The sequence below is a fragment of the Odontesthes bonariensis genome, chromosome 9, assembly GCF_027942865.1.
Source record: "Odontesthes bonariensis isolate fOdoBon6 chromosome 9, fOdoBon6.hap1, whole genome shotgun sequence".
Classification (NCBI taxonomy): Eukaryota; Metazoa; Chordata; class Actinopteri; order Atheriniformes; family Atherinopsidae; genus Odontesthes; species Odontesthes bonariensis.
The window spans coordinates 18,661,863-18,942,438 of record NC_134514.1 but is presented as its reverse complement, the minus strand read 5'-3'; the positions used below and the strand labels follow the sequence as shown (position 1 = coordinate 18,942,438).

Here is a 280,576-nt window from a genome sequence, read left to right as displayed (position 1 = left end):
TTTGAAGAGACAAAAACAAGCATTAAAAAGGTCCTTCCTGTGACGAAAAATCGGCACGATCTGTAATAATGAGGCAGAGCGTGTATATATATATATATATATATATATATATATATATATATATATATATATATATATATATATATATATATATATATATATATATATATATATATATATGTTCCGTGCTAATTTTACACACTAATGAGGTTATTTAAACTCTGTTAAATGCAACACTGACATTGACTTAGATTCACTGACAACTGGACAAAGTCTAGCAGCAGGTGTACAAGCTTACACAGTTAAACATGATTTGGTGCTCCAGCTGCTATAAGAATCTGGTTTCCTGTGTCTGTGCCAGAAAGGTTTCATTGAAAAACAAATACTAAAGAGAAAGGCCGTGGTGAAGTATATCATCCTGTAATGAGTTGCCCGTAGCAACCTGTAAATCTGTTAAAAGTACCGGATGTTTTTCTCAGTTTCAGGAGTCTAAAAAGAAACTGGAAGAGGTTTTTTTAACGGTGAAAATAAGGAAGTCATTAGCCGCTCATAAGGCCAGCTCTATAAAGCAGTCAGTAATGGGTGTCTCCTGGGTCCTCTTAACTTTTGAAGATCATAGGCACACATTTACACGCAGACACACACGTGATGAGGTAGACACCTGTAATTAAAGATACCTCACACAGAGCAACGACAAATGGGAGTATGGTTTCCTGCTGGACTTAACTGTCAATCAGGGGGTTTGAACACTATATTTGATTTTTTATTTTATTTTAAATTTCGGTTAAATCTTGAGCTATAATTTGCGTATTTATTCAGAGCGCTTTTAAATTGAGAAATTTCAATTCTAGTGCCCCAATCTTTGTTAAAGCATTAATCAAAGCTCTTAAGCAGCCTTAAGCACCGTCTTAATTAACTGTAGCTCTGCAACCACATATCAGGATCTAAAGATGAAATAGAAATTCTAAAATATTGAGTTGAAGTGTTCATTTCAGGTTCAGAAACCTCCTCAGCGATGAGGATGGAGACACATGGCGAGGGTATGGATATAAAGAAGGATCTTCGTGTGGTCGGAGCGCCTAAATAACAGGGAGGTCAACGTGCAAAAAGTAATTTTATGAGGAGGTTTAAGAGAGAAAGCCTAAAGCCCAAGAGTGAGGTGGGCTATTTTAGATATACATGCTTCTTCCTACACCGGAAGAAAAAAGAAAAGAAAAAAAAAGGCAGCACTTAAAAGGGATCGGTGTAAGACGGGTAGAAGTTCAGGACATCGAGGGGGTCAGGAGCCACGTGTTGCCTCTTTGATCCTTCAATGAGAGGCACATGTTGTGTTCACCAAGTTTGTATGATCCAATCTCTCAGACGCTCACTTCAGACACTCCAAATCCCAGCCTTCGCAACTCCACGGTTTCCATCTGCTGCGTTCCAAAATACCTCATTTTCAAATAATTTGCCACACGAACCACCTCAGTTCTGAAATAACAAACCAAGCAAACTCAAATCTGCTAACAAACCGAACATTAAATATATATATCAGGCCACGAGATGATGGAAAACTTACAGCGGCCCTTTTAATATAGTCCACCCACATCCTCGTTGTGCTAATAGAAGTAGTTGACACCTAATTTAGTTTCAGAACACTTTGTTCAAACAGGTACAACACATATAGTTGGTATTTTTCATCTTCGAGCACCGATGTGCACATGGAAAGATTGAATACATTTTTTTTTTAATGTAATAGCATCATCTCATCTCACATTCTTTTTACTGCTACTGTTTGTACACAATGCCAGAGGTAATTAAATCACTGCTGCTTCACACCAGTGGATACCAAATATAATAAATCTGTGTCCAGAGCAAAAATAGCAGATGGTTCTACACAACCACAGAAACTATTCCTATAAAACCGCACTAAGAGTTGTAAATATTTACTGAACGGTGGTGTGCCAGTGCTGTGGTCATGGCTTCAGTGTCCGGTTTCAGATGGGCTGGCTGTGAGCTGATGTGGATAAACTCACACATGTGCTCTCTTTTACTCAAGCACACACAAAATGGTCTGAGGTGACATGCGGAGTAAAGAAACTTTTTACAATAAAAACACACCTAGTCTCAGCCTAGTCTGATTACATCTGGGTTTCATTTCTGACAGCTTCCTCAGACGGGGGAGGGAGCGGCTGCTTGTTTGTGTCGTGTCACTCAGTTGCAGTGAGGGTCTTCTGTTTCAGTCTGATAAATTAAGGGAAAATCAGACTCATTAAAGGCATTTCAGAGCCCCAAACATGAATGATTAAATAACCGAGGGACTGGCAGACAAATCTGCACAAACAAATTTCCTCTTCCAATAAACTGTTTCCTAAATTTCAATTTCAGGAACATTTCCTTAACGCCACTCTCGATCTATCATCGTGCCACAGCATGCCAACACATTACATGCTTTAAAAAACATCCAAGTGCTTCAATTTGATGCCATCAGCTGTATCAGAATGTGTTCAGTCTGTAAGTGTGCCTGCTGCTCCGATGCTGATGGTGCAAATGGTAGAATACATACGAGTATTTTTAGGGACATACAAGTTTCTTCAGACTTCTTTTGCACAGTTTTCTTGAACAGATCTGATGAGATGCCATCCCTGACTGCATTGCAGTGAGCCTTTACCACCCTTTGTCATAACCGGTTGTCTTCATTACTCATTTTTTCTCATTTCTTCTAGTTCACATCCTTTTTTAAGCATCATATTATCTCTTTTTCCCCTTTACCTACATTTTATCAAAATGAAGCCTGAACGGGTCCATTTGAATACCCATATGAGACAGGGGAAGCATTTTCCAGGGACATTAACTATCCTTTACTACATCCCCTGTCCACAAGATGATCTCCACCATCTCTCCTGCTCTTCCTCTTGGCTTGCTTGGAATTTCCTTTCACTGTCCAGTAGCATGGTGAGAGCATCTGGAAGTGTTTTCATATGGAGAACAGAGGCTGCTGCAGCTGAGGACCTTGCTGCTCTCATCTCTGTGCATTAGTACACAATCACATTCACTCGTGCAAGCAAACTAATGTGCGGGATTTCAGCATACATTCAAGAAGGCCAAGTAAAAAAATGAAAAAGAAATGATGAAAACCAATTGCTGCAGATGAATAAACTAATGTTGGATATAATAATGAATAACTGTATTAGTTGTCTTAAATTATGGCCTCGGGTGTTCTAACCATGACCTGTAAAGTATTATGTGCCAATTGAATCTTCCCACAGTCCAGTAAAACTCAGTTTTACCTTCATCTTTTTGGTTGTGTAACTTCTCTTCTCTCACATAGATCACTTTTTTTCTGAGGTTGCCAGATCACATCATGTCTTTCTGACCATTATAGATGAGACCAACAGAAAAAGACAGTCTTGTTATCTGCCTTGGGCCTAACTGCGTCTTCACAGTGCGTGCAGTTAGAGTAAACTCTCTGAAGATTAGATCGAGACATCCTGACTCTCAGGCCAAGCAACTGACCATCCCAACAAACATCCCTCTGGTTAATATGCTGCCTGCACTGTATGCAACTGCACCACAGACAGAAACTGAAAGAGAAACTGCACTATTCAAAGTTGAAACATGTCCTTCATTTCTCAAAACGCTTTTCATCAGGATGCCTTGCAGAGCACATGAACTTCATCCTACGGTAGACTTATCCCCGTATTAATCTAATCAACAGCATGACAGTGACATCCATGTCCTTCACTCAACATGCAGCATATCTGGAGCATAAATTCCATTCATTGTCACTGAGCACCCTACTGCTGGTTAAGAAAACATCTGAAGACACTGTGCGAGAGAGTACTTGGCCATATGATTGTGTAATCTATGTAAACAGAGAAATAAATTACATTTACTCTAACTTTTTTCATCTTCTCCATTTATTAAGATCCACACTGTAATGCTGATATTTTACTTGTTACCTACAATACTGATTTACAATACAAATCAGAGCAATTACTCAATGACCAAAATGGGGAAACAATTCCACTGATACTTTTTTTTAGCTGAATTTCTAGTACAATAATGTCCCTTTCTTGTTTATAATGCAGTTGATTAGTGCATTTCAAAGACATATGGTAAAATATGTGCATATCTCGTGCAGGTAAATACATTTTCAATGGGCTTATTCCAAAAGAACGAAGATGACTGCACCTCAAACCAGACTGAAGACTTGTCCCACATATTATAGAAGGAAGGAATGGATCTGACTCTGATGTCAGCTATATTAGAAATTGTGAAGTGTGATTTCAAACTGTGATACCTGTTACTTCCCTCAATCACTTAATAAAGTGGAAGGACAGCAAATTTTGTCCACACAATTCTTAGATGAGCCATTTTAACTCTCAAATAAGCAATATAGCTGGTAACATCCATCCATTTTCTATACCCGTTTCATCAAATTTAGGGTCGTGGGGCGGCTGGAGCCTATTCCAGCTGTCATTGGAGAGGCAGGTACACCCTGGAAAGGTTGCCAGTCCATCACAGGCCCACACACAGACAAACGAGACACACAACCATGCACACTCACATTCACACTCATTCCTAGGGACAATTTAGAGTCACCATTTAACCTGACATGCATGTTTTTGGACGGTGGGGGGAAGCTAGAGTACTCGAAGAGAACCCATGCATACACGGGGAGAACACAGAAAGGCCACAACTGGGATTCAAACCTAGAACCCTCTTGCTGTGAGGAGACAGAGCTAACCACTACCCCACTACCATGCAGCCCAGCTGGTAACAGCACCCCTTCTTCATAGTGGCCTGATCCCTTTGACAACAACTGCAGCGACCTCAACACCTGCCACAGTTTCGCTCGGCATGTAAATCATTCCTAAGCTATCAGAAAGAGGTTTTGCTCTTCTGGAGCAGCATATCCAACACTGCTGTCTGAGTGCAGAGACCTCAGCGTGGACCATGGGAACTGGGCTGAGATTATTTATAGCGATGGGGGGGGGGGGGGGGGGGGGGGGGATTGGCAGGGGCCACTTCTATGAGGCTAGAAGAATGTTTAAGCTCAGCCTCTTACAAAAACTTCTGCAGAGTGCTGAGGTTGGAGGCTAGAGGGCTGGCTCTGTGTGACGTGGGACAGCTGCAGAAATGAAGATATGAGCCACTTAGCTTGAGGGTCTGGTGAGCCTGCCCAGCAGGGACAGGAAGGAAGCAGTGAGCTTAGGAGGTTAAGATGTCAAGGGAGGGCCAAACAGGGCAATTTAACAACTCATTTTAAAGAAAGCTGTTTATCGGTAGCCAAAACAACACATCCTTCCTATACACACATCAATGGGCATCAACTCGACGATCATATTACGGCTGCACTTGGTGGCGGTGTTATTTTGACAGTTTTCACACTTTGCCTTCATGGTGTCACAGCTTCAATGATGTATGTGACAAATGTGACAATGAGTCAGCATTAACAATACGAGCACACTCAAACTGAGGCAGATAAACTGTTATAAAGCAGCAACATAAAATTCAGGCATCATTAATCATACATTTTACATTATGACCTGATGAACGAGTGTTTTCTACACATACCACATTGGCTAATATGTCTTCCACATCAGAGTCCATGGTTCAACTCTGGACTGGTCAGTTACTGTAAGTAATTTCGTTCCACCTAATGAGCTTTACAAACAAATTTACTTCAATATTTAATTTACACGTTGTGACATTGTGACATCAATAATCTTCCTGAAAGAGGGGTGTTATTACACAAATCCTATTATATGATGATCCAGGTATGTGTGAATATCCACAATATGAAAAAGTTAAAAAAAAATTATTAAATAAGTACTGCATTAGAAATACGGTGCACCCTTGTGATGACGTTGGATGGTTTCACAGCACTTTAGCTTACACAGTCAATAATAGCAGAGAATGGCAGAGAGTAGCTTCTCTTCCTATGGAAAAACTAGCTTTTACAAAGAATAGTCAACACACAGTGACATCTGATGTTGAAGACAAATCCTTTTTAAGCACTCATCTTTCACCATCTCCTTATTGTTGGCTTACATTGGCCCTGTATTCAATAAGGTGTTGAGTACTGCCCCCTAACCCGACTGTTTGCCCTCTCATCAAACTGCAGAAGCCCAGAGCTCCACCTGTCAAAGCCAAAACCATGTCTGCATCATCACTGTGCCATCGCACAGCGACTCTCACTGCAAGCTCAGAAAATAACGCCTGCATACTTAACCTGGTGCAGAGTTACACGGACTGACGGTCAGGTTTCACTGATGGGTGATATGCACCCTGTCTCAATAAAAGGACACACGCAGAGTAGAATTGTTGTTAGAGTCACTGAGATCACGTAATGCATGACAGAAAAAATACAGCAGGGCAAAAGTGAATGTACCAAACATTTGATACTGTACGATGTCTGCGATTCACATGACAACAAACATAACCTGATCAATGTGAAAAAAAAACTATAAGTAGAATTAAAAACAAACAAACTTGGAATTAAAACCATTGGACTGCTTCCTCCTCATTCAACACAGTGTTGAACAAGGAGGTTAACTTTGTATAACAAAATGTTACAACATCAGAACTCACACCCATCGTTTGTCATTCTTTTGGCGTAATTACTTGTTGTGTTTTGCTCACAAAAATATGTTCTGTATGTGTTTCTTTAACAAAAGAGTCAGTGAATCAGTGGGTGTGGTGCTGCATATCTACATATTCTGCCCTTCCAGTTTGAAAGAGCGTGCACACCCTGACCGTGATGGCAAATGATAAAAGCAGACATAGCTATGGGGGAAATAGAGGAAAGGGAAAGGGGAACTGGCATCTGCTGCAAAAGGCTAGCAAGCTAATGGGCTAATAAATTCCAACTATAGGCTGCCTTCACTTTGGCAGCAGAGGCAAGCAGCAATTGAAGGCACAAGAAACTAATGGCTAGTTGAGTAAAAGCCACAAAGGAATGCACCATGGTGGATGTGTATGTGTGCATGTGCACGTGTGTTTTTGTGGAGGAGTTCTCTCAAGAGAAACAACCGTCCTCTTCTGGCACTGCCCATCGTGAGTGACATCATTGTCTCTGTATGTGTGTGTGTGTGAGTGCATGTGTGTTTTTAGGCTAACAAAAAGAAGCCACAGTCACCCTCTTGCTCCACCACACCCCAGAGTCCTGCACCACGAGAGTGGGTGCAGCAGAAGAAGAAGGACACTTCAGTTATATCAGTGCAGACATAGGGATACTCATAAAAGTTATAAAATAACACAACATTTTTGAAGACTGGGAAATATGCAAAAGATTATGAGTCAAAAGTGAATGCTGTCAAACAGTCAGAGGTGAGCAGCATTAACTGGATCTTACAGAGATGCTGAAAATGTCCTCCCAAGGTGTTCCCTCTGTCAGCAAGCCATGCAGTTTATTCACATGGGCAAGGACTGCTGCTGAGGAAGGAACCAGGGTTTGTCACACCTAAACAAATCCACTCATCTCCACCAGTCGGACAACTGTTAGGGCTTGAAAACAAACGCACATCCCTTTCATCCACACTCAGTGGGGTCAAACACAGCTGCAAAGATCTTGGGAAGCAGGCACGCAGAAAAGAGGAATAAATTGGAGGGAGGAGTGAGTTTTGACAGTTAGGTGACAGTCTTGTTGCTACCAGAATGGTGATAACAGTGGATCACCATCACTGAAACTATGGTACACTGCTGAGGGCAACTGGAACCACTAAAAATGTAGACATAAATAAAGCTGACGCACACAGCAGATTCTCACTTGTCACTTTGCAAGACGAGGAACAAGAAAATCTGGGCTTTGTGGACACACCTATTCACAACAGATATTTCTGTGGTGTCGAGTACAACCCACAAGCACATTAGGATCAGTCACACATGCTCGGGGTATTCATAGCAGAAATCACAGGCTGAGTTTGAACATGTGGTGATCGTAAGAGTCTTTTTAAACTGTTCCGATGATTTAAAACTGCACAACGTGCACAAAACCCAACTGAACTGCAATGGTTATCACAGATAAAATACACTAACATCCACAGACCACAGTGTCATAATTTTGGTGAGATAATGGAGGCCAAAGTGGCCTATTTTGTCTTCAGCAGCAGGGTGGAAGAAAATCCTGGAGTCTTACCTCATCATCTGGTCAGAGGAGGATGATTGGTCAGCACAAGGAAGTATTTGAAAATCCACATCCAGCAGAGGTCAGACACATGCAGGAGGAAGAGAAACACACTGTTTTCAACATGTTGATCAAACAACAAACACGTCTGTCAAACATTTAGGCAAAAAGAAATCCTGAGAAACGATCAATGCTGACGTGGTTAGTTTTTTTTTTTTCCTCTTTCATGGTCAAATGTGTGTTTGACGCCTGATCATTCCTTTATTTTCATTTAAGAAAGGGACACTTACTTTTCTCGCTATACCTACAACTTCTTGAGACATGTCACATCAAACATTTTCCTGGATAATAAAGTGGTCACATTTTCACATCGTGATCACAAATGTGTTCCAAAAGACAAACTGCTCCATGACTTCTCAATGATACGATGGCCAAGCATGACCAGCCAGTTGAAATAAAATATTTGGCTTTCTTGAGAGCAATATTTCTTTAATTCAACAGCATATTTCTGCAAACTGTGTCTAAAGGTTTCAACTACATTTGCATAATTTTGTACATACACACAGCATTTAATGAATGCACTTTTAATTTGATGACAGCACCAGTCTGCACACATTTGGGTGTAATTAAACTCAAGTGAGGATGTTGCTAAAGTATCAAAGTATGCTTTAAAGATTGCCTGAAAGTTGGTCCTCAGTGGCAGAAGGTGCTTGTCTTCCCCAAATAAGTTTGCTACAAGGGCGTCTTGCAGGTTTTAAGTGGCTGATAAAAGCATCGGTCAATTCTTAAAGGTAGGGTAGGAGATCCTGGATTTTGAGTCCAGCGAAGCTGCATTTTGAAAATACACCGGTAAAAAGTCCCAACCCTTTTCTTCACTTTCCCCCCGAAGCCACGCCTCTTGAGTACATGAACGCACACGAGCACGAAGGTGCACGAGCGCTGTTCTGACAGCAAGCATCGATCGTTGCCGTATTTAGTATATGCTAACTATACGTTTAATAATGCTAGGTGCTAGCCAAGCTGGCTCTAGTTTAGCTTCCTGCCAAGCTTCTGGACGTGTAATTCGTTCACGAAGAAGGTTACGCGAACAGGGGGAAGGAGGGGCAGATTGCAGTTTGATAGACGCATCAGAATCCAATCATCGTTAACGGTCCGTTCAGTATGATTGGATAGTGTTTTTATTGGATTGTTCATTCTAGAGGCCACTAAAACTTTTCATTTTTGAGTCAAAACTTTTAATTAATTGGTTGCAATGGGGGTGTGAAGAGTATTTCAAGCAATATGTAAAAAAAATGCTCATGAAAAATAACCCCTACCCCACCTTTAAGATGCTGTTTTTTTTTTTTGTTTGTTTGTTTTTTAAGTAATTTGCTGGAAATATGGTTGATAACAACCATTAGCACACAGAAATGTCCTACTTGTAAATGTTTAGGACATAAATCAGGATTGTGACACATTTGGAATCAAAGGCTGGCAGTTCTGGAACACTTGGACTCTTAAGTAATTAGTCATGAGATTTTGACAGTCTAAAATATTCATGATGTCTGCCTTTTACTGATTCTGTCTGTTCTTAAGAGTCAAAACAAATGTCTCTACTTCAAGCAGCCTGCCCCGGGACACTTGCTGGCAGCATTACAAATTGATTCACTACTTTAAACTCAAGACCATCGCTGCCTGCGACCTCACAGAGAAGACGGGGCTGAGACACAGGCCAGAAAAACCTAATATCATCATTGTCTCCGTCACAGTTTACAACCACTTCAGGAACAGCAGCACTGTTACAGGCAATGGTTGAGCTGCCCCTTGATATAGACATGATATAAGGTATGAGCTGCATGCTACAGCCGATGCTCTTTAAGAGATCTGGCTTCGCTCCTGTTGCACCATATTACCGTGGCAGGACTCCTGTGCACTGTTGACAAAGCAAACAAGGGAACAGATAAATTAAGAATTCACAACCACAGCTCTCCAAAAATGTCTGCAAATATAGGGCTGAGAACATTTTATTACACAGACGCAGGACAAGTGAATAACGTTCAATTCCTGCGCCATACTATAATGGCTACCCTCTTGACTTTCTTTTGCGGTTCCTCGCTTGACTTACATGCCGAAATCCGCCACCAGTGATGCTGTCACTGCAGCCACAGAAAGCAGCAAGGATGGCAGCATCTCTCCACAGTGTTTTCCCTGAGGAATGTTAACCACTGTGGACTGTGCCACCCACCCTCACCACCCCCACCACCCACTGTCCTGCTACATGCTGTTTACCTTTACACTTTTGTTTTTAAATGAGTCTGCTCCGATGTTTGGAGTTGCCATTTTGTTTCCTGGGAAAGAACATGCCACTCACTGAATGTGTTATTTAAAAAAGACAACCTTAAATTAGGCAAAAAAAACACGAAGCACACAGGTCAGTTCAGCGAAAAGTCTAACAAAAATGAGAAATTAAATATTCAACATGTCCCGTTAACATTGTTTTTAAGTCACTGACTGATATGAATCGATGACTCGGGTATCACCAAAGAAATGCACATTTCTTTCTAAGCTGAAACGGGGGCAAATAACAAGGAAGACACGGGAAAAGCTAACATTTGAAGTTATCACCATGATGTAAAATCTGAGGCAGCTGCACAAAAAAATCGTTTGACATGGCTCCAAAAGGTTTCATTTTCTGCAACAAGGACTCAGAAAAGATCAGTTTCATATGGTCTTTTAAGGGATCATTTCGTGGTTTCCGAGTAAACCAATTAAGTAATATGAACTGTGGAGTTACATTTTATATATATTTACTTACTTAATTCCTGGTTAAGTAATAGGACAAAAGGGAATGACTAAAATAGAAAACTAAATATAGAAATGGCATACCTGAAAGTTTCCACCTCATAATTTCGAGCATTCAGGTTCTTTCCCATCATTGGATGCAGCACAAGACATGAGCATCTAGTCTTCATGGACACTTTTAGACCACAAAAAACTTTCTCAAGGTTCCTCAAACTATTCGAGGAAGTACAGCCTGCTTTTTTCTGCGTGCGTACCACAGAAACTGCAGATGGGCACAGTTCACAGAACTCCCATTGTTTGATCTTTTAGCTGCCACCATGAAGCTTATCTTCTAAGCATGAAGGCAATCTTCTGTCATCACAAACAAAAAAAAAAAGAAAGAAAACTTTGTTGGCATTGTTTAAATAAAGAACAGTTACTGATGTTAGTCCTTAAAAAATTAAACTAAGGGAAGCCCAGGTTATATGAAACGGATGATATTGAATATAATTTTGCCAAATCTTTGTCTACGTGACACCACACACCCTCTGTACTCCATATCACAAGTTAAAAGTGCTTGAAAGAAAGGTGGCCCCTATCCAAAACGATTTGGCCCCATGAAACTCCATCAGGTCATAAGATAATTTACCTTGACTATATTATGAATTAAACTAAGAATCGGCTAAGTGGCTCAAGTCTGGATCCAGAAATTTAACCACCTTGGCATTTTGCTAAAATTCCAAGTCGCCACAAGTGGTCCAAATTAGCTAATTCTGGGCTTGAGATGGTCCATCACCGCGAAGCCAAAACATGGTCAAATCTGGCAGACACTACTGGGTCAGCGCTGGTTCTTTTTTGGTGAGTGTCTGCCACAACCTGGGACATGGCACATTTTGCAGGCGCTGTTTTCAGAAATGAAGAGGAAACTCGTTCCATTCAATGTCACCAAAGAGGGGTCAGCTCTGGGCTGTTGTAGGAGTAATTGTTTAGGTTGCTATTGTGGTACTGCAGTGTTAAGAGGCCAGATAAGTTTTAAGTCATCTGGTCTGTGACTGGATTATATTTTTATCTGTGAATTGTCCTATTCAGCTAATATTGCTTTTAGAGAAAACACATTTCAGGAATTTGTTTTGTTTTAACTGATAGATAAGATACTATATATTTAATTGTAAATCTACCAGATAGACTATTAGATGGGGTGTTTCATACATTTAAATTGTCAAATGTAAGCCATAAATTCCAAATGTCTTACAAAACGAGAGAAGGGGCAAAAATAAAGTAGGAAGAAAAGGTCTTTGTTTGGCTCAGGTGCAAATAATCTTCCTCACACATTCAAACTACGAGTAGAAGAGGAAAAAGCAAAAAAAACAGCGGCATGGGTCGAGTCATGAAGCACAAAAATGCTTCATTTATCGGTACAATCCAGCTCCATCTTCGCAGTCCAGGAATAGTTTAGTGTGGCGGGTGTTGCACAGCTGCATGATTACAATGTGCTGCGAGTGTCCCGTGTGGAGATGCCAGGATTTGTACGGATTTTCATTTAACGGGACGAAGTGTACTGTGCTGTCAGAGCGTGAAATATCTGCTCGATTAACAGTAAAAATCTGCATGTCATCGTCGGCTTATAGACCGGGATAAGAATCTGACCTGTGGCCAAATGGGCCCGCTGTTGGGACAGTAGTGGCTGAGCGTTTTAAACGGATAAAAACATATATAGGCTATACAATTTGGGAGGACATTTTGGGTGAAATCCCCAAAACAAACGAGCCTCTCCTGAGTAGCACAACACTGCACATGCTGGGTCTGGAAGTAAAAACACTCACCGTGGTTGAACATTGCGGACCTAAACCGGTTGTTGCTGGACGAATTTTCCATTTCAAAGTTTCAGTTAGAGCCAACGGCTGCAGCCTCTTCTTCTTCTTTGGAATGTCCTTAATTTCCTCTCTAAATTCATACACAGTGACAGGAAAACGTAAGCGTGTGCGCTGTGTTGTGGACAAACCCGTCTCTACCCCTGTCACAGTGTGTGTTTCTGAAGCAGCAGCTGCACCAGTACTCACACTCGTCGTCGCCGCGGTTCGAACTGACTACTGCCCCCTGCCTGCTAGCCCCGTGACGTCACGACGCACCGGCCTCTGCGGCAACTGCAGCGTCGGAATGAAAACAATCACACGTGGATGAGAGGGGAGGATGGTCACGTGCGTCTGAAAGTGAAAAAACTGCTGAACCTCGTTACCCTATATAAAGCAAAAACGTTGGCATTAGAGGTAAAGTAAACAACCATGAAAAATAAATAAATACATGTTAGGGGATAAGTGTAATTTACGCACATCTTACACAGGTAATGAAGCACAACAGACCACAACAAGGTAGCATGCAGCATGTGCTTATACAATATGTGTAATTAGATGTAGACCTTGATATTTACTGTTACTCACATTTTGGATATAGTCTGGTTTCTAAGATTTTTTTGTCATTTTAACCCTGTACACAAGTCACAGTCACAACAGATCGCAGGTGACCAAAAGAAAAATCCCACATCAAGTTTCAATAGCAATATAACTAAAAATCGTGAGAATGAAAATAGAATAATATCGAATGAATACAATATTTTAGAATAGCAATTTTAAGAAAAACTTAATATTCAATATGAGCTATATTATAAGACAAAGTAAGGTAGGGAATAAAAATAACACATAGCAAGTCATAGTTATGAACATATTCCACATTTGTATTGCAGAGAACCATGTTATGTCAGCAGTGGTTGTTGGAGACCTTAATGGCTGATGGGATGAAGGATCTGCGGAAGTGTTCACTCCTGCAAATATATTTGACAGTTATACAGTATGATGCACATTGATCAATACTATTACAACCACTCACAAGTCAAGCCAATAACACTGCATCTTGTTAAAATGGAGTGTTCTGCTGGGAAAAAAACCTGCATCCTGGTGTTCACTCCCCCAAAAGGCAACAGCATTCCACCAGCGAGACATCAGTGGACCCAGGAAAAAATTCTTACAAAGATTTCAAAGAACACCACAGGGGTCTGAGGTGTTCACCCAGTCGCCAGACTCCACCGATAACAATCTGATGAGATCTGAAGACATCTGTGGGACCAAAGCTCCACCTACAAACATCAGTTTTCTGCCTGACATTTTCACTTTACGATTTTTTTATCCTAAAATCCACAGTCATCTCTTTTGATACATCCAACAACTGCAAAGTCAGCTGAGTATTTCTAGAGACGACAGGACTGAGTTGTACTAGTGGTGTGATGTGTGCAGAGAGAAGAGAAATAGTGAGAGTACAGTCCCCCAGGGTGCTCCTGTGCTGCTGACCACCTTCCCAGACACACAACTCTTTAGTCTCTCAAACTCCTGTCTGTTAGTCGGGTGGTCAATAAACCAGGTGGTTGTAGAAGCATCCACGGGACGTCTTCCACCGCACTGGAACTTTGCCTTGACTCAGGCTGAGGTTAAAGAGGTGCTGTACAGTTCCAAAATATGTTTTCTACATGAAATGTGCTATACAAATAAATTTGATTTGCAATAAACCCAACATCATAAAGAATAGGATGTTTGGAGATAAAAGCAATTTGAAGGTGACTCTTAAATCTGTCTGGCTGTGAAAATTGCAATGCTCACAATTTTCTTAGTCACTCTAGTTTAAAGAAATACACATTTAAAAACATTCACTGTTTAAACATGAACTAACGTTAGAATGACAACTACGAACCTCATATACTGAACTTTTAATCGAGTGAAATGTTACAGTATCATTTAAACAAGTGATTTTATTATTCCTAGCAAGAGGTAATTTATGAGCATTTAAAGTCAGTGGCTCAGTCTAACAGAAAGACTCTACCCAGTCATCGTCAGTCTTGATCCTACTATTTACAACACAGTTTGTTTTCATATCACCTGACAACTAAATTGTACAACAGTTTAAAGGCACCTTTTGTTTGTGTGCGAACTTCACCACTTTGCCCATGTAATCTACCAAATTTAAGCTTAAATTTAGTGCTTTTTAATGTTTTTTTTTCTACTCAAGCTAATTCATTTGACCCCAACTTATACATATAATTCATTTTGAGAACATTTGGCACAATCACCACATCATTTGTTTCAGTCAAATCTACTGAATCTAATAAAACTACAAGAATAAAATATTTTAACATATCATTTAAGTGGTGATCCAAAAATAGTCATACAATAGAAGGACCCATTTTTCTACATGAACGAGTTTCGTATTGATCCGTTTGATAAATAGAGCCGTTGATGCCCAGCAACTAAATAAAGTGTGAAGCTTTAATTAATTTTTTACTGGTTTCATAGTATTTTCAGTGTGATATTATGCATAATAATTGAGTAAATTATTTGAATGTCTGTTGTACAGTAGATGAGCAGCAGTGGATTTAACTTCCTCATACTTTTTGACATTCTTACCTTTGTTTCACCATCAAATTAAACTGCAGCGAACAATGGTGACACCTGCTGGTCAGCTTGCAAACACTCCCCTTTTCATGCAGAAATGAGTACTATTTTTTACCACATTCAAGTAGCCCAGACTATCCACCAAAACTGTGAATAGAGCTCTTCAAGCGAGAACTCAGTGAGTCTTTGTTCTCATATGTGTTTCAGTAGGGGGAGGAGGTGAACGATGGAGTGAATATAGACCTCAGGAGTGTATTGTTATCAGAAGAATGAGCATTTTGAGTCTCTGGTTTGTTTCAGGGGCAACAGTTTTATTTTTAGATGTGACATAAGAAAAAACAAAAGAAAACAAAAACAGTCGCCTCCTCAGAGTCTAAATGTTCATGTTCAGGATTAAAGTGCAGAATTGTTTTCACAGCTTGTGTAAAAAAAATTAAATAAGACAAAAAAAATAAAAGGAATATAATATTTAAAATACCAAAAATGACAATGGGGACCTGGAAAATATAAACATGATACAGAGCAAGATGAAATCTTTTACAACACGGTATCAGCTATGATATGCAGTCCACTTGAATCAGGCTTGCACTTATGATACATAAAAAAATAAAATAAAATAAGGAAACCAGTTCACGTTTTCGAGTCGTTGGCAAGGCTAGCTTACAACAAAGGCACAGCATTGTTCAGAGGTAACGATCCTTTGCAAAGAAGTGCTGCGGCAACATTCACTGATCATCAACACGTCCTCGCTGACACATCTAACATGCTCAGTATGGCTCAGATAGGAATGATGAAGGAAACACGGCAAAGCCACCCGTGTATGCATAACCCACGGACGAACGCATCAACCTGGGGGGGCATGTTTTAGTTTGCCTTTTCAGCCTACATAGTGACAGGAGTTTACATGCTCTTCCAGTCTCACTGTAACCACTGGGTTCTTGTTAAACTGCTGAATTAACTGAATTGTGAAGAAAGCTCCAGAAAATTACGGCCCTGAGCCAAAGGAGTACGAAGAGTAAGAGGTGAACAAGGCCAGTTTAAGTGCTCTACTATCCGAAAGACCAGAAACGGTTGCAGCCTCTGTGGGCATCACATACGTCATCAAGCAGTCAGAAACAACACAGAACATCATTTACAAAGGACCAGTCTGTAGGCAGCAGGCAGAGCTGGGATATCACATCCTCTCAGTAGCAAAAGCCAGTAAACTTTCAGGTGCTATTCAACCTCGTTTTTATCTTGAAATTGAATATATTGTTGATATTGTGTGATATCTATACAATCCTAATCAAAGTTAACCAGTTAACGAAATTCCATCTCAGTAAGCAATTGTGTGGATGATCCTCAAATGGTCCGCTTTGCTATCGAGAGGATGAAATTCCCAGAACCCTTTTTTTTTTGTTTGTTTTTACAGTTGAAAGGCTCTATCAGTGACTTGCATTCATTTATCAACCTGAACTGACATAATTAATTTCCTTATCACATGTAGCCCAAGAGAGAAAATTAACAAACATGGCTTCAACTAGCCGTTTAGTGCAAACGAAAGTACTAAAATGTATACAAAAGGATTTCAGTGGGAATATATATAGAAAAACAGATGCAGTGTGTCCCCCCCGCACTTGTTTTCTTATCAGCCTCGCTTACTGTCTTGACTTTTTTTTTGTCTTTCATTACTAGTTTTCTTATTCAAAAAGCAGAATATCCAGAGGAAGGAAAAAAAATTAGCTCGGAGAAGAAGCGGAAGAGGCCTAGCTTGTACATCATGCAGCTCGTGGAAACGGCAAGAATTTCAAAGAAATGAAAAGTTCGAAGGTGCAAGAGAAAAATGTGTTAAGAGATTATTACTGAAGAGTTTGCGTGTTTAGGCAACGCTCGCAGACAGATATAAGGACAGACAGGTATATACAGAGATATTTACAGTACAGCTGGCTTTATATGTAAACAAACAGTGGGTCATGGTCAGGAGAAGAGACATTTTCCTGTGGACAGACAGCTGACATGATGAGGCAGTACCTGGCGATGTTCGTCCATCACCTTAACTACTGTACAGTACATGAGAAAAGCGTGAATCATCAATAACTGGTTGATTGTCCTCAGAATATCACGTTATTTGAGTTGATCATATTATCTAGATTCATATACAGCAGGTTCAAAAAGGTAATGAACCCCCCTTACAGTTTAGTGTGATTAAATAATCCAGTATGATCAACTTTATTCCAGCCCACGGGTTGGAGTCAGGTTCGAGTCTAAAGGAGGGTAATAATAACCCCTCTATGTTAGTTTGACTTGAATTGATTATCTACTATCGTGATAAAGTTTAATTTGGGGGTAAAATTAGGGCCGGTGTATGGTTATAAGTAGAGTTAATCATAGAACATAGATTCCATTTCAACAAGTTTACACGGGTATGTGACCCCTTTCTTAAACTTTGATGTGATGACATGTATTCCAGTTCACATCTGGCTACACAAAAACTGAGATGACCCATCGAATGCTAAGAAATGCTTTTTTTCTGAAGGAAGGAAAGGACAGAATTGAATGTTTACTGAATTCAAACTGAAGTTTGGAGATGGTTTATGGTTCCACAGTTCCTCGCATCTCAAATGTTAAAAGCCTTTAACCTCACTCAGTGGTGACATTGCAGAAAAAAAAAAAGAAAAGTTTGGCGATGGCGCCTTTTAAACTGCAGTCACGCCTTTACTCTTCTTTTCAACTGGTCAGCCAATAGAAAATATGGCAATGTAGCATATGTATATAAAATATGTCTGTACATTTACAATATTCAAATCATTTACATTGTTGGAGGCTATGTACACTGGTATATGTTTGAATGTCAATGTGAATGAGATACGGTAACAGCTCCTAAAACTGAGAGAAGACGTACCAGATTTATGTCAAAGACGTGTACCTTAACGTAAAGTCAGTGCTACGCAATAAATAAGGGAGAAGGGCAGCGCCATGTGCAGATTAGTGGTTTTTGACCAAACAAGGTCGGAAGGACACGATGAACCAGGATTTGACCTGACAGCATTATTTACAGTCATGCACTCTTCAGTGAGATACTTAAAGCTGGACAGGGTTTGTTTCACTTGTAGAAGTGGATCTAAATCACACCAGATCTGAGTTGGAGTTCTAAACCAAAAGCAAAACCAAACACACGCACACACGCACACACACACACACACGCACACAGCAACACCTGCAAACACAAACTGCACAATGTACTCTGTAGTGGCCCAAAGAGATGTGGCTGAAGGTTTGCTTCATTACTTTTTTTGAGTACTTTTTCTAGTTGAATTTACACACTACAGTAAGTACAGAAAGTTTTCTTTACTGGTGTGACCACTTATGTTAAGTCTACATGACTCAAGAGTCATGATTTGAAAGTTGTGTCTGATTGCATATGACTTATTCCACTTTAGCGCCAGGTGCAGCAGAATCAAATGTGTGTGAATCTCACACAGATGGCCTTTTAGATCCACATTTTCCCCCTGAGTCTATTTGTTAATCCTGAACCGGCTTTTATGCCCATCATCATCTGCTTCAAATCTGGGGAGGGATTTACACAAGTCCTCCTGCCGCGCCACCCCAGGCGGGTGGTCGCTGCCCCCCTGTGGGATTAACTCCACCTTCCCACTCTTCTTGCTTCCTTCTTCCAACCTTATTCTGGCTGCTCGGGGTGGGGGTGCAGGCCATTCTCAGGGTGTGTGATGCTGTGGTGTTCCCAGAAAGCCTTGTGCAGCTGGTCCACTTCAGACAGCAAGGGCAGACCAATGTCCAAGTGCATCTTTAGGTTCTCCAGCCACTCCTCCAGTTTGGAGAAAGCAGGTCTAAGCAATAAGAAAGCACACAAGGATGTCAGTTGAATCCATTTTTGATTCTCTCAAAATGATCAAACGGATATTCACCCAAAATCCCCTAAAAAACCTGCTTGTTTTAGACATATTTTTATTTAAGCATGCTGATACTTTAAGTGTTTTGCATGAGTTAGCTGTATTTCATGCAATACAATGGAGTCTCCTCAGCTAAACTACATACTCTCTTGTTACTAAAAAAAAAAAAGAACCAAATAGTAATTATATGTAATACAGTTGTATCTGTTTAAAAGAATAAATGATACAGAGTGTATGAAATACGAGCTTTTATCAGCAGATGAAGTTGCAGTTGTTCTGAAAAAGCTTTTTATATTGGGTGAACTGTCCCTTTAGGTATTATCCTAACGTCATCACGTTGGAGATGTCTGACCGTTTGTCTGCATCGAGGTCGCAGCACACAGCAGCCAAGGGGAAGAAAGCCGGTGGACAATCTGGGGGACAGTAGTGCTCCAGGAAACCAGATATGTTCAGACCGAAGTCTGTCGCTCTGGGGAGGTAGTCTGGGTCTGCGTTCACCCGGCCAATGATCTGAGAGAGGGCAAGAGAGGCAAATGACAGAGAAAGAGTTAGAAGATTTGAAGACAGAAGTGTCAGAAGCCCCCATCAGCCATACAGTTGAAAACCAGTAAACCCTGCCAAACTGAAGCTAATCTTCCCCAACCGACCACACCTATCACCCGTCTGCCTGTCAGTAGCCACATGAGGACAACTTTGCTTTTCTGCTCCCTCTAATCCCTTCTGTAGTTGCTGGGTAATGATGTCCATCTGGAGAAGTAATGTTCTGGGGGCTCTGACTGACTGAACTAAACTGTTGAGCCCACATTATGAGGATGGTGTGTGGCCAGGCCCAAAGCCTACCGCTCAGAGGGGCTGCTGGAAAATATGCTCCCTCTTCAATGCTGAATTCTGGCAGAGTGAGACTGTTCCTACATTAAATTAAATGGATGTTGTATTTAATATGAGCAGAACTTAGAACGTCGACAAATTGCTGAAAAAAAGCAGATTCTCACACACTGACGACCAAGAAGAATTGGAAATAATGAGTCAAAATTACAGCTGGCAACATTAAATGTGTGCACCCACTAACACGAGGAGACAGACTCCTTTCCCATTGCCAAAAAGCAGCCCGTTTACTCTCTGGTACGACTAGGTTCCAATTATTTCTCCCAGGAAAAAAGCACATGTAACAGGAAGTGATGCCATTCAGCTATCCTACAGGCTGCGGTGGACCAAAGTTTATGTTAAGTACTCCTTTTCAGACTTTCTGAGGAGAAGTAGTTTATCATTTTTTTGACTGGAGCTCTGGAGGTCAGCCCTACACAGCAGGAGTGAGAGTGAGCTGCCAACCACTGGGCAGACAAACCTTTTCCTAGGCTGTGTTCACTTTCTTATATGTGTTAATAAAATACCCCAAACCACTGCAGTTATCTGACCTGCACCTCAATGCAGATCAATGATTGAAAGTGCTTCAGAGGATGGAATGGTAAATGACAGTTCAGCATACTGAGTAAAAAATAACAATGGCAGTGAAAGCAAGTGAGAAAATATAAATAAAACCTCACATATCTCATATGTCATATATTTTATAGAGGATGAACGGCTGTTTACCTCGCAGAGCATAATACCGAAGGAAAAGATGTCCACTTTCTCATCATAGCTCTTCCCTGCAGAGGACATAAAAAAAAAATTAGGCTGTTTATTTATTGAAGTGGCAAAGCAAAGCAAAGCATATGTTGTTGTATTTCATACCGTGGATCATCTCAGGTGCCATCCAGTAGGGGTTTCCCACCACAGTGTACCTCTTCCTGCGGTCAGGCTTCTTCAGGCCAGGCAGTTTTCCCTGCGACAGCTTCTCCTCGTGCTTATCGACCACCATGAGCCGAGACAGGCCGAAGTCTGCCACCACCACTGTGTTGTCCTATATAATCAAATATGCCATAACATCGCATTATCAGGCTGTCCGTTTACATGACACTGACCCAACAAGTGTGATAAATGACATGAAAGCTTCAAGCTAGTATTGGTGTTTAGTCAGATTTAAGCTCCCTCAGACAGCTTTAACTTAAGGCTAACCTTAAACTTAACCTTGTTTTCATGTGTGTGAAGCTTTCTCTCTTCAGGTAAGATCAGCGTTTGTGTGCTAGTTACCCTTGTTTCAAAAAGGACTTAGTCTTGTGACAACAGATAACAAAGACCTCCTTTGTTTTTGTATCTGAAGAGGATCAGTAAATGGCAGATGCACTGGGTTTGTTTATTCAAAGGTGTGTCGCATGCACAAGTGATCTGGAAGTTCTTACCTCTCGGACTAGACAGTTGTGCGAGTTCAGGTCCCGGTGGATTATGTTCATGGAATGTAGATATGTCTGAACGATGAATAGACAGATAGGAGAGAACAGAAGCTTTAATCTAAAATCCATCATTGTGCTCACACCAGGGCAAAACTTTAAGACTCAATATGTTAATCTTGCAGAAAAGTTTAATAAAGGAGTGTCTGTGCACTCTGTTTGCACAAGTGTTGTAGCTCTGTAACATGACCACTAGAGGGAGACAACGGTGGGAATATCAAGGAGCTCTGCAACTTCCTCTACTTCTATCAAGATGACATGCATGTTTCTGTCTTTGAACTCACCATCCCAGAAGCGATGTCCTTAGCAAAGCTGACCCGCTGGTTCCAGGGATAGTTATTGTCCTGCGAACACAAATCACACAAGTTGTGTGCATCAGTTGCTGCTGATGAATTAAAACTGTACATCAACAAACCACAAGGTGTGCACCTGAGGCCACACCAGACCATGTCAGCATCACTAACAAGGGGCATTTTGGTGTTTGAACCGACAGTCGAGGCACAAACATGCCTTGCTTACCATTTTCTTTATGATTTCCCTCAAGGTTCCTCCCTTTATGTACTCTGCGATGAAGTTGAGTCTTTTGTCTTTGTAGAGGACTCCAATGAACTTGAGCACATTGGGGTGATCCAGGCAGCGCATCACCTTCACCTGGGGACATTTTCACACACTGTTAGAACATCTTTGGCAGTGACGATTCTAGAGTCTGTGGGGGCCCCAAGCAAAAAAATCCTAGGGGGCCCTACCGACCAGTGTTCGTCACCAAAACATCTGACACCAACGAAAAATGTATGAAATAAAACCTCTTTTTATTCCAAACATGTTCCAAACATAAAAAACATTGTTATTTTTAAAATATACATGTAAAGAATAAATAAATAACTAAAAAAGACCACGTTGTCTACTTTGGCACTTGATATTCGCCTGTTGCTATTTATCTACCGGGTGTAGCTGGCCATCCAATAATAATTGTGTTCATTTAAAGATTCTTTGTGACAAGTAAAGCTGTTCATGATATCGATTTCATAAGTATGGTTTTTATTTTCCACTAGCCTTGAATTTCCGGCGAACGTTGCCAACAATCGCAAAAGTTCTCCGTGAACATAGCCTACAGTGGAACTTGACGTGAGTTTGACGAAGTCAACAATGCAATTATGGAATTATAGAATGGCATGTTAACTAGACAATCTTTGACTAAATCATTTAAATATAACCGTTCAAAGAAAACATGTTCACCACGAACGTTCGCCACTGTTTGAGACAGTTTATAAAGTAACTAGACAATCTTTGATTGAATGCACCTCAGCTCTCTGGGGCCCCCTAGTGGCTCGGGGCTCCAAGCAGTTGCCTGCCTTGCCTGTTGACAAGGTGCGCCTCTGATCTTTGGAACAAGTCAACAGCAGAGGTATCAAAGAGTGTCATCGTGGAAGCACCGTTCAGTACCTCACAGAAATATTTTGAAGTACAGTCTGCTGCTTAGCAACCACGAGCAAACTGCTGCTGTTTAACGGGTGAATCAGGTTTTAAAAGCAAAAATTGTTTGACAGAGAGAGATACATGAGATGATCAACACCAGCCATCTGGCCAGAGGAAGGGGTGTGGGGTGTTACAGAAATGTCTCAGACATAGGAGACTCCGGTCACCTACAAACAAGCAGCCAGCAGAAGTAAGAGTCATGCTTAACTGTGGTTGGGGTTTGGTTTACAGCCGATCTTTAGAGTGCCTGTTAGCCTGCGCAAATTATAAAGCAGGGACTGAGCGCTGCTGCAGTGTAATAATAAAGCTAAAGCCACACACATAAGTAAACATCATCAAAGTGGAACTCCCATTTAGATGCTTTGAAATGGAAGTATAGCTGATCATTATACAGAAACAGGAGGAGAAATTCAGATCAAGGTGACTCTACAACCTGCCCATTCAAGGTGGGACTGAAGCCCCTCTGTTAGGGGCAGCTGAAGTGACCCGAGTGTGTGTGTGAGGGAGGGAGAGACGGAAAGGAGGAGCACACCCCTCTGACCACGAGTGCTGTTGTTTCTACAACCTCAGCTTGTTATTTAAGCACTCTATTATGCTCACATGGCCTGTGTTTGGTCAGTAGGAACAAGCAAAGGCCATCAACAGCATGACTAAGGTATCTTTCTAGCAACTATATAGTGCCACAGCTGTGTGAAAAAGACTAAAGAGTCTAACAGAAATGTAAACGTATGTAATTCATCCTTTATTATCTATAAATATTTTGTGGGACGTAAATAAGTAAGCCTTATTCATCATTATTTGGAGTGTTAGGACTCAAACAGAGCAGCTTTCAACCACAATTTTTAGCTTCTGGTCACACACATAATAGAGTTTCTTTTACAACTACTGGTCCCTGAATTTTTCAAAACCAGTAAAAGTGTGCTTCTCTAACTCGTGGGCACAGGGCATACAAAGTTTTCATTCATAATGAATATGCTCGTAATTCTATTACCAAGTAGACTAAAATGACTAAATCTACCCCTCCTAGATGATAAATCCTCTGGAATAATCTGTCTTAACTCACCTCTTTCAGGAAGGTCCTTTGTGTCTCGTCATCAAAGCGAATCAACTCCTTCATCACCATCACCTCCCCCGTCTCCCTGTGGGTCACCTACGCCAACGCAAAACAATGCAAACATTAAGTTGAGCAAAAAGTTGGGAGGTTATTCTGATGCAATATTAACTGTAAAGTATTCTATCATCTGTATGACTTCATGGGAACTTCTATGGGAAAAACCTACGAAACCATAGACACATATCCTCCGTCCCCAGAACATTTCTCTCACTTATCTCAATGCTGCCACCGTCTGGACATTTTAAATACGACTACATGCGGCACATTTTTTTTACACATCAGCTGCTATAAGATTTAAGATCAAAACTACCTTGATAGCTTGTCCGAAGCATCCCTTCCCGAGGACTTCTCCGTGGATGAGGTCAGAAGGCCGGAAGATGCGGTGAGTCGGATTGGAGACGACTCGGAGTGACTCCGATCGATTGATCTCCTTCCTCTGGGAGATGGGCGATGCTGCGTTGCTGGAGCCTGGCGACTTATCAATGCTGTAACTCCTCCTAAGAGAGACAGAGAGGTGAAGAAGAGACAGCAGAGGAAGTGGTGAAGGGGATGATGAGGAGCAAAATATCTTCTTACTGTTTGATAGAGGGTTTACAGTAACTGTAATCTTTTCACAAGACAAATACAATATGCGCTGTCGTAAGGTCAATTCAAATTAAGTAGTAAAATAAACTACTTTCCATGAAATATAAAGAGTGATTCAAAGTGTTTGGGTTCTTCACAAAAGGACTTAAGGTGTAATTTCTTACGTGATGATGCGGGATCTCAGGTTGCTGATGCCTGAGTTTGGGGCTTGGGTGATTGGCAGGGTGGGACTGGGGCCCTCTGACAGGGGGCCGTCCACCTGCTCCTCGGCTTCTGAGGAGGCTCCCTCCAGCTCCTGAGCATGAGGGTCGTGTTCAATGGTGAGCTGCAGCAGCCGACTGGTCTCCTGGATCAGCAGGTCGATCTGGGGACAAAGACAGAGTTCAGATCGCAATCAGAACAGAAGCAATCTTCATCATGGCTGAAGCAACATCGGTTGGATGAAGTGCAGAAAGCAGTTCATATGAAGCTGTCAGTTTTGTCAATTCCTTGGGCACGTTTGTTAGTTTTGTTCATTTTTTAAACAGTATTTGTTATTTCTTATTATAACAGCCGGCGTTATTTGTTATATTTTGTGTATTGAAACACAGGGAAATACAACAGGAAGATAAAAATCTAATGACTCAGTGACAAGGACATGATTGACGGCAGTGAATACCTCATCCAGGGGAACGTTATGAATTGGGGTCCCATTGATTTCCAGGATCCTGTCCCCCACATGAATGGAGTTTTTCACATCTGGGCTGATGCAGTCAGCATCCACTCTGGATAAAGAAGAAGAATAAGATCCTATCTGCGCATACTGCTTTAATTTTGACTCAGACCTGGGATAAGATCCTTTTCAACATGCTGAACTTTTCACACACACTGACACTCACTGGGAGACTCTGACAGTGCGTCCATTCTCGGGACTGAAGCCGTTGGTCGGGCTGAGCGGCTGGTCGATAGCCACAGAGAAGCCTCGCCCTTTGCGTCCGTTTTTCCCCTCGGCCGAGGCCGGGATGGACACCAGCGTGACGGTGTGTGGGATTCGGGAGCATGGCGAGTCCGGCAACGACACCGGGGTCACAATGGTCTGGTAGTAACAGTGACCACTGTAGACAGAGAAGAAGAACAGGAGGAAATGATAAGGACTTACGAGAAAAGAGGCAGTGCAGAAAATGGAAAACCTTGTGAGACTACCATGCAGTCATAAGAGCAACCACAGGTTCTCATTACATCAGTTTTTACAGCGTCACATGATGCTGAGAACATGCAGTTGGGACAACACTGGGAAGACATTGTCTTGAGCTGAGTGTGATCTTTAATACGTACAAATCCTTTTCAGAAGTTTCAGGACAGCTTTCGAAAATAACCACAAGGTCATTCAGAAATAAGGCCACAGTTCTGAAGCTTAATATGATTAAACAGTGCTCGTTTCTCTCTCATTTACGATTATGAGCGATAAAAATAATTGCTAATTTTCTTTCCGGCATCAGCAGAATCAATTTGTCAGTGAATGTAATGATCTGCCAGACTCACTGTTGCTAAGAGAATGTTACGTTGTCACAACAAGCTAAATGAGCATTTCCGCGTTTAATTTACTTCAGATTTCAGAAAAGTCAAGAAAAGATAAGGAAACAAAGAATAAAATGCACATTTTGTGTGGCCACTGAGAAGTAAACAGTTATCCAGTTTCAGTGATCCAGCAGTCCTGGGCCGACTTCGTGAGATCAGAGGTATGTGTGAGTCGTATCGTTTGCTGAAGCCCTACGTTCCTTTCTCATGACTTTAGTTATTTAAAGACTCCAGCTGTATGATGAGATGTCTTCCTGATAGTTCCGCATGTTGTTGATAAAAATGTGAAATGCCTAAAGCTTTGGCGCAGCAGCGCATATCTTTGTATTGAGGCTTGCATCACATCCACTTTTGTGGCTCGCGACCATCCCGTTTACACAACCCCGCAACTACACGAGTCAAACATGACTCTCTTATTTGTTGAAATCATATTACAGTAAAGTGATTGGGAAAGATTGAGATTATTCATAATAAGAGCTGACATTGTTGTCCCAATGAAGAAAACCTCCTTCAGTATATAAACCCTTGACATTAAAAAGCCTCCCAGTTCTCAAACACATGTAATTACATATACAACACAACAATTCTCCTAATTCTATTATGAAACAACAAGCTTTGACATCATACCCAGCTGCTGCATTTAAGTCTCCTCTACCTTTACTTTTCCCATCTGTGATAGAATGATATTTCATGTTGTAACATTTAACACTATCAAAACTGTCGTCTCCGTAGAGTCTTAAGTAAGTTGTCTGCATTGTATGTGTTTTACTTTGTATGAGTTCTACATTAATTGGAGTTGCGGTTGTTTTGTTGTTATTGTAAAGGGATATTTAACATCTGGTTAAAAGAACAGCAGCACATGTAAATATGTATATATAAACAGCACTTTTTTCCCAGTTTACTGCCTTTCGAATGATTCAAGTTAAATTTCTCCTACAAACCTCAAACCAATGTGCTTTGAATTGTTATGAGTGTGTCTTTCTGGAAAATATATAATTTTGAAATCAGACCTTTTTTTTAGTACAGAAAACCCAAATATGTGTGCTGTGAATTTTCTATGGTCGCCACATTTTGCCAAAACGCCGACATGAAGTCCTTTGAAGTGCAAAATAAGCCGAATTATTTTAGGATTTTGTCAGTCAATGGGAGCTTTGGGTGTATTTTCACATTTTTGTTATCTTGGTTTCAGAGGGATTTCAAGTGGATTAGCTTGTGAGAGAGGACAGCATGAGGGAAATGTACGAAAAGAAGCGAAAGTCAGGGATGTCAGAATGTCAGAGCACATTAAAAAGTGTGTTTTTTTAACTGGGTGGTGCAATTTAGAGTTTGGTTAGATTTTCAAAGACAACGATCCAATGTTTGGATCTTTTTTAGCAATGCATAGACGGATGCTCACCAGTAGAGTTTGGATCTCTCAACCAGAGCGTATGTGTCTCCATCACCAATGAACGCCCTGCAGTTCAGACAACTGAAGCATTCTGGGTGATACTTTTGTTCTCCAGCAACCTGTAATGAAAAGAAATAAAAAAAAAATCATGCTTTAATAAACATTCCTTTGTTTGTTTCCCAGAAATATTCATGACGTATTACAATGTTGAAGTCAGTGTTCTCTGATCTAAAAAAGAAATTCAAAGCAGTGGTTAAGGTGCGTGTGGAGCGGCAGGCAACATGAGGTTTTTATGACCGGTCTGGTCACTGCGGGTAAGGCAGGGTTACAAGAGATTGAGTTTGCTGCAGCCAGATGTCCTTTACAGCTCGAGGCAGTTTTACAAACAAGAGGTGGAATTGAATTATGGCCAAAAACAGAGGAAGGAATGAGCAGATAATTCACATGTCAGATCTGAGGATGACGCTCTGTTGGTGGTTTTAGCTCTAGTTGTTTTTTTAGACCACATCCATTTAAAACGATCACGTATATCATATCGACTAAAACAATTGATTATGCGACCCTCACCTTCACATACTATTATCAACCTTCTTTAACTCCCTCACGTAATGTGGATGTAAATTATCCACCCACTCAAACGCTTAATGACTGACCAGCATTAAAAACGAGCAACATTGTTAGGGTTTAAAGGTTGAGCCCACCGGAGCTGTTTGCTCCCTGGAGGCTGTGTTTCTGCTTTCATTTTTTGCTTTGAGTGGAAGAAAATTTGGGGGGGAGGCAGCCCCTTGACAACTATCCTCAACTGCAGTGATTTGCAATGCTAATGCAGTAAAAATAAAGAAAAAAAACTAACTAGGGGCACTGCATGCAGCACTTTATATTCAGAAATTTCATACTTGAATTCCTAGAGATGAAACGCTATCAGAAAAAAAGTAATTACCTGCAGTCCTACATAAATGACATCAGCTGTGACCTGCAGCATTGACAGTGCAAGAAAAATTAAAGCATTCACTCCACTCTGAGAAAGCAACTTTTGAATGAGTCCTTAACTCAAAACAGAAAGGAAAATGCAAAGATCAAAGGATCAATAAAGTCCCATATGTCTGCTGCCCCACCCTCCTGAGAGCGCGGCAGTTAAATCACGAGTGCACACAAACAGACAAACATGTTGAGAGCCCTAAAGCTGCTAAATAAGACTCCTATGTTGATTAATCAACAGCTTTTAAGTAATTCAGTTCCCTCTCTTTGAACACCAAAAAAAAGGTGCCTCCTATTGCCTTCTATTCAGTAGCATCCTGACCATATCTTTGGCTTTGATGCCAGCAAAAGACAAAGATTAACCAAGTTGCAGCGTAAAAAATGACAGAAAGAAAGTCAAGAGAGAAAACAGCTGTCTAATGCACAAGAGAACATGGCAGATGTGTGGCTAATTGACCGACTTAACTTCTTTATTTGCTCTCTTAAAACCCCATAAAAAAGCAATAAACAATTATTGTGAAATGAGCAGTGACTGTAGACACAGCAGAGTTAAAGGAGACAATTATTGCACTAAAAAGTCATTTCAAAGTGAAAGCTTTATCATCACATTTGACTGTGGGCAGCTGTAGATTTTTGCTCTGCGTCTCTTTAGGTGCAACCCAACAAATGGAAGACGACAGGAAGAGAAGACAGCTGGACGGAGACATAAAGGGTGAGTGGCTGTGCACGGCCTGACATTATGACCGCCATTTGCTTGCCAAGCAGGCACACACATGCACGCACCCACTTTAAGACCACATCTGACAGAAGACAGCTGCTGCCTTCACATTAAAGACATGCTTCATCTCCAGTGTGGGCTTAAAGACAAACAGAGAACATTCAACTATTTTGCAATGAAGCAAATCATCTGCGAATGCGACATCAACCATGGGACCAACAGCTTTCATAAGACAAGAGACATTAGATGTATTATACTGATTCCACTTCTTATCTTGTCAGGGGGTCTTCAAGTGTGTTGCACGTGTGCAAAATTAATTTCTCATGAGCTCATCATCCTTTTTATAATAAGGCAGTTTCATTTCAATTGGTTGTGTAGTGTAAGTGTGGCTTATACTAACAAAAAAAGTGTGTGCACAGGTCTCCCTGGATGTTGTGGGGCCACAGAGTGCAGGACTAACCAGGTGAAGTTGCAACCTGAACCTCAGGAACAAGGCATTGTTCACAGCTTGTGTATTTACTGACAGAAATGTAGCTCAAGAACAAAAAAGGGGTAAGGTGTGTACTAAATTTACAGTACAATATTAAAACATTGTATAATATTACTGAACTTTTATGTTTCCCCTACGATATCAACGCCATTTCCCACTCTGTGCGCCCCCGTATCCTGCGTTATTTTTATCATGACATTTACTGTTTGTCTTGAGAAACTTCACTTCTAAAATTTGACTGACTGCATTGGATGAGCATGTTTTAAAACTGATAAAATTGATTTATCTTTTGGAAAGTCAAACACTACCGCATTGCCGTGAGCATTAAAAAACATTTTTTAAATTGAATACATATACATATATAAGAGTGGGGAATATCAGCTTATCCCTACACAGCGCAACAGTTATCTGGGTTCTTAGTGTACTGTTGCAATGTTTTGATTTTTGACATAGGCCTATGTTGTGTTATTTCATGAAATCTAATGATTCCCCTCAGTAACGGCTGCTGTTACATTAAAATCACTTATTGTTGTCAGATCTCTCAGCAGCCCATGTTAGCATGCTAACAAGGGTGTTTGGGAGAGGTGTGTTGTTTTACACAAAACGACACCAAGAGTACAGAAATGTATTGATTTAAAATGTAAAGGTTTTCTCTCTTTGTTACTCCAGTATTTGTTTGGTGAGGTCTTACAGTAACCTCAGCTGAAAGTTTTGTGCTGTTTGTGGACTTGTTACTATGGAAACTCCAAAAAAAAAAAATGGAGCTTTCAACCATGTGACAGACAATTTAGAAGGGTCTATTTTAGGCCAAGCAAGGACGTTGTATCTTAAACCTTCCCATGTGGTGTTGGTGCCTAAACATGACCCCACAGCATGAAATGAGAAAAAAGGAAAATTTTAACAAAATTAAGAATATTGGTCCTGTGTGACAGTGTCGGTTTGCTTGGCTGAAAGTCACGTATGCGTAAGGTTGTGTCCTTTATGGCACAAATCATCAGACTACATGGTGATTCAAACAGCCCTGGAACTACACAGTGGTGCAGTTTGTCACAACACAACTCGATGACTGCTTGCAGTGGGTTCTTGTAGAGAAACAGAAAAGGGAATAAGAGAAACCAGGGCAGAGCCCACAATAAATGGTCAACAGCTTTAGCCAATTACCTCCAACAGGCAACAGTCATCCAACAAACACGGTTGGCTTGACATGTCATGGCTGCGAAATGTGATTTGTGTCCAGTGATTCATATGAGTTACTCTAACTTGGCTGTGGAATGTGAAAAGTAACTAACACACCATTCTGAAGGATTTATGACAGTCTAATGGTCTAAGCTAAACAGCTAACAAGCATGTTAGTGGTAAATCAGACTGTCTTGACAACTCGTCCTTGTTGACTTTTCCAGAACAGAAGTCTGTGTAATCACACTTTTGGACATTAAAATGTCAGAAAGACCTACGTGAGTTACTGAGCAGGATCTGCGATGACAGTCACTAGGAAATAATTGAAAAAACTTGCAATAACAAAATAAAAATACTGAAATTTGTCATGCCTTTTCTCTGGCTCCATGCAGTTTTTCACTCTTATCTCTGCTCCTTACGTTTCTGACTGAGTCACTTGCTTCCAATTTTACCCACATAAGTTATTTCACATTTTCCTCATGACATTTTCCAGTTTCCTCATAGCATTTCACATTTTCCTGTGCTGATTACATTTGGCAATAAGAAAAGTTTTTGTAGCGTTTGTTCTAGTAGTGTTCTTGTGTTTGAATGAACTTGTTTGTACAGTGGTACATTGGTTTCAGTGCATGCATTTGCAATTATATGCAGCCCAAACTCATTATGAACAACCTAATGACTGGCTTCACCAAATTATGGGGTTGAGTGTGGATGTGCTTAATCTTATGTTTGATGTAACGCACTCTGCTCATTCATTAGTCAAACTCAAGAACACACCAGACATGTGACCGAGTTTCAGGTGGCTGCAAAAGTGATTAAAAAAAAATTCCATTCCATGTGGATGTTTTTACACATACATTTGGTATCTGATAATCCTCACAGAGGGAGAGCACTACATCTAGGCCAGACATGGGTCAAAGGGAATCCCTGAGGTCTAAATACACAAACATGATCTAAATGTTGCAGAAAGCTGCAATCTAGGCTGTTTGGGGCAGAAATAAAGTCAAAAGAAGAAGTCTCCCTGCTCACTGAGATCACTCACAGACTTTTAAAGCTACAGTAGACATAATTTAGGCAAATACAATTAGACCGAAAGACTAAGATAGAAAACAGTGGGCCGCATTGTGTCACTCTGAATGGAAACCCCCTTCTGCCACAAACAGTACAGTACCACACATAGACAGGCTACAGCTTTAGAAATGCTGTTAATGTATTCAGCCTGCTCTTCTCTGCAAGTCTCAAATCCTCTGTGGTAAAATGAGGAAACCGGTTACTGTGGCGCGTTAGTAGCGTGAGGTAAATAAAAATAGTCTCCCCCTTAATGCTCTCACACTTTAAATTCTTCTGTTATCTGAATTATCTGAGAGAATGGTTTCTAAAAATAGCACACATGGCATGTCTCATCAGTTTTTTCATGACATGAGAAAAGAGAGCGCAGGACAGTGGAAAAGGAGCAGCAGACCTGTAATCAAAATGAGAAACACTGACCCAGTTCGAAAGAAAGCACAAAACACAGCATTAGACTCCAACTGTAACTGTTTGACATTAAAGAGATACTATGAAAAAAGACAGACACCCCATCCCAACAGCAGCCTCCCTGCCTGCGTCCTCACTGGCTCATGAATACGGTGTATCATCCATAAGACACGCAGTAACCGAGAGCAGCAGCAGCCTCACCTTCTTATCCCTCCTCCACAGCCTGAGACAGCAGAAGCTCCAGAAAAATAAGTCTCCCACCATGTCAGCGAGAGCCGGGGCCTCTCCTCGCCGTTCTAGTTCATTCTACTGGGGCAGGCGATTCCCCCGCTGTCACAACAAAACACTGGCAGCAGCCAAGCCGGCAGAGTCAGAGAGCTACAGGGGGAAGGAGGAGAGCAGCCCACGCCTTTGCAGCTGAGCTCATCTCTGAATTAATGTCACTCCTTCCAGCTTCCCCCTCCCCCCGGCCCGCCTTCCTCTTCCTACTTACTTTTGCTATGACCTCATCGTTTCCGGCTTGGCCCCGCCCACTCTTGCACATGCCCCAGCCAGCCGGGGCTTCCAACACACACCCCTCCAACCATGCCTCCAACCACACCGCCTGGTGTCCTCAGTAAATCCCCTCCCCCCCTCCTCTCCCGTGCAGCCTCATGTCTTGCAGTTTTATTTGAAAATCAGTGAAAACCGGCAGAAAATACCTAAAAGTGTGACATGTTAAATATTATGTGAGGGAATAATGACACAATGTCCCTCATGGACTATTTGTGTGTGTTATGTATTCAGTTCTAGTTTATCATGTTAATTCAGGACAAAAGGGCCATATGAGCATTGATTCAGCACTCTCATCTTTCTTTGGGTTGTCTAACAATGTCAGAGTAACATATTTGAGTTGACGATATAATAACATCTAAAAATAATATAATTTTCTGTATGTAACCTTTATTCAACCAAGAAAATAAAAAGATACTTTGAGATTCAATGTCCCTTACGCAAGAGTGTCCTGGCCAAGACTTAAGCCTGATTTATGGTTGGTGACGCAAGACGCAACGCAAGACGCAACGCATGCCCTTGTGCGGTTGCAAGCCCCCCCTTGCGTGCTTGCGTGTGTCACCTCAATTTTCTAAACTTCAAGCAAGACGCGAGCGCAAGCCACTATCTACATCACATCCGGCGGCGTGTTCATCTTCCGGTTTCATCCCCTAATAAAAGACCGCTGTTTTCAAACGGTAAGGTAGAAAGCGAAGAAGAAGAAGAAAAAGCATGAATCCACTCGAAGAGAGACTTGCCGAAGAGGTCCTGGCGGTGAATTTCCTTTCATCGTAGTAGGCTTGTCATTGAAAAAACCCGCTGCTCCACCTACTGTCCTGGCGGTGAATCGCCACGCAGCACACGCAAACGCCGACAAAGCAAAATGAAGCATAAATGTCTCAAGCCATTAACGCAAGCGCAAGACGCAAGCACAAGGGCAGTTAAAAGAGGTATAACTCAGCCTTTACAGCTGCTTAGGTCATCAGGAAGAACACAACAATACTTACACACTGTACACAAAATAATAAATACGTGCAGATATTATAAAAGAGCAACTTTTACACTTTTGTATAAGCATAAAAGTTAAACATCAAAAACTCAAGAAAACAAAACCTCTGAATATTTAATCACCCGAGTCACTGCAGGCCAAACAGGGGCAATTACAACCACATAGATCTGCTTCTTATATGTCTAGAATTTTTTTTAACTTGTTTAGTAAAACAAGCTCTCTAAGATTCAGGTGATTTTGGCACAAGTCTCTTTTTGGGCTCAAAAAGAAAGAAAGAAAGAAAGAAAGAAAGAAAGAAAGAAAAACCGTTTTAATTTGAACATTTCTTTAACAATTGCTGAATGTGAGCAGTGAAGTCGAGGGAATCATTGAAAAGGTATTTGTATTGGGAGAGTGATTCTCATAGTCCTGAACAGTATTAACAGGTGGATAACGATAAAAATAAAAAATCATCAAAATAATTAAAAAAAAGAATTTGACACATTTCGATCGAGATAATTAAAACAAAATCTAAATAATTGGTCCCAGGAACGACTCCTGAGGAACACCTTTGGTGACACTGAGGTAGCTAAAAGGACTACCGTAATTACCGCCTGAATGCACTAAGATCTGCCTGATAGATCATTTTAACCATCCCACAGTATGCTCAGACAGTCCTACATGATCTCATGATCCACAATATCAAAGGAGATCAATTTAAAGGGGTGTACAGCGTTGTTGTCTGAAATTTCATTAAATCATTCGTTACTTTTAAGGCAGACAGTCACTTGTCACATGAACTGCGAGGTGGGTGAACTCACTCCTCGTAGAGAACACATCTGGATCACACATTGCCAACGCGCCCTGCGTCACCAAGTGTGGACCCCGTCCGCACCTAAAGCCAGTCCTGGAGGACCATCTGAGTGTGCAGATATTAATAGATGGGCACTCTATGTACTGCCTGCTGGTTGTTATGATAAAGTGGTGGAGACAGACTGCAGAGAGAGAGACGGCTGGCAGGCTAAACATGATTAAGTTACAGCGGGAGTCGGGGAGGCCGCACTGCAAACTGGACAACACAGAGAAAAACAAACTGCAGAAAAAACATCCAGGGGGAAAGGTCGGCAAGCAGGTGATATGATTACAGTTTAGTTTGAGTTTTCGGATTATTTACAGATGTTGTGATTGACACAGTTTTGACTTTGTAAAAATTACGCAGGGACATGAACAACTATTTGTTTACAGCATTTCTGAGGTTTTCATGAGCTAAAAAAGACCAGAGCAAATGTTCTTACATTTAAAGAATGAAAAAACAAATAAATGGCACATCCGCATTCTAGGGAAGATGAATTCATCACACAAATTAAAAAAAATCTTCTTCACTTGGCCTGCTATGATGTCAGGTTAATGTTAGAAAGCGTTGGAGAGACATTTAATTGACTTTGCTCCTCTTCCCTTTCTTCTCTAAGTTTACAAACCTAAAGAGAGGAAAATGTCATCAGTGACTTCTCGTGCTAAAAGGTTGATGGCAGAATAACAACCTCACTTTATCTGAAAATGTCTACAAAAAGGAAAAGTTGAGTTGAGTCAAACCTATTGCAGCTGAGGTCAGACATTAAAACCACACAGCCAACAACTGTGCCTCGGGGGGGGGATTTCAGCCTACAGAGGATGCTGCTTTCGTCAGTGTTTCCACACCAGGAGGAGGAAATGATAAGTAAGTCACTAAAGGTCACAGTCAGGTGAAAGAGCTCTGATCGAAGTTTGATCTGGGTTTGAGCTCCCAATATGATGCCATCCAGCTGTGTTAGTGTCACTGAGGCAGAAGCTTTGACAGCAGGATACTCTTCTGTATATGACTTTGACCTCTGACCTCCCTGAGGGTCTTAAAATGAAAACACAAGTCCAGCTCGTCCTCATGGTTACAAAATTGAAGCAAGTCCCTACACTGCGACGAAGTTGATTCAGTAACACAGATAAAATCAGCAACTGCCTCAAAGAAAGAAATCTGAACAGCAAGAAAAATACTTTCCCCAACACCGTTTACACAAATGTCTGGCTTCACTTAGAGGCCAAACAATCATTAGGCGTTTACAGAAACAACAGGCAGATTCCCAGTCACCCACAGCTACCTCATACCAGTGGGAGTTGAATGAGAACAGCGTAGAGCCGGGAGTTTCCATGAAAATAGCTGTTTCTCAATATTACCCACAAGTAAATCAACTATGTGTGTATCACTTTTGGTTTGGCTTGGGTTTCAATTCAAATCTGCCCAACAGTTAAAAGTATGAAAAGTCAATCAATACGATTTCATATCATTTGAGAGGACTTAGGTTGTTTTTAATGCTTAAACATTTGCACTGACTTCACACTGTAGAGCTGGTCTCACACATCACGGGGGAGCTGCTGTGTGAGCCTCAACAGTGGGCTGATAACAGAGGTACAGCACATGATGTAACATCGCAACAATGTTTTTGTGAGTTTATTAGTGGAACACACAATGCCGAAAAACAAAAAATCCCAAAGCTTGCGTGACTTTAGAGAAACAGCTTGGATTTCACCTCCAACTGTTTCAGTACATTCTGTGATCTGAGGAACAGAAAGATAAAAGTGAAACAAAGAAAGTCCCCCAAGAATGAACATAACAAAGCCAAAGCCATCTGACTGAGGCCTTTCTGTCAGGAACATGATGAAAATTTAAAAAAATCCCTAACTAGCAAGTAAATCAGGACTTTCTTGTCTCCCAGCAACTTCACTGGGACACAATGTTGATGTTTATTGTGCAATGAGGTATTACTAATGCTGGAATATGGGTGTAAATGGGTGGCACACATATATGTCACATATTAACTGGACAGCAGATGTAATAATAATAATAATAATAAATCAAATTTGTAACACACTTTTCATTAGCAAAAATCTCAAAGTGCTACAAAGTACAACTAAAATCAGGGATAAAATCAACATCATAAAAATCATGTGGCGGCAGAATAGGCTTGCTTAAAAAGAAAAGTCTTTAAGCCTCTTTTGAAGTCGCCCAGTGGTTGCGGAGCTCTCAGATAGACCGGGAGAGAGTTCCAGAGACGGGGGGCTGCCACAGAGAATGCCCGATCTCCCATGGTCCTTAATCTGGATCGAGGAAGGTGGAGGAGGTTGCAGTCTTGTGATCGTAGAGATCTGGTGGATGAATGTGGAATGAGAAGGTCCTTCAGATAATCTGGTGAGGTTCCGTTTAAGCATTGATGGGTGATAAGAGCAATTTTGTACTGAATTCTGTAAGTGACAGGAAGCCAGTGCAGATCATGGAGAATAGGTGTAATATGGTCAGATTTACGAGCTCTCAATAGAACCCTGGCTGCACCGTTCTGAATGTATTGAAGCTTCTGAAGATGTTTTCTGTGGATTCCAACAAACAGAGAATTGCAGAAATCGAGCCTGGAGGAAACAAAGGCATGGACGAGAGTCTCGGCATCAGAGAAAGAGAGAGATGGACGAATTTTGGAGATATTACGAAGATGAAAGTAGCAGGTTTTAAACAGATGCTTAATGTGATTTTCAAATGTAAGTTGAGAGTCCATTTTTACTCCAAGATTTGTAACAGGGGTGGAGAGGGAGATGTCCAGAAAAAGAAATAGTCGTCAGAGTTGAAGTTTGAACCTGATGAGGGGTGCCAATCAATATGGCCTCAGTTTTGGAGCAGTTTAACTGAAGAAAATTCTGATTCATCCACATCCTTATCCATCCAGGCAGGTATTGAGGGCAGTGAGTGAAGATGGTGATGATGATGCTCCAGTTCTAATGTAAAGTTGTATGTCGTCAGCATAACAATGGAAGGAGATGTTGTGCCGATTAATGATTTGACCTAAAGGCAGCATGTAAAGGGAAAATTGCAGGGGCCCTAGAACTGATCCTTGTGGGACACCACAGGAGACACAGACAGTCTGGGACTTGGCGTTGCCAAGACTAACACATTCCAGCCTATTGGAGAGGAAGGATTTAAACCAGTCCAGAACCGTGTCACAGAGACCGACCTCCTCATGAAGACGGTGGAGGAGGATATTATGATCCACAGTGTCAAAGGCTGCAGTGAGGTCAAGAAGGACAAGGAGAGAAGTAGAGCCAGTGTCAGCTGCCATGAGGACATCGTTGGTAACTCTCAGCAATGCGGTCTCAGTACTGTGCGCTGGACGGAAACCAGACTGAAATTTCTCGTACAGAGAGTGCTGTTGTAGGTGGAGCTGCAGCTGAGCAGCAACAGCTTTCTCCAGCAATTTTGACAGAAATGGGAGGTGGGAAATTGGGCGGTAATTGGAAAGAATGTCTGGATCCAAGTTGGATTTTTTCAGAAGAGGTTTGATGATAGCAGTTTTAAGAGGCAATGGAACATGACCAGATTTCAGTGACTTGTTTATTATTTGTGTGATTAATGGGCTTATTGCAGCGTGATTGGATTTTATGAGTGACGAGGGGAAGGGATCCAGGGCGCAGGATGAAGGCTTCATTGTCTTGATGATAGTCTCCACTTCACTCTGAGCAACATCGTCAAAGCAGCTCAGGGACCCAGAATGCACACGGGTAGATGCCAGCCGAAGATCATGAAGGCTATGGAGCTGAGATCGGATAGAGCTAACTTTGTTTTGGAAAAAAGAAAGAAACAGGTTGCATTTTTGAGCCGAGTCCTCAGCATGAGTTTGTTCAGTGGGATTAAGGAGATGGTTTATTGTAGAGAAAAGCTGTTTAGAATTTCCCGGGCAGCTGTTGATGATGTTGGAATAATACTTAGACCTCGCTTCTTTAAGAGAAAAGGTGTAAGCTTTCTGATGTTCCTTATATGCCTGCTTGTGTACAGAAAGACCAGATGACTTTACACGTCTCTCAATAGCACGGCCTGCTGCTTTCATGTTCCGCAGCTCATCAGTGTACCAAGGGGCTGAGCGGGGGAATGACACCAGCTTCGATTTAAGAGGAGCATGGAGCTCCAGAAGCTCCTGAAGAGAATGATTATAGTAATGGTAGCTGTTTGATGACAATAACAATGCATGCAATGCTGTAGACAGAATTCCAGTAGAAATGGAAGTGGGAGCACAAGCAGTAATGGTGTGCATTTTGATCAATTTACCACACTCAATTGACAGAGTTTTTCTAACTATGCATTTAAATGTCATCACTCCTTGAGACCTTTCCCTGAATGATAAGGGTGTAGATTTCATTCAGAATGATTATGTGAACTAGTCATTCTCAAATAACCCTATTTATCTCTAGTTCTTTGCTTATTTTTGAAGCATGATAACAAAGTGTTGTGTTTCCTGTTTTACATAAAGCCAAGTCCCTCACCAATCATAGCGGTGGTAGTCACTTACTGTTTGGATGCTCAGATTTTCATTTATCGCCCAGTGTCGTCAGGGAGTCATCTGACATTCATTCAATGCCATGGCAACGTCCCCAAACACATAAAAAGAGTCATAAAGAGCTATTTTTAACACAGAGCAGACAGAAGATTGAAGATGAAGTCCAATGTTTAAGATCAAAAAATGGTGCAACAACATTTGAAATACAATAAATAACGGTTGAATTAAAAACTCTGTTTAAGACTGAGTTTTACCGCCGATCTCATATTAAATTGAATTCCAAAACTTGAAACGCCAAACTCACAAAATCAAACGCGAACGCAACTTTCAAATTCGCTGCCTCTTGTAGACGGACTGAGAAAAGGCACAGACGTAACGCGATGAACTTTGTGATGTTGCTGAATTTTTCTCTGGATGCCGATGCAGCAAGGAAACCGTTAAAATTAGAAAATTAGAGTGACAGTGTCCATTTTATACTTTGTTGCCTTTGCTTGTCTGATTGTCCAACAAATTTTAATATGCGCCATGGGTTTTTGTTCCGTCACTACAGTCAATCTATCAGAACAGTCCTTTCTTCAGTTATTTGGTCGGCATGCATGTAATATTTGTGATGAGTGTAAGTAAGGGGCTGCACGGTGGTGTGGTGGTTAGCACTGTCACCTCACAGTGAGAGGGTTCCTGGTTCAACTCCCAGCTGGGGCCTTTCTGTGTGGAGTTTGCATGTTCTCTCCATGTATGTCTGGGTACTCTGGCTTCCTCCCACTGTCCAAAAACATGCATGTTAGGTTAATTGGTGTCTCTAAAATTGTCCTTAGGAACATGTGTGGTTGTTTGTTTTGTGTGGCCCTGTGATGGACTGGCAGATGACAGCTGGAATAGACTCCAGCACCCCCCGTGACCCGACCAACAGATTCAGCAGGTATAGAAAATGGATGGAGTGTAAGTAAGCATAGATACTCCATGCTTAGCAATTCATTTACCTTTTTAACTTATTTACTAGCTTTATAAAAATGGATCTTTCAACTTAACTAATCCCAAAAATTTGGTGGCAACTTTTTCGAGATACTTTAACAATTTACCAGCAAAGTACAAGAAAAAGAAAAAAGAAAAGGTTCTGTCCCAAAATAAAGCGTTGTCGAGCTTTAATTGATGAGCACAAACAGCACTATTTTTGGAAACGAAACATCTCTCTGCTTACAGCTTTTGAAGGACTGTGAGCATACAGTATATACAAAAGGAACTACCACAGATGGTCCAGAAGCAAAGCCTTGACAACATGTGGAGAGCAGGCTGACTACAGAGCGTGGCGGTAAAGATAATGCATGGCCGAAGCTTGGCTTGGCTCCCATTAGCTGGATCTCAGTCCTGAGTTGCTTGCACAAAGGTGAACTGACTCTAAGTGAATGTGAAACGGAGTGAGATTACTGCAGATTCACCCGTTAGTCGGTGGTTTGCTGGACGAACAGACAGAAAGAGGGATGCGAGGAGAGACATTCAATTTACCAGTTCACTTAGTGCTCAGCACATAAATCAGTCTGAGGTAGTAAATAACTGAAAACCACTTCTCTTGCTGAATAACGTCCTGTTTGGACAAGGCTGAGGCTGCTGACTTACTAAACTCACACGCAGACAGTTCACTCGATGTCTGTGTGACAACACAGGTTACACGCCAAAATATTCTGAACGATGGCCCCATCCACAAGGTGGCTCTAGTAACTATGCAGGAGACAATTTCAACCATTCAATATTATTAAAAAGGAACAAAAAAACACAGAAAGTTCTCTGAATAATGGATCTTTTAAATGCCTGCAGCTTTATTTTTCCCAAGCAGACACCGGGGAGACTGAGGGCTCCAGCGTGCCTGAAACAAACTAATTTGTGTTTATGTTGCTGTGCTGACTGCATCATTCCTTTTCTCAGTGTTTTTTTTAACTGTCTAAATAAGAAACAGTGCTCACATTACTCAATTGTCTTATGTCTAAGACACACAAAAGGTGGCTGATAATCATGTGAAGAAAAAACAAAGAGAGAACTTGCACTTGATTTAGCTCAAGTTCCACACAGCTTGCTTCATAGCACTGATGTGATAGAACTAAAAAGGCTGTTAAGCTACAAGCAAATGACTGTTCCCAAACAATAAATAAAATGGAAATCATTTTTTTTCAAAAAGCACACAGACTGAGTTTGTATGGTGCACACTGTGGAAGCAGGGGTGACGAAATCGCATGAAATGTAAAGGAACCTTATCCATACTCATATCTCAGAGGCTGACTATCTGCAGACTCTGAGTCATCACTGCATTATCTGGCTGTTTTCACTGACTTTGGCAGCAGTGTTTTAGGTGCCAGAGGATTTTAAAAATAGGATTGTTTCCCTGCTGGTCTGCACAGGTGCCTGGGTGACTGTGCAGGATCCTTCTCTCTGGGCGGAGGACAGACGTACGGGGCTGACCTTGGACCTAATGTCGGCACGGTAATACACATGGTCTGGCCATCTTGGCACTAAAGCCTGACCAATAACAAATTTGCTAAAGTGCAACCGTGGAGACAGTCAATCAGTGACTTTGCAAAGTAAGAGGAGCAATAAACCAGAAGAGGAGGGAGAAGCAGCAATCTCTCCACCTAATTCACTTCAGAGCCCCCAACAGGTTTCATTACTGAGATTGCACTGCAAAGAGTAATCCGTCTGACTGTGGTGTAAATGATAAAACACACGCACACACACTCTGACTAAAGTAAGAGATAAATAGAGAAGAGGCAGAGAAATGAATGATCTGCTCACTGGGGCTGTGATGCTGACTCACCAAGAGATAAATGTGTCAGACCTGATTCTCCATGAGCGAAGAATGAACTCAGCTTCACACTTTAACCAGCCTCTCATACAGTACACATGGTCAGCGTATTGTTGGTGGCTTACAGGAGGCTATAAAGGCACTAAAAGCGAAGTTAAACAACAATTTAACAAAGCACTGATACTGTGTCTGTAATTAACTTATGAAGTGGCAGTTAGGCACTGATACTAGCACTCAAGCACAAACTGACGCCATTTAAGTTAAATCCCACTTTAAAGGGCACTTAGACATTTTACTGCTACTAATGATCATCAGCTGGTGTTCCGTGTGGATATATTGCCTGTCATATAATCTTCATGCAAAGCAGAGCGCCCAGTTTTCCACAAAGCAAGTCTCACATATGTCGTCACTCATTTGACATATTTTCATATCGTCTGCTACCATTACTGATATTTCTAATTTAAACTCAGTGGGTAGTGTGAAAACAGCAAGGATTATATATATATATATATATATATATATATATACATAAAAATCCTCTCTCTATCAGCTCTACAGACTTTATAAATGACCGACCGACTTCAGTCCTGTTTTCCTTCACTAACAAAATCCAAGACTTTTGATTTAAGACCTGCTGGTTCTTTGCAAATCCTAATTCTACCTCACAAGGAGTGACACTCTGTGCAGAGCTCCCACTCCTGACAGTGTTTCCTACACAACTCAGATTAAGCTCGTAGCTCATAAAGAGATGAAAGCACAACAATCATCAGCTCCCAGGAAATCTGCTACAACACGCGGGCTCTTCTCTGTTTGTTAAGTTTGAGTTCAACTCTGTACAGATGTCTAGAGCTGCTTTACCTCCATTTTTCTGCTTACAAAGGTTACAATTTCTGCCCATTTGCCTTTGAAGTAGCCAAAACAACAACATCAGCACCTTTGTGAGAAGTGCAGAGATTTTCAACTCATAGCGCTTGCAGTGTAAGCACAAAAACAGCATAAATGGTCCATAAAAAAACCATGCAGAGTCCACATGCAGTCCTCTAGGCTGCATGTGCTCCCAATGCCTTTGTCACAATGGCTTTGTGTCTGCTTTCAAGCCACAAATGCACACAGACAAGAGTCGGCTGCTCCTCCCTGACCATCTCAGCAGCAGTGACAGTGAAAGCTCTGAGGCAGAAGGATTGCAAAAAAGGCACAAAATACACCAACCAGACTGACACTAATACTGACCAATGAAAACTGCGCTGTATCTGCTTTTGTGCTGTGGGAAAATGAAGAGACATACGAAGGCAACATATTTTATTACACCAACATGCATTATAAATCACTTTCTACAAGCTTTGAATGTATGCGATTCAGTCACTAATCAACAAATAGACACAACTCTGCTGAGCTGTTGGTCCTCTCTATAATGCAGCAGCACTTATCAGTAGAAGCAGCTCATTGTTTTTCTGCTTCCCGCTACTCTGACAACATCTATTGTGCACACGGTCCTCTGCTGTCTCCCAACAACAGCTCTGACTTTCACCGGTGGTCCGTAAGACAATCTGACAGAGCAGCCAAAGGCATCGGGGTCAGTTACAGGTCTGGCACAGATCCTGTGTGCATCCACGTTTGTTGGCACAGGACAACCAGGCAGACTGTTAATGTACGGACTCAGGTGTGTCTGTAAATCTGCCAGCTCTGACTGTCACAGCTGCAGGGTGTAACTCGAGTTTTATCAGCAAACAAAGAGCCAGCGGGGGTGATGAGAGATTAATCCGCTGGTAGAACCTCTTACCATGATGAGCCCGGTGGTGATCGGGTCGTTGCAGCCGTGGCACAGCTCCCCAAATTTGGCCCAGTAGTCCCTTTTGCAGAAAAGACGTCCATCTTTTTCATAATACCAGTGGGACAGTGAGGCGCTGCACTCACAACACCTGAGACCGAAACAGACACAAAAGCAATTCATGAACATTTTTAATAAGGATAAAACCATCTCAGACATACCAGCACAACTGAAAGAAAGCTTGTCAAATCTAAAAAAAAATAAATAAATAAATAAACAAACAAACAATTCTGAGGTGATTAGCTGCTTATTAACAATGGAAGCGGTTACTTTCGGCAAAAACTGTCAACACGTGTACATGCGAGTGAGAAGGACATTAGTGTTTGCCCTCCATCGGCAGGTCAGACCAACAGGATCTTTAAGAAGTTATTTTTGTGTTGACAGATCATAATATTGTGCTGCGGTCTGTAAACTGTACTTTAAACCTCCTAATCACACCTTGCAGGGCCACAAATTACAGTTTTCATGGTCACAATAAATCCCTTTGTGGATCCATCACACACACATCACTCATCACAGCTAGAGTAGAAAAACAGAGTGATGGCAAAAGAAGGACACACAAAAAAAACAAAGCTGTGTCTGTAGTTAACATTACAAAATCCAGCATCCAGCATGTGGATGTGATGGGAGCTGCACATGTAAACAGTTTACTGCGCAAAAGCTCCACAATCTGTGGACTACAAAGATAATCGGCTGATTATATCAAATAAATCAGCAACCAATTATTTCACAGGGCTTAATTCAATCAGGAAAAGTATTTCCAGTATTTCCATGACCCAAGCTGCTTCACTCAGAACCCTTTTCTAGTGTAATTTGTATCAATGTAAAAATAGGTCGGCTAACGCAATAGAATCAGACCCAACTGCAGTAAATAAGCTGAATAAAACCTAACTATATTGAGTTTAAACAACAAAATTGCCTGCTTCTTGTAGACAGACATGTGCAATAATTATTTCCATTTTTTTACAAGTTATATTTTTGTAATAATATAATTCATCAGACTTTTCTTCGATTTACCTGCAGCCAACAAGAATAAATCATTCCACAAACATAAACCAATACATTTATATGATTCAGGCATATTTCTATTACGTCAAACATGTTTCCCAGTTCATTTATTTATTCCTTTTTTGAATTAAAGAAAATATGAATGCTGAAAACATCTCCAAAGCTCCTTTGTCAGTGTGCTGTGGGCTGGTTTTGATTACCTGAAAGCATTTTATTCTCAAAACACTTCAATTAAAAATTCAGTGCATCGCAGACAGGATGAAGAATAAACGTATTTAAGTAAAGAGAGACAATGTAGAAAGTAAATGATCATTTGAATTTGTAATTTTGCCTCAGTTATCATTACAGAATAGTATTTCCTGAGATGAGAGGAAAAACACAGCATAATACTGACGGTAAGCAGCGATTTGCTCTCTCTGAATCATCTGCATTTGCACTGAAAAAAAAACAACTTGTTTTGTTCAAACACAAATAGGAAATAATATTTCAAAATGGTACGTTGGGGTGCACTTTCCAGTTAAATAACGCATAACAAAGTTTGACATCATCTCCTGGCAGCTGTTATCAAACCAACAGCTGTCACCGTTAAAAGCCCCAAAGGCCAAAATAACCTTCTTCTGGAAATAAGACAAACTGTACAGCAGCTTCAGCAACATAGTCATTAATCATGAGTTGAGCTGTTAAATTAACCTACGTTAAAGTACCTGTTCAAACTGCAGTTAATCTTAGAGTAGAATAAATAAACTAAAACCCTGCAGCTGTGGGCAGCAGCTCAATGTCCTCTGATTTTCTGAAAATGGGCCTCTGGTGCTGAAATGATCAGCCAGAATAATCTGCTACAACCTACAGTTGAGCAGACAGTCTGATACTGAGCCCAAATTGGTCTGTCACCCTGATCAGTAACACGTGTTGTAGAGTGAAGCATGGATGACAAACACCAGGATGATGCGGGTTTGAAATTCAAAGTAAAACAAGTGTGATTGGTTTTTGGTAATTGATGGGTCAAGATGACACTCTCATATGACTCAGGAGCTTTTGCTGAACACACCTTGGAACAACCAAACACAAAAAACAGGAAAAACAAGGAAGAAAGGATGTTCATCTGTGTGTTTCCGCTTTGTAAACTGTCACATGCAGGTGATGTCAATACATAAATCAGAATGGGCTTTAATTCTCTTGGTATATACAATTACGCACAGTTGAATTAGTGTACTGCTGACGTGCTCTGAGGCTTGTGTGCGCTTGTTATCTGATTAAATCTCCGTGTCTATCATTCATGACTAACTGAATGTCTCCACTCATTCCCCGTGGAGCTTTCCTCCCGTCAGCCAGCCGTCTGGCCTCATCTCTGCTGAGGGCATCTTAAAATGACGTCAGTGTGCTCCGAAAGTATAACAGAGTGACAAACATTGCCACGTTCCAGCTTTATATTTTTGCAGATTTGTTGCTTTCTTTCCTCTTATGTGATACTGAACTTATAATCTTTGGGTTTGAGACTTTGGAACGGACAAAAACAAGACGTTTAAAAAGTTGACTGCGGGCCAAGGGAATTCTGAAGGACATTCATTACTATTTCATGACATTTAAAAGCCCAAACAACAGATCGATAATCGGCAAATTGATTGAGCACTCATCTCTGCAGTAGAATTTGCAGAGCAGCTACTTAAAAGCAGCAACCCTTCATGATTTTGCCCGGGGTCTTGCATCTTGTTAAGCTGCACACACGCCCACCTTGAATGACCTTGAAGCACACCCAGACACACATGCAATTTATTTATTAGACCGTCTCCCCAGTGTCTGCATGCAGAGCTTCTCTGCAGCTCAGCAGATTGTTGCAGAGCTGCTACGGTATGCTGCATGTTCGGATGAACGGGGGGAGGAGGAGACCTCGAAGTGGGTCAAGGCTTTTAGAAGACGTCCGCAGCACCGAGGCAGCAGCTACTCAGCTGTCTTGGCTCTCTGCCGCTCAATAACTGCCTTTTACCGCAAAACCCTGCTGAGGCAAAGTCATACCTGGATGAACACATTCACATAGGCCGGAGGGATTTCACTGCTCTGATATTCACAGAAATGTCTCTGAACAGAACTGGGAGTTGTCCCAGAGTACTAAAGATATGGGTGAATACATTAGTGACTCCCATAGAAAGATTCCAAATTTTTCCTGCCTCCAGGATGAGAATCTTATCTGAGAGCTAAAGCAGACAAGAAGCAAAGCTTCAACTCAGGACTTTCATAGGTGGGAAAAATTACTCCACCACAGTAAAAATGAAAGCCTATTCAAAGATAGCGGTTAGTGTGTTAATCATGTGTGCTTCTGGGCTCAGTTTGGTGTGACAGTGCTTGTGTGTGCTTTGGCACTGACGTGTAAGAGGATTATCAGTGTGAAAGAGTCACAGAGACTTTGCCTGATGCTCCAAAAATGTATCTGGGTGACAGCTTGACGGTGTCTCACATTCTGCTAAGCTCTGACACCTCTCTGTACATAAAAAAAAAAAAAAAAAAACGAAACTGCAGAATACTAACAAAAGAGAGATGTGAGTTTGAGAAGATTTGTAGGTAAGACAATAAAGGCAATAATATGAAAGATACAACAGTCTAGGATAGATATAAAATAACTGGGACAAAAAAAAAAAAGACACTTGCAGGCTGCTTAGGCTGCTCAGACATAAATAACCCCCAAAACCCCCCAAAATCAAAATGGATCCCCAAGGGCAGGAAGCAAATGTTGACAAATGAACGGAGATAGAGGGAGGAGACTTAGTAAATCTGCAACTGTCCACCCTCCTGCTAAAAGCCCCGATGGAATTAACTGAAAGTGTCAGAGTGGGTAATAAATTCCTTTTACAGGTCAAAAGGAGGCATTCCTGTACGTGGCCTCTCACTGTCCTCCATCTGAGTCCACACCAATCTGGTTTCTGCTCAGTGCTGTCACATTTACTTACACAGCGTCTGCATCTAGCTTCCCAACCAGTGATAACTGAGTGGACGCTGACATGAAAAATATGGTAGGATAGAAACTAAAAAGGTGGGGTGCTTTAAAACTTCTCAGTGGTGCTTTGTGGTGGTTAAAAGCAAATGTATTTTAAATAAAGTTCTGCTTATCAAAGATGATTTGAAGAATAGAATTACAACATATTTATTTCTTATCTTTATGTGAACACAAAATCTTTACAAACAACTACTTAACCTGATCAAACCAATGCTTAGATCAGTATACGGACATGTTGAAGCCATTCTGCTGCTTCTAACTTAACTTTCATCATGGTCATGATAACTCTTTTAGTGTCATGTAAATATGCTTATTGACTTTGAAGGGATTGCCAGGCTCCCAGACAGCTGATTAAACCTGTTTTATGATACATAATGTGATGTTGAATGTGACAAGCTATATAAAACCGGTCTAGTTGCAATAGAAAAGTATTTTCAATTTCAAACAAAAAAAAAACCTAAAAACAAGCGAATCTTTACATTTTCTAAATTGCAACTAAAAGAATTTTGGCCTTTTCTTCCACCATTTTAGTGTGAAAAATATTAACATACTATGTAATCCATTATGAAAATAACTCAGTTATGTTGCAGTTGAACAGTTAATCAACTGTTGTCACAGCTCTAATCCGAACAAAGCCGCACAAAACATGAAGCTGGTTTACTGTCTGACTCTTAGTCTTTGTGGCATTAAACACCTCGCAGTGAAATAAATCCAAACCAGAGTGTAGTCTGACTCCCACACACAAAGCCTGCTGACCACAATCACCTGGTCAGCGTTTTATGGTGTGTGTGTTCATGTGTGTAGGTGTGCACGTGTTAGCTGTGGGTCATTAAATGACGCGTGGGTGAGGCCGCTACAGGAAGCAGGACGGCTCAAAAGGAAACCGTTTGCATGTCCTGGTAGAGGCGCGGAGTTGGATCATTACTAACTGACAGATGCAAAGCTGAAAGATTTACGAGGAGCGCCAAGTCTCCGACACACACACCCTCAAACACGTGCATCCCTTCATTAATTATTAACTCCTCCATCATCTCCTTCAAGCGCGGCAGGACATCCGTCTTACGTTTCTCTGCAAAGACAGCAGAAATGCCTGGAGTAGTTCTGATCAATAACCCAATACGCAGACCTTTCACTAAAGGAAGCAGGAGAAATCAGACGGTTGGATGTCGAGTGTGTGGAGGCTGATGATGACAGAAACTAAACGTGTCTGCTGACAGGAACAGCCAGAATGTTCAGCTGCTGTTCATGTAATCACAGACTAAGCTGAAATCCTCGCTGACAAAGAGAAACAACAGCCTCAGGGAAAGACAGGGGCAGTGGGTTGGAGGGGTGGTCGCATACACACACACACTGACGGGTGAAAGTCGAGATCAGGAAATGGCAGACTGTCTCGGGGAGACCCCCGTTATCCCCACTAGGAATTCCTGGTGCTGAGCCAAATTTCCACTCCTGATATTTTCCTGAGAATTATAGAAGGAGGTCTGAGCCATGGCCTTGACAAATTGACTTGTGTGACAGGTATGTGGTTATCTATTAACCAAATGTATCTATGAGGGCATATTTGGTCTGAGCTAAACTGGTTTGATTTACTTAGCATTTACACATTAACAAACCCTGCACAGACAATCGTCCCATTCCCACGCAACCTCTCTGGTGCCCAGACCGTCTCCCCTATCCCCCCCCCCCCTCCGTCTCCATAGTAACAGAGAATGCCACAGCGATGATGTCACCCTGTCAGATAAAAAGTCACCATTACCTCATCTCCTCTCTCGATTGGGTGGCTTCAGACTCTCCCAGGAAATCCCACAGCAAATCAGATTCCAGTCTGTTCCCCTGACCTTAGCAAAGACAAGCTCAGCAGCATTTACAATGCCATTTACTCATTAGCTGCTGCTCTTAAATGCAAGGAGAAATCAGTCTGTGCATTTCAAACAGCAGATAATAATAATATAATAATACATTTAATTTTAAAAAAGCGCCTTTCTCAACGCTCAAGGACACTTTACAACACATTAAAAAACACAATAAATAAAATAACACAAGTTAAAAAAGAGGCTAGAGGGAGAATGCAGCTTGAAACAGATGGGTTTTGAGTTTTGATTTGAAGAGGGGTAAAGAGTCAATGTTGCGGATATCTGGTGGGAGTGAGTTCCAGAGATATAGCTGCACCCTCCAAGGCCTCAACTCTGTTGAACAAATGTTTCAGACTGTGGGAGACAGTCTCTCTTTCTGGGGCCCAGCAGTCTATTCACGTGGTAAACAGAAGCTGCGGCAGACTGTGAGTAAATGAGGTGCACGGCAGCAGTTTCCTTTGTGACTGTTAAGCTGCCCTGACTGGCTGGCTGTCAGCACAGTCAGTCTGGGGCCTTCTCACTTGTTCCAGATCAGATAAATGATAAAAGAGGAAGCTCTGGGAACCAGGATGAATGTTTCAGGAGCTATCATTGAGAAGAAGGTTCACATAGAAGGTTTTCAACTCTGAGTGTAAAAACAAGCAGAGGACACTAGCATGTGAAGGGTAACTAGTGGCAGTGCGTTTAAAGTTAGCTCTGGTATCATACAGTGTTTTTTTTTTGTTGTTTTTTTTAAATAATGCATGGTTGCACACTGAAATGACTGAAGCCATTCCATAACTGCAACTCTCCATTTAATCTGAACCACGCAAAAAATATTTACTTTTAGTTATTGTCTTTTTGTATCACACAGTTGTGGAACTATGAATTAACATTTTTCTGATAACATGACATGCAGAATACAGAGACTGAAGTGAACACCGAAGGGGTACAACTAATCAGTTTGTTTGAAAGGCATCAAGCAGGTAGATTTGGAAGCCCCCTTTGATATTGCTTTTCTTCTAGGAAACACAGAGTATTTTAACCAAAATCAAATATGTCTGGAACCTGAGAAAAATGAATAAAATAAAATAAACAGCAGGTTGTTGAAACGTGAATCCCGACTACACTGAAAGAGAAGATGAAGAACGCTTTCTGGTGATGGAGCATCACATATTTCAGTGGCTCCACTCAGAACTGGTGGAAGAACTGAAGCTGGTATTTTTGCATCAGGAGTCCAGCACAGAACTGGCTCAAAAAACACAATTTTTTTGGTGTAAAGAGGCCTGAGACTAACTTCAACTTGGTTGATATTAAATAATTGCACAAACTTCTTCTTCTTATCATTATTATTTTTGTGACATCTACAGTTTGATTGGAATTAGCTTTGGGCACCTTGAATATAAGATATTCTTTATTGTCTTTACCGCATCATCATTCTGTGTAAATCAGGTAATCATTAACACTTCAGTGGAGCATCCAAACTTCAGTTATTCAACTTAGCAACTAAAGGCGAGCCCTGTTTTCTACCAGTCTATATTTCGAAGGTGAGTCCACTGCACAGTTCTGCTAAATGATTGAGGTCAAACATGATTGGGGAAGGAAAATGAGGGCTTTAATCTTCTTTAAAAAAAAATAAATAATAAAAAAAAAAAAAAAAAAATCACATTTAGGGTTTAAGTCTGGACCCCATCAGCTCCGAGCTACGCAAAATGGAATTTTCAAAGTGTGATTAAAGTGTAGCAGTGAGAGTCAAAGGTGAGAGACAGGAGGATGGAGATTAATCAAAATGTGCCAAGAGACAGAAACACTCCTGTCTCCCCTCAAATGTTAACAGCTGGTATGAACTGTGGGACACGAAGATGATGAGTTCAAAGAGATTATTAATACTTCTTTTTTCTTTTCAAAGAACAGGCTTCCATCAAAATATAAAATACAAAATATTACACATGTGAAGATATTCAATGAAGGTCTGGAGGCAACACTGATTCTCACAAATATGTAATTCAAAATACAACATTGTGACTCGAGCAAAGGGTTGTTGATCGAAAACTGTTCATGTCACATGAATATAAACATAATCATAGGGAGTTTCACATCCTGCAGAGAAACTCTGTTAACATCTAAATATCCAATCCAATTTTATTTATAAAGCACTTTACAACAACCTCAGTCGACCAAAGTGCTGTACAGAAAAAATATATAAATAAACTGTGGTGGAAGCAACAAAGTAGTCATTTTAGAAAGTAGCTATTGAGAGAAACAACAGAAGTGAGCTGCTGTGATTGAAGAGGAAAAACTGGACAGGAAATTATTTCCTGTCTTAAAAAAAAGCAACAAAAATTTGAGCTCACCTTTAATTTTAGGGACAAAGGTTGAAACAACAATATTCAAATCATGACAAAAAATATGTCGAAGTTACGTCAATGACCCCCTTTGTTCCAGCTGAACTGATGATGAAAAATGCGAAAAGGAAATTAAAGGCAATTAAAGGCATGTTATTAGAAGAAAAAGTAGATGTAATCCTAGAATGGAGGTTTGAATTAAAACAATGAATTATTTGGTACAGACAGACCATAAACTCAACAACAGGATAGTTCAGCACTGTTACACTGATATTGAGCTTCACAGAGGGATGGGAACAGCTGTGCAGCCATTTCTGCGTTTTATGTTATGGCTGCAGTTCAGGGTCTCGATTCTGTGTTTCAGTTTCACAAAATGTTTCACGTTCAGTTTGCAAATCTACATGTAGAACTTTTTATTCTTTAAATAGGGAACTCCTTTAGCAAACTTCAGAAAAATGAGATGGACAAATGAGTTTCCCCTGCCAGCCACACACATTAGGATACCGACACAAAACCACTGGACACTGGACTCTCATGTGGTGTCAGTGAACACAACAACTTACACAGACAAGACAGAAAAATTCAAAGACGACAACAAAGTCCAAACCACACAGACGATGACAGTCACATGTGGGGCTGCGAGCTTTGATTCAGTGTCACAGCTTGAGAAGAGGGAAGTCAAAACAAATTTTTGGGTAGATTCCGAGATAAAGAAGTGTGACACAGTGGACCCGATGCGTGTTGTGTATTTGGGGAAGTGAGATGTAACTTAAAGAGAAATGAGTAAACTTCAGTCACTACATCCCTCTAACACACTGGTCACAACATATAAACTGATTGTAAGTGCAAACACCGGATAATAATTCTGCTTTTAATTACAAATATGTCAGGTTAAGAGAGTCTGATTCAAAGAAACAGGAAGTGAAACACAGCAGCTCTGAACCACCCCGCCGATCATCGAAAAACAGAGCACATCGCCAGAGCTCGTGGTTTTGGTCATCAACTGATCGACAGAAAAAGTCCCAGTGAAAAATAACTCAGCTGATTAAAAGATTACAGACCAGACGTTTGATCAAGTCAATGAGAACATGACCCAAAATAATCAATAAACCGAAAAAATCAGTTTCGATTTAAATCTTTTGACTTCACCGGGCACAAAGTTAAATTCGCCTGTATCCTGTATTGACTTTAAACAGTAAAGGAGAGTTAAGAATTGATCACTTGAATTAAAAAGCAGTGATCTTGATTAATCTGTCGATATTTCTAATGAGTTACTTGAGCAGAAGTTCCTAAGATAAAGAAAACTTTCAAGTTTCAGGTTCCTAGGTATGAAGATGATCAGACAGTAACACACATTGTACATAATGGCAAAATAACCATGTCTGGCCTGCTAATCTGGAAAAACAAATGATTTTTTAGTTTTCTATTGTTTCCTAGAATTTTGAAAAGCAAATAATTAATCACTAATTAGTGATCAAAGCTTAGCTGCAGCTTCATTCTACATCTGAGATCATGTGAGTCCAAAGCCCTGAAACAAGCGAGCACGCACACTTTGAGTTGAGTGTACGTGCCTTTAAACTTAATTTTCACTCTTTTAGGCTAAGTTAATCCAAATTCATCACTTACAGCTTTTGCTGCAGACGCTTCCCTCTGCATCTGTTCTTCGCTGACACGTCACCCATGGGAACGAAGGTCTTGTTTTGACAGTTTGGGGACAGACTCATGTCAGCAGGTCTGATGTTCAGCTTGCACCGCTTGGCTGTCAGAGGCTTCAATGCTGCTGCCTCTCTGTGCTCTGTCTCTCCTCTACTTCCTCTTTCAGTGCAGCTGCATCGAGAGAGGAGGGTCACGCTTCTTTATCATCCGTTTCCCATCCTCTGGGAGAGGACCGGAACCTGCGACAGCAAGGGCTTCGCCTACAGCTGCCCTGCCTGCCCCACAGCAGATTATTTCTTTATTTTCAACCTCTTAAAGAACCTTCCCGGAGTAATGTGAACAGCCCATTTTCCTGCACTCGTCAATCAGTTTAAAGATTTTGGCAACCCTAATCACATTTTCCAGCTGTCCATCATTGGTTAAAGCCTTCCTCATCCTCTCAGATAATCACATATAGCAGCCTCCTAACAGGAGAAGGGAAGTGCTCTGCTTTCTAAACGATGAGATGAGGTGAAAGTGAGACAACAGCTTCTCTTTATCACATCTGAAGTGGAACATCACTCACAACTGAAGTTTTAGTAGCCCCAAACAATGAGCTGTCACCCTCAGAGAGACAAAGGATCATTACTAACATCAACTGATGTTAGCTTAATGAATAGCTTGATGAATTTTTTTAAATTCTAAGATGCTTCTTGACGAGGGCAGGAAAAATGCACGTTGATGCAGTGATAGAACATTAACAAGAGTTTGCAGACTACCCAAATCATAGTAAAAGACCATTAATCTGTTGCTAATCTAATGGAGCCTCATACCATCAGAGATGCAGAATTTTGAACTGAGCGATGATAACTAACCAGATTGTCCTTCTCCTGTTTAGCCTAGACAACAAAGGCGTCCATGGAATCCAAATCGAATTTCAAATTTTGATTCACCTGACCTCAGTTTTTCACTTGGTCTCAGTTTATTTTCGATGAGCTTTAGGCCAGAGAAAACAGCAGTGCTTCCAGATCATGTTCACATATGGCTACTTCTTTTCATGATAAACCTTTAACCTGAATTTGTGGATGGCACAGTGAGCTGTGTTCACAGCCAATGATTTCTGGAAGTGTTCCTGAGCCCATGCAGTGATTTACAGAATCGGCTCTGTTTTTAGTGCTGTACCGCCAGAGGATACCAGTATTGCTTTTTGTCCATGTTGCTGGCAGAGACACAGAGATGTCTCCAGATTCTCTGAATCTTCTGATGATATTATGTGCTCTAGCTGATTGAATATTCAAAGCCTTCACATGTCTGTGATAAGAAACATTATTCTGAAATGTTCCACAATTTTATGAACCTCTGCCCATCTTTACTTCTGAGAGACTCTGCCTCTCTTAGGTACTCTTTTTATACCCAATTATGTTACTGACATGTTATCAATTAACCTCCTTAGAATTCCCCCAGTCATTTCTTTTTAGTTCCACCCACTTTTTCAGCCTTTTCTTGCCCCATCACAATTTTTTTTAAACATGCTGCTGCTATCAAATTCCCCAAGAGCTTATATTTATTTTTTTAAATAGTAAAATGTCATTTTGTCAATATATGATATGTTTTTTTTTAATTCTGTTGTGAATTATGAAGTATATTGGTTTATGGGGTTGTACAAATCAATGCATTCTGTTTTTATTGACATTTCACACAGCGTCCTACCTTTTTTTTTTTTTTTTTTTTTTTTTTTTTAAATCGGGTCTATAAGATATTTATGGTTCTTTTGCCGCCGTTGATGCTACTCAGAGCGTCTGGGGAAGAAATTTAGCAAATGATGGAGGTGGTGGTCCACATGGACATCTCGGCCACGAGTCATCATGGCAACGGTCTCTATAGATAAACCAGCATGGCTCATTATTTACAGTACATACACAGTATGAGGCTGTCTCGGGACTTAAACATGTTCACATTTCTGTTAAGTTACCAAAAATAATTTTTTGGTGTAGGTCATTTTAACATCATTAATGGATTTCATACAAGTTTACATAAAATTCAGCTCTGACATGGGAAACTAAACATTAATCATGAAACGGACCATTGTTAGTGGACGGATATCCTTGCATATCAAATGTAAAACCTTTTTTGTTTGACCAACAGTGCAATAAACTGTATATCACGTCTCACACTAATGCATGCAGCCCTTTTTTCCTGTGCATTTTAGTAATTTTCCCACAGCTGTTCGTCAGATCTGCTTCAGACTTGACGAGTACACAGCTCAATAGTTTGACGATGTTTAAAAGAGGGCTTCCTTTATTTTTGTGTAGTGAAATGGGCACAGTTCTGAAAAAAAAAAAAAAAGATTCCAATAAGAATTTCTGTAACTTGGAAAGCATCATCAACAACCTCAGCTCAGTGTCTACATCAAGATGTATTTCCAATTCGGCAAATAATCGAACAAATGGATCGTCTCCAACTGTTTCCATTGTTTCCTGCAGCTGCTGTCACCAGGCAGAGTTCATCTGCAGGTGGAAACAGCAGAGTCACTGCAGCTCTATGTTGTCTGTGACGCACCAAATTTCACTGCATCTCAAACTTCTCACATTTGACCAATAAATAACCATTATATGTTTTCACACAGTTTTCCCAGACAGAGATAGTGACGTTGGTCTTGCAGAAGGGAGCACAAATGTGTCCCACAGCACCAGTGGGTTGTTTGTTCAGCCAGTCCTTGGGCAAAGGCAGCCTTGTCTAAACAGTTTAACTCGCTAACGCTGTCAAAGTCAAATGTACTGTACATGCTCACAGAATAGAAAAAGAGCTCGTAAGCCAAAGTGCCAAATAAGCACCAGCCTTTGCAGTCCTTTGGGACAAATTGTTGGGGCAGTGACTGCCAGTAGACGTAGTTTTCATGGGCGCGGGAGGAAGCTGCAGGATACTGCAGTGAGACTGCAGCACTGCTCAAGTTTTACCTCATAAATGCACATTTTCAGCACAGCCCTATCCTGTTTGATACAGATTTCTGAGGTTGTTTTATTATCAATGTAACAACAGAGGAATGAAAACAAGAATCTATTTCTATCACTGTCAGCTGCTGATGCAGACTCCATAATATAGCTTATATAATGAGTAAACTAAATCTAAAAAACCAAAGAATCAGACAGAACAACTAAAAGGGATAGGAAATCCTTTTGCACATCATTTCTTAGAGCCATAATGAGAGGTTGAGATTGATTTAGAGTGAAATTTCTACCTCTTGAAGCCACAATAAAGGCAAAGAGAAGTATCCGGAGTTTTCAACCTGAAGCCCCTTTCAGAGGCTTTGCATTAATTTGACAGCTACTGCACATTTTATCATCGTGTCTGAATGCGCATATATTTGCTCTTCTGTAACATTTCACAACAGCATTATTACAGCTCTTTTTATGACATAACATATGTAACTTTATGGCATTAAAAATCAGTTAAAGGGAGAGCTCAATCTGTGACTGGACATCCGATGTCCAGAAGCTGAAAGTCTTTGTTGCTGTAGGCCTGGCTTCGAACTCCGACTTGTGGCCCTCAGTTAAAGCGACGGCGTCCATTTTTTTCACATATTGGTCACCTATCGTACACGCCTCATACAGCCAACGTGAGCAAAGTATTTGTTACTCACAAAATGATGTATATCATGGACAGTTAGCTGCGGTGTAACACCACAAATTTGAATTTCTTATATCACTGTAACAGGTCATAATAACAAGTTATGCATGCTTTGGTTTTTCTTAAAAATATATACGTACAGACTGCGGAAAATATGACTGTTGTTTTTTTTATATGTCTGAGCTTGGTGAAAAAAAAATGGTTAAAAAAAACCCACAAAAAAGACAAGATCGTGAACATGGAAAAGGATAAAAAAGGACACAAAAATAATCAAAAATAAAAGATGATAATCAATTACCAAAATCAAAGGTTTATTATCTAATATTCTCAAATTAACAGCCCAAAATCACACAGCACGTCAGTCACTCCACAGAGCCCCCGCTTCACTACGATGTTGTCAATAACTGTCCCTCTCATCACTACAACCAGACCACAGTGACACAGAAACACAACACAATCAATATGCTTGACTGAACGATGGAAAAAGGTTGCTTCAGTCTGGTCATAAAGATGTGCAATCGGATCAATAAAGTTTTGTGTTTTTTCCCTCGTGACAGTGAATAAAGATTGTTGATGCATTCCTAATAAACAGTCTCTGTTTTACAGTTGAGCTCTGGGACAAACACAAAGCAGAAAATAGCTCATTTGAAAAAGGAGCTCGGCTGCATTTTCCCATGAAGTTCACAGCATGCCGATGCTATTTCCAGAGAAACAGTGAGTTTTTTTGTGTTGTTTTTGTTTTTAACGTTCCACCCAGGGGACGACATTCTCCAAACAGCTCTGTGGGCTCACTTCCTTCTCCCTGGGCTGATGAGCCTCTGGGCTCTACATGTCTTCTCAGTTTTCCACGGATAGGTGACTAGTACGAGGCATGCTCAACCCTCCTTTTCCATAACAATCCTGCTATCTGAGCCGTGTGCAGGAAATGCAACTCACATTTCACAGAAACAGACGTGTTGTGTCTCAAAGAATTGTGATGAAGTTAGCACAGGGCTGAATCAGCTACACCAAGATGACTACCCACAGCACATTACACATAAAGATGGTAGTTCCAGAGAAACGCTGACAAGCAGTCCAAATTATACAAATTAAAGTGTGTGGGAGAGGGTTCACGTGAAAGGACAAAGATCGGCAGACCCTCACTATGAATGTGTAAGCGTCACACACACACGCACGTGTGCACCACCGAACCCAGATACCCTGCTCAGATTTCCTATTCAGACATCCGGTCAGGGGAGATCGTTAATGACACACTGAGCAGTAGCTCAGCCGACCGACAAGCTGAGATGAACAAAAGTGACAAGAGACGCATGCATGATGCGGCAGGACGTCAACATCTTTGATGAAAATCAGTATGTCAAAATGAAAGAAAGAAAAGAGTCAGTGAGACGCTATCAACATGAGCATGTGGCATCTAGTGGAAGCTGACGAGATCATCTTTTTAGTGGAAGGTTTAACGATTCAGTAGGACATACATGTGTGAAAACACATAGTGTCGACATGCAGTTGCAGCTCCTCTGTTGATGTAATTTGAGTCGCCAGAGTTTGTATCTCTGAAAAGCGACACGTGCGCGAGTAAAAAAAAGGTTAATGAAGTTGGACAAACAGAGCTAGCAGTGATGAATTTAAAAGGATTGATCGCTGCTGGAGTTATTGACACAGAGGCAGAGAGGAGCACACTAATGAGAGCTTTTCTAACAACTGAGATAGGCTAACGTGTAACATTGGGCTACTAAAAAGGTTGGTGCTCAGGACGACACTAACATGTAGGAAGTCAGCTGTCAGAGCACAGAAATATAAGTAACCAACATAATATTGATTATCATGATAATTAATTTATTTAATGTTACTTAGACAATTGACTTACATGATTGAAAGTCAAACATAGCAATAAATTCTACTTCTTAGAGAGTTCAGTTGCAGGCAGAGCGGTTCTTGTTGGCTTTATTTTGCACTGCCACTTAAATTAAAGTCTGTGGCTGACTGAGGTGCATTGTTGGTAGCGTAGGCACTGGCCTCTGACAATAAGAACAAATGTGTGAACTAAAAAACCGAGCTATCCAACTATTTCTGCTATTTTATCCTTTATTTTGTTTTTTTTATTGTTGAACAGCAGCATTTATGTTGTTACTCTGCTATGTGCACTTCATCTGTGCAAAGACCCTTTAAGACTTTACTGTACTGTCTGCACCTTAAAGCTACAGCACTCTATTTTCAGGAGGAAGTGCTGTCTGGGTGAGGGAAACAGGCTGATATGTGACGCTGTGTTCAGATGGTTCACCACAAGCTGCATGAGTCAAGAACTCCTGCGAGAGGTTGTTTGGCCTGTTGTCTGTCAGAACTTAGGCTCGCACCATGAGGGATGTAAGACAGAGGAGAGAGAGATATTATCATTAAACAATAACGACCGCATCTGGTTAATAATAAACACAACCCTAGCTGAACTTCTTACAGTATCAGCACTGAGGATAACACAATGTTCCAGATATTTTTGCCACAGTACTGATGCATCTAAATTGAACAAAGTCAATGTATAGCTCAACCTTTGTCTTAACATTTCATTAAACTGTCTAAATATTTGCATTTTGAATTACTATCTGAGGATGTGATACTTTATAGGAATATGACGCAGATCAGCGCAAGATGCTGGAAATCTGAATCAATGATCAGATACAACCTGAAGCGTACTGGAAGAGGTGGCACAACACGTTACGCATAGAGCTTTAACAAAGTAAAAGTTCTCCATGGAAGATATTTAGAAAGAAGGTGGAAAGCAGCTGGGGGTATATTGTGTCATATCTGTGTGTAAGTCAGTGTGGACAAGAAGGCTTTTTGAAGTCTAGAAAAAATTGAAACTTGTCTGTCAACAAGTGGAATAACTGAATCTCTTAGATATTTTGAAGAAAATGAGCTGCATTTAAAAATGAACAACTGAATGTTTAAATAACAATTAAAAAAGAACGGATTTGACTTCTAATACAGGCTCCAACATTTGATCCCTCAACATCCAGATCCGTGTTTTGTTGACTGAGGTCCGATCGGTCGAACAGGCACAATTCAAATTTAAAAAGTTAATTCACACACGCAGAAATATGCAGCCTCTATGCCCACATACACATCATGCTGCTGCACAATACCCCAGAATCTGGGTGTGAAACAATATCAGCTCTGAGATCAGAAGGTTTCTCTGGTGAAGCCTCGGGTTTGCCAAAAACAGAACAACAGTTCATTGAATTACTAGGAGATGAAGTCTTTGTCGGTGAATTTCTCTGTATGAATGTAATAAATAAGACCGCTCAAGTCTAAATGTTTCTGTACAAAGAGACTGTATCAGTCACAAAAGCAGTCTGTTAGTGTCCGATGTACAAAAGTTGACGGCTGAACCAGTCAGAACTTGTTGAAACAACTGACATGTTTCTGCTTCAGGGTATCTGTGTCTTCACGAATCCTTAACAGTAACCTGAAGCCGATGTTGAAATGTGTGCAGGCTATTAGTCTGAGTGACAGGAACTCGTTAACGCAACATCTCTACAAAGTGTAGAAGTTCTCCGAAGTATTGAGAATACGCCTGACGTAAATCCTGCTAATTTTCTTGCAGGCCCAGATGAGAGCTGCCACCATAAAAAAAAAATGTTACCTGATGATTAACTGTCATGCGAATGATTGTTATTAATGATTGTTTTGTTGTGTTTTCACGTTAGGTTTCTCTTTAGTTTTAGAATAGACGTATTTGTGTCTTTGACCGCCACCTTTTTGGTACAAATCGAATATAAATTTCTTCTTCTTTCATCTGACTTCAAACTAAAATGTGCCCACATTGATGCTTTGCTGTTTAATTTTGCAACTAAATACAGGATGTCAGTGTGGATATAGATTCTAATCGAACTGTAGTCGGTCGAATATTAAAACCGACTCACTCAAAACACACACAAAGTAAAACGCATGTGAAAAAAGAAAGGATCTAACTAAACAAGGTTTTCTTACAGAAACGAATGTGGCAGATAATACTGTAAACATGATGTAATAATGCTTATATCTGGGAGCTGCTTCTTTCTTTTTTTGACACAGATATTTTATTATAAAAAAAAAAAAATTATTATTATCATTAATCGACAAATATGTGTCTACGCTCCATCTACTTATATGACAAGATTACTCTCTCTTTAACTGCCCTTTAAAAAAAATTTAAGTCATCAGTAAAAAAAAAAAACCAACAAAAAAACACACACACTGGCACTGAACTACCGAAGCCCTGAAAGGGAAGCAAAAAAAAAAATCTAATTTTTCACCGTCAAGGGCAGTGGTTCACTTTACACCCTCTTGAGGGAAAAACGAGTAATACAAAAACATGAAGACGACCCTAAAAACACAAGAAAACAGAGAAGAAACTAATCAATTAATTATCTAAATGTTCACTGCCCTGATTCATGCAGGACGAAAAGGTCTCGTGAGAAACTGGATCTTTCTATTCACTGAAATAAAAAACAATCTACCGACCAAATGATTTTTTCCCCCCACATTTTCCCAAAATTTAGGAAGGGAATGGAGAAACTTTAAAAGATTATATCCACCTGCTCATATAGTCATTTGGCGGCTACAGAGAGAAGCTATTTCCTACATGAGCTGATCAAGACTACAAACAGCTGAAGCAGACTAAATATTGGACAGTATTACACCCACCAGGTACAAGATGTGTCAACAGAAACTTATACGCTGACGATGGTGATGATATGCGAGTGCCGTTTTTCTGTTTGCTTTTTTTTTTCTGGTGCCCCAAGTGGCCTGAAACTCAGTTATCCTACAGTAGTTCTGGGTTTGTGTGTCGCAGTCAGTTTGTGCTCACAGTACCTGAAGCAGACAGTGTGCCAGTCACTGTTGAGGGCCTGGAGGTACTGCTCGTCATAGATCCTCTGTCTGCATCCCGCACAAACGGGCAAACTTCCTCCAGCTGAAACGACACGTAATACACAGGAAAGACAACACGTCAATAAAGCCAGAGCGGTTCCTACAATAAAGGTGTGTGCGTTGGCCTCAGGCTGTTGTCTAATTTTCTATGCAATTCACAGCTGCTGGTTCGTAGTTCAGCAGAAACAAAGTAAAAAGCTTGTGTTTGACAGCCTGCCATTCTTACCAGCTGCAGAGCACGAGTACAAGGAAAAGAGGAGCACAGCTCTATTCAGGAAGATATAACGAGCGATTAGTCAGTAGCATGAAATTCATCATGAACAACCCTTTTTGCATCAAATCTTTGAATATTCTAACACCATTCTACAATATGAGTACATATTGATACCAATGCTTTTTTTTATTTTACTGAAACTCAACTAAAACATATTCTAATCATAACTATTTCCTCAAACTAAAGAAAATATTTTTTAATCTTTGTGGCGTCTCACATTTTTGTTTATTGGTTTAAAAGCTCACTCTAGATGGCTTTCTCTAAACTTTTCCTATTTAACCGACGCACACATCAGAACAACTAAACTTTCCTGATAAGACTGTTAAAAGCTGCATATCAGATTAGCAGATTCCTCCTCTCTAATGAGCAAAATGTTCAGTTTCAGGAAGAAACAATTTGGCAGAGTGGGGACACATCATTGTGTGATGCATCAAAGAGAAAACAGAAGTGAGCATTTGTTCAGTCCAGAGGACGAGGTGGCAGCAGACGCTTACAGCAGACATTGAGCTGCACACAGTAGATGCTTTTGTTGCTGCAGCTCATTTGCCCGAAAACAAATCACATGCTGTTCACATCCTGAGCAGGAGGAGGTGAGATGCAAAGTAACAGCAAATAATAACGCAGCAGCCAATAAATGCATCATATCTCATGATGATCCTGCCTCTGCTTGCAAAGAAATACACCTCTTAATGTCTGTCTACATCACTCTATAACAGCAGCAATGGTTTTAACTCTATAAAAGTCTAAAAAAAATGCAAAACGTCAACAGGTTTTTATACAATTTGTAGGATTGAAAACGTCTAAATAGGCTAATTATACTTCAGGCTACTGACATAAATAAATTTTAAAAAAGAGCAAACACAACCACTTATATCCTCCCTTGTGAGCATCAAAGCTATAAAAAAAAAAAGCAAATCTCTGATCACAGATCAGTTCAGAGGTCAACATCTGTAGCTGGAAAAGTGCTGCAGCAGAACATGTGGATACTGGTGTCATTGTATTTTATTCGTTTGTCTGTTGAAGCCTGTTTTGGCAGAGTGAGTTTGGCTCATTGCCGTACTGCCTGAGGCCTGAGTGAGCGCCTCATCTTTACATCACACAGCTTCGCTTTCAGTTCTTCTGACCTCAGGGAGAAGAGCAAAGGCAAACAGACACATCTCAATGCCTCCACATACTGTGCGACCTGCGCAGGTGGGAGAGCCCCACCCCTGTCGGCTCACTTCTCACAGATAATTCCAGCAGCTCTTTCCACAGATGAGCTCAACTCGCTGCAATGCAAAGTGAAACATCATATAAAACCACCGTTGTCCTGCTGAGAGAACCGGAGTGACAAAGTAAACTGCACGTAAACTATACAAAGAATAACATGACATGTTGCAGGTGGCATTTCATCAGATAGGCACAGTCATCCTGTGTTATGCAGGCAGTCTACAACCTTCACTTAAACAGTAGGCTACCTGCTTGTGTCATCATGTTTTATGGAGGATACAAAACAATTAATTGATTTGCAAGGAATTAAGAAAAGATTAGTTTCCATAATTCCAAATTACAGTGAATTAAAGCAGCTATCAGCTATTGATTTAAATGATAAAATCTTAGTTACACACATAGTTACACGTGGAATCAAACTTGAGTCTTTAGTAGCAGCTCCACATCAGAAAACGGCCTGCAGTGATGTGTTGTTCATTTTAGTTCAAGCAACAGCACAATTGTGGTCTGCCTTTAAGTAAGGTGTTGCTTTTTTTTTTAACGCATTCCTATATGCAGAGCATGTTTGGGCACGTAACTAATGAAAAGTGAGCATATGATCTCTGCGTACAAACAGGATGGGCGCACCGACTCGAAGAAAACATGGCTTCAGTGGCAGCACAACATGCACAAACCCACTCCCAGCAGACACACCGCTGCCACATCCAAGTATGTTCAGGAAACGTCAAACCAGCTGAAGAAGCAGTGCAAAGCTCTGGATTTTTCTCCACTTTGGGTGCAGCAGCGTCCTCTGTGCTTTGCAGAGGATGCGCCGCCGTCCCTGCATCTCCCGCCCCAAAACAGTCCGCAGCCCCTTACCTTCCTCCTCTCCCATGCGTTCGTCCTTCCAGGAGCAGCAGAGCAGCATCAACCTCATTCACTTTCCGACACCGAGCTCCGGTTGAGAGCCAGCCGCCTCTGTTTGACAGATAACCGGTGTCCGACCACCAGCACCGCAGCGCAGCCGGCGGTAGTGTCGCTGTGAGTCGGTCTCTCCCTGCGGCGGGCCACACTTCTTCCTCCGGCTGCTGGTGTCCACACGTTTCTGCGGCGCTTCATTCAAGAGAGTCGCCGACCAATTAAGTAGCTGAGCCGGGGAGAGGGGACACGAGCTGGCCAACCAGGAACACGCCCCGCTTATTGAATGCGGGCTATTTATTTATTTATTTTTTTCCTCAAGGAGAGGAGGCGGGAGGAAGACTGCCACCACCCATCACCATGCTCAGTACAAAATAACTACAAGTATATCTGCTTCCTGCAGAGGAGTTGAATTAATTTAACATGATGGTAGGAAACGAGTGAGCAGGGAGCTCACAGCTTAGTTAAGTTGTACTACAATGACTGAAAAAAAAAAAAAACAGAACAGCAGAGTAGATTTTAAAAGTAGCTGAAATGTGGAATTAAGGGTTAATTGTTAAATGCAGCTAAAGTGGACAGTTGACTCTTGAAATGTGAGCAAATGGAAATGAATGAATGAATGTAACATTTCCTGCGCCTGCAATGGTGTTTAAATGCAGCACAGTTACAGGAAGCAGGGTCTGTTTTCCTGTAGCTGGCACCAAGTTTTCTTTATTTATTTTCCCTTTTTCCCAGGACACTTTCAAGAAATGATGAGGAAAGGATAGGCTGCCTGTTTTGGTCTGACAGCGAGAAAATTCTACAGCTCCACAGAGACACTGTGGTGTTTTGCCAGCAGGACAGAAAGCTCCTGCAAATGGAGCAACAGTAGTGTGAGCTCCTTTTGCAGGATGTGGATCACAGATCAGTTTTTCTCCCAGGGAGATCTTTGGAGAAAAGCAGCACAAGGTGGTTATGATCAGTTTTCTTGCCACCACACTCAGACGGAAGCAGAACATCTGCTTAATTTGAGGTTTGTTTTCATTACGTTACAAACATATCAGACTTTAGAATACACCCTCTAATAGTACCTGAATTATTATTTTGCCCTGCAGAAAAAGATCACCTCAAACAGGCAGAGCAGGGTGTTCCAGTCCGATGGTTTCGGTATCTTTAATCGATGAAGAGAAATAACAAACAGCGAGACACGTGTTCTTTTAAAACATTTTATTTTGTTACTTGTTGAAGCACATGAAAAGCTGGGGTATCTGGGAACAAGTCACATGTGTCGTGGGGATATAAAAAGTGCAAAACCACACTGTTCCTCCTTCTAAAAACAGTTTTAAATAAAGATGAAGACTATCCCACTCCACATAAGACCAGGTCTGACCCAGCAAGGCTCAAAGACAATTCTTACACAGCACCGAGTGAAGGAACTGAAGCCAGCCAACATCAAATTAGTACAAAATACAGTACACAGTTAGAGAGATGGGGTCACTTGGCGACAGCACTCAGGAACCTTTGGTCAGTAAAGCCTTTATAAAAGTAGCTCAAGTAAATAAACAAGAGGATCTTATGACTCACATAAACACAGGGGCTCTCCCGTTAAACAAAGCGTTAATCTGTACTTCAGTTAACAACAGTAAATAAATGCAAAAAGCAAAGGTTGCTCAGGTTTCCTAAAACTATGAGTCGAAGCAAGTTGCAACAATGTTGAACAATCACATAATGCCAAGTTACATTAATATAAATGAGAGTACAGTTTGGAAGAAGACTGAAGCACTATGTTTGTCCCACACATTAAGACAGTGACATTCAACCATGCATAATGTACATGCCAGAGTTGTAACTGAATCATATTTGATCAACTTGAAATTGAAAGCTTCCTCATTCCTGTACAGAATGAAACACTTTTTGACTGTCTTCGGCTTGCTCTTCCACAAAGAGCAGAGCTAAAAAATGCTGAGACAACTGATCTGCACAGCAACTAGAATCAGCAAAGTCGCAGAGAGCAGATGGGTTGGCCGGAGCCCCGGCTCCCGCTGCTTTATACCCAGCAAGCCTAAAAATAGCAGCAGAGAAAACGGGGAGCAAGAAGCGGCATAAAAAGATTGGCCAGTTTTGATCACATTTTGAACATGCTCCGACCAACCCGTCCTCCCTGAGACACGTCAGAAAGGTGATGAGCTCCAGACCAAAGACAAGGGGAAAGAGAAATCATACGTGGGTCACATTGATAGCTGGGGGTTCAGACATCTTTAACACAACAACACAACCTTGTGACTGAATAACACACGCACACACGATGCAACACATAGAAAACACAAACACAAAGCTTATAAGGAGTAGGCTGGTGCAGTATAGAGAGTTAAAGCTGATTAACTTGAACACATTAATGATTAAAGGCACTATAAGTCACATCAGAACGTGTACAAAATTCTGGGTCGGTGGGTTTGTATAAAAACAGACGCTGAAGTCAAGTAAATAGAAAACAAACATCTTTACAGATCGTCTAATTGGCATGTTTGCATATAAAATGTACATTCTCGATCATGCAGTAGCACCATGGTTTCTTGAGGTCACTGGATCTCAAGAGATCCTCTACTTCCTCCTCCCACAGTATTTGCCCTGGCATCCTGCAACGCCGCCTGCAGCAAACACCAGCGGAGCTACACTTTAGTTTCACAGTCATGCACTCGTACACATGCCAAATAATTGTTTGCATTAGTATCAGAGAGAATGCGAGTAAGACATGTACCTCTATAGACTCCTCCTCCTCCACCTCCACCTCCTCCTCCTCCTGCACCACCAAGGAAGCCCTGCAGTGGACCATACTTTGCAGCTTTGGCTACAAAACAGCAGAAAAAGAAGAAGAAAACAAACACTTAAAGCCTAGTTTGATTAGCAGGGTGAAGATCATCTTTCTAAATGTAATTCATTCTATGGCTCCTGTTTTAATATAAAACAGTAGATTAGATGACTGGACACAGTCTGCTCCTCCCTCTTTACATCTTTTTTTCTGAATACTATTTGTAAAGGTGTGGCAAAGTATCATTTCTTACCGTCACGTTGAGAGTCAGCTGTTGACAGTATTATTCAAGATAGCAATAATGTTACATCTTATTTAAAAATAATAAAATAAAAATTTAAAAAATTTAAAAATAAAAATTAGATTTTATTTGTCTTTTTCCCTTACTGCCCCAAGACTCTATTTGTATATTTCAACTTTTGCTGAAATCACTTCAAAGATGAGTTTTTGGGATTATGAATGTGTAATAAAGAGCAACGAACCTCCTTCACATTTTGACCTGTCATTGCAGGAAATGGCAGAGCTGAGGCTTATTATGTGAAAGATGGCTCAGTTCCACTTGCTGAGCCCAATGAGCAACTTCCCTGAACAAGAATCCAACAACTCGTTCACCTAAACTGAGTGCTGTCATTTGAAAAAAAGATGTATTACACCTGCTGTATTTCCTGCTATGATGGGTCAAAATATCACAGATGTCAAAAAGGACCATACTGTCAATCAGGTCACAGCTGCTAATATATTGGAAAAGAACTCCCATCTTCCATCAAAAACATCCTTATACATCCAAAAACGTCCCGTCATACAAACAGCACGTGTTTGGTTTGTGCATAATCACGATCGCTGTGGGGAGAGGTCTTGTTCACTTTTCTGTTGCTAACCGAGCTGTAATAGGAGATAAAAATCTCTAATTCTAAAATTAGTGTGTTGTGGGCAATTATTGTTCATGAATAAAAAAAAAATCTTTAAGAAGTCAATGCAGCTGCCTTTCAAACTTGTCAATACCTCAGCTACTGTGATAGATCAAACCAATGAAGTTATAGTATCAAGTGTAAAGTCTTGCTTCCAATTAACCCAATAGCAGCATTATCCATGCTCAGGAAATTGCAGATTATCAGCACGCAGGCTGTTCTCTATAGTCTGCACTGACAAGGACACAGCTTTTCCAAACTAATCCAAATAATCTGGCTCACTATCTTCCTCTGCTGAGCTCAGCAGAACGAATGAGAGGAATTAAACAAGGAACTTGTTCACTAAGACCCAGTCTGCCCCAGGAGGACTTTTTTAGAGGTGTGCAACAATGTGACATCGCAGGTATTTGGTACCTTGTTGGGGAGTCAGTCCAGCTGGCTGGTATGCACCTTGGTAAAAAACAAAGACAAACAGGCGATGAGTTGTTGCCAGCAGAAAACTGCTGAGATAAAACCACTTTGGATCTGTTTCAAAAGACTGATGCATTTATTTTGGCCAGGAAGTTATCAGAAGCATACAATTGTTGTCATCAGAAAAGATCACATGAGGGCCACTTAAACCTAGAGCTGAGCTGTCTGGTTTGAAAATGCTCAATGATTTAAAGGAAGCACTCGACACACAGTAACGGTAGTTTTTTGTCTGCATTTAAAACACAGAAACTAATTTTTAGCTCAATTTTAGCCGAACACATGTAATAAACACATAAATGCTTTTGGCTTTGCCTTTTCAGTGTGATGAGTGAATGATTATAGTAACAATAATGTAATCTATTACTTTATGTGAGTAAATTAATTAATTTTTAGAAAAAAAAAACAAAAAAATTAAATGATTTCAGGTTTGAAACAAAAATCCCCCACAGGTTCTTCACTTAAAGGAATCTCATGTTTCTCCAGTAAATGTGACTAAAAATGAATAAATAGAAAAGCTAACATACTGCCATAAAAAATTTTACTTTTCAAGATTAACGTGAGATATACCGGACTAAGTTTGGACAATATTCTGACTAGTAAAAGGAATTGGAATTGGGTCAAGAAGAAAGTATAAATTGAAGGAGACAATAAAGGCTAAACATGTCAAAAATGATGTTCAAAAAGCTACAAAATATATGTTATTTCCCTGTATGGTTTCCTCTTCTGTTGTTCAATGGAAATAACTGAAATAGAGGAAGGGGGAACTTCTTGTTACATCAGCCCCACCCTCCTTTTCTTTATGCTCTAAAGTAAACGTGATGCATTTGCTTTTTTTTGCTTTCATGTCCTCTTTGATACCTGCAGGTTCAGCATTAATCCACCTTCTGACCCAGAAACAAGGACGAAAAGTTATATCAACATCTGTGCAATAATCCACGTCTATGAGGAGGCAGCTTGGATATTAGTGAAGTCACCTGGAATGTTTCAAAAACTATGAATAGACTAAATTGTTTAAATTTGCTTCCCTGAAACAGAGACTGCGCTTTTGTGGAGTGTTAGGCTCACTATCTTCTTCTCTTGTGTCCTCCTTCTAAAGATAAATGGTTCAATTTTGTTGTCTGTTGGGTTGTCTCCACTGATTTATTGCACAAGCAACTCTGAGAGGGCACTACACAGTGTTAACATAAAGTCATTTCATAACATCGTTTCTGTCACAGACTCATCTGCAAAATCACTATTTCAGAAAATCTTTGTCAGGAAGGAAAACTTTAACATTTATGAAGCAGATCTTGTACCTGGGTAAAACTGTTGGGGGTATCCTCCATAACCAGGAGGCACACCTGTAAATTCAGAAAGCAGTTACCATGGAGACTTCATAGATGCCAGAAGGAAATATGCCACTGTTGCGTAAACTGACAATAGGAGCGGCTCGATGAAAAGAAGAATTTGTTCTTAGATGATCCAGTTCACCACGTGTTGATTGTAAATGATGAACAACAGTGACAACATGGAGAGAATATGAGTGCTTGACCCAATTTTCATAATTCCACAATACACAATTTGGAAAATCTCTTGTGCAGCAACATGTCTGACCACTGGGAGAAAGATTAGGGCCGTGACCTTTTGTGAGTAGCCTGTAAAGTGTCTTTAGGGAGGTGAGAGGAGGCTGCACTGCTGCTGTGTGATTACACTCATCCATCACTGATGGGCAGGAGAGGAAGACGAAAGGCACCAATACACAGCACATGTGAATTTTGTTGTGCACCGCCCTGGTGAAATGTACATCATGTGAACCCATTTGAAGAAAAAAAAACCCCACCAATGTTCGATGAGTAAAGGGGATGAAACAAAGGGGAGACAAAACAGCACAATGTAATCCTCACCTTGCTGATAGCCGCCACCAGCTCCAAGATTGCCGTAACCTGTTCAGATTAAAAGTGTAGAGACCGATCGTGAGAATGTTTCTAATGTTGAGACACACTGTAAGTATAAATTGTATGTTTTATGGTTACTGTGTTGTTTATCGCTCCAAAATGTGGCCTGTGGCTCAGTTTAACTCACAGAAACAACCACATCCAAGTTACGAGCTATTTTAGGCAAGGACTCTCGGAGGGGTTTGTGTTATCCTCAGACAATCTCCCTGTGATGTTATGCACAGTACTGCTAACAGCAGTCAGTCTGCAGTGGGAAATTATCTCTTGTTGATTTGCTCCATTTACAAGCTCCTAACGGTACATTTGGTGGAGCTAGATTTTGAGGTTTTGGTGAAATAACTAGATCTCATACTGAAACTTTTAATTAACCCCACTATGCAACATAAAATGTCCTTATTTTCTTAATCAACAGACAGAACTTTATTATATAACACATCTAACTACAAAACAAAATGTTGTTTATAAGACACAGTTCTGAATATCTTCTAGTATCATTTGAATGGAACAATGTAGCATACGAGTAAATGGATCTTCAAACATAGCATTTGCAAAGCCGCATCTGCTCTCTAACATAACTATAAGCTTTACAGCTTTTACAAAATGGGGGATTGTAAGAAAAAAAGTTCAAAACACATTTACATTGTGTTTCCATTTGCTCCAACAGTATGAGGGCTGTTACACTACCTGGTTTGGGTGCTTTAGCTCCAACACCAGCTGCTCCTGGTCCAACTACAGGAGGACACACAGAGGGGACTGGCTCATATGTGATTATTTAAACAAATATACCTGCAGCTGATCTGCACAGGACTGTACAACAGATGTAGAAAGACTAGAAAAGCTCTACTGAAACACCAGTTGATTTCCTTCATCAAAGCAGCTCATTCCTGATACTCTGTGTGTACCATGCAAACACTTATCAGCATGTTGGCCAATTTCCTGCACAGGAAGTGCGATGTGATGGCATCTCCTGACCAACTGTCACTTTGAGCGCTGGACCAAACAATTTGGTTGTTTTTTTTTAAGTTGGGGGAACATTGAGTATTAATGCTGTCAATCTGCTCTCCTTTCATACATACCCTGTCCATAACCTTGCTGATACGGATTGTATCCCCCTGAATAACGATGATAGAGAAAGGTGGCATTATTGTTTGGTAGATCAACCCTTCTCCTGCACTTTTAGTCTAGGGACTTACTTCTTTTTTTTTCATTATCATTTGATTTCTTGGAGTTCACTGTAAATGTTGAAAAACACGACAGGTGTGTACTGACCTTGATAACCTCCTGCTGCCAGTGGGATTCCTGCTCCACCTCCTGCTACTATAAAGAATAACACAACAAAGCATGAGCTTGCAGAAATGTAAAAAAAAAAAAAACAAGACAAAAAGCACATGGTAAATATGCCCAAAGAAGAAACTCTGGTTGGAACATTTGTTGAAGATAGAAAAGTACAAATGTACCTGGAGGTTTCAGAGGCTTTGCTCCAGGAAGTGTTCCAACTCCTGGTCCATATCCAGTGCCGGTACCTGGATACGGCACTAAAGCACAAAAAAAAGAGCCATTTCACTTACTGCAGTTTAAACCAAATCTATAACTGGTAGAGTGGATATATAGGAGACTTGCCTCCATATCCAAAGGGGTATCCACCTACGCCCAGACATGTGGAGGGAAAGATTTATTCCGTATTAGTATGATAAATATTAGACTCCATCCAACAAAATGTCCACGGAATTGTAATACATTAAGACGACAAGGCGATAAATATTAATAAACTCTTAGTTACTGTTATCACCATAAGTGACCTTTTTCTTAAATTTCTTTTTTAATTCAAAATGTTGTAAAAGCCAAAAATTTTAAAAGTAGATTTTTTTTTAAATTGATCAAATACAGTATAACAATTCAAGGAAATGTGAATTTTGATGCTTTAATGCTTTTTTATCCTGTCTGTGCCTTTTTATTCTCACATACGACTCACCTAATATTGATTGTTTTTTTTATATTAGTATTCATACATGAGCGTCCCACAGAAAAAGGGAAAAAAAAGAGCGAAACAGCAAAAACCGTGAACCTGCTGATGACTGTTGAGCCGGTTGGAGGCGTAATTGGTTTAAGAAAGGCCTGATGCAGCTTTTCCTTTGTGGTTTTATCGATTCAAGTTGAGCCAACTGCTGTCTAGACTGAGTGTGCTTGTTAAGATAAATGCAGTTCGCATGTAAAAGAGGGAATATAAAAAGTGTATTGATTAAATAATCAGAATGTTCTGAATCTATAATGACGAGGCCTGACAGAGTTAAGATGCTGAGTGTGCACTCTAATGTCGAAGAAAAAACTGCCAGCAGGTAGCATTGATCCTGTAATCCATACAGGGCAAATAGCAAATGTACTGAAGTTAACATTCGATGTATAAGTCCATCATACATGAACAGAACAAAACATGAACAGTTTAACTTATTGAATATAAATTATATACAAATATGTTCTCATGTCATGTAACCCTTTCTGCCAAAGTTACAAGGATGGTAGAAATGAAGGGAATAATGGTTAACACTAAACGTCAGGACTGAGCATTCAGGATCTTCCTGTAACTTTATGCAATACAGCTCATCTAATGTCATTTTTGTGGTAATGGAACAGGCAGAGCCAGTGTAATGAAAAGTTACGAGAATGCAGACAGAAAGCAAGAAAATCAGAGCAAAGAATACAATGTTGTAACATACTGACATATAAATGAATCCCATTTACAAATATCCAGAGGCAATTTTCAGCTCATCTTTACCTGGTATGAACGGTTTAGGTGCTTTGACACCGGCACCTGAAAACAGCAGCGTCATTAGTCACAGACTGCAGCAGAGCTGTGGCAGTAGCTGTTGTATTTGTCTTTGTCTCCACCATGTGGCCAGATTAATGCAGCACACTAACATTTTATTGACAAATATAAGATTGGCGCAGTTAATCGAGCAAAATCTTTTTGGTATTTTTGACAGCAGCAGATGAAACCAGACTGCTCACACTTACCAGTTTGACTTGGTCCTGTTGTGCCAACTAAAAACACAAGCAAAGTTTACAGCATTTACATTAAGCATAAAACAATGTACGATAAGAGTTAGAAATAGCAGCCTCACTGAATTTATTCTGATAAGAATAAAACACAGGATTTAGTGAATTTAGGAACTCGATAATTGGCATATAATGAATTAATGTACAAGAGATTAAGAAAACTGTTCTGACCACCAGAAGGTGCTGGAACTCCTGCTCCACCTGTGACACAGAAATATAGGAGGCAAAGATTTATCCCATCGACTGTTTCTATACATAACACGCAGAATAACAATGTTTAGCATTCTTTAATATAGAATAAGAAGAGAGAATTTCTTCATATTTACCAACACTTGTTCCAGCTGAGAAATAAAACAACATCATGTAATAGCATTAACGGTATACAGAAATGAATCAGAATGAATATTAACTAGCAATAATTAAAAATGATGTCACTTGTACCACTTACCACTAGGCAGTATGATTCCAGCAGCAACTGTTGAGAAAAAAAATCAAGATTAAAATCCCATTAAAATCAATGGAGACTTACAACAGAATTAAAGGAAGTAAATGCAATGAATGCTGTTACTTACCGCCTGTTTCCACACAAGAACAAAGAAAAAAGAAAAAAAAAGTTAGTTAAAGTGACTGTAACTGTGAAAGCAATGATTTCAATAAGTTTATACACTTTCTAAATATCCCAAAACTGGAACAAGTCTAATATTGTAAGTGCAGAAATTCAAATTGTCTCTATCTGTTTATAATGGAAAGATGACATCCTGGGTCCAGTACGCTTTTCATGACCTCACAACGAATAGATTTAAAATGTAAAAAACGATGTTGAGAATAATTCATTAAGCACAGCAAGATGTAGTGAAAAGGTAAGGGGTTATTATAAGAAAAAAAGAAAACTAGGGCTACAACTGCCTAATACTGTGGGAAAACCAGCAGCTCAAAATCAATTCCTCTTTCAGCACGTCTGCCTTATCTGCCAAAGCAGATAAAGCTGATGCCAAAAGTAGCTAAATAAACACGTTACAGCAAACAATTACAAAAGTCTGGGACATCATAACATGCTTTTAAGACCTAAATCTGTAATCAGTTGGTTGCCAAGTATGGACACTATGACACAGTGAGGTACCATGTTTGGAAGATAGTCACATTCACAAATACGGACTGGAGTGAATCCTACTAATGTACATCAGAGTAACAAATCCATAAAAAGATAAACGTCACATAATTCACTTTGTGGTTGAAAGCTGTATGCAAGCAGCAGTCTTACTGGGCTGTGGGACCTCTGGGGTCTTGCTAAGTGCAGCAATAGGCGTGGGCCCTGCCAAAAAGACAACAGGTTCTGGTTTCATCCAGTGTGCTTTTAACAGGTGCAATGTGAGAAAAGCCAGTAAAATGCAGAAGCTGTGAAGTGGACCTTGATACTGCCGCAGCTGGATCCTGTAAGCTAAAGGTGGTCAATAGCTGGTAGCACTAGCAATAAAACCAATGTGTAAGATTTGTAAGCAGGCAATGAGTATGCAGCATACAGCTGTTGCAAAAGCATAGATGTAAGTGTGCATGGTTTTGGTATTGTACCTGGTTCAGCTGTTCCAGCAAGACCTACATCCTTTCCTGTAAAAGCATTTAAAACTTAAATTCTGAAGACTAACTTGTACAGCATAAAAAGGCACGTCAATGACAATAACAAACTATTAAAAGTTTCACCTGGTTTCCCAGGAACACCACCTGGCTCAAGAGAACCATTTGGAACACCACTGGCTGATGGAGTCACTCCTGGTGCGAGTCCTCCTCCAGTGATGCCTCCTACAGGAATCCCACATAACATCTATGAATTGATGCCATGATTTTTCTAGATTTCATTCCTGAAAACATCTTTTTTTAAAAGTTTGATTCCTACAGAACGACAAACATTAATGTCTCCAATGTATCTATTATTGTGTTCTCATTTCTGTAGGAATTGGTATATAGCTGAATGGGGATTTGTAAGTGTGACATCTTGACACTAAGAAACAAAGTCTCCTTCGGTTCTATTCTTACAGGGAACACAAAAATATGTAGAAATATATGGCAGTCCCTCCACCATTCATTAGAACTTTATGTATTTTAAATAGGTTGGTTCAACTTACCATATTTAGGTGGTTTTGCACCACCTCCATATCCTGTATAAATACACACCTTCATCATTATTTATATCATGACACAGTGTATGATGCTGCATATATTCTGACATAAGAGGTAGATAATTGTACATTACCAGTTACTCCTCCAGTTCCCACTCTGCCTCCTGCAACACCTAATTAAAGGAAAAAGGGCAAGTTAGATACAGTAAAATGACCATATATGTCAGTTTATACACTAGAAAATAGTATCGATGTGCAGTTCATGCTTGAATACATTTTTAAAAAAGTAGGATAAGGTAAAGCCATACAGAAAATATTCGGACATTTATAGAATAAACATACTGTCTGTCTTTTGATCCATCATGTTTGTGTTTGTGCACTCATTCATAATACCGTATTTAGCAGCTTTTGCAGCAGGAGAATATTGTCCTCCTCCTGGTACTCCTCCTGCTCCCAATGTTCCCAATCCTGTTCCAGCTCCTCCTGCAACACCTAATTCAGAGAAAAAGAGCAAGTTAGATACAATAAAATGACCATATATGTCAGTTTATACACTAGAAAATAGTATCGATGTGCAGTTTATGCTTGAATACATTTTTAAAAAGTAGAATAAGGTAAAGCCATACAGAAAATATTCAGACAGTTATAGAATAAACACACACTGAGTGTCTTTTGATTCATCATGTTTGTGTTTGTGTACTCATTCATAATACCGTATTTAGCAGCTTTTGCAGCAGGAGAATATTGTCCTCCTCTTGGTACTCCTCCTGCTCCCAATGTTCCCAATCCTGTTCCAGCTCCTCCTGCAACACCTAATTCAGAGAAACAGAGCAGGTTGCATCATTAATTTGCAAATGATAGAACAAAAAAAAATGTAATAGTAGATTAAGTAAGAAGACAATTACTGAAAATGAAACCCATTGTCCCTGATTGTGCAGAGTTTCTGTGTTTGTGTGCTCCTTTTTCTACCATATTTGGCGGCTTTTGCTGCTGCGGAGTATTGTCCACCTCCGGGAACAAAAGGCATTCCTCCTGCTCCTCCAGACTGTGGCAGTCCTCCTAACCCTGTTCCAGCTCCTCCAAAATATCCTGTTTGAGAGAAAAAAAGAGGACTGAATCATTGCTGCATTATCAATAAAATCTAATCCAAATAACTTACATTAATGTTTGGAAACTGTATTTTTTCCACCAGAACATATTTCATATGCGCGTTCATCTGTATGTGTAACATTTCCATAGCTGTGTTTTTACAGCTTTGGCACTGATATCAGTTAAATTATTTTCCTTGTTTTGTATGTTAGCTACGGGTGGAAAAGAGTACTCAGTTCTAATTGTGCACTTGGCCTTCTTCTGACATATGGCCATGTGACATATGGCATACCGTATTTTGGTGGTTTGACTCCAGCACCACCTCCATAACCTGCGATCAAAGACACAATTTTTTGGACTGAAAATGTATTAAATCCCACAAGATGGGTAAGAAAAAAACTAAATTGTTTGTACAAAATATTCTTTTTGTCCGAGCTAAAGTACCATTTTAACAACTTACCACCATAGCCACCCCCAGGTGGTATCTGTCCTGCTCCCCCTGGGACTCCCCCTGGGACTCCTCCTGGGACTCCTCCTCCTCCTAGGCCTGGTTGTTGGACTCCTGTTAATTTTAACCATTGCCAGCTAATCCATTATCATATTTGCAAACCAAATAAAGTCTAATAATGACTTTAGGCTGAATTTTTCCAAAATTGAAATAGTAACATTGGAATTAATTTTTTTACAACTGTATATTGTAAATTGCACATACAACATTACATAAGAGGAATACGTCTGGCTAGACTTTGTGATACTGAAATTAATAAATATGGCAAAAAAAAATCTCACCATATTTAGGAGGTTTGGCACCAGCTCCCAGAGCTGCACAAGGGCAAAAATAGTTTGATTAAAGAGTTGACATACAAAGATTTATATAGATAAAGATTTATTTTGTGGCTACTGTAGATCAAAATTCCCTGAGACTCTCTTACATCCATATCCTGGAATAAATTGTGTTCCTCCTCCACCTCCACCAACCCCTGTACCGCTTTGACCTTTGAAACAAATCAAGTGATCATATGTACTAACTTAATCGTCATTGAAAGGCAATGATTTTGGTATAAAAATGTTTTTTTCCCATTGATGTGTCCATAGATTTGATTTTCAGTTACCATATTTAGCAGCTTTGGCAGCAGCAGAGTATCCTCCACCTCCCAGACCTCCTGTTCCTCCAAGACTTCCTGTTCCTCCAAGACCTCCTGTTCCTCCTTGTCCCCCTACTCCTTTGTAAGACAAATTTATTTACACATGAATTTGTAAAACTGAAGTGAGTTTGCTCATATTGACAATAACAAAGAACAAGTGCTCTTTTTTCACCTCAGCAGACACCATTTGTACCATAAGCATCTCCTGCAGCTCGGGCTGTGTATTCCACGTAAAGCACGCATATCGCATCCAACTTTCACTGCTTTTGTATTTCACAGTAATCACAGCTGCAATAGTGTGTAACGGGGTATGTCTGAGCATTTATGGCAGTAAAGTTGTTGGCATCTCAAATCCAATGTCAAAGTGCAAAATAAAATAAACATAGCCCATTTCAAGCTTCAGGCTGCTCAATTCACCACTGACCAAAGAGGAATCAAAACACAAGTTGTAATATCTGATCAAAGTAAAATGTAATTACCATACTTTGCAGCTTTGGCAGCACCGGTGTATCCCCCTGTGCCCCCCAGTCCTCCCTGTACTCCAAGTCCTCCTCCTGTGCCTCCGGGTCCTCCCAAACCTGTGGAAAATAAGTTTATCTCAAAACTCTCAGCTGTCTCCAGCAGCAGCTTGCAGTGCTAATTGCAAATTTACATACGTTAATAAACTAACTGGTCACACAATCCTTTGTTAGAGGGATTTTGTGAGTAGCTTCTGTTGTCAAAAAGTAAAGGTTTATCTAATCTACAGGATAATGTCCACAATGTCTCAATATGACTGTCTCATGTTCTCAAACCATTGTGACAGAACAGATTGAAACTCCAAAATTAAGCCATGCTTGTGTATAAATGAGTTGCAACTAGAGTAAGGACTCCAAAACTAAGAAAAGAAAACTAAAAAACATTCAGGACTGGATATGTTTGGACGGTGGCACAATTTTTCCTATATTAGCTGTTTACAAATGCATATTCATTATAGAGTTATATGGGGTTAAAGTACTGACTCTCACTTCAATTTGACAATATTCCCATCCACATTGAAGTATAAGTTTAGGAATTACTTTAATACTAAGAAAAGCTCTTTTTAATGGGACAAAAAGGAGCTTTAAGAGCAAGTCAAACAGGTCATCCTTATGCTGCAAAAACAAAACAAATCTATTAGAATGATAGTAAAGAACAACCAAATAAATGGTTTATCTGTTGCAGTGTTGACTCATAACGTAGTCCGCATTCTGCCACGTAAGAAGTACTCTACAGGAGGCTGATATGTCATTAATCCTCAAGTCTACCAGTAAAATAAAAAAACTTCATGAGAACAAATACAGATGGTGCACCAAAAGGCGTTTAGCGTTTGAAGTGTACTGTCTGTTCAGAGTCAGCAAAATGCAGATGTGTTGACTGGATGGAGCTTCACAGTCCAGATAAACAATGAACATAATTTGCAGCCAAAAGCAGAGTTTTACAAGGTAAATAGAAAACAAGCCAAGTGCAAGTCAGAATCCAGTTTTGTTGCAAGTCACTTGCTCAACAGGTGGCAAAACTAACGAAACCATCAATAACCAAAGACAGCTGAAATGAAAGACTGGATAAGCATAACAAAGAGGGAGACTCAATCATTGGTGATGTCCGCTGGTTCCGGACATCACTGCAAAGGTGTTTTAAAAAAATATTTAAAATGAGGATTTTACTCATGAAAGTTTGTTCAATTACATCTGAGCCCCGGAAAAAAAACAGGATTAAACATAATAAAAAAAAACTGTATTCCTCAACCTATATTTCAAACTATGAATTCTCTCAAATTATAGCTGAGTTTCTAAGGCATAATTCTTGTCTTTAACATGTTTTTCATGCAGCTAAAATATCAGAAATCGTGTTAATGTCTAAACATCTTTGGATCTGTGTGAGCAAAGTCTGATTTCGTTGTACCCTGGTGTGCAATGACAATAAAGTCTATTCTATAGTCGATCAGGAATAAAATGCTCATAGAATGTACTTACTTGTATATTTACTTTGTTAATTTACAGAAAAGACAGAACTGAATTCTCAGATTGGAAAGTTTTCTTTCCTCTTACACAGTCCATGCACTGATAAAGACCTCGTAGAGAGGGTTCTGGGAGCTATCAATGCATGAGTTGATGTGTGAATCAATCAATTTCAACCATTTTTGTGCAAACAAGTTATTCTATTATCATCTGGAAATACAAACATGTTGCCTCTCTGTCAGCACACTGGGAAAGACAAATCATAAGTTACATAGTAACATTATGATAAAAAATTGCAAACAATATTTTATAGACCGTACCATATTTAGCAGCTTTGGCTGCTTGGGAATATCCACCACTTCCTGGTATTTGTGGAACTCCTCCGATTGGTGCACCTCCTGGAAGCATTCCTGGGGTTCTTCCTGGAACTATTCCTGGAACCATTCCTGGAACCATTCCTGGGAACAAAGTATCAAACCAGTCTTAAGTTTGCGTATGTTAGAGGTTTTATTAAAAAACCTGGACGGGGGGGGGAGTGTTTTTCATGAGACTACAATTGTTTTTTGCTCTTTATGCTTGATAACATACCTCCTGGCACCTGCCCTGGCACCTGCCCTGGCACCTGTCTTGGATACAGTCCACCACTACAACCACCAATACCCAAACCTGAAGCAGTAAGTGCAGATTTAAGTCACACATATTATGTACTAATGTTTAACAACTTTCGTAATGTTCTTCTTTCTAAGGAAGAATTTTGTCGGTAATCATATATGATATTATACCATATTTGGCAGCTTTAGACTGAGCAGGTGAGATGCCACCAGGCCCCACTCCTGCAGGAAAAAAAAAAACATTCTGACTTTACTATTCTGAGACAGTAAATTATACGAAACTTACATTAGAAAAAAACGGGGATTGTCGAATGAATAAAATTTCCTTCATTTCAGTGTGATATACAGTTTTGTGCAATATCACAAACTTACTGGCAGACAAGAGGTAATAATGTATAGCTGGGTCTCTTTTGTAATTTCATCCATTTCAGGTAGTAGTAAGGACCAAAGGTCAGCAAATTTTCATTTCCTACTGCCCAGCAGCTCTATTTTCATGAGACTACAATTGGTTTTTGCTCTTTATGCTTGATAACATACCTCCTGGCACCTGCCCTGGCACCTGCCCTGGCACCTGTCTTGGATACAGTCCACCACTACAACCAACAATACCCAAACCTGAAGCAGTAAGTGCAGATTTAAGTCACACATATTATGTACTAATGTTTAACAACTTTTGTAATGTTCTTCTTTCTAAGGAAGAATTTTGTCGGTAATCAGTACGATATTATACTATATTTGGCAGCTTTAGACTGAGCAGGTGAGATGCCACCAGGCCCCACTCCTACAGCAAAAGAAAAAAACATTCTGACTTTACTTTACTATTCTGAGACAGTAAATTATACGAAACTTACATTAGAAAAAAACGGGGATTGTCGAATGAATAAAATTTCCTTCATTTCAGTGTGATATACAGTTTTGTGCAATATCACAAACTTACTGGCAGACAAGAGGTAATAATGTATAGCTGGGTCTCTTTTGTAATATCATCCATTTCAGGTAGTAGTAAGGACCAAAGGTCAGCAAATTTTCATTTCCTACTGCCCAGCAGCTCTATTTTCATGAGACTACAATTGTTTTTTGCTCTTTATGCTTGATAATATACCTCCTGGCACCTGCCCTGGCACCTGCCCTGGATACAGTCCACCACCACCACCACCACCACCACCCAAACCTGAAGCAGTAAGTTCAGATTTAAGTCACACATATTATGTACTAACGTTTAACAACTTTTGTAATGTTCTTCTTTCTAAGGAAGAATTTTGTCGGTAATCAGTATGATATTATACCATATTTGGCAGCTTTAGACTGAGCAGGTGAGATGCCACCAGGCCCCACTCCTGCAGGAAAAAAAAAAACATTCTGACTTTACTTTACTATTCTGAGACAGTAAATTATACGAAACTTACATTAGAAAAAAACGGGGATTGTCGAATGAATAAAATTTCCTTCATTTCAGTGTGATATACAGTTTTGTGCAATATCACTAACTTACTGGCAGACAAGAGGTAATAATGTATAGCTGGGTCTCTTTTGTAATTTCATCCATTTCAGGTAGTAGTAAGGACCAAAGGTCAGCAAATTTTCATTTCCTACCGCCCAGCAGCTCTATTTCATGAGACTACAATTGTTTTTTGCTCTTTATGCTTGATAATATACCTCCTGGCACCTGCCCTGGCACCTGCCCTGGCACCTGCCCTGGATACAGTCCACCACCACCACCACCCAAACCTGAAGCAGTAAGTTCAGATTTAAGTCACACATATTATGTACTAATGTTTAACAACTTTTGTAATGTTCTTCTTTCTAAGGAAGAATTTTGTCGGTAATCAGTATGATATTATACCATATTTGGCAGCTTTAGATTGAGCAGGTGAGATGCCACCAGGCCCCACTCCTGCAGAAAAAAAAAACATTCTGACTTTACTTTACTATTCTGAGACAGTAAATTATATGAAATTTACATTAGAAAAAAACGGGGATTGTCAAATGAATAAAATTTCCTTCATTTCAGTGTGATATACAGTTTTGTGCAATATCACAAACTTACTGGCAGACAAGAGGTAATAATGTATAGCTGGGTCTCTTTTGTAATTTCATCCATTTCAGGTAGTAGTAAGGACCAAAGGTCAGCAAATTTTCTATTCCTACTGCCCAGCAGCTCTTTTTCATGAGACTACAATTGTTTTTTGCTCTTTATGCTTGATAACATACCTCCTGGCACCTGCCCTGGCACCTGCCCTGGATACAGTCCACCACCACCACCACCACCACTCAAACCTGAAGCAGTAAGTTCAGATTTAAGTCACACATATTCTGTACTAATGTTTAACAACTTTCGTAATGTTCTTCTTTTTAAGGAAGAATTTTGTCGGTAATCAGTATGATATTATACCATATTTGGCAGCTTTAGACTGAGCAGGTGAGATGCCACCAGGCCCCACTCCTGCAGCAAAAAAAAAAAAAAAAACATTCTGACTTTACTTTTACTTTCTCCACATTATTTAATGGTATAATATCTAAAAACACACACCCGTTCCAACAGGATATCCAGGCTGTGGCCCAGCAACACCTATTCTTCCTGGTCCCACTCCCACATTGCCGTAGCCCCCATAACCTGAAACATACACCCTTATGTGACACATCATTCATTGCTGGATTTTTACTGATTTCAAATCCCGGCAAAAATCTAAAAAACAAGGTTTCTATATACCATAAGGAAGTTGGCCACCTCCAGGTTTTGCTCCATAGCCCCCTAAAGAGAAAGAAATGTTGAGAAGTTGAGGAAGAATGATTGTGTGCACAGTTATATCACATGAAATATCAAAATAACAAATGTCTAAAATACAACAGTCATCTGTTTAAAGTTTGCTGTCCAACATGCATAAAGATACTTTAAAGGAAAAAATAATGTAATCTCTTTTCTTTCGTAGGTTTCACTGGGCACAAATCTATCAAATCAATATTCACAAAAATGACCACAGACAGACGGTGGACATGCTTTGCCATGCTCGCCGTAAAACAGCAGTGAACCTGCTAATTAACATCATATCTCAGAGACACAGACACTGACGAGTCAAAACAAAACTTAGAACACAAACTTGGGGACCCCATTTTGCCTCATTTAGCAACTAAAAGGTGCTGCAATAAGCAAAACTGCTTTTTGCCTCCTAACTGTTGATGGGCTTTCAAAGAACAAATGATTCTTGAGTCTGGTAATACGGTGGTGGGACCCAGGACTGAGACATCTCTCCCTGGGATGTCAAGAGTGGACTCTTGAACACTCTTGGCTGAGTTCTGCCTTCTCCAATTGCTCTTGTAGTTTGTATAAGGTTTTTTTTGTTGTTGTTCAATGAAGCAGCTGGCAGAAAGCCCCTCATGATCTCACTTGGTCATTCATTAATTTGTTCACTTACTCATGGTTGGCCTCCATCATGGTAAAGTATCAGGGTTATTTATATGTCTGGTGGCTGCAGTTGTGCTAGGCCTTTGCAGTCTGTTCTGCCTCTTTCACATGCTCTTTATTCCACAAATTACCAACAAGCATGCCAGGTTTAGATTGTACATTTCACATGACAGACTACAGTAAACCACATCCATCAGCTGCCAAAGCATATTAATGCCTTAAGCTGTTCAAATGACATTCTCCACACCCTGAGCCCTGCTATCACAACAACAATAATGTCTGTAGATATTTGTCTTTCGACATGACGTATGTCAACCTTTAGGAGGAGATCACTCAAATACATAATTCAAAATAAGTAAAGTTTCTAAATGTGTTATTCTTTCACTGATGGGATTTTGCAGCACCCTGATTGGGTACAAGATATGGTTAAACTGGTAATTCGCTATACCGTAGCACAGTTTAGTATCCATGATTGGGAATGTTAAATCAACTGCAGTCTCTGTAGCATGGGAGCTGTGGGTGGGAATTTGGAAGAAAAAAAAACATCAGAAAGCTGTCAGCAAAACAAAAAAAATGGCACTTGTCTGGTGGCCCAGAAACAGGTAATTTAGAATCAACTACTAACAACCCCCTGTGGATTCATGTCACACCTTGCATTTGAGGAGATTTGAGGGGGTAACCGTGGAAGACACCTGGCTGCATCTGCACACCAAACCCACGTCCTCCTGTGACAGAGAAAATGTGTTCAGCTAATACCAGCAATACCGACAAAACAAATATCAGAATTAATGATAGACTAATTCAACCCGGGCCTTTACCTCCTTGTTGTCCTCCACCTGTTAAACAATAAGAAAATCACATATTTCAGACAAATGTGGACGATTATTTCAGTGATAACATTAGATGAAGCTGCAGCAGTAAAATGTACACAGGGAATTGACAACTTGCCTTTAAACTGAATAGCATATGTTCCGTTTTGGTTGTGTGGCCAAACTCTTTAGATTGTCTTCAGATCAGCATAATTTCTTGACCTGAAATGTTCTCTGCCAACCACATCTATGCTGAGCCTTTGTCTGTGTTCCACTTAAGACCTCTACCTTTGAGATATTATGTCTCACGTAAAACGTGTTTTATATTTCTCTCATTTCACCACAGCAGAAGTCCTGGGAAATGAACATCAGCCAGCATTTTAGAGTAAAATAAATCTTAGCCTTACTTGATTTGGGATTTAGGTTAGTTCCAGTGGGCACCCCCGGCAGAACTCCATGGCCCCCAAAGCCTGAAGGGGTCACATGCAACACGAAAACAACTTCTTAGTATCAAAGTGCAAAACTTGCTAATAAACACTAAAAGTTGGTATACAATCTCTGAAACTGATCGGAAACAAACCATTTTCTGGCACTAGTCCACCTTGGTAAAGTCCAGGGACACCCACACCTGACACAGCCAATGACAGGACATAGTTTATTAGCTCACCCACATTGACACATGCATGACAATAAACTATCATAATGACCCCAAATAAGATTAAAAGTTGAAAAAAAGTATTTTTATTGATGATTCATTTATTGGCATATTGTTTCTGTGGTTGATGCAACAATTCACTGTAGCTGAAAGGATGTTGCTGTGTTTTCCATCTCACCAGATGAAGGAATTTACATGTTGACACATGTTTTATGAATTATTGGCTGTTTATATCACACAGTATCAGTGAAATCCTCTTTTGACCATCGTTCCAAAGTTTATCTTCATCTATAAATCCTGTAAATTCAATATCTTCCAATGTACTGGTAAAAATCAAGCTGATGAAGTGCCTCAAAAAGGTCTCCAACATCCAAAATATGACCTCCGACAATAAGCTAATGTGAAGCCCCTCAAACAGCTCAGAGCTCTTTCAGCTTTGGAACAAACAGATTATTATGGATTCTGATATTCACCATCTCTTTGTGATATTTTGGATCCTTTGAGTTTTTTTTTATTTTAACCCGAAGACCATGGTTTATGGATCCCTAACCCACAAGTATAAATGACACCATAAACTACTACTGAGCTGGAAATAACCAGAACATATTAAACAAAAAGGAAACACAACCACTATTTAAAAAAGTTGATTATTCAATTATAAGAGATTTATAAAAGAATTATGTTTTCCAAAAATATTTCCTGCCACGTCAAACACCTGCTACATGCTATGGCAACTTTGATGTGGCTTGGCTGCCTAAAGCGCTGCGTCCTGTCTACCTTCAGCCTTGTAAGTTTATTATTGAGTCTACAAAACCTGGGACTTTTGCAGCTTTCTTTCCTGCACCACCACCCCCTCCTGGAAGGCCTGTCTGAGGAATAACAGGTGCTGAAAAAAAAAGAAAAAAGATGTTACTTAGCTCCTTGAAAAGAGTATGACAAATGCCATGATGAAAGAGAAAAACAACAAATACATACTTCTCTGTCATAAGGGAGCTGAGTTGAAAACGATTATAACTGATTTATGCCTCCAAAAGACTTCTACGCTGTGAACAGCTGTCTTCATTTATTTTCTATTGCATTACATTAGAAAAAGTACTTTGTTTTAAGCCCAAACTGTCTGTTAGAGAAATGGATTCTAGTGTGCCTGAAATAAAGCCAGTTTGGGCTTGAAATGTCCTTTTCATTAAAACGAAAGAAAAAATTAGAAAATGGAGAAAGTGCTGTGTCTGTCTTGTTTCTAGCAGACACTAAGTGCCCAGAAAACAATTCAAATGATAAATGATTATTTTTAAATGTTAGGTTAAATTGTGATTCAAAATCACTTCCCTGAGTAAAGACTTGCAGAGTGTGTCCATGACACGGCCACTAGAGGGCCCTGTTAGACTTAACATTACCAAAGAGCCTGTTTGTGGTTTATGCGAGATGCACTAACTGGTTATTGAGATTGAGAGCAGCTAATCTGGCCCTGCCAGTCTGTCATCACCCTTGGACAAAAAAGCAACATGGTTGATGTTTACTGTAATAAGATGAGGCAGCCGGCAGGCATTGCATTTTCCTTACATCATCAAATGTCTCATTTCTTTGGCTATCTCCTTATGCAGGAAATGAGCTGTCAGGTTTCATTGTAAGGGAGCCTGGCAGCCAGATAACACACATTTGTTTATTTATCTAAATGTTTTAAAATGTTCAGTCTTAAGTTTCCAATACTTTTCCACATAGACGTTGCGCACGGCCTGCAAGTATGAGGTCTGCGTGGCTAGGTGACGAAAAGCTTGGCATGGTAAAGTTTTTTTTTCTTTTTTTTTGTATCTGTGTTGTTTTAGAGGAAGGAGTTGTTATTTTGAGTGTCACGAAAACAGTACAGAGTGATTCCAGGGAGTGACGTTTTGTCACTGCCAACCAATACTTAAGAGAAGGCTGTCGGCCATAGTAGACCATTTCATGTCCTGAACATGATTGAGGCCCCCTGAGTTCTTGTTTCATCAGTCTGCCTAATTTAAAGCAAATCATGTGCATGTACACAGCCCAGAATGTGAGGCCAGATCGCTCTCTGCTGAGGTTCAAACTGTCTAAGGTCTGCAAGTATACGATACAAATGTACTGCCAAACAGTGCTTTCATGCTGAGCTATCATTAATGCAAAACATTCTTTTTGGCTCTCTTATAACATACAAGCATGCAGATTTAGCCAGCACAGTCTAAAGTCTGTTCAGTAGTCTGACGACTAACCAAAGAGGGACTTACCCCCTTGCGGCGGCAGAGGGCCTCCTGCACCTGTGAGCAACACAACCAGAGATTCAGCTTTATTCATAAAGGTTAAATATTTGTCCAGTTTATTTTAATCATTCAAAACTGAATGAAAAAAAAAGAGTATTTCTACAGGTACAGTAACTCACATGCAGTTTCACATGAGAGTTTTGTTTTTTAACAACAAAATTTTATGTGGATTTTTGGTAGGAGCATTTCACAACAGCTCTATAATTTACTTTAGTCCTTGAATTTGGACATTTTAGACATCCTCAACTGAGAGTGGAGAGGCACAAACTATCAGTGCAGCAATCAAAAACAATCAGAAAAGAATAAAGTGAGACATGAGCCTCTTCAGCCTCTTTCATATAGGTGAAAAAAAGACATCATCTTGTCCCACTGCCGTATTTCACACACGCAAATCAGAGGTGACTCAGGTCCTTATCGCTGCATCTGTACACGCATCAAGCAAATCAGCTGAGTGACTACAGCGCCACTGGTTTGAGTGGCGAGTTCTGTGATGCCATCTTGATGTGTGTATGCGTTTCGACTCTGTTACCACCTCCATTGCCAACTCAAAGGTGTGTCAGAGGCGGAAGCCCTGTTCCACCTCTGTACTTTCACACATAATAGGATACGCAACAAAGACGCAACAGTCCCAGCTTGAAAAGGCATATGTGAAAAAGAATACAGTGAGTGTCTGGCTCCACAACGAATAATCATTTGTTTCCTTGTTGACAATTATTTCTGAATAAGTATGTAACTAATAACTGATGGCATTGTATCCATCCATAGAAAACCAGAGTCACATTTCTAGCTTGACATTTTCTTCCATAAGCTTTACCTCTTTTGGCAGCTTTCTGTCCAGCTCCTGGGAAAAAGCCTCCGGTGCCTCCACCATATCCCCCATAACCACCTAAACAATACAAAATGTTTTAAAAGTGAGTGACTGTGTAGCTCTTAAAGCACCAAGTCTGGTTTCAATTCTAGACTACAAACACTCACCACCTCCATGGCCTCCAGCTCCAAGATTTCCATACCCTAGATAAGAAAAAAATCAAATCCAGGAAACAGAGCAAATAAAAGAAAAAGAGTGAGCTGTGGTGTACAACAAATGGTAAATGGAGGCAAGGAAAGTCAAAGCGACATAACAAGCTTTTCTTCACTGGGGCTATAATAAGTTATTTGTCATTTCAGTAATTATCCTTCAAGAAAAATAAGCCATCACTCAATCATTCATCACAACATTTTCCAGGACCTGCAACTGAAAAAAATTAAATGCTATAACACACAATATCATGTGTGTTTAATTAAATGTGATTGAAAACATTTACATGTATGCTTCTAGAGCCAAGCACTGTACTTTGGGTATATGGAACCAAGTTTACTCCCACAAAAATAGCACTCAATAGAAATTACATGACAAAAAAGCTCTCCATCTGGTTATGCTGAGTTCTAAACACTGGAGGGAGCAGTCTGTTTGTTTTGAGACCAAAATCTCCACGCTAATCCAGGGGCGTCAAACCTTTAGGCTTCACTTGACATATATATTAAGTCATATCCCGAATTGGGTTTTGTGCTTGCTGACAAGAACAAAACACAAGAGTACAGTAATAAATGGGAATGGAAAAAGTGTGGAAAGAGGGGGGACAACATTGGAACAAAGTGCTAACCACATGCTTATCAACTGAAAGAGGCTGGATAAGAAGATCCTCAAAATAAGTACACTAGTGTTGAGGACAACCTTAGAAAGCATTCAGCCAAATATACATTTACAATTCATCCATAAATCTTGAAAAACTACTCTAAAGCTAATAAGAACTTGAATATTTTTAGATAAAGCCTTATACCATTGGCAGACCAACTGCCAAATGTCAAAAATGTCCTGGAAAAGGTAATTTAATAAATGTTAAATGATTCTCATAGCTGAATGAAAAGAAGCTTGAAGTTGAAGAAGTTCTCCAATCTGAGACAATGAGGCCAGACTGATGACTGTTTTTGAAACTAAATTTTTCTGCCAAAAACCTTGTCCACCTAGGAATTTATTTTCATCAGTAGCTATAAGCCAAATAATCAAGGTTGAGAACAACTCTGCATGGGGAAAAAGGTAGAGAGACGGAGACAACGAGAGACCAGAGTGGAGTTCCTCCAGCAAAATGCGGGGTGCAGGTAATGATACTGATGAGGAGAAGGAATGTGCAGGGAAAGTTAGAGGGAAAGATCTGGTGGGGAGTTTCATAGCTTAGTCAGAACAAATGTGGGCACTGGTCTTGCCAAGGCCTTGGCAACACACCGAGCATGCAATGCAAGCCCAGACACTAAGCTAAGCGTCCTTGCAATAATCCATCTCCTTCAAACCTTTCAGCTTCATTCCACTTGATCCCTCATCCATCTTCAGAAACACCTCCAGGTATTAGAGACTAATCAATTTTAATATAAATAAGACTGATGGGGTTGATGCTTCTCCAACCTCTCTTGTCTCTTGACTCTGTCTCATTTCTTTCATTCTTATCAGTGAGCACCATGTCCCTTAAATTGCATGGGAACTGCTACAAGAGTTGTGGATGCTTAACACCCTGAAAATTACTTCAACATCTGGTTTACACACTAGATAACAAAACGTCTTACTGGCCACTTAAAGGTGTATGTATTTATCAATGTGACATTAGAAATATACAGCAAAGTCAAGACAGGCAGGATTCTCATTCATCCATCATCTGGCCCACCTGTGCTCACATGTGCTTATGACCTGGTTCTGGCAGGCGTGCTCAGGGTCAACCAGCACCTGCCACGTTAAGCTCAACTCTCAGATCTGAGATCAGGAGACAAGAAACAGACGCACAGAAGTCAATCTGCGACGGCGTGTGGATATGCATGTGTGTGTGTGTGAGACCGTGAGCAGGCCTTGAGTAGACTCAAGGTTTAGACAAGAGACAAAAAGGAAAAAAAAATCTTAGTTCTGAGAACAATAAACACTGGGAAATTAAACACTCTCAAGTTAAGAAAACAAATTGCTACCCTGGTGGTAGTATATTTTCAGGGTCAGAGCATGAAGACATGCTTACAAAACTTGAACTTTTGTTGGTTTGGTCTCTATCCCCTGATTGTATATTTGGGCGATGGAAGGTAGAGTTTTTGTACAAAAGATCTCTGTTTGGTCAAATGTAAACCATCCTGTTAGCTCAAACAAGAAAGCTTTTGTTGGACTATTGTGATTACAGAATGTTAGCTATAGACTCTAAGCTCTCACAGCTTTAGAAGTCCACACCAATGTTGCTTGTTGTCATGAATCACACACATGGAAAGTCTGCACCCAGAACCTGATATCAAATTATCTGTTTTCTTTGGGGCTACTCCCAATATGTAGTTGATTGCTGACAAGCTGAAAGATTTCAGTGCAGTAATGTCATGTCTAATTTTCTCGGTGACCCTCAAGCTATAACAGGAAACCCTAGAGACCACTTGAAAACCAACCACCTCTGGACCTTGGACAAAGAAACCCTACAAAAGATCAATACACTACTTAGAAGATGGAGAGGACAGAAAACTGATACTACACAGGAGAGTAGAATGGGGGCTAAGGAAAATGGAAGGTAAATGATGCGGTACTGCAATGCATCATAGTTTCCTCCATTTAGATTTAGAACAAAGAGCAAAGTGTGACAGGGACAGGATTTACTCGCCAGTTTCCACCCAAAAAGTACTGCTGACTTTCACAGCTATGCAGTGGCAAGTGCACAAGCAGGTTGCTAAGCTGAAATCTGTAATGATGTGGTAGTAAACATTTCACATTCAAGATTATACTGACCCCTAACCGCTGTTCAAAAAAGCTTTGAGAGTTCTTAAACAGCGGTATTGCAACACAGTTAAACATGGCTCTGAAATGTGTCGATGGCATCAAAATCAAAAAAGAAAAAAAAACACAATGGAACTTGTCAGTTTCAATAATTGGCTTGTCGTCATTATACTGTTTTCAGATAAATGCGTCTAAATTATTTTCAAATCATTGCAAGCTGTTTTTATTTCAATATTTACAGCTTCTCAACTTTGGGGGGTGGAGGGCAGGGTTGTAATTGAGCATTGCCCAACAGTGGTGATTCATTCGTGGTGCTTGTTTAAGAATGATCTCAGCAAGAACACAGAAGAAAATACAAATCTTCTCTTTCAAAGAAGGAGTCTTTTTTTTTCTTTTCCAGAGGAATGAGAGTGTACTGAGGGACAAGCAGCCATAGTCACTGCCTCCTGCTGTACCATGTCATGCACATCACTATTTGAACTGAAGACTGACATTCGAACAGCCCAGACAGTATGGCGAGCTCTTTCAGTCACAAGTCATGTTCTCAAGCTGTGGTCCAGTACAATGATGGATGTGAGCCAGTGTGAACAGAAATATCTGCTTCCAATCTCTGCACTGAAACTTCTTGCTCATTCTCCATTGGGGTTAGGTAAGGCAATTCTCTGTTTCAGGACCAGAGGAATACAACATCCATTAATCAAAACAATGTCCTCGCCTCTTGTCGTCTTTCTCTTACTGTTTCTCTCCCTGTTTGGCCATCCTTTTCCCTTTTCCTCTCACTCCTTTCTCTGTTTTTGGTGTCTGAGGGGTTGTGCTGACCAGACATGAGGTGTTAGGAGCAACAATTGGAGGAAGCCAAACGTGAGAAGTGAAAAGAAGTATTTGCTCGCTCTTTTCCATCTCCTGTTTTCCTCCCACTTTCCCCTTCTCTCTACTTTGTGAACCAGCTGGGCCCGGTGAAGGGTTTAATTTAAGAGAGCAAAGAATTCCATGGCAGAGATCCACTGTAGTTGACGGCAAACGCGAGGAAAGCAGACCTTATAACTGGAGCTCTGGAATGTCCAGGAAATTTTTGGGACTTGTTTCTCACTGTTTTCTCCATTTAATCCCGTAGTTAATCAATAAAAGGATCACCGAAACAAAGGTTTTCTTTTTTTTTTTGGCTGAAAAGCCAGAGGAGAGAGGAATGCAACTCACATATTTATTTAATTCTGTCTCCCTTTGCAAACAGTGATGGTATGTAAAGTGTCAGGAGGGTGACAGAGGAATGATAACTCGACATTCTTGTGTAAAGCATTCATTGTGCTTACGATTAAAACCACAAAAATACAAAGAATAGTTGCAAGAAGCACAGATGTGTGCAATGGCATTTCAAATTCAGAAAGTTCTTGTAATGTGATAGAGATTAAACAGATCTTTAAAGACCCTCTGGAGGTCCCCAGAGAATTAGCATTTCTCTGTGACTGACAGGCAGAATCTGTTGTTTGGCTGTGGTCCCATAAAAGCTTCACTTTGAAAGCTAATACCATCATCATGTCCTTCACTGTCAAGAAACCAGATTCTTATCAGTATCAAATTATCACACCACTTCATTTCCAAGTTGGTGAACAGACTGCATTCCTATAAGGTGACACAGGACAAGACGGATGAAAGCGTGATGACGTGAGGTGCTGCAGTGATTCCAGATTCTATGAGACATGTGGACACACTGAAGTTCTGGTTGCTTCCTCTTCCCCTCCCTTTCCCTTGACCTCCTCTGCTCCTTATCAAGATTTCAATATTTGGTGTGTGCTGTCAGTCAGTCATCTTGCTGTGTGAAGCAGGACCAATCACATGTTGGACTAATTAGCTATTCACCACCACACACAAACTCCTTCCTTGCTTGTTGGTGTGAGCCAGGCTGACTTTGGCGGCAAGCCTTTTATTGTTTTGGCTTTTCTTTTTCCATGTAGTCATTGACACTATCAATGAGAGGTCCTAAAATTGAGCCGCCCTTTCTGCCAGACAACCCCAAGTGCAAAACTGTGAGAATTCCTACTGACAAACTGGAACAGGTTGTCCAAGGTTTTCTAACAACTTTGCTTTTGGGAAAGTTTCCAGGTCAAAATCAGGGTAATAGAAGTGCTATGTTGGTGTAGATAGTCATGAGTCAATTGGTATGGGTGATAATTTCTACTTTTACATAGCTTTTTTGTATCGTTACTATAAAGAGAAAGTGCTTTGTTTCATTATGTGTTATTATGTTGTTTTACACCATTCGGCGATCTTTTGAGGGTTTCACCAATTAGGCACCGAACACATACATCATCTTTGAGGCACCGAGCAATTCTAAGAACTTGCTCCAAATTAAATGCAACTGTAAAAGTCACCATTGCGCCACATGTGGATTACAAGCCAGGCTGCCATGCCCACTGACATCTGTGACAGCCATACCTCACCACCCTGAATCTTTGAGTCTTTAACCTCCACAAACACATGCCTTACCCAAACACATCTGTGCAAATACCATTATTTCTGTGTCTTAATTCAAACAGTGTTAATTTTTGCACCGTGCTTTACACCATATCCACAGTCCCTGATGTAATTGTTTATACAACTAGCCTTACAAGAGCAGAACACTCTATGCTGTAGGCTTTCAAGTTCAGCTAAAGTCTCACCATTTTCCTTGTTTTTCTAGGAGATGAGAGCCTTGCCTACTTTACTTTTTATCCATCTCTAAAGGAATGTAACGGTTCCTCTGCAAACACTTAGTATAGCCCTTGAACATGTTTGTAGAGTATCTCTTACCTAGCGTTCATACCATCAACTATTTTAGTTTGGCACATGCCCTCAAAGCATGTACAGTAAACACACTGCAAGCATTAGAGTATACAGCAGAACACTGAGTGCATGTAAGAATAACAATTTGAACAACTGATCATTTCTGATTAGTTTGTTCCATGTGCAGGGAGGTTCAAATGTGAAATTATGCACAGGATGAGAAAACCAGTCAACAAATGCAGCCCGTGGCCATGGTATGCAAAGTTGGCCAAGTATGCTTTATCTCCCAGATGGTCCACATATGCATCTGACTGCCATTCCCCTGAATACTTTTCTGACAACTCAGGGTTGAGAGAGGAGACAAGTGCTCGATAGGTCTGCTCCCCTCAAAACATGGAAATAGAAACGCTTACGTTAGATTACTTGAGTCAGATTCAAAAGCATTTTCCAAGTTCTTCTGTCATCATAAAGGCTGTGATCACTGTGCAGCCATGTGAGGTATCTCACTATGACAAACATATGGGACACTCTACAAAGTGAAAAAAAAGTGAGAAATAAATCATTTGTAATTGACACTGGAAACGCTATTTACCACTATGTAGAGGTATTGCTACATTGACATCAGCATGAGGCCTGAGGGGCAAACACTGATGCAATTTAAAAACAATTTGCCTTCACAGGTCGTTTAGCCCAGCCCAGAGTCTGATAAATATTGCAAAATCCAAGAGAGATGTTTCACTGAAGTGAGATAATTTCTGTGACTCACACAATTTCAAGCTAAAAACATCATGACTGGATAAAAAAAAGCATGCCAAGTACAAGATTACTTTTAAACAATATCTTTGGAAATCCTGCACTCAAAACAAGACTTGCTTAAAACTGAATAAAAACATCCTTTGATCCATTTTCTATATCTGCTTAATCCAATTCAGGCAGCTGGAGCCTATCTCAGTTGCCATTGGGTAAGAGATGGGGTACACATTGGACGGGTTGCCAGTCCATAACAGGGCCACACAGAGACAAACAATCACGGATACTCACTGTCACGCCAAGGGTCAATTTAGAATCACCATGAATGCTTTTTAATCAACTACTTTTTTTGAAGGCGGAGTACGCGGAGAGAACCAACACAATACATCACATTTTCTGTAAACTTGTGTAATTGCCATGTAACACTGCCATGTAAGTAAATGTAGGACCCTTTATACTCACCAAGCCTGGAGCACATACTTTACAACCAACTTACATTATTTAACTTTAAAAGGCTCAACAAGACATCTACAAGACATCCCTCAAATTTAACAGACTTCAGTACACTTTTACAAATGACTGAAACACATTTATTTGACAATCCATCTGTCTTCAAAGGCTTTTAGGAAAATAACAGCATGAAATTTCCCTATCACTACATAAACAACACTTAAGCTGTGTTGCCAGATGGACAAGGATAGTGGTCCTTAGTCCAGACCTTCTGGGAAGGAGAGCAGGGGAGAGGTAGTGAAAACATGCCAAGAGATTGTTCATCAATTGTGAACATGGGAAAAGGAAAAGACTAAACAAAAAACTAAAAATTAACCAGGCAAACATGACATAGAGCAGGCTGGTGAGTGGCTGGGAAGCTATCAGTGAGTCAAAGTGAAAGCACTGGTCCAGTGAAGGAGAAAATTCCACACTTTGAAACTGTAATGTATGGTATGCGTAACTGATTAGACGCTAATAAATAGTAATTAAGACCCTGTCTTATCTTACTTAACTCTGATATCAATTTCCTGTGACGAATTAGTGTGATTATTGAAGACTGCAATTACAAAAACCGATGACATCATCCAAGAAAAATTGTTTAAGAAACAAAAGGGACTTCCAACAAACAAGCTGTGTTGGCTGTGCAGATATTGGGTGGGCTGATTCCAATGCAGGGGTGGAATGGCTCTGATACAACAAAGTTTTCTTGCAGACAGTTCAGGTTCCAAGATCACAAAAGCTTTGCATGAAGACTCAGTGTGGGACAGATTAAGGAGACTAAGTGGAAAGATAGATGGGTAAAAAAGTTCAAACTTTCAAGGTTTAGGTGGATAAGCAAGCTTCTCTGTGTATGGCTGTCAATGTGCTGAAAGGAAAACTGTCACCAAAACAACAGGCGGAACAACACTAACCATTTACATTTGCGTGTGCGTGCGGCACCTCACTTGTAAGTTCGAAGATACGAAGATCAGACACATATTTACACACACGCATGGTCACGCACGTTCACATGCAGATGCTTCCAGTCTCTGGCAGCTCCGAGGACAGGTCTGAGCTGCAATAACGGAAAACACATGTGTTCCTGGAGACTAAACCTTCTCCAAGCTCATCTTCTTGTGATGAAACACGCTCATCCTAACTTCAATCTATCAGTCTCCTTTCTTTCAGCAGGTTTTCTTAAGCATGTGTACTGCACAAATTAATGCGCAAATGATCCTTTGCATTGATGAAAGCTGGATGGTTTATGGATTTTTCCGTGTGCCCTGTTTACAAGCATTATTAGTCCTTTCCTTCCTCCTTGGTTCACCTTGTCTCTCATCTTACCTCGTGATGTCTAACATATCTTTCCATTTCTCTGCTAATTCACCTTTCGTATTGTTGTGAAGCAGCAACGGTCACTTGTTGCTTCTTCAGTCACCATAATGTGAAACCAGAGACATTCAAGATTAAGCAGAATAACCATATGTACTGATTGACCATACAGCTTAAATCCCAGATAGATTCATTCTTAAAATGAAGCAAGGTTTATAGCTTAAAATGAGTGGCAACATGATCAATTATATGATTAGAAGTCAATATCTTTAACTGTTCACTATAAAAAGATTTAAATAAATTAAAATAAATACATAAATAAATGAATAATAAATACATTTTGGATAAATACTCTGATCACTAACAACCATGTAAATGTTACATTTTCAACGTACAGCTGCACAGGAGTCACATGAATCCACGTTTTCAGGAGTGTGACAAAAACAACCGCGAGATACATTTGTCCGCACTGACTAATGTAGCCAATCATCAAAAATGCATCTGCTGTAAATTTTCTTATTGCAGTTCATCTTGCACCTAAATGTTGGGACTACTTTCTTTGATTTTCCAGTGCTCATCATTTTCACATCTATTTAGTTGCAGTGAAGAGCCAAAGTACAGGTAAGGTAAAAAAAAACAAAACAAAACAAGACTATATACAATCAACAGTCAGTTTATTAAGTACCCTTATCTAAAATAAATTAAATGCTATTGAATGCTATTGTCTAATGCAAACACTAATAAAATGCCAAGAATAAGCTTTTACTTTCCTGAAGTCATTCTGGAGGCTGGGCACTGCGGTGCTGAGTTACATAGCAATACAACTGCACCAATGAACAGTAAACCCATTTTAACAAATGCATAATATAGAGGTCCTTCCTTATTTCTGGAGCAGCCACAAAAAAAACACCACACAACTTACTATCAGGCACTTTAGTTTCTTTCCTAAGACAATGAGGACCCTCTTTAACAAAAGGAAGGAACAAAATATTTGCAACACAAGGGTGTCTAAATTAAATCGTTAGAGATTCTGACTGCTCACGTAAGTTTTCATAGCTCTAAAACTGATATGGTGTTGTGTGGAATTGCTATTGTCAGTTTCTTACAAGGGTCGGACAGCTAACATATTGCTCATGATTTTCAGTTTTTTCATTGTTGTTTCAGGGTAGAGAAGCATATTCCACACATTATTCAGATACATTATTTATTTTTTCTACAACAGTTCATTTGAAATAATGCTGTAAATCTATCCCAGCAGCTAAAACAGTAAACATTATGTTTCATGTTAACCACCTTCAAGCTCCCTCAAAGTGACAAGAGGCTTGCCTACGAGAGCCAAGTTTTGGTAATCACACCATGAGTGCTGAATCCACCTTTGCTTGAGGCATGAAAGGAAATGAGATGGTGTCCAACAGCTGTTGATGAGAACAAAGTTCCTCTTTCCTGCCTTCGGTGTATTGTCAAATTGAATGCTGACAGGTTTCACAATTCTTGTAACATCTACAAGGTCTCGCATGAGCTGCGCTGCAATTCATAGCAGTCACGCTACTCACATCATCAGCTGCTGTTCTCCATTACTGGCCAGGCAAGGTGCGTATGTGGAATGCAATGTCACTGCATGAGTTACACATAAGAGTTGACTGGCAAATCTTTTCTTGTGTATGTTTAGTTATACCTGTACATGCATTTTACCAGTGTTGACATTTGTTTATCTTTGAAAAAAAGGTCAGTGATTTTCCATGCACCTGTTTTATATAATTTCATCTGGTATTTTCTGTGCAGTACAAAAAAAACGTGAAAGGATGGATTCAACCTAACATGGCATGTGATTTATGTATAGTTGAACTGTACATTTGTATAATTATAGGAACTCCACACTTTGAAGCTACATAAAATGTTCTCATACCCAGTTAGGGAGTGATTCTGTCAATTCTACTGATGATAACCCATGATCAAAGATTACTGAATTGATGTGAAGCGGCATGTATTACAACTCTTTGAATCTAAGCCTCGTATTTTGCTTAAAAAATATCTGATATCTTAGTTAACTCTGAGCTTTTCACTCCTTTTTTTCTCCATACGATAGAGATTAGTATGGATTATGAATCGTAACTCAACATTGTTCACATCCCTTTTTCTCACTTACTTAATGTCTTCCAGATACACTTGGTGAGGGAGAGGGAGAGGGTGAACTCAAATAAAAGTTAAGAATATTTCTCAAGGAATGCTCTGCTATTCCCAGCCAAAATCAACTTCCGCCTAATACTGGATATTAGGTCATTTTCACAAAATGGCCCTCTGGCAAGTCCTGTCAGAGGGTTTGGGTGTGGCAGTCCAAGGAGACCCTTCTGTAACCTGCTCCATGTGTTATCAGGACTACAAGATGATTGCTAGGTTTCCTTATCTTTCGAAACACAGAGAGGTAGGCTGAGATTGTATCAGCAGTGCTTTGGGAAATTAAACGACAGCTAAACATTGCTTGAGTACCAATAGGGCGCACACTAAAATAAAGCATAGGAAAATATTTACAGTACAGTATCAGAGAGAAGGGCCGTGGCAAGTTTCAACACAGAAGTTTCCATATATTGTAAGGCTGCAATATTACAACAACATTCATCAGTGCTCTGGCACCATTGTTTGGCAGGCACTGATGACTGTTTGCACTATGCCAATCATCACTCCTTAAGACTCTTAACACAGCAGAGGTGAAGGAGTGCTGGGACCTCTGAATGGTCTTTCTAAGTCAGGATGCCCCAAACAGCTGCAAGGCTAGTGTAAAGAAACATGGGGGTGATAAGAAAAACCTGGTGACAACCACTCAACAAACCACTGCCCTGCATCTGTGTAAGTCTGCCTACTCTGATGGTGTGTGAACACAATGAAGTCTATACGTTGGCTTACTTTCTCCACCCAATAACAATACATCATATTTCCTTCCTTCCAAGGAAGGAAATCTATACTATATGGATGTACAGCCAATATTACTTTCCACAAAAATGCAGTAAGATTTGTAAATGTTCCAACTTACCTGGTTTAGGGGCCTTTCCGCCTTGAACTGTTGGGTGAGAACAAGCAAAATATGTGAGGAGTGTATGGTTATATGACAAAATAATATTTTTTTGAGCCAACATTTGAAAGATAAGTGGCAACCCGTGTAATTTACTCTGCTTCCAACTTTGGAGGCATTTGTGCGTGTTTCTGAGTACTGAGATGCTGGAACTGAATATGAGTTCTGACAGCAGCTCATAAAGGCAACTGTATATTGAATGACTCTGCTAAAGCAAGTCATTTCATGCAAGTTTTCTTTTTTTTTAAATTTTCATACCTGCCGGCACTACTCCAAACCCAAAGCTACCAGTCCCAACACCTCCTGGCACCAAACGACCGGGGCCCACGCCTCTGCCTCCAGCTCCAGCTCCAGCTCCATAACCTCCTACTGTTAGGGTCAAACGGATATATGTGTGACTAGATCAAGACTGTCTTGGTCATTACTGCTGCTAACTTTTAAACTGGCATTCCTTAACAATGCAGGGATTTTCCATACCATGATAAACAATGATGCCAAGCATCCTATTCAGCTTCATTCAACCCCTAAAGCATTCCCCATCACTTTGGATAGAAATGACATTATATTGGTCTGTACAAATCTGGAGGGTGTTGTAAATACAGAAGGGAACAAGATAATTACCTGGTGCTATGTTGTTTATGTATGGAGACTTTGAAATCTCTGTATGAATTTTGTTAAGAGAGTAAATGCTTCAGTTTATCAGCATTAAAAGTGTCTGATCAGCCCACTTCAATCCACAGCAGATTGTGATGCCTCCATGTAAAATATCACAGGGAAATAAATTACTGGGGAATTGCCTGCCACCAATGATGAGCTTAATAAGCCCTCCGTAAACCAAGTTAAAACCCTGCAATGTCCCTGTCATGTCATCATACTTATTATGAAAATTTAGGGTTTATTCGTTAGATCACAATTATTATCACTGGCGAGAGTAGTAAGTCTCTAATTTCAAGACAATAAACTGGCCTAACAACAGTGGTTGGCTTAAACTAGTTGTTTATTGCCACAACAATATGCCAAGATTAAATGACTTCTTAATCTGAGGTGTTGTGACAAGGAAGTCTCACCTGTGTTTCTTGCTGATCAGATCAAACCAAAACCAAAAGTGTGGAAATTTGTGTTCAATAAAGTGATCTGTTTTTGTGTCTGTTAACATATATGTTAACATAGTTGGATGCTCCAACTTAATGTACACATTTAACATATATATAAAAAACATCAGCTTCCAAAAGTCTCCACACTACTCCTCCTGCAGCTTTGGCTTTAGCACTCTTAGCTATGAAAACATTCACAGGGTCAAACTTGTTCAACACATCAGATATGAAGCCACGCCAAGATTCTGCATACAGTTGGCGACCTGCTGCTAAAGTGGTCTGCGTTGCAGAGCTGAGTGTATCTGCTATAGATGTGTGAAGTGACAAACACCAGACAGAATATCTGTGGCTGTGCATCATGCCAAATGGCAATCTGACAGTCACAAACATGAGAAAGCGACACTGCTTTCCACAAAAACAACAACTATACAGAAATATGAAAACCCTGAAAAATGAAAGGAAAGATTTCATAGATGAAAATGAATTGCAGAAATCAACCTGCACGAAGCCAAGTACAGCTCAATATGTGTTTCTGAAGTAAAGAGCCAAAAATAAGTCTAATTCAAAATTGTACAAGAGGTAAAAATGTAAAAATCTTACATTTAAATAATAAATTTTTTTTCTTTATGTTAGTGAAAAAATCCTAAATGTTGATTCTCCCCCACTCACCTCCAGCTTTAGCTGGTTTATAGCCTGCAGGGCCTCCTCCAGTAGACCCTAGTAAAATAAAAGTCATACACATTATTGATTTATGTTACACCCATATAAAGTAAGGTAAGGTCTTTGGATCAGTAATGTATCATCCAGCTAACACTGGCCTTACTTTCTCACAGAACACCTGGACAGAGTGTTGCTGGATCTTTAACCATTTTACACATGTACCCCTGTAAGTTTTTTATATCGTAACGGAGCAGAGGTCCATACAGACATTTTTCATAGTTCTAAACATTTGCTCCATTTCTAAATATCCCCATACTGTAAAAATACACAAGTACAAAATGATAATCTGTATTCTATGTGAAAAAAGACACATTTTTATACACGTACATTTATATTTGATAATTAATAAAGCTCAGTTTTATTTTCATTTTAAAACAGAAAGAGGTAAATGTTATATTGAGGCAATGTACACAGCAAACAGATAACAATGACAAACAATTTATCATTAATCAGTGACTAAAAATTGCTACAGTATATTGATTTGTTTATGAGTTCATATTTATCTTGCTAATCGTAGCGCAGAAAGTTTCAGTGTTTCTTATCAAATAAGATGCCACTGTCTATGAGACATGTTCAACTATTTGATTGATTAACATCATTCAACTCTACAGATTTGCAGCAACTCTGCTGTAAAACTTTTGTAGTTGATGACAGAACTTTGATCTAGATTTGATGGCCAAACCTTTTCTTTTCAATGTTCACATGTCGCATTTTAGTTTCCTTTCACATTCACTTTGTCTTAACATTTTTCCTCCCTTTTCAGTAAAACCTCTGTTTCACAGAAGTTTAATTAAGTTGTTGTACTTCTGCTAAAGACAAACAGATTTGTTTTTTGTGTCCTGGATCATATTTCGTAAGACTGTGCGGTGGATGTTATTACCTGGAAAGAATCCAGTTCCTGGTCCAGTGCCTCCCGGTCCAAATCCAGGATTAGGTACATACACACCTGGAACACACGTAGGAAAAAGAAAAAGGTCAACCTATATCACCAGTAAGTGTGATACTTTCAAAAACTCTGCCATGCAGTTTATAGACATCAATTTCTTTTAAAAATTGCATTGCCTGTAATTCTGATTTCTAAACAACAATCTCATTTCTTAGACAAACATTCTCAAACACATCTTTAATTATCTTTAAGCCAGACAGAAACACTGAAATGTCCTTGATGTTAACATCTGGCCTACATCATAGCTGTAATTGAGTTCACAATGAAACGTGAACACAGCATCTCCTGCCAGAACCAGATTGAAAGCTTGTAAAAAAAAAAAAAAAGAAGAAGGTTGTAAGTTTAATTAGGAGCAAATTTAAATTCTTTTTAAATACTGATGAGGTACTGCAGTTGGAAACTTTCTTTCAGAAAACGGCTACAACTCTGTGAACACCCTCGACCCGTACCTACATCCCCCCAGCTATATTTTTTTTGGCTGATTTCTGGCTGCAATTCAAAGTTACTCCTGAGATGGTCGTTCTGGATCCCAGACATAGTTGCCTCATGTGTGCAAGGAATAACAGCAGACATTTTAAAAAAGAAAAAGGAGCAAAAAGAATGACTCAAGTTGTTCTGGGACAACTAACAGCTAAACCCAATGGGACTGATGTGCTGAGGCCAAAATTACAAAGTCATATTTTTTGAGGGGAAAAAACCTGGTTCATATCACAAGTACACAATGCAAATGAGAGAAAAGGACTGCAGGACCCCAATGATTATCTTTAATGGCTCTTACATGTGTTGAGAGGCCAATCAATTTAAACCACATGTCAAAGGCGTTCGTTCATGTGTTTATTAGACAATACTGTGTGAACACCGGGTGTTCAGTTCTGACCACTGAGTGTGGCCATTAGGGGAAGAACATTACAAAATATTTCTATCTGATTTGGCTGAATGAATATTCATTTCCAAGATACTTTAAAAAAGCAGAAAAGAAAATCTGTGCAGACTGTAGTGCATGCTGGCATAATGCTTCATCGCATTGAAGAGGGTTTTCACCTTTTCAGCCATGAACTTTGACATATTTATTGGATTTTGTACCTCAGTAATTTCTATTGGACAGCTGAGGTCAGGAAATTAACAATTGGAATCAGTGGAATTGTAAAATCCAGAAACACTCTTAAAAGGCATCTGGGGTGGAATGAGAAGATGTTATAGCAGGAACCTTGCCATCTTTACGAATGAAAAAAAATGGTGGAATGACAGCATGGAGGTAAGACGATCTGCAAGCCTGTGCTGCTGACTCTAAATGTACTGGCATAGCTCATGGTTGTTTTTTGTTTTGAAGATGGCAAGAAGAACATTATTTACTTCAACACTCCAAATTCCAATCAAACTCTAATGGTAAGAACATTTGTTCGTGATTGGGACTAAATATTTTCTTCAGCAAAAAGTAGTGAGCTAAGAAGGGTTTACAGTCCGTGTGATCATGTTAAAAGTACGAGAATTTGTTCTATTCCCAGCAGAAGTGTAAATGGGAACGTTTATAGTGGCAGATGTGTATGATCAGAGAGCTGGACAGTGGTAGAACTGATCAAATTTCTTGAAGTTGAGCCTTGTAATACTCAAAAAAATCCTGCAGGCTTAAATAAAAATGACGAGTAAGTAACGTTGTTCTGTATCTGATTAGCAAAAAGCTAAGAGAATGTAAGTAATATGTGTGAACATGTGTTTGTGTTTATGATCTTCTGACAGTCTGCCCATGTTAACAGCACTGTGGTGTTGATCTCAGGTGCATGACCACATGACAAGTGCTCTGATTGTTCTCAATTTTTCTCCTTCATTTTACAATCAAAGGGAGGATTTCCTGTCTCGGCAGGCGAATGGAAGTGGGAGTTTGCTACACTTTTCCTTTTGCTCAGAATCTCATCATGCAACTGTACCATTTTTACACAGGGCACAAGGTTCACAAAGACCAGGCATCCAAGGTACACATTCACCTTTTCCAAGTGACGTGGCCTTCCACAATAAATCTGAAGATTTCTTCACAATTGTCTAATTTAGGTCATAATCGTGTGCTCACATTCATTGTGAACTCAGCCATATCATGGGGATATGCTGGAATGTGTGTGGAGCACAGGACTGACTTACCAAGCAAAAGGGATCAGATGAAGCAGAATTTATTCTTCAGCTGACTTCAGTCAAGACTTTTCATTGAGTGTTTGTGATATGATTAAGTCTGACAAATATAAAACCCCGGGAATAAAGAAATATATATACTGTATGACTTATGTGTAGAAATGTGCTGTGAAGGGTTGTTACCTATGCAACAGAGGAATTTACAATACGTTAAAGGCCAGTTCATCTTTTCCATGTGGCTACAAGGGTCAGTATGATGTAAATTTCTTTATCTCCTGAAATTTCTGAGGATCACGAGGTCAGCAGGCAAGCCTTATTTTGTGACAGTAGATATGTTATCCACTGCAGTCAAAATGACTGTGAATTATGTATCATGAAAAAGATAAAAGGACAAACTCATGGTGAGAAATGATTCTAAATTTTCCAAAAATCCTGGATTATGTCTGTCCATTGGTGCAGCTTGTAACAAACTCAGGCTGTAGGCTACTGCACAGAGCTTGGTAAACCCCCAGAATAATCACTGATTAAAGTGCTGTAACCCAATCTTTCACTACATAGCTACCATAGACTGGTGTGATGATACTGTAGCAAAGAAAAGAAGAAGTCACTCTCATACTCATCTACAGGAGCGGTAATGATGCTCACAATAATGGCTCATACATGTGGCAGATTGACCTTATTTGTACTATGAAGAAAAATATGTGCGGGTCTGAAGAAACCATCAGCTGGCCTAAAGAAACAAACAAAATGACAGAGGAAGTAAAGAACCATCAATAAATTACTGCCAGCTATAAAAGTTAAAAAGCCTCAGAAGCACAAAAACTCATGTTTTGCTAAGTAAGTGAGTAGTGATTCTTTTTGCTCTCAGTTAAATGACAATAACTGCTCTAAACTGAACAGGTCAAAGTCATTATTCTATACTGCTGTAATTACTATAGAGAGCTCCAAGTGCATTAATAGAACAATCATGTACATGCACTCAGGAATCCCGACACTGATTTTGATTTATTGCCATTCCACTTGTGGATTTGAGTTTTGTCCAACTCTAGTGCTCACAGGGGACAGGTAGTGAGTAAGCTAGAAATACAGGCAGTTATATACACTAAAAAGTAAATTAGGCTTTATGGTTTGAGAGGGAGTGTTTTGCAGGTTGGTTGTAATGTGAATCTAGAACAAGAGTTGAGATTACGTGGCTGCCAAAATTCACACAAGAGTTATTGATGGTTGATGCTGGAATTTGTGTTACTCTTGTCCCAACGGGATTTTCTAAACCAACCAGGTTTATCTAAACCAGGTTTATCATATTCAAACGGTGAAAATTTGAGAACAAACCCTCTGCATTCATGACAGGGACAAAGACGTGATTTATTGCCACCATCTGAGCTGTTGTGGAATTGCCTACAAGGTTGAATCATCTTCAGGAAAACTGTTAATATACGTATATATGGGATGTAAGCAGGGTCTTCAGATATGAAGCAACAGAACTAATTTTATGATTTTCCCTTTGGCTCCATACATTTGATCCAATATGGAAACACTGATACTCTGACAAGGGAAAATATTTGACTGATATACCCCACGCAGTAAAATCTGAGAAGAATTCACCATTTTATATGATAAATAATAAGGTACACTCAGATATTCTACTATTTATGTGATTTCCATATAAAAAAAATCAAACGCATATTATCAGAAGCCAGTTCACAGAAGTTATGGACACATTTCTTTGAAAATGTCGATATCAACAATTTAACATTATCAAACTTCACATCGAACAAAGCAACACTAAAGTAGAGAAATGTCTAGAATCCAAACTCCAGAAGATTCAACTTTTCACGCACACCAAATAGAATATGTGAAAAGCTCCGGGGCTGAGATGAAAAAATATTAAAAAATGTTCATACACATTCTGATAAAATGACGGCGTTAACCAGACACAAACTAACAAAAGGAAGAGGCTCCGTCAAGCTCCTCAAATGTTTAGTGTTGCATAAAGAAATTTTTTAAATATTGGTTTGGACAGCAAAGAATTGGCATGTTTATCAGCTGTTTAGCTGGCGTGATTATTTAGCATCAACACTGGCATTGAAAAACTACAGAAAACACCATTACGATTTATCACAAATTACAGTCTAAGTGGAACATTTATTCAGGCTGTAATGCTTCATTTTTATGGGGGATATGGGTTATTGCAACCAAAAATAATGACTGAATAGTAGAGAAGTGAGGAAATTATAAGTCAGAACTTGTTTTGTTTTAAAATCAAACCAAAGCCAATGATGGATTTTTCCGTAGAAACTCCCAAGTTAACAGCAGGTTTTTTCTACAATTGCTCTTTGTGGCTCTTAAGAGCTTAGTTTTACTTCAATTACAACAAGCTGGTGAGTAATGTGACATTTCCTCGACCCTTTGCTGTGGTTGTTTAATAATTGGTTTTTGGAGATGACTGAACACTGAGCTTGACTGTTATGGGTGTAAAACAGTCTCGTGTGAGTGCATGCAAAACATTTACATACAACCTCACAAACAGATTGGTTATGGCATTCTTTTTACAACTTACGACTTACGCACCAGTCGTGATCCCAGTGCATGGTTTTATTTTCTGCACCCCTGTCTCTATTACTTGTAATAAAATACTAAATGCATTACGAAATTAATAATTGTTTGCTGTGCTCATGCCACTGTCACAGAAAAAAAGAGAAAGTTTGACTCCTCTTGAAAAACTTACGAGAACAAGGACAGTGCAGTGAAGTAAACACTGGGGTTCTTTTACATCTGCCGCTGGCGCTATCAGACACATGACTGCGGTTTTCAGTCACTGTTTGCTTTAACTATTTTCCACAACACATTGTGAGGATGGAGGAGAAAAATTTATGGCGCATCTCAAAAATAAGAATTTTAAAATAGAAAAATAATCTCATTCCCAGATGCGCCTGATTTAGACTTGCTCAACCTCGTCTCAGTCTTCCCAAAAGCAGATGTGATACATAAGGATTCAAGACCAGATTCCCTTTCTGTCATTTTTTTTTTGGCCCTCTGGGGTCTTGGGTGAGGCCTTTCCTCTGGAAGCTGACAGTGGATCATTACAAGATTAAACAAGAATTTAAAAGCGAAAAAGTTGGTCTGGTGCAGAGGTGGCCTGCAGAGTTGAACATGACAAGAGTAATAAGCCAAGTTTGAAGATAAGCATCAAAAATGTGAAATCACTACAAGCTAGTGGAACAAACAGTTCATATTATGACTGCATTCCAGAGGCGGATTTATAGGATCATATCAAGTAGAACTAACACAGAAACCGGTCCAAAGCACTACAAATGCCTGCATTCACAATTTTCCCAATTCACTGTTTATATCATTTCAGTTTTTGCTGTATTTTCCCTGGACCTTCATAAAACAAATTTATTGATGGAACACTTAAAATAAGAAATGTGGCTGAACTGCACCAATTATGCTTAAAGTGACCTCAGAAATATTCAGTATTGGACATTTACAATTTTTTAAATTTTTAATGCAGGAGCTCAGCTCCTTAATTAAGAGAACACTTTTGTTTGGTTTAGACCAATGACTTGTAATACCTTAAAGGTGTCATGTTTATATCCACCACTCCTTCCTTGAAATTTATTTGTGGGGTAGTCATACAAGGAAAACTACCCCACTAATTACTGTACAGTGTTTCATGCCAGAGGATTTTTATGTATCTGGCCTAATGTTTAATCTGAATTTAATTTCTCACTTCTGTAGTTCTTCTTTTTTTTTTTTTTTTTTTTAAACAAACGTAAAATTGTTCTTATCTTGTCATATTGTTTGTAAACTTAACAAAATCTTGGACAAGGGATTGAAGAAGAGAACATTCCTGATAGGCGGCAGCTCAGACTGCTGGCCCGGTGAGACTGCTCCTGGTAGCTCACGGCCTGGTGAGGGTGGCTTGCAGAGTGGCTGGAATGAATCATCTGACTTAATGTGCTTCTTTGTTGAGCACTTGGCACTGGTCTGTTGCAGACCAAACATATGACTGGAAGATATTTGGATTGATATTTATCCCTAGCTGGGGAGTAAGAACTAGACAAATCCTCAACTGATAAGTGTTAGAAGCCAAGGGTAGGATTGACCACCAAGGAAATACCCCCACAATAACTGTGCAAAAGCATAATTTACTAATGTTAATGTAAGACACAACTTTTTGTGAAACCTGTAGGCATCTGAATCATTAGCAAATCAGCCATCCATTTATGAAGGAATTGGGATGGATTAAGCAGTCCTTTAGATCTACAAAGGTATACTCAGCGGTTGTGCTGCAGACATATGCAGAGGAACTCTTTCTGAATTGTGTGTATTTAAACAACTCCTATCCATCTATAAACCTCTGGTCTGATCCACACGGCACTCTTAACGGTACTTACAGTAAAAATGTGATGGGGAAACCTTTGGCCAACATGTTAGTAATCGCCTCTGACTTGTTCTCTGATACAGAGACAGAGACTTCCCAGCCAGGCAACATGCTTTGATGTAAAACTGTAAAATGGAACCGTGCAATCTCTTAACACTTTCACATGATTCGTGCCAGAGTAACACATGGATATATAAAATAAAGTTCTTTAACATCAACAAACCATGTTCAATCAGCCCTTGTAACCAAACAGATCCTAGCAAATGAGTATGGAATTAAGTTTCCCTCACTGCAAATTACACCACGCCACTCAACATCAACAAATGAAAATGCTTTAGTCGAACCACCAATAAAGAAGCTCAAACAAAACCTCACTGTAGAAAACATCTGTGTCTTGTTCAGACAGTGGTTCAAATGTTCTGTTTCTTAAAAAGCAGAGTAGAGTTGTTGAGCGCTGGGATGGATACAGTAAATGTCACATTAATCTGGTTGGCACTCAACCTTGCAGGAACTGGGATTGGAGCCAAAGAGGTGTCCAGAGCACATGTTACAGAGTACCACTTGCTTGAGGTATCAAGGCAATTAGCTTACATGCATGACAGTGATGCAGCTGTTATGCTGCACTTAATAAGTAGTGTACTTAGTGTGTGACTGCCAATGCTTGCCATCCACTCTACAATGATTTCTTTTTACACCAACTAATGCTAGGCAAATTCTACTTATTTTATGTATTAAATTCCTAAGGGTTTATCTGGCCAGTGCCAAATTAGACCAATGGGCTTCCAACTGTACAAAAGAAAACATCCCAAAATCTCTTTAAGTCTTTGGAAACTATGAAGAAACAGAACAGCTATTTTCCTTGCTTCATCTGAGCTCAGAATCCATTTCTGGCAGTCAGAATTATGCCATTAACTGTGCCTGTACTTTAAAAAAAACTAATGATTGCAAAATGTATGTATATATGTATGTATGTATATCATGGGATACTTGATAAAGTCTGGGCATGCATAATGTAAATTAAAGGTTTGTGCTTGAATTAATTATCAAATGTAGGAATGGAAATACATGCGACTGAAAATATGTTCTATTTGACACACTTTACACATACATTTGTAAAATGTGAGGCAAGTTGGCCTGGTTTATCTCAGGTGGGAGAAGCAATAAACAAACTGTAACCTACCTGCACACAGTCAGAAAGAAGAAGCCTGGGAGGGGGCGCATCTATTAACAAAGTACACTCCAGATGTTCCCTCAGAGACCATAATTCATCTATACTTGTCAATGGAAAGATTCCAGACAGGACTGGCATTCCATCATAATTCAAAGGGTGAAATTCTCTGGGCAGAGGCATTAAATGGGTAGATTGAGTGATAGTGATGTTCATGCTACTCACAGATAATTAACCCCTGGACCATGCCTTGATGATTTTTTTTTTAGTTCAGGTTAGAGAGCACACACACATGGAACCAGTTTAATCCCCAGATGAATGTTTAATAAAGATGGATTCAACACTCACTTTAGATCAAAGTTATCGTGCTAAGTCAATATTGTCAATGGTTGGCTCCTTTATCTTCTATATATTTAGCGTGACACCACCTCAAACTTTCAGCTGAAATGTGGATGGCTGAGAAAAGAAATGATAAATGTTTTATAAGACGGAGAGACAAAAGACGACACAAACTTCAGTCTGAAAAAGTCAGGCTTGGCAAACTTTGTCATGTTAAATGGATCAAGAAGGATGTGTGAAACTTTGTATGTACAAAAAATGTTAGGAATCTAACAACATAATCATACTGCCTTTGTAAATTTCCCTGAGACACAGTAAGATTTCAAATTTAAGATATAAACAGCTGTGACTTTTGAGCAAATAAATACAACAAAAAATGGACTTGACAACAGCATTTCCAGCCCCAGATGATTAACATGTTTTCCATTTGTGGGCTGAATAACTTGGAGAATCTCAGCCAAAACACAGGCCGAGAACCAATCAAAGCAAAGCAAAAAGAGGAGAAAAAGAAAACTCACTTGCTGAATGATAGTGGGAGGAAAGGCATGCTCAGAACCTCTCTCTCCCTCTGTCTGAAACAGATAAGCAAAACTTTAAACTGCGCTTGGAACAAGTCCGTCATATCTGCCCACTGCAATAACAGAGGATCTGGTCTAAGCTTTCTGGGTGAATCTCGAATACAGTCTATCCATCCAGGGGTTCATCAGGGGTGAATATGAACCGTGCGGTTTTTCTGAGCAGATGGAGTGAAGGAGAAAGAATGTCAGCCTGACATTTTTTAGGATTGTATTGGCAGCCAAGTGAATATATACACCATGCTTTGGTGTGCATGGTGTATGCTTTGGTGTGCATGCAGGAGCCAGTTCAACGGTATGAAATACATTCAAATTCTAATTCATGAGAAACGAGTTTGAAGAATGAATCACTTTTAAACTACTAATTTTGCAGCAATGGCCATAGGTCTGTGGTGCAAATATGATGTGAAGACAACTTCCATTGCATTTATTGTGTAGTTTTCTTTTACAATATGGTGATGTACAGCTTTCTATATTTCAAATGACCAAACCACCAAATATACTGAGCAATGATTTAAAGAAATTAATGCCAAAACTGTAGGGCTTAAACAAATGGAACAATAATACATGCAAAATGAGCACTAAGCTTAATTTTTATTTTAAAGAAAAGTCACACTCCTGCGAAAGAAATAATGAGAACAGAATAGTTTTAAAATGTTAAAGCTTTCATTTGAAAAAAAGTATTCCTTGCCACCCTTATAGCGGATAACCATCAACAAAACAAAACTTTTGATGACAGATTTATTTTCTTACAAAGAGAAAAAGACTAAAAGTGCACCTGTTCTAAGCCTGTGACTGACGCAGCACATATCATGGCTGTGCTGTGTTCACATGTAGCACACTTACCTCCTTGAAGAGAGGGCTGAATCAGTGCAAAGAGGAAGAGTCCACAGAAGAGCAAGAGAATGTTTCTGTTAGCCATCTCGCTCCAAAATGCACCACCCCTCTCCCGATCAGCTGGTTTTATTCTCTTCTAGCTAATTACCACTTTCCCAAAGTCTCAGAGAATGGTAGAGAAACAGAGAAAGATAAAGGATACGGGACTCAGTGTAATTAAGAGAGGACAACGACTCTTGTTCAATGGATCACTTTGCTTTATTCCCCCCTCTGTGTCTGGTGTTGCTGTTTTTATTCTAGTCACTCCTGCCAACAGCACAGACGCTGCTGCCAACAAGGAAAGAGAGAGAGAGAGAGAGAGAGGGGAAAAGATACACACACGCACACTGACCCCCCCCCCCCCCCCCCTCTCCCAATCCAGACGGAATTGAACTGTCTGCCAAGCATTTACAAGGATATGCAGCACACTTATCTGTAACAGTCAACAAAGAGAGTGAGTAAGAGCAAAGCGAATAGCAGAATAATTACCTGCTCTCTTTGGATGTGTTTTCAGCACACACTACTTTTTGTTGTCTCTAAGACCAGAAAACTTTGAGGTAGAGGAAAATGAGAACAGCAACTAGCGACATGTTTCCAAAAAATAGAAGGAGAACATTTCTCAGTGTCACTGGCTTCTTGAATAAGCTGACATGGCCATGTGGAAGTAAAGAAATGAGAAGGCTGTTAACGTCAAAAAGAGCAAAGAACCCAAGAAATGATTGTCATTGTGAGTTGTGTAACAGTGAAAGCTCAAAAGGGCTTCAGTGAGGGAATTGTTAACAAGACCAGATAAACCTAAACCTTGCAGTATTGCTCTTAACACTACAAAAGTTCGTCAAACCAATTTCCCAAAAAATATTTCAACCCTAAAATAAACCTACAAAATAAAAGGCAAACCCAAAATAAAGTATTTTATTCAGGTCTTGGGTCACGAAAGGCCACCAGAAAAGCGCAAAGTGTCTTCCAACTAATGAGGCCTCCATCAGGACTTTTGAGGCCAATCACCAATCGCTGAATACTGAAGGTAAGATCAGCCAAATACCAGTAGCAACCATCGATGGCAAGATGTTTATGAAGCCTTTCATTTTTAATGTAACATTATTTAATAATTCAAAATATACTGCATGATGAATACCAAATTTGGATGAGAAGGTATCATGATTCAACAGCAGCTGATTTTTGCTTTTGTAACATGTGCATCACATCACTCTTTAAAAACACAGCCGCCTGTTCTTGGTTATTGGGAACAGCTTTGAGATAAAAAAAAACAAAAAACGTTTCTAGTGGTATAAAGCAAGTCACATGTTATCAAATAAGAGTTTGAATAAGAGCTCTACGAGAATGACACATCGAGGTAGCAGATTGTATTGAAGCATTGACATGAAAGCACATCCCTGTGGCCTACTCATTTTTGTAACTTTGTGGTAGAGGCTAGCAGTCCCCAACCACCAGGCTGGGCAGTATCAGTGACCAGGCTCCAAGAAGTCCAACAAAAAGAAAATGAAAATCAATTTAATACAGTAATCCTGAAGGAAAATTCTAATACTGCAGTACAGATTATTACTAAAACTATACCATTTCTGTAGATAGACAAAAAGGTGAACTAAAAATCAGCTGACAGATTTAGAAAGTTCATGTGCTGCAGAGAGAGGTGAGATGGAGGTGCATTGAAATAAGCATTTAATACCAAAGGAATAATAAACAAAACTGTGCCATAATGACATTACCTGTTGCATTGATGCTTCTGTGTCATTATCTCATAAGAGTGATAATGGCTGAAGATGCAGTTATTTCATTCATATGCGGTAAATAAGAGCTTAGAGTATGATATAAATGACATATAACTATCGCTACAACGGTTGAGATATAGCCTTGGGAATACTGTCTGTACCCATAAGGTGCTACTTGTGCCATGTGCTACTTACTGTAAGTTGAACATCTGTCTAGAAATTCAGATTTACTGTGTTATTTAATATATACCTTTTCAGAAAGACCCCAGAGTTTTCAACACCACTAATTAAGAGGCGCCACTGGTGAGCACACCATGGAGACCAAACAGCCCAGGAAAAAAAAAAAATATGGAGAAGTGCACATCAGGGTTTGATTATAAAAACAACATCCAAAACCTTTAAAATGCCATGGATCATCATTAAATCCATCATAACAAAATGGAAAGAATATAGCAGCACAACAAATCAGCCTTGAGAGGGCTGTTCACCAAAACTCACAGACCAAGTAATGAGGGCATTAGTTGAAGAGCAGCAAAGACACCAAAGGTAACCCTAAAGGAGCTGGAAAGTTCCACAGAGGAGACTAGTCAATCTGTCCTTAGGGCTCTGAGCTGTACACTCCACAAAGCTGCGCTCTGGAAAGCATGTTTGAAGTTTGCCAAAAGGCATACTCACTGGACATATAGGAGAAGGTCATGTGGTTAAATGAGACCATAAATTGAACTTTTTGGCCATCAAGGCAAACACGATATCTGGTGCAACCTGAACACCTCTCATCACCCCAAGAAGACCATCCCCACAGTGAAGCATGGTGGTGGCCACATCATGCTGTGGGAATGTTTTTCATCTGCAGGGACTGGCAAACCAGTCAGAATTGAGGGAATGATGGAGGGTGCTAAATACGGGGAAATTCTGGAGGAAAACCTGTTTTAATTTTCAAAGAAATTGAGACTGGGATGAAGGTTCACCTTCCATCAGGTCAAATACCCAAACCATACTGCTAAGGCAAACACTCAGTTTAGGGGAAATTTTTGTGTCTTGGAATGTCTTTGTCAGAGCCCAGACCTAAATCCAATTTATCAAGATCTAGATCAAATTTTGCTTTGAAGAATGAACAAAATCCTCACTGGCTTGATGTGCAAGCTCATAGCGACAAACCCTATGAGATATGCAGCTGTAATTGCTGGATAAGGTGGCTGTACAAAGTAATAACTTTGGGAGGAGGGTTGTGGATAATTATACATGCTCAAGTTTTCTGGGGTTTTTTTTGGATTATTTATTATTTGCTTCACAATTATTTTGCATCTTCAAGGTTGTTGTTATTTCAAGTAAGTATAGGTTAGCAAATGCAAATGATATAAACAGCAAGATAATTGGCATTAAAGCAATACTATGTAACATTTCTACCTTAAAATAACAGCTTGAAAAAAATTGTGCTGCTAGAATGAGTTTTAATATTACGATTGGCCTGTCTCCTATGCCCTTCGGCGGTCTGAGTTGGAAAAACTGCGCTATGTAACTTTGCTGGACCGGCCCGGGAGCTGAGCGGAAGTACTTCGACTTGCTTTCTGGCACACCTACCGCAAAAACAAATAGACCCCTCTCACGCGCTCAGGTACATTTGATTACTCTTACCTTCTCGGTCGACATAGCTTGCACCTTCTGACTTCTCGCCGGTTCGTCAACAAACGTGAAACGTGAAAGCGAAAGGGTGTTGTATTTACGACAGTGTAACCATACATTACCTCCAAGACTGTAGAGGGAGCTCCATAGTGGGCTTTTTGAGAAGTTACATTGTATCGCTTTAAGTGATGATTGCGCTGTGCCAATACACATCAAATCTCCTGTTTTGTTTTCTGTGGTAACAGAGTGCACGGCTGCCCAGCTGTGTGGACTTTTTAGTTCAGCTCGAATCAAAATGACAGAGAGTTGGTCAACAAGCTTTTTAGGGTTATGAAAGTCATAACAAATTGTGGAAACTTTAACAGAATTGAGCCTGTGATGCCTGGATACAGAGGGCTGCTCCCTGTAGCTACAGTGGAGGCCCGAAGAGGTGCAGGAGTAGTGAGCCCCATTCACATTATTTTAAAATGAATATCGGCCGATTTACAGATTGTATGCAAACTTTACCACAGGGATCAGGAGAGAGAAACAGAGATTCCACATTATCTGTAAAACAGAGAGAGAAAGAAAAAACACAGAAGGACCAAGTGAAGCTCAAGTTAAAGATTGAAGAAACAATGATGCTTTGAGCAAATACAGGTTTTCACCAATGAGAACAAAAACGGTTTGAGTTATCTCAACAAGCTGCTGCAAGTAAACTTCTGAGATCTTCCTCTTTAAGATTTTTCCTAACCTTGTCTGCGGACTGAGCACTTGCACATCCAAGCCTTTCAAAAATTCTGAATTGCTTAAAGCAAAGCTTCAGTTCACCAAAGGTTGCAGTTATTCTGTTACTGCAACTCAAATGATGGACAACAATAAGGCGCTGAATAGTAACAGCAAATAGAGTATTTCAACTTTTTTATGATACACCTGCTAATACAAGGTGATTAAACCTTACTCTCAGAACTGAGGGCTTCAACCACCACAGGAGTGAAATTAACTTTAATAAACGTTTATACCTCCGAGGGACAAGCACGTATGCTCGGGAAACATAAATGTATGATATCACACTGTATTATACAGGCTGTGTTAGACGATGATTCTGATAAGCATAACTTTCCTCATAAAACCCTTGTCTCAATGACCATCTTTTTCACCAAACCTTTACTTCTGAATAGGTCAAATGTTTTGTCGCTATTAATGTAACAGTGAAATAAAAACTCACTGGGAGGAAAAGAAATAAGCAGAAAAGGTCTCACTGTATTGTCTTTTCTTCTTCTAACAAATACATTTCCAAACATTTTTGTTGACTCCTAATTGAATAGAGTTTTCATAGGAATTACGTCAACATAATTTGAACTGGAACTTTATTAGTATCAGGACAGATATGCTCCAAATGCAGACCTGCAGATTCATCTTTTCTCAACATCTTTAGGCCATTACTTAGTAAACACCTCATCGATGACAAAAACTGTCAGTGTCCATCTTTATGTTCTGCCCTGAGACACATATTTTGGATTACAAGTAAAGGAGGTTAAGGACAGGTCCTTTTTACTGGCAAGAGCTGCAGCCAAAGTCATTACTCTCTCAGACACAGACCTGACAGACCAGACTGTTGCATGCACGCTAATGGGTTCTGCTTTCCAAGACACACAGTATCCCTCACGGTGGTGACGTCCTCCATTAATGTTCATATTCCCTTATGGTTTATTTCCTTTACGTTAGGTGTAAGTTAGATGTAACTTTATGCCGCTGATTTTTTTGTGCAAACAGACCTTAATGTTGCCTTCTTAGAGCACATAGCCACTGATTTCTGACTTATTTAAGCTAACCATAAAATACACAAGACATCAGTAATTGTTCATGAGAAAGAGAAATCACTTTGTTTTTAGTTTTTGTTATTTTAAGTGCAAAAAACACCTGAGGAAGTTAAATCCAACCAGACCTCATTGAGTTGGTGTTCTTTGATACATCATTCATAGTGAAAATGAACTTTTATCACCTTATGATATGTTTTTCATGATATTTCCTACAATAAAAGAGAACATCTATTTCAGCAAACTCATTTGTTACATGAGAAAAATACTTCAGTTCAAAAAACAAAATAAAAAAACAACAAAAAAGACATTAACACTGACGTATTTGAACAGTTTTCAACTCTGTGATTAAAGTGAATCATTAATTAGAATCCAAACATCAGGGCAATGATCTAATGCAGTATTACGCATGGTACTAGTCTTTCCGTGTTTGATTTAAGACCAAAAGCCCCTGCTGACTGGTCTCTTTGGGAAGCAAACGTGTATTCTGGATGAGAGCAATGTTTTCCTCAATCTATTTGCAAGTCTTAACATCTATTTTAGCTCATGTCTGGTATTCCTCCTTCGGGCTGAGTTAGACGGTGTTTTTGCCAAAAAAGCTGAGATTAAACATGGACTTCAGTGGAGGCTGACAAGAGGTCACACTGAACTCCTATCAAATAATGAATGGTTGACTCTTTTCAACAAACATGCAATAGTTTTACCTTTTAACTGTATATAGCAACATAAATTACCTTTAGCTTTTTTTTCCAAAATGACACAGGACATAGTGCAATTGTTTTTGTCTTCTCCTTCATTGTGATGTATGGCTTTTTGGTACATGCAACACATCTGCAGCTGGATGGCTGCACATGTTGAGTTCCAAATCAAAAGTACATTCTCTGTTCTGCAGAAAACGCAACTCCTAACCAACCTGAAAGCATTGTTTTGTTTGGGACTGGAACTGTTATCTTTAAAATGTAACAAATGTAGTCAGAAAATGGTAAATGTTCTATTGTTTGCTGCAAAAATTAATTCAAGTGTAAATCTACACTCCCAGCATTTGATGACGGAGGAAAAAGGAAAGAATGTACACGTTAAGTGTCAATAAGGTTGCTGCTAATGTGGCCATCTCTGCTGACCTACCCTGTGTTTCAATACAGTGCATGTCCCAGTAAAGACTCATTCACATTATAATTCTGTTGTCAAAGAATGGAGCAGGTTAGAAACAGTGACTGAAATACAGCACATTAAGACTACATGTTAACCAGCCTTTAGTTTCAAGGCATTTTATCCTGCTGCTCGGCGCTGCTAAAGTTTAATGACATTGAATCCTGAGCAGAAATTGTGTTAACATTAAGAAAGATTTGAAACCAGTAAACAATCCCTGGGTGTGCATTCCTGTGCTTTCACTTTACTCTGTGTTTGATTTTGCAAACACTACCAGATGGAACACTCGTAAATGTGAACATCATTGAACGGACCGTTGTTCATTTTGGAATATTGTCACTTGCTATATAGCAATGCTATATTTCATCATGCCTCATGTATCATGTATCATCAAACTTGTCACAAACTTTCCATACTCGTAAAAAATAAAGAAAAGAATTGATCTTGGTCCTAATAAATAAATAACAGTGAATCGTCATGGTAAACCTTTTGCATGCTAACTTTACTTCGAAGAGTTTATATTGGATTACATTTTCGTTTGTTTTTGAAAGCGTTCCTCATAGTATTAATTTACGACTGCAGATGTTTGCTTTACACAGCATCTAAGTTCAGATTGTCATTTATGTTGTACCGGGACCTGGCAAGAGTGAAGCACACTTCTGTTGTTGTTTTCAAGACAGGTGGCAAACAGCTCTGTGCATCACTGTCACCTTGTGCTTGTAGTAGCACATTACTACCAGCTGCTGGTTAGTTCAGAATAGCTCCATTGCAATACGATACAATTGGTCAATGGCTATCCAAAAAGTCGACAATCATTGCCCATTCCTAGTTCAGAGGCAGGGTTAATCCACATTTGCGCAACAGTGGCATTAAAATACAGAGGGCATTCCTTTTGCATCAGCAATGTGCATTTTGTTGTCCAATCTGAGCAAACTACAGTTTTTTACTGACAAAGCCAATTGTCAAAACAGTCAGAGTTGAGCAAGCGTAATCAGGGAGGAAAATACTTAAGCCAAATACCTCACTTTTAATCTCAACCATAACTCATTAAATCTATAAAGTTTTACTACAAGAGTAATAGCTACTGTTTATGAAAATAACATAACTCAGATATGCTCGCTTCAGTCAGCTGGGGAGATGCACTGTACACCACAAGCTACAGACGAGCGAGCTCAATGAATGAATGAAAGGGAAGCCTATTATAATGAGAAACAGTGATCAGAACAATAAAACCTTTATCTGAGTTACATTCTAAATCACAAATAAAAATCAAGAACCTCAAAGAAGTGTGTAACATTTACAGACTTTGGATGAAAAACCTGCCACAATAAATTTCTTACTTTCTTAAATGACACAATGTACTGTCGTGCAGCTACCATTGCACTAGAAAAATAGTGTTTGGATCCTCTCTGGGTCTCATCACAGGGCAAAAAACCTGCTACATTCATATTCTTTCACTTGGACAAACTGTCTTAACGAAGGATTAGACAAGATCCTTCCTTAAATGGTTCTACTGCTACAGTGGGCGAAGCTGGCCAAGGATCAAAATCTAATCAGTTTTGACTTTTGGCTTTGGTAGAAAGTAAATTCAATCTGTAGGGCATATTTTAAGTTTACCACAAGAAACCTTATCAACTCATTATGGTTGAATTCCAGTGGAGGCTTTATTTACAGGCATTATAAATAATCTTCTGCTCCAACACTTTTGCAGTTTTGCAAGTTTAGCAACAAAATAAATCAGAGGCTCAAATCAGTGGCAATATTTCATTCAAAATACCGTGGCACCAGAGGCAAGAGGTATTGCACAAAACATCAGTCTCTGAACATCATTCTGCTGGAATGAGATACAGTCCAGTTGAGTTGTTGCCGCACTTAAAATCTTTCTTGATCTGAAGAAACTTGTTTGGATTGAACTTTTTCATTTGACACAGTTATCAATCAATTATCAATCAATTATCAATCAATTATCAATCAATTATCAATCAATTATCACACAGTATGGTCTCCCCTGCATGTTCCCACGCCAAATAGCAGCCATGGTGAAATCAAGAATTTAATCAGGAAGAGCTTTGATATTAAGGTCTTTCCTGTTGTTAATTTTGGTGTATGACTATAATCCAAGCAGATCTATTTTGGTGATGTAAAGCAGGCATAGTTTAAAATGCCATCGTGTGAGGGAGATACAAATGCTAGTTTGCCAGAACAAGATAATTATGTCCTGTATATTTGTAAATTGTACAGTTTATGGCCCCAGCCCACCGTGGCCAACTTACTTACACTGTATTGGCATCATGTCAGATGTAATGAGTTCAACATTTTTCACTGATCGTAAACATGTCACCTGGTTGCTTTCACATTGAGCTGATTTGGCTCCCTGCAACATTCTCAGATTCAAACAACTACTATGGTTATACAGATGGTGGTGTTTTCTTGTGCATTTCTTGCAGCATGAGGAAAGTCACTGTTTCAAAGCGTGCATGTGGATTTCCATTAGTACAAAGAACCTTTGTTCCCTGAATAAGTGTTTACATGTTGCTGTGGGGTGCCGCATCGAATCAGCTCTGATACCATCATCATGGAATAATCAAAAAGGGATTCTGGCGGTTCCATCTTATGCACCATACTATGCCCAAGATACTTAGAACAGCTGATACTGTACAGATTGCTCTGAGATACATTTATGCCATTACAGTCATAATTAGACAAGCCAAAATTAAACCACAATCGTTAGGCCACAGATGAAGACATTTTGTCTTTATCTTTTTGCATTGGGACACTGCAGAATAAAAATCATCATCATCATGGACTGTGATGTCACCAACAAACACAGACATGTAGACTGGCCTACGTCCAAAGTGTGACACACACAACCAGACCTCAATCCAGATGTGGCTTCTCTGCAGCTAACATTGATCTAAAGAAGAAGCAGGTTCCAGAGAACATCAGATCCAAACCAAGGAACCAAAGGAAAACTGGTGAGGGCCAAACCAGGAAGCAGGATGACTCATGTTTGGCATCACAATCTTAAAGATTCAGGATGTTTTGCAAAGACTCAAGTAGAACATCAGAGTATCAATAAATCAATTCTCTGGGGTTAACCCAGGCAAAGAGTGTAAAGTAAAGCACAGATTGTTATGCTGAATAGACAAATGGTTATTTTAAATGTTATCATTTTAAACTTTCAGTATAAGAATGAAAAATAAACACGGTATGGTCAAAGTAATATATTAGGTCAATAAGTACTGTACCAAAGTAAAGAAACCTTTGTGTATTTATAGGGTTTTGGAGCTGACAGGTAATCATCTTCAGACTATGGACTGGCTTTAAAATACTAGTTTTGAAATCATGAATTTGAACTTCAGATAAAAGAAGCTTGCATAATATGTCCCTGCTAAGGCAATTTATTTGTATTTACACTTTGGAACAAAATAATTAACTAAATCTAACTAAGTCTTTTTTGTATCAAGTGCAATTAATGAATTTGCACAATGACTTTCAGTGCAGTCTGTTACCAAAAATAGAAAAACTAAACATACAAAAGATCCCACTGCTTCTATTCCATGAAAAGATAAAACAGAATAAGGCAATGTTGATGAAAAATAAACAGTGATGTGTACATGTTCATAGAACGTTTGATATTTAGCTTATCAGACAATTTCTCAGGCTGTTTTTGGGACTCTGGGGCAGAGAAGTACGGGAATGTGCCATTTACAAAAGAGTGAAAGAGAGTGTTGGCAGCAGAATTCATGGACGATATAAGAGGCCGATGAAACAACTTTTCATCAAGTCAGATGGTGTCCAGCAAGAGACATGCTTTGGATACCACAGCCATTAAGTGAGATGCTAATGACATGCTGTCACGGTGTACCAAGGACATGGGAAAACTAATTAAGGAAGTCATGGACATTCCCATGCATGTCACAAACCTTTCCCAACTTAAAAAGTCAGCCCCACAATTATCAAGGGACGTCACTACTGATACTTCCTGTTTCTACAGATCAAAGCTACATAGAAACGAAATGCTTCTCAGTGAAACTTTGTTGGAGTCAGTTTAACCACACTTCTCAGGGCTCAGTTAAGTGCAGTGCCTCTCATTTCCGACAGGCACACTATCACACTTCCTTGATATTGTTTTAACTTCCCTCTGTCCCCTATAAAAAAAAAACTCTTTGGACTGGCTCTGAAGCCAAGAGAAGGGAGTTCCCATGTGATACTTATTAAATGCCAAATTTCACATAGTGTGAAATATGGCACCTAATATCTATTGAATGCTGTGCAAATGGTGTAAAATAGCTTTTTCATAAATACGCTTTATAACTATCCTTTATTATATTAGGGAAAGACTGATAAACTGATACCTTCAATAGATAATCCAGCAGGTTTGTTTGTGTTAGCAATACAAATGGAATTTAATTTTCGAGTTCTCAGCTTATTCTCTAATTTAGGTTATTCGAAAAACTTTCTCATCTTTCAAAGGCAAATATGTGATGATGATGATGGCGCTGCAGAGCAGAAACACTACACAAACAAACCACACTACACAACCCAATTGCCCAATTTCTTGCAGATAAACATTATATCTGAGGCAGAAAGCAGCCATTAAAGGCTTTTAGTTCAAAACGTCCACTCCACAGGTTTTATAAAAATGTTTCTGAAAATCTTTGTGAGAGCATGTGTTGCTGAGGTATTGGTGGTGTCTATATTCAGAGTTTCGTCTGTATTACACTGGCCGGTGGGAAATGATGATGTTTTGAAGACAACAATACGCTAACATGGTTCATAAGTTGGTTATGTTTTCTTACTCAGGGTTGTTCACACAATTCATCAACTAGATTGATTGAGTCATTTGTTTTTATTTAGAAAATGCATCCATCCATCCATCCATCCATCATCTTCAGCTTCTCCGGGGATCGGGTCGCGGCGGCAGCAGCTTAAGCAGAGAAACCCAGACGTCCCTGTCCCCGGCCACTTCTTCCAGCTCTTCTGGAGGGACCCCGAGGCGTTCCCAGGCCAGCCGAGAAACATAGTCTCTCCAACGTGTCCTGGGTCTCCCCTGGCCGCTTCACACTCGGCTGCGAACCGCTCCAGTGAGAGCTGAAGGTCACGGCAATACGCCAACATAACCACGTCGTCCGCAAAGAGCAGAGACCCGATTCTGAGGTCGCCAAAACGGACCCCCTCAACGCCCTGGCTGCGCCTAGAAATTCTGTCCATAAAAATTATGAACAGAATCGGTGACAAAGGGCAGCCCTGACGAAGTCCAACCCTCACAGGAAACATGTCCGACTTACTGCCGGGAATACGGACCAAACTCTGACACCGGACATATAGAGACCGAACAGCCCATATCAAGGGGTCCGGCACGCCATACTCCGGGAGCAACCCCAACAAGAGTCCCCGAGGGACACGGTCGAATGCCTTCTCCAAGTCCACAAAACACATGTAGACCGGTTGGGGGGCGAACTCCCATGCACCCTCCAGGATCCTGCTGAGGGTATAGAGCTGGTCCACTGTTCCACGGCCAGGACGAAAACCACACTGCACCTCTTGAATCCGAGATTCAATTATCCGTCGGATCCTCCTCTCCAGTACCCCCGAAAAGACCTTACCAGCGAGGCTGAGGAGTGTGATCCCTTTATAGTTGGAACACACCCTCCGGTCCCCCTTTTTAAAGAGGGGGACCACCACCCTGATCTGCCAGTCCAGAGGCACTGCCCCTGATGTCCACGCGATGCTGCAGAGGCGTGTCAACCAAGACAGCCCCACAACATCCAGAGCCCCGAGGAACTCGGGACGAACCTCATCCACCCCTGGGGCCTTGCCACCGAGGAGTTTTTTGACCACGGCAACCTCAGCCCCAGAAATGGGAGGCCCCACGTCCGAGCTCCCCAACTCTGCTTCCTCATCGGAAGGTGTGTCGGTAGGATTGAGGAGACCATATAAGTATTCCCCCCACCGACTCACGACATCCCTAGATGAGGTCAGCAGAGCCCCGCCCTCACCATACACCTCCCAAGCCCGAGTTTTTGCCTCAGCAACCGCCGAGGCCGCGTTCCGCTTGGCCTGTCGGTACCCATCAGTTGCTTCCAGAGTCCCACTGGCCAAAAAGGCCCGATAGGACTCCTTCTTCAGCTTGACGGCTTCCCTCACCACTGGTGTCCACCAGCGGGTTCGGGGAATGCCGCCACGACAGGCACCGACCACCTTACGGCCACAGCTCCGGTCGGCCGCCTCAACAATGGAGGCACGGAACATGGCCCATTCGGGCTCAATGTCCCCCACCTCCCCCGGGACATGGTTGAAGCTCTGCCGGAGGTGGGAGTTGAAACTCCTCCTTACAGGGGATTCCGCCAGCCGTTCCCAACAGACCCTCACAATACGTTTGGGCCTGCCAGGTCTGACCGACTTCCTCCCCCACCAGCGGAGCCAACTCACCACCAGGTGATGATCAGTTGACAGCTCCGCCCCTCTCTTCACCCGAGTGTCCAGGACATACGGAAGTCCGACGATACAACCACAAAGTCGATCATCGAGCTGCGGCCTAGGGTGTCCTGGTGCCAAGTGCACATATGGACACCCTTATGCCTGAACATGGTGTTCGTTATGGACAGTCCGTGACGAGCACAGAAGTCCAATAACAAAACACCACTCTGATTCAGATCGGGGGGGCTGTTCCTCCCAATCACCCCTTTCCAGGTCTCACTGTCATTGCCCACGTGAGCATTGAAGTCCCCCAGCAGGACGAGGGAGTCTCCCGGAGGAGCACTCTCCAGTGCCTCCTCCAGGGACTCCAAAAAGTCTGGGCAGTCTGAACTGCTGTTCGGTGCACAAGGACAAACAACAGTCAGGACACGTCCCCCCACCCTAAGGCGGAGGGAGGCTACCCTCTCGTCCACCGGGGTAAACCCCAATGTACAGGTGCACAGCCGGTGACCCGCGTCCGGGCAAAGGAACGTGTTGTCCAATAATTTTAAGCATCATAGGGGGTTTTGTGAGCTGTTCTTTGTCTGGTCCCTCATCTAGGATCTGTTTGCCTTGGGTGACCCTACCAGGGGCTTAAAGCCTACCATATATTCATGACATTTTGTACTGGATGTTCGTTGATATTACTCCGCCACCGCTAAGAAAATAGTGCGAGCATGAACGAGCTGCCAAATAAAACACGACAGAAGCAACTTTTCGCCACGAAATTTGATATGGATTACCAGTGCACACCAGTAACCACTCCGGTAAGTTGATTATTTTGAAAACGGACGTTTATTGTGCTTTTACGGACCTTTGTAGACATGCGCATGACTTGCCGTTCTGAAGCAGGTTGAGAAGAATCAAAATTAGGCAAATACCGGAGGCAGCAGTAAACATCAAAAAAGCGGTGAGGGGGGTTCTAAAACATTGCAGACAACTCAGAAAAGAGGCTTAATGTTGAAAATACCGGAGTTCTCCTTTAAGAGAATATATGGTAGATTCTGCAATCAGTAGATCACTGGTTCCAGGTAAAGGAGACAGGCTAGGGAAATGCAGCATCTGCCAAAGGTTTAGTCTTTTTAAAGAAAGGATGGGTTGTGACTTACCATCTTGTTCCAAACTGTCAGGGAATCATCAGTTGCAAAAAAATGTTTCTCAAGACAAGATGACACATAACTTTGTTCTTTTAACTTCTACAGTCATAATATTGTGAAAAGATTTCGGCGTTTGGGAAAATATCACTGCTTAATGGCCAAAGATGGAAACCCCTGTTGGAAGGGACTGACCTTCGAGCCTTAAGGCAGCACTGCGTGAGGAACCATCCTGGTACCATGATCAATATAACCACATGAGCTCAGGACTACTTTGGAAAAACCATTTTCACTCAACACAGTCTGTTGCCGCATCAAGAATTGTTATCTGAAACTGTATCACATGAGCAGGAAGCTGTATATTAACTTCGAACAGAAACGCCACCAAGCATACAGTTTAGTTGCGAATGGACAGAAATGCAGTGGACACATGCCTTGTGCTCAGATGAGTCCATGTTTCAGCTGCTTTTGGCATCAGATATCTGTGATTGGCCATTACTTTCCAAGGCAAAGGTAACTTGCATACGTGTCAGGGCACCATTGATGCAGAAGTGTATACTATCATTTTAGACAAATATGCTACCATCAAGGTGATGTCTTTTCCAGGAGGTCCATAATTATTTCAGCAGAACAATGTCAGATCTCATTTTGCTTCACTGACAGAGTTTGTGTGTGCTTGACTGGCCTGCCTGCACTCCTTATCTGTTTCCTATTAAAAAAGGTGAGACATATGATAAAGAGGAGAATCAGAAAACAACAACACCAGATTGTTGAGCAGTTTAAATCTTTTACTCTAGAATGTGCACAGACTTACAGAAGTTTGCATCCAAAGTTCCCAAATGATTCAAAAGTGTGATCAAAAGTAAGGGTGACAATGGTAAACTTACCGTTATACCTCAACTTTTTTGAGTGCGCTGATGGCATCAAATTCTAGATTTGTTCATATTTTCTAAATTCAATAGAGCTGAAGATCCTGAACATATTAATGTTTTAATTGAATTTTGGAAAACTTTGTTTGTAACTACAAATTCTGAACTAAAGTAAGCACTGGTCTATAAATAGATGGCCATGTTACATGAAAAGGACATTGCGGTAAACATTTTGGGATAAATATCTGTGATAACCATAAATATTTTCAACCATGCACCCAGTTAGAGGATACCTCATACAGTTAAAAGGGGGATTTTTCTGAAAAGAAAAGTGGGATTAGTTTTTTTTACATACAAGCAAATCTCTTGTAATCCCTGAAAACCTTTGTTCTCTCCCTGGTTTGAGTTTGATTCTTGACATAATTATCTGGGACTATCTGGCTTGCTAAATTTAGTGATTTATTTAGATGTGCTCATAATAACTTCTTGCTGCACCAGACAGATACACTCAGCTTTTATGTAAAGTGAGCTCAGAAGACTGACTTTGAGACTCAAATTAAAACAAAGGCACCAAAAACCACAAAGAACTACACACTGAATATTCGCTCTCAGTGGCTTGCAGAGAGCCCTGTTGCACTGCAAAGAGTAATTTGATTTGATTATATCTTAAATACCACTTATGCTTAAATGACTGTAATCACTACAAATTTGTAGCATTTTGATTTTGAAGAAAGTTCCAAGCTCACCTCAAAATGCACATATTCCTCTCCACTGTAATGTTGAGCCATAAATCAAAATCACAGTAAAAAGTACATCAATCCAAGCAAAAATACCTCAGAAATAATGGTACTTAATGAAAGATAACAGCATCCTGAATCATGGCAGGTAGAGTCCAAAATCAGCACAGGATTCATTCCCTTGTGATCATGGTCTTGCGTGCAACACAAAAGTTCAGCTTCCTCACAAGGTAAATTCAGAAGAAATTAAAGGTTATACTTAGCCTGGGAATTCCCATGCTGCTTTGCGCTCGATTTCATTCTCACTGCAAAGTCAGCCTGGAAACCACCACCCTTATTTTTGCTAGAGTTTGGGAACCAATCACAGAACGGGGGGGGGGCGGCGGCGGCAGCAAGACGATGACGTCTATGCGCTACACCGAAGCTTGTAGAGCGTTAATCCAACATGACAGCGGACACAACGTTACCGTTCAATGCAGCCTTAGAAAGTGTTTCGGAGTAGATTCACCCTATGGTCATTTGAACCGTGACATCCAGCCAAGTAGCCCACCCGAAGTTTTTCCGATATTGGCTGAACATCAGCTGAGTTACTGAGTTATCCCGAATAGCTTAGTACAAGCGCTAACGGACACTGGCAGTATCTCCAAAATTACCACACTAGAATCACATGTCATGACACCAAACTTCTACAGTTGTACAAATATGGTCTGTACTCACAAAACGATGCATTTGGAAGTTTGTACATAGTCCAGGAGTTTATTATTATCATCAACACAAGCCTGATAGCTTTTCTGCTGCTAAAGCTGCGTTGACGTCACTTCTGGGAGCTGGGAGCTTCAAAGTAAGATGAGGGTTGATCTACTACTGTAGACAACAAAGCAAGGCTGCTCAATTTCTCCATTATTAAAATAAATTCACAACTCTACAACATAAAAATTCATGTAGAATATAGCATATAGGCCTACTTTGTTAAATTTAAGTAGCTTAGAGCGCAAGTTTACTTTTATTTTCCATTTTTTTCTTCTTCCTCGTCGAATTTCTGTCGTCATCTGGTATAAGTGATACAATTGGCTATGAATCGCGCGCAAAGCAGCATGGGAAGAACCTGACGTCATTTGATAGACATTCGTAGCGCCCAATAAACGGCTCTAGGCATTCGTAAACCACGCCTCAAATACGAGAAAACGCACACCTAGTTCCCAGACCACCATCTCATCGAGATTGTGGACGCGTCAGCCAGGCTAGGTTATACTCCCTTTCTTGTAAAAAAAATAAAAAAACACAACTTTGGAAGTCAGCCCCTAAGTTTGGCTATCTCAGACTGCTCTATGACTGGGTATCATAATATGTTTTTGTAAAGAAGAATGTGGATGTGGTCGCCAATTTATCAAAGTACAACAGGATCTCCTTAAGGTCAGTATGGAGAAGAGGAGTAGTTAGAATGACCAATAACTATCCTATTGAACATGCAGCATGTACAGTATTACTGTAGTGTTTTGGGACTTTTACAAAGTGAAAGAGATCAATTAAATAGGTGGCATAGAAATTCTGATGATATATCCGTACTAGTTTAATATCAAGGGACATTCATGCTTTGTCAATAACACCGTGCTGCTTGATCAACCTTAAGAAAGTAAACAATTGTATCAGCTTTTTAAAGGTGGAAATTAATAAAGATATGTCACATCTGAAAAGAACTTAAAGCTGCGGTCGGCAACTTTTTTTTTAGTCATATTAGCTTGAACTGTCATGGGATTCTGGAAGTAGAATATTAAATAGGCTGTTTAGGAAAAATAACGAAATCTGTAGCTCCCTCTGAAGCCTGTAATCATGCTTGCAAAAACCGAGCGCTCCCGGCTGTTTTTTACCAATCAAGTTAGGGTGGAGGAATCCTACCTGTCAATCACAGCTTGTGCACACGCTGCTGAGCGTGAGTCTGCTCCAGCTTGTGTGCGCTCACACTGGTGTGAACTCACATGCGCAACCTCGTCCACAGAGGGGGAGGGGTTTGGGGGGCGATTCGGAGCTTGGGGGAGGGACCTGAAAGTTGTATCAGTTCGAATTTTCCGACTTTAGACTCGGAATTTTGAAAACCTGCCGACAGCAGCTTTAAAGGTGATAGAGAAAGGTTGAATGGGGCATTAATCCTTGTTCTGTGATGTGATATGTAGCCCCAAAAAAATTGGTTGGGTCTGTAATGGCTCAGAACCTCCCTAAAAGGCTCTCTGAAACAGCTATGTTACTATGCTGGGTTTAGAATGTGTCGTTTGCCCTTATTGGCGTCGTTTCAGAGCTTATCTGGCAACCTCATTATGAAATGCAGGTAGGTGTTGGCGCTATTCGGTTGCCGTTGCTTGATTGGCTGCCCTTGTTCTCACTGAAAAGAAAGTACTCCGTTTGGCTTCATTTGTTTTGTTTTACTTCGGTTACTGTGACTTCCAAAGGTTATGCATTGAAACAAGCAAGCTGGCCTTTGCAGGCTTACTTACCGCCTGCATAATAGTGCAAATAGCTAGCTGCTAAGGGGTTAGCTCATTCCCTTTAGATGAATAAGCCAGAGCTAACGTGTAATTCTTACAACAGGAATATGGCACAACACACATTTAAAACAAAATAAAATGTGATACTTACAGGCTGTACTGATTGCTGGGGTTGATTTTGTTGCAAAGTCGGAACTGACCCTCTACTGAGCATTAAATTCCGACTGAAGCCTGCTCGGAATCGTGCAAGGTTTGTGAAACTGTACTCCGTGAAGGGGCGTGTCTGAAAGGGGGTGGCTGTGGATTTGGGTGTGGGGGGGCGATTGCGCCAAAAGATACGTCACTTAATGCTCAAACACGAATTGGCCCATTTTCTGGCGGCAATTCAAAAAAGGGGGAGTACTTGAAACAGAGGTTCTGACACTTGCTGGCACTTCGTGTGTACTCCCCACAGCGGGGAGACTCAGAACTAACACCAAAAACGTGAAAAAGATGATTTTGATTCTCTATCCCCTTTAACATCTGCCATAGTCATCAAAAACCACAAATTTCATTTCACTCCTTCAGTCTTGGGACACTTCCACTTTGTACAGTTAAGGATTGGCCAATAATCATCTTTGCTGTTAATCGTGATCCCAGTGTCCCCCCAAGAGATACAAGTCCATCATTTTTATGTTGCGTATGTTCTAGCACAATCAGTCTCTGAATTATCATGCTCTCTAACAACAACCCCTAAGTATTACAGCAAAGCCTACAAAAGATCGTTTATTTAGCAGATCTCAAATAACTCCACTAATTCAACTAGTTATGTTATTTATTCAGATATGTATACATTATAAATAGTTGCTATAAGTTTACAGTAACTTTTAAACAGTGTTACTGTAAATCATTAACATTTTAAGTTATTGTTAAATTTACATTTCCAGCACGTACATTACAAATTTATGCCATCAATTAATAAATATATATAGGCCGCACGATTAAACATCAAAACTTTTACTTGTCTATATGCAGGGTGTCTAGAGTATAAGCAACTATGTGGCCAAATGAAAATTGAAATGATCTAGTTCGAGGGAGAAAACTTTCCCATTTCAAGTCAAGGACTTGGAATTCACACATCTTTGCTGTCATGACGGATTCTCTCATTGATCACTCTATGAAAGAACATGGACGGAAACACCGCAAACCTGTCAATCACTTTCTGGGGACGTAACCAAGTTGAAGCATCCATTTCCCTCTCTTTTACTACTCTATGGTGTGGCTTTCAGACTGGAGCTGTGAGCACTTTTTGGCATTAAAAACAAAAAAAGTTCAAAAAATACTTTTTATGAACTCCATGCACTGGGGAAAGATCAAACCAGGCAACACCAATGGGATAAAATGGCCTACAAGTTTATCCAGGGCTTTCCAAGGGCTGGTGAAGAGCTTAAAAGTTAGCCCAGGTCACACACAGAGCAGTCTTAGTGACTGAAATGACTGGGAGGCTAGTTCCTATCATCAGTCTCTGACACAGTACAAAATAGTAATGTTAATCAGCCGGTGCTGGACTTTCTTCAGCAGATAAAGCAGCTCTGTGTGCCGTTTCAAAAGGATTGAGAAAAGTGTCTCTGAGGGGCACCTGACGGCATCACTACACTTGTAGCCATAAAGGTCAATAACACATATTTTCTAATTCGCATCAAACCTTACCAGTTTCATTAGGAAGCATCCCATGTAGTATGGTATATTTTGTAATGTGTGTTTACATTATTGAAAAAACAACATAAGTGCTGTCAATTGTGCTATGATAATCTCACAAATATTTCAAATGTGAATAATCCGAGCCACTTAAAATGAGGCCTGGAAACACTTGGTAGGCTTAACAAGATAAAAGAGAAAAGTCCCCCCTTAATTTAATAAAGCTGCCTCCTCTCTATATGATCTATCTAACTGGCCAGAAGACACAGCTGAACTGGCAACATTTCAACTCCCAATGCTAAGCTCATAAAATTTGTGAAGCATTTCCCGTTTTTTCTTGAAATATAGAATCTTAAGTTCTGCACATTAAGTTTAATTTGATCACATGAAAGTCACACAAGTGTCCTTTATGAGTTTATCTAGCTTCAAATGTGGATTCTTCATGAATTAAATGAGACAGGAAGGCTTGCTTGTTAACTTTCTCCTGTACAATTCCTGGTCCCCTTACACATCCATTCCCTACAGAAAAAAGCAGTCATGCAGTCATTAAAAGGTAGAAAAGTAGACTTTAGAACCCTAGTTTCAAGACTAATTATGTCTTGCTCAGGTTAATGACTCAGAAACAATTTGTCAAGCTCCATTTAAATGTCAGGATCTCTTTAATGTATTCTGCTCCCTCAGTGCAGTTTTTATTTTAGTCACTTACCTTGCAATGGACAAATCCTATGTGGTACGACTGATTAACCTGTAGTGTCTAATAAATACTTCCAGTCTATGCAGCTTTACTTATAATAAAGGTCACTTTGAATAATTCATCATAATGATGACTTAGAAACAGAAATATTCTAAATACAGGGCATATACATTTCATGTTGGCTTAGATTGTATTTGAAACAGTTTTGGGAGGATAGTGAAAACAAGTAATTCAGAGTCGTGCATCCAATTTGTCTTCAGATGATGCATAAAAAGGTGAATGTCACCTGTGTGACTGGACCAGATGAACAGTTATTACACTATATTAAATTAGCAAAGAAGACCTATCCATCTGCTGCATGATTCAAATAAGTGGGTTGTTGTTCAAAGTGTTTCATGTGAGGCCAAATTCAAAACATAGCCTGAAGTTTTAATCTTGGTTTCTGTAGACTTTGGGTGGTAGTGAGAGAAAAGTGAAAAGGTTTCCTCACGAAACAGATGAACTATTCAACAGCTAAAGCCTTTTTTCTGACAACCTCTTTGGTGCATTGTTGCAGTGTGCCCACATTCCTACTGCTATAAGCTGTTAATTTCTGGATGTGAGTTTTGGCATGGACATATGGTCGCTGAACGGGGTCAAAACCAATACGTAATGTCTCTGACACGTCAACTGAACATGCTCAGGAAGGGTTTGGTATTATTTTTCTGTAAGCAAGTTAATTAAATAAACAAGTCAGAGTGTGGGCACAAGGGAAACAAAAACATACACCCCATTCTCTGTTGCACCAGTTCTCCTGAATGCCTGTTGTTCTCTTGTTCTGCGGCAGCTGTGCTTGCCTGGGAGGGAATGACGCGGGAGGAAAATGTGAACTAAGATGTGCCCAGGATGTGCCAGTTCTTTTTTCTTTCTTCTTCTTTTCTTTTCTGTTGAGGAAACTGATTCCTGTTGGTACATTCAACTCACTGTTTGAAAAAGCTTTTCACTCAGTAATTTTGAATTCGTAACTCAAGCCTAATATTAGATATTTATGACATCTATAATGTATGAATCAATCTTCTTGTTTTGCCTGGAGAACAAAGTAATAGTGGTGCCCCTCTATGGTCTCCTCTTATGACTTAATTATATCATTTGATCCTGTAATTCATCAGCAGATAATTCACAAATACGGATCAACGTTTCATAGTATGCAACAGCTCTCATCAAAAGCATCTGTTTCATCAGAATAAAAGCACCTGTTTCTTCAGAATAAAAGCAGCTGTTTCATCAGAATAAAAGCAGCTGTTTCATTAGAATTGGTTGCTGGTATTGTGTTCGCTTTTGGCAAAAGTCATTTTTAGATCATGTCCTACTTGTTGTTGCATCTCAGATGTGTTCATTAAAAAATGTGTAAGTCTGAGACAGGTTTTGAATAGGCCAGCACCTGGATTTCATGTCCTGATTTTTATTAGCTGTCCTCAACAAGACGTAAAAAGTTTGTGCATCCTGAGACAGGTGGGATTCCAGCAGTTTTAAGACTTCCACAAGTTTACTTGAAATGTAAATACATGTTGAAGTATTCTGTTGCTCGCTGATTGCTTTGATAAAAAGCGAAGACTATTGCAGTTAGATGAGCTAAAAGATGTGTCATTAAACAAGGCCGTTACTGAATATGCTGTAGTAATATCACGCTAACTTAAGTCATTTTCAAAATCATATCCAGAATGTAGATGTCTTGTAGGGTTTTTAGTGAAGATGTGATTAAATATGTCATCACTGTCTCCATCTGGATGCTTTTTTTAGTCAGTAATTCTTGACAAATGGGATCTCTGCTGTTTGACATCACTCTAAGCCAATCAAGAGCAAGCCAAGAGGCCAGCAAGACTGCAGTGTTAATGGACCCCAGCTTTTGAATGATCACGTAGCAGCTCTACACTTGTAGAAAAGCTTCATCTTGGCCAGCACAGTACCTCTGCAGCCATTGCTGCTTCTGTTCTTTTTATCTTATCGAAGGAGAGCCGGGTGGCCTGGAGCACTGCTGGTCTGAGCTTGAATCTGGCTGTTCTCCCGGACTCTGTGTATGCAGAAAGGTTCGTGTTTGGAGAGCAGAGTCACCACCTACGATGTAAAATTGTTTTGACTTTCTATAATGTCACAGATGGCAACAAACTAAATACAGCTACCTCACCCCTGCCTTTTAAGAGCAGGAGACAAAGCAACTATCACTTCAACATAAAAGTACGAAAGGCCCTTTATTGTCAACATCTGCTTTGTCTGTCCTGAACAACGGTAGTTTTTGTTACAGGTGATTCTACACTCATGAAAACAAGATTTCAATTTCTACCAGCACATCCACTAAACCCCACCTTCTTTAAAACAGATGCAACTTCTGGTCAAAGCTCTAATTATTTGTTAGGTCCCTTCCTCCAAAAATACAGATTAAATAGACTTTTTCATATTTTTTCACATCATATTTATGATAATAATTTAATCTAAACAACTTTCTAACGGCCTGGTAGCAAGACACCTTTGAATCAGGGTGAATTTCATAATAGATCTGAAATCTATGGACATGAACTTTGATAGAGCTGTTTACGTTTGCATGAGAGGATGCATATGTTTTAGCTATTTCCACATAAAACACTGAGGGTCAGTACTAACAATTATAAGCAAATTTACATGTGATCACTAATTAGAAATAGAGACCATGGGAAGTTCCACTTCTACGGCTGAAGTCTTAAAACTGGGCAGATCTCCTAACACAGGCGCTAAAAGATCATTTAATAATAGCAGTCTACAAGGAGAAGCGTAAATTAGTGTGGAGTCGTGAACAAGCAACCTGTATAATGAATAAGCAAGACATTTACAAAAGTAAGTTTTAGGCCAAAACCAAATTGTTCAATGTAATCCCACAGGCTGTGGTTAAATCATTTCTGCTGCGCCTGCAGCTGTGTGTAATCTCCTGCGTATCCTTTTTTATGTTTATCTTTTATTTTATAGGGTGATTCCAAAATACAGTCATCCCTCTTAGCTTTTGATTGACACCTCACTTGCAACTATGGGAGCTTCCATGTTGTGTCAAGAGGCTTCAAGGATCAACAAAAGTTTGCTTTGTCAGAAAGTGCGTGGCCCTTTTCTGCCCTGTTTAAACTGAGCATGCTGTAAATGAGCTCGTTGAGGAGCTCATGAGCTATGGAGAAGTATCATCATCAGAAATAAACACAAAAATATATAAAGGGCTCATTAATAATTCAATGTCCATAAATACAACTATAAGAACAAATTAATTCAATAGTTTATGTAAAAAATGGACATTTCTGCTTTAATTTATAAATGTATCCATTTAACTTTGTGTTAATTTGTGTAGTTATCCAGTTTTAAATTGCATCTGTTTATTCATTTGTTTTTTAATTTCTATTCTATGTTTTATAAAAAGGTAATTTCCTGTTATTCCTTGATGTATTCATTTCACTCTTATTTTGCTCTTTTATTTTCTCACCCTATTTACCCTGAGCACATTTATCTGTCATTGATGCGACATAGTCATAGACTGTCACACAACATAGAAACAGAGACTGGAAGTGGGGAGGGCTTACAATTATTAGCAGCCAACTTAACTTGCTGATCAATTAGTAATTAAAAGAATACAAGCTGTCACAGTCAGTTGAATTAACTATTTGTATCGTAGCTGACTGACTGAAAGTGTCACTTCTGGTTTTCTGGCACCATTTTGTGAAACTGGACATCTGCACCATGATGATCAATCAAGAAGTGAAGAGGCCACGATTTAAGACCTGCTTTCTTTTGGCACAAACTACAGTGAATCATGATGCACAAAGCTTTAACAAACAAGTCACTGTGATTAATTTAGATACTTAGTTTCCTTGAATTTTGTGCTCAAGGAGTAAAACTTCCTGAAATACATGTGAAACAGGACCAGGCGCAAAGATAACTGTGTCCAAGGCTTCCAGGCACCCTTTGGTTAATACCAACAATATTAATATTAATTTCCTTATACCAACAATAAGAAAATTACGCCTAAATTTGGATGAGGGTTTTAGAGACCAACAATAGGGTATAATCTGTTAAGCTAGGAAGTGTCTCTGGTTGTAATATCTTCACATTGGCTCCGTTTGAAAAAAGATATTTAACCTTGTTAATAATGCATATCCTCAAGTGACTGTTCTCTTGGACCTTTGTATGATGTCCATGTTGCCTGAACAGTACCATATTTTGAAATAAGAACGTGGGATTTCATTTTGACTTTATATCTACCAGGGGGTTAGTAAATCACTTAATAGCTTGTCTCAGTCACTGGCTAAAACAACTGACTCATTCGCTGGCACAACTCCCTGAACAAACTCTGTCAGGCATATCATGCATAAAACAAAACCACAGGCAGGTTGTGAAATAAACCTGAAATAAAATTCACAAGATTCTCACTCATTGTAATAAAACTATTCAGTAAAACAGTTAACTCTCTGCTTCGCAATCAACAGGCGAGGGCATGTTTTTCTGAAAACTGATGAAAGTCATTATTCTGATATTGTTTATTTTTTTAGAAAATACTTCGCAAACCATGTTGTGTCGACTTCTCTGTTTCAGGAAAAAGCTGCAAATGGTTCTCCAGGCTTTCTGAAGGTCTTTTTCACTCAATTTCAGTCCAGTCTTTGTTTTAAAAGGATTGTGTTGTTTGATAAGCAACTTAACACTGAGTCCCTCAAGCATAAAAGGGGTACCGAACTCAAGGGAGGAACCAGTGTGGCGTCTACACATAACAGACAACTTGGCAGAGAACCTACATACATATTTTTCAAGCAAATATGAAGAAGTGATTGTACACTGATTGTAAACAATCCGACTGTGGATTGGTGGAGTCCAAACTCACTAACTTTTCCAACCCGATGAGCATCAACAAATATTTTCGGAGGTCTTCAAAATCTCCTTTGTATTCATCATTAAATACAAATGTGTTGCATGGGTAAGACTTTGATACATGCATTTTCTTTGAATAAAACCATTGTCATCCCATCGGCTGAACACATCTGACTCTAATTTCACCTTTATATTAAGTGAATTTATACACTAGTGCCTCCAATGAATCTGTAATATTTGATATCCTAAATAAATCAATGACCAAGTAAAATGTTTTTTTGTCTCCTTCATTGTAAATGTTGCCTGTTCCATTGTACAGTCTGTTATTTGCATCTATTATTATCATGGAAACTGAATTTTGTATAATAAAATAGTTGGGCTCTTTCAGTCTACTTTTAGAACTTGTGTTAAATTTCACTGATGCTTTACGTCATATTCAGGCAGAATAATGAAAATATTCTAAAGGTTTTACAAACTTTCTGGCACCCCTGTGGGTAAGAGTAACAAATAATGTCCTTACATACAGTATATCCCTCTCAGTTTTTCACAGGCAGCTGCGATTCTCATACAAAATTAAGAGTAAAAAATTTGTACCAGTATAATATCTATTTTGTTATACTAACTTAATAATTTAAAAAGCTGCAAAAGACAAAAAAAAAAATTCAAGGCTTTCAGGAAATGGGTTCTGACTATTGGTCTTTTACAGAGGTCACTTTTATGGCAAACTTTGTCAGGTTCATTGACTTATTTCTTTTGGCATGCTCTGCTGCCCCTGCCCTACTTTTTCCCATACTATGATGTTATCTCTGGTACACTTCAACTGTGTTTCATCAACTGTGTTTCGTCTATTGTAATCAGCACTCGGCTCACTATGGCTTGATCTGTCAAGTTTGCTTTGCTCAGAGAAGCATAACAAGCATGAAGGACTGTTGCTTGGCTGATGACTGCATATGGTGAATGATCAGTGTAAGCTCATACACTTGTATTAAATGTTAAAACTTAATCAACCCTTTAGAATGTCGTCATCCTAATTACTGAAATATGGCAATGCATCTTACTCGTTGCATCAGACAAGAGAAGAACAGTGAGGCTGATTCTGCTGGAGGTCTCTTCCTTTGAAAAGGGAGATTGTCCTCTCTACTGTTGCCCACTGCCCCGTGCATGCTAAGGATTAATGCAAAGGTTTGATGTTTTTTCTTTGTTTTTAATTATATTCATTTTTTTGCAAAGTTGCTACAAAAAGAGAGGAAACTAGTGAGCAAAGTCATTAAATCAAATAATTCGAGAAACTGTTTGTCATGGTTTGTCGACTTGGGTTTTGGTTTTTCCATGTTTTTATGCAGCTTTCTTATCTGTTATTTAGTCATTTGTTATAAGGATTTTGTGCTGTTCTCGTCTTGATTTTGTCTTTTTGTTTTTAGCTATTGGTTAATCAGGTTCCTTTGGTTTGTCTTGATTCAGTGCTGTTTCTTGCTCCACTTTCCCTCTGAGTTTCACTCAGTTCCTTGGCCATTGCCTCCACTGCCACACCCGCGTTCAATGTCGTCAGCTGCACTCGTTCACAAATCACTCTCCCCACAGCATATGTATTCCCCTCGGTTTCCCTCAGTCCTTGCCAGATTGTCGCCAGATCATTTTAATGGACTTCTCTGTTGTTCATGTTCGTGTTCCTGCTGTCATCCCTGTCTTCAGTCTGGTACTCCTGTTCATCCTTATGTTTTGTTTCATCAGGTTTTTGTTGTTTGGATTTCTGGCTCAGTCTCGCCTTTTGTTACGGTTTTAATAAATCAGTTTTGTTACTCCTTGTTTGGGTCCTCCATCACCCGTGACAGTGTTAAGAAATACTCTGGATATTACACTTTAAATGGTAAAGTAACAAACAAAGAGCAGCTTGTTGTAAACTTTGGACAAAGTAACCATCTTACTCTATAAGAACAACAAATCTGTGGACTGACCTGCTAACTTGTCACTCAGGATAGGCAGTGGAGGAGACACATATAGGCAAGTTACGGTCGGGTGATCAACACCACCTGACAACCTGCTATTAAGCACAGTCTGCCACAGGAGGCCCATTGCCTGAAGCTTGTAAGCAAAATGTATATGCAACATATGCAGACCATCTGTTTTATGTTTTGGAAGAGGGGTTTCAGGATTTTACGATGAAACTGGAGCCGAGACATAAAAATCACTGTTGCACTGCAATCTCATTGCACATACATCTATACAACACCACATGGGAAAATATCAAGATGATACAAAAGGATAACACACTTGGTCTAACCTGAGATGGATGGACATAGCAGGTAACATATGGTTATGTAAAAGTCACAGTTCATTACATTTCAGACTTGTGGGAAAAGTTAACAAACTAAGCCCAACAAATCCTCAACCTATAACTAGAAATATCTATAAATTAATTTGCAGATAACATATTTTTCCAACATTTTTTTCATTTTGATCAGAAGCAATCTATATTACGCCTCCTCCCTTCTGTGTGGTCAAGTATGTGGTAAGATATGTGCTATTGATTGTGAGTTTTAACCTAGCTCCCACATTCATGAAACTATCTCTCACTCATCAGTTCTCACAATTTTACTAAAAATGCATATGAGTACACTGAATTTGCTTATCTCGTTTGACCTTAAACATCAAATAATCTCACATCGTATCTTATTAAAAATCTGACCATGTTGAATCGGAACCTATAAAGTTCTTTTCTATCCACAAGCTCCCACTCAGTCAGTGGGGTTACATGGCACTGAAAGGATCGGATAATTGGCTAAATTAAAATAAGATTGAGTTATTAAGTGCATATAGACACCTTAATCTGACAAGAAATTGGATCGGATTGGTTTACTCGCGATCGGATTAAGACCCCGAGATAACTCGGTTGAAAGTTAAATTAAACGTGTTTGCAGACGGGTGAAGCACGTGGTGAATTAGACTTTCCGTTCTGTGCATACTCTAGATCTTTTCCCGTGGTAGTGAACCAGAAGTCGGAAGAGACGATATTACTGTTGTTGTCGCCGTCAGAAAGAAACAAACACCGCGATGGAGAATGCGCCGTTGTGCATCACGTTTGTGCTATAAGCAGCTCATCTCTTCATTCGCCATTTTCTCGAATGCCTGAGTTTGATCCGATTCATTCACCGCCATATATCCAAGGATTATTACCCTTGCTCAACTCATTCTTATTGTAATTTAGCTAATTATCCAATCCTTTCAGTGCCATGTAACCTCACTGGCTGTCATCCAAATAGTGCAGAAAATTGGTTCAGATCTCGGCAGGGGCCTTTCTATGTCAAGTTTGCATGTTCTCCTTGTGCAAATGTGGGTTCTCTCAGTCCAGTAACATGGCAACCTACTCAGTGGGGTTACATGGCACTGAAAGGATCAGATAATTGGCTAAATTACAATAAGAATGAGTTGAGCAAGGGTAATTATCCTTGGATATATGACGGTGAATGAATCGGATCAGAGGCACAAAGCATGTCATACTCCGATACGATAGGTGGCGCTGTACATATTTCAACTATTGCTAATAGAGCCACTTCTGGTTGACCCCTTCAATACCAAACTCAGGCATTCAAGAAAATGGCGAACGAAGAGCAAGATGAAGGTACATCTCTCTATATTTGGATTGTGATGAGCTGCTTATTGCACAAATGCGATGCACAACGGCGCATTCTCCATCGCGGTGTTTTTCTTTCCGACGGCGACTACAATTGTAATATCGTCTCTTCCGACTTCCGGTTAACGACCAAGGGAAAAAATCTTGAGCTTGCGCAGAACGCAAAGTCTAATTCACCACGTGCTTCACCCATCTACAGGCATATTTATTTTGACTTTCAACCGAGTTATCTCAGGTTTTAATCCGATCGCGAGTAACTTGATTCAATCCAATTTCTTATCAGATTAAGGTGTCTTCATGCACTTAATAACTCAATCTTATTGTAATTTTGCCAATTATCTGATCCTTTCAGTGCCATGTAACCCCACTGACTGTGACAGCTGGGATAGGCTCTGGCTGCTCGCAACCCTAAATTAGATAAAGCGAGTATAGAAAATGGATAATTGGATGGGTGTAGAAAATGGGTGGATGGCAGCTGGGTTCGGTGGAATCAGGTGGGGGTCACGTTTATCATCGAACACTTTCCTTCACTCCACTTACAAAAATCAAATTGGTTTTCCAAGATGATTACTCAACAGCTCTATGTCGATAGCAAATGAGAAAAGACTATACCACACTGCTAGATACCTTTTCTAGTAATAAAAGAAGGGATGTCATCTGTACAAGAGTTATTTAGGTACTCTTTAGATATTCTTAACTTCATACATTAGTATAGCAGTAGTTATAATATGAGTCTCTGTACAATTCATGTAATATTCTAACCCTGACCTCAAATTCTTGAAGTGCCATTGAGCAAATAATAAGGTCAGCTGACTTTTCAGCTAAAGGGGCTTTTAGGTAGGTGGTAAAGCTGCAGGAAAGGACCCATGCTCTGCAAAAGATTCTCCTTCCAACTGTACAATTGAGGATTTGCCCACCTGGCCTGACAACAGTCTCTCTTTTTTCTATTTAGGTAATTGTATTAAAAGCAAAACCTAAATTATTTTGTTTAAAATCCAGTTACTCCAGCTTCCTTCCGCTGTCCAAAAACATGCATGTTAGACTGACTGGTGATTCTGAATTGACCCTAGGAGAAAATGTGAGTGGGCATGCTTGTTTATTATGTTTGTCTCAGTGTTGGTCGTTAGATGGAGTGACGACCTGTCCAGGTCCTTGCCTTTCGCCCAGTGGCAGACTTCCGCCCCCCGTCACCGTGAATTGGATTAAGCGGGTACTGAAAATGGATGGATGGATGGATGAATTGTTAAATAAACCCTTAAACACTCAACAGGGAAAAAGTGGAACTAAAGAATTGCCCTTTCAAGTTTTTTCCATATTAACTTCTATGTGGAAATAAAAAAATATGAATAATGGGCAAATAACTAGAAAATCTCATTTAAAAAAGCTCAATGTGAGACACAGCCACAGAGCATTGAGACCAATAACAGTGGGTAAAACAAACTTGCCAAAGAATTGTCAAGAAGAAACACAAGCAGCCCAAGAACGTAAGGCAGTACTGACATACTGCTAACAAGGAACATGAGCATATGCATGTATGATAAGCATATGGGTGATGTGTTATGTTTTCATTTTCATGCTTTCTTAGCAACGACTAGACTTTTGATCTCAAAGGGAACCTTATGATGGCAAATCATATTTTGTACTGCCATACGTTTCTTTGTATTGAGTTAGTTATCTGCATGCTTATGTCTGCCTGTGTTAAATCATTTACAACAGGCTGATGTGGAAGGATATTTAAAGAGCTTTTTATGTATGTACCAAATGAATCTTCCACAGCCAGGACAACTGTTACAAAGTAAATCAAGTAAGCCATGAATCATGGTGTAATATGTACCATAATTCTTCAGATGTTAAAAGGAAAATCAGATCTTGCCCTTTTGGTTAAATGGTCACATGAAAGATTTATTGAACCGTAATGTGCAGAAAGAAAATATATTGTTGAAAGTGGATAAATTAGGTCAGAAAGACCTAACTATACCATAAACTCTTGAGCTATTAGTAACAGAAAGCTGAATTGAATTAAATTAGCCACCACTTATATCTCACATCTCCTCATTTTTCTTTTAATGAAAGATGAAAATGAGAATAAGATATCACACTTAACTCAATTTTCCATGGTTTGCAGTTACACAAACTACTCCTTTACCACCTACAGATAGTCCTACAATTCTATCATAATATTCCGTATGTAAATAAAAGTAGTGAGTGCAGATTCTGAGCTCTATATGGCTTTAATTTCTTTCCTCTTAATTCATTTTAATTTAAAAATAAAACCGTTTTACTGCAGATGAATGGGAAAGTAAGTCAGATGTTGCATGCTGCAAATTATTTCACATGACCTCTGGTTTACAAGTTAATCAATCACTTCCATCAGAACTCAACAGTCGCGGTGAAGTTAATCAGACTAAAACAATAAAGTGATAAGCATTTTGCTGTGCTGCAGAATATGCCGTCTGTCATCACGCTGGCAGGGCGACTTCTGCTTGGAATTTTGTAAAATCGCACAAATGCAGACGAGTGGTCACTGTAAGCCTACGGAGATGTCTTCAGTATTACAGTTTAAATTGCCAAACATCTGAAAAAACACAGAAAAAGGTGGGATATTTCACTTTCCAGAATCTTTTTCACTTTCCATCAATTCAACTGGAACAACTTTTGTCACGTTGCTAATTGTTGGATTTCTCTGTATTTAAAGTGTCCTGAGATTACTTTTTATTGGGATCTGTTACCCTATAAACAATTCTGAATTTGAAATGTATTTATATTACACATGTATGTGTTTTTTATTCTTCTGGCCTAAAAACAGAAGAAACTAGACTTGCAAATAGTGTAGAGGGGGCTGCGAATCTGCTGTGATACGAGTAACATGCAACCGCTTTTCTGCTAAGTAAACTAATGTTCTTCCAGACACTCTATCGAGGCCTCCAACTGTTGATTCAGCTGCACTGGCGTTGTAGAAAGACTTACAGAGATGTTACTCTATGCTAAATCCCCAAATGTACATTTCAATTAAACAGTTGCCAAACGCATGCCAAAATTATAGTAACTTATGTGCCACAAGTTATCAATTTAAGAGGAAACAATTTACTCATCTGAACAAGTCTGAACTGTGTTTACATTGCATAGACAGGGAGTTCCTCCTTTAGGACAGAGTAGACAAACCAAAATCTGAAGAAAAAAATGAAAACAAGGTGTCGGGTGAAGGGCCTGCACACTAATGTTCTTTAAGTTGGAAAAAAAAAAGCTCTGTGTATGCAATCTGGAAAACATGAAACAGAAATCATACTAAGTGCAACAGGCCATTCACTGACTGCATGTTGACTGCAATCAGCCTTGAAAATGTGGATTAAATGTGGATTAAAGTTATATAAACCTTAAATCATACAATTATGAATTAATACAAATGTTTACTATACACAAATTAAAATGAGTGTGTCTACTGGGAAGAATTTGTTGTGATGAATATAAATATTGATACCCATGGCAATATTTGAACGTACCAATATAAGACACGGAGACACACGCACACAAAGAGTAAAGACAAAAAACGTTAATCATGTTTATAACAAAACAGACAAACACACTCATATCAAAGTAGATTTTCTGGTAAACGCTGAGGAATTGTTAACAATAAAGGGATTCACATCTGGTAATATCAAAACTTCAAAGACTGAATCAATTGTTCTTAATTTCAAGGCCATGTTGGCCCAAAAAGCACAAAATGATTTAATCTGTTTGGCGCCTCAGATGTTCACTTGTGACATTGAAGCAGGGCCGGTGGTCTCCTGGGGCCCATACACGGTCAAGTAACGTCCAGCCACAGTATTGTTAAAGAATGTTGTGTGTTAACAAACCCAAATGCAACTTCACGTTTCATGACTGCGGTTGTGGAAAGATGTGGTAAGATTACAGAAACTGTTTTTGAGGACTAGCACCCTAATGAGGCATTTACAATCTAATCTGGTTTCAGGATGATCAAGAATCAAATTACTTTTCTTGTAACATAGAGAAAAGTCTTGTTATTCATGTTGTTGGTGTAGATTCTAATTTCATCCAGGTCATGGTAATCCTAGGTACTCTGAAAGGCCTTTTCAAGAAGTCTTTGTGATGGTGAAACATCTTCAAGACCCAAGAAAAGATATCCACTCGCCTTTTATTCAAGTACATAGGAATACTTGGTATACATACAAAATACATATAAAATACATTTAAATTTTTTTTAATTTTTTTTATTTTAATACAGTACTTCTAAGTATAGCAGCTAGGTCTGTCGTACTTTAGCACTTAAGTCTAAGTGCTGCGACTTTATGGCTAAGGGATATGGACAACCCATAAAGACAAAACAGTGCTGTTAAAATGTAGCGAAAAAATTTTCATAATAAATTTCAAACCCGGGCTTCCAGAACATAGATCTGGAGTGATCATTTCCCTAACTTCAGCCAGAAAGAGCTTAAATTCCACTTCCCTGACCTTTTTCCAAGTGTTGGCTTTGTTGATTTATGGCTCAGACCAAATGGTGGAGCAATATCACACATGCTGCATATCACCATCAAAGTTTAAGCTTTCCCTGGATACAATCACAGAATAATTTTTCAAAATTGCAAGAAACACAATGAAAAATGCAGCCATGAAACTCTTGGGAAAAGAATTTGCTCAAGACATTACTGAATATTAATAATAAAAGAGGTTCAAATCTGCTGGAATGAGAAAAGAGGAAAGAAAAGGTCGTAGGCCTGCCATTAATCTATGCCAATTTTAATCTTTGGGTTTACAGTTGCAACCTGCTCTTCAAGAAATACGCTGCTGGACGTGTCATGCACATCACATTTTATCGATTATTCTATGGTAACAATGAGGTAAAATGTAAGCACAGACTACAGCAGTTCCAAACAATGCAGTCATCCAACACTGTTTTCACTTTCTCACGAGCTTGATTCCAAAGAAATCAGAGCATTTCATGAAGAAAGTTATGTTATGACATAAGGTTTGTCTTACATGCTTAAAATCATAGGCCATAATTTGACACATATCTGTCAATTTAAACTCCACCAAAAGACAAAGAAAACGTTCTTCACTGATTTTCTAGTGCATTTTTCCTGACTGACGCTGTCGACTTTGAACGTAAGCAGGTAATTATTGTCACATGGATACAATGTTTGCCATTTTGTGCCAAAATATCTTTCCATGATATTGACAGCCTCATCTCTTTTGGAAAACCTTCTCATAATCTTACTGGAGCACTATGCCAATTTACTGATGTGTGTATTTGCATTATAAACACGAACCGCAATGAGAATACTATCAAACATGCAAAAGCCATTGAAACATAAACCCTACAGGAATTCTCCCAAAAGTAAAACCATCTGTTGCTATCTTCCACGAGGAATGAACCCTCAGATAGCAACCCCACATCAAATGAATTAAAGATATGTTAATAACAGTATAAATGACAAAAAAGCATGCATATGTGTAAATCTAGTTTGATCTTTAAGACCTCTGTGAATAATACTGTGTCTGTATCACCAAAAGCTGTGACAACAAAATAAATTTGCTTTGAGACATCCCTGTTTTAGTGGAGTGTCAAAATTAGCTTCATCTCACATGCAGTCACGAGACCTAATTTTTCTGAAAGCTTCACCTTAATGATATACCACTCTGTCACTATACATCTCAATTTCATTCATGGAAAACAGTGTTTCATTATAATAGAATTCAGATGTGAAGTCTGGCTCCATGATTTTGAACAGACTTTTGGATGTGACCTAATACTGCAAACATTTGGCTGAGTGAAAGGTAACATGGTGTCTCATAAAATGCTGATAAATGTCCCCAAATCTTGGAATAAGGAATTAAATACCAAGTCCTAGTTGTCTCTACAAGTAACCACTGCTACAAACCACAAAAAAACAATGCTGGACATGTTACACAAATATCTAAATGTGAATGTAAACAACAGACGTTACATGTAGTCTAACTGATACACAGTTAACAATCTAACTAACAGTCAATCTAACTGACCTACGTTTTAATGCAGATTTTGCACATTACTGTAATTTCAGCTCTATTTTGTACTACACAATACTAATTGTTCTTTTGTACCGGCTGGTGGTTCAGTCACAGATATTGGTTAGGTTTTTCCTGCTTAAGCTAATCCCTACATGAGTTTACTGTTATTGTCATTCGTGGCAACATATGGTAAAAAAAAAAAAACTGATAAAAATTCTCAAGAGACGTTGATGGAGCACTATAACACATGTAATCCTCATAAGAACTTTCAACTATTTGTAGCTGGAATATTACTTGAACTGCGTCCATTTAAAAAGATTAAAAATTGAATCAGTGTATTATAACGCTGGCTTGTGCAATTCCGCTGATCGTACACACAATTTTCCATATGCTGTCACCAGAAGGATTTTGAACAGCTTCTTCTAGGCATGTGTCATCCTCCAGTTGTTGGTAACTCAGTATACACGGTGCTGTTGTAAGTTGATCTACCTTTACGATTTAGGTATAATGTCAATTTTCAGGAAATATAGAATGAACTGTGACTGTAACTGTGACTATTCCAACAACTACAATCCGGGAGTTAGATTGGATTTCTTGAGGTCATCAGAAGCCATACTTTGGTATGCCTTTGGTTGACTGTCACTACAAGATGTGAGTTGCTCCCTGATGTGAATTCTCACACGATCAGAGTTATGCATGTGCCATGGCAAACTAACCATTCCTTTAATCTCTGCCTGGTATAGATATAGAAAATCTAGATGCTTTTTTTGGGGATATACAGTGCTACCATTTATCTGGTCTCCAAAATCAACAGTACCTTGCTTGATTTTTTACTTATTTTCAGGACCTTTTGGTTTTTATAAAAGTAAGGAAATTAGGTATCATGCTGGTTACAAAGTGGAACTTTATTTAGAGTTTGGTGTGGGCTCAAATCTGTAAACAACTTCAACTATTTATTTGAGTGTCTTTAGAAATGCTGAATTGTATACAACCAAGTTTCTTGTGAAAGTATCAATGGTGCTCATAACTCTGATGAATAGGAGGACAAACAGTCACATAATCAAAACACCCCTAGACATAAATAATAAGCTCACTTCTACAGGCTGGACAGATAACATTACACAGACATGGTCAGAAACATTGTGTTGTCAACAAATATCAAATGTCATAATTTCATTTTAAGCAGTTGTTGCATTTAGGAGGATAATGTTTTGATATAGAGGGGATTAGAGACACAGTAAGTCGCTGAATTTAAAACCAATATGTAACCTTTAAGCAGTAACAAATAACGGGTTGTAACAGTGACATCAAAATGCACGGGCATGGGCCGCATCCTTCTCTGGTCAGATAATCAGTACCTCTCAACTTACTTTATGTCCATCTTAAAAAACACCCACCATCATGATTTTGTATTTAAAGCCTTTCTAATGCTGCCTGATTACCACAAATAATTCCAGGTTGACATAGATATATGGCATGTTAAAATCATAACAAAATGCAATTAACCTAGGCCATTTTATTTAGCCTCTGTTATTTGCAATCAGAATATTCTTTCTGACAAAACCTTTTAGCTTTGTCATTGTCTCAACAGCAAATACAAAATGGCAGGAATAAAACAGCACTAATATAACAATAACTAACTTTGGTCTTGCTTGTCGTTTTAAAGAAAACATTTGTCACATCAGATAACTGAATGGTTCACTGTAACACAGACAGGCGGTTAGATCACATAAAGAAAAGAAAACTGGGGATGTCAGAGTCTCTGCCTCTCAAGGAAATAATTGCAACAATACAATTGTCATCAGTTCTTGAAATCCTTTGACAAATGACCACATTCACATACGATGCTCTGCGCATCTCATCTTTTGAAAGGACCTACAGATCTCCCTTTAATGATGATGAATAAAAAATGTGCTTGGATCATAACTTATTACTGAACTGACCTGTGGCTTTTAGATCTCAATAAGGAGCCATCTGTTAATGTCAATGATAACACGTCAGCCCCATCCATCATCCTAAACTGCAGTTGGGACACCTAGATGGCGTGTTATGGATTTCTTAATGCCACATACTCTGTATGCTTCTTCATAACTCACAGCTGTTCAGCTACAGAAAAAATGCAAAACACTGGATTTCCTTTTCTACCGTTTACTCTGAACCAACCCAGTCTTATAACAGAATGTGTCAATGCGAAATACAAAACTGACATTTATTTTGCCCTTGTTTTCTCTTGGCCTGTGTTTCAATAACATTGCCGTCAGATTACTGTCTTTGCAAAAAGAACAAAGCCCAGGAAGTCCACCCGAATGAGGAGATTGAAGGGGTGGTGATGATGTAAGAGGAAAGACTTTCAACCTTGCTTGCAAAAGTTTGTGTCTTTCCTGCCATCACTATGTTTTTAGACTTGGTTTCATTTGCCTGAGTTTTTGAGTCTTATTGTTTTTTAAAATTTTACACTTGCGGTCATTTTCAGTCATTTTCTTTTTCTATCACTTGTCAGGTGAGCTTGAGGAAAAGATCAACGTTTTCAGTTCAAATACATACCTACACGCAGTTCAATACGTTTCAAAACTTTGATCTCAGTTCTCTAACAATGGTTAACCCTTGTACCCTCACACACTTCACAGCTTTCTTTTTTCAATAAATTTGCATCAAACATTCACATTGAGACACATTTTGATGTGAGAATGGATTGCCGTGATTCTTTAAAAGTTGGGAGAAATATTTTTTTATCGTGTTCAATTCATAAAGTACCACAGACACATGAAGATGTGTATGTTTAACAGTAAACTGTGTCAGACCTCTGAGGGGATGTTTTTCATTTAAACCCCTCATCCAAAGTGATCTCATAAGCATTCGCTGGCAAATCAGTAAGACATGCGATCGTCCATGCTTACCTTTACCTCCCACACTGTTCATCACTCAGGATTAATGTGTTTGTTGCAGGCACTGGGTTACATTTCCAAAAAAAACGTGAAAAACAAAACAGATCAACAAAACGATAAAAAGGCATCTTATTAACTAAACACATAATGAGCTGTTTCCAGTATTCATAAAGACATGCACCTGCACTTTATTGCAAGGATGAACCTTCCAGATTGATAAAAAGTTTCATTTGCACTTTCTGGTTAGTTGTTTTTAATGAATGAAACCCTATCATGAACAAACATCAATAACTACAGAAATTTGTGATTGACTTTTGCATCAGTGATGTCTTTGCTGATAAGAATGTCTGCTGGGCTTTTCTTGCCAAATCTAAGTTTATTTAATAAAAGCTCTGAGGTCATGCCTCTTGTTATTCGAAGACTAAATAGTTATTCAAATGGCCATATTTTCTAAACAACACTACATCTTTCATTTTGCATCTTTTTTTTCTGTTCACAGTACTTGTTTGTGAGCCAGAAGGTTTGTTTTGGTCAGCAGAGCTTGTTGGTGATCAGCATGTTTTTCCTGTTTTGGCAGCATAAATACACAAGACCCAGGGCATGTTTTTTAGCTCCAATTTCACAGTCTTACTGAAATCAAATGTGGCATCGCTTTGTCTGGTGGTGCTTGAGGAAACATGGGATTTGTTGCCGCAAGTTGTCCACACAGCATTCCCACTGGAGATTGCTATTATGTGGGTTGATCATAGTGCTGTGAATTTGCTGCAGTGAAACGTGTCATTACCACCTCGACTTATCATTATATAATCTCAATTTAACAGCATTCACAGCAGCACTTTTTAATATTCGCTGGAATTCAGTCTCAATATGCTAAAAATGAAGTTATCCACTTCTGTAGGACGTGCTTTGTCAGCAGTCAAAGACAGCACAATGATATGCACTGTTTGATCCCATTGTAGGACACAGAAGTCGTTTGTTTTCATACACACAATGTATTTGGTGTTTTTCCAGGTTAGTTCAGACGCAGACTAACATGTTAGGGTTATTAAAAGCAACACGAGAACACTAGGCACAAATATGCCAACATCGTCACAAAAAAAGAGGAACATATGTGCTGTTACAACACATAAAAAGAAGATAGACCACTCCAAATGAGATTAGATCAGATTGAACTGTATTGTCATTGAGTAGAGTACAAAGCCAGAGAAATAAGGTTGGCATCTAACCAGATGCCATACACTGGATCAGTGGGCAGCTATTCACAGCACCCAGGGAGCATAGGGGTACGGTGCCTTGCTCAAGGGCACCTCAGTTTCACCAATCTTTTTGAGTGGCGAGAGTGGGAATCGAACCGCCAACCTTCTATCTAAAAAAGGTGTATTTATAGTTTATGTCCAAAAAATGTCTTTTTAAGACTGAGTTTTTATGACTTTTTATGTTAAACTAGAGTGAATATGACCCCAGCTTCTGTTCATCTTAAACAGATTTGGCCAATTCCAGTTCCTGTAAGTGTCTGTGTCTATATCCATCTCCCTTCAATGTGAGATGGATGTGGAATGAGTTGGAATTATCTGATAAAGTATTATATAATTTGATATGACAACCACATGTATAATCAACATTTTCCAAAGTTTTGTTCTGATCGACACAACTTCACTTACCCACAGGGGCATATTAGATCATTGAGGTAGTAAAAGCAATATGCTTCAGCCACCTGTGATCCTAAGGGAGAAAAGGATAATATGGAAAATGAATGACAGACTTAACACACACAATGGCAGATACTGCAATAGATCAGTGGTACATTTTTCTAAGAGAAAAAAAAAATCAGGATGCTCAGCTGTAAGAACAATTCCACATACCCCTATATTTCACTTTGATATAGTTCCCTCTCAGTCACTGGGAATACTGCTAAGCTACTGCACGCTATAATGTTTGAAAGAAATGTTCAGATACAAACTGAGCAGACACTAGTTTAGTTGTTCCATGCGCAATGGCCTGGATCATATAATAATTTATTTAATCATGGCAAACTACCAGTTTACCAGTCACGAAACCACGTGGACTGAAATACCAGTAAATGTTTGATCAGGACGAAGGAGAGAAATATGCAGCTTTTTATTCATCCATCATATCTCAAAAGCACATTCCCTCACATGTCCGCCACTGAGCAGTGGGAAGACGGCCCACACAAAATCAGTGGACTGACCTCGTGGAATGGCCTGTGATGTATGAGAAAAGCATTGCTGCAATCTGTGGATACGTTCCTGTGTGTCTCAATATTTGATGTAAAGACTAAATTGCTTCCAGACAAACATTTCTTAGGTGAAAGAAGACCTGGCACGAGACGACAGTTCCCACCCTCTCAGAAACCTTATTATTGGCCTTGAGTGCTTATTTTTTCATTCACACCTCTCAATAATGTCAATCTATCACTGTGTCAAGGAGAAGTACAACGCTGCCGCAACTGAGACAGATGCAAAACTGCGTCATGAAATACCTCAGTGAGTTCACAGGATTTCTTTATTTCCCAAGACCCCTTTTTGTCCCGATGATAGAAGGATCATTTATGACAAAAGATATAGCACAAGCCAGGGACTATGAAGAGTCTTGACCATGCTGACACATTCAAAATAAAAGGGTGTCTCCTTGGGTTACTGAAATATGGTTGATCAGTTACACCAACTCCAATACCACTTATTTTGTTTAGATTAAACATTTCATGGCTCTGAACTTAAGTGTCAGAGTTTTCATTGTGTCACCCACTCTGCCTTCATAAATAACGGTTCATTTACTCAGTTATTGCAACATGTGAATAAGACCAACAGGCTTTCTGTAAGTTGCAGTGCATTTTTTAACATGTGGGATTCAGTGTAAAGCTGTTTTTAAATTCCAGACCTAGATTAAGACACATGCAGGGAGGAAACATTATTTGAGTGCTGAGAATCATTAAATCTCTCCATTGAATTTGATGCTGGAAAGATGTCTGAAAAAAGTTGGGTCAGGGATTGGCTCAACACTGTGGTGTTTGCAAACTGAGGAGAACGGTTTCTGGAGTTTGACAGGGAAATCTTGACCGGTTCTTTCTTAATGAGTGTTTTTAAATGTTACACCATTCAAATTATCCTACAGACATATGAAAAAGAAAGTTCACTTTCTTTTAATTCTATGGTTTTAGAGATGTAGAAATAATTTTAAAAAAAATCAAAAATTACCTGACTCACACCAGATCTTAAAATTAGGTAAAGACAACCTTAGATAAACAACAATGTATGACACGTGATTATTTATTTAACAAAAACTCTGCATGTTTTGGCTCACTCCTCTTTACAGGGTTGCTTTAGTTCATCAACTTTTAGCAATGGTTTATGCACACCTCTCTTAAGGTCCCTCAACAGCATTTCAGTCAAGTTGAGGTTTTAACTTTGACTGGACCAGTGCAACAACTTGATTCTTTTTTTTTCTTCCTTCTAGCAATTTTGTTGAATATTTGCTGGTGTGCTGGGGATTATCACTGTTTTACATGACACAGTTTTGGCCAAACTTTAGTTGATGGACAGATGGCCTCCAATTTGACTCTAGAACACTCTGATATACAGAGGAGTTCATGGTGGACTGATTGACTGCAAAGTGCCCAGATCGTGTGGCGAAGACCAAATCATCAGCCCTCCACCACCGTGCTTGACAGCTGGTTTGAGGTGTTAGTGCTGATATGCTGTGTTTGGTTTTCTCCAAACATGTTGCTGTGCATTATGGCCAAACATCACTTTGAGCTCATCTGTTCAAAGGACATTGTTCCAGAAGTTTTGTGGTTTTTTCTGATGAACTTTGTAAACCTAAGCTGTGCTGCCATGTTCTATTTAGAGAGAAGGGGCTTTCTCCTACAACCCTTCCAAACAATTCATACTTATTCAGTCTTTTTCTGATCTAACTGTCATGTACTTTAACATTTAAGATGCTAAGTGAGGCCTGTAGAGTTTGAGAGTAGCTCCGGGGTTTTCTCCAGTTTCTCTCTGCATTGCATGGTCTGAGCTTGGGGTGAACTTGCTGGGACGTCCATTTCTGGGAAAAGTTACAACTGTCTTGAATGTTTTTCCACTTGTGAATAATCTTTTTTGAATACACTTTGGAATGATCTTATAACTCTTCCCAGATCGATGGGCAGCAACAATTTCTTCTCTGAGATGATTGATGATATCTCTCCTCTTTGGCATTGTGCTCCAGACCAGCAAACTGCCAAAGCTTCTGCTTTAACAGAGGTGCTCACACTTAAATCAGTTGAATGCATTTGATTAGCAGCACTTCGCTGCTGCTTAACCTTCCGAATTCCTATTGAAGCGGTGAGGGTGTTTTTAGTTTTTTACATGCTGCTTCTGTATTTTGGCTCTGTTTTTGTTAAATAAGTAATGACACACTGTAATACGCCATGTGCTGTTGTCGTGCAAATGTTGTTTGGTTCTGCTGGAGGTTTCTTTCTGTTAAAGAGGAAGGTTGATATAATTTGGTGTTTTATGAATAAAATTAAACTGAATTTATTTAAAAGAGGGTGTACTTCTTTTTTTTTACCAGATTGTATATCATGTTACTTTTTTATATTGCACCAAATGTTTTCAGTGAGTAACAGGTCTTGGCTGCAGGCAGCAAGTTTATTACCTAGACTTTTTACTACAGAAGTCTGTTGTAAAACATGCAGAATGTGGTTTGGCATTGTCCTGCTAATAAGCTAGATCCAACCCCAAAAATAAACCATCTGTAAGGCAGCGTACAATGCTTTAAACCATCTCTTTATTTTTCAGCATTAATGTTGGCTGCACTGATGTGCAAGTAACCCCAGCCACGGGCACTAACCCGCCCAAATAACTTAATGGTTGCTGGAGTTTGAACTTTTTGCTAATAACATCATGGTCCCTCTTCTCTTTAGCCCAAAGAGTGTAGCATCCATGATTTCCAAAAAGAACTTGATTGTTGGTAAATTGTTGAAATGTCTCTCACAGAGTGCTTGCCCAACCGCATCTTCACCCTCTAACATTTTGCACAATATGATGTTTTGTAACCTTTCCAGGCCTTTGTTCCCTGCGTTACACTTTATTTAAAGCATGTTCCTGGCATTGAAATAAAAGATTAGCAGATCTGTTTCAAAAGTTTTTCTTTTTTTTTCTTTTTTGGTTTTAACATTTGATATGTTATCTGTGAGCAAAAAACATGGGGTTTAAATATTTTGCAAATCATTGCATTCTGTTTGTAGGAACACTTTGCCCAGCATCCCAGTTCCATTAGAAACAGGGTTGAACCTAATTTACCACTGAATCTGGAGCACGTAAGACCAAAAGAAATGAATGGAAGTATATGTTAAAGATTTAGAGCACATGTCTTGCTTGATTTCATAGTGTAGAAGGGGTTAGGTGCTTGGTGAGAGCTGCAGGATTAAGAAAACGTGGTACACTGGGACATAAAAACGGATTTTAAGAGTTTGCCATTCTTTCACAGTGGCTTGCCCACCAAGAATTTGCCACTCCAGAGCAGTTAAGATTGTCAGGGGTCATTTGCTTATCTGTATTATATTATTTTGATATAAACACAGACTCATTCCTGGATATTAATCTACTTATAGTAGACATCAGAAATGCTTTAGTGCCACTGTGTGCAGTTGAGCTGCATTCACTCACTGCAGTGCCCAGAATAAGATAAGCTTAAAGATTGTATACAAAATGTCTAAAGTATTTTCTCACACATCCAATGGTATTTGCTGGAGAGCTCTCACCAGCATGCATGTCTGTAATCAAGCCAAAAATAATAAGAGGAAGGACAGGGAAACTGCAGCGACAGCCGGTTAGATAATTTGGCTTTAAGATATTCAATTTACAGAAGATCCATGCCGTATATGAGCAGGGGTAAGGGGCTTAAAGAGTTTGTGTGGTTTTCATTTTTCTAAATTCCTTGATAAATGGCATCCATGCTTTTCTGGTGCATTAGGAGAGGATTCGTATCAGCTGCTTTCACAGCTGCTCTTCTTGAAGCCTTGGTTTGAAAAAATTCATTGTTACAAAAGGCAAAATCTGTGAAATCAGGACCAGCATGCTTGGAAGGCAGCAGAATCTAGGCAGTGATTCAAAGACTCACATTACAAAATGTTGTGCAAATGGCATACATCATACAGTCAGGTCCCGTTTTTAAAACAAAAGACCCATTAGAGGGATGAAGCCTAAGATTTTGGAGGATTTTTTTTATCCATACTTCCAGGCTTAATGTTCTATTTTCCCAAACTTTAATGGCAGAAAAACATCTGTCTTACCTTCTGTGCAAAGGTCAGTGAGACATCTGAAAGGGCCAAGATCAGTATTTCAGTAAAAGTCCACTCTTCAACTTAGAAAGAGGGCCTTTTTTCATAGCTGCCAAGCCAATCACATGCTCTGAGGGTTGCACAGTTGTCTATGAGATGGAAATGTTTTCATGTGTAGAAAAGCTACAAAGGGCTCTTTGAGTTAGTTTTCTTCTGGCAAATAACCTCTTCTAAGCTCAAGAATGGACTTTAATGCTTCACTTATAAGCCAACATTACAAGAAAAAGGCTGTAGAAGAAATCACAGCTGATTCGGTAAATGACCTGCAAATAGGTGAGCTGTATAATGGGAAAGTCTGTTAGGCCATAAAGTCATAAAAAAGTCTCATGACTGACATATCAGTAACTGACTTGAGGTGGTTTAATAGCATTATATAATTACATAGCCAATGTTGAGCAAATAACTTGCACTGAGGATGCTTTTGGATGAGGATATTCGGTACTTGAGGTGCTCACTTAAAAACATGGACTTTTTTTTTTCTGCAAAACCAAACTCTGCAAGTATTTGAACAGGCACAAAATGGATCAAATGTTCAGCCGACATTTCAACAAGACTCCACAAAACACCTTTTTCTATACCAGTAAATGAGCACCTTATATGTACAGCTGGAGCAGAGAAACTGGTGCTCTTTGTCTCAAAGCTGATCTCACTTCTTCCATTAATAAAATGCACCCTTTTTGAAACTATTCCATGTCCTACTAAATTTGTCAGAAATGTAGATCAGGCCGCTCAAAATATAAGTGACACTATAAGAGCTATACTGAAGCACTCTGATCTGAAGCATTACTAAGTGTTACAGTGATGTTTATTGCTGATGATGAGGGGTCATTTTAATTAAATGCGAACCCAAACAATACGTCAAAATGTTGAATGTAGGGTGTACGGTGGTGTGGTGATTTTTGTGAGGTTTTGATATCCCTGGTTTGAATCCCTGCTGGGGTGTTTGAGTGTTCATGTTCATTTTCATATTCATGTTTTCCGTGTGGGTGGGTACTCGGGCCTCCTCCCAACATCAAAGAACATGCATGTTGGGTTAACTGGTGCTTCTCAATTCACCCTGGGATTGAGTATGAATGTGTGTGGTTGTTTGCCTCATTTGTCCCTGTGTGGCCCTGGGATGGACAGGCGACCCATCCAGGGTGTACCCTGTCTCTGGCCCAATGGCAGCTGGGAAACGCTCAAGCCCCTACAACCCTGACTTGGATTAAGTGGGATTACAAAATGGATAGATGTTGGTTTAACTAATTAAACAGTGTACATGGGAGCAAGTTAAGTAAAAGTTTCCTACCCAAAATGAACCACCTCGACAAACTTCCAATCTAAAAGAGTAAATTTTGTTGGATACAGTCATTCCGTAAATTCCCAGACATATCCACATTTTGCCTTTTGTTATTCAAAAATGTTTCGTGGCGCAAACACTCCCCTATGATTCATGTCTTTGAACTTAAAACAAATCTCTCCATAGTTTCTGAATTCCATTGGTGGTAAAGTTGCCAAGTAAGCTTTAGCAATGTGGTCCCCATTAGCTTCATAGTCACTCTGTCAAATGATAAATCAGTCTCAACTGTACTGAATTCCTCCTTCGTTGCAATCCCATCACCCCCCTCAATCATTCGTGTGCAGCCGGATCCTGCAGTAGTGACATGCTCTTCCTAAAGGCCTTGAAGACACAGAAGCTCATCCTTTTCCTACAGTATGTTAAACCTATCTTCAGCCTATAAAAATGTTTGAACTTTATTCCCATACGAGAGGTAGCATCTTGTCTTCAGTGTTTGGCTTGTATTTGATTTATATGTCAGCTTTGAATAGTACATGCAGCCATACCACCTGCTAGACAATATAAAGTACACTACTTCAAAGGTGACAGGGCAAAATTAGGTGAACATGTCTGGTGAGATTTGATATTTCATGATGTGAATGTCAGCATCTGAAATGCTCTCACACAAACACCGTCTTTCTGCACCACTCACAGTTGTGTGTGAACCTTGTTGTTGTAAAGTTTTAATACTGTATATTTCACTCTGTCTTTGTATTTCGGAGCTGCCTTTTGTTTTCCTTCCCTCTTTAGACCAGAAAAAGCCAAAAATAATATGAAGCGAGACGTCTGTTGTTTGGGTAGCAGTCTGAGCCTGCTTCTCTGTACACTTCTTGTTGGATTATGGTGCCCTCACCTGTTTGAAAGGTGTCATGTGTTTTTGGGATGTACACAACCTAAATGCACACCATATTGCACACATACCAAATATTTTAAATTATAGAGGGACATTTTGTTTTTGCTCTCACTTTTATCATTACTGATGCTCTGCCAAGTCAAGACCATGAAACTTGCAAATCAGAGATTTTTTTATTGCATAGTTTTGATTTAATAGCATTAGAATTATTAGTTTAAATGTTATGATTACCTTTAATGCTGCGTGTTTTAATGGTGCCGTCTTTTATACAGCTCAGAAGTATTCAGATTTCCTCAATGATGGTTAAAGATCCACAGAAGGAATCAATTTCGCCGATATCTGCAAGAGGGATGTGAGGTAAGTAGAATTTTATTGCTGGATAAGATCCACCACAGACGTAGTCTGAGAGGAAACGGTGTGTGTGATAATTACACACATTTTAAGAGCTCAAAACAGGAAAACTACAGATGTAACTAATAGAAGCTGCATTGATTGACATGTTTTCGCTGAAGGGCTCTGGTGTTGTGTTGGCTCACTGGCATGGTATTCCCCAAATAAAAGAGAACCATTGTTATTTTTATAGATTCAACATGTGTTTGCCTTGTTGTGAGAAGTTAAAATCTGCTATTAAAAGAAGTTGATTGCCGCAACTGAAAAAGTTAATTAACTCCACTGACTTTCACTTTTTAGCATAACCTTGTAATCCTGCCATTATATTGACAATTTGAACTTTTGTCATGTGACACTGCACATTTGACGCAATCCCTTAGGAAAAGCAACTGACATTTTATAAATTACATCGTGAAAATGACCATCTTTACTATATCTACTGTGCAGGGTATTTTGATGTGTTTACATGCGTCACCCTTTATACAAATTAATTCCATAATTGTATGCAATAGTATTTTAACGCAGTGTCTGTACAACACAAATTAATCTGTCAGCACATGTGTATGTTTTGTGTTAAACTGGCAACTCTGTTTCCAGAAACATTGGGTTGTTGGCAAAATATCAATGAAAAAAGAACGCACTGATCGGCAAACCATTTAAACTCTACATTTAGTCAAAGTACAAAATAATATGTCAAAATTTGAACCAAAGATTTTTTATATATTGGCTAATTTGCACTTAAACACAATAATGCAGCAGAGAGGAACTGCAGACAGAGCAGCAGGAGTAAAGAGGGAGACACTGTAGTGGTTGTTATCAACAGATAGTTTAATCCAACAGTTTTCAAGAGTTTATCAACTCTCTTGGATATGTTTCAAGTATAGTTCTGTTCAGTTCAGTTGCAGTAACTAACTGTATTACCTGGCAATAGCAAAATCACGTCTGAATTTAAAGCAGTGGCCCCAAAGAGGCTTTTAAACGTGACCTAAAAACTCACCTTTTTAATAAAGCTTACTCCTAAAATAGTTTTTATATAGCACTTTGGGTTTATTAGCACTTTGAGATTTTTAAATATAAAGTGCAATAGGCTACAAATAAAATGTATTATTATTGTTATTATTAAAGATCACCGCCGATCAATATTGTTTTTCAGCCTCTGAGTACAAAGGTTTCTCTAAATGTTTCAATTATATCATGTTAGGAGATTTGCTAAATCTCTAAATTACTTGCAGTCTTGTGGTGTCAAGTGGTGTAAACGCAAAGTGATGAACCCCTTCCTGTGAAAAGCAGTCGCCTCCAATCAGGGTGCATATGCGGCTGCAGTGCTCCGCCGCCATCTGGTGGTCAGATGCGGTAACTGCTTTTGCTCCTTGAGCTCAGTTGAAGATGGCGACCGGAGTCCTTCAGAGAGTCCGCGGAAGCTTGGGTCCTGCTCAAAGCAGGGCCCACTCGGTTGGACAGCTCGTGGTCTGGGTCAGGTGGGCGGTCATCATCGTGGGTGTTTGGTTGCCGTTTCTGTAGCGTCTCATGTTGGCTGTTGTGTGTTATTTTCTGTTGTTTTTTTTCTTACTGTGGCTACGACGAGCCTGGCAAAGCTAGCCTGTTCACTGCTAGCCAGCCCTGTTTGGCCTTGAGTTTTAACACAGTCACAAGCTGCACTTTACATTTAATTTACGCCGAGATGTTCAAGGTAAAAGCTACGTGTGTCTGTTGGTAAAAGTGAAAGAACTCGAGTTTCTGTCATCTTTTGTTGGTGAGCATCTCAAATGCTCAAGGTCAGTTTGTTACTTTATTTAGCTTTACTGAAAAATATCATACCCCTGTTTCTGTCTCACAAACAGAGTTCAGGTCTTATCGATGCTTTAAAATGCTATATTTCATATGCACCAGTATCCCGCAGTCCAGAAGCAATATTGCAAAGTGCAATAGGGAGAAGGGGAGTCTGCGATAAGCATTTCCATCCACTGTTCAACCTGGCTCGTCTGTGTTTGCAGGGGATTTGCAACGTCCAGCAGCAGAGACAGAGAGGACAGCTGGTTCAAGTCTCTGTTTGTGAGGAAAGTTGATCCCAGAAAAGATGCACACTCCAACTTATTGACCAAAAATGAGGAAAGTAACCTCTACAAAATTCAGTGTAAGTTACCACATGAACATCAGCTTCTCAGCATTGAACCGTATGACCTGATATTATAATAATACTACTAATAATAATAATAATAAGATTGTTCTTTTCAGTCCATAATGTCAAGCCAGAGTGCCTGGATGCGTACAACAAACTCTGGTGAGTTGCATCTCTTGTTACAGTCGATATGTGCACAGTGTCAGAGCTTGTAGTGTAGTGGGAGTGGGAGGAGTGTTTGACCAGGACACCAAAAGAAATAGTTCAGAGCAGTCCATTTCTGTGAAGGCGACTGACAGCCCAGCATATCTACAGTCCTGCTTTGCTCATACCTAAAGTGACTGGAAACTTGCAACATAAGATGGTAGACACGCGATCAGGTTGTTGTTTAGAAATTAGTTTGAGATTTTAATTGTCAGATGTAGGTGTGTGGTGTGTGGTGTTTGGTTCAGTTTGGTTTCTCATTCATCACAGTGAGGATGTTTTGCCCTCCATCCACGCTGATAAGTACTACCCCTGTGAGCTGGTGGGAACCTGGAATACCTGGTATGGAGAACAAGACCAGGCTGGTAGGATTACTAATATCAACACGCAGACATTTCTGCAGTTCAAGTCTGTGGTGTACGCAGTTTGCAATCAGTAGTGGTGTGATACTGCATATTTACTTACATGCAAGTAAACAATTAATAAGCCAAATATCAATTGGAACATTAGTTCAGTGGATAACTTGCTGTCTTACCAGCTAATGACAGAGATCTGGTTATTATTTTTCCATTTAGAGAAAAAAGAAAAGCAATTTCCTGCCCTTTGTTCATCCAGTATCACTCTACCATCTTTCTGTCCGTTTATATAAATGTTTGATACATTACTTCTCCAGTTCATTTGTGGCGCTACAGAGGTGGATACCCAGCTCTGACAGAGGTGATGAACAAGCTCAGGCAGAACAAGGTAAGGATAATTCACTTGCATCTCACTGGTGTCACTCCTGCTTATCACTAGCGTTCCAGTTGAAGTAAAGTGCATTGATCGTGTCTGTTTGAATTCAGGAGTTTACAGCTTACAGGAAGGAGCGGGGAAAGATGCTGCTGTCCCGCAGGAATCAGCTTCTGCTAGAGTTCACCTTCTGGAACGAGCCTGTGCCGCGCGAGGGCCCAAACATCTACGAGCTCAGGTCCTACCAGCTCAGGGTGAGTCGCACGGCGGCAGTCTGTGGCATCAGTTTATCTGTTTGATATCCGGTCTCGGGCGCTCGGTTTTTCCATAACGCACGAAGCTCTCAGAGTAATTATTACCTGAGATCACATGGTGGATTTCTGTGGCACTATAACTGTGGAAAAATAACGGGCGGCAAAAATGTTGGATTATGAGGATTAAATGATGTGGTTTAGTTGCTCCAAATTCAACACAGATCTCCTTAAAATGTCTGTGCTCCTGTTGGTTCAGCGTGTCCAGTCAGTGCCAGTCATAATGTTTAATGTTAAAACTGTGTTATGTAAATGGCTCTTTATGCACCTCACACTTACATACATGCCATGTACATGTGTAATGATCAATGTGTGTCAACCGGCCAGGTGATGATTAGCCGTCATCATTTGTACAAGTCATCCCCCCTCCACTGATTCACTTTTTAAACGATATTTGGATACTGAGGAACTCAGTTTGTTGTCGCGTTTGTTGTCCCAAGCACCAGAGGATGATTGAAGAACCCATTGGGTGTAGTGGTTGTTGCGGCTTATCATCACAATGACAAAATACCTGCATTACGTTCTTCACATTTATTTGCGTTAATATGTTTAATCTGGAAAGAAGAAGTTTGGAAAGCTCACTGTAATATGTGTTTTATTGTAATAAAGTGTATTGTGGTTTTTTTCGTTGCTGCAGGCAGGAACCATGATCGAGTGGGGTAATTACTGGTAAGGCAGCCTGAATTCATTTGACTCGCTGAACTGTAGTTACAGAACAGTTGCGCTACATGAAACCTCCCTTGTCACACTGTCATTAATAAGAGTTATTCCACTGAGGCCCTTTTATTTGAAGCTGTGCTGTCATGCCCTCTTGCCAAGATTTAAAGTTACTCGAAGCAGTGTGTGTGCTAGAAAAAGCATACGTAATAGAGTGATTTGAATGTGGAAATATACACTGCATGGGCTGGTGGAGCCAACAGATCAGCATTTATTACCGCAACACACTAGATTATGATGGATTAACACGTAAACTTTCCATATGTGCGTTTCTTTGTGCTGGGCTCATTGTGCTTGTCACCCATATTTTCGAGCTATTACAAACTTCTTTTGATTACATATATGACAACATGTTTTTGGCCGCAAAAGACGTTTCCAAAGCAAATTAAACTGTCAGCTGAGCCTGTGCACGATTTTGTGCATAAGTATAACTCAATACCCTTGACTTATGTGTTGTTGCTTTTCTGCTGTGAGGCCTCGTGCTTCAGCCTTGCCATAAACCGCATGGACGTCATTTTGAACCATCAGAGGTGGAAAACCCAAGACAAGTTGATTTTGTTTCTTCCCTTATGTTTGCGTTTCTGCTTGCTTTAAGCAGCCGCCACGCAGCCGTGCAAATAATGTCCACAAAGCTATTTGAGACAATTCCAGTATGATTTATGCAGCTTAAAGTTCAACTTTCAAGCTACCACAACATGTACAAGTGAGACTTCACAGTTTTGTTGACACAACGCCCACGTACAACACAACAGAGAAAAAACTTATTATTGTGTAAGTCTGAGCAAAACCGGGCTGTAAAAGTGCGTCTGAATATATTAGTCAGACAGAAGCAGTGTGTAATTGAGTTTATGATACCCTCAACTAGACCCTAATTGACCCCATGGTCCTCTGCACAAGCTAGAAAGTTCCATCCACTTGTTAAAAAAGGAAACTATAGGTGTAATGCAGCTTAATTCCCAACATCCGCTCGTATGTTCTTATTTTCTTTTGTCAGATGCTGAAACGCGTCAGAAATTATGATTGGAAATCAGCCCGTCAGAACTACATGTCAACTCACTGTCTCCTAAAGCATTTCCTGACTGTTGCTCTTTTCTGATATAATCCAGATTTTAGAAGTGCAGCAGCATCTGACTGAATCACCCGTCGGGTAACTAAAAGACGACATCTGTGCTGTGAATTCAGCTGCACTCACACGTACCATGATCTCCCACAGAGAAAGATAGTCAGCAGAATGTTTTTTTTCTCTCTCAGTCCACAGCACCGGGCATTGGACGCACTTTAGTCAATAATTCTGCTCCCGCGCATGCACACTTGGACACAGAACAGTGGTCCAGTTAGACGGCCAGGTCAAGCTGTATCTGTAGCTCGACTTAGCTGTGCACACAGCAGAACTGAGTGATTAGTGTGGGGTAAACACAGTGGATCGAAAACATCCTCTTGTTAAAATTGGCTTTGTTCTTAGACATTATAAATGAAATAAGTCTCAGTACTTTTCCATATGACCTAAAGTGATCCAGGAGTAGAAAGACAAAACAATCAGGAAAGCCTGGGAAAGCAAGGGCAGATTCACACACACACATTGTTTTGGGCTGATCCAGAGAATATGACGAAGCATGTTGAACCTACTCATGTCCAGTCATACTCGGTCGAATGTGAGTCCAACCTATGAGACTATAAATAAACATGATAACCGGAAATCATGGCCAGTCTGACAGACTTCCTGCGGGAGCTCTGTTCCACTGAGCCCAGCGCTGATATGCTTTGATGTGTGACTACCAATAAACACTTCATTTTCACTTGAATTACTTCGGTCCGTTCTTAAGCCTCCTACTAAAAGAACCGAATCCAACACTCTTCACATCATCTTTGACCCCTAGATATGTGCGTAGTGGGTCAAAGATGATGTTGAACTCTTTCTTTGAAGACTGTTCTTGTTATACTGGATACTTCGGAGTTAATTCGGCTTGTTTTGTGACTGAAGTTGTTGTTTTTTTTTTTTTTTGTCTGCAGGGCCAGAGCCATCCGATACCGCCAGCACAACAGCGAGGCTGTGGGAGGGTTTTTCTCACAGATCGGTAACCTCTACATGGTCCATCACCTCTGGGGTACGTTCAATTCCCACACATCGTCAGAATTTAGATCAGTTGTTGCTCAACACAGCAGTTTTGATGACGGATTTTTATATATATATATATATATATATATATATATACACATATATAAATAAATGAAATTAAGTAAATTCTCCATTTTCTTAGATTTGGGGTTTTCTTCATTGTAAACTGAATTTGACTTTTGACAGTGGAGAAAAATTCACAATCTCCAGTTGTCAGCTGCACAGGCTTGAGATTAGGGAAGTTTGACGGGAAAGAAGTTTTAAATGTTCGCTCGAGGTTTTTTTTTCTCCTTTTTCTAAAAAAAAAATAGCTAATGCACATTGTGACAGATGAAAAACACCTTTTTCTTCATGATTTAATGAATAGCCGATATTAAACTGAGAAAAATTAGACTTAAAGAAACAAAACCATTACTTATTTACTCGTATGAATAATTACAACTTTCCAAACAGGGAAAAAAATCCTGAAAATCTCTCTCCATTTCTCTTTCATATGGACAAGGCACCTATTTGTTATTTTTCTTCTCCGGAGCGCTTCGGGTTCTTTTGGCTCAAAGTTTTGTCATCCAGCTGACAGCTGTGGTGTTTCAGTTTATTCTCACGGCCTTCGTGGTGTTAAGAGACACTTTTTGGTTTTTTTCTTCCTGAAAAGTTGGTGGACGCCAAAATGAAGCCGAAAGAGGAGAAAAATCACTGCTCAGAATTGATTAAATAAATGCTGACTTTGGTCAGTTTGTGCAAGTGTTTGCTGAAATGTTCACAACAGCTCCACTTTTTTTTTTTTTTAAAGAACAAATGGCATCTTTAAAGCTGCAGCAAACAAACGAGAAAAGTTATTAGACTGATAATTGAAAATGGCTTACCCTGCTACTTGTTTTACTTGGTGGCAGCTTACAAAGACCTTCAGTCCCGGGAAGAGACGAGGAACGCTGCTTGGCAGCAGGAGGGCTGGCACGAGGCGGTGTATTACACAGGTGAGCAACACAAATCAACTAAGTGGAGGAAAAGTGATCGAAGGCCGGTTTTTAGGCTTTTCATTCTATTTTTATGGCTTATAAAGTGTATCGTATCAAATGACAGTAAATTATACCCAAATGATTTCTGCCTCTGCAGTCCCTCTTATTCAGCACATGGATTCAAGGATCATGATCCCAACAAAGGCTTCCCCGCTGCAGTGAAATGAGAAGCCGGCTGGAAGCTGAAATCAAGTGGCATCCCTTCGAATGTTACATCCATCCAGAGATTCGCCATCATGGGTTTGACCTCCTGTCAGCAACACCAAAACGCCCCCCCTTCTCTTTTCTCATCCTCGCTTTATTTACTTCGTGATGTCACTTGGACAGAGATACCTGCCATTTATCTGCAATTAAAATAGTTACTGAAAGGTAGCGAGCTCTTGATCACGCACATTATTTTTTTGGGTTCTGAAGCAGTACGTAAGCACTGCAAGTGGGCCATGAGGAGAGCTTGTCTCCAGTTTTGGCAGGAAAGTTACTTGAAAAAAAAAGAAAAAAGAAAAATCGAGCAGCTATATGGTTTGTGTGTGTAGGGGGGATTACTGCTGAAGCTCACTGCTCAATGCAGTGGCCACTTATTTATTTATTGAGTACATAGTGTTTAAAATGTGCTGAGAGACTGACACTTTGATGTAAGCCATGACATTTCTGATTGAAATAATGAACCTTCTCTATATTGATTTAAAAAAAACAAGAAGACAAAGCCGTATTTCTGTTGGCATTCATGATAAAGTACGACCACAGGGCGTTTCATATAATTTTCTATTTGCTATCATAAATGGACACCGTTTTCTCCTCTAAGCTGTGTTTCCTGGATGTTCTTTTATTCTCTGTCAGAGTATTGTTCACGTTTCATGGTGCTGTGTTTGTAACTATGGCTTCCACCTTTCCCTGTGACGACAGCATGCCTGGTTTTAAATCAGTTTTTAATCCAACCATGTTTTAACGAGTCAAAAAAAAAAAAGAAATCACGTGTGATAGCGTGAAAACGTGTTCTTCATCAGTGGCCTAGTGAAGCCGGTGGAATATTGACAACTATGCTGCTCTGTACTGTAATAACGAACTCATTAACGGAAACCACATTTATTCTGGTCTTTTTGTTCAAAAAGGAACTATGTTTGGAGATGGACGAGAGCACCAACAATTAAAGTAATTCAGACATCCTTTTGAGCATGTTCTCATCTTTAATGCTCCTTACACGACTGAAGTCGCCACGAGTTGGGCCCCAGCTTTTAGTACACAACACATTTTTTCACTCATTGCACAAACCATTATATAAAGGAGTCGTGCTTATCTAGAAAAGTGCAAAAACACTAAAATCTTCTGAACTCCCACACAGACAGTGTTTGGTTACTTTTGGTTTAGCATGTACTAGTATAAAAGTCAACAGCTTAGCATCACTATTAAGGTAAAATTGGAGCTGTGTAAACGGTTTCTTTCATTATAAAAAAATCTATCGGGAGTCTACGGGAAAGTGTGCGACAGATAAAACAACTGGTGGCACACCTTTGGGTGCAAATATAAAATGTTAAATTAGTAACAGTAATCTTCTAGCATCTTTAAATCTTCTCCAGTTCCTTTAGCAGCTCCTCGAAGCTCGTCACGTACCATGAACACCTCTCCTTGACCTGTGGCCTCACAACGTTCCCGCCAAATCCAATGAAAGCACTCTGAGGGAGGAGAGAGAGCCTTTCGTTATGGCTGTGATCGCACAAGCTGTTCTTTAAACAACACGTATCAACATCTATCCCACAGACAACAAAAAAAACGGGAGCACTTACAGCCGGAGGGCAGGCCTCCAGATCAGTGGCTCCGTCTCCGACCATCACCACGGTCTTGAAGCCATACTGCTCCTTCAGCGAGCTGATCACTTTTCCTTTGCCACCACTCTCAGCTGTGGGCTGAGTCTCGTCGAATCCAGCGTACTCTCCTGGAATTCAATTTAGAATTTAAAACGGACCGACCGAAGACCTCGGACAGGACGAAGGAGAGGAGCGCAGGAGCGGTGAGACGCGCTGCCTCCAGACTCTTACCGTTGAAGTAGAACTTGAGCCGGTTGGCGTAGACGCGATCCAGGGGAATGTTGAGCTGAGTGGCCACGTGCTCCACGATGCAGCGGAAGCCGCCTGAAATGAGGAACACCTTTATGTTGCGCTCGTGCAGACGGTCCACAAGCTCCCTGGAGAAAGAGGAAGGAACACGGGAAGTCTTTTAGGTTTCACGATGAAAATATTTTCATTTATTGATGCTCTAAGAAAATCCCCCATCTTACAATACTTGAAACCTTAAAATAGAATTTAGTCTTACGCATTTCCTCATTAGTTTAGTATCTTACTCTTATTGCTATTAACAGGCGATGACTGTTAATAATTATTAGTGCCACATGCAGCATAAACACGTCATAAACACAGATACACGTTTTTGTTCATTTTTTTTATTAATTTTCTCCTTAGAAGTTGTTGGTTTTTTTGGAGACCATCAAGGTCATAGAATGTCATTTAAATTGATTTCAAAGTGTTTTTGTCATTCAAAAATCACTCAACCAGAATTCCTGTTGCTTTTAAGTTATTAACGTCATCTGTTCTGATCCTCGTAGATCCCTTGTTTTCCTCTGGATTGGATGGAAACTTGCATGAAACATCTACTGAAGATGATAAAACAGATTCACAATCCTCTCCAAGTTGTGTAGATACGTTTCTCTCATATTTGGAAGGTGTTTGGATCTGCGTTCAAAATCGACAGCAAGTATTTTGTTAAAAGCATTTTTGTTACAGCTCCAGAACTGAAAACCCCACTTTTTAAAAAGATATTTGGACTTTACCTTTTTCCCCAGGCATTATTTAATTTTCCTCAAATCTTCTCTGATGGGAAAGTGTTTCCTTTCATTTTATACATAAAATATAATGTGCTTCATCACTTCTTTAACATTTAATGTTATTCAAGTAAAAAAAAATAGCCAAAATTGAAGAGTTTCAACTCAGTTATCTTAGGTTTTTTTATTTTTTATTTATTTATTTATTTATTTTTTTAAATCAGTGAGATACCCATTGAACCCATTTTTTAAGGGGGAAAAAAATCACCTCACAACTTGTAATGATTTGGTTTGTTACATAACTGGTCATGTCATCCTGTTTTGTGTGTCTAGACAAAATCTTAGATAATTTGCTGATATTATCCTGCAGTAACACGAGTCTTGGCTAGTGCCCCCTCTTCCAGGTTTGGGCCGATTGGTTTGCAACAAAACAACATATTTACAACATATTTATGCACACATCACAACCTGTGTTGGTTCACTTGCCCACGTTACTCTGTAATGCAACGGAAAACGATGCCTGCTGAACTGATTTATGTTGTCAAACTCTTCACACACTCACCCGATGCCTGGAGTCAACTGAGGCGGGTGATCTGTTATCAGTTTGTTTACTTGTTCCCTGGAGCATCGGATGATGGAAAGACGCTCAGTCAGGGCCTTCTTAAATGTCATTGATCCACCCATGGCCTTACAAGTCCTGAAATGTGTCAAAGGAACACAGGATGGCTTTACATTTGGAACAAAACCAGTAATGGGATCTCAAGTTTATGGATGAGAGCACAGGTAAATGGAAGAAATGGGTCGTTAACATGCATGCGTGCGCATAAAACACACAGCTCACACACATCTCTCTGACTGCGTCCCCAACACCACAAAATTTGGCAAGCTCATCGATGCCTTCTTCTTTGATGACTGTGCTGTCCACATCAAAACAGACAGCATCCGCTCGCCTGAAGACTTCCTTCGTCTCTGCAAGGGTTGTCATCGTGCTGGGGGGAAAAAAGACAAGTATTCAGCATGAGATCTACAGCAGTGTTTCCACTGGATCTACAAGATGTCAGCTGACATGATGGTGTAACAGTGGGGAGTCATCTGGGCGATCCCGTGCTGTACTGTTGGTTTAACGTGAGGTCTGCGGTGCCTGATTTCACTAATTAACTAAGCCCTGCATGCAGTGGATGTCTTTTCTCCAGTGGAGCAGCAAACGCGTCCATTCACTGAAATACCTACGTGAAAACAGTCCTTCGTCGACGGCGCTCATCTCAAATAAAAACACGTGCCCCAGCCGTCGGCGTGTGCCAGGAAAGTGTTACATAAGGCATTGTGCCTAAACAAACTATACGAGAGGCTGGGGTTGGATGTATGGACATCCTCTGCCCATATTGCATCACCCCTAGGCAGGCTACAAAAGACAAAAGATGGACACTACACCCACGCGAAAAAACGAATACAATGGAAACTTGTCGAAACAAGCCGCCTCTAAAAAGTTACAGCAAAAAAAAAAACGGACGCATTGAGCAACAATTCCCAAAATTTTTACGCCTGAAATAACCGAAAGCGGGATTCCAACTGTACTTTGATGTAAGAACTATAAACCACTCACGCTACAAGAGCAGGCTCATGTCATTACAAAATATACTTAAAATGTTCAAGTTGTGCTTTCTTTACTCACCGGTAAATGGGGCGTTGATAAGGCACATACAACAGTTTCACTGTGGGCAGACCGCAGCGCTCCCGATGGGTTCACCGACGAGGAAGAGAGGAGCTGAGCAGCGGACCAATCAGAGCGAGGCCGACGAGGGCCCGCCCACTATCCTCTGGCCCGCTTCCCAGACGATACCAACGGTTAAAGGATGTCAGCTTATCAACATCACAAAAGCTCGTAGGGTCATTAATACGTCAAGTTCCCATAAAAAAAAGACACAAAGTGACCACAAAGTGATTTAAAATCGTAAAGGAGTGAAATGTCCATGAGTAATTACATTAATTTGTGTCCTGTTGATAAAATAAAGACAACTTTTCATTTGAATTCTATACTTTTACAGCAAGGCTATATGAACACATCCCTTACTGCTATGGCTTCAATATATTTCAGAGCGAAATAATTTACATTTTTACTCCATAAGATGAATCTTACAGCTGCAGTTTCGTTCCAGGGGACCCTCTGGTAACCTTTTCTGGATTTTTTTTTTTTTTTTTAAGTTCTCAGACTCTTGAGTTTGAGCAACTCTTGCATTCATCATCTGACCTAACATTCATCTTAATGGGTTATTCTAAATTGACAAAAGAATAAGTTTGAGCATGCATTGTTGTTTGTCCCGTTTGTCTGCGCGTGTGACCCTGTGATGGACCGGTGATCCATCCAAAGGTGTACATAGGGGCACTTAGGATAGCCTTTAGGTCGAAAAACAAAAACAAATTCAAATTTCATACAATATCTTGTATAATATTTACTAAGACGTCAAACATCTGAGAACATGCACTCAAAAGCTGTGTTGTCAAAGAAATACACAATAGGCAGTAAAATGATAAAATCATGATAGCCTATTAGAATATGGATGCATTCAAGAAAAAGAAAAGAAGCATTTGCCATTCTGTTGTTCTTTACTGTTTAATGTTAGTTTAATGTTCCGATTAACAGGGGACATGTCTCTGTAGGAGCAAACTGATGTACAGGTACAGATAAAAAACATAGAAATACAGAGCCAAATAGTTTTAACACCTCAGAAATGTTTTTGGGTGCAGTGGTCTAAGGGATTATAAAGTATTAACAAGTGTGAACATTGTAACACGTTTCTGCTGAATGTTTTTCTCTTATGTTTCCATCTGATACGCGTTCATTTTTAATCTTTTAATTTGACAGGTTTCACATTCTTCGCCAGCTCTTACGTGTAATTTCCCAGCGGAGATGGATAAAGGTCTTCTGGTCCAAGGGCTGATGAGCATACTGTCCTCACTGTTCGTTATAATAGGAGAAACCCTCCTATTATACGGATTACGTTTCAGACCAGAAGGCGGCGCTAAGTCACCTAAAGCTGGTTTAAACCCGCACATCCCACAGGCGTCAAAGAAGACGAAGAGAGGAAGAGGAAGAGGAAGAAGACTGAGCCAATGAGATACGATTAAGCTGATGGAGAATCGTGTATTTAGCCGCATAATGAGAGATTTCGCTCTCAGTTGTCCCTGTTCCTACAAGCTGAAAGAAGACAAAAACCTTGAACAGTAAGAACATTTGTTCAATAATGCCGCAGCTCAGCACAGATACTTTTCTACTGGTTTTAGGCTGAAAGTGTGTAGCTGTTCCTGCTAAGGGTGGATGAAAAGCATGTAGTTCTCAATTTCTCAATAAGATAGCAGTTTAAGTTTTCAAATAGTAACGTGTAACTGGGGCCTTGCGGTAATTACTCGCAGATTGGATGCGGATGGAGGGGCTTCAGAGCACCAATTTTATTTTTTTATTTTTTATTCGTACTGTATTTGAAAAACGAGACAGAGTTACGTTGTTCTGTAAAGTTTTAAACATGCCCAGGAAGTTTAAGAGGTGTTGGTGTCTGTGCGCAGAGTTACGGTCACAGTGCCGCATTTGTGTTTCATCTTCTGCTCTGTAAAACTTCTACAGGAGGACAATGGAGGAGGAGGCCTGGCTTCATGCGTAATGGAGGATTTGAGGCACACTCACCTGCACGTGGCAGAGGTGAGGAAGATAAGCACGTGCGTTTTGCTGTTTTAAGAGGAAACCTTGATTGTTGTGCATCAGACCATGAGTTTTCATGGACGATCATAAAGTAAAGTGGAGCGCTTTTCATCTTTTGTTGATTGACTCGGTGAAACTGTTAATCTGACACAAAGTTGCTCTAAAAGCTTTCTAAAGATCTAATAAAGCTGTTATGTAACTACCTTTTTCTGAGCATCTGTTTTTGAATGCATGGCTGAATTCTGTATCACTTTGGACATAGTAAATACAGTCAGACACCATGCTAAAGGATCGTTTTCACACACTGACTCGACAGAATTGGGATGCTAATCGTGTGCCTCATTCTTATGTCAGATTGAATACAACAGCATGGTACAAAAAAAAGATGATCACGTGTCATGTTTTGGCTTATTGAAATGAGCTAAATTGATTTCCATGGTGAGATTAGTGTCATTATAGCCTTAAAGACATCCATGATGATGATGCCGTTGTCCTGATTGAGAAACGATTTGTTTTGTCGATTAATTTACTTGTGTGAATTCAGAAGCTCAGTCTTGCAATGTGTCGGGGAGTAATATGGGCCTTTTTGTTTTTTTTAATTCCGCTCAGGGCACTGAGGAAACTGCCATCACTGACCTCTGGACTGTGAGGAATGGCCTCACTCAGGATGGTATGTTTGTACACTCGCTGTCAACACAAAGGAACACTGCTTGATTATTATTCTGAGCACTGAGGGAAGTTACTGGAGGCATGGCTGAATTCTGTCCCAGCTGCTCTGTGCTGGTTACAGTCAGACACTATGCAAAAGCATTTTCTCATTCCTACTAAACGACTGGACCAGTGCTTCTTTCAGCCTCGTCCAGCTGTATAGGAATGAGTACAGTGGCAATGTTTAACATTCCTAAGGAGTTTTATATAAATTTTCCTCTTATTTCTTGACTTTTGTAGGGCGACCAGTGACCGTTTACAACATGGGACAATGGGAAAGCCCTCAGCTCCTTGGCCTGTGGTAACTACTTTCACACTCATCTTTATCTTTTTAACTGGAATTGTTTTTCAGTCATAGCTCCATCGTGTCAGGCACAGTCTCTCAGATGATGTACCTAATGAATAAGCGGCCGTTGAGATCCCTTTCATTATTATTTGTATGATTACTTCAAATTATTTTATCGACAGTGTTATTGCTGCATTAATTGGCCATTTCACATTGCATTCCTATTAACTGGATGTAGGTTTCACACAGTAAGTATGATGTATTAATGCTGACTAATAAAGTTACAGTTGAACTAAAACTTTCTGTGTGTATTGAGTTTCTATATCTGGTTTACAGCATTACAAAAGTACACGTCTCTAATGACAAAACCTGGGTGTTAAGTTAACACATTTTAATAAAATACATTCATAGCATACGATTTAAAGTGCTCTCTTCATTGGAGCTGTTACTAGTACATCAAGTAACCCTCGAACATCCCGCGTAATTATAGGAAATCTGCAAGTCTGTGCCAGTTTAAGTCTGCAGGTTAACTATTAAATAGTCCTCTCAGCTAAACTATGAAGATTATTTCCAAGGGTTTCACAGTTCTGGCATGTTTTTAGGTATAATACATTGACCCAAAATTGAAATGTACTTTCTGGTCTTGAACCACACATTGGAAAGTATATTTCAAACGGTAGAGGACATGAAACTGGGTGACCTTTGCATGACATGCAGATTGCAGCGTCGAGATGAAGGAACTGCCTCGTAGGCTACATTAACTTAAAACGTCAATTACTTTTTATTCCCCCGGAGGATTTACAGTTAAATTAATTTAGAGCAGAGAGCAAGAAAAAATATTGAACATGGATGTCTTTAATGATGTCAAACACTTTGCAGTTTGAGGTAAATCCTTCTGACTGAATTAACCGATGCTGCTGTCTCATAGTGCTGCGATATTTCACAAGTTAATTTCTTTCATACAATGGGCACGGGAGTAAAAACATGTCTCAGTCCTTGCAGGCTCGTTACCAACCGTGTTAGGGCAGCTCATCACCCTCGGCGGCTATCGCCAGCAGGATGGCCTTTGGAGAGTTCTCGAAAAGTGCTGCTCTGTTCTGAGTTTGTCCCTTCTTCACCCAGTGGCCGTAGATCTTGAACGCACAGGCGTCGATGAGCTTGCGGATGGGCTTGACGGCGTATGGGTCGCTCTTGATCACCTCCTTGGTGACCGGCTTGGCACGGCGGTAGTTGCAGTAGATGCGCATCGTGGCAAGCACAGTCATGCAAATGACCTGATGGAGAGAGGGAACTGCTTGGTTATCAACTTAAAGTCAGAGCTGCATTTTTGACCAAGATCCAGTTTACTGAATCGTCATCGCACAGATTTTAATGTGGTGGCTCATTAACTGCTAATTTTTGCATAACTAATACATGAAATATATAAATCAATCCATAGATTTAAAATTCTGTCACTTTTAAAACATACTATTGATGCGTTTTAATCATTGGGCCTGATGACATGCTGAAGGAAAATTGTGCAAATGGCTCGATGAACTGGAAAGATGTTCTCTTAGAATATGTCCTAATGAAATGGTTACACCGTATTGCATTCACATATTTCACAAATTTATAGGATTCATCGGGCGCTATAATGTGTCGAGACTCTTCGTTGTATCAAGCACATGCTTAAGTTATAACTAAACTTAGCTGTTTTTGAGGGAACAGTCCCTGGTTTGCTTTTGGTTGGTAATGGTGAGTGAGAGCATGTTCGCATTTGTTCAAGTGAAAAGAAATTTCCTGAAATCTACTTCTCACCTTGAACCGCCTGTATGGACTGAACTGTCGCACTTCGTTCACCACATACTGGGAGAAGAACGAGTGGTTGAGAGCATCTGTGGCAGTGAAACGCTGCTTTGGATCCACCACCAACATTCGGGAGATCTGGATAAACCGCGCAATATCTTATTTTTTTTTTTAAATGAAGTAATTACAGCCTCTACGCAGCTTTACATGTGTTATTCGTGACAGGAAAATGGTAAGGGTGAAAATGAATAACGGCCTACCAAATCTTTGACGGTGTCTGAGCGATCCTCCCACTCTGGAGACGAGAAGTCGTAGGTCCCCGCCAAGATCATGCGCAGCATCAGCATCTGTTTTCTGTGCCAGAAGGGCGGAGTGCCTGCGAGCAGCGTGTACATGATGACACCTGAACTCCATCTGCAAACATGAGCAAGGTGACAATCGCTGTATATGTGCAACATCTTAAGAACCTGGGGAACATGCGTAAGAAAATAACCAAGCTGACATCATACATTTAAGTATGACTGGAGGGGGCTGATGAGATCCCATTGAGTGAAATCATCCATTCATGGTAATGATGCTGATGTGACTGAGTTGGTGCACGTGATATCTGTGTAACTTTTGACTTGTTCTGGACACTCACATGTCCACAGCTGTAGCGTATCCTAAGTGCTCTGCGTCCATGGAGCACTCGATGATCTCAGGAGCAAGGTAACCAGGGGTCCCGAACACATCTGCATTACAGGCACATTGAAACGGTAACATCATTTCCAGTGAGAAATTGGAGCACATTTCCAGGTCTCTTTGTCACCTTTTAAACCTGCACTCCCAAAGTTGAAAAAGAAATGCTCCAGCAGAGAACCATAAAGGGGTTTTACATAAGTATGTCTTGAGCAGACTAGAGGAAAAACTGTGGGTGTAAGGAGAATGACGTAATTCAAGTTGTACAAAGTATTACTCCAGTGAAATCACAATGAAAGTTTATGAACTGAAACTCCATTCTGTGGAATAAAAAGGCAGTCGCATAAAAGGTACAGTAAGTCAAAATCCGACATTAGAAAGTGCTTTAACGGAACAGGAAAATAAGATACACATGCATATAACAGTGCTAATTGATATGAATTATATATCTGAATGACATAAAACTGACATTTTGCAATAACCTTTGCAATTTATGAAAATAAAAAAAAGTCCAAATGGAAAAGTTATGTCCTTCCTCCCACATTATTCCTTCAGATCTTTGAATCGGGTGCCCATACTGAGCTCTCTGAAGCATTCAAGAAAAGGTCTGTGGCTGTCTGTGGGTCTGGCAATGGGTTTAATAGGATCTCGGATTTATTCAAAATGAATTATTCCGCTCTAAATAAAACCATCTGCAAGGGATGAGGTTTATCCAGGACTGCTGTTCCTCACAAACTGTGCCCAAAAATCAGACTGATGCAAAGGAAAATCTTTAAAGAGCCCAACGATGTTCTCACTGAATCAGCAGGTAACCTTCGCAACTGATGATGCCAACAGTGAGCAAGATATTGCACATATCTGCCCTGCCTTGCAGGCATGCCCAAGAAAAGCTTTTGTCATCTAAAATGAACATTATAGAAGAACTAACTTGTCTGTGAACGTAAACCCTCCTTGAATAATGTGCTTTGGTCTGGTGAGTCAAAGATGGAGTTATTTCTCCACGGTTACAGTCGACATGTTTAGTGACCAAGGATTCCTTTTCTGAAGAGGAGCCTCATACTAGCTGTGACCTGCAGTCACTGAATCAACCAAGAATTCATAATCTTACGAAAGAGTGCTGGAGGAGAATGAGGGGCCATCTGCCGGAAAGTTGAACTGTGAGCAGAACTTTGACCTTTTGTCGGGGTAACGATCCCACGGAGTGTGCAAGTTAAAGTTAAAATCTGTATCTTTTTTTATTCAGGTTTTGAAATATCTTGTAGTTGTATGAGTTGTGCTTAGAGGAGCAGTGATAAAGTTTCAGCCAGTGAATGTCAGAGACTGGTTTATGCCAAAAAACTACTTTTGAGTGAGAAGGTGTGGTCACTTTTTTGTGTTCGTAATAAATAAAAAAATGATCTATTTCCACTGAATGACCGTACTGTCCTGCACTTTAAGAACTGAAATATGAAATAAAACACTGAATATAATAACGCATCTTTAAGTGAGATCTAAATTTTTGACACTGTAAACATGCATGTGATTGTATCTTTCAGACTGTGTCTTTCAGAGTTATTCCACACTGAAGAAGATGTCCGTCTTAATACAATACAGTCTAACGGCTGACTGATGAGATATAGTTCCATTAGTATCTTGACTTGCTAGCTCTTACTGCTAATGATCTTAAGCTTACTGAGAAGTTCATTTCAAAGGTCAGTGTACTGCGAGTGTCTTTGATAGCAGCAAATAGATCAGAGTGTCCTGTGCTGCTCAGAGCAGGAAGCATGTTATGCAACTAGATCCAGATTCTCCATCGACCACCAACAGCTGGTGTACAGACAAGCACACTGTAGGCTGTAAAGATAGTAACTTTACTAGTGGGGGACATGTTGATATGCAAGGACTGAAATTCTGGCTGTTTTAAGACGACATTGGTTGTCACCGTAAGAGCTAAGTTATTTCCAACAAAAGCAGGGCAATTGTGATACTTTGGACAAAGAGGAGGTACATTTGTTACCTTAGATTCATGAGTACTGGCAAATGCATATTGCTGGGTCTCCATGCAAACTTTCACTCACCTTTGAGTGTCTCTCCTGGCTCGATTTGAACAGAGAAGCCAAAATCAGTAAGTTTGATATTCATATCGTCGTCTAAAAGAATGTTTTCAGGCTTCAGGTCCCGGTGGACAATGTTTTGGGCATGAAGAAACTGTACCACCTCCAGCAAAGCACGCATGATCTTTCTGAAACGCATCACACAGCGAATTCTTGAGTCTTTAAAAAGCATCATTGTGACTCAACACTGCAAAAACACGCTCACTGACCTGGTTTCCTTCTCACTCAGAGTAACTTTCTCTGTGAGGTAGTCAAAAAGTTCACCTTTCTTCATCCTGGAGGAAAGAAAAGGAAACTTCTGAAGAGCTTCTACTAGTTGGAGAAGTCAGGTGTGTGTATGAATGAAAACACGAGACTTACAAGTCAAAAACCAGGAAGAAGAAGGCTTTGGACTCGAAGCAATCTTTGAGCTGTACTGGAGATGAGAATTCACTCAATGAGTGGATCAGCTGAGAGCTATGTCCAGTATCATAGGACAAAGGCCATACAAACTGTCCCAGTCTGGAGTCTTTCCAACACATCTAAGTTGGAAAGTTGAATTTTTGTGGGGTGGGAGCTTACTGATGTTTTCCTGTCCGTAGACTTTCTTGAGGATGTCGATCTCCTTCACCGTGGCCTCTCTTATCTCCTCAAGCTCCTCTGGAGTCGTCTTGTCTGAGGGGGTGATGTCGATGATCTTTACCGCGTAGTCCTGAGACGTACGCTTGTCAACGCAGCGACGCACCACGCTGCTCACCCCCCTGAAAAAGAGAGGAACACATCAGCCTTCACATCTACAGGCTTAAGGACAGATGGACACAGAAGTAACATGTTTGTGCACTTAAGTCAGGAGCTGAGAGTTTGTCAGATGACTGTTGGAAACAAAACTAAGTGCTAAATGATGAAAAGGTACCGGTTGAAGGAGCATCTATGTACCACTGACACCGTGTCTTGTTTATGATTAACTTTCAGAAAAACAGCTTAAAGATTAAAGTCCTTTTCAACAATATAAACTTTTCATATCAAATTAATTCCAGAACTGAATGGAGCAAAGAATGCACGTTGTTCACTCATCCGGTGACCTCATGTGAGAAAGGGTGTGAAATTACGTAATGAATGCAGGTCATTCCTGGGCAGTTCTCTACACTAAACGTTTGTCCACAATAGGCTGAAGTCAATGAATGCTGCCTCCTCCACACTTGAAGATTACGCAACAGCACCACCATCTGACAGCTGGTGAGGAATGACAACTAGCAGGCTGTGACCCTGCTCACATTTCCCACAGACTACTAAGAAACTTCAGGGAAACCTTTCTACTCGTTTTACAGTTAGAGTTATGGCTTTGCACAGTAGTTGTTGCTTGCAACCAAAGTTCTGCAGAACATCAACAAGTTAAACAAAATCTGCTCACACAGGTTGCAAATGTCCATTTTACTTCTAAATACATGATTGCGTTGGACAGGAACCAGTCGTGACACTATTCATGGTGTGTGTTTTACAAACATACCTGCCCAGAATCTCCTTGGGCTCATATTTGTCATAGAACTCCTTGGCTCCCACCCAGTCTGGGATCTCCTCCTCTTTGGTCATGATGGAGCAACACACCACCCAAGGTAGACAACCGCAATCTTCTTACAGCTTACAACAGGCTGCAGGCGACAAGCGTGCTCAAAACAACACTGGCAACTCAAATGATCATGTTTGGTCACATTAAAACTACTTCCAAATATTCTGATGTTAGGCTGCACAAAAACCAGCCATGGTGGTGACAAATGAGTGTTTTGGATACTCAGAAAAGGAGCACTTAATTGTGTGTAACTTGTATCACAAACACTGCCCTTTCTAAAATGTCAAGAGACATACTACAAGACATAAATATATCCAGCTGGTTCATTTCCAAACTTTCAAATGTGCTCCGACATGTCTTTTTTCAACTTAAACTTTAGTTTTGAAAGATCTTGTTCTGCGTGTCTGTTTCCTCCTAAAATAAAAAAAGATTTTTTTTTTTTTTTTAAACAACTTACGTGTTCCACGGTTTATTATTGCCCCATACTTCGTCGAAACACAACGTATCACTCAGTAAATTCACAAGCTGTGCCACCCCGTGTGAACTGATCTCCGATATTTTGCTAAAGCGATGAATAGAAGGGGAAAAAAAGCGCGCTCACTCACCGTGTCCGTCAGTGCCTGATATAGTGGAGGAAATCCATCACTCAGCTGCGCTCAGTCCAACCACAAAGAGCAAAATCACGAACAAAGAGGTCCAGTCAGACTCCGGCCCCGTCGCAGATTTGAGGGGTCGTTGCTGCCATGTTGTAAAGGGTGAGTCTTAATGTCAAGTGCCAAAAATAAATTGTTGCCTCCGCAGCAACGACAGCAGCTCACTCCGCAGGCCTAAAAACCAGAGCCATGAAATAACACCCCGCAGCCTCCTCTCATCGAGTCGCACTTGGAGATAAATGGTTTTACTTTCAATGTTTAATTTGTAGTTTTGCGCTGAGACTGAAGTGACACGACAGGTGCAGGACCACTGTGGTATCTCCACGTTGGAGCTCTTATAATTCTATTGAAAGAACTCAGATAAAAATAGAAACATTTCAGTGAAGTAATGTGGTCTGGCTAAGCAGGAGACGAAATAAATCACCACAAGTGTATTTATGATTCAAGTGCTTTATTTGTTTTCTTATTACAGACTAACTTTGAGCATTGTTGACCCAGAGGCTGAAAACTAGTAGTTTCATTTCACAAATCCAACAACATTTGAGAGCAATTTGAAATTGAAAACACTGGTACTAAAGAGAAAAAAAACCACTGTCAAAATTACATCTAGGTCAAAACATGACACACCAAAATATATAAACATTATTTATAAGACTATGATTACAAGCTCTGCAGCAGTCTCCCCACAAACAAATGATGTTGCCTGATGGTAATCAACTGTCAAAATAAAGCACGTTTATCGATTGATCCCATTGAAAATGACACCCTGCTAGAATCTGGTGCATTGACAACATACATGATGTTCACTCTGCAGGACTCCGTCTCATGACAAACCTACAGGAAAGAGAAAAAGGTTCAACAAGGTGAGTTTTCGCACAAAAGTATTTGAGTAACTGAGGTGGAAAATTAACTTCAAAAAAAGTTTATGCTACATTTAGGGAGTCTTAAAAAGCTACTCCCCCTCATGGCCACACCGAGTACTGCTATGCTTTGCATGACAATAGTGCAAAGTCATTGGTCAGGTGTTTGAAGCGTGAATGACGCAGGTCTTATGTAAAGCCTCCTTCTTTGCCAGTGTTAAAAATACAAACAGCAACACTTCACAGACAATGGCTCAGACATAAAATTGGAGCAAGGATAAAACCTGAAACTTGTAAAAGTGTTTCAAAACAAATACATGCTATAATGACGCAAGGCAAATGATGGGTACACTATTAAGTCTTTGTTATACAATATGATTTCATACAGAGGGCCAGACTTTTTCAGTATTCACTCACCATTACCAAACTTGCACTGTTTGAGGACCTCGCTGAATCCCTCGCATAGTTTCAGGTCGCTCTGGTTTTGGGCGCACTCGACGAACTGCTTGAGCTCATAGGAGCAGGGCTGCTGCTGCTGGGGCTGCTGCTGGTACATTGGCTGGGGCTGCTGCTGGTACGGTTCCTGACAGACAAGGACGATCATGAGATGTTGACTTATCTGCTGTACACGTCGCTTTTAAAGAGCATGTTAATGCTTCTACGGAGGAGCAACTGCAAGTGTTTAAAAAGCAGATCTTTCACTTTAAAAAGCTAAAACATGTTTCAAGATATGCTGTGTAACCACATCTAAGACTTACTATGTGCTCCACTTGAAGCTTTTATTTCCAAGCAGGAAATCAAGCGCACAACATCTGTCCACATACAAACGCCTTAGTGCCTCTCATGTAAAGATAACGAGGATTATGTTGATGGTTCTCCGTGGATAAGTGGAACCTCTTTACAGTGATTATTTAATAAACCAAATTAGAGTCAGAGTGCGGCACAGTGACGGCATATCTTAATCTAAAAGCTCTTAACTTGCAGAGAATACGCAGGCAAGTAAAGTATCTATAAGTGAGAAGTGCTGATTTCAATTAACTTAACAGATTAACAAAGATAACCCTCTATGGTTGTTTCCACGAAGGTTCAAATGTTTATAGTGTTGCCACCTCCTACAGACCAATTTGCCATGTGTAAAATGCACTAATCTTCCCCGATATTATTCTAGTTCTATGGCGGGTAACACTTCAGTTTACCTGGTAAGTGACGTCAGGCTTGGCAGACTCAGAATTTCCTCCACCGAAGGCTCCTGTCATGGCATGGCCAAGGGTGTGTCCTACTGCAGAGCCCACTGCCACCCCAGCAGCTGTAGTCGCCATCTGGGCAAACATTCCGGGCTGCCTTGGCGCTGCGGCAGGCGCAGCCATAGCAGACGGTGGGGCCTGCATTGGAACTGGGGCATGGGAGGGGGGAGGCGCTGCTCTGGCCATAGGTGGAGGTGATGGTGGTGCCCGGCTGCAAAGAATACATTTGAAATGTCAAACCATGCACACTCAAAAACTGCACCAGTTATCATGAGCTAATATCCATTTTTCCAGATTAGTGCTAATTAATACTAAAGTAATAATGAAATTCAGGACTGCCTGTAGGTATATTTAATACTTTTACAAAAATCACTCCTCTGACAATAAGGGGGGGGGTAAGAACACCAACAAATAGCCTGTTCAGAACAAATGGTTCGCAAACTTGACCCATATTTATTCGACTCTTTGATAAAAAAGGTCTGATATCTCTTCAAAGACTGTCCAGAGGGCAAAGAAAATATACATGTGCATGAGATGACCGTCAAACAACAGCTTATGTAGTTAGGTAAAAGATTAATGTGAATACTGCGTAGCAGTCTCGCCTGGTGTTATCTAGGGTCACTGATAGCTGGTCATCTCTAGACTGTTACACAACAGAGACTCACATAGAGTCATTTTTCATAAGGTGGGTTCAGCTTCTAGAGCACAAAGCTTTCATGTAGCAACTAATAACAACCAGATGAAGGTTACATGCCAAAATGTCCTAATTGAACAAATATTTACCTAAAGTGATGATTAAATCAGAGATGCCACCTGAATGTGTAACAAAGCCATAACAGAGTCTTTCAGAACTTTTCCACTAAGCTTGGCAGCTGTGTTAAAGATTAATTCAAGTTTAAAAATTAAACAACAAGATATACACATTTTACTTCTATGTTACTTGTAAAAAAAATTACAATATATAAAATCATACAATATAATTGTTTTTTTTACATGGTTTAATTTAGAGTTTCTGTTAACACAGTGGTACAGGCATGATGGAAGTTTAACAATGACCTTTACTATTTTTGGTCAAAGACGTTTGAGCTGACATGACTCTCCCGTAAATATGCGAGATATGTACATTTCTAGAAATCCTATTTACAGGTAACAGACAGCAGTAAATCATATAAAACTTTGTTGGCCGTCTGGGGGCCATACATGACACTGTAACGTTAACTGAACGTTAGCATGTACGCTAGCCAACGTAGCATGCTGACAACGCTAAACACCTTCTAACAAATGCCATCAAATATAGTTTGTTACCTGGCTGGAGGGGGCATCCTTGATGTTCGGCTTCTGCTTCCTCTAGGCATTTTTATTTACTGAGTCGGTTTAGTCGTACGTTTGGTAGAAACAGACGTAATACTAAGCTCTAACTGTCGTCGGCACTTTTATATCGACCTTTAGTTAATCCGGAACTTTCCACGTGTTACATCATTCGAGTCCCGGGTAACTTCCGGTATTACGGAACCAATTGTGTAACTTGATTGTTAAAACTCATATTTTTCTTGTTTTATCTTTTTATCTTGTTTCAGTTTTTTCTGGTTTAAAATGTTGAAATATGTGTTAAAAACGTTGTGCTGTCTTAAGTCAATGCAATTGTCAAAACAGTGTGCTTAAACTAAATTTTAATTTCCAAACATTTTATACATTTCTAAATTCAGCAACTTTGCTACGTATCTCAAACTGGGCTCCAGACATATTTGTTATGCATTTAAATAATCGCTTTTTTTGTTCATGTATTTACACATACAGACTGTTGCGAAAGCTTACATTTTCCTCTGATAATCTAAAAAGATATTAAAAGAAAAAACAGCAGGCTAAATATAAGACGAATTTAGATGCAAACGCATAAAAGACAACTGATAAAAAGTCAGATTTGAGGGTGTGAATATATATGTAATCCGGATATGTAATAGAATGACATAACTACAAAAACTACATTACATCAGCTAATAAAGCATTAAATGACAAGTAAATATTAGAATATTCAGACAACAAAAACTTAAAAGAAACCTCTGAAGACTTTTAAAGGACATTTTTTTAATGAATTTTTTTTTACTTTCAAGTTAATTATGTTAGTCAGTTAGAGAGATTATTTCTGTAATCCAGTTTACTATCCTAGCACTTAAGGGAACAAATAACTAAGTTATACGCAATAAGTGGAAACACCTACATTATGTGGAACGTGTCCCTTATAACTACTTCACCTCAAACCTTTTTTTTTTTTTCGCAGCCATCCTGTGAGCTTCTATTTTATTGTAACATAGGTTAAATAAATAAACATTCTTTGTGCCTCTTATGTTTTCCTCTCTAAAAACAAGAACTGAATATTACATCCTAATTAAACAGTGGCTGTTGGGCTATTTTAAACACAAGGGCATTACCGAGTCTGTGTTTTATAGGTTTATTCTTGAACAAGCCTATGACGAATGTGGAAAGCTGATACATGAAAACATACATTTTTCCCGTTCTGTTCTTTTTTATATGAACAAAATATTACAAAAATATCTGGTCCTACACCAGTACAATATAGCAATGACAAGCTACTCCATAATTGTACACAGTTATGTACAGACAACTATAAATCATACATCAATTTAGAACTATAACTAATATCATAAAGCATTCCATAATCATCTTATTTCACACCTGTAATTTAAATAAAGAAAAATCATCATTTATTGATCAATTTAAGAAGTAAAACTGAAACCGGAGGAAAGCTACTCTTTTTTCCCTTTTTTCTTCTGATGCCGATTATGGTGTCCACCTCCTCTTTCCCGTCTGTTTCCTTGTGTTCTCCGCTCTCCCCATGTTGGCATAGGTGGCTCAATCTCCCCTGGCCGTCCTCCTCTGTCAGGCACGCTGCCCATCAATGTCTGTCGAGAGCAAAGACGATTGTAAAACAAAACAAAAGAAAAAAGAGAGACGGCTTCATTTCGTAACATGGTTGTACCTTGTAGACGGGTGTGCTTGTTCCAGCTTTGATTGGATCAATGAAGGACTGATCCACTCTGGCAGCCAGCAGAAGAGACAGAGACACTTGGGAGGATCCAGTGAGGGATGCAAGAGGAGGCACCGAGGCTAGAGCTGCACTGCGCTCCTGTGGATAAAAGATTTTCTGAGGGCTGATGACTGGAAGGAAAACATGAACCCTTGACCTTAACAAAGAGGAGATCTGTGTCTCTGCCATGGAGGAATTTGCTGGCACAATTTGGGTCTAACTGTCCCCAAAGAGAGAAGTTCCAGGGTAAAATAATAGAAAGCTCTTCTAAGTAATCCCCTTTATCCCATGTTGAAACATTTCCCATTTAATTTCCTAAAGAGAACGTCTCTTCCAGGATGATAATGTCTGCATCCGCAGGACAAAAGACGACAGAATACGTAGTTTTGAGATGCTAAACAGGATGTGAATCATATGCAGTAAAGTGAACAGTCACAATATTTGAAACCAAATTAACACATGCAGGAGATCATCAGGTTGATCGTGAAAATAAAGTCTTGTATGGTTTAAATAATAAAAAGTAGTTTAAGAAAACTTCACACTGGAAATATGTTTTGCGCGCTACCAAGCTGTGCATCTACACACACAGAAGACAGGAGATAGTGAATTAAACCCAGCTATCAATTAAATAATCAACTTTAGTTCCAACTCTTGTTAAAGTGAGTTCAATCGTCTGCTGTGCTTTAATTTGCTTACCTTCTGTTTTTCTCCCCACGCAAACGACTCAAGTGTGACTTGAAAGCGTTTGATCATCATTTGCCGTCGACACCGATAGTCATCAGACAGAATTTGATTGATCTTTTTCACTTGAATCTGAGAAAAGAATCTGAGGGTAAAAAGTTGCTAAAAGTGAAGTTAGAGATTTATTTGTGATGTATAAGGAAGTGAAAATAGCCATGTGAACTTACCCACTGCTCTGAGCTGAGGCTGGTGTTAAGCAGCGGCTTTGTCATGTCTCCACCTGGTAAACGAGCAAGCCTCGACTTCACCTACAATAAAACAAAGGTTAGGATTATGTTGGGCTTCCTCAGTTTGAATGTTTTACAAATAGCTTTGACTCTTTTATCCGACTTACCTCGCTCTGCACATTCTCAAATTGAGAGGAGGCATCCAAACCGAGGGCGTGCAGCATTAATATCCACTCTGCCTGCATCTCTGCCTTCCTTCTGTTTGTGTCTGAGGCATCACCGTCTTCATATGCCTGACAGAACTCAGCGACTTCATGGCACTGATCGTCCACTCGCTGTTCTTTCACAGACTCCTCTCCTGCTGAATTTTCTTCAGGATGCAAGTCCTTATGCTTGCTGATGCGAGCTGCTTGCAATTCTGCCACAAGGAACTCTGCAGGATTGTTCCAACGCACAAAAAAAAAGGTGTAAACCCAAAATCATCTGATATGAAAATGAGAGCATCGATACTATATTTCTCACCAGTGACATTGTTCAGGATGGATGGTTCCAACACCTCTGAGGTCAGCACAGCAAGGGGAGAGAACATGTTTGAGAGCAAATGTCGCAGCTCTTCCACCAGTAAGACGTCCCCTGTCTTATAAGAGTCTTGAAAGAAAAAAAATAATTTTTATTAGAAAACCCTACTTTTTTAAAGTTAGTAGATGTTCTACAAAAATGAATGCAGCAATGTGAGCAGAAGAAAACTAAAGATAATAATACAAGACAATGAAACATTAACCTGGGTTTTTTTCTTTTTCTTTCAGTGACCAGCAATCTTCTGGCTATTATCTAAAGGAGCTAGATTTATACATTATCAGATATCTTCTCACTGTAGATAAACTGTTATTGAGATCTAAGCCAACATAATCAAATTCAGTACAGAGCTGAAAAATAAAACTTTATGGTGGAATTTGTCTGAAATAGATTCACCACAACAAGCATGTACACAAAAGGGTTTTTTGTCATGTCTTTATTGCCCCACTTAGTAAAAATTGGTTGGCAGAAATTAGAGGGGGGGGGGGGAGTGATCCATCTATATGACCCACTATCATCACAGTGCCAGTGTGGAGGTGAACTGTCTCCCTCATTAGAACATTGTTCCACAGTTTGTCCAATCACTACCTGACGGCACACGGCTGATTAAGCATCACACAGAAAGGCTCAGCCTCACCTCGCAGCTCCGGACAGAGAGTCCTGAGCTCCGCAGACAGCCAGGTGAGCAGCGGACATGGGAGCTCATCACACCTGCACCGTGTGAGGCAGGAGCCGCCCGGGTACCTGAACAGGAAGTGAAAAGGAGAGGCGAATTCACCTGGTCAGCAAGTCGGCAGGAGGCACGAAACACTGAAAAACCCAGTCAACCCAGAGTCGGCTCATGTGCCAACATTACCTGCCATTAATTTTAACCGGGTTGCCATAACAACAAAAAGGAACGTACACTGACGGCAGGTCTCTAAAGAGCAGAAAACAAAAATACTAATCTATTAAATGTTATTTACCCCAGAGTTTTAAGTGCTGAAACTGTCCCTGCATTCCTCTCCATTGTCACTGTAACGGTGAACGTCAAATTTACATCGGTTGCTTGCTTTACCTCTGCTCAACCAGCAACTTAAAGTTCAGGCACGTTTACAACTTGTGCTTCCTGCTTTTACAGTGTTTAAATGTAGGACGCTTACCGCCCCCTGCTGGCCGGAGTGTGCACAGATAGGACTTCTTCAAATGACCTGAAAATATCTTGATACTGGAGACCAGAGTGGTGTGATAAGGCACTACTGGAGACAATTTAACAGCAGCGATGTTAAATAAGCACAAAAACATTTAGATATACGGTTATTCCATTTTGTTCCAGGAGACAACAACAGAAATAGGGAAAATATACAAAAACTGACAACGGATTTACTCAATCTACATTGCGATGGCAAAAAACTTGTTAAAATAAGATATCACATATTTGTTAAAATAATATAGGAGATGGGAAATTTGTAATGTGAGGAAACATACACAATTTAAATTGGTTTACCATAACAAACATGTCATTTTGAGTCTTTATTTCCCTTCCCTTCCTTTCTCGACAAGAATTATATTTATATAGAATATTGCACAGTTGTTTTACTTTCATAAAGATAAATGAAATCTATTGAAGGGGAGCAAATCAGTCCTCTCAAAATTCAGCTTTTTCTTTTCCATAAAGGCCAGATTGTGGAAGATAGACTGGTGTTATTGGTCACAAAATAATAAGTTGGAGTTAAAAGAAAATGCAAAGAAGATAAGTTAATTTAAACGTTTTAAATTCTGCAACTAAGTGGGATTTCAAAGTATGTCATTGAGTCTTTCAACTTTATGCTACTTAGCAGCTACTACACCTCAGAAAAGGAAATTGTGAGTAAATTGCTTCGCTTTATATTTATACAAATTTCAATGCTCTGCCCATGATCCATCCATCCATCCATTTTCTATATCCGCTGAATCCGTTGGTCGGGTCACGGGGGGGCTGGAGCCAATCCCACGCATACGCAGGGAGAACATGCACACTCCACACAGAAAGGCCCCAGCCAGGAGTTGAATCTGGAACCGTCTTGCTGTGAGGCGACGGTGCTAACCACCACACCACCGTGCAGCCCCTGCCTTAAAAATGCTTCCAATCTTCATGTAGAACACAAGTAATAAGCATACTAGCCACACATAACTTTATAAGTTACATGATCTGATCTGAGATTGTGATCATATTATAATCAAAGCACTAAAGTGTGATGAATGGACATGAGCTCTTGTGGTCGTCTCTCCTGCCTGAGAAAATTATGTTACACAGTCACTTACATCTCTGATTGGATCTGAAAATATTGATGTGCCCCTTTCTCAGCTATGCTTCATATCTCACTGGTGCAGCTAATGTGGAACTTTTTGAGTGCACAGTCAGTGTCTTACAGAGTCCAGCTGACATCAGGGAGTGCTAGCATCAGCCCTCATTAAGGGTTTTATGGTTGTCAGATCTGCTTGGATAGTTTTGAACGATTTTTTTCTCTGTCTGCAGCTTTTTACAGTGGAAAACCTTGAACGTAAGCAGGATAGTTGTTATCGGAGGGACCTTTAGGCTGATACAGTATAGGGAGGTGTAATTTTTGCTGTGATGAGTGGTGAAAACAGCTCATATTCAGTGATAGACCGGAAGTTTGACGAGACAGCTCCCTCATCTCGTGTCTGACAGTATGGACACACGCATCATCACGAGTGCTTTTCCAGCTTTGCCTGACTCTATTGTTGAGTGCTGTTGGACTTCACACATCCCACTTACAGCAAGCCAGCAGCCTTTAAACTGAGCAGGAACAATGAAAACAGTGAGGCGTGCTGAGCCCCTGACGTACAGTGCTTCTACATTTGCTTGGTCCCTGCTGCCATATGTACAGAAGCTTTGGGCTCCTTGACTACAAAGCCTCGCCATGCGTCAGGATGCTTTGTCTTTTATTCCCAAGACACTGCCCCCTGCTCCATGAAACCTTGTGGAGGCTGACCTCTGACCTTCGGAGAGCGTCTAGACAAAGCAGGCAGACACTCCCCCTCTCTGGCCGTCAGGAGCATTGTACCGCAGACTTGCTGAGACAGAGAGAGAAACCCATTCATTGTTGTACAGCAACATTTATTGAAAATAAACCACACTAGTCATTTTGAAAGGAAAAACCTTTTGTTGAGCTTTTACCAACTCATAGGCGTCGGAAATGTGACTTTACAATGCTTTTTGAAAAATGTGAGAAGCCATAAGGGGGTGGAAAGCTCCGATATCTTAAAGTAACTAGAGTGTTTGAATAAATGTAGTGGAGTACAAAGAGTAGTATTTCCAATTGAAAAGTAAGCAGAACAAAAGGGAGATTTCTCAGGTAAAGTACACTGAAGTTTTACTTGTAAAAATGGTAATTGAGAAAATATATGTACTCCAACACTGGAAATAGAAAGGTTCAAACTTGTTATTCTACATCTGACAGAATGGTTTCAAAATATTTTATTTGTGTTTCATGAATTTATGTGAGAAACACACGCACACGCACACACACACACACACACACACACACACACACACACACACACACACACACACACACACACACAAATACAAATCCTTTTATTTCCTGTTTTATGAAAAGTTTTGTGTGGCTTTTTTATGGTATAGTGGTTTTTTGTTTTGCTTTGTGAAACATGGTTTTCTGGAACTGTGCAGTATGTTTTGTATTTCATTGTTCATTGTTTCACCTCTGGAGAAATATAATTAAGAAAGAAATCACATGATATCAAAATTAAAGCCACATTTTATTTAGGCATGCACAGATATATTGGTCCAACATCAGTACTAATTCAGCTCATTGACACCAATCAGACCACTAGAAAATAGAATAGCATCAACTGATGGCAGTAGCTGATATTTATATATACACATACTATATATATATTTGTTGGGCCAAGCAAGCACTGAAAAGTAATTTTGATAACTGTTTAACAGGCTAAAAAGTCTTTTCAAACAGTTGTTTATTCTTCTATTTATTTACACAAATAATCTTTATCCTGAAGATGTTTTGGGATAAAAGTAATTTTTTTCAATGCATTTTTTTGGCAAAGATCATGTGACAATGGGCTGAAAACGTTGAAAATAAGCAACAAAAACCCTCAGTATCTTATATCAGCCAGAATTTCACAAACTGTACATCCCATATTTTATTACTGGTGCACATGTGGTAAAAAAAATATCTAAACATTAGTAAATTTGGTTGTAAATAATAAGAAAAAAAAAGCAACAATACTTTTATCTATGTACAAATGTGGACGATGAAGTCGTACAAAATAGACATGTTGACTGATAAGAACAACGAGAGGAGGAACGTCATCATGAATCTTCAAGCGTGAACATGATGACAGACAAATAAAATAGGCAGCACCGTAGAGCCACGTGCATTAGGCGGGGCATATTTACCGAAACTCCAATGATATTATTGTTTCTGGTTGATCTACTTTGTTGTGAAGATCGGACAACACTCAGTAGCCTACTATCAAACTTCATATCAAACTCTGTGAAATATTTCAAGCACGGGCTTGGTGGTGATTCTGGACAGACCAGAGAACATTTTTCGCTCAGCTCGTGCAGGCTTGACGTCATCGCTCCGTGCAGGTGTAATTTTTCCGTGATGACACGGCGTTTAGGGTCCCGGATGAGGACAGGTGTCAGGCTGCTGGTTGGGCGGGGTGGTGACAGTTGCTCAGGTGACCCAAGCCAACTCCCCCCTGAGCCAAACAATCATCTGCTGGTGACAGAGAGAGCGGCCCACTTTCTACAGAGAGCTCCTCTCACACCCAGCCCGGCTGCACTCAGGTGGGATGATTGCACATGGCATGAACGCCATCGTTTCAGCGCGTTATTATTATTTTGTTTGTCTCTTTTCCATAAGAAACACTGTAAGAGGACGCGACTGAGTTTGTTATGGATCGACTGCACGAATGGAGCTTCAAGTCCAAGAAAATGGACCTGGAGGAGGAGGAGGAGGAGGAGGAGGATTTCTACTTCGACTACGGAGCGGAGGAAATAACAGATTATCAAGACCCCTCTGAACTCCTGGCTGCTTTGAAACAAAAGGAGGAAGAGGTTATTTTGGCAGCGCAGCTGGGAAACGCATTGCTTCTGGAGAACCGTCAGCTGAAAGAGCAGAGCGAAAAGCTCCATGAACAATACGCACACAAGCTGGAGGTAAGAAAAAAGTTTTTAAAGGAAATAGAATGGAGTAAATGTTCGAACAAGGGACCACAATAGGTGAAATGTGTCTCATAAGAAGTTTAGGCGTCGTGGTGGCAGTTCATGTTTGAAGTGGGCGGGGAAAAAAAAAAGTTATTTTATTTCTTTTGAAAGTAAAAAAAGATACTCATTTGTTAACTATGACAGATTTATGATATTAACTTTTATAGCTGGTATCAGAAAGGAGACCATTTTCGTGAAAAATGTATGAAATTAGTACGGATTGGGTTTGCTGTTTTCTCTGTAGTTACCGGGGATTACATGGTTATTTGAACGTTAACACCTTTATAATACCGAACAGAAGTCTTGAGCCACCCTTCATGTCTTTATAGGCTATATGTCCTATAAAACTTGAAAAAGATGCAATGATCCATGGAAATGTGCATACATAAATTGAAATAGTGTTTAGGGCGAAAACGGGCTTTGCACTGTTCAAGCTTAGAAGAAAACATTAGGTATGAGCACCTTTATTCTTCAACACGACTTGAACCTCTGAGACAAGCTTCCTTGTCATTTCTTTTAGTAGTTTTCCTGAACACTTCTTTAGGCTTTTGCGGGACTTTCCAAAGCTCTTCTTTGGATGTTGGCTGTCTTTTGTTCTGTTCTCTGTCAGGATGATCGCACACTAATAAGGTCTGGACTCTGGTGAGGATTCATCCCTCCATAAGACCTGTTGCAGCTGATTTTCTGTCCTCTGTCAGGTCCAGATGCATCTGTCAGGTCCTGTGTCAGATCTTAGTCAGATTCTTCCCTTCTCTCAGTGACATCACTTTTAGATACTGTTCATCTGCTGTAGATAGGCCCGCCACTCCATCTTTTGTCCTCCACTTGTCCAGTTTCCTCAGTCTTTTTCAATTCATTCAATCAGTTAATTGTTAGTTGAGAATCGCCTTGTTCCTGCAAAAAAAACAAACAAACAAACAAACACACTCATGTCTGTCAAAATGTGTTATTTTTGGCATTTTTTTTGTAGATGCAGCCAAAGAAATCAGAAGAAATGATGTCTCTTTGTGTCAGGCTGCTAGTAACAAAGTGCCTGAAGAAGCATTTTAGAAATGCTTCTTTGCTAAGTTGTCTGTTACATGTCACTGGCTCATCCCTCAGTTTGGTTCCCCTTTTTTTTTTTTTTTTAAATGCTTGGATGATTCATAGATCAGTGTTAATTAGCTTAAGACACAAAAAAGATTATCTGATACGCTGTCCTTTTTTTTTTTTTTTTTGGACTGAAAAAGGAAAGAGCAGCCAAAGTCCAAAGAAAATAATTGAAAAACTTTCAGATAACTTGGAGAACTATTGCTCAAGACCACTTTAAAAGATTACAAGAAAGTTTGGCTGCAGAGACCAACTCTGTTTCTCAGTCAAGCTACATCCACAGGTTGTGAAAGAAGCCGTCAATCTGCTCTAAACTTACAAGACCCAAATTCCTCTAGAAAATCAGCAGTTGACTTCAGTCAGCATCAGACCCACTGGACTGTAATCCCTTCAGAGCTCGCACACACTTTTGACAGCTTGAAATTACCAGGTGACGACTCCCTAAGTTTAAAGTTTAGCCAAGTGTAGTTGACTCATTGTGTTTGTTTGGGTTGCACAGAAACGCACACCTGAGCACTTATGTCATGCTGTGTAATGGCCTCATTGCTGCCGCAAGGTGAGAGTTGATGTCTCTCGCAGATATTCTCCGCTGAATCTTATCAGTTCTGACGATCATTTAAATCATTGTAAGGACAAAATAAGTCATGTTGTAATGTGACAAAGTGATTTACAAAGTAATATAAACACGAGGTTCTCGGCGGTGTTCTGGCATGGACTCCAGTAATAGTCACCAGGTGTTGTCAGGTATTTGGTTTCTGTTGCCAATCGTCATAATCTATTAGACTTTAAAACTTCCAAATGCATCGAATGAACTGTCTTCAAGAATTGACATTTTGAGATCTTCGTGGTATCTCGTGGATATTTTTTTTTTACACTGTCACATGTAAGCTGTAAACCATATCCACGTGTGTTTAGGAGCTGGAGCAGAGACGGCATGAGGTGCGACTGAAGCTGGAGGGCTGCCAGTCCCAGTGGGAGAGCCAGGTGGGAGACCTGGAGAGGGATGCGAGGGAGCTGAGCGCCCAGGTGGAGCGACTCACCCGGGCACTCAGTGAGGCTGAGAGGGACAACAGCCGAGACCAGATCGAGCATAACGAGCAAACGCAGCACCTCAGAGAGGAGCTCACCACTGTAAGTGCCCACACGTCTGTCCAGCTTGTTGGAATGGCCGAGTCTAATGTCGTTGTCTCTGCAGCTCATGATCTGAGGATGGTACAAAGAACCTCTGAGACAAGTAACAGAGCTGGAATGAAACAAACACCTGCTGTTGATCCAAGGCTGCAGATTGTTTGAGTCAAAGTAGATAAGCTGGACTGTCACCCAATCTGCTCTCTGAAACTGAAACGCTCAGGTATCAGTCTGACTCGAGGCCAGACTCCCAGGCTGTTGATAGGTTTTAGAGCAAGGTCGTCGCAAAATGCTTAATGTACAAACATGCAAAAAGAGTTTTATCGGGGCAGGAGAGATAGACGCAAAGTTAGTCAGCTGACGTCTGAGTTGTAGGCCTCAAGCAAATGATCTGCGGTTTGGAGTGGGATGGAAATGGCATGCAAACAAGAAGAGGAGTGAAACTGAATGCTGTGACTTGATTCAGACCGAGGACACAGGGAGGAGACCTATAAAAGCTCAGGGGGCTGCAGGTTTCCCTTTACTACTGACACAAAAATGACTGTTTAAGAGATCTTTGTTTCTCTAATTCCAGCTTTTCTATATTTTATTTTAAAGCTGGATCCTTTTTTTTTTTTTTTTTTCCAGACATTTTATAGGCTCTTAATTGAGGAAGAACCTGCAGATTAATGTATTATGAAAATGATTATTAGCCACAACTATTTGAGAACATTATAATCTGCCAAGCCAGTTTATTGAGTAACATGAAGTTAATTTTTAACTTAACACTTACACCTTGACGTAATGGGTATGAAAGCTGACAACATACAGCTGAATCAAATCATTCAGCTTTTCAGTCATATGTTTATGATCTTGGGCGTTTGATTCCAAGGAAACTCTGTACAGCTTATCAGCTAACACGAAGGAGCTGATTGGATCACTCAGCTGGACAACCTTGAGTATTTTTCCAGCCTTAGAAAGTATGAACTGTTGTCTTCCACTCGTCTGATCATTACTGATCATTTAGCAGAGCTGCTCATTACCTTGTCTCAAAATGAACTGCAAACCTGAGCTCAGAAAGTTAAAAATGAATCCAAGCAGCACTGTTACCCTCCCATAAGTCAAGGTCCGCAGAATAAGGAACCATGAATGCCACCCCCCCCCCCCTTTTGTGGTCAGACTCCCTTGAACTTCAGGAAAAAGTCAATTTAGATAAAAGCTTGCGTCTCTCTGAGCAGTTTTAGGAGAGGGAAGTGGAGGAAATGTTTTATTTGGCTGCCCGACATCATACAGCGGAAACCATGGACTCTGTGTGGTTGTAAAGAGAAAAATCAGAGACGAGCGAATATCATTAAGAAACAAAGTGTGAAAAAGCTCCATGTCTGACGTGTCGTTGCCTGACGTGGTGAAGAGTTTCGTTGCTTCTATTGCACCGCTGCCTCGGAGGGTAAGCTGTGGCTGTTTTTGTATGATTTTGTGTGTGGGTTTCTTTAGTCAGTCACAAGATTTCAGCAGTTGATTTTGTTCAAAAACAGGAAAGTTGTTTTTCTTTTTTAAATGTCAGTAAATCTTATATAAGAAAACAATATGAATTACCTGCCACGGGCTCCCAAGGCCTCTTTAAATGTCACCTATTGTTAGGAGAACGGAACAAAACCCAGGATATGTGGTTCACTATCCCTGAGGAAAATCATTTGCATTTATGAGCAGAGTATAGCGTTGGAACCTGTAGATACAGTTTTGGCATTTTGACTTAAACGTTGAAAGATTTTCTGTCTATAAACTGATTCATGATAGCTTTCGACTTCTGTAGAATTCAAGCAGCGATGTAGCTCTAATGTTGTCCCGATGGAGTTTCTGTTGGGGAAAAAAGAAAAAAATTCAAAGCAGGGTAATTGGAGAGCACAGACCTTCGCCATGACAATCATTTTGAGGAGCTGACACGTCTCAGCTCTTGAGGCACGAACACTCGCAGTTATTATGCAAGACTGAGTTTTATTTATTTATTGTAGCATGCTCTGGTCTATTTCATTTTTAATTTTTTCTAAATGGGAGTCACATGACTATGGGTGATTTTTCTTTGAGTTAATTAATGCTTTCTCTCTCCTCCTGTGACTTTATCTCTTAACACGTATGAGTTATGATGACACTGCGTCCCTTTAACATCTTCACAGGATGGAGCTAAATCATAAAGATGAGAGACAAGCGAGAGAAGCTAGGAGACGCATTAGCCTGAGGAAAAGCTTCCCATGTTCAAAGTTTGGTTTGTTGTTGAGACAAGACTTTACTTTCTGTTTCGAAAGCTGTGATTGACTGACTGAAGCTTTCAAAAAACAAAAATCTACATGATCTTTTTGAGGCTGGATGGCAAGCTAATCTGAGCTAAACTGGATGAACGTTGGGTGGGTTTAATTTCTTAATGAAATCCAATTGGGCTTCATATAAGGTTTCCAACTTGTGAAAATTAGGTCTATAGCTCAAGTCGTATGAATTAAGGCACAAACAAGTTCGACTCATTGGCGGCACGATGACGTTCAAGAAAAATCTGACTGGAGCCGGCTGTTGAGGTTTTAAATAGGTGGAGCGTTGCGTTACATTTTAGGGAAATTTATCTGGAATTTTTAATTTTTTTGCTTCATCCTGCCCACAGAAAAAACAGACAAAAATATGAACAAAGAGGAGGGAGGGGGCAACTAAAAAGCAGTGAATTTAACCCTTTCTGTTGGAAACATAGTTCCACCAAGTCTCTTATGTGTTGTGGCTCCAGCAGGTTTCAAGGAGCTTGAAACACTACCATCATATTAAGAGCGTAAACGGAGCATGACAGGAATCCGGAGGAGGGTGTTGTTATCTCACCACAGAAACCTGAGATGAGAAAGAATTTAACTGAAACAGCAAGCAGCCTGAGATGGGAAAGATGGACATGGGAAATAGTTGCTGTAAATCTCTGTCTTGGTACGTGTGAGGAAGCAGCTGCATAAAAATAATACTGACGTGTGCCAGATGGTCATGTGATTCAGTCGTGACTGTTTAAACAGGAGGTCAGGTTCAGAGCACAGGTGTCGTGTTGTCAGGGCGTTTGTTAGTTGCAGTAAATGCGTTTTTTCCTTTAACTGTAGAAATAATTCAAAACACTCGAGTTAAACATTAAGATTAAGGACTGGCTCATGTGTTTTGATGCTTCAGTTTAAAATGAATTGACTCCCTTAAATAAGGGCATTTCCAAGCACTCCCCGCCAAGGAAAAATTCCAGAGGTTATAAAACTATTTACAGATACAAAAAGAAATATGAGGTTTAATCACTTTGATGATTTAGTCCGAGTCTTGTGCAACGTTATCAGTTCATTAGAAATCCAAACATAAACACATCTACTGGTTAATAAATTCCAGTCTGGAACAGGAGCATGGTAGTGACGATAAACTGGAAGTGTTGATGATATTCGGCCCGTTTCCTGGGCAAAGCTGTTGACTCAGCTCTAAAAAAAAAATCAATGATACATCCTCAAATATAGTTCAGGAAATTGTTTGGGCCCCCGAGTCAAAATTCATTAAAGGATCATTTTGCTCTTTTTATGCCTGCGTTCTATTTTGCCAAATTAAACTGTCAAAATGTTAAATCAGAACAGACATGTTTGAAATTGATCCAGTACGGAGTAAGAATGTAATAACAAGCTGCTGTGATATAAGCGTTATAATCTGTCAAAAAGAGCTCTTTCACTTGATGCTGGCAGTTGTTTGTCAGAAAACATGACAGCTGTTTCAGTTATCCATTTTTTTCACTCAATTTTGGACTGACTGCAAACTGATCTGTTATTATTAATCATTTGGACCCTAAAAGAATGGGTCCCAGCTTTTGAAATACAAAAATCAAATCTAAGCCTTTAGAGTTTGGATTATCATAATTTGTGTTTACATGAGCCAGTTTGATTTAATGTGCTACAGTTGATATTAAATCTGAGTTAGCACAACTGTTCTGGAGACGAAATGAAGTGTGACATAAGTATGTGCATAGCAGTCTAAACTGTATGTTGCTTTCTTCTAAAGTGGCTTGTGTCACTAACATATTTATTGTTGGTTTGATCATTAGGATATTATGGTGACTCTGGCCTAAAGTAAATGTCTGGTAATGGTGTATAATCTGAATTGGTCTTTTAAAGGCAACGCGCAGCAGTTGTGCTGTGATAGTGTTGATCCAGTCTTGCATAGTGATCTTTAATTTTTTAAAGATGAATCCAATTTTTTTTCAAGATATTTTTTTGTGTAAATGTAATTTAATCTGAAACTATTTTGGTTTCAAATTCTAATATTTTTTGCATGCAGTAATACCCCCTTATTTTGGTCCCATTTGGTTTATTTTTTTCATGTTTATTTGCTTTCTTAACCGACTATGGTCCTGCTACATCAGTGCATTTTATCAAAAGGTGTTTTTGTGTGACGATAACCTTTTGACTTGCACATTACCTTTTCACCTCTTGCTTTCCACCCATTGTTAAATGATCACTCACACTGGCTGTGGATCACAGCGTTTTATAGGACATCTGGGACAAATCCCTTTCTGTGAGTTTCCGTTATTGTAAAAGGAGCCGCCTGAATTCAGATGAGCCCCTGTGACCTCTGCACCCTCTGCCAGCATCACCCAGCTCACAGACAAAAAGGAAAAGACGATATACATCACAGAGATATACATCTCTAATTTTCTCCTTTTCATGTTCCCTCTCATCCTCAAACATCCCTGTATCCCAGGGGAGGGCCATCTTTTCTGTTTTTACCCCGAGGGGCTCGGCTGTAGCTGTGGTTGTCAGCTGGTGGATACCTCGAGGTTTGGATCGGTGAAGGCCTGAAGCTTGGGGGCCATATGAGAGGATATCATCTCGGGCTTTTTGTTTCTAAAAATTTGAGTGTTTTCCTTCCACTGGTGGTGTTTTGGGGATTTATAGTAGGTCGCCGCTTCTATTGTGGAAGAGGCCCATGTTAGCGAGGCAGCAGTAATGACGACTCGCGGGGATAACTATTCATCTGTAAGGCCCCCCCCTTCTTCTCCTCACATTGCGTGTGCATACTGGGTTTTTTGTTTTTGCCCATCAGTGCCTGCTTCGCTCCCGTCACACACTCACACTTCCCTCTTTTCTTGAGCCTTCCTCACTTCCCCTGTACACTCACTACAGACACGCACCTTCAAGCTGTCGCCTTCAGTTTTACCCTTATGATGTCCAAGTTTACTCGCCACTGGATTGTTGTCTAATGTGGCATGATGATGTCACCGACGAGACCAAGATGCCCTCCGCTCCATCTGCTGCAGAGGCCAACCTTTCATCTTGTATTATGTGGCGTTGATGGGACCTGACAGTGGCCCGCCAAACTGCTGAGTAAGGGGAATCAAGGGTCCCAGTCCAGGGCATGGGTGGGAGGGGTTGATGGGTGGTCTGATCATTGAAGCTTCAGAACTGGCACAGCGGCATCCTAAAAAAAAAAAAAAGTTCAGCTTTCAGTTCAGTTTTTTTTTTTTTTTTACAGTTCTGAATCATTTCATGTTTGAGAGAGCAGAAAACCCATGTCGGAGCAGAACAAAACACTCTGCATTTCCCTCTTGACACATGTGGTTTGTAAGCGCTAAGCTCATTTTTATTTGTTGAATCATGTTGCATTTTGTTCAATAAGCAAAATAATGTTTACATTTTAGAGTTTCTTACTCAAATTATTAGTTATTGCTTTTTTTTAATTAATTGGTGTTTTGATCATATTTAAACGTGAATAAGAAACTTTGAATGTAAAAGATAAAGGAAATAACCTGAAGAGTGAAAACAGCTGTGCAAATTGTGTCTGACATGGCAAAGATTAAAATTAGTGATGACTCAGCTGTTTTTGGTATGAGCCTGCAAAGGGTAAACTGAGTGACGTCTTTCCATATATGATTTATTATATCTGATATTCCACTAGATTAAAGTCATTTCTGAAGAAGCACAATCTCCATTTTCCGCTTGTGAATGTCAACAGCAGAATTTGTTTTGTTTTTTTCCTGCGTGAGATTTCTCTCCAGTTGGAACAACTAAATATTCTACTGATTTAGAACCACTGGCAGTGTAGGCCAGTGTATGCTGCCACACTCTGGCAACACTATGCAGCCTATTTTATTGCTTCCTAATTAAATAAAAGCAAAACCATTTCCTTTTTATTCAAGGAAATGATGTATCCGCATGTTCATTGCAGTTCATTGTACTGAATAGTCCCTCCTCATCCTTCACCTCACGTTTTGTAGGAGAAACTACGACAGCTGAAAGAAATGCAATTGGCCTTCTCTAGAGACAGTGTTTGCTTTTTATCTGTTCTGGGCTACTGGAGCATTTCACCGGGACTTGTCCTGGCTGTAGATGTAAACTGCTTGTTTAAACCAGTTAAAAATAATGCCACACGCTTTAATGAAAATGTGCTCTTCTTGCTGTGGATCCATTGGATGGTCTGCCTTCGATTGTATACGGATTCTGTGCAGGTCTAAAAAGGACTGCAACAAAATGGGCTTTACAGTGATAAAACTGGGTAAAGGGTCAGGGGGGCTGGAGCCTATCCCAGCTGTTATTGGGTGAGAGGCTGGGTACACCCTGGATAGGTTGCCAGTCCGTCACAGAGCCACACAGAGAGAAACGAGACGCATAACCAAGCACGCTCCACTCATTACTCGGGTCAATTTAGAGTCACCAATTAACCTAACATGCATGATTTTGGACGGTGGGAGGAAGCTGGAGTACCTAGAGAGAACTCACACATACACGGGGAGAACATGCATACTCCACATAGAAAGGTCCCGGCCAGGATTTGAACCTGGAACCCTCTTGCTGTGAGGCGACGGTGCTAACCACCACACCTGGTGGAAAGCAGCCTATAGTTTTTTCTCAAAACTTTCTGGTCTGGGTGCTGACTGCAACTTTCTGAACCAATGTGCTTATCTGAAAAAATGGAAGATCTTCTATTTTTCCTATACTCCAGAGTCTGCAGCAGAAACAACACCAAACCCACTTCATTTTAGTTACTTAATCCCCGGATTCTTCATATTTGGGCTAGTTTCATGACTTTTCCTCAAAAAGAGCTCCTATTGTGCATTGATAATTTTTAGACTTAAGATTGAGGTCTCTACTCTGTCAAAGCTCGTACCTCAGGTAGTGGCATAACCTTTGAGAGAGTAGTGTCAGTTATTAGAGTTTCAAGTTGACTGATTCGCATGTACGCTTTCATCTTTATAGCTAAACAACTTTTTTCTCTCGGTTGTCCAACTTTTTTGGCCTCAAGAAAATGCACAAGTTGAGAAGCCACAAGTTGTGTTTTTTTTTTTTTTTTCCTTTGCTTAATTTGTTAATCTACTGTTTTTTTGGGTTTTTTTCTCTCTCTGTGTATTTGAAGGCTATGGAGGTGGAGAGAGCCATGTCCAGCGAACTGCAGGCTCTGAAACAGGAGCTCCAACAAAAAGGAAGCCACAACAGGCAGCAAGACGAGGAGCTGATCAGTGCCATGAGGGAGCAGGTAACTACTGCAGCACACGTGTGTAAACATCACTGAATGTGACTTTAAATGATGAAAGCAGGTCAAGCGAGTGCTACGTGGTCTTTCTTATTTGATTTTGCGGCTATAGCTGTAAGTTATGGCTTTATTAGACTTAAATGGTCAGACAGCATCCTTCAGGCAACATTAATGAGGTTATATTTTACTTATTTTTCACCTCCTATCTTTACACTGTTGCTTCTTGCACATGTAAGGTCAGCGAGTTTTTGCTTTCATTTTTACACTTCCAGTTGTTCCAGTATTACAACTCCTGATGGTGGTTGGGGTGTGATGCAAGACAGTAGTGGATTTATTTATTTTACTTTTTTGCCTACAGAAGATATGTTTTAGTTGCAACTAAGTTCTTCTTCATGTCTGTTTTTACCAGGTGTTGCGTCTGACGCAGAAAGAACAGGTGCTGGAGAAGCGTCTGGAGAGTGTGTGTCAAGAAAATGCTGAGCTGAGGTTGAATTTGGCGTCCTTACACACACGTTTGGCTCTACAGGAAGAACACAACCAGCAGCACAGCCAGCAGGTGTATAACACGCACCCACACATTACACACAAGTGCCGAAAACTCTCTGATGCACCAACAGCATCACTCATTCTTCAGAGTAAATACTCTGTGATCGGTGTTCACTGTAGCAGGAAGGTACACAAAGCTGCCCGTGCAGTTGGTACATGAATGAAACAGACTCGATAGCAAAAGGATTTTCTGCTTCATGACTGGCGGTCAGGGTTTCGGTGGGATTGTTGAAGATTTGCAAAACAATGGCTTCATCCCCGTCATTGTAACTATCACCCACAAGTCTGGATTCCACTCATGCTCATTTAGTTTCATGTTGGGCTGAAGGTTGGAATCTGGCACATCAGGATTTCTCCTCTGCTGAATGTTTGAGTTTTTTTTTTTTTTTTAAAGTCATTCATGAGTTGTTGTTTTTTTAAAATGGAAAAAAAAATGTAATTGTTTTTTAAAGCACAAATAACTGATGTAAACATATTTACTTATTTCTGTGCCTGCGGGTTCTGCATGCACACTATATTTAACTGTTTTCCTCCTTGTGTTTTCAGCTAGTTGAGGCATGGCAGGAGGTGGAGGTGGCTCGGAGTCAATCACAGCAGCTGCAGGCCCAGGTGGAGGAGCTACAGGAGGAGGTGTCTCTGCAGAAGACCGGGAGCCATGGTGATGACTCCCTGCTGTCCGAGCTGGAGGCGGCAGACTTGGGAGTCTGCAAAGAAGAGGTAACTTTTTAACCCCATCAGACTTTACACTATTAGAGTAGAGATTTACCTTAAAACCCTTGTTAGCTAACAGCCGTACATGTAGACACTGCATGTACTCTATTCTTTGAATGAATGCATTAACTACATCGACACTGCATCACCACTGCTGTCAAATCCATGAGTTTTGCTCTACAGGCAAAAACCAGAACTCCTCATTAACCTGCCACTGTTCCTCTTTGCTAATTTGGTAATAACATTCCAGAGCGAGGTGGATCATGCCTACAGTCATGTGTACTTTCACACATCATAGTATCATCACAAAAACAGGTTAGTCATTGGTTATAGTGAAGTTCCATGATGTTGGTTTATCTCTTCAGTTCCTACCTCTCTTGATACCCCGAGGCATATCGGCAGAGGATCAATTCCATGTGACGAAACCTAAAGCATCCGTTTTAATGATGGTACTATTTACCAGACTCTTCAGCTTGGAAGTGCAACTGTAGAAATGTTTTTTTGAAAATGATGCAGGCTATGTTTTTTTTAACGAGAAGCTCCTGCAGACAGGATATGGACCTCCAGAGAGGAGGAGGCTAACCTGAGCTTGTTGTTAGATGTTTAGGTTAAAAAAAACAAAAAAAAACAACAAGGTGTTTTTGGAAATGTGCTATTTTGCATTATCTTTATTGTGTGAAATTACTGAGTATGAAACGCAAACCCTGATGGTTGCAAGTGGCAGAACATGTAAAAACAATTTAGATTTCTCATATAAATTCTGGTTCATGTGTGTTTTTAAGAGGAAACTCTTCCTGTAATCACTGAGAACAGTTGGCAGTAACATCTCATTTTAGATGAATTTTAGGAAACTTGCACACATTTTATAGTGAAAGCGCTGTCGCTGCAGAGAGAAACATGATGACGGAACATTTTGTGCAAGTGCTGCGTGACTTCTGTTTGACACCAGGAGAAGGTGTGAACATCTGGATTTTCCTGAGTGAAGACGCAACAAAGAAATGTTTGATAAGGATTGTTTGTGATACAAGTTTGAATGAATTGTGCCTGAGAGAGAACAGAAATCTTCACTCTGTCTATCTACTGTTATTGTTGTGTTACAACAGAAAAATGTGACATGTAGCGGTGCTCATGAGTCATTCTATTACATTTCCTGTTTGTCTCGGCCACATTGTAGGAGAGTTTCCATGTTTTAGGGCTTCCTTAACATTTATGAGATGATGGCACATAAAGGAACCCAAGGGCTAAAACATTTGTACAATTCAGCTTTTCTTAATTATCATTACAAAAGACTCATTTTATTTGTAAGTCCCCTATAATCTGAAAATTTACTTTATTTAATGATAAGATATCTTTATCATTAGATCAGCACAGTCATGTGATAGCGGTTAAGTCAGGTAAGTTAAATATAGTGATGAGGCAATGCTTTCCACCCACCTTTGTGTAAATACCTGATGTCACTCAAGTCATGTTGTGAAGATATGTGGCACAATAGAAGAACACAAGGAAAAGACATATCTGATTTTTGACTGTGCTTTACCTTTTAATGAAAATGTAAAAAACAAATCAATTTAGTGTCGGCTGGGTATCCAGTAGCAGCCTCCAAGCTGTGCCAGCATTGAAGAAATGGTAAACTGATAGTTTACAAGACACTTTTGAGCTTTTATAACAAATCAACATGTTTCTGTCACTTCTCCTCTTAGATAACGCATGAAATGGGGTCAATCCTCCAGTTACTCCTCCCACTGACTCAAGATCTGAATGGTTCAGAGGCGCCAGGGGTCGGGGAAGAACGGCAGGACCTGCACGGCATGCTGCACCGGCTCAAGGGAGTGGCCCAAACTCTGGCTCAGGCATCCAGCCCCCAGGTGAGGGGTAGGGGAGGAAATGGAAACAAAAGGCTTCATTGTTGTTTAAAATCAAAGGAAGGCAGAAAAGGTCCAGTGTACCTTTATGCTCCCAAGGTCTTTGACTCATTTATTATCATAGTACATAGAAAAAATATGTATAATATAATTTACATTTTTATACACGTAATATAGAAATATGTGTGTATATAATATGATATACGTTTTTATACACACAAACAATGAAGTTTTCTCCCTGGTGGCTTCTTGAGAAACTATGGGGTCTTCACACTCAATTACTTCAGTAGCCCCCCCACCCCCCATGAATGCACAGAATGCCAATGAATTGGTGCAACTGATACCCTTGCTGTGCTTAACCTCTGCTTGCCGTTAGCAAGCACATACAAAATGTCCTGTTGTGTTCATTGGCATTTGCGTTCCATTCAGAGCAGTAACATCCCTTCACTGCTGTAACTAAATATCCAGCCCCACCTCCTCTGCCCTCAGAGCTTCCATACAAGTAGGCCAACATCACAGACACTCCTTCTCCTGCACAAGCACGGCTGACACCAGATCTCTCTGTTGCCGTCTCTGTTCCAGGAGCTGAATCTGGGTTTTGTCGAGAGGACGGCCGATCACTGTGAGAATCCAAACGCAGCGCAGGAGCTGAAAGATCAGGTAACCTAGTGATGAACAATAATGTATGTCAAAGAGGGACAGTGCCGGCGGGCGACCAATATATGAGAATGGGCTGCACCCGTACTGACCTTGTTGTTGTCACTGTAGTCAATCTTATATATATTCAGCGGTTGTACTTAAGTTAGATTTTTATTTTTTTATCACACAATTAGATAATCTACGTTAATATGTGATATAGAAGGAGCATTTCTTAAAAGTCTAAGTAAATGCTTCTTTTTAAATGATTCATTTCATTACTATTCAAAAAGCTTGGATCTAAACTACCTCTTCAAGAGATGAAGAGAGTTTAAAAGTGATAAAATTATTAATTACTCAACTTTACTGTAACAGGGTCTGTGTATTTTTTTTTTTTTTTTTAAAGATTGAGATTATATCTTTTAAAGATTGTCTTTCTCCTGCAGAACGAACAGCTGCAGCAGGAGAACGCTGAGCTGATGCAGAAGCTGCAGAGCATACGAGATCAGGCCGATTTTGTCCAACAAGCCATCAGAGACCGGGATGAAGCCATATCCAAGTAAGTCACTCATTGATTTTAAAAAAAATAAAATAAAATAAAAAATGTTGTTTATCTTTTTTATTTCCAATTCCATTTTTTTTAAAATCATAATGGGGAAATGCATCTCCTATGCATTTCTTTCAACAAAGAAAAAAATGTGTGTCGGGTATAAATATCCTGATCTCATGTGACTAAAGAAGTTTAATTATTTCTTGTTAGAAAAAATCTGATGGAGGCCGAGTTGGTAAGAAGCAAAAATGACATGATGTCCCTGAACAACCAGTTATTGGAAGCCATTCAGCGCAAACTGGAGCTGTCGCAGGAGTTGGAGGCCTGGCAGGTGAGGTCCCTTTCTGTTGTGCCACTTTGCTGCACTGACTTACACTCTTAGAATCTGTCTGACACATCCACCGCAGGATAAAAATCCTTCATCATTACATTGAATATCTGCATTATTTCTTGTTTTCAATAATACATTTTGAATCATGCAGCCTGCAGTTTTGATAATAATTTCAACAGGAATGTCGAGCACGGATGCAGCCATATCTCTGTCTCGACAGTTTTAAGGGATATGAACAGCAGGAGTTCTCTGCTGCTGAGTTACTCCATGCCATCCCAAGCAATCTGCCAGACAGTCTTATCTCTCAAGCTTTGAAGATGATGCAGATCATACTTGGACCAGAACACTGATTGATTTTCTGCAGATATGTTTCCTAACTGAGGGGGGAAAAGCACATTTTGTTCATATTGAGATGTCAATTACCTCTTATCATTAAAACTAATGGTAACAGTGTCAGGTAAAAATAAATGTCTTCTAAAAGCTTTATTCCTCAGCCCGACAAGATCAACCAGATTTTATAGTCGGTTATTGACTTTATTTGTGTTAATGTAGTTATTTTGGCATTGTTTTGGCCAGTCGTGCATCTTCTAGTGCCTGACCGACACTTGAGGCTCATTCATTGGACCTTCCAGTGCATGATCTTTCAAGCTGTCGCTGGTGTTGTGAGGGGCGAGCAGGTCCCTCCTTTAGTACGACTTATAAAAACCCAGAGTGGCAGAAATATTGCAAATGTTGCAAAAAAATTAACAACAGTGTGAAAGTAAAACGGAGAGCTTTTAAATTGTGTGATTATGAATATGAAGATCACTGAATGCTGCTTAGATTTACATTTTAAATAGTGTCCCCAACTTATTTGGAAGCAGGACTGCACTTTTGGGATTGCTCCTCAGACTTTCCTGCTCATTTTGCTCCCCTTTTTTCCTCAGGACGACATCCAGATTGTGATCAACCAGCAGCTCAAGTCGCAGCAGCAGTCAGAGCAGCCTCAGAAGAAGCCCTCCTCCAATGGCATGTCATTCTTCCGCAGACCCAGCAAAGCATCCTCCACCTGGACACGCCAGCCCTCCTCCTTCTCTTGGACTTCAGACACTAGTCAGGACAAAGCCCAATCCCCTTGGAGGGACTGGCTAAGACGGGGGAAAGGGGCACAATATGGTAAATAATGGACACTGAGCTCTCAAGCGGACTGCCGGACTGAGGATAAGTGAAGTGAAAACGTCAGAAGAAAACCACAAATGGAGCTTTTTGTAAATCATGTGGTGAAAAAAGACACTTTTGAGTAAAGAAGAGCAGAGCCACTATGAACATGTGTAACAGACTGAAATACATTTCACTAAGAGGCTGAGCCTCTTCAAAATCTAAACTGTGACAACCTGTGGTTCCAGCGTTTCCACAGACATGCTTACAGACTGTAAATACTGTGCCTTATTTTGTTATATTGTGAACCTCTTTATATCTGACAATGATAAATACACAATGAGTGTAGATCAATGGACAGTGTTGGTTTAGATTCTTTGATTTAACAAATCAAAGAAGCATGTCGACGAACGAACTTTGTTTTCAGTTACACTGAATTTGTCTTTAGCACGTTGGGACATGAGAACATTATTCTTTTTTTCTTATTTCTTTGCCAGTTTTGTTCAAAAGCTAAAATGTCTTCTACGTGTCTTCATGTACATTTAAGTCTTTTTTCTTTTTTTATCATTATTGATGTATAGATTTTCTCTGAATGTTAACTTTAAACTTGGTACACGCATACCTTGGTGGAGCATGTGTGTAGCAGACACGTGTATTTACAATGACTCAGTGTTCAATTTTGGAGCTGCTTCGTATTCAAACTGTGTTGTTCACTAATATCTCTGATAGGCCACATCAGGGGTTTCATAAAAATGTCAAATAACCCTTTCAGGTCCCTGTGCTTTTGCCTTCAGTCTCATAGTGAAAACGTGTGTGTGTGTGGGGGGGGTTGTCTCACAGATGACTTTGCATCACAGAAAGATGAGTGTGATCAACAGCTTTGTACTCAAGTCTTAATATTTCTTAGGATGCAATGAAGTACAGAGCCTTCAGGAAATATCCAACCTTCCCTTTTAAGACACTTTGCGGTGTAATGTGACAGGACATACTGTATGCACAGACGATAAATTCAGAAAACGTTAAAATAAAAAACTTTTCACACATTTGGGCAATTTTTTTTTATCGATTTACAATTGATGCTGTTATGCAGTTAATGGGTCTTAAATTCTTGCTTTACTGCACGGTGCAACCTTTCTCTGCTTTTCAGATGTGTTATTTCTTATTAACCACATCTTCAACCTAATGTCTATTTAATCTCAAGCCAGATCGCTAAGTTTATTTCTAAAATCTTATACAGTGAAGAATAAAATCTTCACAGTTGCTGTTCAACATGTGCATTTAAAACTGGGATGGTCTGAATAATTATGTGTGAATTCCACAGGAAAGTGTTGAAGATTTATTTATTTGTATATATAGCTTTCCCACCAAACCTGAGCCCCAGTGAGTCAACGGTGAAGTCCACAGACTGGGCAATAGTGTGCTGAAGTGGAACCTTAGAGGCACCAGTCTTTGATTTTTTTTTTATTATTATTATTTTTTTTAAACCTGAATATTAAAATGTTTTTTTGGGGGGAAAACTGGATCCTTCCTTTGATGGTGTAAAAACATTCATTAATTGTGAAAATAAACTTCTCTCCAAGTCTCGGTTATCTGGAGCATAAACACAGCTTTCTCCCAAGAATTTGCCTGTAGGTAGCGAAATCGATCTTTTATCCTTTCTTCAGCATCTGATCAATCAGGTCCCTTCAACTACAAACATTCCTAAAGCCGGATGCTGTTACCGCCATGCTCTCTGTGTGGGATGATGTTCTCGGGTTGTTGGGTTTGTGTCACTCATAACGTTTTGATTGATGGCCAGAACTTCAATTTTTAATTGAATGATTCAATGAATTATTCAATTTTTTTAGTCTCATCTAATCAGAAGTAGCCTACGTTCTTGCACATGTTTGGGAAGTCTCCCAGATGACTTTGGATAAACTCCAATATCCTTTCTATTATAATTATGTTATTTGTTTAGTTGTTTTAAGCAATGGCTTTTTCTTGGCCCTCTTTCATTAAGCCCCACTTTGTGGTTAATATGGCAGAAAATGGACAGACAGTTCACACTTCTAACCCAGAGAAATCATTACGAAACCGGATCAGTCGTAGGCTGGTGCTGCCCTCTGCTGATCATTAGGAAGCACTACAGGTTTCAAAGCCGTTCACGAAGATACAGCTGAGATTAAACGACAAGTGGTAGGATGGAAAACGTGGTTAGGTTTATTAACTTCAAGAAACTGATTCATCCAGTTTATCCGTTCTCATATCGTCTTGACAGAGTCCGTAATGGATATCAGCCAGTCCAGTCACTCGATAAATGTGGATTATGGGGATATTTGTTATAACTCTTACTCAGAGTCTCATACACCATGTTTTTTAACTGCTATTCCGTATTTGGAAAGCTCGAAAAGTTTGAGTGAGTTTTAGTTTTGAGTTGGTTACTCAGCAAAGCAAACGCGTCGTCTCACATTGATGACGTTGACAGGTTCTGTTTACAGAGGAACTGCCCCTTGCTTCGTTGAAGCTATTTTCTAGATAAAAAAAAACACACATCTCTGCTCGTCAAAAAGGTACGACAACGCTCTCAATCGTTTCTACACATTATTTAGACTGTAAATACGATGCATGCGTGATTCGGTTTGCTGTGATGGTTCCGTGGTGACCCTGTGACAGCTAAGTCTGCTGCCTCACATTTTAGCTAACTAGCTATCTACCCAGATGCAATGCGGTGTGCGCTACTAACTGAACCCCCGCTAGCTAGCTAGCCAAGTAAGCGGAACCTACTTCTGTTTTCCTTAATTACTTAATAGTTGTTGAGACAAGCTTAAATGCCTTGATGGCAATTGGTTGGAAAACTAGCCCCATGAAGCAGCACGACTTTTCGCTGAAAGTTGCTGAAATGATGGAATATCTTCAGAAGTGTTAACCTGCAAGTGAGGTGTGAGCAGTTTGCAGTCTGTTTATATACTCTTTTGTAACAGTAGTCAAGTGTAGGTGCCAAAAACTGTATAATTTAACTTGCTATGGTTTCAACTAACCATCAAACCACAGTCAGTATATTAATTTAGTAACAACTGCCATACGAATAGTGATGATGGTGGTTAGTGTAATTTCTGTTGTTATTGATTGCCTTGTAGGGACAGAACACATGAAATGTGATACAGTGTAAACCCAGTTTGATTTGTTTTATGGGATAATTGTCAGCTGCTTAAAAAGAGTCACTGACCCTTGTGTGCATATTTGAAACTGAGAAAATAGACGAGAGGCTTAATTGAATGGTTTAAGTATGAATCATTAATGATGAACTTTCAAAATCACAGCAAGGACAACAAATTGTAAACCAAAGAGTGAAAACAGTGCTGAATGAAAATATCTCGCACTTTACTGCTAATAACAATTTAAGGGGTAAATACATTAGAGCATACCCATAATTTGTAAATTGGTAAGTCCTATGAAATGTAAAATCTTTGTTGCAGAATTGCAGAGATGATTGCATCTTTCAGGATGATTAGACTGAATCATGTGGGAACTTAACAGCTTTTGCAGTATAAATATGGCCTAAAGGATGGTAGCAGCTGTTAAACACAGTCAGACCGAAGGCCCATTTTAAGAATGCCATCTAAGCAGAGTTTGAAAGCACTGTACTAAAAATGCAGGGTTTTCAGAGGCCCTGAGGTCCACTAACACAGTCATTTCTCAGCCTCTGCGGAAAATGTGAATATTGTTAAAAAACAAAGTGAGAAAACCTATTGTCTTTAAATGTAAACAAGTGAAACCCCTTTCACACAGACAAAACAAAAGCTGTCTAGTGTATTGTGTCACAATTTGATTGACAGTTGGGTTGTATGATAGTTGGAAATGTACCTTACAGTTAGTTTAGTGATGATCTGATAGCACGTTACATTGCTGTTATAGATTAGCTGTACAACTAAGAGGGAAGTGGTGTGGATGATAGCGTCACATGCAGCATGTGTAAGAATGATTTCAGTGTGCAAATATAATATGCATGTGCGCTTGCCCCTTTGTGGGTTGTTTCAAGTATTTCTCTTTGCCCCATATTTTGTCTGTCTGCCACTTGAGGCGGGAATCTTGGATGGAGTGAGTGTTGAGCCCCAGTGAGATGACTGACCAGGGCAACAAAAACCAGAACATCTCCTGCAACCCCTTCGCTGCCCTCTTCAGCTCACTGGCTGATGCCAAACAGTTTGCATCTGGCCAGAAACAGCAGTCTGCTCAACCACCATGTGAGTAGAATCTAAATGCAGTTAAATATGAAGTCTGTGTGCTTAATTGACCATATAATGGTTTTATGAAGGCAATTCTGGCACCACTGAGCAAACAATTGAAATGACAAAAATACAACCTATGTAGCAAATGGATGTGAAAATGAGTCCTCGTTCAAATGTTCATGCAATGTTATTGCACTAACTAGAATTTTTTCAAATTGTGTGCTTTGAGAGAATACTAAGTCAGTACATATCCACCTCCCTCCAGACCGTTGGCAGATATCACCTTCCAAAAGTTGTTTTGCATACTTTGCACATTGACTTTTGTGATGAGGCTGCAGGTGAGATAAAGTCCTGCACAGTGGAACAGTTTACTTCCACTTCTGTGTCAGCTGAACCTTCCTGCAGCTTTCACACAAATGCTGCTCTCTCATTTATTTGGCTCAGATGATGGGGATGAAAGCCTTGGCGCTGCAGATAATTATCATAGGTAAAACCACGGGGGAGGAAAGTTTGGACAGGGATGTCAATTATTTGATAACCCAGTCTGTCCGATTCCTCTGAACAGCTGATCATACGCCAAATCATTCCCCTTCTGCCGTGTGGGTGTGTCTGCGTGTTAATGTGACTGCAGCAGTTCAGACCTGTGTGACACTGAAAGTGATACATTTATACTGCAAGTGCAGGCCTCGTCAGATTGCTGTTACTAAATGCTACAGAAAAGCACAAGCGGGGTGATTGCTACATGACACTAACACGTTCAGTTACCACCAGATTATTGTAAAGCAGTGCAAGTTTAAACGGAGCATTAGCTGCTACTTCTAAGCTAAATTTCCTTTCTCAGAAACATGTTTTACAGGCATGAAAGTTTTCATATGTTTCTGCAACTATTAAAGCCACCAGTTCCCTTTATTTAGGATCTACACTAGTTGCTTCAAGGCTATTGTGTGTTATTACATTTTTAAAGGATCATCAGCTGCTAATGACCATTCTTAACTTGCCTTTCAAGTCCTAATTAGTCAATTAAAGTTCCAGTTAGTAACGTTTTGGGGAACCCTAGGATTCTAATACCTTAAAACTAGTAATCTATTTCTAAAGATTGTGATGGTCGCTATCTTTTTCCCTGCACCGTGTTATAGCACTATGTCGCTACATGCTTTGTAATGCTTTGAGTGTTCATTCACAGTGTGCTGCTAGATGTCACCACATCCCACACGCTTGTTGAGTAGTGTCGTTGACATTTGTGGCCTTGCATTGCATTTCAGATGGAGTCATTCTTTACTTCCAAAAAATGAACAAATCCAAAGTTTACGAAGGGGTTCCCAAACATTTGAACACATCAGAAGTTGTTTCTACTCTTGGTCATGTTGACATCTGAACGAAATGAACACTCAACCTCTTATTCTGTTTTCACAGTGGAGGACTCGGGGGAGAGCCAGTCAGAGTCAGAAAACTCTGTGTCGGACAGTGTTGACGACAATGATGACTCAGTTGCAGAGATCAGCCGCTCCTTCCGGTCCCGGCAGGAGCTGTGCGAGCAGCTCAATGTCAATCACATGATCCAGCGAATATTTCTGATCACCCTGGACAACAGTAAGTACAAGCCCACTGAAACCGGACTGCAATCTGTAACTCGGACAAACTCTGGGTAGAACTTGAGTTGCAATGATGTGGAGCACATCCATTTGCCTCCTGTGTTTTACATCACCCTGTTGTAGCTTTTCTAATAATGTGAGACTGTCATAGATTTTACTTTGATCTGCTCAAGTTCTGCCTCAAGTCAGTCTTAACTTAAGAGTGTATTTATAGGCCTTTTAAATTCTCCACGGGGTAGAGGAAGAATGGACTAAAGTTTAGCTCTCCCAGACACAGTTTTCAGTTTAAGTAACTAAACAGTAATGCTGATCCCACAGACTGTGTATAACTGAACAGACATGCCCTTTGTGGCATCACCCAGTGATTTGTGCGTGGCTGGTTTGAAGCCTTAACTTTGGCTTTTCTTTCGACACCTCGGGCTTTCTGGAGCCAGTAAGGTGACAAGAGGCTGGAGCCGAAGCTTTATCCCCATAAGCTGATTGGAAACTGATATTGGACTTATCTATTATATTTATTCCTTATGAAGGCTCATCAGCACACTAATAAGAGGAAGTAAATTTAGCTAACACGATTATAATGATAATGGGAAAATATATAGACCATTTAGTAGAGAAATGAACAGATTATTATTTTTTTAATGGTATTCTGCTGAAGTCGGGGATGTTTTGGAGCCAGCACCTCGTGGCAGTTGAAGACATTTCAGTAGTTGTCTATCATTTATACGGCCTGTGGCTGTTCCTGACATGCTGGAGAACTTTAAAATGGCTACCTTTTCACGTGATCTCAGAATGAAGCCACGATGTGGAAATCACAGCTGCCAAAGGAAGCTCTGTATGTTTGGGCGTCATTCTCACATATTGCAATATTTAGTTTCCTTGAAGATAAAGCTTTCATTTTAAACATGTGACGACTCTGTAGAGGCTCCGGTTACTGGGATTTTACCTTAAAGATGACTAATGTGAGGCCGGTCTGTGTGTGACAGGAAGTTGCAAAGTAGCGTTTGATAATTCATCAGTTACCAGCTAACCATATTTTCACTGAATTCGTGTTGTCACATGAAAAGGACGTTTGAAAGCCAGATTCTTGATGACTGATAATGAGTAGTTAGCAGTGTTTCTTCTGGGGTTATTATTGGATGCCGCTCGGTATCTTGAAAATGAAAACCGAAGTTTCCAGTCAGTAACAAATGACTCACCGTGCTTTAGAACAACAAAAAAGACCTCCACCTCTGTGAAGCCTCACTGTGAGCAGGCTGTGTCTCTCTTCACTCAGACTACTTAAGGATGAGTCATAATGATGAGAGAAATGTAGGCTAAAAGACCTCCAGTTTAAACCCAATGTGCGTACATTTTTAGGCTTTGAAGCTCACTGAGTTTATTTGTAAAAATACTCAAGCTGGCTTTATTTGATGCTTTTTTTTTTTTTCCAACCCTAGGTGACCCCAGTCTCAGAGGAGGTAATGGGATCCCTCCTCGCTGTGTTTACCTGGAGGAAATGGCAGCAGATCTGGATGGACAGGACTGGCTGGACATGGACAACATAGAGCAGGTTAAACATCAACAACATGTCTTCTCTTTGTCTCTTCTCAATAAGTCACTGAATGCATGGGCTAAATGAATGAAGACGTGTCAACTTTTAAATGCCAAGCTTATCAGTTCACCTCCAATGCCACAAAGCTTTATGTAAGAAGTAAATCCGAACAAAAGGAATGGTGTTACATGCGTAGATTACTTTTAAGGGCTTAACAAACAAAGTGTTCTGGACTGAAGTGATGTCTCCTTTTGTGCCCCAGGCTCTTTTTAACCGCCTGCTGCTTCTAGAGCCAGGAAACCAACTCATCTATATGACATCATGCAGCGCTGTGAACCTGTCCGCTGACCGGGATGCCGGAGAGAAATGCGCCATCCCGTATCTTTTTGCTTGTTACCAGAGAGCAAAGGAGGAGGTATGCGTTATTCTACATTATTGTTATTGTAGCTCTTAAATACTACTATTTTCAGAACCTTCCAGCTTTTTTCCAGACTTATATGGAGCATGTAAAATATAACCTGTGCTCGTCAATCATTTCCGGGACTTTCTTCTTGTCTGTGCACCAGGTGACGAAGGTGCCGGAGAAGTTACTTTCATTTGCGGTTCGCTGCAAGAACCTGACGGTTTCTAACACACGAACAGTTCTGCTCACACCAGAAATCTACATCAGCCAGAATATCTACGAACAGCTTCTGGACCTGCTGCTGGAAAGCTTCAGGGGAGCACGTAGGTCCTGCATTGGGCCTGTTAGGCCTGACTGTTTTTTTACTTGTGTTACCCGTTTTTCTCCTCCCCCATCGTCTTTTCCTGATTTCAGTGAAATATTCTCTCTCTAGTTTTCTCTGCTCACAAAGTAACTGTGTTTCAGAGCCTGAGGAGGTGGTTGAATTTGTGGAGGAGGTCATCGTCGGCCTGCTGTCCGACCAAGAGGTGCGTACCTTTGAGGAGGTGATAGTTCCCGTGCTCGATATCTTCCAGGGACGCATCAAAGACTTGGACCTGTGCCAGCCTCTCCTCTACTCCTACCTGGATGTTCTCCTCTATTTCAGCCACCACAAAGATATTGCCAAGGTCAGGAGACACACAGACACGTGTGAATCCAAGAAAACATTTAGTTTCTATCATCAAAAATGAATGAAAAATAATACTACTTTAATTCCATCTCGTGGTTGCTTTGTCAGAGCAGCATTTTGCAAACAGCTTCTTTTCTTTTTGGTTTTTCAAGGTATTGGTGGAACACATACAGCCCAAAGACCCAGCCCATGGTTTACAGTATCAGAAGACCCTCTTGGGGACTGTATTAAATATATCCTGCTTACTGAAAACCCCAGGTGTAGTAGAGGGACATGGCTATTTCCTGAACCCCTCCCGGTCCAGTGCCCAGGAGACAAAGGTCCAGGAGGCCAACATCCATCAGGTTCATGAATTTGTTTTAGTTTGCTGTTGCAAAGTTGTTTACATTTAAAAAAAAAAAAAAAAAAAAGGAACCTCATATAGATTGTCAAATTATAAGTCCACCTTGGCTGATGATCTTTACTCTCTTCACATTGCAGTTCATGGGTCAGTTTCAAGACAAGCTGCACCAAATCTTTAAAAACTTGCTGCAGCGATCGGGCGAGACCCGCCACCTGCTGCTCATGTGGTTGGGCAGCTGTATGCAGGCTAACGCTGGCCGAGCCAAGATCTGGGCCAATCAGATGCCGGAGATCTTCTTCCAGATGTACGCCTCAGATGCTTTCTTCCTAAACCTCGGTGCAGTGCTGCTGAAACTGTGCCAACCGTTCTGCAAGCCGCGTTCCCCCAAGCTGCTCACCTTCAACCCCTCTTACTGCGCACTCAAAGAGATGAGCGAGGAAGAGAGGCGCAACCGCAACATCCATGCAAGAGGTCAGTATGCATGAGAGAGACATTCAGAGTGCGAGCGGCCCATCTTAAAAAAATTAACCAGTATTTAACTGTTTAACAGGGCAGCTTAGGTATTTATTTTGGTTTTACACCTGTAGCCTAATTAATGTGTACAGTTGTTTTTAGCATTACCAAAATTTAACAAAACTATATACAGTATATTCAATTGTACTATATAATAACTTGTGTCTAACACTGTACCAGGTCTTGACAAGGAAACCTGCCTGATCCCTGTGCCCCCCCAGCAGCAGGTGGAATCTGCACAGTCCTACAGCCTGCTGACTGAAAACCTCATCTTCACACAGCTCACCATGCATCTTGGCTTCCACAGGTATATGCGGTCAAGCAAACGCCAATATCTTTGATAAAGCTGTTTAAGAGAGCATTGAGACCGGGCGTTTCCTTCACACTCTTTTCAACCTCAACATCGCAGTGCGCTGTGTGTTCCTCCCGGTTGTCAACATATGCGAGCATTAACATGTGTGCACGCATGTTTGTGCAGGCTTCACGAGCAGATGGTCAAGATGAACCAGTCTCTCCACCGGCTCCAGGTGACGTGGCAGGAGGCCCAGCGGTCAGGCAACCCAATGTCAGAGCAGCTCCTGGAGCAGTTTGAGCGTCTGATGATTGTTTATCTGTCAACCAAAGCTGCCACCACGCAGCCTGCCATGCTGCAATGCTGCCTTAACCTCCAAGCTTCCACTGCTGCTCTGCTTGTTCAGCTTAGTATGGGAAACCAGGGGCCTGAGCATGTAGCACTCAGTTTTCCCCTGCCCCCCCTGCAGAGTACTATGCTCTGCTATATACCAGGTAGGTCGGGTCTTCCTCTACACTACCAATACAATTATCTTATTTTATTTTATTACCAGTGGCATATATTTAATGATAATTATACTGCAGCAATGTAATTTCCCTTTGGGGATTAATAAAGTATTGAACTGAATCAAGTTGAATGTAACACAGCATGTTTCAGTCTCTGGGGGAATGAATAATTTCAAACACACCCATTTTACAAAGGGTTTAAAATGAATGCAGCTGTGCATGCACATTGGAAGGGGTTAGTTACTCGTGGTACGTTCATTCAGTAATTCAATAATCCTCAACACAATAGTCATGGCTTAAGGCTGCGTTTTGTTTGTCAGAGTTTTTTGCAGAAAACATGGGAGACTTTTTCATCTTCCTGCGTCGGTTTGCAGACGAGGTTCTGGAGACGTCTGCAGAAAGTCTGGAGCAGATTCTTAGCTTCATTACTGTCTTCATGGGTAATGTTGAGAGGTACATGACTGGGATTGTGGGGAGAATGGTGCACGCCATTTTTCAGGTTTTCTCTTGATGACTAGATCCTCCCTGTCTGATCTGCATAACAGGATGAAGAACCCTCATTTAAGAGCGAAGCTGGCAGAGGTATTGGAAGCAGTGATGCCTCATATGGAGCCGCTGGCTCCCGGTGCGGCTCAGCCAATCGTGTTTCAGAGAGAGAGAGTCTTCTGCACCTACAGACACGCACCTCAACTGGCCGAGGCCCTCATCACCGTGTTTGTTGACATTGAATTCACTGGTAAAACCACTACCAATTTATTTGTTTTATTTATTTCTCGCTCGTACCAAGAGTAGTTGAAAGCGTGCCTCAACTAATGTTTTTAGCATCACTGCTCAGTCTGAGTAGACTGAGATAAGTGACACTAAGATAAGTGTCAGAACTGCCTCTTGGAGAAGAACATCTCCAAGAACTAAGAAAAAAAGATACAGTTGCCTTCTATTTAGGTTGCTAATACACTGACAGATTATTTTGAGTCTTTTTGCAATCTGGTGAACATTGAAGAAGTTGTAATATGTGTTTTAACCCATCTCTATTATGTGCAACATGAAGCTTTGAGTTCACATAGTTGTCTTCTCTCTCTCTCTGTTTTTTTTTGTACGACAGGCGATCCTCATCAGTTTGAACAGAAATTCAACTACAGAAGACCCATGTATCCAATTCTCAAGTACATGTGGGGCATAGACGGCTATAGAGACAGCATTAAGGTAATAAGAGGGAAATGTCTTTGAATGCCGTTCTCTAAATAAACTGTGCGGTGTGTTCTGTCAATAAAAAATCTGACTTTAAGCGTGTTCTCATCTGAAAATCCATTCACTGTTGAAAGGCTGAATGATATTCCCAAATGTGTGTCCTGATCAAAAACAGGGAAAGAAGGGTGAAAGCGTACCCTCACTAGCTTGAGGTGTAGCTCTAAATTCCTTTTATTAGTTTTACACACGCTGTTATAGACTTTCAGTCGTTGCGGCTGTAAAACACGTAAAGGTGTAATGGCAGATTAAATAGGAAACGCAGGCATGGTTTCCTTCTAGATGGTTCAATATCTTGTGCTCAGCAGAACGAGGCTCATGTGTTTCATTTTGTTTGACGTGATTTGTTTCAGCACTTAGCAAGCTATGCATCTGAGAACCTGGAGGCCATGAACCCCCCGCTGTTCCTCAGGTTCCTCAACTTACTGATGAATGACGCCATATTCCTGTTGGATGAGGCCATTCAGGTCTGACACGTTTAAGTTTTAACTTTCAGTATATCAAAACATGTTCTCTAGTTCCAACAGACAAACGTTTCCAGCACTTTACTTGGGTTAATTGTCAGTTTATTTGTCAGTTTGTAAAGACTTTATGGTGATCCTCAATTATTTATATGGTCTTTTTTATTTATTTTTTTAAAATTTTGTTTATCTTTTAAAAGATTGTATGTTAGAGGAGGTTGTTACAAAAAAAAATAACGAATCCTTTTTCTTTTAGTACCTGAGTAAAATCAAGGTTCTGCAGCTGGAGCGGGATCGAGGGGAGTGGGAAGGCCTGGCCCCCGATGCCCGAAGAGAGAAGGAGTCCAGCCTGCAGATGTTTGGACAGCTGGGACGCTTCCACAACATCATGTCCAACGAGACCATCGGCACACTGGCCTTCCTCACCTCAGGTCCGGCAGAACAGGCTGTCACACGTGATCCTTCGAAAAAGATTTGAACCTTCCTTTTATTGGTCTTACTGGTATTTATTTATTTCAGTGTTTCAAACGGATAACAGATGAAAGAGCTTCGAAAACACGTGCGCTTCCCTTCGGCTTACTGTCAACACGCAGCAGTCGGCAGACTTACAGAACATAAACCAAGAGTAAATAACTAAACGGGAAAACAAGACAAATACACACACACACGCACCTGAATTTAACAGTATCAGGTGTGATGATGGAATAATATTAAACTCTACGACCTGCAGTGATACCACCTTGGCGAGCCAATGAAACTACTTGGTTTAGGACTACATAAGTTTTCCACATCCAGCATCTTACATTCACTAAAGAACACAGAAAAAAGAGGCTCCCGAGGCAGCTCCGGTGCAAAGGGACGAATGGTCAATGCTGTCGATTTATTACCAATGATGCAGAAAACAGGTTTCAGTGCCAGTTCTTTCTTGAGAGTCATTGAGATTTTTTAATTTTTAATTTTTTGTCTGTGACCACTTCTCTCAGAGATCAAGGGCATCTTTGTACATCCCTTCCTGGCTGAGAGAATCATCTCCATGCTCAACTACTTCCTGCAGCACCTGGTGGGTCCTAAGATGGGAGCTCTTAAAGTCAAGGACTTCAGTGAGTTTGACTTCAAGCCGCAGCAGCTCGTTTCCGACATCTGCACAATCTACCTAAACCTGGGGTATGTTGGAAACATCTTCTACTACAAACTGAATAGATGATGATTTTCAAACTTGTCCTTTATTCCAAATCTTAACGTTTTATTGAACGTGTATAACCCGAGGAAGAAATCCAACTTGAAATGATCTCCTCTTTGGCAGTGACGAGGAGAATTTCTGTGCTACAGTCCCAAAGGATGGACGATCGTATTCCCCGACCCTCTTCTCCCAGACACTTCGCGTGCTAAAGAAGATCAATAAGCCCGGTGACATGATCGTGGCTTTCGGTCTCCTTGCGGATAAAACTAAGGTATCAGATGGGCCACCGACAGAGCACGTCTTTAATTCTTAAAGATCTCTATTTATTGAATATATGGAGATATCACTTGTGAGCACCACAGTGATTATTCAGTTTGTTACCGTGGCACCTCTGTTTAGTCTCATGCAGACAGGCATCAGCAGGAAGAGGAGACGTACGCAGATGCTCCAGATGAGTTCTTGGACCCAATCATGTCCACGCTGATGCTGGATCCTGTCCTTCTCCCCTCCTCCAATGTAACAGTAGACCGCTCAACTATAGCAAGACATCTCCTCAGGTTAGTCACTTTATTGAAAGTTCAGAAAATCCTCTCAGAGCAGATCTGCATTCAGAGGACAACGTTGGAGCCCATTTCATTCTTACAGTTGTCATACATTTTCCTTCACTTCAACTAGTAATTCCTGTAATCTACGGTCTTGTTCTAACAAATAATTTACTGCTAATACCAAGAAGTCTGAAATTAAACTGAACATTTTATTGATTATGTCTTCCTTCGCAGTGACCAGACAGACCCTTTCAACCGCAGTCCTCTAACCATGGACCAGATCAGGCCAAACGAGGAACTCAAACAGCAGATCCTTCAGTGGTTGGATAAGCACAAGCAGGAGAGTCTGCAGCTGGGGCCCAGTGGCTAGTCCTGACCTCTCAATGTGACAAACAATGACTCTTCTCCCATCGTTGTTTTTCTTTCCCGGCACACATGCTCCTCTGCTTCGTGACGAATCCATGGTGTAGGTTCCTCTGTGGATCTGTTCTCCGGCTGACGTTGCATTAGCCTTTTCATGCAGCCTTCACGCTAAATGGATCATCTCTGTGACAACAGTTCAGGCAAACCATAGCCCACCTGCTGGTGACGACTTCAGAATCAGTACACAGTAGCAGCTATGCTCCCACGATGCCCTGTTGTAACACTAGCCTCTGCTTCTAACTACAGTCAGAATGTTGGCCAGAAGAATCGGTTAAGTAGGAGCTCCTGACTGACCAGCAGTCATGAACCTGGTTTTGTAATGCAAGGTAAGTATTTTCGGGAACTCGCAAGTCAGAACATGGATGGAGTTGTTTATGATTTAAACTTGATTTAACCTCTGTAAAGAATATATTATACACTGCCTTTCAAACTTCAACAATACCCCATATGTTTGCACTCTTGGTTAAATCTCAACCAGCACACTGATTGTAAATTAAATTAGAAATTAAAAGCAAAGTGTTGGTAAAACAGAACTCAATTATGTGACTTATTGGATTGAAAATAATCTATATATACTTAAAGGCATTTGAAACCCTATTTGCTGTTACAGTATTTTAACAGACATAGTAAAGCTGATCAGATCTTCATCTTGTCGGGATGGGAGAGCTCTCCAATGAAGGTTGTTGGAATCAAGGATTAAAACTTTGTTTCAAACCACACATGGACACAAAATAGAATCCGAAGTCTTATCTTGAAATATCAGAATGTACAGTTCAGCTGCACGACGTGCAGACATGTTGTTATGGTGAGTGTAAATGTGGGAGCTTTTCACAGCAGTTACAAATAAATACTAACTGACAGTGGTGTGACAGATCCAGGGGTTGTGTTATTGGTCACGATTTGTCACACATTTAAAAATGCCTCTGCGTTTTATAAGGAAGATGAGACCAGCACAATGACCTTCATGTGTAAAATCTGTGGAGTGCCCCTTTAAGACACTGGAAATGGGCGCCAACTGACAGCTCCTGAAACAAAAGGGCAAGAAGATACCATGACAAAGAATTATTTCAATGTTGCCTGTGGCTTAACGCAGATGTTGATTTGGACTCACTGTCATAGAAATGCAGATGAGCTGCAACTTCTCATCTGACTGGATGCAGTTTTTTCTGGTTACTTTCTATCGGCTTCTTCCATGCTCTTACCGTCGGGTCCCTACAACGGCCACATTTCTTGAGATTAAACCTTCAAAGGCAAAAATATGGGGTTCAGTTATCTTTGACCGGCAGTGTGCACGTCAGTTGATGCTCACCAGATGTTGACTAATGTGTCCTGATCAAGCGTTTTTATTAGAGTTTCTTATGTAAATGTAGTGTATTAACATGTGGGCAAACAATTGATCAATAGAATCGGTGCCTAAAACCAAGAGCCTTGCAATAAATGTCAGCAACTGAGGACTTGATCTGTTTCATAGGCTTCACATACCTGATTATTCATTTATTTCTCTGAGGAATATATGGAGCTTTGCAGTAGATTGTTGTAAAAGAAGAGCAGAAGAAGATTACGTGTTGTCGAGTAGTGTTTTGAATATAAGTGGTCAAATTCAAGTATGAGTAGGTAAAATGTGAGGGGACGATTTGTTGGCATGCTCGCATACTGTGTCTAATATCTACCACCCCGAGGATCACATGGTTTAAATTACAATGCAATATTTTTTTTTTTGTTGTTTTAATTGTGATTATAAATGGTTTATTTTAGATGTACAGTATGATTAAGAAATAAACTCCTCTAAGTTATATAAGATGTTCTGTTGCATCCCTTTTTTCAGAACAATACAAAATGTACTTTAAAACCAAAATAGAGGTTCGCAAAAGACAACTCTGTCACCCGTATTCATTCATAAAATACATTTTGGTCATTTTTCAACCTCTTGATGTTTGGCCAGCTCTGAGCAGCACGATGTGTAGTCAAGTTGGACTCTTTTCAAACTTTTCCGCTGCCTCTTGACAGGATTTTGGACCAAACCTGAAAGCCAGCCCCGTCCAACGGGCTATTTTACACACCGGTAATGGGAACGTTTAAAGCCTGTATCGTACATGCATCGGTAGCAGTGCTTTAGTGATTGGAGGCCTCTTGTTTCAGTCACTGAACTTTTTAAATCAAGTGTATTTGCATTTTCAGAATTTTTTTTCTTTCAGTGTGGGGGGAAAGGTGTCGTGTCGCCACAATTTTCCAAATGTTTTCCTTTACAAAATATTCATTTTTATACGGAGGAACCGTTTTATGGCATGATGATGATGATGTACTCGGGCTGTGTCTTCAGGTCACTTCCAAACAATTTACAAAGAAGTGATATCTGAAAGTCTTATAAATTAAATTTGATTAAGAACCATATCCACACATCTTTTAACAAATAATTTTGGGGCACAATGACACTCTTAAATCGAAGGCAACTCAATAACTTGGTACACAAAATTCTATCATCAACATCTGGTCAGAAAAAAAATACACAAAGTGTCGAAACTATACATTCACCTACTTAGATTTAAGATTTTCTGCTGTTGAATGTCTTAACTCTCATTCTCAGTGCCAACAAAAAAAAATCTGCTTTACATTACCCACTCCACTGACCTCAAAATCATCAGTTCAGAAAACAGAACCTGTTATCAGTGGTGTCGCCGCTTTGCCAAGATCTGGAAGGAGACACAAACCGTCTCCTCTAGCTAGGAGGAAATTTATTAATAAGATCACCACCCAGGAACCCACCAGGTCTGCCATAACTGGCAGCTACTGGGACGTCAGTGTCAACCAACCAAATAAAATTAGGTCATGCAATGCATGTATTTCATAAACGTTCACCTTTAACACACCTAACCTGCACTTACTCTTCACATCTGTATCTCTTCTACTTCTACTCTGTCACTTAAATAGATTTGATATTTAGAGCCTTGGTCCTCAGTTGTAAATAGCTTTGGATAAAAGCATGTGCTATAAGTGTGTGCTCCTATAGAAGATTTTTTTATAACACTACTGAAGTCAGTTGTCCTTAATAAAATCATTACTTTGTGTATTGCACTGTGTATTTAAATGTTCAACAGACTGCTTTCATATATTGTTTAACTAGTCTGTTGGCCATCCAAAATTCTTTACACCACAAGACACGTTCAGCCATTAACACTCATTCAAACAAGACCTTTTAATCTATGCTATTCCGTGCTTCTCCCTGTTACACGCACACTAACACATCGATGAATTCATCTCGGGGCGATGTGGGGTTCAGTATCCTTCTCAAACAGTGGATGAACCCTAAAACTGCTTGATAACTCTTTGATCTCATAAGCCCACATACTGTAAGCCCCACTTATTTATCAGTAATAATTTCAAATTTAAATGTATGCTTTGGCTGTATCATCGATTTTGGTGTTGGTTCCTGAAAATATCTGAATCATCAAAAATAAAACACTTTTAAAAATCAACATATACCGAATAGTGGAAGATGACGTACTCCTATAGTGACGTGGTGTCAATATTTACTCTCACATTCTGAGGGATAACTCCAGATAATGAAATGAACGTGTGTACCTCCAGGTAGTAAAAACACAAAAAGTGCAGGAACAGAAACTGTAGGCAGTAACATCCCACTCCTCCAAGTTGACGGTCCACAGAGCCGGACACTGTGCAGTTCTCTTGCAGTAGCTTGATTTGAAATGCAAATAGGTACTGTCTCAAATAGAAAACATCTGTAACGATCCTAAAGATTAAGAAATAATAATACAAATAACAACAACTTGTCCTCAATCAGTTCAGCTTTGAGCAATAAACTAGAAAAAGGGGAATTCCCCTTGGCTGGCTCAGAGGTGCTGCTGTCCCATCCTGATGACTTCTTAACTGGGAGAATTTACAGGTGAGCTCCTGGTGGCACTGTCCCAGATTTCAGAGGACATTGTCTCTGTTGCTATGCACGGGATTTAATCAGTTCATTTAAAACGTATTTAATGGATACAACTTACATGCCAGTTTTAGTATTTTGGATTGTGTCATGATCTACTTAGAAAAAAATTGCTTTTCTTTTACTTAAAACAATAGTGCTTTCTGTTTTCACCTGTTATGATTGGACAAAACAAACGTACCTGTACAAACCACGTGTATGATGTGTGTATTCTGCAACATGAGGGATGGCTTTCCTTTTTAGTTTCTACTGTTTTAATGCAGACGTCAACAGTTACTTACCAACTCTAAAGATGTATTGTTTGGTAAAAAAAACACACAAACACAAAAACAAAACCCCATCCCTTTATTGTGTGCAGAATTATTTGTTACTCTCCTGCTTTACACACACTCTATTGCCATGCTTTTCTTGCCAAACCGTGGCTATCTTGTGGGATATCTTGGTTTATTGCCGCTGCTTATAAGCTTCTCACTTTCTCACGTTCATCCCTCTGTCCTTGCCTTTGATTCAAATGCGAAGGTCTTTCCCGGGCAAAGCCCCTGAACCTGATTAGGATTCAACCATGCAGAGACTGAGTTGGGCCGCTGAGAAAATGCATTGTCGGGGTTTCTTCAGTTCCGCCCCGCAACATGCATAACGATAAGTCGGCCAGTTAGAGCGGAGCTCTGTGGTAGAGGTTGTTTATGTGGATTGCTGGGTTAGGGTTCCGCCCACCGAGGTAGCTCTGATCGCAGGGCAGACAGGCAGAGAGTGTAAAATGGCGCACAGCTGTCGGTGGCGGTTCCCCGCTCGGCCCGGAGGGAGCAGCAACTCCGGTACCGGGAGGAGAGCGGGCCGAATCCGGGTTACTGCCTCTTTACGGAATGTATCGGGAGCCCACCCAAATGCAGCTGGACTCGGACCGGGGTTTGATGCTGCACTACAGGTCTCTTCGGTTATCGGGAGCAACCTGCAGAAATTTCGGGATGTTTTGGGGGAATCGAGCGACTCGAGCAGCGCAGAGGTAAGCACAAGACAAGCCGAGAGCATCGATTAGACAACAGCTGGACACGGTCCACCTGGAGGACCGTTTGGTGCCTTTGAGAAGAGGAGCTAACGGTTACTGTCCCCAAACCATCTTCTCCGGTGCGCAAACTTGTCATTGCCAGGATGCTCAGTTAACTTTGAGTTGGTTGTGTGGCCTTAAACTCTACAGTATGTTCACTTTTGCAAGAAATAACACAGCCTCGGCATATTCTATTTTCATCTCAGCATTTGTACTGTTAGTAAAGTTTTCTTCTTCTCAGTAGTGTGAGGACATGATACATCCTCACAGTTTGGATGAATTGGTGCTAACGATAGTTTGCTAGCCAGACCGCAGCATAGAAATCCCGGCGTTAGTTCGTTGATTACAACAAACAGACCATAACATATGGCACAAATACCAGCACGGTTTGCTAATGGAAACTGTGCAACTAAGCCATTACAACTGGTTTACTGGTTAGCAACTCGGCAATATCTCCTTATCAAAGCCTTCACGGCTGTATGTGTTGCCTTATAATTCATACATTGACACTGTAAAAGTTAACGTCCCACATAAGCGTTAAGTTAACATCATACAGTGGACTTGTGTTTAAGCAGCTGTTTTTATTACGCCTTTTCCTTGTGGTCTAACAATACAGGAGCTCCAAGATAACGTATAATGTGTTCACAACTTGAAGGAAGCGAGAGTACACTATTGTGGTTTGTAATGAGCTAACGTGAACTTAGCGTCTGCCCGCAACGGGCTCCCAGAACGGTCTCCTCGCTCAACCTGATTCAGGTTTCTGCCGCATAATGTCTAAAGTTAAATAGCCAAGTACTATCACCAAGAGCTCAGGGCTAACTCTTTCTTGGTGTCAACGTTCCAGCAACGTTTGACCAGCCTAGCTGTTTTGTTAGCTTGCAGGCTAGCTGTCTGTATCTCACAGCTAAAACTACACCATTATTCTCCTGTCATAAACGGTGTTAAAGTTGGGCTTTTGCTCGGGAGGTTGCCGTTTTTTTTTACCTCTGAGCAGCGTATTGATACGCAGCGTATGAAAGCACCTGGGCTGAAGTTTTCTGGAGCTCATACGCAAAACTAAATTTCCATTGCTGTTTAGTGTTAAGCTAGGACAGCTACCATGCTACGCACTACGCCACGCTAGCCGTTGGGGCTATTGCTGATGCATTGGAAAATGGGAGGTGGACATGTTTTCCCCTTCTCTACACAGCCAGTACGTAGCTAGTACTAACATAATATTGGGTTTATAACGCCTGGTGATTACGTCTGTTGCACAGTCATGTACGGAAACCCAATCTCTTTAGCGTATAAGTACTATTGAGCGTGTATGGATGTGTTTTTTGCGTCCGATTTTGCCCCGTTTTAGCAGAGGAATAAGGCTTGCTAGTGACAGTGCGCATGCAGGGCTGGCTACAATAACAACGAGCCCCTTCTTGACGGACCGTGTGATGTGGGGGTGTGTTCGCCTTAGCGAACTACCATCTTCCTTCTTCATGATGAGCAGCACGCGTTCATTGCAGTGGGAGTACACCGAGTGGGGATGTTTACCACCAGCTTTAGAGCTCCTAATCTGAGCTCAGACGGAACACTTATTCGGTTAAAGCACATCCGTATTTTCATTCCCGATACACCGGCCTTTAGATATGTTTTAGTTTAATTCTTAAATCAAATAGGTTTTATTAAAAAAAAAAAAAATAAATCCACTTCATGTTTTTTCAAGCGTGTTTTGGAGATTGTGAAACGTTTCATGATAACAGAGCAGCCAGATTTAGTATTTATTTACATTGACGTTTAATTTTATTTAGGCTGAAATAACATCGTAGTGAATGAAATGGGCATTTAAGAAGATAGTGGAGCCTTTCTTTCTGAAGATTCATCACAATTAAGAAGATAGAATTATAATGTGGACCATTGAATCCTTATTGAAGCTTGAAGTGTATGGATTTTTACTAGATTTTCATCAATTTTAAAATGGATTTGTTCTATATCAGTGTTTAATAATGTTCTAGGAAATCACTCATTTTACTCCAATTGTATTTAGTGGCTTTACAAGCACTGTGACCGTAAAAACACAGTGTAGCTTGAATTTCACGACTGTGGACTATGATTTTCTTATTCATATTTAAGAATTTTCACACGTATGTTTCACCATAAAGCTTTGCCAAAGCATTATTTGGGATGTGTGGACAAGGACTAAACCAGTAAATCCCCATGGAACCTTGAAGCCTGTGGAAGCTGAGGACTCAGCATGGTGATTTCATCAAGAGGCAGTGTGCAGTGCTGGTCTGGCCAGACCGAGGCAGGGTTGCTCAAGCTCACTGCAGCCCACTGAGCTCACAGGGCAACCCCGAACAGAGTGCCAGCCGGACTCTCGGCCACCCCTCCCTCCTCCATCCAGGCAGAAAAACCTAAATCCACTCCAGACACACACAACCCTGTCTGAGAGGCAGAGCAACTTTTCTTCTGACAGCTGCCACTTTGGAATGGATTACTAAGCCCATTGGGGTGCCTCAAAAGGGACTCTCGTTGGCTGTTGCTGTCCAAATGAAGGCAGTTAATAGCTTTTGTGTGTGAGAGGAGAATTCATTTTCTTGATTCCAGGCAAATTGTAATTGCTTGTTTTGGTGCAGACCACATAAACTTTTTTTTGTAAATGTGTGACCATATCACCCCAGAAGCTCAACCCCATATATCACTTTCCCCTCAAATGTAACTTTGCATCATTTCCTCTTTATGTTTTTCAGCAATTAGAGCCTTGCCTTCTGTTGCATCCTGTCTACACACATGTTATTATCAAAGTTTAATCATTCATTCCAAAAAATGTAGCTGAATAGATGTATCAACCTAAATGTCTCTTTGCATCACTAGTCTGAGAGAAATGGTGTGCTTGAGCGGAAGGGGCTTTAGTCCAGCAGGTGTTTGGCCTATTTAAATAGCCCCCCCCCCCTTACCCATCCCCAAGACAGCGTGTGGACTGGAGCAGGAAGCTTTGTGTCTGCTTTTATTCTAGCTCTCACAAAGTGCGGGCGGCTGAAAGAGTGCAGGCAGGGATATCAAAGGGTGCTTGGCAAACCCCCTCCTCCCAACGGGACATCGCTGGGTGGAGAATTAGTCACAGACCCTCCCATCCACGGCTTTATTCTGCTACAGCAGGCGGGCAACGAGCTTTCACCTCTGCTTTAGGAGTTGCCTGAGTGAGAGAAAGGCGGCAATTGTGTCGTCTTTCTTACCCTTTGTGTGTGCGGTGGAAGGGGCAGGGGTGTCCCTCGGACTTTATGTCTCTCATTGCAATCAGGAGCAGGCGTGCTTTCTTTGTCTTTATTTTGATTAAAACTTCAATTTCTCTGCTTCCTTGTTGTGGATCAGGGCTCGTGGGTGTCTGCTCGCCCCTGTGTTACTGCGTGTGTGTTTGTAAGAGTACGAGACGCCGCGCACTCCCGTCAATCAGTCTGTTTGTCTTTGCCCACTGACTGCCTTCATCTCCGTATGTGTGAGGTGTAGAAAGAGGAGGTATCCCACCCCGAGCAGTGTTTGTTTAGGTCTATGTGCTGAGGAGCAAATGTGAAGCAGTTGTACTTTGTGTTTAGACACTTGGAAAAACAAATGTCCGCCTTTTGCTTGGGGGCTGACAGGGGTCACCATGGCATAATTCACTTCTGTGGCCTTTGTTTTTTTTTTTTTGTTTTTTTTTTTGGTAACGTGTCATCAGAGAGACATAAAGGAGTATGAGCTCATGGGCTATTTACATTCTAGGAAGTGGTGACGCATAGTGTCTGTACTGTACATCCAAAAGGAATGCTTCCTGGAATGTGTCAGGATTTTTTTCCCCCAGACTATTAGGGAGGAGGGATGTCTATAGAGGTTTTCTGTAGCATGAAACTGTTAAGGCTGAAACTAATAAACATAATTAACATCAGAGTCAAAGTCCTACTTTTGCCCTTCTGATTACTTTCTTCGATGTTTCGCCTTCTTAGAAATGGGGGATATCTAAGTTTGAACCCTGCTTTAAATGTGTTTTTGTTGTACTTAGGAAACATGGGATGTAAAATAATTGTGAAGTTGATGGCATTCAAACATGTCAGGTAATTGTTATTTTGCAGGTACTGTGATATGTAGGCTGGTGTAATATGTGAGGGCAGGTAGGTAACTGTTTTGGGTTCGACAGTTGCAACAGATAGTGGGAGCTTTATCGGGGGTGTGCTTCCAGCTCAAACTGCTTTTCACAAAATCCCACCTTTTAAATGTTTTTTCTAAAGTTTAAACAGTATTAGACACAGAGATTTGAGACATTTTTGTCCCGCTTCGTTTGAAATATGGTTTAAAATACTAAATAAGACGCAATAAATGTGAGTAAAACAATTTCACAGCTGGAACTGTGTAAGTCTCTAGATCTGTGGTGGTATTGCAGTTGAAAACTTTGTGGAAAAAAATCGTAATATGATGGACTAGTATCTGCTGACTGATTTCGTCTGCAGCCAGTTGTTTATATTCAGTTCCATTTCTCCTAAGCGCCGTCTTGAAAGCCCCATTGACTCAATAAAAGCAGCATCAGAATGATACAGAGAAATATACCTCAAAACCCAATTCCCAAGCGTCTCGATAGTGTGAGGGACTGTCCCCTGCGCCTCCTTAGAAATAACCGTTCCTTCCGCTATGAATCAGATTGGTTGCCTTTTCTTTAGCTTTTTGGGGATTTCTGTCAAGTGATGTGTGCAGTGATCAGGCAGATGAGATGTGGCAGATCAGCAGGAAGTAAAACTGCGCCGGATTTCAAGATGAGTGTGACAGCAAAAGTGTGCGAAGATGAAAAATGTTCTTTAGCTGAAGAGATTAAATGAAAAGGAGAAAAAGGGAAACTCTGTTTTTCCAGTTGCTCTTTTCATCACGTAGCACACAAGCCTTACCTCGCTCGTCTACTACAGTGTTTGTTTACTTCTTGAAGTTACCTCCCCATGCCTGCCCTGCTATTGAGCTCATGGTGAGCCTTGTGTTTCGCACGCTGCTGCTCAGTGCTTGGCAGCCAGTGGGCGGGAAGCAAGCAAGCGAGCAAGCAACGGGCGAGTGACTGAAATATGTGTTTGGGAGCATGGCAGAGAGCAGGAATAAGGGGGTGGAGAGGGGAGCCTTGTTGTGTGTGGGAGGCCTGTTTAGTTTGGGATCTGGCAAGCTTCTGCACGAGCATGTTGAAAAACCCAAACCCCTTTCATCCAGTGCTCCCAGGAGACAACTGCACTCCCTCTGTTGTTGATGGTGCATGTGGTCAAGATGCTGTTTCCTTGTCTCTTTTTTCTGTCCTCCTCTCCATCCTCCCACCACCCTCCTCCTTTCGTCACTCTGGTCTGCTTGCTTGCGCTCCCCTCCCCCACGTCCCCACGCCTATGTTCTGCTTGTTTACATCTTGAAGTGCTGTTCACGCACAGGCTGGTTGTGTGTGTGTGTGTATATTTGAATTTCCTCTTATATGTGAGGTATTTATGATGGCAGACAGAACTGGAGGTACACGTGCACATGTATGTGTGTGCTTACATGCATCTGTGCTGTCTGCTATAAGCACTTGCCTCTGGCATAGCACGTTGTGATGTCATTGACATCACACTATCACAGCGAGTCAGTGCCGCCCGTTGTTACGCCACCCCCCCCACCCCTCCCGGCTCTGCAACACCATCAAACAGGAGCAGCAGCTTGCTCAGAGAGGAGAGCATGCTGGTATTACAGTGATGAGAGGGGAAGAGGAGAGAGAAGTGTACATAGAAGAAGATGCTCGAATGTACCTTGATGAATGTCGGATGCTCAAAGTGAAATCGCCTGCCAGGATAGACAGCAGTATTGCTAATACCATTTGTTTATATGTAAAACAGATGAAAGGCAGTTTTTGCGGCTAATATTATAGCTATTACTTTCCACTTTGTGTGTGTGTGTGTCAGGCACATTTTGGTATCTGTTATTCACAAGATAATGTGTCTAATTTCTAGCTGGTGCAAAATCAGTTAGCATGCAGTCGTGTGCACACACTTGGAAAGCAGCTGCTCTCTAAACTGGGCCAACAAGTCCTCAACTGCATCCCCACACGCATCTATAAATAAACATGATGAAATGACATACTCACCTCCATCCTTAAACCCACTAATTGCAGGAAGTAGTGACACACAAAGGATCCTTAAGATGCTGATCATCCCCTGGGGATTTTACTGTAGCACATTTCAGTTCTCTGTTGAGGCATGAGGTGAAAAAAAAATCGACACTCTGTTTATACTTATTATATTCACAGTGGCGTGTATAATTTTTTGGCCGCAGTCAATAAAGATAATTTCAAGTCAATGATCTAAAACAGCACATACATTGTAAAACACTGGCATATCATGAAAATATGCTAACATTCAAAGTCAGTCGTGTTTTAAAGGGATGAGATTAGCAATAACATCCTGACATGCTCTATGTTACATGCCAAATATCTGTATTTCATGAACAAATGCTTATATTTTTAACATGAACGTAGTAGAGTAAGATTTGAATGTTCAAATTCAGCTTAATAAACGTCTCTACATCAGTATAACTTCAACTGGCAAAGAAAAGCTCAGGCTGATGAAAGTTAAATAAAGGTTTAGAATATACAACCAAGTCGGAGGAGTACCTATTCAGGGTTTTTTTAAAAGGCACATATAATGAACACTTCAGATTTAAGTAGTAAAATGACTTTTGCTCTGCTGCTCCTCTCAAGCCACTCCTGTTGTAAAAATGTAAGACACACTGTCTGTATTATGCTGGTAAATGACTAACCATCTTAGCATGTTCCTTCTGGGAACAGGGGGTGCAGTGCTGTGCATTAGTCACCCAGTAAGATGATAATGTTTGGAATTCAAACTGGGCCTGGGCGGTGATGTGGTGGTTAGCAGTGACACCTCACAGCGAGAAGGTTCCGCGTTCGAATCTCAGCACGGGCCCCTCAGTGCAGAGCGCAGGTTTTCTCTTGGTGCTCCGGTCAGGGTAACTGGTTATTCTAAATGAACTGTAGGTGGGAGTATGCTTGGTTGTTTGTCTCTGTTTTGCCCCTGCAATTGACTGGCGACCAATACAGGTTATACCCCCCCGACCCTGAATAGGATGAAGTGGGTGTGGAAAATGGATGATTAGATGGAATCAAACTGTGTATTGTGGTTTTAGCCTTTACCCAACAGCAGGCATATCATTCCAAAAGCCAAAGAAACATGAGAGCGTAACAGTAAATCAGTGAGATTGAGCACATCATTATAGTCTTGAATGTTGGTCCTCATTTGACTTCGACTTCAGCAAAGACTCAAGTGTTGCACATCCAAGACATTTGATAAGTTATGTACCATCATCTATGCTATGAATATGAACTACTTCTTCCCTCCTCTCAGAATCTGTTGTTACAATGAACAGATTATATTTGTTTTGTTTTGTAGGAAGAAGCATTTGGAGGATTTGGCACAATTGCTGAACAGACGAGAATACAGAGCCCTTCAACAACTTCTTCAGGTATGAATAGCTACTTCAAATAAATCCTCTTTAGTGTTTGAGATGTGAAGGTTACTTTGCTGGTATTAGTTGTCTACGTCTGATTCTTCTCTGCTTACTAAATGCTTTCTGTTTTATTCTCTAGTTTCATTAGCAGGCCCACCCATACAGGAAAAGAAGCCCAGAGGCCGCCCCCCACGTGCCCTGACTGCCCAGAAAGCTGCTGCAAGCCTATCTTCCCCCTCGCCCATTTCCTCCACGACACAAGCAAAACCCGAGGGTCCTGAGAGGCCAGCTGAAAAGGTTAAAAGGCTGCCAGGGAGGCCACCCAGTACTGGGGAGAAGAGAAGAGGACGTCCACCTTCTTCGAGTAGCAAGAAAGTTTGGAGTACTGGAAACCATGCAGCTGGGGCCGACAGCAGGCGGACTGAGTTTGAGTTGGGTATGGACACAGAGGAGGACAAGGACAGAAAAGGCGCCAAAAGGCTGCCAGCGGGCTCTGCTCAGTCTCATGACTTGGAGGCTAAGCTTCCCAAAGGTGGACGGGGTGAATCCAAAGTTACCAACCTGAAGAGGCTGACAGAGACTAAGATTACCCCTATTAAGTCGCGCCTCAAGACTTTACCTGGTGTACCCCGACGTAGACGTGGGAGACCACCTTCAGCTGAACGGCTCAAAGCTGAAGCGGCAGCAGCTGCTGCTGCACAGCTGTCTACCTCTATGGAAGGTGGGGAAGGGAAACATAAGGCCTTTAGGGTACGAGGTGGAGACAGAAGCACAGAACCACACACAACTCAGCAGCCAATGCTGAGGAACATGGATGGTACTGAGGACCAGGACTCTTCCAATCCACCTGCCTCCCCATCTCCCTCCAAATCGGGTAAGCCGGTCGGCCTCAGAAAAAGCCCTCGGCATAGAAAGCCAGTCAGAATTGTCCCTCCCTCTAAACGGACTGATGCCACCATCGCTAAGCAGCTGCTGCAGCGTGCTAAGAAAGGAGCGCAGAAGCGACTGGAGAAAGAAGCTGTAGCTATTGGGGGTAGTGGGGCAGGGGCCACCGAGGCTGGAATCAGAAAAACCCAACTGAAAAACATTAGGCAGTTTATCATGCCTGTGGTTAGCGCTGTTTCCCTACGTATCATCAAAACTCCCAAACGCTTCATTGAGGATGAGGGCAGTTTTGAAATCACACTACCCCATTCAAAGGTGGCACGGCTGGAAACACCCCCGTCATCTGTCTCCACACCTGCCCAGCCCACATCTACCACCTCCTCATCCCCTTCTACTGCACTTGTCTCAATTACATCTGCTGTTACTAGCAGTGGTACGACTGCTCTTATCGACTCCCTCCCTCCTCCGTCATCTCCTGCCCCTATCCCCACTGTCCCATCAGCAGCTGCCAGTCTGCTCAACAGCAACACCAACAACGCAGCTAATGGGAGATTTAGCAGTAGCGCACCATCTTGCGGATCAAGCGCTGTGTCACAGCATTCCTCTCAACTCTCCTCTGCAGAGTCTTCCAGGTCCAGTAGCCCAAGCTTGGATGACTCCTCGTGTGATTCCCAGGCCTCTGAGGGCACACAGGCTTTGTCGGAGCCGGAGGATCATTCTCCATCATCACAGGGAGAGAGGGACGCCAACCTGTCACACAGCTCCCGGCCTCCTTCTCCTTCTTCTGAACCAGAGCCAGAGCACGTTTTGGCTGAGAGGAGTCGAAGAGGCCGGAGAGCACAGGGTGTCGGCCGGGGCAGTCAGAAACAGCGGATCAGAGAGGCTCTCACCACTGGAACTAAAAAGCCAATCATCAGCCCGCCAACAGGAGTGCTGATGTCCTCCTCTACTCTTGTAAATTCCCAACAAGCTTCATCCACAGCCTCATCTCCTTCCTCACCTCCGCCTCCCCCTCTCCTCACTCCTCCACAACCTTCCCAGTCAGGTTCCTCCAATACAGCTGTCATCAGTGAACACCACCCCCAGTCATCCTGGATGCCTCACCCCATCCCACCGTTTATGCCTGGGCCTTCAGTGCCGTCCAGCTTGTTAGAAAAACGAAGCCGCTCAATTCTGAAAGAGCCCACATTCCGCTGGACATCCCTGTCACACCCTAAACAGCCCTACTTTTCCTCTGCTAGATATGCCAAGGAGGGGCTCATCCGAAAGCCAATATTTGACAATTTCCGCCCTCCCCCTCTGACACCCGAAGACGTGGGGTTGCTGCCCCAAGGTGTTACAGGAGCAGGGGGAGCTGCCCCAGTTGGATTTCCAGCACAAGGCACCGGAGCAGGAACAGGGACTCGTCTATTCGCCCCTCTTCATTCCCACACTCACCACCAACGTCCCTCATCGTCCCGTTTTGATGCACCAATCCAGAAGCGCAGCCCATTACTTCGAGCTCCACGCTTTACACCCAGTGAAGCTCACTCTCGAATATTTGAGTCTGTTACCCTGCAGCCATCCTCTGGCAGCCCTGGTTCTCTCTCCCCACATCAGACATCCTCTAGTTCCAACAGAAGCCTGCGGCGCAGGAGACGACTGATCCCAGGAGCACAACGGGTCCACCCACGGTCTCCGTCACACTCTATGACCAGACGCAGCAGCCAAATGGGAGGCCACATTTCTGGGGGGAAAGGCGCCTCAAAGATCTCTGTGCGAACAGGCTCTGTCACCAGTAGTAACCCCGGCTCTTTGCCAGGGGTTTCTGTAAGTCCACTAGCCACTAGTGCCTTAACACCTGCTTCTTTCAGCACCTTCCCCACGGTCCCTCGGGGTCTGGCCTCACAAGGAGCACCTGATAGCAGAAGAGGAGCAGCTGGAAACCCATCTCCTATGTCAACAACATCACCTGCTTCTTCCCCACTTTTCTGTCCATCGAGTGCTCAGGACACAGGGCGAGGTAAGGAAAAAAGCTTGTCAGCGCCCCAAGAACTTGCTCCAAAGGACAAAGAAAGGGATTCTGAGAAAAATCGGGAGAAAGAGAAGGAAAATAAGAGGGAAGGAAGAAAGGATTTGGAGAAAAGAAGTAAGGCTTCTACACCCGATGGCTCCCCCAATGCACCTTCCAGTCTGTTTACTGTGGATGGGAGAGACTCAGAAGGTGCCCTCTTACCTCTTGCACCAAAAAAGACTCCAGGGAGAAAAAAATCAACATCAGTTGACACGGTTTCGGACACAGCTTCCTCAGATGGGCGTGGGCTCCATCCCACTTCCATTGCTAAAGGTCGTCTAACCAAGAAAGGCAGACCCGCTGAGAAAGGAGCAGAGATGGAAGATGGGGAGAAGGAGAAAGAGAAAAGAAGTGCGCCTAACCAGCAAACGGCAAACGTCCCAGCGCAGCCAGGGAGACATCCGCTCCCTGATTCCTTGATGGTGAAACAAGCAGAGCAACAGACTGACAGGCGGCTAGTTGGACTACTGAAGAAGGCCAAAGACCAGCTCATTGCGATAGAGAAAAAAAAGCTGAAGCCTGCAGAGCAGACTAAGATCCAGGTCAGTTTTCCTTTTTTTGTGTTTTTCTGGAACTTAAGTCTCAGTAAAGAGCTTTTCTGATTGTCTCATTCTCATCATTCAGCCGCAATTAAGGGACTTTAAAACGATGCTTTGAATATTTGCTATAAATAAAAACCCATATTTGTACTCAGACTGAAATTTGATAAGCGGGAAGTCCCACTTCGTCTCCTCTTTTTTTTCTTCCTTCCTCTGTCACCTCATGAACACCTCAATCAATATTGAACTTTTGCGGTACAGTAACATCCATAAAGACATAATAAGCAACCCCTGAAAATGTCCCGCTTCTGCACTGTATATTTGTGGATGTTGGTCTGCATTTTTGTTATTATTGTGACAGTCTTTTAATAGTTTTATTCACTTATTTGATGGTATGTACTTGTTTGCAGGGCCAGGAGAGTGACTCGTCAGAGACCTCAGTCCGTGGTCCTCGCATCAAGCACGTATGCCGCCGTGCAGCTGTGGCTCTTGGTCGTAATCGGGCAGTGTTTCCTGACGACATGCCCACACTTAGTGCCTTGCCCTGGGAGGAGAGAGAAAAGATCCTTTCTTCCATGGGGAATGATGGTAAGGCATCTTCAACTTACCTCTTTTTTGTTTGAAGGCCTTCTGGACTACTACCTGTGGACTTTGGCATTAAATCTGTCTCTGGAAATAATAATGATGCAATTTATAATCTACATTCTTAATAATGATGATGCTTAGTCCCCCAAAACGACCCTTGAGAGACAACAAACACAGGTTTGTATCCAATTATGTGCTCGAAAACATCGTACAGTGCTGTCAGATGTTATTATCCAAGAGGTCATAAAGGCCATGCTTTTAAATATTTTCTACCCGAAAAAAACAATGGCAGTACAAGCTAAAAGATATAAATTAGAATGAATTAATCTAAGAAGAATTCCTTTTGATGCTTTTACACATTCACTAGAACTACTCTGACTGGTCTGCGCAAGTCCTTAAGAAGTTCTGCAGCATATGATGATGGCAAACCAGTCATAGGAGTAGAGAAAAACAGTCATTAATGGGAGCACAAGTACACAGTGAAGTGGTGAAGGAGTGAGAGGAGTTTGGGCTGCTCTGTTCCTGCTATTTGTGACTGGTTCCAAGTAAAGTTGTGACGTGAGTTTTTGTGACGTCCAGGACCCTGATGGACTGTGTTGTGAATTTGCAGTTCTTTATTTTCTCACTCTTTTCTTTTTCATCAGAACTATAAACTACTTCCGTCGAACAATGTACTATAATGTGTCAGTTATGATGACAGCTATCTGTGATGGATCATTCACAGATAAGTCATCAGTAGCAGGCTCCGAAGAGGCAGAGCCCCAGTCTCCTCCCATAAAGCCACGAGAGACGCGACAGAAGGCTGTTCAGGAAGCTCCTCCCAAAAAGGGGCGTCGGTCACGTCGCTGTGGCCAATGCTCGGGCTGCCAGGTTCCAGAAGATTGTGGCGTATGCACCAACTGTCTCGACAAACCCAAGTTTGGAGGACGAAATATTAAAAAGCAATGCTGCAAGTGAGTCTTAGTGATGGACTTTTTGTCCTGTTTCGTAAAGTAACTTTTCACAACAAATTTATGTCGGTGGACTTTTACATTGGGGTTACATTTTGAGCTTTGTATCTCTTGCTTACAGGATGAGAAAGTGCCAGAACCTGCAGTGGATGCCCTCAAAGATGTTTCAAAAGCAAGGCAAAGGCAAGAAGGACAAAAAGAACAAGGTGGAAAAGGAGAAAAAAGAGGGTCTCAATCCAGTAAAGGGACCCAGCTCAGAGTCTGCCCCCAAACCTACTCTTGCTCCACCAAAAGAGGATCCTCCCCGTAAAAAGAGTGAAACTCCCCCTTTAAAGCTGGGAGAGGAGAGGTCAAAACAGCAGCCACTGTCAAAGCAGTCATCTCCAGCCCTCACCTCATCTCCCGTCTCAGTGGAAGCCACTCAGGCCTCCAGCACAGCCGCGTCACAGGCTCAGCAACCAGCTCTGACACCAGACCCCAAACAGCTCCAGGTCACGAGCAGTGCCACCAGTAAAAAGGGGCAGAAGCTACAGCAGCCTGTACAAGCGTCTGCCTCCACATCATCCTCTTCCAGTTCATCGTCTTCGTCATCCTCATCATCTTCCTCTGCGTCGTCCTCGGCCCAGAATTCCCCCTCTCAGCCTACGCAATGTCACCAACCTTCACAACAGCAGCAACGGCCACTTACCGGTCAGCCGCCTTCGAAAAAGGATGCCTCACCCAAGATTTCTCTGAGCGAACCCAAGAAGAAACCCCAACAGCACTTAATGCCACAGCAAAGCCCAATTACAACAGGTAAGAGACTGGTTACATAAGAATGCACAGAGAGCGCCGCCTCCTGCAAGGCCAACGCAGTATGCTCGTCCATGATTCACGGATTCTGGTTTGGTAACAAATAGTTGCCTTTCACTTCTAACTTTAATCCTCACTGGAATGTAACGTCCTTTCCCTTTTTTCCTAGCTGACTCAAAACAGACAAAGAAGCCAACATCTCGTTCTGTTCCTCTCTCACCTAAACAGAAACCAAAAGATAAGGTAAGACGTCGCAGAGAGATTCATTGAATTGCTTCTCGTTTTATTTTGTATCTGCACAGTTCTCTTCAAAAATGTGGTTATTTGCTGTTAGTACAGAGCACACGCATTTATGACATTTTACCTCTTCTTTGTCTCCCCTCACGTGTGTTTAACACAAAAAGCCGCTGACCACTAAACCACCCAGCAGCAGTACTTTAAACTTGCAGAGCACTCCCTCGACTAGGGACCAGGTGAAGCCCAGAGCGCCCTGCGACGGAGTGCATCGTATCAGAGTGGATTTCAAGAGGGACCATGATGTGGAGAAGGTGTGGGAGGCTGGTGGCCTCAGCCTGCTCACCTCTGTGCCTGCCACACCCAGGGTGCTCTGCTTCTTATGCGCAAGCAGTGGAAATGTCGAGGTAAGAAAAGAAAAAAAAGAACAGCGGTTGTTGTTTTGGCAACTTTTAACCATGCGTTTTCAGCGCAATGGTCAAACTGCTATTCTAAGGTTTATTTCTCCCGTTGCATTCGTCTCAGATTTGTTTTTCCCCCCTTTCTCCGTAGTTTGTCTTTTGCCAGGTATGCTGTGAACCATTTCATCTCTTTTGCCTGGGGGAGTCAGAGCGCCCTCTCCAGGAGCAGTTTGAAAACTGGTGTTGTCGCCGATGCCGATTCTGCCAGGCCTGTGGGCGCCAGCACCAGAAAGCTAAAGTAAGCCATTCAGTACAGTTTAAAGCCGCACACAAAAGAGGCTCAGTTTAGACTGACAGAGTGGAGAGAAGGGAGAATCTTCTGAAAGAAAGGAGCTTGCTCGCCTTTGCCAGCAGACATCATTTAATCAGCTTTTTGGGTTCCTGCCATGCTTTTATTATTTGATTCACGCTCTGTGCAAAATGTGCATGGTGTGAGCCTGGTATGGGTGTTGCTGAAGAATTATGTACGAACACATTTGGTCTGAGCAGCACAATAAAACATATGTACATATTAATAAAATCTGTTGGCTATTTTGGTCATTCAATAGGAAAATAGAAAGAATGTGAAGAAAATAGCAGCTCGTTCCGACTTCTATCTCTGACCAAAGTGCTGCTTATACTGTAGCAGGTGGCTGTCACTCTGATTCCACAACAGAGCGTGACTTAAAAGCCTGAAATCTCTGCTCCTGGCGAGGTTAATGGCATGTCAGACTGTAATAAATACTCTGTGCAACATGATCATAAAACTTCCATGCATTGCAGCTTTCGCATCAAGCAGTGTGTAATTATTTGACAAACACTGAGTGGAGGACTTGTCGAGTAGTTGTTAACTTGACAGTGACATTTAATTTTAAGCATTCATGGATGGCGGAATGGCCCACGGTTTGTATTAAGAAAAGATTCTGCAGCTATTTGCTGCATGTTGCTGTATGGGCTAATTGTGTTGACCCAAGAAAAACCTGTCTGCATTTGCGATTGTCTACAAACTCTGCCAAACATGTCCACTGAGTTTTATCATGATGCCTTTGTTAATGATGTTCATCCACCCATGACACCCATTATGAATGTGCCTCACAATAAACTGCGTGAGCAGTGTAGTCAAATCTCTGCATACAATTTAGGATAAATCGACCGTCCTTTGAAAATACCGTGATGAATGCTGGCGAAACCAAGTGACACTTGTCACTGATTTGCTTTGAACATAAATGGTGTTGGTGCGGCTTTGAAAAAGCCACTGGTGCCTCATTTGATAGTCAGATTTTGACTGTTCACTTTTGGCCTCTCTCATTGCAGCAGCAGCTGCTAGAATGTGTTAAGTGCCGCAACAGCTATCACCCGGAGTGCCTGGGTCCCAACTACCCTACCAGACCCACCAAGAAGAAGAGAGTCTGGGTAAAGATCCTCGTTACTCTGCCTTTACACATAATCTGCTCTCTCATCATATGTCTGACCAAACGTTAGCATCATTTGCACACATTCTTTTTTTCTGACACTCCCTTTGTCCCCAATTTTTTTACATCTTCTCGAGATTGTGCTATTGACACGTAAGGGAGCTCTCACAGACAGTGTCTTATGAAAAGGTTTCACTCCTTTTACAGTTTGACAGTTCGTTCGATAAATGCTCTAAAGTTTTCTGCCTTGTTTATGCGCTCTGTTTTTTTTTTTTTTTTTTTTTTTTTGTTAGATTTGCACCAAGTGTGTGCGCTGTAAAAGTTGTGGAGCCACTAAACCTGGGAAGTCCTGGGATGCCCAGTGGTCACATGACTTCTCCATGTGTCATGACTGTGCCAAACTCTTTGCTAAAGGTGAGCGACCAGCATGTGGAGCCTAAGTGCTCTTTCTCAAATTATAGGGGGCATTTAGAACTAATCTGCAACCCCAGCAACAGTGTTAAGATATAAACAATGTTGTACAGAGGGGTCTTATGTTCGTGACATAATCTCTCACAGGGAACTTCTGCCCACTCTGTGATAAGTGCTATGATGACGATGACTATGACAGCAAGATGATGGAGTGTGGCCGTTGTAACCACTGGGTCCATGCCAAGTGTGAGAATCTTACAGGTTAGTAAAGAGCAATGTAGAGCTAATAGTAAAGGACACTGCATGTTGACTGAATTTGCCTTGTCAGTTTTCACTGTCTGCACTGATCACTGACAGGGTGTCCTACAGGGCTGTCATGTTGATGAGATGCTGACAGACAATAGACCTAATGATGGTCGCAATGGTGATTTGTCATTTTGCTGTTCTGCAGAGGAAATGTATGAATTGCTGTCAAAGCTGCCAGAGAATGTCGCCTACACATGTACCAAATGTACAGAACGCCATCCCGCTGAATGGAGGACAGCGCTGGAGACGGAGCTTCAGGGCTGCATTCGCCACATCCTCAACACACTGATCAACTCACGCACATCCACACACCTGTTACGCTACAGACAGGTTAGATATATACTCAAATTCATTCTTTCTGCAGTGGTGTAAGTTACCAAATTACGCTGCTGTGCTGTTAAATACAGAGCAAATCCTGATGCATAATCAGAAAGAGTTTGTTGCTAATAGCTGCAGCATCAGCTGAAAGAACGCATTGGTGAGAACTTTACTCTCTGGCTGCACTGCAGGCGGTGAAGCCACCGGAGCTGAATCCAGAGACAGAGGAGAGTCTTCCATCCCGCCGTTCCCCAGAGGGCCCAGATCCTCCAGTCCTTACAGAAGTGACATCCACGCCTCCCAGTGACTCCCCTTCAGACCTGGAATCAGTTGAGAAAAAGATGGATCAGGGCCGTTACAAAGCATTGGTCAGTATGCCGTCTCTGCTCCTGCACCACACGTTAACCAGCTCACTTTCAATAGAAGTGTGTTTTATGCAGAGTGTGGTGTCTGGTGCATTTTATCCACTGACAATTAATGTATCTGAATATTTGTTGAGCGTTAAGGATTTGCAGTATCATCAGCATTTTCAGACATATGCAAACATCTGTCCTTATGATTAGATGCTGCAAAAGAACAGCTTAAAAACGTGTTTTTAAAAGGTTTTCAATTGTTTCTGTGTAGTTGTCTCTTGGATAACTTGTCAGGCCTGTGATTTACAATGATTAATGAACATTAATGCAAAACACACAATACAATACAATGAGGCCAGTGTTCATCAGAATATCTCTGTCTCAACAATTCGTGTGCATCATTTCTCTCCCAGCTGGAGTTTAGCGATGACATTGTGCGAATCATTCAGACAGCCATCAACGGTGACGGGGGCCAGCCTGAGAGCAGGAAAGCCAACAGCATGGTGAAGTCTTTCTTCATTCGGGTAAGAATCTCAGACCATCTCAAGTTTCACAGCGCCGCTGGAAAAAGAAAAAGTAGTTCACTTCACAAATACTCAGAAAGGCAACAGAATAGTGCAACTGAAGACTTTTGGATCATAACATACAGTTTAAAAAGTATTTCCCTCCTCATCTGGCCGGGATGATCATTCAGCAGGCACAGATTTGGTATCTTGATGGTGTAATGACACCTCGTCGGTTGCGCTCTTGTCCCAAATGCAGGTCTGTGCAAGTGCCTCAGTGGGCCCTGATGTGTAAACTTCACTGAATGTTTTCCCTTTCAGCAAATGGACCGAAACTTCCCATGGTTCAAAGTGAAAGAGTCCAGGTTCTGGGAAAGACAAAAAGTCTCTGCCAAGTGAGTGTCTATCACACCATAGAAAATACAAGAGAATATGTGCTTACATAATGCTGGGTGTGTGTTCTGTGCAACTAATTACAGCTGATTAAAATGTCCTTTCTATATAAGTTTGTTCCAGATTAGCACACGTAGTACTAATCCAAGTTTGGAAGAAGAGACATAAAGTCTGGCATTACTGGACAATGAGTTCTAGTTAAAAGCTCAAACTGATACGAATAAAGTCTGGAAGTTAGTATTCAAGCAAAGGTCTTTGGCAGTCGGTGTTTTCCGTTTCAATAGTATTGACAAATGTATGATATGCTGCCATTTCCTAAACCTGTCGTCCAAGCCGTGTAATTATAGAGAAGAGAATTTGACTTATAATACTCCTGTAATGTGAGCCAATCCAAAAACCTTCGAAAACTGCAGCTGTCAAGAAGCGCTGGTCTGTAATTATTGAAATAAGGGGTAAGATGTGGTTCTTTTGGAAGGAGCCATATCATCATCTGCATTTGGGAGGGAACCAAAAAGCAGTGAACTAATATTCATATGTTTGGGCTGACTATTCCAAAAGCCAGGGGGGCAAAATGAGGACGTAAGATGATAGTCCATTTAAACTTTCAGTGGTTAATGAGGGCTTCAAAGAGGTGTGTTGTTCAGTTTGGGGGGTCATAAGTAAAAAAAAAAAAAAAAAAAAAAAAGCTTTCTCAAGGAGACTTTTTTTCCTTTTTTTTTTTTTTTTTTTTTTTTTTAAAATAACTTATAAATTAAGTCATTCAGTGTAGAAGATGGGGGAATCACTCTTCTTTCAGTGAACCGTCTTGCCTTACAACGACTGTGATTAAAGGCTCCAGACAGTATTTAAAGCTGCCTTTTTACGATTTGTTTCAAATTTTCTCTGATTGAATAAGCCCTCAAACAGCATTCTTATGAATAACACAGAGCAGTGTGATTTAAAGTCATTTTTACTACAGAACTGGTGAAACCAAATCTCATTCGCTTGCAGTTACTTCCCTTTGTAGGCTTGGGAGCAATTTTCTGAAACTAACGTCCGAGAAGTCAGCAGACACTCATTCATATACATCCCTTAACATCGAGGATGAATAATAAAATGATCATATTTAATAATTGATGCTCTTTACAAGGATGACAGGCTCATCATCTGGCTTTAATAGAAGGCATGGCTGAAGTGTTATTCCCATCTTCCATATAAGCATGAACCTTTCACTTTGTAAATTGTAAGGCTTTACTGTTCTGCATGTAGGTTTTTTTTTTTTTTTCTCCTGACAGTTACACTCATTCAGCCTCTCACTCACTTACTCATCCTTTTTAGCTTTTCAGAACATTTATTCAGCTTCGTCTCCAGGCGTTGCGATAGGCATTATCACAACAGTGTCACATTTCACTTGAAGGCTCTATGATACATCTTTGTGGTCTGTTAGTGGTCGATGGCTAATCAGCTCAATCCATTGCGGTATGTATCAGTGCACCAGTCTTTAAACCAGTGCACCATCCAGTGGATCCTGTGGCAAACATTTCAAGGATTGTTTTTTTTCTTTTTTTTTTTTTTTTTAGATGTCCCTGCTGGCTTGTTAAGGGTGAAACTTCACATCACTCCTATTACTCTTGACTTGCTTTTTTTTTTTTTTTTTTTTTGGCACAAACATAACTTGGCAAACTTCCTTGGATGCAGTTATGTTGCACTGGTTCATCTGGTGTTAGAAGAGGACCGCCTGTCACACTCTTTATCTATATATATATCTTTCTCTGTTGCTAACAGCAGGGCTTGTTCAATATAGCAATCACAGACTGCGCAATTAATATTATTTCTAGTTGATAGTCAATTAATGGTGTGTCAATATGTCATTCTTCCCCAGCAGTGGGCTACTCCCCAACGCCGTGCTGCCTCCGTCCCTGGACCACAACTACGCCCAGTGGCAGGAGAGACTGGAGCTTTCCCGTGCCGAGCACCCCCACTTAATGAAAAAGATTATCCCGGCTCCCCAGTCTAAGACCCCTGGTGAACAGGATTCACCAGCCTCCCTGCCTCCTCTTCCACCCTCTCTACCTCCACCACCCCCACTCCTACCAGGTAAGGCACACCACAAATTTGCAAGTTCACCTCGCAGTTTACAACATATAACATGGATGCACATTGTGTGTAAGAGAGCCTCATAAATGTAACATTTAACATGTTTATTTGCCAGTTATTTTTTTCCAGTTACGTCTCCTGGCCAAAGTTAAAATGTTCAACTTGTGCAAAACGCTGCTGCCCGTCTTTTAACCAACACCAACAGACGTGTGCACATCACTCCTGTTCTTAACTCCCTCCATTGGCTTCCTGTCCTTTATAGAATTGATTTTAAACTTTTAATGTTTGTTTTTAAAGCTCTTAACTGCCTCGCCCCATCATATTTATCTGAGCTTTTAACAGTCCAAAATCCTGGTAGACCTCTGAGGTCAACAAATCAATTTTTGCTGGAAGTGCCCAGGTCAGAATACAAACACTGGGGTGACCGAGCTTTTTCTGTCGCTGCCCCCAGGGTCTGGAATAAGCTCTCCGTTGAGCTGCGTCTTATTTCTGACCTGGGCCTCTTCAAATCTATTGCTTTTAATACCCAGTAGTATGATGACACTTTTATCTTATTCGATTTTGTTGTATTTTATCGCTTTCACTGTTCTTTTATTGTTTTTATTTGTTTTTACTTATTCTTGTCTTTATTTATTACTTACTGTAAAGCACTTTGGTACATCGTCAGGATTGTTTGTAAAGGGCTGTATAAATAAAATACATTTACATTTACAGAGTCGAGTGCCGTACCTCTCATTCGTTATGATCATCTTCAAAAACTATTCAAACACATCTGTACTAAAAGTACAAACTCTTCCAGCATAATAACAACTCTATTCCTCTATTCTCCTCACTTGTAAGTCACTTTTGATAAGAGCGTCTGCTAAATTCGTGTAGTAAACACATATGTCGAGGTCGTCGCGCCCCAGTGTCGCCACAACAGCGCACATGAGATGATAGAAACTGATCTCACCCATGTCGAAGGGATATTTTCTGTAGTAGAAACCGAAGCTTGGAGGACTTGTGCTGAGTTGCACCAAGCTGTACTGTACCGTACCTTGTAAGGGAAAAACAACTCAGTTCTTACATAATGGGTGTTTTTGCACATCTTGTCCTTCCTGTTTTTTTTTTTTTTAATCCAAAGTGTTTGTTTTCCCCTCAGATCATGAAGACAGCCCAGAGCTCCTTCCTCCGCCAGGCGTCACCGATAACAGGCAGTGCGCCCTGTGTCTCAAGTATGGAGATGAGAACACTAACGTGAGTCTCTGATGGCCCTCGACTCACTTCACCACACATGCGTCTGAGTCGGTATCGCTTACAGCATTTCTTTGTTTTAGGAGGGTGGCAGGCTGCTGTACATCGGTCAGAACGAGTGGACCCACGTGAACTGTGCTCTGTGGTCCTCCGAGGTGTTTGAAGATGATGACAGCTCTTTGAAAAATGTTCACATGGCTGTTCTCAGGGGAAGACAGATAGTAAGATACTTTGTCCAAGTCGCCACTATTTGCACATTTATGGGACAGACACTGACACCCTGTTGTGTTTTCTCTTCAGCGCTGTGAGAAGTGTCAGAAGAAAGGGGCCTCGGTTAGCTGCTGCCTCACCTCTTGCACCAATAACTACCACTTCATGTGTGCCCGTCAGTGCCACTGCGTCTTCTTAGAAGACAAGAAAGTCTACTGTCCAAAGCACAGGGACTTCATCAAAGGGGAAGTAAGGAAATCTTGTTCTACTCTGCTAACCTAAACTTTTCTGGAGCTCTCTTGTGTGAATGTACAATGCCAGGTGCTGCGACCTGATGTTCCGTATTTCCCGCCATCTTTCTTATGTTTGTTTACTTTTCCTCGAGGTGGTGTCTGGGTTTGAGGTATCCCGCAGGATCCTGGTGGACCTTGAGGGCATTAGTCTCAGGAAAAAGTGGCTGGCAGGGTTAGAGCCTGAAGATGTCCACATGATGATTGGTAGGTTAACTAACGCTGAATATTGCTTCTCACGTTTTCGCCTCAGCATGCTTCCATAGCATCTTGAACTCTGATTCAAAACATCGTCATTGCAGGCTCCATGACAGTTGATTGTTTGGGAATACTGACTGAACTCTCAGACTCCAAACGCAAGCTCTTCCCAGTAGGATACCAGTGAGTCGTCTCTCGATATTTTCAGTGACAGCGGTACTGTTCTCCTTATAAATAAGTAGACAGTGAACGCATTCTCTTCTCTCCAGGTGTTCAAGGGTGTACTGGAGTACTCTAGATGCTCGAAAGCGCTGTGTATATACCTGTAGGATATTAGTTTGTCACCCTCCTGTGGCAGAGTCTGACCTGAAGACCATGATGGCTCCGGAGGAGAATCGTACAATTGCACACAGCCCACCCTCCATAACAGGTAACCCACAAACTAAATCTCTCAGGTTTCAATATGTTAGAACCCCCTTTCCAAAAAGGTTTGGGAACCGTAAATAAAAAGAGAATGAATGATTTGCAAATCATTTAAATGCACAGTTAATTGAAAGTAGCCCTAAGCTAACGTATCAAATGCTAAAACTGACATATTTTGTAGTTTTCTGAAATAATAACGATAATAAAAAGAAAATCGCAAAATTTGAATGTGAAACTAGCAGCATGCCTCAAATATGTTGGGACAGGGTCGTATTTGCAACTGTGCTTTTCTTTTTTCAACACTCCTTTAAGGACTGACGAAAGCAGGTGCTGTAGTGAAATGTTTCACTGATTTTCAATGATTCAGTTCAGGGCCCTGTCATATTCTGCATCTCATGATGTTTTCACTAACCGGCTTCCAGTTCCAGTCCAGTTCAACATCCAGAGCACCTCCCAGCTTAGGCTGTAACGTGTGCACATTGTGATTTGGTGCCTTCATTTATTTACCAGTTACTCGTGCCGTGTGGACCGTTGCATCTTCATACCATCATGGTTTCTGGTTTGTAAACTGTGTCCTGATGACAAACCAGATGGTCGGTCTCCTCTTTAGACCAGGCAACTAAATAAGCTAGTGGAGTGTAGACCGTGCAAAAAAAAGCCAAGAGAATCTCTCATCTATTATATTTGAGTAAAAGTACCAAAAATGGAGGCAAATTTCCTTATCAAAACCAGACAAGTCAAGACAAATGTCTTAAAATAAGTCAAAGGATCTTAGTATAAAAAAAGACCAAGTAGATTTTTCAGTATTAATTTTAAAAATTACACTTTTTTTTATTACACTGCATGGTGTAATATTGTGTATGTTTATTTTTCCAATTTATTTATTCTTTTGGAGTTTTTTTGCTGTTTTTTTTTAACAGAGATTGCTCTGGTTTCTCCTAAATTCTCTGAAAATAATGTGTTCCACTAAAGTCGGTTTTCTTTTTTCCCGTATGTAGATTTTCCCGATCCATTTGAGTCACCAAGACGCTCTGACACCCTTTCCCCCGCCAACACCCCAAAGCTCAGGGTTTACACCAGAAACCGGCACCCAAGCTACCCCCCCTGTCAGCGCTCGGTCGGCCCCAGGCCCGTGCCATCTCCGGGTACTAAGATGCATCCTTTCCTGACTTTGATTTTGATTTGGTCTGCTTTCTTAAGAAAATGTTCACACTCCGATCTGTTCCCTGTGCTTTGGAAGATATTGGCTGTAGTTTCAAATTAAGGAAAAAAACTGAGTGATCTTGCTTACGTTTCAGCGCTCCGGGGCCCTGCGTCAGATTACTGCGCAAAGAGCCATTTCTCATCAGCGTTCTTAAATAAATAATGCTCACCCACTGCCTGTGTGCACAGGTGTGAGGCAGTTACTTTCTCACGGGAGTGCCTTTCGCTAATTGACAATTATGCCTTCAGATTTCCACAGATTTCAACACATTAAAAAAAAAAAGAGCATAAGATTCTTTGACTCAGGCCCTGGAGGGCTGAAATTTAATTTGGATTAATAACTAGTAATGCTGAAAAGAAAGTGCATGGGTCTTTGAATTGAAGAAATGTTGTCATGTAAACAACGTTTAGATCATTTTGAGATTCTTTTGCAAAATTAATTTCCCTGTCCATTCCTTTTATTTTGCAGGGGGTACGTCACAACCTCAAAGCCACGAGGTTGTGACAGTCGGAGACTCCCTGGTGAACCCTGGCATGCGGAATATTGACTCACGGCGTCATAGCTCCCCTTCTCTCTCTCCACCCCCCCACCAGCTGAACAGACAGAGAGGGGTGACGACTCCAGCTCAGATTTTCTCACGGCCCCTTACCTCACCCCCTCCCCTCATCCCGTCTCCTGCAAGAGACCCTGAAAAGTCCAAACACCCCAGCAAAGACTCAGCGAAAAGTCCAGTCCGGAGAGACGATGAAAGAGGTCGGCTGTTTTCCACAGACAGAAACAAACTGCAGTCAACCAGAGACCAAGGCTTGAGAGATGCAGACAGGGGGAGGCCATCAAGTCGAGACCACGGTTCCAAGGACTCCGACAAGAGTAGATCATCCAGAGAACAAAAAGAGTCAGACAAGGGCGAAATATCATCCAAAGAGCCAGAAAAGAAGAGACCTTCAAGTAAAGACTCGGGTCTGAAGGACTCTGAGAAGGGAAGACCTCTCAGTAGAGATCCCTCAAGAGATTCAGAAAAAGGGAGACAAGCCGATAGAGACTCTGACAAGGGAAGACAGACGAGCAGAGAGTCAAGCACAAGAGAAACAGATAAGAGTAAATCATCATCTCGAGATCCCAGCTATAAGGATATGGACAAGGCAAGGTCGTTCAGTAGAGATACAGGACCAAAGGATTCTGAGAAACACAGACAGTATGGCAGAGAAACTGGAAAAGACTTTGGCCAAGGTAAAGACAGACCTTCTAGCAGAGACTCTGACAAGGGTAAACCTCCTTCTAGAGATTCCAGTTATAGAAGCACAGAGAGAAGCAAAGACTCTGGCTTAGGGAAAGATAGTAATGCTGGTGGTCAGTCCAAACAGGCTGGAGGTGAAAGTAAGAGCTCCCGACTGGCACCTGTAGGCTCAGGCCAGTCATCCCCTCCACTGGGCACTGCTGTTCTCTCAGGTCAGCAGAGAAGTGGCAGCACCAAGCAGGTGGACAAGCAAGGGAAACATGGAAGCAAGGACCAGGATGTTTCTGCAAGCCTCAGTTTGTTGCCTCATCACCGGTCTACCCCCTCTTCCAACACGATCCCGTGCAAGGACAAGTCCAGCTCAGGGAAGGAAAGTAGCAGTGGCACTGGAAATACAGTACCATCGTCACTCCATAAAGACTCTGTCAGTGGAAAATCTGGCTCCCCACAGAAGTCCAGTACATGGAAATCAAATGATTACTCGTCCAGTCCAGTCACAGCAGCAGCAGCAGCAGCAGCAGTGAAGCCTCTGTGGCCGTCAAGGACATCAGCAGAAGATGATGTTGTTAAACGGGGTTCCATGCATTTGGCGTCCCCAGCTGCGGGCTCAGCTGCCAAAGACAAACACTCCAAAGTAAAAACAGCAGGCGGCAGAGATGTGTCCAAAGACCGAGACAGAGAGAAGACCCTTCAAAACAGCAACAACAAAATTCCACTTCTCAACAATAATACAAAAGCTCCTGGCAGCTCTAACACACACGCTTCAAACTCCAGCTCTTACAACAGCAGCAATAGCAAAACTCCAATGCTTGGAAACAGCTCCAAAGCTCATGGGAAGGCTCTTGGGGAGAAGCTTGAGAACCAGGGAGGTGAAAGGTCATCCTCAAAGATCAGGGAGAACTACTCCTGTCCAGAGAGGAAGAACAGCTCCAATCTGGACAGTTTACTCCAGCAGACCAGTTTAGCTTCCGAGAAAGACGGGAAGCCCTCAATTCAGTTTCAATCCAAACAGACAGCCAATCAGCTTCCATTTTCTCCCAGAGAAAAAAGGAGATCAGTTAAACCGGCTCCAGCTCCACTGAAGACTGATATCAAGACTGATCCTAATGGGACCAGTGCTGTTGGTGGCATTTCTTTGTCCACCTGTCCCACAAGCACCGCCTCCACTGTCTCTCCTGCTGGACAGGGGACTCATCGGTCTGCCCGTCCGGCTCTGTTCTCCTCACCCTCTGCCAGCAGTAGCGATAGCTCCGAATCGGACACCCAGACTCAGACTGAGGAAGACGATCTGCACAAAGAACGCTCGTGCAGTGAGCTCAGAGACGACCGCAGTCTCCTCACTCAGTGCACGGAGGATGAAGGTGACGGCCCAGAGGATGACCACGACAGAGGTATGGAGGACAAGCATCACGAGGATGACAGTGATGGATCAGGGTCTGCCAAGCGACGGTACCCTCGACGCAGTGCCCGCGCACGTTCCAACATGTTTTTTGGCCTCACCCCATTCTATGGGGTTCGCTCGTATGGCGAAGAGGACCTTCCCTTCTACGGTAGCGGTGATGGAGCGGGAGCTGTGGTGAAGAGGAGGACTGGTGGCCGTAAAAAGTCAGCTGAGGGGCAGGTGGACGGAGCAGATGATATGAGCACCTCGTCTTCATCAGGGGACAGCGGAGAGGATGAAGACAGAGGAATGAAACACAGGAGTAAAGATCCTTATTACTACAACTTTACTCGGACAGTAATTAACCCTGGCGAGGGCCTCCCATCTATTGAAGGATTAGACCAGTGTCTGGGACGGGGATCTCAGCTGCAGCGCTTCCTGAAAGATGAGGAGCAGCAACAACAAAGGGCTCAAGAGAAAGCTGAAGAGGACATGCTGAGCGCTTTGTTAGTACACACATTGTTTAAAAAGAAATTGTAAAATTCTTTGTGATGGTTTTCTGCTGTCTAATAATCTCTAATAAACATTGCTCTGTTTGATGTAATTAACAGAACCCTTGGCAAGCAGCGAATCGGCCAGCTTGATGGCGTCGACGATGGCTCAGAGAGCGATACCAGCATCTGCACCACCAGCACCACGACCACTACAGCCACCTCCTCTTCCACCCCACATAAGAGCACTCCTAAGAGGAGGGGCAGAGAAAGGCACACTGAGAAACCTGACACCCATGATTCAGGCAAGGAAGCTGACAGCAGTGGAGGAGCAGTGAGTGGCAACACACGGGAAAGCAGAAAGAACCAGAAGGAAAATTGTCTTCCGTTAGGAGGCGGGGTCAAATCCCAGCCACAGAGTCAGGGTCAGGATCCGATTGAGGCCCAGCTGTCCCTCAGCACAGACCTGCTCAAATCAGACTCTGACAACAACAACAGCGATGACTGTGGGAACATTCTGCCATCAGATATCATGGAGTTTGTCTTGAACACGCCCTCCATGTCATCGTCCTCAGAGCTGCTGCTTAGCGAGGGCTATGTTGGAGTAGATGTCAGCAGGCGTAAAGACATGCTATTCAATGATTTCTCCCAGCCGCTGCCCAGTGCTGAAAGTGGAGGGGTCGTAGAGAGTAGTGTAAATAGCTCCATATCTGTAGAAGAGCCATATCTTCCTCTAGAGCTGCCCTCTGACCTCTCTCTCTTGACTACTCGCAGCCCAACGGTCAGCACAAGCCAGAACCACTCTGCCGGGAGTCTCATCTCAAATACCTCAGACCGCTCTATTCTAGGCTTGAACTCTGATCCAGAGACCATCAGTGGAGAAAAGAGCGGGGACAAGAAAAGGTCTGGACCAGGTGTGTCTCCATCGGAGAATCAACACGATGGTACAGCTTTAGGCAACAGGGACACGCAGGTCACAGAAGGTCACATGACTCCTGAACAGTTTATTCCCAGCCCTGCCATTGGTCAGGGGGTTGAACCTCCAGCTAATCAGGATGTCCCCAGGAGTTCCGCTACTCCTGGTTTGCCAAGTTCTCCCTCAATGCCTCTTCAGGGTCAGAAGTACCACCCAGCATCAGCAGCAGCTGCAGGAAGCCCCAGTCCAGTGCCTGGCCCCGGACCGTCCCAGGCTCAGGTTTCCAGCCCAGCAGTCATCAAACCAGCTCCTGACAAGCTCATTGTGGTCAATCAGCAGTTCCAGCCTCTTTATGTCCTTCAGACAGTCCCCAACGGTGTCACCCAAAAAATCAGTGCCACAGGAGTGATGGACACTACCTCTCCTGCAGTGCTGAGCCCCATGACACTTGCCACAGGGTTGAATACTGGTTTATCCCAAGCCCAGCAAATATTTCCTGCCAGCGGTAAGGTCCTAGGCACCATACCCCACGCCTCTCAGATTCACACCTTTACAGGAGCCACACAGACAGGCTTCCAGACAGGAATCCCCAGCACCACCTCTGGGCTTCTCATTGGCCTACCCTCTCAGCCCCATGACCAATCCCAGATTCTGGTGTCAGAGGCTGGCAGGCCACATGAGTTGGGTCCCAGTGTTGCCATAGTTTCCAGTCCCTCTTCCCTGACTTCTTCCCCAGCTGTACTGGCCTCAGCTCATGGAAAGAAAAGGCCAATCTCTCGTCTGCCGAGAAAAAGCAAAAAGGTGGCTCGCCCCCGCAGCCAGCCCACTCTGGCGCCGTCTGAAGTAGGCCCCCCCAACATGACTCTCATCAACCTGTCCTCCCCACAGATTACGGCAAGCATCCCGGGTCAACCTGGTAGCCTGGTTGAGTTGAGCTCCCTCTCCACTTCGCAGCGCAAGGTCCCTAATATTATCAAGAGACCAAAATCTGGCGGGGTGATGTACTTGGATCCCACTTCTCTTCTACAGCAGAGGATTCCTGGTTCCACCCAGCCTGGAATCCTGGGTCATGATTCTTCCACTCATCTCCTACCCTGCACTGTCTCTGGTCTCAACCCCAGTCAGTCTGTGTTGAATGTTGTGTCTGTGCCCTCTAGTGGTTCTGCTGGCCTTCTTGGACCAGGATCCGTGTCACTCTCCACCCCTGTCCTCAGCTCTGCTGAGATCACAGGGCCGATTAGCAGCCTACTGTTTAAAGCGAGTCCACATGGTTTGGGTCTGTCGGAGCAGTCAGTGGTCCTTCAGTCAGCAGGAGGAGCTCCTCTAATGTCACAGCTCAGCTCCTCTGTCCATACATCTATAGCGAGCAGCATCTGTGTCCTTCCAACCCAACAGACTATCAGCATGGCTGTAAGCCAGCATTCAGAGACAGAGGGCAATAATGCCCACTTGCAACATCAGCCTCAGCCTGTTAGCACTGCTCGGACTGTGGACTCCTGTCCCAAAAATAATGCTACCTTATCTCCGAGCCTATCCACCTCTCTAAGCCCCGCCAAGGGACGTGTTGTTGGAGTGTTCAAGCAAACGCAGACCTCTGCACATTCCCAGAGTGGTAGAACAATGCCGATTCCCAGATTATCAGAACAGAGAGCAGCAGTGTCAGGTACACTTTTGGGAACAGAAAAAAGCAAACAGAAAGTGAAGAGGAGCAGACAGAGTCCAGACATGAGCAGCAGGAAAAAGCTCAAAGCCTCTCAGGCAGAGGACCATCGCAGCAACTCTGCAGGGCAGCTCCAGGCCTCAAACCCAAGGTGAGACATTATTAACGTTTGGCGAGCCACATTTATTCTTACTTACATGAGTACTGGGAATAAATGTGCAGCAGTTTTGCTCATTCTTTTATGCATAATTAATGATTTTTTTTTTTGCAAATAAAGGGATTATTTTGGACATTTGAGAAATTGAATTTGTTTTTCTGACAGTCTAATTACATATTCATGGTGATAATGTTCAGTTTAAGTGTGAGTGTGAGAAGGTCATTGTTGTTTTCATTAGAGGTCTCCAAAACTGGTACTACGGTTAAAGCAATGTAGATTAATTGTATACTCATTTTAAACTGTCCAATATTCTTCCCGATCGGCTCCAGGGAGCTGAGCTCCCCTGAACCTATGGACACGGGCAAGCCTCCAGATAAAGTGACCAACAAGAGGTATGGAGTATCAGTCTTTGTCACACATTTTCAACCGTATAACAAAAAAAAAAAAAGAGTTCTAATGCTTTCCTCGCATACTTTTTAGTGTCCTTGGTAAAAAGAAGACATTTGAAGGACACGCTCTGCCTGGGAAAGTAGTGGGAAAAGACAAACCGGCTGCAGCTGGAGGAGCAGGGTCTCTTCCCCTGGATTCACCACCCGACCAAGATGGCAACAGCAGGGATTCTGGCTTGGATAGCAAACCCAAAAAGGGCATCGTCTTTGAAATCTGCAGTGAGGACGGCTTCCACATCCGCTGTGAGAGTATTGAAGGTGAGATGAGACAGCTACACTAACTATATCCCATCAAATGATCACTGTAAGTTTAAATTGGGTTTGAGTAAACAGTAGAGTTAATGCTACATGGATGGACCTTACTTTGAACATATAAAATGACTATAAAGGTAATAAATGTAATGTAGGTGATAATAAAACCAAGTGTAAATCCACATCTTAGCATATTTTAACTACACACTGGGCATAAAATGCCGACTGTCTCTCTACAGAGGCCTGGAAGTCTCTGACTGATAAGGTGAAAGAGGCTCGCTCCAACGCACGACTCAGAGAGCTCTCTTTTGAAGGTAAGGACATGCAAATATGTCTTTAAAAAATCCTAATTGAGCAAGATTGCTCTTGGAAGTACACATGTATTGCATGTTTGAATGCCTGGGTTGCTGTTGTGTCATTCTGAGGGTTTTTCTCTGCTCCTCACAGGTGTGAACGGACTCAGGATGCTGGGAGTCGTCCATGAGGCCATCGTCTTCCTGCTGGAGCAGCTGTACGGATCCAGACACTGCCGAAGTTACCGTTTCCGCTTTCACAAACCAGAGGAATCTGACGAGCCTCCTCTCAACCCCCATGGCTCAGCTCGTGCAGAAATCCACCACAGGTTAGCAAAAGGACACATGACACATGCACACAACAATTATCTGTTGGATGAGAGGTCAGGTGCTTAGAGACCAGGCAGCCAGAAGTCAGTCAGGCTACTGTTTGTCTTCCTCACAAGTGTCTGTTTCACTCCTCTACCCACCAGGAGGACCGTATTTGACATGTTCAATTTCTTGGCCTCAAAACATCGCCAAACACCTGAATACCGGCCGCAGGAAGATGATGATGAGGAAGGGCAGCTCAGGTCTGCCAGGTAAGGGACCGTATTTAAGTCAACAGAATAATGCTAACATAAAAAAAAAAAAACATATATGTATCTATATTGATTTTCTTGCTGCCATTGCAGGCGTGCCACCATGGAGCTGCCACTTGCTGTGAGGTTCAAACAGCTTAAAGCCACCTCTAAGGAAACAGTTGGGGTCTACAGGTTAGATCAGTGGTGTTCAATGTGATTATGTGTCATAACAGATGCACACTGGCCAATAGCTTGGACCGATAACAAAAAAGTGGTTCATTTTTTTAACTTGAGATCTGTGAACTGTTGTGGTCGTCCGTTACGATGTTACTTTACGATTTTAGAAGAATGATGGTTTTAATGAGCATACAAAGAGTTTGAAGACTTGAATAATCTCGCTGCAATTCCCTGTTCCTCTCTGCAGGTCTCCTATTCACGGTCGAGGTCTGTTCTGCAAGAAAACCATCGAGGCCGGGGAGATGGTCCTTGAATACTCTGGAAACGTCATCCGGTCTGTGCTCACTGACAAACGGGAGAAGTACTATGACGGAAAGGTGAGGTGTTGGAGCACAAGGAGTGTTTGTTTACAGTTTGATTAACTTGACGAAAGGTAACAGGAGAATCAAACAAACCCTCTTCTCTGTCCTCAAAGGGGATCGGCTGTTACATGTTCCGCATCGATGACTACGAGGTGGTTGATGCCACGGTGCACGGCAACGCCGCTCGCTTCATAAACCACTCCTGCGAGCCGAACTGCCACTCTCGGGTCATCACTGTGGACAGCCAGAAGCACATCGTCATCTTCGCCTCTCGCCGCATCTACTGTGGAGAGGAGCTCACATATGACTACAAGTTCCCCATCGAGGACGCCAGCAACAAGCTGCCGTGCAACTGCGGTGCAAAGAGGTGCCGCAAGTTCCTCAACTGATGGCCGGATCGAAACAACTTAAAGAGGACCACAACGTCCCGAGGACCCGCCTTGTTCGGGGTTTGCCACAGAGGGCTGAGGATACACCACTTTTACAGGATTGGTCCACCAAGCACCTCAGCAGCTGCGGGTGCTGGCAGAGACAGCGGTCGTGGTCATACTTTATATGCAGGAAGGGCCATTTTGGAGGACGGGACATTTCTAAAAATTCCAACATGTATTGTGCCTCCTTTTGTCTAATTTACATTTGGCATTTAAAGTTTCACCGGCAGAGGTGAGTGACAAAAAAATCGCAACATTGCAATATTAACTTTTATTTATATTTGGATGAGAAAGTCACCCTTTCATAATTTTTTACATTGTCCCATCCTCCTTAATTTTTTAGAAATATGTTATGGTCTACTATTGTGAACATAGAAGGAGGAAAAGAAAAAAAAAAATCAAAGAACTCGGTTCCATTTTACACCAAAGTGCAATTTGTTGAAGGGACTTATAACCGTAATTTTATTAGAAGTAAAAAAAAAAAAAAAATTAGAACCTTGTTCGTTTTATTTTTCTTTCGGTTTGAGCTCAACGTCAGATGTTGTTGATGCACATCTCCCTGTCTGAATGTGCCCTGATGCCTTCAGAGCTGTTATGACTTACTGGAACCTTCTCCTAAAGCTTGTAAGGGTGTACGTTTGACTCGTAAATAGGAGCTGCTTGTGCATAGCAGCCCGATAAGAGCTGCACAGGTGAAAACACTAGGGGGAGCAGCGGCCCAGAAAAAAAAAATTCTGTTAGAAAGATACGTTTATTTTTGATCGTCGGTATAGAGGATGTTATCAGAGGACGATACCATCCGCGAATTGAATTCAAGTCTGACAGCTTGATAGCCATGTAGGTGTGTTGCTGATGGGATGAAGCCTCAGGCCTGACAAAAGCGAGGCAGCTAGAGATTCTGGTGGACTGACAGCAGAGGGACCAGAGAAACCTACTGATGTGCTTGAGTAGACATAATTGATTATCTTTTTCTTTTCTTTTGAAGCTGTGCTCCAGACACGGGCTCCGGCGGAGGCGCACAGACGCGTTTCAAGTTTGTGCCTCCCGCCGTTGTCGTTATCCAGCTCGTTTTTTGGGAAATCGTATAAGCTCGGACTTTTTTAAGTCACGTTCCAAATTACAGCAGAGAGAGAACCAAACATTGCGCAAGTGAACTCTGACACAGCTCGTTTTCTTCTTGGCCTGTTGTGATAACCATAACTGTGGAGAAATGTTTTTTTATTTGTCTGTGATCTGTCTTTTTATTACGGACAGGGAAATATCATGCTTGCTTTTTAAAAAAAACTAAACAAAACAAATGTAAATAATGTATATTTTTCTACAAAAAAAACCTTAAAAAGCACTCACTAGTGAATAGCACTTAACGATGGTATTTATATTTTTGAAAAAAAATCATATTTATTTTATTGCCGTTTTTTGTAGGAAATAGAGGTTTACAAACACTAATGCTCGGTCTCTATGTTTTGTATTCCACTGCCTTTTAAAAGCTTTTTTTCTTTTCTTCGTTTTGTTTTGTTGTACTTGTAATTGTTTTTTTTGGTTTTTTTATCATTCGTTAATTTGTAGCCTGAATGTTTTTCTTTAATTCCAAAGACTGACGCTGGTCTGTGGCTTGGTCCCCTTTTTAGTTCAGTCCACCAGTAGCTCTTTACCCACCCAGGCCATTCGGCTGGAGCTGACTTTTTTTGTTTTTGTTTGTTTCCATTGTTCCAGTTCTTTGCTGGCAGTATGGCAGTCATGTGAACTATTATTATGCACTTGAGAGAGTTTAGATTGTTGATCCATAGCAGATATCTCCTCTCTCCAGCCTTATCGTCTCCACACCACATCACAGAGAATCCAAAAGTCCAAATACAGGCTGCTCCGGGCAGTCGAATCCAAGTGGTTCAATTATCAGCCGTGGATCGACTGGCTCACAGCCCATTAGAATTAAGCTAAAAGTTCTGTCAGTTTAAGGCAGTAAGTCCCTCTGCAGACTTGGTCTATAATAAAGAGGTGCCTTTATTTTAACTTCACAGACAGCACTCGTCATATCTCCATGAGCCAATTTGTTCATTTAAAAACTTTTTTTATTTGGTAAACATTTCTTACGTTCAGTCTCCTTGATGTTTGCCTTAGTTGAAAATGAGCACGCCTCTTTACTTCATGTCGAGCCTTCGTGTCCCCTGAGCAGAGTGTTCAGGCCGACTGCTGCCACTCTGTTATGTCCCTTTTTGTTAATGTCGTCCGCCGCTCACGCTGACTTTGTCGTGACGTAATGGCCGTTAGCGGTTCCTCCCACTCTACCCCCTTGTCGTTGTGAACAGAAACTAAGATATGGCCCACAAACGGTTTGCACTTGCGCTGTGACACAGGCACTGAATAGACGTTAAAAAAAACGCAGCTCTTTTTTTCCAGACAGACAATGCAACTCTAATGCTGAGCCCACAAGCACACGTAGTCACTTCGGATGCTTTGAGCTCGTGTTCCGGGCTCTGGCAACTCCCGACGTTGGTGTTTGAGGCTCTAGCGAAGTGCACTTGATCCTTTCTCTTCAACAAAGTGAAGGCAGGGACCACACCGGCAGCCCTTTCTTTCCTGACGGTGCGGCAGGTGCGACCCCACAGGCTGCGCTTCTCCACCTGGACTGGAGGGTCAGGCTTGCGGTCGCAGCGCGGCACCAACACTGGGCTCGCTGGGTTCTGCTGCTAAGGTCAACAATGAATGTATATTCTCCCGCCGCATCACCAGTCTTGTGATGGGGTTGGTACTTTGTCAGCTGTGTTTGTTTTGAGTTCATTTGTAACCACCCAGGTAGATTTGGAAGACGTACACGTGACCTCAAACTGGGCAGCAGCAGGTTCATTTCAGCACAGGGAATTATAAGCGAAGTGTGAACAGCAGTGGGGATTTCTTTCTGCAGGACCACAGGTTCCTGCCGGTTCAGCTCAAACAGTTGAAGCCAGCATCGGCGTTAACACAGTCACCGATGCCCGTGGCTCAGTCTACGACTCATTCATAGCTCCACTTCTGCATTTTCAGGGTCAGAGTGTTCAGTGAACAATAGGTCAGATATTTTTTGCCGTTTTTGAGCAGCAAATAAACAGGAAGGAAATCGCTTCCATTGTTTCTTTGGACATGTCACCACGCCACACCAGTGGCCCTTCTCCGTCATCATCTGTAATTATAGTATAAATACTTAACAATATTATACGGCAACATACATAGTCATTTCTTGTACTTTAGTATCTATACAATATATGGAATGGACAGACAAACTTAGTTACAGTAGCAAAACAGCGGATTTATAATGGTTAATAGCAATGTTTCAATGTACTCTATAATGGTTTTGTGTTACAGTACTATCAGATAAATCTAACGTGCATCATTCTTTTGTATATCGATATCCAGTGCAAATTTTGCTGTGCCTGCGAGTGTTCCTTCACCAGCGAGGAGCGCTGCAGTTTTTCTTTCCTTTCTGGAACAGAACGGTTTCTATGTGATGACAAATGTAACTGTATTACTGTGGTCGTGAACTTCTTGAGGTCATCCATTTGTTTTTTTTTGTTTTTTTTTCCTGGTTGTTGTCGTGAATGTTTTTTTTTTTTTTGTTTACTTTGTTGTTGGGTTTTTTTCATGTCAACAGGGACTTTTTTTTTTTAGACGGCTTACTTGATGTGGTAAACTTAGAGATTGGTTTGTGCAGACTGACCAGGAGTTGAATGATACCACCGAAATGGCTTTCTTTCTTTCTTTCTTTCTTTCTTTCTTTCTTTCTTTCTTTCTTTCTTTCTTTCTTTCTTTCTTTCTTTTTGTTTCATTTTGGAACGTCCTCACGTCTCCCTGAACACCTCCCGAAGCTTTGGTTGTACTTATCATGTACTGTTTTCATAGAAAGTCATAATGCTGATGTTGAAAACATTTAATTTATTTATTTTGTGGAGCATCCACCCTGAATTGTTCTTATACAAGTCAAGGTTTTGGAGAGGTCGGACGAGTACTTAACCTGTATTTGTACTTTTTTAATTGTTGTGTATAGAAGTCGTCAGCCTGTGGCAGGATGTGGTGTCGCAGATGGCAGTAAGAGGGGAGGGGGGGTGAACATGAACGGGCTTGCTTTATTTTTGCCTTGAACTTTAGTCTTATATCGATATCTCCTGCTCTGTGTAATAACGGTATTCATGACAGTCATATTTTCTCCCATTCAACAGTGTTCTTTCAGTACACATCAACGAAATGAAGGAAAACCACCACCGTGAAAACAAACCACAAACTACTTGGTTGAATGTATGATTAGGAAACAAAGTTGTACATAAGTGTAAAAAGAAAAGTTTCTAATCATGTTTATTTTCTATGCACTTTTTTTATTTAAGTGATAGTTTAAATAATAAACATGTCTCCTTTACTCTTTTCTGTCTCGCCCCTCTGTTTGTGTCACCGTTTCTCGCGCGCAGAAGCTCGACTCGACGACGCTGAAGTTGGCATCCGATTCGCGAATTAAAGGGGTGGGCATAAAGGGCCATTTCACTGCATTTTTTGCATTTTGATCGACCAAAACAAGGTCCTGTATGGAAACTACAATTACACTGCTCAAATCTGGATGGAATTATTCTAAAGAGGTTGTAGATTCATTAAAACCTTGTTTGGGATTTGTGAAACCTTTTTCTGATTTGTGAAAATGCAGAATATGGCCATTTTACTGCTTTTTTTGCATTCTGATCACCTTGAACAGGGTCCTCTATGGAAACTACATTAGTTAGACTGCTCAAATCTGGATAGAATTATTCTAAAGAGGCTATAGATGCATTAAAACCTTGTTTGGGATTTGTAAAACCTTTTTCTGATTTGTGAAAATGCAGAACAGGGCCATTTTACTGCTTTTTTTGGTATTCTGATCACCCTGAACTGTGTCCTGTATGGAAACTACTCTCGACTCGAGCTGTTGTACAAATTAACAGTAAATCTTCTGAGCGGCACTTTATGGATTCTTACAGGAAATGACCGCAGCAGACCCAGAAATGTGCTGAATGTGGCGCAGCTAATTAAACGCACATCTTAGCTTTGGTTACAGCTCGCTGCCTCCACGGGAGCCTGCTGACAGCGGTGCGATGGTGAGAATTCAAAGGAGGGATTCAGCTCGTGTTCAAAAGAGCTGGTGCCCACCGCTTTCCCATAAAAGCCGCATTTTGCTGGTAAAACACTAAGCAGACCCATGTGCTCGCTCACATGTCACGGCAAAAAGACCTCACTTAAAAACCAGAAGGGCTGATGAACTCGGGCAATTATGCAATGATAATCGCATCCATGTATTACTGTCACCAAATTAGTTTTGGAGGCTTTTAGAGCTGGGTTGAAATCCATTATAAGTACCAGATTGATAAGTCTGTTGATTATTTTAGTACTATGTGAACTGAAACTTCAGAGCAATCCATCCACTCAGCAGTTGATGAAGGGACTCAGATCCACCGGCTTCATGGTGATGTTTAACGAAAGGACCATCTATTTCATCCAGATTCAACACAACATGAGCTTAGCTGTTTCATTCTCAGTTATCATTTTAGACGTTTTTTTAAAAAAGACAAAAAGAAAGAATTATTCCTGGATTCAATTCTATGAGAAACAATCTTCGATTTATACATAAATTAGAATAAACAAAGAAGTAACCCTGATTGAACTTTTTGCTCCCCTCCTCTGGACTGGAATCCTACAGCGTCTCCAGTTTTTTGGCGCAAGCCTGGTCCTCTTCAGATCAGAGCTGCGTGCAATGCATGATAACGCAAAAAATGTGTTATTACTGGCCTGGTTGCTGGGAAATGGAAACGGCCCGAGTTCAGTTCGTTTGCCAAGAAGATATCAAGACTTCTTGCTTTATCAACTTAACGCTACCACCGCAGGATTTCAGAGGAAACTGGGATTACCATCAGAGTCTTGCACGAATGGCAGACTGGTATTAGTTTGAAAGATGCCGTCTTGTTCTGGCAAACAGCTTAATCTTGGACGCAGATAACGAAACCCACAGAGCAGAGAGAGGGAAAAATGTGTTAATTTTGGTGCCTGTCTCCCCCCCCCAGCTTTTACTTGTCTGTCTGTGCAGGGTCCCTCTCTGCGTTGGCTGTGTGATAAAAAAAAAAAAGTTGGAGCTCATTCTTTGCTGCAGCTGTGTGTTCTGGGAACATTCGTCTGTTTTGACCACAGCCCTATGAACTCTCTCTGGTCATGTCCTGAAGAGTTTCCCCATCACCATCATGCAATGTCCCGAGCATTCCTTCAATCACCATCCCCTCCTTTTACTCTTCTTATCCTGCCTAAATACCCCCCTCCTTCATACTGATTTTGTCATACTTTACTCAGTTATATTTCTCTCTTTGTTTGTGCTGGATTGACATCACATATTTTCCTCTGTCTCCTCCACCCATGGCTCCGCCCCTCCCACCCACCCACCCCAGTTTCTAATTGGATTTCATTACCATTTCGTTTCAGTTTTTCCCAGCCAGACTCTGCTCCAGAGGAACAGCTCCTCGGCGGTCTCTCTTGGACGCACAAACATCAACAGCAGCTGCAGCAGCTCCTGAAGACTTCGCTACATCCTGGTAAGTTTGGGATTCTTTCTTGAACTAAATTTGATGAATCAAAGCACAACAGCTTCCGTGCTGACATTTCACAGATGAGAGGGCTGAGATGTGTCTTCAGGGGAAACAAAAGTACTGGGCTTCTCTCCTCTTTTTCCCTTCAGACCACTCAGTATAAACCAAACTGCCATATAACGCATCACCGTCTATTGTGCAGGTATAACTGCTGGATTATACACATTATTATAGAATAGGTCAAACACAAAATATTCAGCAAAACACAGTAAAGGTATTTCCAGCTATCGTTTATGAGTTAATGACTTTTAAAACTGAGTCTATAAAAACTAGACACTGACTGATGACCAAACTGTGCTTAAGGACAGCACTTCCCTTCACTTTACTAGAGTAGGTGTCCTTCAGAACAACTGTGTTAATATAAAGGGGGTGTTTTGATGCTGGGTTACAGTAAATGTGGAAATCACACTCCAGCTGACCTCAGAGAAACATGCCAAGATATGTCAAATGGCTGCGGCTCCTTCGTTTCTGACTTAAAGAGAAATCAGTTAATTTGTTCATTTCAGCCACTGAGAACAGTATGAAGAGGTCTATATGGCTCTCTGGTTACCCCCACCACCACACACACACACACACACACACACACACCATGATACTGCCAGCAACGTGTTTCGATGTGATTTTTGTTTATTTTACATCCCACCATGATTTTCAGGCTACTTGCGGTCCATCTTTGTCTAAATAAACATTTTTTCTATATAAACAAGTCTTTTTTTCAGTAACTTTTTCATTCTTGTGTAGAAAACAGAAACAGAATGCTGTTTCAAATCATTTTTATGCTTCTGGCATGGATTTTTGTTATTTTTCTGAGCAAGTCTGAGTATCAGTTGGTGTTTTTTTTAAACTATTTCCATAATTATTGTTAGTCATTTTGCCTTTTTATTGTAGCTGTTATGAACAACTTTGTAGTTGTTCTGTGCCATTTTGAGTTGCCATGTTATTGTTTCGAGTCATTTTGTTGTAGCTTGGAGTGTCTTTGTAGCCGAATCCTTTTCAGAGCAGTTTTGAACCGTTTTGCAATAGTTTACTGTCTATTTGTAGTCTTGCTGAGTGGTTTGTTACTTGTTGAATCCTTTTAAGTAATTTAAATTTAGTTTTAATGTGTCTTTTAGTAGTTTTGAGTCATTTTGAGTTTTCAGTAACTCTTTGTTTAATTTAAATTTTCTTTCTTTCTTTCTTTCTTTCTTTCTTTCTTGCTTTCTTGCTTTCTTGCTTTCTGTCTTTGCGGTGGTTTGTCTGACTAACTGAGGACATTAAAAGTCACAACAAACAGTGGCTCTTGGCCATATGTGCCCTGACTGCTTGGGCCCTGGGGTTCTTTGGGCTGTGCCAACTGGCCTGTTTAGTGATCCCTCCACGTCAACCAACCAGTCACTGGATGGACGTTTTTTTATTAGAGCTGAAAATACGCGGTCGTCATCTGATCACGAATGTTAATATAGTATAAAATAAAATGCTGTGCTCTCCAAACACGATCTAATCTTTTTAAACTGAGTGAAAGGACTGTGCACTTCTAGAAGAAAACCTTGTGTTTTTGGTCAGTAAACTGGATTCCTCTTTTGTGCTTTCTTGAAAACATGCATGTCTCTAATCATCTGAGGGCTATTAAGGAGTGGAGGCAGACAGCTGCTCAGACTCTCCAATATTTGTCCTCTAGTCTGCTCTCTACTTCTGCCAGGAATGCTGACATGCAGTTCTTTGTCCCACCCTCATTTTTCTCACTCTTTCTCTCCCCGCCTCACTCTGTGTCTGCAGCTGTTCTGGATGTAAGCTCTGACATCCAGTTAGGAGACCTGTTGATAGATAACAAAATCGGACTTTTCTCATTATTGTTGCACAAACAGCAGGTTTTCATCACCACACCAGCTGTAAGTCATGCTTTGATCATCAGTTCAGTTTATAGTCCTGTGACGCCTGACCTGCCCTCAGACAGACGGTATTAACGGGGTGATAGCATAGAGGAGCTTGTATCTTGTCTATTCTGGACCAGTGCGTGTACGACAGGCACACTGTAAAAGATAAGAAAGACGAGCACTGGGAAGTGCTTAGAAGTTACCTTTTTCTTTTTTTACAGGGTAATCTGACAACTCTCTGGCAGTCTGTGGTCATTCTGAGGTGATTTATGTCCGCACACAGACAGGAGGAAGACAGAGAAAGTGTTCCTGTGAGCTGCTTCTGAGCAGTCTGACTGGTATTCAGTAGCTCATTAAGCCTTAATTGGAAACATCTGTTTCGAAACCAAGGATATTAGAGGTTTTCTAATTTTTGGTTAGGAAATAAAAAGTCGAAATCAGACGGAGGATGACAGTACCACAGTACATAGAAGTTGCATAGAAACAACAGTACAAAATCAATTTAATTTACTTTAGTTGCACCCAAATGGAAACTAAATATTGTCCTGTAAGATCGTATTATGTTTAAATTTGCTAGTTTAAAAAGGAACGCTAACGCTGGGATTGGAGGTGCACTTTTGTTCTATCAGATCATTTTTCCTGTTGTTTGGTGTACGGACCAAACCTTCCTGCTGCTCTGCCAGAGAGTTGTTTGTAAGATGTAAAGCTTTTCTTCATGACTGCGAAATGTTTCTTCTTTGTCTCTCAGCCTCGACACCACAATGATCTCACTCAGGCTGTTCCCCTTATTGCACTCTTTCCTCGTCCTACAAGTCCATTTTTCCAGCCAGTTGGAGGACAACAAGATCCCTGCCAGTCTGTGTACTGGTCAGCCGGGCATCCCCGGCTCTCCTGGGGTTCATGGAAGCTCTGGTCAGCCGGGAAGAGATGGAAGGGATGGGAGGGATGCTGCTCCGGGGGAGAAAGGGCAGAGGGGGGACACAGGGTACCAAGGTAGTTATTTTTTGTAGCTATGTGAGAGTACATAATAACTGTCAGTGCCAGATGTTCGTTTTTGTGCTCCTATTCCTCTCCAGGTGAGACAGGAGTGCGAGGCCTGACTGGAGACAAAGGAGACGCTGGAGGAAAGGGGGAGAGGGGGCAACCAGGAGAGTGTGCAGTGGCTCCCAAATCAGCCTTCAGTGTCAAGCTGTCTCAGGGCCTCTCTGCATCCCTCATTGTGGGCGAGACAGTGCGCTTTGACACGATCGTGCTCAATGAACAGGGGGACTACAACATAGAGACGGGACGCTTCACCTGCAAAGTCCCAGGAGTGTATTACTTTGCCGTCCACGCCACCGTTTACCGTGCCAGTCTGCAGTTTGACCTGATGAAGAACGCACATGCCATAGCATCTTATTTTCAGTTTTATGGCAACTGGCCCAAACCGGCGTCTCTGTCCGGCGGCTCCCTGCTTCACCTCGTCCCTGGTGACCAGGTGTGGGTCCAGATGGCTCTCTCAGAGTACAATGGATTTTACTCCAGCACCAAGACAGACAGCACCTTCACCGGCTTCCTGGTGTACTCAGACTGGAAAAACTCTGCTGTGTTTGCATGACACGAGTTCACCAACAGCTCAAAATCTTATCCCACTGTGGAAAATGAACCGCTACACGTTTTCCGCCTTTTTGAATAAAGACAGGTGAATCTCTTGTGACTTGGTACAGCTGTATTTCTGTAACCATTAAGAATACACCAGACAGACTATTACTTGAATAGCACAGAGTATACTGGTGTGAGGTACTTAAACTTAACAGTACGATTTATTCACTATCTGTTTTTCACTTTCAGCCTTTAAACTGCTGTCACAGTTAATTCTTGTAACAGATGCTGGGACGGTGGCCTTTGCCAGCTCCGGGCCACAGATTCAATCTGCTCTCTTGCCTTTATTGCACTTTGATTCCGCTCAGTGTCCACACAGCTAACATTAAACACCAATAAATCTTTAGACTTTATAGAATGTGGTACCCATTCATGTTGGAAAGTGAAAAATAAGGACAAGTGAGGGTGACTACTGTGAGTGGTGACTTAACAAACGTGTGCGTTGAACCACTTTCTGATATTTTCACATTCAGATCCTTCACTTAACGAGAGTAAAAACGATGAAAAAGTGAAAGAACACCCTGTTTCTTCTGCTGAAAATACGGTTTTTATATGAGACGATATTACAGTGTCTATGTTGAGTAATCAGTATCACTGTTTGGACCATTTTTAAATATTTTGTATACATATGATATTAAAAATGTTATGGTTTTCTGTTACTTTGGCATTAAAGGCACAAGATTGAATAAAACCTTTGTAATGTTTTAAATAAAATCCCTTTATACGGCTGCTATTGATGTCAAAACACAAAAAAAGGGCAAAAAGCATGAAACAAAGAGTTAGGGACCCTTGGTGGTAAGTACAGAAGTCAATAGCACCCCCTTTTGATGAGTATCACACTTTTTCAGCAGTTTTAGTCTTTCGGGTCTTTTCAGGTCATTTGGGGGATTTTCAGCCATTCTTGTTCGGGTCCTGAGTTTTAGGCATGCTGCACTGCTGTCTGTTTATGTTAGGTTGGTTAGGTTGTGGATTCTGAGGCATGCTAGAATGATTATTTTTTTGTAAAAGCCATCCTCTTTTCAACTTCCACTTCTTCACAAACTGTTTTTTTTTTATCACTGTTTTATTTTAACTTCATCTTTCAGTATCAGGGTTATTTAGATATTCATTTGCAAGCTTTTGAGGCTGAGTTTTGTGTAGACCACACAGGAAATGTTTTGTTCTAAAGACTCCCAAAGTGCAGATGTGGCTGCACGGTAGAAAATTCCATCAGAACTTCACAAAAATCTCTCTAAATACCTTCTATCTCTCAAACAGGCGTTTTAATTAGACTTTCTGTGCAAGATCTCCAGACCTTTACTGTTGATCATCATTTCTTCATTATATTATAGTAATAGGAAATAATTGTAAGTGAAAAATTACGCATTTTCTTCTTAGAAATCTGTGGTGTCCACAAAGTAAAAGGTTATAAGTAAGAGTTTTTGTAAAGTAAGTACTTATAAAGTACCTATCTCCTTATGATAGCTATGAACAAGGCATCGATGTAACAAATCGATCAAAAGTCTGAGACCTTGTGTCCAATCATTTGCACCGGCGCCTTTCCTTTCTATCATTTATAAATTACACAAAACAAAATAATCCATTTACTCTTGTTTACAGTATTTCTAATAATTTTTTGGGGGGGGCTTTTTTATGCCTTTAATGGACAGGATAGTTGAAGAGAGACAGGAAGCAGGGGCAGAGAGAGGGGGAATGACATGCAGCAATGGGCTGTCCAATGCGGGACTCAAACCGGGGCCAGCTGCAGCAAGGACTGTCGCCTCTGTACATGGGGCGCCTGCTTAACCCACTATGCCACCTTGTTTACAGTATTTCTGTCTGAAATTCAGAGGTTCCACAATGGGTCATAAAATAGAATCGAGGGATTGTGAGGTGACTCATTAACCTGAAAAGTTAATAATTTGTTAATAAGTTGAAAATTTCTTAATTACACTAAGTCTTGGATAGTTATTGAAGAAACTTTCCGATCTCATTACTGAAACATGGCAAGACAGTTTGTTTTGTAGGGAGATTTTCACTTTGGAAATCAGACATAATTCTTGAAAGGATCTTTTGTTGTTTAAAAAGAAAATTTGATAGTCACCATTAGAGATAAAAGCTGGATAAATGTAGAGGAGTAAAACTGCAGTATTTCCTTCATAAAGTGAGGCGATATCAAAGTATAAAGTTGCATAAAATGGAAACAACGTGAAAGCACCTGAAGGTCAAGAACCTCAGTAAACGCAGTCGGTCACTCATCCATCTTTGGACGACTGATCCACTTTCATGACGCATTTCTAGAAGTCGTTCTTGTTCCCAAAGGCAAAGCAAATACTAAAATGACAAAAGGCTGGAAATATTCATTTTCCACTGGATTCACACTGTTTACTTCTGCCTAATGATTTCACCAAACACTGTGACAGAATCACAAGCTGCATTTCAACGCTGTGAGCTGGTGAATCATCATCTCCTTCTTCCCGTCAGTAATCGTAGTATTTATTCTCCCACTTCACTGAGTCACCTCCTCCACCTCCTGACATTTAATGAAACTCGAGTGTTTATGTAGGAGTTTAACTCTAACAAGACCAGAACTCATAACAGGCTTTTTTCTTTTTTTCCTCTTTACCTATCACATACACAATCTAAGACATGAAGAAATGTTATTCTTCCCCTGTTCCTGAGACTCCCACCATAATTATGTTCCAAATATACCCTGGTAGCAATTCCCTCCAGGGCAGAAAAAGAGTTGCAAGGAGTTCACTAATCTTCCCTTGGCATCAATCAGTTATTTCCATTCGCTCAAGGCCTGCAAATCGTTCTGTCAATGTTTGAATCCAGGCATACGGTTACATCGCAAAATACAGAGCGGGCGGTCGGGTGTCCGCTTGTCTGTGAGACTTTATCAGGTTTGAACTGTAGAGCGAGTATAAGATTGATGAATTACTAAAGATGAGAACGTTTACCACAGTAAACAGAGGCAGGGCCATGGCAATGGCTTCAGAGATGCTGGAATCAGATTTCCTAGTAACATAGTACGACTCAATTACAAAGACTTAGACTATATATTATATCAGCCTGTGCATGTTTACTAAAGAAAACCTTTGCAAACTTGTCCCATCTTTTATTAATTTCGGTGATTCTCAGCTTGGGGGGGTGCGGATTTGTGTCTGAATATTATTTGCTGAGTGGTTTTGTGGGCGTTACAGTCTGCATGCAAGAGTCGCTCTTCGGGTGGGGTGGTGGGGTCATGACCAGCAACCTGATAATTCTAGTGTGTCATTACGCCAAAAGGTTAGCTCAGGGAAAATACATTCAAAAGAGAAATGTTGTGTTAAAGACAAACATCCCAGCTGTCATGGGGCGAGAGGCAGAGTACACCCTGGACAGGTTCATGGCTCCAAGCCAACCCCCATAAATTCAGGGAGGCATGAAGCAGAAATCCAGGGGAACTCATTCTATCTTCTTTCCTCAGCAGAAGTAGATTCTCTACAGATGATGGGTCTGTTTTGTCCGGCAGGGGGCGGTGTTGTATCACTCCTCAGCCGCTGAGGTACAGACAGCAACAGACTCATCATCACTTCAGACGCATAGACTGTAAAAAAGGTTGTGCTTCAGACCATCTGCGCAGGACAGATCAATTTATCCAGAAATATGAACAGTCTGTCCTGTATGATGTGTGTTTATGGTGCCAGAGACTGTAAATACATTTAGATAGCTGTTGGTCATTAACTTAGCACATGAGGGTTTTAATTGATTTGAGTGCCTGTGACAGAATTTACTTTTGAAAAGTTGTAAAGTTTTTTTTAATTTTAAATTGCGCTTTACTGTCAAGTATTTGCCCTCATGTGGACAAAATTTTATAGACAGTAAATGCCAAAACAAAGGGATTATCTGCATTATATAAAACCATATTTGTGAAGCACCTTAGATACTTACCGTAGCAGACAGATCAATAAGAGGACTTCTCTGATCCTCTCTGCTCATTATAAATGTATGAAAGAATGTACAATACAAAGACTCTCATACAGCAAATATGTTAATAATGAATGCAGCACTGTTCTGTCTGCAAATCAGCAACAGTAATATGAATAACTTTATTAGGCCACTGAGGGAGGCTTTATTTTCACAGTTAACAGAAGCTGAGTTTACATTTTTTGAGTTTTCTGATATTTTCTGTCTCTGTGTCCGAATCTTTAAACCTAGTTTACTGTGTAAAATAATCCAACAGAGAACTGATTCCATACGATTCTTTTTACTGCAAATAATAAAACTTAAATGTTTTAAGCAGTACCTTTTCTTATTGAGTGTATATATATGTACTGTGTATATGTGCATATATAAGTAATACAATTCTTCTTCTACAGAAATTGAGGATGTTAAAGAATTCCCTGAATCTTTAATTATCCCATGATGTTCATGTCCAGCATAACTGTGTATAAGTATAAGTACTAAACTTTCCGATATATAATGAACCAAATTGAATCGAATTGAGTTAAACCAAATGATAAATTGATAATCACAAAGTAGGAAACTGTTTTTCAAGATAAAGAATTTAAACTATTATTTGTCACTGTGAAAAAGCAATCATATATGAGTTATTGCTGTGGGCAGGAAGGCCCTACTGTGTTGTTCCTGGTTGCAGTGGACCTGAACAAGCCTCTGGCTGAACATGCTCTCTTGGTTCATTGCTGTGTTGTGTAGAGGGTGTGCAGTATTGTGAACAATGTTCATCAATTTGTGTAGCATCTTTCTTTGTACAATCAGCTCCAGGGCCTCCAGATCAGTCCCCAGCACAGAGCCAGCCTTGCTGCCTGCTTTGTCCAGATGAGACTGGGCTCGGCGAAGCAGGTAGAGGATGGCATCTTCAACACCAACCCCAGGATGATAAGAAAACTCTAGTGGGCCCTGAAACGTGTCCACTTGCTTACTAAGATGAGCAAATAACAGTCTCTCCAGGACTTTTAGGATATGGGATGTTAGGAAAATTGTCCCTTAGGGCAGATGGATGAGATTCTTTGTCTTCCCCAGCACTGTGACTTTCTCCTGACTCAGGCTAATGTTAAAGAGTCATTCAACCCTACTTGTTTATTTTTTCATTGGACACAGGTGAATTAAAAGTGCAATGTATCCCTTTTAGTTTAAGTTTCACGATGGCTCCTGACAAGACTTCTAATCTGCAAGCTTTAGACAGCATCCTACTGCAGAGGCTTTAATCTCTGCGCTGCCTATACATCACACATTGCAATTATTTAGGGCCATCGGGATCACTTGGATTACTTACAACACACCACATAATTAAAGTGGAGTTGGGTGGAGGAAAATTCTAATGAGCTGCCTTTCTCGTCTTTGTCTCTTTAAATTACTGTCAAACTGACTCTACATATGTCTATTCTATCCACATTAATTAAGATAATGTATTTGTCTTTTCATCTTGATGGATGTCTATATTATGCCATGCAATTACTCTGCAACACTTCCAGCTCATCCATGCAGGAGTATTCTCCTGTTGTTCATGAACCCCCTTGAGGAAATAAAATGTTAGGGTCAGCTCCGGGTCAGCACTGTTTCTAGTCGATAAAAATTCTCTAACTTTGACATTTTACGGGCAGAAACTGCGTTAGAATGGCTTGGACAGGGTTCGGAGGAGGTTTTCCACTCATTTAAACACCGAGATTAAAGCTCGCAATGTGGAGAGGATGGAGAAGTAAAGGGTCGGCAACGCGTAAGGAATGGACACAGTGCTCAGAGACAGAAAAATGGAGCCTGATGCATGCACTGAAGTTTTCCCACACTGTTCACAGCCAGGACCACGGGGGTCAAAGGGAAGAGGCCTGATCCCTGATGTATAAAGCTCTCTTTGGTTTTTACTCTTTCCTGCTCTTCTCCTGACACTAAACTTCCTCTCCTCTGTTAACACAGTCTTTATTTGCAGCTAACATGTAAACACTGCTGATGCTGAACTTGAAGGTCAGGAGACAATAAACAGCCTCTGCGTTGTTTTTGAAACTTTGAAGTTGGTAAGATTTCACATCTACAGTTGAGTCATAGACGACTGCAACCATTAACTGATCAATTATCTGTAAAAGATGACAATGTCCATCTGAAATGTGTAAATATGTAATAGAAATACTTCTAACCATTGCTCCAGTAAAAAGCAGATGTCTTGCATGAAGCTGTGGATATTTTTAGAGTGGGAACCAGAATGAAGCTGTAAACCACAAGGCTCCGATGAATTGTCATATGTTTGTAGAAGGAGTCCCAACTGGCCATAAAGTTCCGCCGCTCCGTGAGCCCTGCTGCCTATCTGCAGCCCCCATACAGACACTCTTACGCATAGCCATCCCTTTATCTCCACAGATGTGAGACATAAAAGCTGAGCTATCTTTGGTTTCAAGTGTTGCATTATCTTCGGTGTCAGACATGTTCACTGATTAAAGAAGTCTTGTGTGTCCCCAGCCTCTATGGAAATACTTCTCACTGATTTTTCCAATTGTGGAAATCTAAAAACTCCAAGGGGCTACACAGGATGTGTGTCCTTTAAACAATGTGATTTGTGACAAGCACAGGTGGCTGTGATCACAGGAATGATTTACTGCTTTATCTATTCAGCTGCGAGCACAAAACCAGGACCTGGGAGGTAAATATATTTATTATTTATAGAAGTTCTTTTTCACCTGCCATGCTTTGAAATGTCATTCTGTAAAAGAAACCCTTTGAAATGGCTCTCTTCCTCGCTGCCCTGTTTTTCTCTGGGCTGCCCCTAAAGGCCCACATGGTGCCTGATGTGGCTCATTCAAAAGTACAGCCAGAGAAAAGTCAGTGCTGCCGCAGACACATGGAGAGCACTGACGATAGACAGAGAGATGCTGTTTACTTCATAGATCACATCATCCATGAGACAGAAGCGGATCAATGACTGAGACAGGATATTGTCAATATGTAAGAGACCATCCAAAAATTTAAAAATCGTGTTTTTAGTGGAGGTCATGTCAGGCCTCATTCAGTCGACACAGCGGAGTCAGGATGAAAGGCAGCTTTGCTGTACTGACAACTTGCATGTTGTGCATTTGATACACAAATATGTGGCCTCAAAATAGAAAAAACCTAACTCCTGTGATCCGAGTCCCTTTTTTTTTTTATGGCTGTTAGCTTCGTTTTAATTCATAGAAGAGAAAGAGTGACCCTGAGACTTTTTTTATAATTGGTCTTTGCATCTTATTCCTAGTCGGTTTGGCCCAATTTGCACTCACAGTGATACCGCATTGAGAAGCAAAGGACATGAACACCATTTAGTGAGCCAGCTCTCCGATTTTTGTAAAGTCTATTCTGAACTCTCACTTGAAACCTACTTTTCACACAATCGAGTCCTTCAGGTTCTGCATTCTTACTGGCTGCTGAGCCCTGTGCTGGTGGTAGTTTTTGGTTAATTTCAGTGGTAAAATGTATCCAAAGCCGCACTTTTGTGCGTTTCCCCCACCAAAATATGCAATTTTCACACCAGTATCTTACTATTAGACCCCTCGTCACTGTAGAACTAGTTGATGAGGTAAACAAATGCCGTCACATCCATGTTTGGGAGTATTTACTCTAAAATGCTGACTGGTTTGATAACCTAATTATACAGTTAGATGAGCATAAGCTCCCAACATATATGCAATTATTTTGAGCTCTAACTATTATCTGGTTGCAGACCTAATAATTCCAAGGTGTTTGATTCAGTGTGCAGCTGTAAAAGCACTTAAAACATTATCTGTTGAGCTTGTGAAGAAGATCCAAGACCACTGATTCTTATTTTCCTTTTTATTGTGAACAGAGAACTTGCCACTTACGTGGCAGCCGTCACATTTTCAAAAACACGCTGCATCCATGTTTTCAATCACATTGTCCAACACTGTTCATACGTACTGCAGGTAGCAACAGATGGTGCTCGCGTGAGCTGCTTTCTGTCCACTGCAATCTTGTGTAAGGAATGCCATTGGTGCTTAGGAAATACCTGAGAGGAGCAGTCTGTAACCACCAGTCTCTAGAAATCATTTACAACCTCATTCAAATCACTTTCATCAGTATCTGTATGATCAAGCTGGGCAAAGGGTGAAGTCAGTATCTGCTATTACACAACTCAAGTCACAACGGTTACTGAGAAATCCTGTTTCTTTGAATTACACGTAATAAAATAAAAAGATGTCAGATGGGACTTTCTCCTTTCAACAAATCTGTTCCCACATCAACCAGAACAAAAAATACAATATTTGGTGTCAAAATGATGTCCTGTAAACAGATCAATATTAACAGTTTAGGCAGCAAAAACACGAGCAGCCACAGCTAATTAAATTGTTGGGCCTTATTAGTTTATGGTCCTTTTTATACAACAGGAATTTGTTTCATTACAGCGTCAAAAGAAAGAGGAAACCGTCTATGGATTATTTGTTGGTGGTGACTGTAACACACATCAGGCGGGAGACTGGAAAAAGCCCTATCAATAGAACAGACAGCAGGGATAAAGCAAAGATCTGATCTCTATGAGAGATGATAATGCAGCACGAGCCAAAGTGGTCATAAGATCCGCTGCTGTGGTCTGAAGTCTGTTGTCACTGGGAGTCTAAGCTTGTACATGCAGCACTCATACGGACAGCACGTGTGGAATCGTTTGTACGCTCAAGCTGTGAGGCACAGGGCTGCTCTAATCCTCACAGCCCGGCCCAGCGAACGCACCACATTTTAAGACATCAGTGGCGGTAAACATCAGCAATAGAGAGGGCACCGACGGATTAACATGCCCGCGACTCCTGAGACTCAGTGCGGCAACACAGGAATATCAAAAACAAGTCATCCTGGTAACGAAGCAGACACTGTCGTCATGTATCACATCCATACCCCAGACTGATTCTAGACATGACTGAAGTATGCTGTAAGGAGAAAATAAATGACCTAAAAAGCACTGATGGTTGATACCACAACATTTCCCACAATGCAGTGCAGTAGTCTTGCATGTAAAGGGGTGGGTAGCCCAGCTGTAATGTCAAGAACTCCTCAGTTTAGGTGTAAATATAATGCTTCATTTCTCTTAGTGATATATATGTATAGTGTACATTTTCATTTAATAACTGGTCACATTAGGTTATTTAGATACATCGTTGGGTTACCACGGTAACACGGCTCAAATAGGCAGCTCGTCTCTGACATAGTGACATACGAAGTGCATCAGAAAACAGACATTTTGCTGTTTAAATCACTAAAAGATGCCAAAAGTCTGTCCAAACTTTGACTATTTTCCGAAGTAACGCGCATGTATGCAAATCTGATGGACACAATCGTCCCTCAACGTTTTCCAGAGAGAAAAGGCCAAAACTAGAAAAAATAAAATAAAATAAGAGAAAACAACATCTGGTCGGGGGTGAACGGTTCACCTGCACCTCAAACAAAAAAAAACTCAAGACATCTGCCTCAAAATACATTCAGAAGTAGCATTTACCTAAATCAGAGAAGTATGACGATTTAGTGTGTACCAACTACAAAAATGTCTTATATAATACAGTTAGTATTCTGCACAGAGTTGGGTCCCAGCACATGCTTTTAGTTTTCCTCTGCAGCTCTCAAAGAGTGCAAACATTTGAGGCCAGTTTTAGTAGAATAAGGCGACATTCTAGAAAACTGGATCGATCCAGTTTTCTCACATCTCATCTGGTGTCGCCTGTGTGTGCTCGGAGTCCAGCTGCTTGTCCCGGTTCAGAACTATTCGTTTCAATTCTAAAAATACAAACATACTTTTACAAGTGGAATGAATATGTTTGAAGCTGCGTGGAAAAGTCAAGGAACAGCAGTGTTTGGGTTAATTATGAGATTATGCTGTCGTCAAATAAGGTACAAAATATCACCAGACTTATCATTTAACTCATTTCTGTTGTGGTAAATTAATCTAAATGACTCTTTGCTGTCAAGGTCCATGGATCCATTTGTGCTGGTCCCTCATAGATACACATCCATCGTGTTGAGGATCATGTGACGACAGAGAGGGCAGTTCTGTTGGTATATAGGCTGCCTCATAAGGATGTCTGTACAGTCTCTACACAGGCAGAGGTGTCTGCATGGCAACAGCACCACCGTTTTGATACAGTCCTGACAGATCACACACTTCTTTCTCTCTTCCTGCTCCTTTAGCAGAGTAAGCAGATTCTCAGCAGGTAGGGGTTTACTGTCTTTGCCTGAAGGTGACTGCTTCTTTAGCGGCCTGTCTGTGCTGGATGAGGGGAAAACTAAATCGTGCAGCTCCTGGTGGGCTCCATCTCCAGCTCGTCCGTCTGGTGGGTCCCGCCTCTCCTCTCCAGGATCACCGTCACCTCTCACTCTGTTGCTATTGTCCCTGTGGAACTGTGTCCGCAGTGCCAGGCGCAGCTGGCCACTGTGTTGAGACAGCTGCTGCCAAAATCCTCTCTCCGGTAGGTAGCGGTGACGGAGAATCCTTTGCAGGTGTTGTATGTTGCGACGTAGGAACTGCTGGATACTCCACAGGGCTGATGCAAGACGGTAGAGAGACAGATGCACTCTACGCACCACAGGAAAAGAGTAAATGTAATCCAGAATGCGCAGAGCTGCCAGTCGGGTCAGTCCTGGATTCAGGTAGGCGGTGGTCGTGAGAGTGATAGTGACAGTGAGCAGGAGGCCATAGATGTTCAGTATGAAAATACTGATGAACATGTGCACCAGGGAAACCAGAAAATCCAAAACCAGTTTACAGGGAGACCACAGGAAAGCTGATGTACCGGCCAAGCAGCTGTATAGAAAAGTGAGGGAGGTCAGGGTGAGCTCCAGCACCTTCTGCAGTGGGCTGGACACTGTGTGCCACACACCGACCACTGCCAGGTAGATGTTCTGGGTGGCAATAAGTGCAAAGTTTACTACTGTGTTGGTGAAGTAGACAACCAGGCTGACAGCAATGCCACAGCCCTCCAGCACTGATACCAGACCCCGACACAGGTGCTCCTTCCCCCGAAGCAGGACATGCATGGACAGATAACCCATCATCTTCAGGCTCTCCAGCAGCCCCTCCAGAGCCAGCACCACGCTTCCGCACAAGGTGACTGAACTGTGAGCCAGGTCTGATGTTGCCTCTGCCACGGAGATGGTGAAAAACAGGAGGAAGTTCCCCAGCTGTAGTACCGTGTTAATAAGGAGGGCGGGCAGGTTGTTAATAAAAGTGATAACCGCCACGACAGTCCGCACCACGGTGTGGACGATCAGAAAGTTCAGGTCAAACAGTACGCAGGCAGCGTCCAGGAATTTTCCAACTGTGGATATCACAAAGTTAATCAAACCCATGGTAACTTGTCTTTAACTTAGCCGTTTACCTCTGGGTACTCTCAGGTTGTAGCCACGTCTAAGAACATCTCTTGTTTATTCGTCCAGGCTGACATACTTAGACGTTACATCTCGTCCGGACCGTTACTTCTTTCTTAACGTCGGGTGAAACCGCATTTCGATTTTTAATCAAACGTAAGTTCGTTTATATCCCATGATTCTCAATCGTTGTTTCAGTTGGACGACGAAATAACATCACAAACGCACGCGTTACAGAAGCGGATGTTTGGTTTTGAACAACAAGCTGACACTTCCGTATATTTTCCGGGTTTCGTTTTTGCCCTCCATTCAGAACCACAGCCCCAACACTCCTCATTATTTTAACAGCAACTTTGCAAAACAATTAGTTTGCAAAAAATACGCGTGAAACCATGAAAACGATTAAAAAATCCACACTAACGGCTCTGTCTTCATAGTAGCCGCCATATTTGTTTTGGTCAGGTCACGTGACGTCTCTTCACATCCTTCCGGTGAGTTTGCGCAACACCACTGAGCCGTTGACGATTCTTGTTTAACAAAATGTCGAATATATAATTAAAATATATGCATGCAGTAAATACAAAACGTAAATAACCAATATCGCAAATATAAAATAAAGGCAGTTACGATATTCATAGACAAATATGAAAAAGATAGATACACTTGAAATATATATTATAGATAACAAAATCAGCAGTCAACGTTCCTTGTTGATGTGTTAAACAAAACCATATACAATTTTAGTGAAATCTTCTTTAGCTCTTCACATTTTGAGCTGAGGTGAGATATAACAGGTAAAAACAATTATTTCATGCTCTTGTCAGCCTTTGAGATTTTGGAGTATTTTGTTTCCATAATCATGCCGAAATAAAATGCTTTGAATGTATGAGGAACTTGTATTATT

General features: G+C 40.8%; 13 protein-coding genes and 2 non-coding genes across 22 annotated transcripts; 7 read left to right on the top strand and 8 right to left on the bottom strand.

Moving 5' to 3' along the window:
• Window positions 1-15,599: 15,599 nt before the first annotated feature.
• Window positions 15,600-64,907, bottom strand: limk1a (LIM domain kinase 1a). Of its 3 annotated transcripts, XM_075473505.1 has the most exons (16): window positions 64,649-64,907; window positions 62,251-62,350; window positions 43,919-44,057; window positions 27,655-27,764; window positions 25,580-25,795; window positions 25,360-25,465; window positions 24,866-25,065; window positions 24,427-24,613; window positions 24,066-24,152; window positions 22,046-22,177; window positions 21,811-21,870; window positions 21,479-21,544; window positions 20,931-21,099; window positions 20,790-20,845; window positions 19,552-19,709; window positions 15,600-19,136 (listed from the first exon to the last, which is right to left on the bottom strand). In XM_075473505.1, exons 1-16 carry the CDS (start codon window positions 64,704-64,706, stop codon window positions 18,968-18,970), a joined length of 2,013 nt encoding a protein of 670 aa, XP_075329620.1. In that variant the 5' UTR covers window positions 64,707-64,907; the 3' UTR covers window positions 15,600-18,967. The 3 variants fall into 3 exon arrangements, with proteins under 3 accessions (XP_075329620.1, XP_075329621.1, XP_075329622.1); XM_075473506.1 differs by lacking the exons at window positions 62,251-62,350; window positions 64,649-64,907 and adding an exon at window positions 53,767-53,939; XM_075473507.1 differs by lacking the exons at window positions 43,919-44,057; window positions 62,251-62,350; window positions 64,649-64,907 and adding an exon at window positions 32,682-32,902.
• Window positions 64,908-65,878: 971 nt separating this feature from the next.
• LOC142388692 (uncharacterized) lies at window positions 65,879-74,965 on the bottom strand. Its single transcript, XM_075474238.1, has 17 exons — window positions 74,932-74,965; window positions 74,415-74,417; window positions 74,291-74,317; window positions 74,169-74,183; window positions 74,014-74,043; window positions 73,801-73,827; window positions 73,562-73,597; window positions 72,409-72,432; window positions 72,246-72,323; window positions 72,058-72,105; window positions 71,865-71,900; window positions 71,473-71,517; window positions 70,738-70,776; window positions 70,150-70,194; window positions 68,798-68,833; window positions 67,425-67,514; window positions 65,879-67,314 (listed from the first exon to the last, which is right to left on the bottom strand). Exons 1-17 carry the CDS (start codon window positions 74,963-74,965, stop codon window positions 67,268-67,270), a joined length of 660 nt encoding a protein of 219 aa, XP_075330353.1. The 3' UTR covers window positions 65,879-67,267.
• A 63-nt stretch (window positions 74,966-75,028) lies between these two features.
• Window positions 75,029-112,519, bottom strand: elna (elastin a). 4 transcript variants are annotated; one of them, XM_075473501.1, is made up of 39 exons: window positions 112,266-112,519; window positions 102,764-102,829; window positions 101,833-101,880; window positions 100,328-100,438; window positions 100,031-100,057; window positions 88,899-88,934; window positions 88,738-88,809; window positions 87,891-87,920; window positions 86,462-86,533; window positions 85,573-85,620; window positions 85,400-85,462; window positions 85,002-85,019; window positions 84,834-84,908; window positions 83,491-83,532; window positions 83,311-83,394; window positions 83,173-83,223; window positions 82,992-83,057; window positions 82,624-82,674; window positions 82,437-82,508; window positions 82,067-82,117; window positions 81,883-81,951; window positions 81,318-81,395; window positions 80,952-81,002; window positions 80,758-80,835; window positions 80,490-80,627; window positions 78,670-78,768; window positions 78,158-78,268; window positions 77,978-78,040; window positions 77,835-77,867; window positions 77,506-77,607; window positions 77,338-77,376; window positions 76,926-77,045; window positions 76,670-76,768; window positions 76,350-76,448; window positions 76,091-76,129; window positions 75,963-75,995; window positions 75,541-75,639; window positions 75,412-75,447; window positions 75,029-75,154 (listed from the first exon to the last, which is right to left on the bottom strand). In XM_075473501.1, the coding sequence occupies exons 1-39, from the start codon at window positions 112,339-112,341 to the stop codon at window positions 75,063-75,065; spliced, it is 2,637 nt and encodes an 878-aa protein (XP_075329616.1). In that variant the 5' UTR covers window positions 112,342-112,519; the 3' UTR covers window positions 75,029-75,062. The 4 variants fall into 4 exon arrangements, with proteins under 4 accessions (XP_075329616.1, XP_075329617.1, XP_075329618.1 ...); XM_075473502.1 differs by having other exon boundaries at window positions 77,506-77,592; XM_075473503.1 differs by lacking the exon at window positions 76,670-76,768.
• Window positions 112,520-160,241: 47,722 nt separating this feature from the next.
• nipsnap2 (nipsnap homolog 2) lies at window positions 160,242-167,258 on the top strand. Its single transcript, XM_075473498.1, has 10 exons — window positions 160,242-160,361; window positions 160,878-161,017; window positions 161,119-161,164; window positions 161,477-161,571; window positions 161,880-161,950; window positions 162,049-162,189; window positions 162,884-162,915; window positions 164,974-165,068; window positions 165,970-166,053; window positions 166,193-167,258. Exons 1-10 carry the CDS (start codon window positions 160,270-160,272, stop codon window positions 166,255-166,257), a joined length of 861 nt encoding a protein of 286 aa, XP_075329613.1. The 5' UTR covers window positions 160,242-160,269; the 3' UTR covers window positions 166,258-167,258.
• On the bottom strand, window positions 167,251-171,390 carry psph (phosphoserine phosphatase). The gene is made up of 6 exons (XM_075473499.1): window positions 170,580-171,390; window positions 169,753-169,896; window positions 169,470-169,604; window positions 168,129-168,274; window positions 167,877-168,025; window positions 167,251-167,765 (listed from the first exon to the last, which is right to left on the bottom strand). Exons 2-6 carry the CDS (start codon window positions 169,890-169,892, stop codon window positions 167,655-167,657), a joined length of 681 nt encoding a protein of 226 aa, XP_075329614.1. The 5' UTR covers window positions 169,893-169,896; window positions 170,580-171,390; the 3' UTR covers window positions 167,251-167,654.
• Window positions 171,391-172,830: 1,440 nt separating this feature from the next.
• On the top strand, window positions 172,831-172,968 carry LOC142389098 (small nucleolar RNA SNORA15). The gene has a single exon (XR_012770400.1). It is a non-coding gene; the product is annotated as a small nucleolar RNA SNORA15 (small nucleolar RNA).
• A 381-nt stretch (window positions 172,969-173,349) lies between these two features.
• LOC142389099 (small nucleolar RNA SNORA15) lies at window positions 173,350-173,486 on the top strand. Its single transcript, XR_012770401.1, has one exon. It is a non-coding gene; the product is annotated as a small nucleolar RNA SNORA15 (small nucleolar RNA).
• Window positions 173,487-174,429: 943 nt separating this feature from the next.
• On the bottom strand, window positions 174,430-180,618 carry LOC142388353 (phosphorylase b kinase gamma catalytic chain, skeletal muscle/heart isoform-like). The gene is made up of 10 exons (XM_075473497.1): window positions 180,303-180,618; window positions 179,638-179,779; window positions 178,713-178,891; window positions 178,512-178,566; window positions 178,361-178,426; window positions 178,116-178,279; window positions 176,021-176,111; window positions 175,641-175,794; window positions 175,393-175,518; window positions 174,430-174,869 (listed from the first exon to the last, which is right to left on the bottom strand). Exons 2-10 carry the CDS (start codon window positions 179,718-179,720, stop codon window positions 174,615-174,617), a joined length of 1,173 nt encoding a protein of 390 aa, XP_075329612.1. The 5' UTR covers window positions 179,721-179,779; window positions 180,303-180,618; the 3' UTR covers window positions 174,430-174,614.
• A 166-nt stretch (window positions 180,619-180,784) lies between these two features.
• On the bottom strand, window positions 180,785-183,934 carry chchd2 (coiled-coil-helix-coiled-coil-helix domain containing 2). Its single transcript, XM_075474417.1, has 4 exons — window positions 183,760-183,934; window positions 182,407-182,665; window positions 181,628-181,793; window positions 180,785-181,184 (listed from the first exon to the last, which is right to left on the bottom strand). The coding sequence occupies exons 1-4, from the start codon at window positions 183,807-183,809 to the stop codon at window positions 181,174-181,176; spliced, it is 486 nt and encodes a 161-aa protein (XP_075330532.1). The 5' UTR covers window positions 183,810-183,934; the 3' UTR covers window positions 180,785-181,173.
• A 953-nt stretch (window positions 183,935-184,887) lies between these two features.
• On the bottom strand, window positions 184,888-188,091 carry LOC142388850 (protein FAM98B). Its single transcript, XM_075474416.1, has 8 exons — window positions 187,950-188,091; window positions 187,622-187,728; window positions 186,931-187,056; window positions 186,576-186,841; window positions 186,409-186,489; window positions 186,197-186,313; window positions 185,453-185,599; window positions 184,888-185,375 (listed from the first exon to the last, which is right to left on the bottom strand). Exons 1-8 carry the CDS (start codon window positions 187,991-187,993, stop codon window positions 185,220-185,222), a joined length of 1,044 nt encoding a protein of 347 aa, XP_075330531.1. The 5' UTR covers window positions 187,994-188,091; the 3' UTR covers window positions 184,888-185,219.
• Window positions 188,092-191,732: 3,641 nt separating this feature from the next.
• LOC142388352 (BICD family-like cargo adapter 1) lies at window positions 191,733-208,744 on the top strand. Its single transcript, XM_075473496.1, has 11 exons — window positions 191,733-191,803; window positions 191,880-192,175; window positions 194,228-194,443; window positions 201,812-201,931; window positions 202,338-202,484; window positions 203,021-203,191; window positions 204,886-205,050; window positions 205,630-205,707; window positions 206,130-206,242; window positions 206,444-206,564; window positions 207,491-208,744. The coding sequence occupies exons 2-11, from the start codon at window positions 191,912-191,914 to the stop codon at window positions 207,725-207,727; spliced, it is 1,632 nt and encodes a 543-aa protein (XP_075329611.1). The 5' UTR covers window positions 191,733-191,803; window positions 191,880-191,911; the 3' UTR covers window positions 207,728-208,744.
• Window positions 208,745-209,857: 1,113 nt separating this feature from the next.
• Window positions 209,858-223,413, top strand: ube4a (ubiquitination factor E4A (UFD2 homolog, yeast)). The gene is made up of 20 exons (XM_075473495.1): window positions 209,858-210,250; window positions 211,761-211,924; window positions 213,323-213,499; window positions 214,938-215,050; window positions 215,295-215,447; window positions 215,599-215,758; window positions 215,901-216,103; window positions 216,258-216,449; window positions 216,586-216,919; window positions 217,142-217,268; window positions 217,440-217,747; window positions 218,080-218,212; window positions 218,305-218,495; window positions 218,862-218,962; window positions 219,358-219,471; window positions 219,722-219,896; window positions 220,449-220,629; window positions 220,769-220,916; window positions 221,045-221,202; window positions 221,425-223,413. Exons 2-20 carry the CDS (start codon window positions 211,801-211,803, stop codon window positions 221,558-221,560), a joined length of 3,228 nt encoding a protein of 1,075 aa, XP_075329610.1. The 5' UTR covers window positions 209,858-210,250; window positions 211,761-211,800; the 3' UTR covers window positions 221,561-223,413.
• A 2,878-nt stretch (window positions 223,414-226,291) lies between these two features.
• On the top strand, window positions 226,292-262,626 carry kmt2a (lysine (K)-specific methyltransferase 2A). Of its 3 annotated transcripts, none has more exons than XM_075473493.1 (34): window positions 226,292-226,562; window positions 234,008-234,080; window positions 234,205-237,545; window positions 237,953-238,130; window positions 238,852-239,080; window positions 239,199-239,872; window positions 240,039-240,112; window positions 240,274-240,510; window positions 240,656-240,802; window positions 241,858-241,956; window positions 242,249-242,369; window positions 242,514-242,627; window positions 242,818-243,002; window positions 243,182-243,358; window positions 243,757-243,867; window positions 244,168-244,241; window positions 246,104-246,315; window positions 247,457-247,551; window positions 247,632-247,769; window positions 247,849-248,007; window positions 248,144-248,255; window positions 248,351-248,429; window positions 248,516-248,676; window positions 249,668-249,814; window positions 250,342-252,997; window positions 253,103-255,709; window positions 256,039-256,107; window positions 256,196-256,422; window positions 256,656-256,730; window positions 256,864-257,038; window positions 257,183-257,290; window positions 257,384-257,464; window positions 257,697-257,826; window positions 257,925-262,626. In XM_075473493.1, exons 1-34 carry the CDS (start codon window positions 226,317-226,319, stop codon window positions 258,198-258,200), a joined length of 13,587 nt encoding a protein of 4,528 aa, XP_075329608.1. In that variant the 5' UTR covers window positions 226,292-226,316; the 3' UTR covers window positions 258,201-262,626. The 3 variants fall into 3 exon arrangements, with proteins under 3 accessions (XP_075329608.1, XP_075329606.1, XP_075329609.1); XM_075473491.1 differs by having other exon boundaries at window positions 246,101-246,315; XM_075473494.1 differs by lacking the exon at window positions 249,668-249,814 and having other exon boundaries at window positions 246,101-246,315.
• A 2,098-nt stretch (window positions 262,627-264,724) lies between these two features.
• c1qtnf5 (C1q and TNF related 5) lies at window positions 264,725-269,044 on the top strand. Its single transcript, XM_075474415.1, has 3 exons — window positions 264,725-264,811; window positions 267,467-267,711; window positions 267,795-269,044. The coding sequence occupies exons 2-3, from the start codon at window positions 267,480-267,482 to the stop codon at window positions 268,313-268,315; spliced, it is 753 nt and encodes a 250-aa protein (XP_075330530.1). The 5' UTR covers window positions 264,725-264,811; window positions 267,467-267,479; the 3' UTR covers window positions 268,316-269,044.
• Window positions 269,045-276,123: 7,079 nt separating this feature from the next.
• On the bottom strand, window positions 276,124-280,149 carry rnf26 (ring finger protein 26). The gene has a single exon (XM_075473490.1). The coding sequence runs from the start codon at window positions 279,652-279,654 to the stop codon at window positions 278,305-278,307; it is 1,350 nt and encodes a 449-aa protein (XP_075329605.1). The 5' UTR covers window positions 279,655-280,149; the 3' UTR covers window positions 276,124-278,304.
• Window positions 280,150-280,576: the final 427 nt, after the last annotated feature.

Excerpts from the sequence above, each read along its gene's own strand:
- limk1a (XM_075473505.1), bottom strand. The coding sequence starts at position 64,706 with ATGAGGTTGATGCTGCTCTGCTGCTCCTGGAAGGACGAACGCATGGGA. Across the intron at positions 24,153-24,426 it reads GCTTCGGACAAGCTATCAAG|GTGACCCACAGGGAGACGGG; the intron begins GTAGTTTTGATC and ends GCGTTGGCGTAG. Across the intron at positions 20,846-20,930 it reads GGCACCTGAGATGATCCACG|GGAAGAGCTATGATGAGAAA; the intron begins GTATGAAATACA and ends TGTCCTCTGCAG.
- LOC142388692 (XM_075474238.1), bottom strand. The coding sequence starts at position 74,965 with ATGGTACCTCACTGTGTCATAGTGTCCATACTTG. Across the intron at positions 71,518-71,864 it reads TCAGCAAGGTTATGGACAGG|TTGGACCAGGAGCAGCTGGT; the intron begins GTATGTATGAAA and ends GTCCTCCTGTAG. Across the intron at positions 70,777-71,472 it reads AGCTAAAGCACCCAAACCAG|GTTACGGCAATCTTGGAGCT; the intron begins GTAGTGTAACAG and ends TAATCTGAACAG.
- elna (XM_075473501.1), bottom strand. The coding sequence starts at position 112,341 with ATGGCTAACAGAAACATTCTCTTGCTCTTCTGTGGACTCTTCCTCTTT. Across the intron at positions 100,058-100,327 it reads GTTTGGAGTAGTGCCGGCAG|TTCAAGGCGGAAAGGCCCCT; the intron begins GTATGAAAATTT and ends CTCACCCAACAG. Across the intron at positions 77,046-77,337 it reads AGTCAAACCACCAAAATACG|GATATTTTGGAGGAGCTGGA; the intron begins GTATGCCATATG and ends TCTCTCAAACAG.
- nipsnap2 (XM_075473498.1), top strand. The coding sequence starts at position 160,270 with ATGGCGACCGGAGTCCTTCAGAGAGTCCGCGGAAGCTTGGGTCCTGCT. Across the intron at positions 161,018-161,118 it reads TAACCTCTACAAAATTCAGT|TCCATAATGTCAAGCCAGAG; the intron begins GTAAGTTACCAC and ends TGTTCTTTTCAG. Across the intron at positions 161,951-162,048 it reads ACAAGCTCAGGCAGAACAAG|GAGTTTACAGCTTACAGGAA; the intron begins GTAAGGATAATT and ends GTTTGAATTCAG.
- psph (XM_075473499.1), bottom strand. The coding sequence starts at position 169,892 with ATGACAACCCTTGCAGAGACGAAGGAAGTCTTCAGGCGAGCGGATGCT. Across the intron at positions 169,605-169,752 it reads GGGGACGCAGTCAGAGAGAT|GACTTGTAAGGCCATGGGTG; the intron begins GTGTGTGAGCTG and ends GACACATTTCAG. Across the intron at positions 168,275-169,469 it reads CAGTTGACTCCAGGCATCGG|GGAGCTTGTGGACCGTCTGC; the intron begins GTGAGTGTGTGA and ends CTCTTTCTCCAG.
- LOC142388353 (XM_075473497.1), bottom strand. The coding sequence starts at position 179,720 with ATGACCAAAGAGGAGGAGATCCCAGACTGGGTGGGAGCCAAGGAGTTC. Across the intron at positions 176,112-178,115 it reads GCCAGGAGAGACACTCAAAG|ATGTGTTCGGGACCCCTGGT; the intron begins GTGAGTGAAAGT and ends CCTGTAATGCAG. Across the intron at positions 175,519-175,640 it reads CAGACACCGTCAAAGATTTG|ATCTCCCGAATGTTGGTGGT; the intron begins GTAGGCCGTTAT and ends CGGTTTATCCAG.
- chchd2 (XM_075474417.1), bottom strand. The coding sequence starts at position 183,809 with ATGCCTAGAGGAAGCAGAAGCCGAACATCAAGGATGCCCCCTCCAGCC. Across the intron at positions 182,666-183,759 it reads AGGATGCCCCCTCCAGCCAG|CCGGGCACCACCATCACCTC; the intron begins GTAACAAACTAT and ends TATTCTTTGCAG. Across the intron at positions 181,794-182,406 it reads AGCCTGACGTCACTTACCAG|GAACCGTACCAGCAGCAGCC; the intron begins GTAAACTGAAGT and ends CTTGTCTGTCAG.
- LOC142388850 (XM_075474416.1), bottom strand. The coding sequence starts at position 187,993 with ATGGAGAGGAATGCAGGGACAGTTTCAGCACTTAAAACTCTGGG. Across the intron at positions 186,314-186,408 it reads GCCTCAGCTCAGAGCAGTGG|ATTCAAGTGAAAAAGATCAA; the intron begins GTAAGTTCACAT and ends TTCTTTTCTCAG. Across the intron at positions 185,600-186,196 it reads CGTGGGGAGAAAAACAGAAG|GAGCGCAGTGCAGCTCTAGC; the intron begins GTAAGCAAATTA and ends TTTTATCCACAG.
- LOC142388352 (XM_075473496.1), top strand. The coding sequence starts at position 191,912 with ATGGATCGACTGCACGAATGGAGCTTCAAGTCCAAGAAAATGGACCTG. Across the intron at positions 203,192-204,885 it reads TGGGAGTCTGCAAAGAAGAG|ATAACGCATGAAATGGGGTC; the intron begins GTAACTTTTTAA and ends TTCTCCTCTTAG. Across the intron at positions 205,708-206,129 it reads CGCAGGAGCTGAAAGATCAG|AACGAACAGCTGCAGCAGGA; the intron begins GTAACCTAGTGA and ends TTTCTCCTGCAG.
- ube4a (XM_075473495.1), top strand. The coding sequence starts at position 211,801 with ATGACTGACCAGGGCAACAAAAACCAGAACATCTCCTGCAACCCCTTC. Across the intron at positions 217,748-218,079 it reads TATGCTCTGCTATATACCAG|AGTTTTTTGCAGAAAACATG; the intron begins GTAGGTCGGGTC and ends TTTGTTTGTCAG. Across the intron at positions 220,917-221,044 it reads TCCTTGCGGATAAAACTAAG|TCTCATGCAGACAGGCATCA; the intron begins GTATCAGATGGG and ends ACCTCTGTTTAG.
- kmt2a (XM_075473491.1), top strand. The coding sequence starts at position 226,317 with ATGGCGCACAGCTGTCGGTGGCGGTTCCCCGCTCGGCCCGGAGGGAGC. Across the intron at positions 252,998-253,102 it reads GAGGACATGCTGAGCGCTTT|AACCCTTGGCAAGCAGCGAA; the intron begins GTTAGTACACAC and ends TGTAATTAACAG. Across the intron at positions 257,827-257,924 it reads AGAAGTACTATGACGGAAAG|GGGATCGGCTGTTACATGTT; the intron begins GTGAGGTGTTGG and ends CTGTCCTCAAAG.
- c1qtnf5 (XM_075474415.1), top strand. The coding sequence starts at position 267,480 with ATGATCTCACTCAGGCTGTTCCCCTTATTGCACTCTTTCCTCGTCCTA. Across the intron at positions 267,712-267,794 it reads GGGGGACACAGGGTACCAAG|GTGAGACAGGAGTGCGAGGC; the intron begins GTAGTTATTTTT and ends ATTCCTCTCCAG.
- rnf26 (XM_075473490.1), bottom strand. The coding sequence starts at position 279,654 with ATGGGTTTGATTAACTTTGTGATATCCACAGTTGGAAAATTCCTGGAC.